Genomic DNA, 287,134 nt, shown 5'->3' on the forward strand with positions numbered 1-287,134 from the left:
ACTTTTAGGAGAGACATCGAAAATATGTTTTTACAAATTTACATTTATTGCTGTTTTATACATTAAAAAACATAGTAAAATATGTTTTATGTACAGGGTGTTAAGAACCTGAGCATTATCAGTTTTTTATGGTTGATTGAATTGAATCGATTTATTTTATTTCGCGTTTATGCCAGTGGCGAAGCTAAGGCGTAAATACTGGGTAGGCTGAAAAATCTGCTTATATATTTTTTTTCAGCAGGTCCATGCGTCGATTCTTGTTGGTTGCAAAAGTATCAATTACTCTTTCCTTGAAGCCTTGATCAATAGGAAGTTCTTTAACCGGTATTTTTCAATGGCTATTGTACTGAGAGAATTTAATCTTTCATTTTTCATTGAATTACGGAGATAATTTTTTACTCTCTTGAGGGTGCTCATACTTCTATCGGAGGAAGCTGTTGTAACAGGGAATATCAAGACCAACTTGATAAGTTGTGTTACTTCTTTGTAGATTGTTTGAAGATCATTGCTAACTATGAATTTTAGACGGTCTGCAGGAGGTAAATGCTTTTCTTCATCAGCATAGATATTTTTTAAATCATTTTCTAATCGTTCTTTGTTGAAAAATGGATATGTGGACAGAAGGTTGTTTAATTTTATCACTGGAAAATGTAGTTTATATCGCCCAAAGCTATTTTGGTCTAGCAATTCAACAATTTTTTTCTTTTCAAGATCTCCAAAACGTATTTCCATTTCTACAGTCAGTGTGTCCAAGATTTCGAAGGTTAAGCATCTGAGAGCCACGAAGTCTTGTTCACTTACATTTATTTCACTGCAAATCCTCTTAGAGTTTTCAACACATAATTTCACAGTATTATATGTTTATAACATAAATACACTATGTGACACACACACATACACACGCGCGCATGCACTTGAAGTAAATTAACATTCAACAATGCAGCGCGTGAATGACGCAATTTGCACAAGAAGACTAGAAGCACAACAGGTTGGTTCTGAGGCTAGCCGCTTTCACCCAGTGAATCGGCAGTCCTCTCCCCTTACCCTCCCCTACCACCTACACAGAGCTCACGCTGTAGCTGCCTTTTAAGCCTCGGCTGGATGTTTCTCTCAACAGCTGAAAACTGCTTCTCCTTCTATTGACAAAATCTCCTAACATATGCTTCCAATTTCGATGATACTCTGCAAGGCTTTTCTAGAAGGATACACGGAGTGATGTAATGATAAAAAAATCAATTTGGGATTCTAGTTTGGCATACAAAAAATTGGAAATTCAGCATTAATTGGATCTGAAAGCAGCTTTAAATGGGGCGTTTGAAGAGTTTTAAACCATTTTAGCATTTAAGTTCAATATTGTGCATCTTAGTGTCATGAATTTATATAGATAATTCCAAGCGTTTGCACAATATCTTCAACAGAAATTACATAATTTTATTAAAAAAAAGACAAGTATTTAGTTCCCACGCCTTCTGCAAGTTCGAGGATTTTCCGCTTATGGCGCTGCTGTCGCTTCTGGGCAAGCAACCCTCTGAATGTGTATTCTCCCATCTGCGGCACCGGTCATGTGCCGCTCGGAGCGGAGGAGGGGGAGGGAGATGGTGTCACACCGCAATTTGTAAACTTATCTTGCTTTGACATCTGGTTTATGTTTTGTCCGCGCAAAGACCTTGGAAACTCAGGGAAGTTCATTCATTCTTTCAGTGGGTGGCTACTTTCAAAATACAAGACAGACAGTCTTGGAAGTCGAGGAAGTGAATCGCCTTCACTTAGTTTACACAAATTACGTCGGTTCGTACAAGTCTGATCCGAAACAAGAAAGCCAGTTACTTCGTTGACTTACTCTGTGATGCTCTCCGATTTTTTTTACATATCTAGGTTATATGCATCATTATGGGAATTGAAGAAAATGTAGGATGGAAGAGGGTGGTTCAGAGATTCCCATTTTCGCATTTTAACTTTTGTTTTTACCTAATACAATAATTATACTTATACTAAATCATTTGCGCCGCGCTGAGACCCAAGAACGGACTTATTTTAATTTATTGAGGCTCAAAGTAAATAATAAAATAAACATTTAAATTAACGTTCATCATCATATTATTATTATTATAAAACGTAAAGCGCAAAATTTAATAGGACGACAATGCTCTGTGTGAGTTTGGTGTGGAGTAACAAAATTTTAATAAATTTATTTCCAAACCATGAATTTCATCTGAAATTAATGATCTCCCTGATCGCATAGTGGTAACGTTATCACCTTGTAATCAAGGGTTCCCGGGTTAGGGTCCCACATTAAACTGTAGGTCCAATCCCAATTAGCCTATCTGTGCATAACATAGGACTTAATACAAAAATTAATGTAAGATTATGTAAAAATTGACAATTTTGACTGACGTGTCGGCGTTAAATGAACCTAAAAATTAAAAGACAAATTACACAAAAATAACAGAAAATTTACGAAGTGGAAAATTTATGTTACTGGTTGGAAGATGTAGAGACTGGGGAAAATGAGACAGGAGACACTTACCTGGAATCCCCTTTAATTTGAACAGTGACTTGACATTGGTAACATTAACTAAGGAAGCATTCATTCATTAACTGACATTCGAGCCTATAGGACTTATGACCTTGCGGTGCATCACAGTCAGAAATCTGGTGAAATCTTAATATTTAGTTTCAAGTTGGATCCAAACCACTCCTTCGGGAGCGGCGTGTCTTCACCGGCTATTGAACCCGGGGCCCTCTGATTACAAGGTGTTACTTTTAAGCTACCTGGGAAGCCCTCCTTAGTAATGCATAATATTTGAATACAATTGAATTGTGTTCCTTTTCCAGCAGTTTAGCGAGTAAAATTTTAAAATTTCACTTACACTCGAAACTAGGGCGACTTTTTTTTCGCCTCATTTGAGCTGGAATGAAACTTGGGAGAGTCTAGAACTTGTAATACAGAAAACTAACTTTTATTTATAACTCTTTTATCTCTGTGTGTGTAAAACCATAGTATCTTTTTCACGATTAGGTCTCTTCAGATATAGAGCTTCCTTCATTTCTTGCCCTTCTCTTTCTCTCTCTCCCTCCACTTGCTCGTTCTCTATTTCGCTTTCTACCTTTTGCTTCTGTTTCTCATTCTCTCTTTCTATAGTTTTTTCTGTATGCCTATCTTTTTGTTTCTCTTCCTTCCTTTATCTCTTTATCGTTCTGTACTGTTTCTTTTCTTTGTTCCTTTTCTCACTCCACTCACTCACTTCATTTCTCTCAATCGACCCCTTCCTCTGTTGTTATAGTCTGTTTTGGTTGGTTTTCCTCTTCCTTTTCCTCTCTTTTAGTCTGTTTTGCCTCTTTATTCCCACTGGAGGCACATGGCACATTGGTTCGGATCCCACTTTAAACTGTAGGTCCACTCCCGATTAGCCTTTCTGTGCATAAAGTGGACTTAAAACCACAAATCAATCAATCAATCAATCTTTATTTTCACTTTCATTCTCTATCCTTTGGTTTTTAAGCATCACGCTCCAGCCTCCTTTAGCCTCCCCCGCCCCTTGGGGTGTCGTCCTTCAATGATACCTGTTTATTTGAGAATGGGTGAACCCCAGAGCCGCTTTATGAAGAGAGAAGGCCGAAAAAATCCGACCTCACAAAACACGCCCAGGAACCTAATCTTAGTTTCCAGCAGGCCAGTGAGACGCCCAGCCGACTTTACAAAGGGAAATCTTCCCTGTTATTGTCCTTCAATACTTCTTCTTTTTTTTTTTTAAATCAACTTTAATCTCTATTTTTTCATTCCAAAAAGAATAATTTCGGAGAATTAGAGATTATAAAAAGGAATTCAACTTGGCTTTTCTGTCACTTTTGAGGCGAGGACTATTTAGGGGAGGGAGATCCAGAGGGCATTGCCATACGCAGAGGGGGTGCTAAAGGAGCTACAGCCCCCCCGAAATTTTTAGAAAATAAAAAATTCAAATGAAGGTAGTAATAAAGTCGAAAAAACTCCAAATAACCCCCAATAACAATTTTTGTATTTGAATTACTTTTAAAACGAAGGATTAAAATGGTAATTTGAGCTCATACGAAATGAAAATAAAACACCAACACTGAAATGGATTTACGGCAATGTATTATATGATTCAACCAAATATTTAATCTGCCTCTGTTCAGTAAAGGTTAGATTCATGACACGGAACCCGCATTCACATTCAATTGTAGATATTGGTTCAATTTCAATTGAATTCATATAATCCTTGACCTTGAGTGAGGCGAAAATGTCTCTTGGCTGACATGATTCCATAAATAACACGTTCTTATTCGTCTAAATGCCATTTGTGTGTATTTAATAGGACCATATTCATATTCAATAAATATTCGATCCTTGATCTATTTGACATTCATTTCTCATTTCATTTTTTTGCGATATTAACTACACCTAAGCTAGATAAAGAATACGTGTTGTTATATCCCTGTTCTTACACCGTCTTTTTGCCTATTCAAGTAATAATAATAATACATTATTAATTAATTTACATATTTAATTAATGTTATTAATCTAATGTGAATACTTTAATTTCATCATTTATATTATTATTATTATTTCTGAGACTTGGTTCGGACTCTCCCCCCCCTGAAATATATATCTTGATACGTGCCTGCTTTTGACTAATCTTGATTGATTGATTGATTTGTTCTTTGAAGTCCACTTTATGCACAGGAAGTCTAATCGGGACTGGACCTACAGTTGAAAGTGGGATCCGAACCACTGTGCCATTTGCCTCCCCCGGGTATCGGACAGACTAATCTTGAGTAATAAAGGTCCCGAGTTCGGCTGTTATGTACAGAATGGTAAGCGAGTCATTGACCCTCTTACCTTCTCTGTCGGTTTGGTCACTCTCTCCTGCCGCCTGCAAGTTTCCAAAATTAGACGCCCCCTCCTCCTCTTCTTCTACGTCCGGCGATGGCCATCATATGTGCAACCCTCCGCGCCCCCTGCGGGTGGCGGGTGGGATCCTTTCTCCGTCATCCTGTCTTCGTTCCCTGAGGCGAGGGTCTCTTTGCGAGGCACTCCTTCTTTGGCCCTCCTGCTGTGAGGTAAACTGTCCACTTGATGTCGATCTCCCGTCCTGGTTGCTCGGCGTTGCCACATTGCAGTCCAGCGTCGTCTCCTCTTGCCTCCTTCGTAGCTCCTCCAGAGTCCATGGCCGGCCGTTTATATATAATGTCCTGTATTTGAGTTGAACTTTGCAGCCTTCCTCGCGAGCTTTTATGTTTAATTTTTTCTTTTGTATCTGATCAACTGCTAAGAGTTATTTGTATACTAACGTAAAGAAGGTACAATATTAATACACGACTTTGAGGGAAGAGAAAGTGTGTGTAATGTAAAATTAATGTAGTGCGTACAGCGTACAGCTCGCACAAGGAAAATGTAAATAAATACAAAATACAAAATAAATACAGAATGGTATTTGAAAGGGAAGGGGAAGTCCTCCATCTGCTTGCTAATATTTGGTTATTGTGGGGAGACTATATATGTACAATTTATAATATATCGATGCTTCAAGAGTAGTTGACGGAAATTTTGCAAATACCTCACTCTTTACGTGCATCTATCAATATCTCCAACTATTAGAGCACAGCCAATTATGATTGTGAACTGATAGCAAAACGTTTGTTTGTTAAACTTGTTTTAAGACCAATTTATGCACAGAAAGGCAAATCGGGACTGGACGTATAGTTTAAAGTGGGATCCCATCCACTCAGTGGGGTAGGGCAGATCTTTGCCCCCCCCCGCAAGTAAAATATTGAGGGACCCCCTTAGTGTCAAAAAATAATTATGATGCCAGAGTGGGACGGAGGTACAATAGTTAGATAGTTATCTGTTCTCCCCCCTTCGTTGTACAAGAAATCAACTTTTGCCTCAAATATTATGCCTTCCCATTTTTTTGTTATCGACTTATATCACTGTAGTACCTTCTTGAAACTAAATCAGGATGGTCTGAATCTCTGAAAAATAACTGGAAGAAGAATCTGGAAGTATTTTCTCTAATTCAACGCAGGGACACAGCCAGGAATAACTTTTGGAGGAGGGGGAAGCTTCCCGCTGCTATATATTTTGTTCCTGATGCTTTGTATTTTTGCTTGAAATATTTTTTTTTAATGAAGTTACATATATTACACAGATATTAAAAAATACTGTTTTTGTGGAATTGTAAAAAGATAGTAAACACTCCTCTTTTGGACTTTGAGGTGAATGTGCCTTCAGCCCCTAAACGATCTCCTGGTTCCTCCAGGCCAAGATTCAACGTAAGAGTCGCTCTTATTAGCCTTCTAATACTGAGTGAGTAATATACTCAAGCAACAAACTTATCCTTCAGTAAAGGGGGTTGAACCGGACATCTAGATTGTCGGTAGTAACCTATCGCAAGGTACATTTCAATCTGCTACGAAGAAATAACTGCGGACTCTAGTCTTGAGTGATAGATAATAAAGCTGTGAAGGAACTCTATTCACTGAAAATTTGTCACTCCATGAAATGCAGCTTGGAAGGACTGAAACCTCCCCCCCCCTCCCAACAAAATAAAAGAAGGTTGCTACAGGTTAGTAGACCTCAACATCATTATTCATAATTTTAATGCTCCCATTCTTTTTTCGATAGACCAGTGATCATACTTTCTTAAATACTTTTTCATGAAACAAGAACCTTTTTATTAATAGACCATCAGTGCTCGAATTTTCCTTTTTTCTATCCCCAACGCGAACAAGGAAATTTGCAGCGAGGAATTTTCCCTTCGAACACTGCAGATCAAAAAATCGTAACACATTGGAAAATAAGAACTAGTTCGACAGAAATGTCCACAAAATGCCAAATTGTAAGAAAAATGAACTTACAAAATTACACAAAATAATGGTCACATTTAACTCATACGTTGTATACCCTGCGTGGCAGAGGATGGGATAATGGTCTTTACAGCAAAGGGATAATTTACTATGGGTCCCACCTTTAACTGAGGTTTTCGGCCCCTTTGAAGTAAAACGTAACAAGTGTAGACAATATGGAAAATTCATTTCAGCTCTTATTTCAATATGAAAAGAATTGGGACCCCCTTGAAAATATTAGGTGGGAAGTTACATTTTAAATATCACGTGTAAAACTAAAAGGTTACGAATTAACAATTTTGATATTTATTGTAAAATAAGGATAGACTGGATGAGCAACTGAATATTTCTACTGGATTCATAACTGTAGACAATTGACACGCTACACTACGTTTACGACAAACTGCGTAGATACAAAGGTATGAGATGAGGGATATTTTCCTATCGATGGACATCTGCGAGCAAGTAAGTTAATTCTGCATTTCGGAGGGGGACCCATATGACAAGTTACTGGGGCCCCTCTGGCTGAGATAATACGTCACTGATTGTTATCGCAGACGTCGTATATGATGTTACTGGGAACCAGATTTCTGTTTCGTAAATCGATTTTTTTATAAGCGACACTATATGTGGAATTTCTGCGATTATATAAAAAATTCAAGAGCGCATCGTGGGGCTCCTACACCTCGCCCCCCCCCCCCCGTGTTGCGGGGATTGCGGGGGTGGCTGCTACGCCACTGGAGCCACTACGTCTCCACCGAGTATTGAATCCGGGGTCCCTTGATTACAAGGCGACGACGTCACCACTACGCCATCGGAGAGGCCCTGATAACACAAAGTATGTAGCTTCTTGTACGAGAACAGTAACAACAGAATCCTGATTCCAAAGTGGAGAATTTATATTTTAGGTATTTTACTACATAATCTATGTTAGTTGGCCATTTTACTGTAATGAAATGAATGTACCAACGGAAACAAGAAGAAACATGCAGCTTCACAGTGCATAGGCTGGTAATCTCAAAGGACGATGTGTAAGGTTTTTTCAACTAAGGAAAGGAAAACAGTTATTCTTCAGGGTTTCGGCACATCTGTCAATGGCCAGTGGGAACGACCATTCATTCTCCCCCTCTCCCTGCCAGATCGTAAAAGCAGCGAGGTCGGGTTGCTGAAACTGGGTAACGATGGTAAGAATATGGGAAATTTGTGACTGGGAAAAAGAAGAATTTCTTGAAAGCGACGTCAGCGCCTCCCTCGTGTTCCCTTGGTACTGTTGTTAGAACGGAACTAACGACACCCGCGAAATTTGGATTTCTCTCAACATCCAGCCGAGGCTTAAACGCGAGGCTTTTCGTCAAAAGCCTCACAGTTCGGACCGAATGCGCTCTCTCTTTCTTGCTTGACTGACGAGATATCTGGAAGGATCGGCGGAACCAAACGTTCGGATTAGATAGTTTAATTCGTTTTAATGAACTTTGATTGTTACAGGGTACAAGAACATTTTAATTTCAACATTTTTTGGGTAGGCTAAGCCTCAAAAGCCTCATAGGAGCTTCGCCACTGGTTTATGCACCTTTAGGCTAATTGCGAAGATGAGGATGAAACACATATGAACAGCACACAGCACGGGTCCCATAGAGCATTATACTGGCCGTACGTCCAGACGCCAGAGCCTCTTTAGTCTGCAAAATGCAGTCCAGGGTGTACTACGTGAAACTGAGGTTGGTATTTGAGTGTCTTGATAAACGGCCACACACACACCCCACATGGACAATATTTGGTCTCTATTATGAAGAGATTTTCGTATTACAATGTGTGTCCACACGTTTATCTGTGGCTGAACTGTGATAACAAGTTTAAAGGTTGAATCATGCAAGTTATGCAACCCGACCAACTGTACTGTACAGGTGGTTGCATAGTAGATGCGGAAATGAATCTGAACCAGCGCTGGAGAAAAGCGTGGTATATAAATGGAGACTCGCGAGACTAAACTAAATACTAAAATGAGAGGAGAAAAGTACTTAAAAGATATTGCAAGAAAATAAGTAGATATTTAATAGAAATTAAAGATACAGAGTCACTTAAGGAACTAAAAATTGGTGAGCAGGTAATGTACTGCCAAGGTACTCACTCAAGGTACAAAACGCAGGTAATGAAGCACTTAAACACTAAAAGTAAGGAATTAGCATTTAAGATTCTAAAATAGTAGCAAATAGTTATTTATAAGTGATTTAAAGTGAGAACAAGCTTTTGTAAAGACCTAAAAAAGACGAAATAAGCATTTTATAGAAAAGGGTACTAACTACTTAAAATACAAACAAGAAACGATTATACATTTAAAAGACGAAAATACAAGAATCTGCCATTTAAAAATTCAAGAACACTGTATGAATTCATATACCTAACAACTTTTGAAGACATTAAGATATGTATTAAGAGCTTAAAGAGAGAAATTAAATCAAGAGTTAAGGAAAAGTTAAAGGACTTAAATAATTATTTTTTTACTCTCGAAACTTGTAAAGAATGCTCGAACCCAAAATGGGGACTGTCTTGTACAGAGACGAGCAATAGTGGTCCCAAGGAATTAAAATTATCTTATCTTGTATAATAATCTTGGAATCTCACCCACATTATAACACATATTTTTTCCACTAACTCTATGAATAACGTTTCAAATATGATGGCTCCCATTTTTGTTTGTAAAACTCACTTTTGCTTCTGAGTATACGAAGCTGCATGAGTAAAACGACGCCTAATGAAATAAATGGGAAGGGCATGGGAAAGAGATTTATATGTAAAATATGCACTGTGACGAAACAGAATAGGTCCACGATGTTATAAATATTATACAGAGTGTCCAGAAATAAATGTTTACACATTTTGACCGTTAATAACAGAGAAACTGTTAAAGGTGGCTTGACTGAACTTTCTCTATTAGAAGCTACATATCTACGTTGACTGTTTGTGTGAACCCGTGTAGACATTTCGTTCTTTTTAGTTCCGTCACAGCCCGCCAGGCGGTAGGCATTAGTTTGCAAAAAATGACAGAGGTGAGCAAGTTTTCTTTCGAGATATGCAAGAACTGTAGAAAATGTACCCAAATCTTCCGATTTAACACAGTTAGGTTTCTACCTGCGGGGAACTGGGATGAACGTTGTGTACGCCACAAAGGCACGGACAATGAATGACATGTGATATGCGTTTGGGACTACCTGTGGCTCCCTTCTCGTGGAAACCATATCTGCTATTTGTCGATCTGTTGAGCATTGCGGACGATGTATTGCTGCTAATGGCAGTCATTTTGAGCACCTAGAACTTTAAGATACGTGACACACACAAATGTTCATTCTTGCTGTTATTAGTGATCCTGTTATTAACGTTCAAACAGTGTAAACACTATTTTAGGACACTCTGTATAACATCACACAGAAAAAACTAGTTTGTTTGGAATTACCAAAAAAGTTTGGTTGAGCTGTTTGGTTATGCTTTTTGTTTCCGATAACCAAATGTTGCTTGTAATTACTAAAGCATTTTGTTTAAGAATACCAAAACATTTGGTCAGACAAAATATGGTACTCGTAAAGAAAATGGTACATATGTAAGTAAAGAGAAACAAAACGTTTGGTTAAATTTACTATATGTGCGAGAGCGTGCTTTCGAATTTGAAATAACGATGATGTAGTTTCGTCGAGTGTAGTATGGAAGTCCTTTTGTCGAAAATTGAAACTCATGTAGATAGATAATTACTCGAAGCGAGTCTTTATGTTGATGTGTAACCTAATATTCTGAAAAAAGTTCAGAATATACATTCTTTATACTGAGATTCCTACACCGGCCGCTAGATGGTTCTACTGAAATGTGTAGAAGAAACATTGGTTTTGGTACAACAAATAATGGTACGTTTGATTGTAATCATAGTGAAAAATTGTCCTTTAACACTCTTCGAAAGATGTGTGAACATTAAAGCTACAAATTGAAGAAGAAAATTTACTGCAGTAAATAAAAGTGAATCTCCCATGAGCAACCTTTTGATTCCAGACTATATAACTAGGAGGTAAGAGTGACGAAATTTCTTTATATCGCTTCTACATACCGTCACTACTTCATACTAGCTGATATTAATATACACAGTCGAACAAACGCAGAACGAACAGCTTTCCACACTACCATCGATAACAATACTACAGGTATATTTCAAGATTTACCATCTGCAACTCGCCCAGAGAGTAACACAACCCCCGATGTAGTTTTTGTGTCACCTTCCTTAGCTGACAAAATTAACATAGAAGTCCTTGCACCGATAGGAAGTGATCATGCACCAATTAAAATAACTCTACCAGCACACCACTATACTCAACACAAACAGGTTCCTCCAAAGCGGATCTACGATTATAACAGAGCAAATTGGGAAGGTTATCGAGAAGATCTCTCCACTGTCTTTCAAAATCTCACCCCTCCAACGAACTCTGACGAATTAGATAAGGCTGTAGAAACCATCACGTCAGAAGTCAAACAAGCAGCAAGCACACATATACCACAGATAACTGTGAACAGTTTTAAACCTAAACTACCACCTAAATACCTTCATCTAGTGACTGCATCACGTCGTGCCTATCGGGAATACGTACAAACAAGGAATCCTGAATGTCTGCGAGTTCACCGTCAATGGATAAGAACTGTCCATAACTACATAAAGGCACACAAACAACGTCAGTGGATCGACACTTGCAATCACCTTGATGCTGAAAGCCATCCTAGCAAATTCTGGAAACGATTTCATGTGCTTACAGGAAAACATACAAGCACTACGTATCCTCTTCTCTCACAACAACAAGCTCTTACAAATGATTACGAAAAGGCAAATAAATTTGCACAGATTCTCCAAGATACATTTACTCCTCCGCTTCCGCTTGCTCCTAATAGCAGATTAGAATCTCAAATAACAAGGAAGGTACATCCTGAAAATAGACTACTGCAACCCAGTTCTCATCATGCTATCAACGCAAATCACCCTCTTACTACTTTAATTACCACAGATGATATAACAAACGCAGTCCGCAACAAAAGAAACACTGCCCCAGGGTTTGATTCCATCACATATGTCTTGATAAAGAAAGCTCCACTAGCAATGTTGTCATTTCTCGCCTTGATATACAACTTAATCCTTCGCACTGGATATTACCCTGTCGAATGGAAAGTGTCGAAGGTACTCATGTTTCCGAAACCTGATAAAGATCGTACAGACCCAAAATGCTATAGACCTATACAACTAACATCAACACTCAGCAAAATCCTTGAAAAAATTTTAGTCCGCCGATTACACTCTCACTTATTGTCAAATAATTTTCTCCCGATACACCAAGCCGGATTTAGGCCACACTTTAGCGTCTTGGATAACCTACTAAGACTCTCAAATCGAATCTACAACCAGTACAATACATCTAAACCCTCTTGTTTAATACTATTCGATCTTGAAAAGGCATTCGATAAAGTGTGGCACACCGGCCTCATATATAAACTGCATAAGTTTCGCCTTCCTTTCTGTTACATTCGATTAATTTTCAACTTTCTTACCAACCGAATGGCATATGTAACAATAAATAACAATCTGTCTCACCCTATCTTCTTGAACGCCGGAGTACCGCAAGGATCGGTATTATCTCCATTGCTCTACTTACTTTATGTCGCAGATATGCCAACATTCTCTCAGGTGTCAACATACCAATACGCTGATGATACAGCTCTACTGGCTTGTGGTTCTACAATTCAAGCAATAAATCGCATTATGCAACCAGCTATTAATGTATTTCAACGATGGTGCGACACTTGGAGACTCACCATCAATAGCGCAAAAACTCAAGCCATAATATTTCTTCCTACAGGATGTCGCTCACGGATACAAAGAAATCCAAGTCTGTTAGATCTTAAGATCCGTGGCACACGCATAATACCAACCAACAGCGTCAAATACCTTGGTGTCATTTTTGACACAAAACTAACATGGACACCACACTTGCAGAACATCAAAAAGAAAGCCAAAAACAGACTACAGCTGATGAAGAGACTTGTCGGCATGGGGACTTCGAGCAAACATCCTCCTAAATACCTATCTGGCCTTTCTTCGGCCCGTACTTACGTATGGACATACAGCATGGCTCTCAGCAGAGGACTCGTTCTATGAACAACTACAAATCATAGAGAGACATGCATGTCGACTGGCATACAGAATCAAACTACCAAGTCCAACTCGACTCTTATACACAAGAATAAGTTTTCCACATATAACACTTCACCTAGAGGCATTGCGAAAAGAATATATAATTAACAGGATGGACAAAAAACACCCACCGTTGGTTCACACAATCCGTGAAGATGCAATACACGACTGTTACCCGTACAGATTGTATACTCCATTACAACATCTTTTAACTCTGTATACTCTGACCATCGGGCCCAGACATCCTGATTATGAACTATACACCATTCATCATCCACCACAATTACGACCACATTTATACCCTTCATATTGCAACTAAAAAAGAGGGGGAGGAGTAATAATAGCTGTTCATCACCACATAGATTCCTGTATTATGGACATATGTAGCCAGGTAGAGTTTATATGTGTAAAGGTAATACTGGGTATCAATATATATTATATTTTTTCAGTATATTTTACTCCCCAAGCAAATTTGGAAACATATCGATCTTTTTATAAAATATTCGAACAATATACATATCTTCAAAATAGTAATATTCTCATTATAGGAGATTTCAATTTATCTTTAATAAGTGATGCGTCATATAACCTATTAAATGGGGATAACACATGCATCAATCTAGCTAACTTTATAAATCTCTATGACTTATGTTCCATTAATAATATTAAAAATCAGAATAATAAAACCCTTGACTTGGTACTTACTAATAGCAATAATAACATATTAATACATAGAGAAGAATATCCCTTTGTAAAGGAAGATTTACATCACCCAGCTTTAAACATCACACTTCATCTGGGTTCTATTCATGATAGAGTTTCAAAGGAAAAAGTGAATGTTTATAATTTTCAAAAAGCTGACTTTTTAAAATTATATCAAATGCTCAACTTCATAGATTGGACAGAATTAAAGAATTACAATAATGTAGATGATGCAGTAAAATGGTTTTACGATAAGTTTAATATAGTATTTAATAGTAGCATACCAAGAAAGGAACGCACCTGCAATAGTAAATATCCTTACTGGTTTAATGCAGAAATTATTAATATTATAAAGGAGAAAGAATACTATAGGAAACGCAAGAAACATGATAGCAATAGTGAACATAGGTATAAAGAATTACGGAAGCGATCGAAAACTTTAATTACAAATGCTTATAATAATTATATTAAAAAATTAGAGGAAGATATTAAGATTGATATGAAAGGATTTTGGCGATTTGCAAAAAGTAAGAGGAACACTAAAAAAATTAATAATCAGAAAATGAAATCAGGTAGGAATATATTAGATTCAAATAAAAGTATCACAGATGAATTTGCGAATTTTTTTAGCACTGTATATAGACAAAATGAACAAAATGAAGATAATTCTAGTGTAGTTGTAAATACAAAAGCTAATACACTTCTAACATTATCATTGAATAAAATTCATAAAGACGAATATTATAATGCAGTAAAGAATCTTAAAGCAAAGAAGTCATGTGGACCAGATGGGATTCCGCCGTATATCGTTAAGGCGTGTTCGGAAATATTAGAATATCCTTTATGCACAATTTACAATTTAATATTGAAGACGCAAACATTTCCTAGTATTTGGAAACTAACCAAGGTGTGTCCTATACCAAAAACGAATAAAATATCCGAAATAGAAAATTACAGACCAATCTCAATTTTTATGCTCCCATGTGAAGGTACTTCAGCAAATTCTTTATACTAGAATATATAATCATGTAAAATGTTGGATAACAGATTGTCAACATGGTTTTACAGCAAAAAGATCGACCATCACGAATCTATTAAATTATACACAAGAAGTTCATTTAATGTTACATAATAGATCCACAGTACATACTATTTATTTAGATTTTACTAAAGCATTTGATAAAATCAATCATATAGTGCTTCTTCATAAACTAACATGGTATGGATTATCAGATGACTGGATATCACTGATTGAATCATATTTGAAAGATAGAAGACAATATGTAGATTTTAGGTTGACAAAATCTTTTAAAGATGATGTAAATTCTGGAGTACCGCAAGGATCAAACTTAGGGCCTCTTTTTTTTGTACTGTATGTAAATGACTTACCATTAAGTATTAATAAATCTAGTTGTCTAATTTATGCAGATGACATCAAAATATATAAAGAAATTACAAAGTTACAAGATACTTGTCAATTGCAGGAAGATTTAAAACGTGTTTATCAATGGAGTATTCAAAATAAACTTGATCTTAATATAAAAAAAATGTTATTACATGGTATTATCTGCAAATAAATCCAACGTGCAATGTGAATACTTCATAAACAACCAAAAATTGGAAAGAGTCAATACTATGAAGGATCTTGGTATAATAATTGACAAGGATCTCTCGTACTCAACTCATATAATACAAATGGTAAATATTGCATACAAAAAATTAGGTTTTGTAATTAGAATGTCAAAATATTTAAAGGATCTGGACGCAATTACGTTATTATACAATGCAATGGTTAGGAGTACCTTGGAATATGCATCTATAATCTGGTCACCAATAGCTAAAATATATATAGAAAAAATAGAACAAATACAAAAACGCTTTCAACGTTATTTGTATTCCAAAAAACATGGTAAGAATTGTAATGTTCAAATGTTATCTACCAATACACTTCAACGAGAAATCGATATGCCATCATTAAGGTCAAGGAGAATTTTTATGCAACAGCTATTTTTGTATAAAATAATTAATGGCCTTATTGATAATGCTCACATTTTAGGCAAAATATCTTTTAATACTACATGTTGTCATCTTCGAAATAGAAACTTGCTGAATTGTCAAATGGCTAAAACTAAGAAGTATCAAAATTCTCCGTTACAGCAAATGTTAGATTTGTACAATAAGTTATCAATGATAGATAATGAGTTAGACTTTTCGTATTCCTTGAATATTTATAGAACAAAGTTGCAATCATTATGTTTTACACAAGAAATTATAGAAATTATTGTCTTATAAGTGCAAATATGTGGGATTTCTGAATATAAATATATGTTATAGGTGAGGTATTTATTTGTTATCATTTATTATGAGTGTATGTAGGGCTTTGTATTGTTTTGTATTCCCTGAATGTTTGCAAGACAAAATTTCAATCATTATGGTTTGCGCAAGAAATTATAGAAATTATTGTCTTGTAAGTGCAGACATTTAGGGATTTCTAAACATGTATATATATCATGGGTGAGGTATATTGTTACCATTTACTATGAGTGTATTGTATTGTGTTATTTTGTCTTGTAAATATTTATTTGTGTGAAGTATCTCTTTATTTGTGTGTATGTGTGTTTTTATATATTATTAATTATGTATGTATATTTAAACTGTATGCAAGTCTCCCATAATTGGAGAAGTTTTCTCTGTTGGAGACAACTACAATTAAATAAATAAATAATCAAACTACAAGAAAGGGTATTTATTTACTAACATAAGAATGAAAGTAGGGTGTAATATAATATAGCAATGATAATCCAAGGTCATTTCAAGACTAGGTTAGTGTTCATTTCATAATCCCAAAAATAGAAAAAGTGCACTTAGCCTATCTAATATTATTATTATATATTTAAAAGTATCTAGCACGTACCGAAGAGAGGGACATAACCCTCTAAACGGATGAACCGGAAAAAAAAAGTGACGAAAAAAAGCAAACACGCTCCAAAGACTGTTAGTTCATGTGAACTTTCTATTCTGAATGTTTACAGTTAGTTTGTACAAACTATCCACTCTATCTAAAATTAGCCAGATTATAAATAATTTATCAAATCGTTGGCGTTGGGTAATTTTGACTAAAATTATTTGGTTTTCCTAAACAAATGGACTACATTTTGTTAGATTTACCAAAATAATACTTGGTTTTGGTAACCAAAAAAAAGTTTACGACAAACAAACAGAACTTGACCAAATATTTTGGTACTGGTGAACAATTGTTTGGTTGATGCCTATTTAAACAAACTGTTGTTCACCACTACCACTTTTTTGGTTAATCCAAACAAACATTTTTCTCTGTGCATAGTCAATATTTTGTTTGAGGATAGCAACAGATAAATAAACCACAATTACTTTCATCTAAGAATAGGAATCATATTCCTTCATGCTGTGTGTATGGATTTTGTGTTTTTATTGTACTACGTTTTTCTGTCTAGTCAAATCAAGGAAATTAGTCAGATGAGATTGGTGAAGAGACATTCATACAGGAACAGCTATATCTAGGCTGGGACTGGAATCAGAAATCTTCGTGAGTCAACCACTCTATGTGCTTGGATAACGAGGCGGCTGTCAGTTCCCAATACAATACGAGGTGTGGCTAGAAATAACCGGACTGCTGCTACAAAATCTTTTATTGGTTATTTTGTATAATACGAACATTATCCCCTTCAAAGTACTCCCCTGCACTATCGATACACCTCTCCATACGTATCTTCCATTGCTGGAAATCATTTTCTGAAACCATGTTCATGACCTCCGTCGCTTTGTTTTCACAGATTCTACGGTCGTAAATCTGGTTCCTTTCAGTGCTGATTTGACCTTTGGGAATAAAAAAAAGTCGCACGGAGCAAGATCCGGCGAATAGGATGGATGTTCTAACACTGGGATTCCATACTTGGCCAAAAAAGCCTTGACTGACAGTGCCGTGTGGGCAGGAGCATTGTCCTGATGAAGAATCAATGAATTGCTTTTCCACAAATCAGGCCTTCATCTTCTTACTCGCTCACGAAGGCTCGTCAGCACCGTAATGTAATAATGTTGGTTGACAGTTTGATCTTCGGGTACCGAATTCGAATCAATTAACCGACATTTGCAATGTTTGATTCCGTTTGTGACGTGCAAGGCCGTCAAGGATGCGAGTCGTCCGCGATCACTTCTCGTCCCTCTTTAAACCTTTGAAACCACTCAAACAATTGAGTGCGTGATAAACACTCATCTCCGTACACTTCCTTTAGCAAAACATAAGTTTCTATGGCGGATTTTCCGAGTTTCTTAAGAAACTTCACATTGATACGCTGTTCCACTTTCATATTTAACATTTTTCCGACGGAGCACAGACGTAGGGTTCACTTCGTCCACAAGCTACAGCGGAACTGAGCACCGCGCACCCTGGGCAATCACACAGTCGATAGGCAGGATATCACGTTATACAAGCATGCACTGCTTGACCTTGACGCGCTTGCCGTTTGTCGACAGCAACATCAATCCGGTTTTTTTTTCTAGCCACACCTCGTATGTCTTAAAACAATGGAGCGTCACAGAAAAGTTAACATAATAATAATTTCTGTCGTTTTGTTATACGTACTAATTTTCATAAAATACAGTTGAATTGTACATAAGCTACAACAATGCCACAGAAGTGACAGTTTTCAGTTGCCACTGGTCGGTCATGGACAACAGAAGGAGGAAACGTTACACGCTTGACCAGAAAGTAAAATTTATATGGGAAGTGGACGCTAATCCACATAAAAGTAAAACTGAAATAGCTGCAGATTTAGGCATCGCTTGTAACTACACTTTGCACAGTCATTAGTAAGAGAAATGCTAGTTTAGACGAATTTTTAAAATTGTGTAGTAAAACTATAGTGTCTACCAGTGGCGTGGTGTGACGTTTTCAAAAGTGTTACCGGTCGCGGTCATCAGACGTTATCATCTCCACCCTACCCCCTCCCAAAAAAAAACATGCCTTTGATCTGGATTTTCGTTCATTTCGTTATATTATTTTGCAATCCGCTCAGTTATTTATTTAGCCACAATCATTCCTAGAAAGAACTACCACTCACGAGAGATTTACCGCGAAAATCCAGTGAATAGTAGTCGAGCCTTGTCAACCATCTCTGTTTCTTTGCAAAGAGGTGAAAAGGGGAAGAAGAACCACACATTCGGGTCTGGCGTTTCTGCTTTGAGCAGACGGCAGAATTCCCCTTCTCCAGCGTTGGGAGGAAGTCCAGATGTACGTACTACTGTTGCCAACTTAGTTTTTGGAGCAAGGATTGTCCAAATCACGAATCTCATCAAGTACTTATCTTTTCGTCTATTACGTAAACGGTTTCAGTTGTAGTTAAATCCAGCTTTGGCTTTCTCTTGTTGCTTCAGAGAAATAGTATCCCCGTTTTAGGCGGGATTTAGCTCTTTTCTGGAAATCCAATGTGACAACACTTGCTGATCCGGTAGGCCGCAGCGGCAACAGGGCCCCTAAACAGGCATATAAATAACCCCGTAGCACACTTGCCTCCTCAAGTCTTTCCCCGCTGATTCCTTGCATTGGCGCCCTTTCCTCCTGTTGCCTCTTGAGGGAAGCGGAACGGCCTGGCCTGTCTCTTCGCTTTTGTCGGCTGCAGAAAAAATGTCCTCTGCAATATAAACTCAACTCAGTTAACTTATTTAACAACGTTGTTATTTTATTAAGAAAAAACTTTTTAATTTCTTACATTTTTCTGTTTCCTGCGGTAACACCTCTGGTGTCTACTGTTGTATTTCAGTGTCAAAGTGTTCACTAATAAAGTGGCAAGTGTAATGTATTCAAGAATCAAACTTTTAGATTCGTTAATTTACCACTTTATTACAGAAATAACCTGTATTACGTATAGCTTGTTCCTCAAAATTAATACAAATACAGTATTTTAATAATGATATGACATGATATCTAAATCTGATTTGTAAGTAATTCTCAGTTGTGCGTATTATTTTCTCTTCGCCTTGACATAAGTATAACTCAGGTTCAACTGTATTTAATTTCCGCAAGATTCTTTCAGTGGCAGCCATTTAGAAAAGTGTATTGGTATGGAAGACCAATTCATTTCGCGCCTGCGCACTGGTGGTAGATTATCTGCGCTGACATCGCAAACGCATGGATTGAACGATTAAGCAATTTGCACGCGAGGTAGGCTACATTAATGTCAGTCATTGAACCACCCGTACATATTTACTTCCCCAATAATAACCAGTTAAAATACCGAGGTCTTTCAATGTTCTATTGTTTGGTAAAGATTTATTCATCAATATATTCCAGTCTCTTACTGGAAATACCAACATTGATGTTTACGTGCACTGTTACCTTATAGTACAGTCCTCCCAGAGTGAGAAAACCTTCCCAAAATTCTGATTTTGTTTTACGGTCATATTTCAAAATGACAGATACACCCTGTCTCGGGAATCTGTGGAGCAAGGCCGCGCATAACGGCAGAGAAGGGGAGGAAAGCGAGTGGACAGAGCAAGCGCGTTCTCCATGCACTCACTTTTTCTCACGCTTTCATTGGTCGAGTCCTACTTTCGCAGAGACTTGTTTTCCTCGCTTGCTCCAGAGTGTACAAGTCATACTTAAGCTTTTGTATGGCATACGTACAAGCTTTGTATGAGTATAAGAGATTGATACGAGAATTCATAATAGTAATTAGACATTTTTCACTAGGTAATTAGGTTTCAGAAGTTGTTGAGGTAAGCATATTAGGGATAAAACTATCAGATTTCGTCGGTGAGAGAATTTTTTAAACGTTTAAAACTTCATCTGATTTCATTCACCCACTTATCAAATCATGTTTTCTAATTACAAACGAGATTATGAGGAGAATTAGACGTGATTAAAAAAAATAGGATTTTCACAGCAACTTTTTCCTCCCTGTATGTTAACTGTGACGACAGCGCACGAAGCACACACAGTCATTAGTTTCCCTGCAAGCTATACTATACCACGATGGCATAGGCGTGCGCAGACCCTCTGATTAGGGGAGGGGGTGGGCAAAAGCCTCGATGAAGAATTCCAGCTTCCGTGAACAAAAGTTCTCTGTTCCCCTATATTTTCCTTCGCTGTTGTTCAGACTAATTTACATGTAAACACGATTTTGCACAGCAGATTCAAAACAACTACATATAATTTTGACACGCACCTTCTGCCTTTAGGGCTTTAAGTTAGTCCGGTTACAACCCTTTTATCGGACTTCTCAATGGCTTCTAAGGGTTAGTAGGACCAAGCCCTTGCGTGGTCTGTGGTGCAGGATTTATTTTTAATTATCACCTATGCAAGGTTGAAATGAAAGATCCTTAAGATCTTTTACTCGAAGATTTATTTAACTTCCGATGTTATACAAACACTTTTTCAAACAGACAATTCACCCGGTATAACTTGTAGGCCTAAACCTATTAGTTATACCGAAGTTTATAACCCTGGTCTTTTGATGATGGAGGAGAACACCTTATTCAGAGTTGGGTTTGTGAATATCCGCCAAAATGGAGTACAAGTACTCCAGCCAATCCGAAGATTGAAGCAAGATATTCCCCAACGTCCCCTGAACCATCAGCCTTTCGGCAACCAGGAGAATGTCCCGTAGACTTACAAAAATCTAGCTCTTTTATATCATATTGTTGTTTACAATTTACCATGGTTATTACATAGTTGTTTAATATTTCTATAGTTTCAACATTTAAGTTAAACAATTCATTACATTAACAATAACACATTTTTAAAGAAAAGATTCCAACATAGATTAATATAATACAGATTGAATAGTTTTTTTGCTTGAAAAATCATGTGTTGACAGGGGCGACACAATTTATTCATTTCCAATGTTGACCAATTTATTCTGCGACCACATAGGTGTAACACAACTACGCTAAGGAATAAAATGTGCGAGTCTTAATAACAAGTAATTTGCTGGAGAAGGAAGTCAAATGGTCTTATTACATGGGAAATAAACCCGCCGTGGTTGCTTGAAATATTAGTTATTTTTTTAACATGAATGTACTGTACATGAGTTGAAATTACTAGTGTACCTGAAAAATGTTCATTTTTTGAATATGGTGCCAGTAAGATGGCGTCCTTGGTTTTGCACACATTTTTCCTGCCTGCCCTCGATGACTATGACCCAGATGAAGAAACACTCTTCCAGCAAGGTGGTGCAACTAGCCATACTGCCAGAGTGTCATGCAGTGGCGGCGATTAGGGGAAGCGAGGGGGGCAGTTGCCCCTCCACTTTTCGCCACTTTTGAATCAGCACTATGCTAAACCTTATCTGCAAAGGGAAATATACTGTCTTTGCCCCCCAGTTAGTTTTGGCACCTTGCCCCCCCTCCCCCGTTTGGAACTCAATCGCCGCCACTGTGTCTATGGATGCTCTTAGACTCGAATTTCCTGGTCGCATCAGCAGGTTCGGCGATATTCCGTGGCCTGCCCGTTCACCCAACTTGACAGCTCCTGACTTCTTTCTTTGGGGTTACCTCAAATCCAAAGTATTCAAGGACAACCGTCCAAGAACCAGGGATGATTTGAAGGAGAGAATTCGGCAAGAGATCCACAACATCCCATTGGAGATGCTACGCAACGTCATGGGAGGATTTACTCTGAGACTCCGACAATGTGTGCAACACCTAGGATGCCATCTTACTGGCACCATATTCAACAAATGAACATTTTTCAGGTACACTAGCAATTTCAACTCATGTACAGTACATTCATGTTCATAAAATAAATAATATTTGCTCTCTCTATTTTTTGTGATTTTTTTAAATCTTCCCGCTTCACTGCCTCACCTTGTACTTTATTTTTTAAAGAGAATAATCTTGTTTAATACACTATTTTTTGAGTGAGAGTATTAGGAGGGGAAACTGCCCCCTGCCCCCCCTTGCGCACGCCTATGCACGGTGGCTAATTGGAAAAGGTTCTCTCTCCACACTTACCTTTGAGCTTCCATAATAGGACCTTCAATAGGGCACAAGGTTCCAAAGTCAGTACTGTTAATCAAATGCATGCTGTAAGATAAAGTTCAGTGTATAAAATAATTTGAAAATCCCGCTGGTAATTTACAATTGACAAAAGCTCTGTTTGGAGAGGCATACGTTATCAAAGTTAAATTACTTTTACTGTAGGGTAGTGATTTAGAAAGTCCAAGGAGGAGGGGTCAATTTAAAATTATCAAAAAATCGGAATAATTTCGTTATGGCCACCCAGGTTTTTCTTTTGTGGTAGGGCTGTAGCTACTCTAAGGGAACTTTCAGACCGAAACAACAAGCAACACTTGTCACTCGGGCGCAAACCCTCAGTGATGTAAATTCAACTTTTCGAACAAAAGAGCCGCGACAAGCTGCACGTGTCGTACGAACTGGACCGTTTTCTCAATATCGTACATCGTGTCGCCTCGGTCTGTTGTTCGCGCATGCGCTGTGAATGTTTTGCTTTAGGAGCTCGTGTTGTTTGTCGCTTGTTACTTCGGTGTGAAATCTCCGAGAGAGAATTCACACCGAAGAGACAAGCGACATAAGCCCCTTCGGTCTAAAGCAAAACGTTCACCGCGCATGCGCGAACAACAGACCGATGCGACACGATGCACACCATTCAGAAAGTGTTCCAGTCCGAACGACACGTGCAGCTTGTGTTTCTTCTATTCGAAAGGTTGAATTCATTACTTAGGGATTGCTTCCGAGCGACACGTGTTGCTTGTCGTTTCTAAGGACCCATATGTTTTTTTGTCCCACTGTCCCATTTTAAACTGTAGGTCCAGTCCCAATTATCCGATCTGTGCATAAAGTGAACTTAAAACACAAATTCAAACAAACAAGCAATGACCATGTAAATTTCGTTGTGAAATTAGGAAATTTTTCCATTCTTGTAAACGCTATATATGTTGTAAATGTGATACGATATCGTACATTATGATAATTATCAAGAAATGTACTGACAAAAGCGTTTCGTAAACCTAACCTCTTTCACTAAATTCACATAAATACTTGCCTGTGTCCCCTGAATGTTCTCAACAAGCTTAGGCGAGACAAAAAAAGCATCAAGGTGTCGAAACGAAAGGTGAGGCAATAGAGAAATATAATTCGAACGAAATCCATATTTTATACAACGAACAGTGAAACCTAACAAGCAACCCAATCTGATTACAGTTCACGCTGATTTGGTTTTGATCTTTGTTGATGTAAGAATCCAGTTGGCTAATCCGCCAGCCATTAAAGGTAGGGTTTTGTTTTTGAGGACGCACACCAGTGGCGTTGGTAACAATTTTGCTTTTTCTGCTGCCAGAAAGAGAATGTTGAAGCCCAGTTTATGTACAGAGGTGGTCCAGTCGGTAGAACCATGCGGGGGATCCCGGTTAGGTTCCCAGTGTACGTGCTTTAAGGTGGGAATATTTTTCCAGCAATGTTTCTGAAAGTAGCGACTCTGGGGTTCACTCAGCCTCTAACATAACTCGAAATGCATCAAATCAAGGTTAATGCATCAATGGACACAGTATTTTTGTATTTTTGTTATCTTTATCTTATCTGTTCTTATATTTGGGAAGACCGTGTCTGATCTTCCCAAATTATGCATTTTAATGCATCACACGGAACACCAGCTGATAAAAGTACCATTTTATGCATTTCTATGTGTATTTTGACACCAAAAAGTGCATCATTTGCAATTTATGCACGTTATTGGAGTCAACGTGTCAATTTACACGTTTCGTGTTCTGTGTGAATAAGTGGGTACTGGGGTGAGGGAGTTAAAAGTGGCTGGACCATGATGCTGACCACAGCACCAAAATTGTGACTGCGTGGGACCTACACATCCCCCCTATGCCTTCATGGTATGTTGTAATATGCAGGAGTTAGCTTCACCTTGACCTTACCATTTTATGTACACTCCTGTTCACTTAAAGTGACATATTTCATAGGGTTAAAATATATCAATATTTGAATCTCTAATCCCAAAACATGGATCCAGGTGTAATGATTTTGATAAATACTAGCAGGCAACATGGGTAAATTTGTACATAGATAAGAGGGAAAATAACCTATGGAATTGCCACTACTGATTTCTTGCGCAAAGCACACCGACTTGAAACTATTAATTACCCTTACAATTATGAAAAGATCTCCATGATGCACTCAATATGGCTAAAAACAGAAGCCTTAAAGGCAATACTTGAAAGTAACGTGCAACATTGGAAGACTGTAATAATGCATTGCATATCTGATTTTTCTGTAAAAAGATAGTACACTTTCTCGTTTCTATAAGCCAGACATCAATCTAATCGTTAAATAGCATTAATGTACATATCTCTTTCAAAACGTGACCATCTTTTCAATCTTTAATAGATGCTTGCAGCTGCTTTATCAACTCTTTTGAAGACTTTTTTGTTGACGTAACGTATTAAGCAATAATTTAAAAGAAGACTTCGCTTCGTTCTTTGAAGGTCAACTCAGAAGAACAAAGGCCAGTTTTCAGCTAAATTGCCTGGGTGTGACGGCAAGTATTGACAAAACGGTCAATACATTATTGACGCGCTTGCACGGACTTCAAATGAAAGAGTGGTTATGGAATAATTCAAACTATTATCTTTACTAAAAGCCGAATCACACGGAACTGGATATCCAGTAGGAATACCCTAGTTGGCGCTGACTGCTTGTCTGGTTTTGAGGAATAGGCCATGTTCTAATTGCAACTGGCTTTCCTCGACTCGGTTTTGTGGAACAGCCAATCAGAATGAAGTTTGGCTATGTGAAGATAATCTGTGAGTTTGCCAAGGGAAATATTTATGTCTGTGGTTATTATTTTTGTTCGCTTCTCGCGAAAAGGAAATGTAACGGAGATGGTGTGCCTTCATGTTCATTTCATTAATATTTAAGTATTTATGCAAAGTGATGAGATTTGTACGTGACAAATATGATTAGCCGATACTGAAAATCCTTATTATTACAAGTGCATTATGTTGAACAAAATATCTTTTTATGGTTGAATCCTGAGAATCTCATATAAGAACATGCACACCCGAGGTCATTAAAAAGCTTGTTCAGTACGCGTTGATTACCATACTTTATTTCGAGCCAATTTCTAGTCCGTACTTTTATTTTTTTAATTGTTAATAACAGCAGTAATTCTCCTACAAAGTCCTTCAAACTGCTCGACCATCTTCTTAGATTGTCTGCCCTGCGCAATATCTTATGGGAACAAAAGTACACCGACAAGTTCTGTTACAAGTATCGTATGAGGCGAAAACTAGCAGAGGGGTAGCCAGTCCAGTACCAAATAGGGAATTCCTAGTTGTGTGATTCGGCATTTAATCGTTCTGAATATTGTGTACGCAATTCTCGAAGCTTCTTGTTTGTCACGGTGTCAGGTACGCGTATTTTACATTTAACGTACTTAACGTGTTCAAAATAATGAAGTTCGTTGCTTCAGGTCACTTACAGGAATGCAAGAATGAAATGAAATAATTCATTTAAATTACTTAAAACTACGTTCATGTTTGACGGCTGTGGCCATTTAGAAAGGAATGGTACATTGATACTTGAGGAGCTATGTAGGCTCCTTGGGGTGAATGACTGCTCCGTCTCCACGTTGTAATCTTTCGAAAGGACAGAACAGAAAATGTGATATTCCCTCTGCCTTTAAGTTGATTCCTATATATTAATATGGGGATAGCGATCTGCTTCTTCGCATAAAAAAACAATAGTATGCAACTACAGTATATAATTCGCATACGTACGTGAAAAACATGGTGACCAGCTTGGGCTTCACAGCTGGTGCTGTAGAAGGGAAATCAAATTACCCAACACCTGCTCCATGATACAGATTTACAACGATCTGATTGACGCAGGAACGAAAACTTTTTTCAAGGACTTGAAGTCATCCTATAGCTGCCCAACTCTATCATGATCACATGCTGATCATTGTGATCCCAAGCAGCAAGGAAAACAACATTAAAGTTGTCGTGTATTCACACGCAGAGGTTAATTGATTCGCACACGTAGGTACTTCACAGTATAAAGATAGAAACGAGGATACAAAATAACGATTTAATACTGAACTTACAATAACCATTTCTAAGATGGCTGAACTCCCCATTTTATCAATAACAACTTTACAAACAATTGAATATCGATTCAGATATTATGCACACTTAACATTCCCCCTCTTCCTTATTTGACTTAGTTATATTTCAGTCTATCAGGCGGTTTTCTCTGTCGAGAGGACCTCCTACACTGATTCTGCTGTTGTTGCTGATGCTGGCTGCAGGAATCATCCAAGTACGATGTAGATGGTTTGTCATTTGGCGTAGAAGCTTCTGGCGCCACAGAACCACTGTCATTACTTCCACTTTTTCCTGTAACGAATAAGTCTTCATCGCAGAAAACTGATCCGCCGTCTTGACCTGTATCTGGTCCATGAATTCGTTCATCATTATCCTCCTCCTTCTTCTGACTTCCAAAATGATACCTATTTTTCTTGTCTTGCATCCATTTTAACTGATCTTCATGCACGACCCGGTTTCTACCTTCAACATTCACCAGCCATGTAACTTTGCTTTTCCGTGCTATAATTTTTCCCTTGACATACCTCATAGCATTCCTTTTGTCCTTAAATGGTAGCATAACCCATACAAAATCGCCTCTTTGGTTCACCTTTTCATCTGCTTCTGCTTTATCCCTTTCGCAGTTTTGATCTATTATTTCTTCCATTTGGGCATCAAATTTATTCCTGAGAATGTAGGAAAATATCATTTGCTGTGGCGTTTTGTCACCTGATGCGTTATATTCGCTTCTCAAAGCTACTAATACTCTCTGCAACAATTCTTCAACGTTGACATGCGTATTCTTGTTCAATTGCTCCCGTACAGCACAGTCTAGCTTTGTCTTCACTGTCTGCACGTAGCGCTCGACCTGACCATTACTTTCAGGATGGTACGCAGGAGAATGGTACAAATTGACGTGACGTTCATCACAGAATGTTTTAAATTCTGAAGACGAGAATGGGGGACCATTATCTACCACAATACACTTTGGTAGCCCAAAAATAGCAAAATGTTTAATTAGATAACGCTTTACTTCTTTAAATGAAGTAGACGAAACTCTATCACAATCTACCCATTTGCTGTAGGCATCTACTATTATAATATAAGTAATACTTCTATACACTAAAAAATCCATATGCATCCTTTCCCACGGATGTCTGCATTCAGTCCATGCACTATGGTTCTTAGCACTTGTATTTGGCTTGACTGCTGCACAAACTTCACATTTGTTTACATACTCTTCAATAGCCTTATCTATTCCTGGCCACCAATATCTCTCTCTGAGCATTACTTTCATTTTTACAATACCACAATGATCTTCGTGGGCTCTCTGAATAATGTAATTTCGCACTCCTTTGGGAACAACCAGTCTCCGACCCCAATACAGTAACTCATCCGTAATGCTTAATTCTGCCTGTCTTCTCTTGTACGCCAACAGTTCCTTCAATTCATCTCCTTTGAACCCTTTCACATCTTGTGGCCATCCATTCTTGCAATAAGATTTCGTTAACTTAAGAATTTCATCTCGTTTCAAATACGTCAGAATCGCCTGCTTTGCATTCGGCGTAAGCGTAACCTTGTACACAAATTCTTCTTGCCTAGGATCATCATCATGTACGTCAGGAAGTGGCAACCTTGATAACATGTCTGCAAGTTCAACCTTTTTAGTACATATTAGTTTATATGTGAAAGAAGCCAAAAATAAGCACCACCTTTGAATGCGTGGCGACGCCATAATAGGAATTGGTTTTTCCATAGCTAACAATTGCTTAGCTGGCATTGAATCTGTCCATATTTCAAACGATCTACCTTGTACGTATTTTTGGAATTTCCTCACTGCATATACGATACATAAAGCTTCCTTTTCATGCATAGGATACTTAACCTCATGCTTATTCAACGTACATGAAATACATTCAATCGTACGCAATTCCCCTTGTACTTTATGGCATAATTGCGAACCTAATCCATTTTGAGATGCATCACACTGTATAATAACTTCTTTATTCTGGTCGTATGGAACAAGGACCTTGGTATTTTGCAAAGCCAGTTTAGCTGCCTCAAATTGCCGCTGACAATTATTTGTCCATTGCCACCGCACATTTTTCTTCAATAAATTGTAAAGATCCGACAAGATAACTGACAGATTAGGCACACATCTTCTGTAAAAATTAATACCTCCAAGGAAAGCCTTTAATTGTTTGGTGTTGCAAGGCTTTGGACATTGTATCAATGCATGCAGCTTCTTTTCAGAAGGATGTATTCCTTCTTTACTTAAAGTATATCCTAAATAATCAATTTTGTTTTTGAAGAATGAACACTTGTTCCAATTAACCTTAACATTGTACTCATTCAAACGGTTTAAAACTTCAAGTGTTCTGGATACTGCTTGTTCTAAACCCTTGCTAACAATAAGTAAGTCATCTTGGTATGGAATGACAAAATTTATTCCCTGTAGTATGCCTTCAATAGTTCTTTGAAATATTTGTGATGCGATCCGTACACCAAATGGCAATCTAGTATGTTGTACCAATCCCCATGGGGTATTCATTACTAGTAACTGTTTGGCTTGATCATCAAGTTTTATTTGAAGGTAAGCACTTCTGAGATCCAAGGTCACAAATACATCACATCCATTAACTTTTGGAAACACTTCGTCTATCCTGGGCAATGGATAAGTTACATTTTCAACATATTTATTCACAGTGTTCTTGAAATCGCAGCAGAGCCTCAAATTACCATCATTCTTACACACAACGACCATTGGACTCGCCCAATCACTTGAGTCAATCTTTTCTAGAATGTATTGCTCAATCAATTTGTCTAATTCAGACTTAACTTTCTCACGTAAACCATACGGAACATTATAAAATTTCTTAAAAATTGGTGTAATGCCTTGTTTCATTGGAATCGTGGCGGTAAAATGTTTAATTGGCTGCGACAAATCATTATCGAATAACTCTTTATATTCGTGCCTAATAAATTTTATTAATCCTTGCACATCACAAGATGCAATCAGATTTTCACACTTAACCATCTGTGATTTAATCAAGGTTTGCCCGAGCACAATTTTCAACTTGTCAGCTGTTAACATAGGCGAAGCATTAGTCGTATCCTTTGACTTAAGCAAAGTTTGCCCTTGAACAAATTTCAACTTGTCAGATGTTAACATAGACGAAACACGAGTTTTGTCTTCATACACTTCCAACGATGGCCTCAGTTGAGATAAATTAATGTGACAATCAGGTAATAAATGCTTAATCCATTGTCTTCCCATGAGTGGATATTTTAAATCACATGCGACTACATACAAGTCTAGTAGTTTATCTACATGTTCATAACGAACTCTTACAGCAACCTTTCCTACCAACGGCAAAGTCATATTGCTAGCACATCGTAAAACACAGTCAGCTTCCAGATATTGCAAACCATGCAGTTGAATGTCACAAAATGTTTTACTTGCAATCGAAACTTGTGAACCTGTATCTATTTCAAAGTTCAACATGGAATCATTAATATTGAGAGAAATTACATATTCGGACGAAGAAACAAACTTACTAGTAGCTTTATCACAATGAGCTATTTTCATAGGCAATGAAGAATGGTCAGATTTAAGATATGGTTGCGACGAAACTGAACTTTCATTACAGTGGGACAAACTATACCCAATCGATCCTTCTTGCACAAATTTACTTTCTTCATTTACTTCCATAGTAATCATTCCAACCCTTAATTCATTTACATCGAACACCTCACTGACCATATCATCCAAAGAAACAGGTTCAGCAGCCTGTACAGCGTTAGCCTTGTACTTGCTATAAGGTTTAATACTATTAGTTTCTTTATTGCGCTGTAACTTGAAACACTGGGAAACATCGTGACCGAATTTCTTACAGTATCTGCAATGCCTGAAATATTGTTGCTTTCTTTCCCGTTCATTTTTACTTCCCTCATTATCCGATTGATTTTGTCTGAACCTAAGATTGGATCCACTTGACACAGTATTTTGGAATTTCCAGCTATCCTGTTTTGGATTAGAATTGGCACCGGAGTTCAAACGCGTATCGCCCTTGCACTTATTTACCTTTGCGCGGTTAGTGTTAACAAAATTTACATTAGACTGGACGTAATACTCCTTCATATCTGCTTCTAATTTTTCCATCTGCTTAGCTACCTCAAAAGCTTTGTGAAATTCCATTACATTGTCACTAATGAGTTTCTTACGAATAGTGTTAGATCTGATTCCGCTAATTAGTGAATCAAATAAAGCAATGGAAAGAAACTCACCATAACCACACTGCTCTCCGATCTTTCGTAATCTCCTTACAAAATCTTCTATTTGTTCGTCTTCTTCTTGTACACATTTTCTAAGCTTTAACCTTTGTACAATATAGTTGCTTGATGGACTATAATAAGATTTTAATCTTTGTGCAATTTCCTGATAGGATTTATCATGAGGCAATGTAGGTGCAAATAATTCACGCAGAACTTCATATGGCTTGTTTCCAATGACAGATATTAATCTAGGAACTTTCTTGTCCTCTGGAATAGCTTGTGTTTGACAATAATTATCAAAGCGCTCCAAATACGCTACTATCGATCCATCTTGGGGATCATATTTATCAAAACCAGCTACTAAAGCCATTATACATTTACGCTATAACACAAGGCTTAGAAGTGAAATATACTTATCCTCGATTTCTAACTAGCCTAAATCCTCGTCGCCATGTATAAATCTCTGTCGTGTATTCACACGCAGAGGTTAATTGATTCGCACACGTAGGTACTTCACAGTATAAAGATAGAAACGAGGATACAAAATAACGATTTAATACTGAACTTACAATAACCATTTCTAAGATGGCTGAACTCCCCATTTTATCAATAACAACTTTACAAACAATTGAATATCGATTCAGATATTATGCACACTTAACAAAAGTAAAATGTAGCGTAGCGCAATGGTTAGCGCACGTGCTCCATATTCAAGAGGTCAAAGGATCGAATCCACGGAGCAGCGAGAACTTTTTCAAGAACATTCAATCATCATCAAATTCGACTCGTTCAAATATCAGACTACTCTGTGATCGACAAGTCCTCAAGTAAGCCAGTCAATCTCCAACATAGGAACGGCAGCAATCTAGAAATCGAAGTAAGAAGTTGATAATGAGGTGAAAAAATTTATTGTCGCTGCGACGGGGATCGATCTTTGGACCTCTGGAACATGGAGCAAGTGCTTAACCACTGCACCACGATTTCCTTCTTTTCCGTTTTCCGCCGGCAGCCTGGAAATTAAAATAAAAGTATAGGGGCGTGTCCTTGAAAATTACTTCCACGCCCGCCTGGGATTGATCCTTGGACCTCTGTAATACTGACCACCTGCGCTAGCCACAGCGCCACGATATCATTTACTTCAGAAATCTTTTCCCCAGAGGGTTTAATTTCACAGCAGTCTGGAAAGTGTAATAACAATATGATTCAAGTTCTTGAAAAGGTTTCTAACGTTGCAAGAAATGCGATCCTTGAACCGTCCGAATGCCAGTTTATTCATGCAATACGAGTACACTACACCACTCTGGGATTAACTTCAAGCTTCGTTTCCTGCTCAAGGGATTTGTCCTTCGTTGTGCGAGGCGAACTGGATCTTGTGCAGAGGCCTGTTCCACCCTTTGGGTGTGAGGTTTGAGGGGGGAAAGTTTCTCTACCTGCAATATTTTCAGTTTGTCAATCCGTAGACATGTCTAGCAATGAAGACTACCTTAATGATTGACGGCTGTGGCCATTTAGCAAGGAATGGGACGTTTCTACTTGAGGAACACTGTAGGTGCCTGCTCAGTCTCCAGTTTGTAATATTTCTAAAGGACACAACAGAAAATTTGCTATTTCCTCTGCATTTGAGTTGGTTCTTATATATTAACATGGGAATAGCGATCTGCTTCTAGGCATGAAAAACAATAGTGTGCAAGTAGAGTATGTAATTGGCGTGCACAATGCAATGAACGGAAACAGCATGGTGACGAGCTTGAGCTTCACAACTGGCGCTGTAGAAGCGAAATGAAATTATCCTGTTTTCAGTTCATGGAGAATTAGGAGCATCTTTTGTTAAATACAGAGGAATGGGAAGGTTGGAAAGGGGTCTCTTGCACAGGACGTACATAGCACATTAAAAAGATTAAGAGAGACCAAAAATTCCTCAGAAGCAGTGTGAGAGGTCCATATGGTAATTTTTCATGTTCTACAGGGTGACTCAATAAAAACGGGCCCCGCGCGCACTTTTTGTGATATCTCCTACATCCATTCACAAATCACCCTTCTTTTGCAGGACATGGCAGAAACAACGCCTGTGAACACAACTAGACCTCAATGGAAGCTCGAGCATAAAATATACTGCGTGAAACATTACTACAAGACAGGCTCGTCCAAGAAAATCCAGGAGACTTTCATGCATCAGTTCGAATGTGAGAAGGCACCCTCCAAATGCAGAATACAGACCTGGGTGGACAATATTTTGAGAAGTATGGGACCGTGGAGAACATCAATGCAGCAAGTGAAAACCGTCCAAGACACTCAGGACGTCCCAGGAAGCGTACAGCCGAGCTGGTCGAGAGCGTGAGAGAGTCATTTCAGCAAAGAAAGGCATGTTGAGGTCCTCAAAACCTTCAAGAGTGAGCTAAAGACCCTCTATCCGTCGCTTATGAGAAAGTTCTGGTTCCAGCAAGATGGAGCAAGCTCTCACACCTCAAACCTGTCCCGAGATTGGCTGAAAGAAAACTTTGGAGGCCGTGTGATCAGTCTCAAGACTGATTTTGAGTGGGCACCTCATAGCCCAGACCTTACCTTCCCAGATTTCTTCCTTTGGGGCTATCTCAAGGATTGAGTGTACGCAGGGAAACCCAGGAGCATCACTGAACTCAAGAAAACCATCAGGGAGGAGATAAGAGCCATTCCTCGGTCTGTTTATAAGGGCGTCTTGGACAACTTTGTGCTGCGCCTCAAGAAATGCACGGAGCTAAATGAAGGTCATCTTGAACACATGCTCTAGAATGAAGAGGAGAAGGCCAAAGACTTTCATGTTTTAATTTGATGTTCTAAACACAATAAACTAGTTATAACTGAAGTTGCATTTAATTCCGACAAAAAATGAAGACATGAAACCTATCGAAAGATGGTGCCTGTTTTTTTTTTTTTTTTTTTTTTTTTTGCGAGGTCATACTGTCTATTAGAGGGTGGGGTTTCGAAGCCTCAACACTCTCTCATCACGCACTCATATTGCAGAAGCTTCGACATCGACATTGTTTGCAATTGTAAAAGGAAAATAAAGACGATTCTACGCAAGTCAACAGTTTAAATACTTCCCAAGCAACCAGCTCCTACATTGCGTCATCAAGGAGGAGGTTATTAGGCGATGGTCTTACCATGAAGCGGCGCCACTTGTCTGCATACACATTAAGATTTCATGGAAGTGTCGTTCTTTGCTGCCTGGCTCTGCCTCGCTATAGTTTACCTTGGAAAGAAAATTTAATGTAGCCTTCCCAACTAATTTCCTTCCCGCAGCTGGACACATGCGAATGCTGGGCAGATATGAGGTGCTCAGAGCGCAATTGACGGAACTCCACTTTTCATGAAAATTGTATAACTTAGAAGTGTGAAGTATCAATATTTCAGTGCTAGAAGTAAGTATCTCACAAGTTTCAAATTCTTGCTCAAAGAGGCAACACCATGTTTGTGCTCCAATAGCTAAACATAGGACTAGGCTATCTAAATGTGTCTTTTTCTCAAAACTGTCTTGAATAGAGTTACGCTACTTATGCTGTGAAGCCCTCATATCTGGCCAGTGTGTGTGTATATATACACATATACAGGGTGTCAACTAAAATTACCACCGGAAATATTTCGTGAACAACAATGAATATTGAAAAACTGCTTGCACAGGCATAGTCAGGAGAGTGGCTCATGACATTAATAGATACAATACATTCAACGAACTGTTGTATCCACTAGTATTGCTCGGCAAATTGTCCATGACTATCTTCATTAATGTTTCTCTTTTATCCTGTGTTTTTAACGATGGATTTTTATGTATGCTGGTGCAGAAGTCGTCAACGATCCTTTGAGTTTTATTTTAATTCTTAAAGCTCTTATTGGGTCAAATAAAGTACTACACGAGCATGGTGATGGACAATTTTCACGGTATACTCATTGATCGCACTGTACAGGAGGACAGTGCCGCCGTTAGGAAACGCGAGGCCCTGTGCGAACTCTACTCGGGAGACCCTAATATTATGAAAATTAAAAGTATGTACACCTTCAATGCTTCGTGAAATTCTACACTGCAACACCTTCCAATGGCGTAGTGATAATTTCATCACCTTTTGGCAGCACGCAGAGGACATCTCTACAAATAGCCTTTCTTGGGGGAGGGAGGTCCGACCAAGTGTCTCAACAATAATAATAATAATAGTAATGGAATATTTATGTATAATTATTTAATATTTTATGGTTAATGTTATTATCACATGAACTGGTAAAAAGAAGGTAAAATAACAAAAGAGCTCATTGTCTAGCTCAGGTGTAGTTAAGATAGCCAAAATTTGTATAAAAACAACTGACCTGACAAGAAAATTAATGTCAAATCGATAAAGAATAGAATATTTATTGAATAACAAAAAGGGGTTAGATTCATTTGACGGAAAGTAAACTTCCTGGTTAATATATTATGCATATTATCATAGCAGTATTGTCAGTGGCGGCCGGTTCCAAAACTGGGGGGGGGGGGGAGGACAGCATCTTTACCTTGGTAGATAAGGTTTAGCATAGTGCGGGGGCAAAAGTGGCAAAAAGTGAGGGGGAATAGATGCCACGCCCCCTAATCACCGACACTGAGAATTGTGCATTAATCTTTGGAACTGTCCTTGAAAGCCGTATGAGCAAATTCTTTCCTTTCCAATAAGTTAAGCGTAAATTAATAACCATTGATTACATAACAAATGCTAACATTCTTTTTAGAACTTGTTAAGTCTTTCGGGGAAGGTCCGGACGCCCTGAACCCCCCCCCCCCCTGTATTCGTTCTTGGTCATGAATTACAGATACATTCTTACCACTGAGATTTTTTCTGTCAGATAACATGCTAAGATGTTAGTACTCTGTGGAAGCGAGATCATGGTAGCAGAGAAGCTGATAAGAGGAAACATCTGATTTTAATGCCTTTGCTCAATTCATTCATTGTTGCTTATCGTATTTAAACTCTTGCACTAGAGACTCGTTAATTTTAATTCGAAGGTAATCATATTCTGATCGCTATCCTTTCCTACCTGTTCATTGCGTACTAAAGATTTTATCATTTTCCAGCAGAAAGAAAATGCTAGTCAACATTGAATGTGATGCGTGTCTGCAAACAAACATGCTAAAATTGCCGTTTCTTGAGGGTTTGTAGCTTTGAAACGAGACCGGGTTACGCTACTCGCTTGTAGCTCCCCAATTTCCTCACGATGGTGGGTTGCCACCGGTTCTATACACAGGCCGAAAACCCTGAGACTGAACGCAGGCGGAATCGAACCCATGCCGTCCCGCAGTCGGAGTTCAAAGCACAGCGCCTTAGACCGCACTGCCACCGAGGAGTATGTATGTGTGTGTGTGTGTGTATATATATACACACACCCCACCCCCACCCCCACACCCACACACACACAGGAGGAGTCGGAGGCGCAACCACAATTTTTTGTCTGGGGGGCTAAGTATTTTCATCAATTGGCGTTGCCAGAAATTTTTATTGGAGGTCAGCCCAATGATAAAACTTTAATAATAATAACAATATGCTTATAATTATCATTATAAACTAATAGTCCAATTTAATAGAAATTTATTATTATTATCACTCTTTGAGGAATTCCACTTTCGAGTACCTATGCGCACAATTCGCAACACAAGATTATAATATACAAAGAAACCTAGACTAGAAATTCAAAAAAGATATATTTTTTACAGACTTGCCACACAATACAATGATCTCTCATCAAGAATCGATATATTTTCCTCCGAGTTTGCCTTTCGGTCCTCTATTAGAAGAAATGTTTGTAAATAATATCAAATAGTGCCATCTTTTACTTATTTTTTGTCAATTTGCTATTCTCTTTGTATTATTTTGTTACTTTTAATTATTCTTTTTTAATATTTTTTGCTTATTATTATAATAATTATTATTATTGCATTTTTATTGTTGACAATTTCAGTGTAAAATGGTCACCTATGCTGTATCTGGAATTTTCTCAATAAATAAATATGCTAGGGAAGTATTTTCAACTCGATCCATCACATGAACAAGTATCCAGCACAACTTTTTTTTTTATATATATATTTTGGGGGGACATTTCCATCATCGAGAAATTGCTGATTATTTACCGCCCTTGGGAAATGATTGCATACATCCGTGTTCAAAGCATGATTTTAATATAGTTGATTTGAGCCAGTATCGGGAAATGGCTGAACTAAAGATTATTTATCTCCCTTGTGAAAATATTGAAGATTATTTATCTCCCTTGTGAAAATATTGGATACCTCCATTTTAAAAGCTTGATTTTAGTACAGTTGATTCCAGCGACATCATTGGGAAATGGCTGAACTACAATTATTTACCTGCTCTGGGGAAAGATTGGAAACTTCATCTTAAAAGCAAGATTTAATTATTTTTTTTATTTCAGCGCCATCACCGGGAAGTAGCAGAACTACAAATAATGTGCCGCCCTTTGGAGGTATGTATCCTTCCCCAGAGGGGAGGTAAATAATCTATAGTTCAGCAATTTCCCGATGATGGCGCTGGAATCAAATATATTTAAAATACGCTTTTAACATGGAGGCGTCCAATCTTTTCCCATGGGAAGTAAATCTGTAGTTCAGTAATTTTCCGATGATGGCGATCGAATCAAATCCTATTAACATTACGCTTTTAGCATGGAGGTATACAATCTTTTCCCATGGGAAGTAAATCTGTAGGTCAAACATTTCCCGATGATGGCGCTGCAATCAAATATATTAAAATTACGCTTTTAACATAGAGGTATACAATCTTTTCCCATGGGAAGTAAATCTGTAGTTCAGTAATATCCCGATGATGGCGCTCGAATCAAATATATGAAAATTACGCTTTTAGCATGGACATATACCATCTTTTCCCATGCGACGTAAATCTGTAGTTCAACCATTTCCCGATGATGGCGCTAGAATCAAATATATTAAAATTACGCTTTTAACATGGAGGTATATCATCTTTTCCCATGGGAAGTAAATCTGTAGTTCAGCAATTTCCCGGTGACGGCGATGGTATCACATATATTAAAATTACACTTCTAACATGGAGGTCCCCAATCTTTTCCCATGGGACGTAACCTGTAGTTCAACCATTTCCCGATGATGGCGCTGGAATCAAATATATTATTATTACGCATTTAACATGGAGGTATCCAATATTTTCCAATGGGAAGTAAATCTGTGGTTCAGCAATTTTCCGGTGATGGAGCTGGAATCAAATATATTAAAATTTCATTTTTAACATGGAGATACGCAATATTTTCCCAAAGGAGGTAAATAATCTGTAGTTCAGCAATTTCACGATGTTGGCGCTGGAATCAACCTTATTAAAATTACGCTTTTAAAATGGAGATATTCAATCTTTTCCCAAGGGAAATAAATAATATGTACGAGCAGTTTAATCATTTCTCGATGATGGTGCGGATTCAGAGGCCACATTTCGTCAGTAAATTGAAAAAAAGTGACTGTACATTATTGCTAAGCATAAGAAGTGGAGATGTGTCGATCTTACTCCATATAGAGAGGAGTTTAAGTAAAACGAAAACAGCTTTTTCGTAGTGTTGCCCACGAGACGAGACTTTGGCCTGTCTCGTCTCGTGGAAATGCTGTCTCGTCTCGAAAATATTCGTTTGTCTCGGGACACATGATCAATATCGTCTCGTCTCGAATTTTTAAAAGCCTGTCCCGTCTAGTCCCGTGGGCAACACTACTTTTTCGAAGTTACGTTCCTCTGGTTCTCATAACGATCTAATATTCGCCTAAGTACAATAGAAACAGGTTTCGATTAGCTAGTCTCTTTTTGATGGGCGTTCACCCCCATACTCCAGGCGACGTCATTGATTTTCATTAGTACTGAAATCATGTAGTCAAATACTAAGTAACACATCTTGTCATATTCCCAACAGAAGTTACGGCAAGCATATTAAGGCTTCAGTTTTATTTATTTATATGTTAAAGCTAATCTTTATCTAATGAAAAATCTAGCTCCAACCCTGAAATAAAACCGTAAAATACACCACTGATCAGACGCATTGGCATGCAAGAAATATTTTCCCATTAAAATGTGTCTAAGTGAGGTATCGCGTGTTGCCAGGTCATATCTTATTCTAATCGATTATTATCAACCGAAAAGAAAGACATCGACCCTTAGTGCGAGAATGTGACATTATAGTGCATAATTTTAATGCACGATACATGTAAAAGATGAAGAGATAATGCTTCACCTATGATAACTGCGCATCGTTCACGCAGTTCGTATGTGCGACATTGTTACATATACTGTTGTTACATGACAATTACCGTATATGATAATGTACGTTTTAAAAACTCTGTATATGAAGCAGTGAAACTACAGTATGCACATTCGAGGTTCGCACGCACACACACACACACACATATACAAGGTGTTTTCGTGCCCTTGAATCAAACTGGCAGGGTGGATGGAGATTGGATCAAGTACCAACATGAGAAGGGACCCTGGTCTGGAAATGTGTCATTAAAAAGGGCTGCCTATGAGAGTGAAATAAGAAAACTGAAAGATCCGGCTTGTAGATCTAATACGGACATTACTACAGTATATCGTAGCACTCTACAACGAAAACGTTACAGTAGTTCAAAACGTAAGCGTCGCACGAAGCTCATATCTGTCGCATTATCTCGAACATCCCTGGAATCGTTCTAACAATAACACAGGCAGCAAGGATTATTGCCAGGAGGGGATTCAAGGAGTGTCCCCCGGCTCGGCACCCAATCGTCAGTCGCAGTGGCGGTTCGTGGTGTCTGCAAGGGCAGGGCACATTCAAAATATAGGAAGTCATACCAGCGGCATTTAATATATCAAATTAAAAATATGTAATACTTTTAAAAAGTTTTCCTCGTTATAATATTTCTTTTGTATCAGTTCTATTCTTGGCTGTAGCAAATTTCTCAGTCAATGTGTCCTTTCCGTTGAATAAAATGCACGGAAAACTAAGAAAAGTGAATTAGCTACAGAACACCGCATATCCATTACAACTTTTCGTTTATATTTATATTACATTTTCTGTTGTATGTTCTGTTTTTATCCTAATCTTTGAACACTTGATTTAGGCAAAGCTGTGGTCTTGGCCGGCCTAAGTATTTGGCCAACAATCATTCTAGTGATTTAAAAATTGACTTTGCAATATCTCACCTGATTCATTTCGCTTTCTTTTCACGCGCACGGTAACTCGTCAGTAAAGAATTCACTAAATAACAACAGTTTATAAAAACTTTTGAAAGCGCATCGAACCTCGACAAGACTTCCTCGCCTCCTTCTTCCCAAGTTCCATCCCATTCAATTTGTTCGGTAAGCTACGGTAAATTGACCTAGCCACCATCTAACGGGAAAGCGATAAACAGCGGCCCCAAGTGTTGGGTCTCGGCGATATTGTGACCATTCGCAATGGAAAAAAACATAATCCTCCCTTCCTCACCGCAGCTCAGAATGTTGGGACGATGTTAAAGCAGTGAGGCAGGAAGTCTACAGTCAGAATGTGACCATTGCTATGTTGCCAAGTTTCGTCCAAAGCCGTCTTAGCTCAGATGAAGACTGCTTGCGGCACACCATATACAAGCCTTGCAAACAAGTATAGGATAGTTATAATTATAGTTATTTTTAGATACATAATGGATGGAGTGGCACGTGACCGTGTGACCTAAAGGTAGAACCGCGCCTGGCCAGTCGTTACTGCCAGGCAGCGAACGATTGGGTCAGTCTCCATCCACCCTGCCAGTTTGATTCGTCACAGAAACATTCTGTATATACGACACGTATACACACGTGTCGTATATACGAGTAAATATGTCTTCAAGTGTACAAGTTTTAAATATATCCCAGTCGGATAGCGACTCTTGGCACAGTGGTCCCAACCAACCCATTACATGTCGAAATCTTGCGTCAGTTTTTACTTTTCAAGACCCTTTTATGACGAAGCAGGTACGCAAAACGAAATTTTGCCACTTGAAATTCCCCCTGTACGTCTAGATACATTTAATGTTGCATGTCCCTCATTTCCACGAGTGGCGCCGTCCCGTTATTGCAAATCGATCACTTCCACGAATGTGTGTTTGTGTGTGTGTGTGTGTTTGTGTTTTTTTTTTATATTGTGTAGTAGTTCTGGTGTGTGTGTGTTTATATTGTGTTATAGTTGTGATGTGTTTGTGTGTGTCTTGTGTAGTAGTTGTGATGTGTTTGTGTGTGTCTTGTGTAGTAGTTATGCTGTCTAATGTGTTTGTGTTCGTCTTGTGTAGTAATTGTGCTGTCTAATATGTTTGTGTTTGTCTTGTGTAGTAGTTCCTCCATTCATATCGGGGGTTAGGCGTAGAGCTGACAACTCTGCACTGTAAAAAGACATGTCAAGAAACAGAAATATAAGGCCATGGATGTTCCCAAGGTAAAATATTCCGGAGGTAAAATAGTCCCCCGTTCGGATCTCCGGGTGGGGACTACTTTGGGAGGTCCCTGGACTAAGGATAAGGTCTACGTTAGGAATAAGGATATTAAATTAGGCACCTGGAATGTTCTGAGCCTTTACCGGCCTGGGGCATTTCAGTGTACAGTTAATGAGATAGTCAAGTATAAATTAGATGTAGTAGCTGTCCAGGAAGTTAGGTGGCCAGGAGAAGGGAATTGTAAAACTAAAAATTATACTTTTTTCTATGGTGGTACTGAAAATCATAATTTTGGAACAGGCTTTTTCATAAATAATAGAATTATCTCGGCTCTTAAAACAGTAGAATTTATTAATGATAAAAAGGTAAAGGTAAAGTGCTCCCCTGTGCATAGCACCACGCCATGAAGGCGTAGGATATCATATGCAGTTTTACAGGGTAGGTGGTGTAAAATTATTTTAATAAACATACATGCACCAACGGAAGATAAAGATGATAATACTAAAGATGATTTTTATACAGAGTTAGAACAGGTCTTTGATAAATTTTCTCAGTATGATATGAAAATTCTGTTAGGTGACTGTAATGCACAGATTGGCAAAGAAGATACATTTAAACCCACGATTGGTAAAGAAAGTCTTCATGAATTAAGTAATGATAATGGTATAAGATTGATTACTTTTGCAACCTCAAAGAATTTAATTGTGAAAAGTACCACTTTTAAACATAAAGATATCCATAAATATACCTGGTCTTCTCCAGATGGTAAAACTCATAATCAGATAGATCATATTCTTATTGATAAGAGAAGGCATTCTAGTATAATTGACGTTCGTACACATAGAGGTGCTGACTGTGCCAGTGACCATTATTTAGTAATTGCTAAATTAAGAGAAAGACTCTCAGTGATAAATCATAAGCAACAAAATCTAAAAGTTATAAAATTTGATACAGGAAAGTTTGCTGATGAAAGAATTAAGAAAGATTACCAAATTAAACTGTCAAATAGATTTGATGTTTTGCAGGATTTAAATGATGATGAAAATATAAATGAAACAGACGTAAATAAGAATTGGGAGCACATACGTAATGCAATAGAATCAGCAGCTAAAGAAAGTATAGGATAAAGTAAGCCATGGTTTGATAATGAATGTCATAATCAAATAGAAATAAGAAATCAGGCTAGACTTAGGTGGTTAAATAACTCGGATGATACAAATCTAAGCAATTATAATAGAATAAAGCGAGAAGTTAACTGCACGTTTAGAAGTAAAAAAAGAGATTACTTGAAAAGCAAAATTAACGAAATTGAAACAAACAGCAAAAATAAAAATATGAGAGATTTATATAAAGGTGTAAATGAATTTAGAAAGGGGTGGTAACCTAAAGTAAACTTGATAAAAGATAAAGACGGTGATTTTCTAGCTGACCCAACCGATATTCAAAATAGATGGAAGAACTACTTTAATGACCTTTTAAATGTCCATGTAGGAGATAAATCAGAAGTAAATGAAGTACACACAGCAGAACCTTTAGTTCCAGAACCTAACTTGACTGAAGTTAAAGATGCTATTAAAAGGCTAAAGAATAACAAAGCACCTGGCATTGATTTAATACCAGCTGAGTTAATTAAATATGGTGGAAATTCATTAATATGTCAAATTCATAAATTAATTTGTTTAATATGGAATAAAGAAGAAATCCCTCAACAGTGGAAAGAATCCATAATTGTTCCTGTGTTTAAAAAAGGTGATAAAATGAACTGCAATAATTACCGTGGAATTTCTCTACTCTCAACAACATACAAAATATTGTCTAACATTCTTTTAACAAGACTAACCCCATATGCTAATGAAATTATAGGTGATTATCAATGTGGATTTAAACGTAACAGATCAACTACAGATCAAATTTTTCACATCAGACAGACACTTGAAAAAAAGTGGGAATATAATCAAAATGTCCATCAGCTATTCATTGATTTCAAAAAAGCATATGATTCGGTCAAAAGAGATAAATTATATAATATATTAGTAGAGTTTGGAATACCTAAGAAGCTTGTTAGTATGATAAAAATATGCACCAGTGAAACAGAAAGTAAAATTCGTGTGGGTAATAATATGTCTGACAAATTTATAATTCATGATGGGTTAAAACAAGGAGATGCATTATCTCCATTGCTCTTTAATTTTGCCTTAGAATATGCTGTAAGGAAGGTTAAAGAAACTAAAGAAGGACTAAAATTAAATGGTGTGACTCAGTTGTTAGCATATGCAGATGATGTAGACTTACTGGGGGATGATATAAATACGATTAAGAATAATGCTAAAATATTTTTCAAAACTGCTAAAGACATAGGTTTGGAAGTTAACAAACAGAAAACTAAATATATGCTTACAGGCCGAAACCAAGTGTTAGGTAATAATCAAAATCTAATTATTGATAACAACTCGTTTGAACCAGTTTCCAAATTCAAATACTTAGGAGTAATATTAACAAATGAAAATGATACTAAAGAGGAAATAAAAAGTAGGCTTAATTCAGGAAATGCATGTTACTTCTCTCTTCATAAACTTTTGTCTTCTCGTTTAATATCTAAGAAACTAAAAGTTAAAATATACAAAACAGTAATTTTGCCTGTAGTATTATATGGGTGTGAAACTTGGTCCCTTACATTAAAAGAGGAACATAAATTGAGAGTATTTGAATATAAGATCCTTAGGAAAATCTTTGGACCTAAAAGGGATGAGGAGACAGGTGAGTGGAGAAGGTTACATAATTTAGAACTACATAATTTGTATTTATGTCCAGATATTATTAGAATAATTAAATCAAGAAGGCTTAAGTGGGCAGGCCATGTGGCACGAATGGGAGAGGAAAGAGGAGTTTACAAGGTTCTTGTTGGGAAACCTGATGGTAAGAGACCTGTAGGAAGGCCAAGACGAAGATGGAGGGACAACGTTGAGATGGACCTAAAGGAAATCGGTAGGGATGGAAAAGAGTATATAGATCTTGCTCAAGATAGGGAAAGATGGAAGGCCTGTGTTGCTGCAGCCATGAACCTTCGGGTTTAAGAAGGCTAGAGAGTTAGTTAGTTATACACACGTTGACACAATCTTCTCCTTGAGGTACTGAACACCAAAACTGAAAAAGAAGATATTCTTGTGCGTGCGTATCGTGGACGTCTCCAGCAATTTTTGTAAGGTGGGGGTCAGGACCTTGATAAAACTTGAATATGTAAAATAATAACAATAATAATAATTATCATGGTTATGTTTATTATTATACGATATAATAGCTATTATAATTATAAAACTAAACCAGTTGGATTACACTTTCATTATTAGTAGTAGTATTTTTATTGTATCATTGGGTATACCAGTATATACAGGCGTAAGTTGGTACCTAACTTTGTGGGAGGGGGCAAAATCGAACTTTGAGGGGCAGGATCAAAAAGTTTTCAAGCCCATAAAAATATCATCCACCCGGGTGGAGGTTTTCAAGTTCAAGTTTTATGATGACCCTAACCATACAAAATGTTCTGATGACGTCCACGATACGCACGCACAAGAACGCCTTCCTTTTCAGTTTTGCTGTTTAGTACCTCAAAAGAGACGCAAAACTATTAAAATGTAACATTCCAAACCGTGTCCTCCCCCCTGTCAGACAAAACAGTGGCGCCACAAGTGGGAGCATGAAGAAGTTACGCAGACAGTCTAGGGAAATATTCATACTAGGGAAACAGTGACCGAAGGATATGCGCTTTCACAGAATGGACCCTAATGTAAATATTGTACTCCTGGAACTGATCGATCACGCACAAAAAAAGCATTGGTGGGAGGAAGCAAACAATGAAAACTGGCCATATAATCGAGCACGTCGCCATGGTAACAGGTAAATAGTGGTTACAAATGTACTGCGGACATTGAGGGGGCTGTTCTCATTTATATAGCGATAGAGGTGCTGTACACCGGTCAGAAATTGCAACTGTGTTGCGGGTGAAGGCATTTAATTGTTGCCGATAACAGGACACAAAGCCAATTGTTGATTTTTCATTTTTCGTTTGGTTGAGGGAGAAAATACAGGATCGCTATGGGAGTCGCCACAAATTTTATTAAGGTGGCAGGCCATTGATAAAACCTGGCTATGATTGTTAGTTGATTTGATTTTTGTTAATTAGCGTCGCTTTTCTGCCACTTTAGGCTAATCGCAACCAGGCATAAAATTGAATTTGTGCACTTTTTGTTATTGCAGCAACAATAATAATGCTATGCTGAAATTATGAAGGGACGCTCGAAAGGAACACCCATGCCCTGACCGGGATTCGAACCCGGGACCCCTGGAGTGGTAGGGCGCTGAGATAGCCACGGAGGTCGGCCTATGATTGTTAGGATACAATCATAACTATTATAAGCTAATGAATATAAAACAAGTTTATTCATATCATTATTATATACTTGAGTACCCGCTCCAACAGATGAGTGAATATCCAGCAATTGTTTTTCATTATTTTATACATTTCATACAACGACGCATAGTTATTATATTTTGTTAATAACTTTTACACATCTCGTTCAACCAATAGCTTTGGAAATTTTGGGGGAAATGTAGTCATAAAGCTTATGTTGTGTGACCTCCCGCAGAAATAATATAATTTTTAGAATTTTGAAAGCCATTTTTTCTTTGGATTAAATGGTAGAGTATGAATACTGGGAGTTCTAATTTCGCTCCTGCATTTTGCACTAACGCGATTTTTACGTTGGTTTTTCTGCTCGCATACTAAGTGAACATTAACCATAAAAACAAAAAAACTTTCTTTATTGTAACTTAAAATGAACTATCGATATTTCCAGAGGAGATCAACGGATCGGTTTCACCTTCGCTCCCGACGCCCATTGGAGGGGGCGTGGCCATAAATTTTCAGCCCAAAATCTTATGTTCATCCGTTGCCTTACAACTCACCTTGGCCTCCTTCATTCTTCTTCTTCCCATCTTTTTTTCAATTGTCTACCTTCAGTAATTATTTTGCTCCTTCCATCTATGTCATGGGCCTCCAACAGGTTTTTGTTTTGTTTCCTCCAGAATTTTCCTTGGGATCCTTGCATGCATTCGTGTTACGTGTCCTGCTCATTGTAAACTTCTAATTTTGACGTCTGATGCTACACAGGTCCGTGTCCAGGGAAAGGGAGATATTCCACTCGAACTACGAGTATGAAACCTACGAATCTAACATTGAGATTTCTCAGATTTTGCAAGAATTTCGAATGGGTTGTTTGTGGAGAGGAGACTCCAGAAATGTGCAGTCTGAAATATTTGGTAATTTTAGTTTAATAAACATTGATGCAAGGCTACCAGACATCCCTATTTAGTCGTGATAGTCCATTCTTTTTAATCGCTCTTTTGGAATTGCAGACATGTTCATTATAAGAATCATTGCTAATACGTATTATTTAATTTATAAATATATTATTATGTAAATGTTCATGGGTGTTTGCGTAAGACAATTAAAGCTAATTAACTCCAACTCTCTAGCCTTCTTAAAGTCGAAGGTTTATGGCTGCAGCAACGCTTAAACAATTTGAAAACATTATTCATTTATGAACTATAGTACTATTCGAATACTTGTGAGAATTGAATGTAAACAATAAGCAAAAAGCTGTTCGTCGTGTGAAAGACTTTTCTCTAAGCGACTGTGTAGCTGATTGTCGGGTCAGGTCACATCTAATACTCCAACAGCATTTCGAATCTTCTTTATTCCACATTTTCGGATCTGGCCAAACACTAAAAAAATCTTGGGCGCAGACCTAATGCTGCATATATGTATAAAGCATTGTACTTTTGGTAAAGTTGAGTATTTTCTCTCTCAAAAGGAAGTATCCCACTGTATATTGACGAGTACCTGCATGTAGTGGTTCTCTAACAGTGGTTTTCTACCTCTTACGGTTTAATCGTTCTAACAAACGTTGATTAGATGAAAGAAGAAATATAATAATTAGGGCACGGAAGTTGAAGACCTATAAAAAGACCTAAAATATCAAAAAAGGACCTAAAAACTGAAAAAAAGGACGTATAAATGTGATCCAAATTAATTAATAAGTTCAGTTTTAATTAAATATTTAATGAATACGAGCGGCACCTCCTTATCTGACTTGAGATCTTTGCACGTGCGTGCTGTCTGGTCGTATACACCATGCCAATAGCTTCAAAACAAGAGAAATGCCACTTACAGCGCGACCTTCCAGACAAGTTATGGTTAAAGGACCTTGTACCTACCTGCTTCAGTCGTCCAAAAATGTTTTCCTCTCGTTTCAGGGATGGTTCAAATATATTTACTTCTGTTTTTATTATTTATTTACTACAGAAAGGATGTTTAAGAGGTGATGAACTGATGATGATTCGAATTGAGAATGGGCAGTAAAAACGTAGTCGAAAGAAGGTGAAGTCGCAAAAAAAAGCCGTTAAGACCTACAAAAAGGCTAAAAAAGAACCAATAAGCCAAAAAACGCCGAAAAAGGCCAAAAAGGACAAATAAACCCACCTTTTTCTGGCCTACAATCAGTGGCGGCTGGCCAAGTGCAACAAGTGCAGATGTTTTCACCTAATTTTCAAATTAATATTGACATTTTTCATTTGCTTGTTAAATTAAACTATTTCCCAACAGAACGCCCACGATAATACTCAAATAATACGCCGCTCGGCGCTACGCACGTGAAGAATTCGTCGTAGCATAAACAAACCAAGAGCAGACGCCGCCAGGTTACGGAAGACTTTAGCCGGTTGTCATGGCAACAGTGACGTCACCTAGCGTTGGAATTGAACGGGTGTCGCCATCTAGGTGCAGCAGTTCTCTCGTCGACAGAAAACATTGCATACAGTGGTTGGGCAAAATCGTTGCGTTCTCGCGAGATCTTGTTCCGCGTGTGTGTTTCGCGTTTTCTATCGTGTGTTGTGTTCATGTGTTGAGCTGTGGTTTGTACGATGAACCCAGTAAATTACTCTCAGTGTGTAATTTGTTGCAGCCACCATTTTCCAGATGGACGGATGAAGACAAGAAAGACGTTTTAAATTGGGGGGGGGGGGCACTGACACTTACTATTTGTTTTTCATTGCCTATAAATGTACTTCTTCACCTGTTATTTTAGGCACGAGCCGCTACAATGACCCAAAAGGAACATATATTACGTTGGGCCTCGTCTTCGGACACTAGAAAAAAAAAAGGATTTTTCCTTCACTTCCGAGCTCTAGTAATAATATACGTGGACTTGAACCCAGAGCGGACTATAACTTCTTTTACAAAAATAAGATCGTGATTTGACACTCAATACACTTGGCTACTGACACGCGTACCGAACAGGTGGCAAAAACACTGAAAACAATGGGAATATGTAAAAAGAATATGGAAAAATGTCATATTGTTGAGGCGCTTCGTAACTTCAACCAACAAGATTTCGAGGCAATCAGTGCCCATTAGCTTCATCAAATGTTACTTACCTGCGGTGATACAATGTTGTGGCAATCACGTAAGATGGTGCACCCAGGAGAGTTGGTGGGCGTTCACACCTCCTCCTTGCATTAAATCTACAAAAATGTTGCATACAAGAAAACCGGTTGCTAGAAAAAAGGCAAAACTTATTTTACGAAATTATGACCATTTCATGATGATATGCTTACTTACAGATCCAAGAAATTATTTTTTTGCAATTTGAACGAGACAATTTATACAGAATGCTACTTCATTCTTCATGCATACTTAAAAGTATTTCTCTTACACATGAAGTGAAAACTAGAGGTGGCAGTATTCTGTTTGTACAGAGAAAAGCAAAACAGAGTTGCCCATACAAAATGAAATTAGTACTTCCTTAGATATTACACTTCCGATTCTGATTACATGTAGTGTTGGTATGAGGTTGTCTACTTATTATGGTTCTAAATTTCATTTTATCTCTTGACTGTACGAAACTTTTACAGCGAGATTACATCATTTTACATAAGTTACGTTGTTTACATATTCTACATTGCTATCCAGTGGCATATGCTGAGTCTAACGTAAGACCTAGGCTATCTCATGATGACACCTGGTCCTAGGCTATGGAGGAAGGGAGAAGACTAGGCTCATTCTTGACGTCAAGGAAGCCACCTTGCCATCCCAACGGTAGTCAGGTTGCAAACTTATAAAAAATCAGGTTGCCAACTTCTAAGAATTCAGGTTGCCAACTCTTAAGAATTCAGGTTGCCAACTCCTAAGAATTCAGGTTGCCAACTCCTAAGAATTCAGGTTGCCAACTCCTAAGCATTCGGGTTGCCAACTCCTAAGAATTCAGGTTGCCAACTCCTAAGAATTCAGGTTGCCAACTCCTAAGAATTCAGGTTGCAAACCTCAGAATCGCCATTATATTTTTGAAATCAGGTTAATCCACAGTACCTAATCAATTTTTCTTCAGTACTTTACTTTCTAGGCTTCAGGCTTTGCAGATAACCTAGCTAGCCTAGAATATACGCCCCTGATGCTATCATATGGAGTTCCTGCAGACCCCAGCCTTTTCCCTTCGTATCTTCCACCTTCAGTACTTTGTATCCCCTTTCTCTATTGCTCTTTTCAGTATTCCTTATTGTCTTTCAAAAATATGTTATTTTCCTTCCACTTTTAAAATTTCTCTTCCTTCTTTCAAGGATTGCTTTTCATGTCTTGTACCTTTGCTGTGTGAAGTAGGATATCTGTTGATGATAATAACGAAGTAGGCACTGAAAGATAATCGTCCTGAAATAAATGGTATACAAAAAACTTCACTCTCAGCCTTACACTAAAAGAAGTTTTTATTACATACAAATAAATGATGACAAACTTACCATGATATATTCTTCAGTAATCCACGTCATAGATGAAATTGAGAGTTTTATTTTATTCTAAATCAATAAATCAGTAATTTGTTGCTCACAGTAGGCATATATAACTTATAATCGTGCTGTGCTATATATCTATTATTTCATTAGTTTTGTTATATTACAACTAACCACCTACAACATGTCCAACTTTCGAGATAACTAGAGTTGACGAGCTGTATCTTTGCGGGTGAACCCTGTCCAAGCCTGGCTGCGCAGTAGCAAGGGGGAGGAGCTACCGGCTGCGCGTCATTACCCTTGCGTTCTGTCCTTGCTGTCGACCACCTAAAGGGCGAATAGGTGGCAAGTACATAAACGTATCTCTCTCTCACACTGGCGGCGTAGCCAAGGCAACCTGCAAAGATACAGCTCGTCTACTCTAATACATATTACCATAAAGTTATTTAGATATCTATTGGTGGCGATAAACATGTTCTTCAAATTGTAATCCAGTTTCGCAGCCTCTGTGTAATAGTTTCTAACTTCCATGCGATTTTATCATACAGTAGAATCCTGACAACACTATGTAGTGGTTAAGTAGTCAGGAGCTTATGTGTACGTTTAGAAATGGTAGGAGTGGTACACAAAATTAAAGCAACACATAGTATGAGGTTGGAAGAAAATTCAACAAAACAGGACTCAAACTAATATCTCGAAAGCATACGTACATATATGAATACATAGCTTGATTCATGACAAACATGCCCATATTACAGAAGGCATTGAAAATGTCCACCACCAATGTCCAGGCAGAGTCGAACTTGATGCTGCATATTTGTAATGAATACACTGTGTAACCCATTCCACTGCATTTACCTCACACACTAAGCAAAACTGAAAGAAACCTGTATGCTGGTAACTGTGCACTCCACCGTGTACTTCACAGAAGCTACAGAAGCCAACGATACCATAATGAGTGCCAACTACAGCTGGAAGGAAGAGTGAAAAAGGCAGTAACGTGATAGGTCATTATCATGTCGCTACATTGCTACTCATTGTTATGCCACACATTGTTGCCATCAACTGACTTCATTCCCTTTCTTTCTCAAAGTGCAAGGTTCTATTTGCCGCATGTTTCATATTTGTACATTTTCAACAAGCTGAGATACGTGTATTCACATTATCCAGGACCTTCCAGCAAAAGAATCACCCTGTATTTTTGTTACTTAGAAATTGCTTTTCTGCCACTTTCGGCTAATCAAGATGATGGGGATGAGTGATGGAAATGATGAAGGGACATTTGCAAAGAGCACCCATGCCAGGTCACAACTCAAAGCTGGGAACTTCAGTGGCAAAATCAAAAGTTGACCACTTAACACCATCGGCCATCAAGGCTGTATTGCTGTCAGAAGTGATGAAGTGATCACACACACTTTTGGCAGTGACATGTAGGTAACTTGTGTCTTACAAACAGACAATAATCTAACATGGGTTGAGACATTGTCCTACAGATACATTGTATTTCGTTTAATGTTGTGAACCAGTGCGTCAAATTCCCAGCTATCAGAAATTGTTGTCTTTCGTGAACTTTTTGTGTGGATATTTCTGCATTTGAAGTCTCAGATTTACAGAATTTTCCCTCAGACGTTGATCATTCATCATCAACCCATCAAAAGACTGCATTGTTTTGGTACTATGGCAATTGTGCAGCAGTAAACATTTAGGATACTAAATGGAAAAATAACAAGATTCTAATAAAATATTTTAATTGCCGCAGTAACATGATAGTACAATGGTGTTGTGTTCCAACTATTATCAGTTTGGTGCCACGTGGAGATCATTTTTTTTTCACGACAATCACAAACAATGAAAGCTGTATATAATACCCATACAAAAATGTAAATAAAGAATCCATTTATATCGGGATCATCCCAGCTGATTACCCATTCAAACATAAAGAAAGTCCAACTGTATTTATAACTATAATATTTTCCATTGGTATTTATATAATTCATTTCAGAAATCAACTAATCACATCAAACTAAACTAAAACAGTATTTATTGCTCAAATGTATCAATCATGTTGCTGAATTATCAGCTAAAAAGAAACAAGTCCATTCCTTACCTAACTACTAATTATGAATGCAGGACGTGGATTCCGTTCCACAGCACCAATTCGAAGTTTTTATGTATCGTCCTCATCTTCACTAGAACTATTGCACTTGTATCTAATAGAACATTTCTTTACCTCGCTCTTGATTCGATGAATCCCGGTAACTCGTACGATGGCTGCGCATGTCTCCAGCATGTGGCACAAGATTGTCAGATGGGCTCTTGTCGGTTCAACACCAGTATTTCCCCAGGTTTTAAGTGAATCAGCCTTAGAAGCACTGAGCTGACGGAACAGAAACTCTCTTCTGCCGTACAGTCTCCGTGGAACACTTAACAAAGAATCTGCAACAGCATTTACAACTTGAGACGACATGTCACCGAAAAGATTCTTGTTCAACAAAAGCTGATTTAGTTGGTGCTCAGCGTAGCCTCCTGCAGGTACCGATAGTCCGGTAAGTTTTCCTTCACTCGTCGTCACCACCCACTGTTGAAGCAGCTTCAGACTCTGCTTGCAAGCACTATAATACTGCCCGCACAACTCTCGCGTTGGACCGCATACAACAAGGTGCCTCACATGGGGGATGGAGAGTAACGTAAAACAGTGGGTTCCAAGCACACATGTACGAACCCCAGGGATGACAGTGATGTTCCCTCCTTCAATATCCTCTCTGAAATCTACAACTGGCAGAAGGTTTGTAACTTGACATACATGGTCCACTTCTTCAAGCGGAACACCATGGAGCAAACCGAGTCCTCGTTTACGGCACAGGAACACGACAAGGTCCGACAAAACAAGTGGTGTCATTACAAGCGTCACTCCTTGCTCGACAAGCTTGTCAAGAAAGGCAGAATACAGGAAACTATCCTCTGCAATAGCGGTATCTAAAGTCTTCTCACTATCAACCTGTAGAATCACTTTTTCGTCTTTTGAATCACAGCGATCTGTACCATATCTTCCTTTCCAAATTATCATCTTTACACCAATGCTCTGCTCCAGATCGATTGCTAGCTGTCGAGTTACTAAAAACCCTGGTAAAACATGCGAATCGCTGATTGACTGCAAGGTAACCTGAAGGCTGAGGATATGAAAGTTAGCTAGGAACATTTTCATATCGGCCCACCAGAACTCTGCACTTTCGCACATGTGTTCCTGTATCAGCCTCACCATAAGATCTACTAGGGTGGAGTTCACGACTTGTGGAAACCTTGTCGCGAAGAAAGTTTCCAGGATATTTCGGCACATTTGCAACATGTCGGAACTCTCCAGGCCAACCTGGTGAGACTTATTGCGAAGCACAGCATCGAAATCCGACACAAGACGTGCTTGCAGGAGGAGCAGTTGAGATGCAACTTTGGACCGCTCGTGCAAGCGGGAACAATTCCGTAATAAATCTAAGAGGACAAATATGAAGGTCTTGCTTCCGTCACCAATGGAGGATTCTACCTTACATGCACCATCCAGTACCACCTTCACAACTGGGTCCCACTCGCTGCTGACACACTTGAGGATTTCCATACCACAGCTGGTTAACACCACCTGACCTGCAGGTCGATGAATCAGCACTGCCTGCTTGTTCGGACCAAAGGAGGGTGATATTAGCTTCTCAACTTCTTCAAGTGCCACTATAGACTGCTGGATAGGATCCGCGTCCTGGTTCATCCTGAAAGAATTACAGTGCCTTAGTATGCATTCATCAAAGAATTACTGACATTTAGTGCTAGTTCTCTCGCTAATACTTCTGATCTTTCAGTGCTATGTGCCTAATCCTCTTGTTCTTAAAAATACCAGGGATGATAAAAAAAAATACGAAGCCTGTAAATTCCAGTAGGTATTTATTAGAGTAATTCAAACGGACTCATGTAAAAAAAACACTTCATGCACTAGTATTCAACATAGTCTCCCTCCAGTTCAGGCATCTATTCCAGCGTTTCACGAGGTTCATGATGCCTGTCTCATAGAACACGGGGTCTTGTTTGAGCCCAACCCTTGCTTCGTGCTTGACAACATCATCCGAGTGAAACCAGCGTCAACTGAGATGCTTCTTAAAAGGAGCAAAGAGATAGTAATCACTCGAAGCAAACTCCGAAAAGTATGCTGGAGCACATGCCACTCAAAACCCGCCAGGCCAGAACGTAAGGGTTGGGCTCCAACAACAGGACCCCGAGTTCTATGTGACAGGCATCATGAACCTTGACAGGATTACCAACCCTGTGTAGCGCAGAGATAAATGCCTGAAACGGGGAGGGACTATGTTGAGAAGCAGTGTATAAAGTGTCCTTTCACGTGAATCCGTTTGTATTTGTCTATTAAATACCTACTATACGACGCACGCTTTTAGAAGCGATATCGGGCGGGGCCACGCAGGTGTGCGTGGCGATCAGTCAATGGCAGGAGTGCAACGTTGTACAGTTAGGAGACTGCGGCGCGGAAGTTAAAAGCCGTGTTCTGTATTTTTCTTGCGCACAAGAACTATTTATAAAATTCGCCACATTAAGGTTCATCATAAGATGGGGAAGTACATTTTGAACCTGACTGTCCAAGTCCCATGAATTTCCGTCGCCTACAGCCGGAGTTATCGTTCCTAAAAGAAACAAGGGAAACATCACCTTTCATTTCCTTCCGCCTGTTTATTTCGTTGCCACCGTATTGACGCAGCTGAGTTGTTGTGTCTTGTGTCTAGGGAAAACTGTGGGTGTTAAATTCGCCTCGATATAAACAATGACCCTTCATTGTTGTGGTCGTTCTCGAACATTGAAAGTCTGGGTGAGTTTGAGTTCAGCGTTTTCGTAGCAAGGCGGGTGTAAAATTATTCGCTTATCGTTCACTCGTGCGCCACAAAGAACAGTTTGTGAAAAGATTAAATACAGCCCTTTCGTGCAATAGTGTGTGTTCCGTGTGTTCTTTTTTATTTTAAATAACGTCACTCTCAAAACCTAGCACCAGTAGTACAGGCACCAAGGATGCAAAATCTAATCATTAACCTCCAGGAGAGTGACTCGGAAATAAATGAAATCAGTGACACGGAGACCGAGGAAGACGACGAGAGCGGTGATGAATAAATACCTTCAAGCTTCTTTTAGGTATGGGTTTCTCGTATATATGCTACAGTTATAATGATATTATAATCCTGTGTAGAAATATTCACTCTATTATTTCACTGTACTCATATATACTGTGCATGCATTATCAAAATAATGGACCCATCGCGAATTTTGTCCTTCCTTTGCGCTAGCAGTTAGTTTGGCAACAGCGCAGTAGCACTGGCTGGGTATTGGCCGAACTCATGTTCCTTCTAAAAGCGTGCGCCGTATAGAATTTACAGGCTTCGTATTCTTTTTTTTCGATCATCCCTCGTATATTCAGGCTGCCGCTGCACATCGACAAACTTTCAAAAACCCAACAAATTTTCTTAATAACACGATACAGGCTTTGGAGTCAAGCTTTACAAATCTTTACCTCTCGCTAAAAAAAATTACAACAACGATCGTTGCTGAAATAGACATTATAAGCGGGAAGGGGAAGGGGGGGGGGGTGTTGCCAGATCTCTCCTAGGCGCTCATGTACACGGAGATGGGTGCATATCGATTCAAGCTTCACATTCCACCTTGAGGATATCGCAATAATGTATTTCCAACAATGTTTCCTATCAAGCAACAATGAGAAGAGTAAAAATTCTAAAAATAGTTATCACGGAAATTTCTGAAAGCTTATCATTTTAGCCGAGAAATTGAGGGAACTGGTTAGAAACTAGTCTATTCTGCGTTAAGTTGCAAATGAAGCTTTCGCAATTTTCTTTGTTAATGATTAGGATGCATATATAATGGTTAACAGGCTACTTATTCACCATAAAGCCAATAACAGTCACGCAAAATGTCCATTACGCAAGGACGACGCACGCTGGAAATGATTATATATGTTTTCCTTGCACGTTAATATCTGGTATTAGCTACATGTAGTGAGTGGTATTTCTTATACAATACTATGTATAGACCGAAACGCTTATCCTATTTCATTACCCGCATTGTTTGGAAGTAACTAGTTACAAGTAAAAATTACTTTATGAGAAATTGTAACTGTAAATAGTTGCTTTTAAATGTAAGTAACTGTAACTGAATTACTCTTTCACACTTAAATTGATGAAAATTTGTAACGTGGGGGAAGAGCTAAATTTGTCAACTCTGTTTCCAACTATGTGTCTTCTCTGGGTGCTAAGGTGAAAGGATTTTAGTGATATTGTTTAAGGCAAGGAAGCTAGGCTTCCTTGGGGTGGATTCCTGCATAGAAAGTGTGCATATGTAGGGCGAGTAAATTAAATGAATGATCATTAAAGCAAAGCTCACTCCTTTTTCCATAATTTATTTGTTGTAATAATATAATATAAATACATAAATAAAACACCTGTAAGTCTTCAGATATTTATTGCAATCATTGATTGTGTGTAATTCGTATGCAAGAAAATTTCCCGCAGAAAATTACAGCAAAATAAACTCATATTACTTTACAGTTACTGACTGTAACTGATTACTTTTCAAGGAACTGTACCTGTAACTCAATTACTTTTAATAAGTAACTTTCCGAATACAAAATGTATATTGTTATTGATGTAGGTAATTGTTAAAGCAGTTGGCAACTCTGATCTCTCTAGAACTCTCGCACCGTCGCGATGAACGGCAGGCTTCTTCATCTCGCAAAAGTGTAAGGGTTGATTGGCTTTCTCTTCACGGTATTCCTTGCAGCAATTCGATGTGTAAGCATGAACTTCATGCCCTTATTAAAATGAGAAAGCCACGGTTTAAAACACCCAAAATTGACGCTCTTCTTGCTCAACATGGCCACAGTGTTCTTCGCTTGTCACCATACCACACTGACCTTAAGGGGATGAGGAACAATTTCGCACCAGTTGTGCATTTATTTCAATATCGTCCGAATGGGCAATGCTACTGAGGAAAAAAACTGGTGTTCAATAGAGTATGAATTTCTCCACATGTTGCAAGTGAAAGTGTTTCTTAAAGTTGATTATTAAGCTAGATACGATGTTTGAAAAATATTATGGATAATCATTTTCAGAAACCAATATATTCCTTATGGGGAATCAACTTCAACTTAAAGTTACGGCTAATCAAATGGAAGTTTCGTCTTTTCCGCCTGTCAATTACTACTTCAATCTGTCCTTTTTCCGTTGATATATTTTTATATGCCATCGGAAGTTTGATATTCCCAAGTGAACGAATCAACTAATACTCCCATAAGAGCAATGCATTTTTCCTTGTCTCCTACGGCCATCCTGGCAGTGTTGCCAAACCTGATGCACATAAAAGAGCTAAATTTCAACGTAAACTGAGTAAAAAAAACTTTCAAGGAGCTAGATTTACGAAACTGGATAAAGAGCCTCCTGGGGTAATTTTAGGTGTCAAATGAGTGGGGTGTGAGTGATGGGGCGCAGTTATTACCGTTAGCTTTAAAGTGATGGCAATTTATTCTTAGTTGTCACTGTCTAGATCCGACGGCATCACCCATCTCAATAATCCACCGATGGTCGTATGAAATCGAAAATAAAGTATTCCCGGATAACAATATTACGTCCTCTTCACGTCAGCCAAGGCGCTATAAAGAAAAGTAGCTGGGGATGTACGAGGGGTGGGGCGACGCAACAAATATAATAATATCACGTCACGTGCAAAACGTATACTTATGACAGAAGTTGTCTATGTAAGCCGCAGCCAGTGGTGGCATCATAGTGGAGCAGGGGCCGGGTGTCATAGTTCACAGCCAAACGAATGCACGAAAGGGCCAGATCTGGCTCCAAAAGAGCGAAGCTGGCAACATTAATATGGGCATCAGTCAAAGAATGTTGCTCAAAGGAATGTGAGCCCAATATCCCCCCCTTAAATACGCCATTGATTGTCATGTAGGCTTCTTAAGTTTGTTACTTATTCGGCAAAGTATTTAACTTGAGCATACACAGAGTAATAGGACCAGTCAGCATTCCGCCAAAGTACACGACTCGATGTGTTCTTTTAGCCTTTGACAATAAAGACCCCGGAAACATATTGAAAATCGAACATGCTTCTGCCCCGTAATTTCCCGGCGCTTAGAGGAAAATATGATAATGGGGCCTAGACGGAAGTGTGAAAATATTGCGTGTACATAATGGTAGCGCCATTCCGAATCAATAAACAAACAACTATATATATATGGCTCTGCCATGTTCGTGGAGGCCGTATTTTACCTCGCATACATGCGGTTTGCAATAGCAAACTACGTTAGAGAACTAACGTAGAACGTTCTGCAACGATCTGCTGAGAGAATTTACATGGTTAGAAGTTACAAAAATGGTACTGAACCGTTTTCAGTACATTCATGTCGTCACTTATCTGTGTCGTGGTTAGAATGCGAAGTAAACATGGTGGTAACAGCTTTGAATATTAAAGACACATACTTCATACACACATATACTGTCCCAGCTAACAGAGGAGCAGGGCCGCGCATAACGGCACAGGAGGAGGGAAATCGAGTGGTGAAAGCGCAGCGTTGCCAACCGTAGGGACCTGATCGTACATGTACGGACGTATGGTCCAGATCTTTGTCCGTACGCAAATGCACGGCTTGTCAAAATTTCCATTTGCTGTTTTATCCCTAATGTTTCCCTAAGAATTATTTTCCTGTACTAGTTTACGGTTATTACAAACATCAGAAAACAGTTTTTCGTTGTGACGTTTCAGGAGAACACACGCTCCCTTCATCAGACATTTATTTATATTTTGACTAAAGATACAGTTATAACAATGGTTAGCAATTTTTTAAACAAAAAGAATCCGTTATATAATGGATGTTGTCAATGTTACATTGTTGTAATATAGCAACTTAACTGAAAATGAAAATGGTAACATAGATCCCGTATGGAGTTTTCTTTTTCACAAATGGAGTAAGCCACCATATTTAAAATTTAATGTAACAAAAACCATCAAGAGACTTTGTGAAAACAATGATGAATATGAATTACCTGATGATATTTGGGATTCATAATTTTAAATAAAAATAAATAATGTGATAAAAAAATGTATCTAAATTAGAACAGACTGCTTCTTTTCACAGTTAAGTTGCTATATTACAATAATGTAACATTGACAACATCCATTATATAACGGATTCCTCTTGTTTAAAAAATTGCTAACCATTGTTATAACTGTATCTTTAGTCAAAATGAAAATAAATGTCTGATGTGCGTTCGGTATTATCGTTTTCAAAACTTTGCAACGCTGTAGAACGAAGGAGAGAAAGCGGAGAACTCCAGTCGTCCATTACGCAATCCCGTTTCCCACTCTCCATTGGTGGAGCCGTCTCGCGTCACTAATTGCGCGGAGACTTGTTCTCGCTCGCCTGGTCTACAGTTAGCTGGTACGGGGTTTACATATATACTAGGGTTGTGGTATCAGAAAGTATAGCTTGTTATTTATTCACATATACTTTTCCTGCATTTTTGTCATTTGCAGAGCCCTGGAAAATATGCAAAAATTTATAGTTTTGTTTTATTTTTCAGCATTGTAGAGAATTTTTTTTTGTTTACATACCGATAAGTAAGTAATTATTGAATAAAGCAAGCTGATGCAACGTAATATGTACACAATAATATTAACCAATATTTTGAACAAGTTGCTAGAGACTCGGATCTTTACTCGAGTCTGGTCCTTCATCAGTATATGTATGTATGTATATATCAGTGGCGTATCCAGAAAGAAAATTTGGAGGGGGGTCCAGCCAGGGTTGTCCATCCCCCAAGGTCAATGGCGCGTCCCACCTGTATAATAGTACGTGGATAGTTGTCTCGGTTTTCTCTTTTTTGTTGTTGTTATTGTTATTCTTGGAATCGTAATTTCAGAACTGAATGTCCGTTCACACTATTCAGAAGTAGTCTAAAATATTTGGCTGAATTCTTCATCTGAAATCTCCAGAAGTCTCTAAAGCAGTTCTGTGACGTCTCTTGGGTAAGAAGTTCAGAGGTTAAATTGTGATGAGGGCTCTAAATATTTTGACAACTGCAGTAAAACTAAAAACGTTTCACAGAGTACAATTAAGGAAGTCCCCTTTTCAACTGCGGCTAGAAGATTACTTGCTTGAGATAGTTCATTCTGACAAGGTTGAAGAAATTTAACAAAAACATGAAGTGGGTCATTTTTTTTCCCTCTAGAAATCGAGTTTCACACACTGACAATAGTTTGCTTTCACTGTCTGGTGGTACATAATGCAACATATTTGTTTTTAGTATTTCACCTCTGCATGTATTATTTCTAAAAACAAACAAACACAAACTCACTTACTGTATCAAAATAGTTTCTCACTGAAGTCAGATTTTCAGCTGATATATCACTACACAGTGTGAAACTTTAAAAAAAACCTTTTAGTGGGTGTTAATTTCAGAATCCAAAAACCGTGCACACAGAGAGAATTTTCTGCCACATCAAGTGTCTCATAGGAAAGTATGCCTAATCTACCATAGTATTTTCAAAAATAAGAAAAGAATTTGGGCGGAGGGGTCCGGACCTCCTGGACGCACCCTCTGGATACGCCCTTGGTATATATGTGTGTGTGTTTGTATGTTGCGCAACGGGTTATTGTCTTTCTTATTGTAATTATTTTGACTTCCACACCACACATTACATTTGGGAATGTCCCGTTTTTATCCAGCATTTTAACTGCAAAGTGTTTCCTTGCTATCGTGTCGCTTGGCTTTACATGCTGACGAATTTGGATATTGTACAGTGGCCGGTAATAAAAATGGAACACCTACGTCCTGAAATACCCGGTCCCCTGCAATGCGATGTGTGTGCTGCCTACCTCTACGGCGACGAATCAACTTCACTAGCAACTTTTCAATAAGAAGTTTTGCTATCGCCTCAGAGTTACGGAATACACATGACGCGTTGCAGGGAAACCAGCATTTCAGGATCCAGGTGTCCTACTTTTATTGCCGCTGACTGTACATGCAACAGTAACCTTTGTTGGCTTACGCTATGTATGCACTGTGGGATTTGAAACTGCACGTTTGCTTGCCGGATGGATTTTCTAGGGCTTCTGCTGAATGCCTCTCGAGTCCGTTCAAAGTTTTCTTCTGAAACCTTCCACTTCGCATGATCGTGTTTCTCTCGGCTGCTTGGCCCATTTCATAATCGACACGTACACCCAAGGGCAAAAGAAACCGTAGGCGAATTGTCCATCACCATTTTCATTCGGTCTGTATTGCACGATATGATGATAACGAATTGAAATAAAGACTTCAATAAGCAGAGGGCAATACATGTTTTGCACCAACATAATTTCATTCCTTAAAACAACAAATGATGTAGAATAAACAGTAATGAAAATTACGATGGACAATTTGCGTACCATTATCCTTGCCGTTGACTGTACGTTGGGACATCATCCTTCGAACCAAGGTATGAATGCGAAAACGTAGCTGCACACGTTTCGCAAATGTCAATTCCGCAAGTGCTAAAACACAAAACACCTTCTTAGCCTTAGTGCGCATAAACACCAACTCAGCAAAGCACCTTCTGTCCACATGACGACCAATGTTTCCAACCCGAATGCGCATAAAAGAGCTAAGTTGCATCTTAAATGGAACTAAAAATTACTTTCAAGGAGGTAGATTTTCGAAGGCGCGATCAACTGCATCCTATGGTAATTTTAGGTATCAAGGGAGGGGGGGGGGGGATTTCCTCTTCCTTCACAGAAGCCGTCCAGCAATTTTTGCAGACGCAAAAGACAATGGTTACAAAGTACAGACCTAAAAAAAATCATATTTTTTGGATAAAGTTCTATTATCATTAACTTCAAAGTACAGTAAAACCTCGTTAATCCGGACTAATGGGGGGGATAAGTTGGCCGGTTTAACGAAAGTCCGGATTAACTGAAATAACCTAAAAGAACAGTAGAAAGTGCATTAAAACTCCGTTTATAGCAACAAAACACGTTTATTATGGTGTATTTAAAGGGCATAGGCCTAAATACACTATACAGTAGAGTACAAAGTTTGCGGGAAACAGAATTTCATCAGTGGTTGACGGCTTTTTCTTTGGGAAGTTCTCTTGTTGACTTCTAGCCAAATTTAAAACCTTGCATTCTGCTTTTTTTTTTTAACTTTTTTTTTTGCCTGTCTGGATTAAGCTAAATCCGGCTTATCGGGGTCTGGATTAACGAGGTTTTACTGTAATAATGATTTATCCTTGTCTAGTCGGTAGGGCGTCTGACTACCACGCGGAAGATATGGGTTCGATTCCCAGGGTGGGAATTTTTGTAGCCTTGTCCCCGCATAAAGAGGCTTTGGTGCTCACCCAGCCTCAATTAAATCGGTACCTGGGTAACCCCGGGGGCAATGGTAACCCGAGCGTAGTGCTGATCACATCACCTTCAAAAAATGGCCCGAGATCGATAGAATGTGTGAGGTCCTATCCCTTGTATGTCTCACGGCATGGTGCAAGTGCCTACCTACTTCATACCTTCCAAAGTTTAGATCGGGTGATAACCCTCACCCCCTCAATTCAGCGATGGTAGTATAAAATCAAAACTGAAGGAATCCCGCGATCAATATTATATTACCTTTATATCAGCCACGGCGTTATATAAAAACAAGAGGCTGGAAAGAGATCAACACAGCCAATGTATCTCTAAATATCACGTGTAATGCATATTCAGGGCAAAACTTCATTAAACCAAATCCTTCTTGGTCTATGGAGGGGGTCGGAGCCAGTGAGGGTAGGGGTGGGTGCTCCACTAGTTCACTGCTTAATTTAGAATATTTGCATTTGCCGACACGTTTCAAATCCAATAACATGTATCGTAGTTTGTAAATAACATTGGGCGTCTCGTCGCAAGTCACCCAAGAGACAGGAAAGCAACATAAATAAACAAAACGTAAATAACCTAGTCGAGTTTGGGATAGCAATGACCACAAAATCCGAATACCGGGTATCCGTATTTCAAATTATCCGATATCCGTTTCGGATGCAACGGATATCCGATTTGGTGGATAATTTGTGGAAAATACGTACAGTGAAATATGAAAATGACGAATAAAAGAATATATGGATTGCCTGTAAAACGGATAAACGATAACACGGTCCGGGTAATGGACACATTCGGGTATACGGATATTTAGGATAATCCGAATATTCGGATAGAAAATTATCCGGTTTTGGCCATCCACAGTCTGGGAGTGTCGATTGCCCATCATAGCCCTTCCTCTCCCTGCATCCGTGCCTGTTGCCCGAACAACGGAAGGAACTCATGAAGCACTTTCTTACCATTGTTACAGCCTACCTCCCTGCAACAAAGAGCTCGGAAAGGCACCCGTCTGAAACATGTGATCCTTATTTCGTAAGCTCGCAGTTCTGAACGAAGTGTTAGATATAGGGTGACCAACTTTCGACCATGAATTCAAGGGATATTTCCAACTTTCGGCATTGAATTTACCAGTAATTCACCCAACCCTATCAGCAATTAATATTAATTATTATCAGATAGGAAGCGTGTCTGGTATCGACAGACTAGGCAGATCGACTGTATCACAGGGAAGCAATTGCATGATTCTGACTGATGCATGACTTGAGAGTAGCGACATAAAGGCATAGCCGAAGTGAAATCATTACTTTCACTGACGAGTTCCTGAGCACTCTTCCATTTCAGAAAGTAGGGAAGGGGCACTGTGCCGTGTAATACAATTATTGCTCTGTCAAATTTACGGTTTACACGGTCACGAGGGGGAAGGGGGAATATTTCCCTGGCAGGGAAGGAACTTCTCAATTAGAAGTAGGAAAAATGTTTTGATGAGAGGGGAATTAACACCTGTTAATTCAAGCCCTGAATATGTCTGTTAAAAACTTGCTAAATCTATTGTTAAAACTAATAATGTAGACTACTAAAAACTAAAACTATTGTCTCTGAGAACACTATATACGGAGATGGGACACAGGACAACACAATAACATAGAGGATTATCCTGACCGCGAATCCTGGCGCCAGAACCTCGTTAGCCTGCAAGAAGCAGTTCCCGGGGTGTATACGGTAAGTGAGGTGGTTGACCTTTGGATGGCTTCCAGTGACGAATTCAGGGGATTACCCGGGGGGGGGGGGGGACGAATCCCTTACCCCTAACCCCTAAAAATTTTAATAATCTGGTAGAGCATTCAAGTAATAGTAAAGAAATTTGGCAAGAACATTCATATTGGGTATCTTTCACTTACTTTAATTGAAGTACAACATACTTTTTCTGGCTTTTCGTAATAATAAGCACCGATTCAGTCCTCTTAGAATTTAAAGTCACACTAATGAACGAATTAAAATCATCGTCCGCCATTGTTGAAACTCAACAATGGACACAGAGCGGCAGGACTTGTCTACTGTAAGATCCTATTTGTTGTAATTGTAACGATACCAACTTCTTGCAGTTATTTCAACTGCTGGTCAGTCAACAGTCTTTCTGTTGAATGGTAGTGATGTGCTTGTGCAGTCTTACTGAAATTTAAGCTCAAGTTAAATTAATTACATATCAGAGGTAAGCGACTCTATCCTAGCATTATAATTCGGTGCCTATGACATTCTCACCTGCGGAAAGTGAGTCCGTGTCGTTTGCGCCGAGGGTTCTTATCGGTTCATTTGCGCCGCGACATAGTCAAGACCTTCCTTGGTGGATTTTCCCATAATCGGGAGTGTCATTACCGCCGCGCGCACATGTTTATGACGATGCCCAGCTCCAGCTGTGTTTATCTTCGATTGAAAAGGAAGGTGATTGGTAAATGAATGCAAGATAAAAGTATATATGAGGGATATACATTGGGAAATTAGTATTTATGTAAAACTGAGACTTGAGACAAACGACAAGATGGCTGAGAATATGGAAATGATAGAAACAACGCGTGCAATTCCTTCGAGCATATGCACACCTACAAGAATTCAAATAACGTTTGTATTGTTGTTGTGCAAGTGTATCGAAATATTGTGTCTATACGAGTATATACGTATCTATTACGTATATAATGTTTGCAAATAATTACACTGTATTTATAATGTTTTGACGATTTTATGTAGTGTATAATGGCACATTTATGGTGCTTCCAAAGTGTACATTTACGTAGTACTTGTAGAATGCTTTCAATATTTTAACAATACTGTATTTACAATGTTTTTTTGACGATTAACGATAAATGATTAATAGTTAATAGGCTGATACTGATCTATGTATTTTCTGTTGTGGAATAAAATTGATACAAGTAATCCTGTGTAACGTCTTTTGAAATAAGTAAAGAAAAGTCATATTTGACTCTCTGGATAGGTTTAACATTTCAGTGTAAACACAGCTTTGCATCGTCATAAACACACGTGCGCGCGGCGGTGATGACACTCTGGATTGTGGGAAAACCAGCCAAGGATAGTCTTGACATATGTCACGGCGGAAATGAACCGATAAGAAGCCTCGGCGCAAACGACAGGACACCACGGAAAGTTTGATATCCGTCCGGAGGGAAGTGACCGGATTCAACACTGATGGCTTCTCAGAAAGTCACCCCTTACGCCACTGTTTGGCGTTTCCTTTCAATTCTCATTGCATAAAACAATGTGATGAATAATTTGCCTGGTAATACTTACGCATCCCACTCTACCTCCTAAGTACTTTGCTCTACGGATGGTTCAGAAGTGAATAGGGTCTTGTAAACATGAAGACGATATCGAGACTTCATATACGAAACTCGATTCCGAGCGAAACTTGCTGAAAAATATATCTGAACCAAATTTATTTTATTATGCGGCATCTTCATGCATACCAAGCAGTGGACATGATTATGTACAGTCACCGACAACAAAAATGGGACACCTATATTCTGAAATACTCGCTTCCCTGCAAGGCGTTTTATGTGTTGCCTAAGTGTACGGCGACAAGTGGATTTAACAGCAAACTTTCAAGGGCAACTTCTACCACCGCCGTAAAGTTAGGCAACACACATAATGTGTTATTGCCGGTGGCTGTACTCATAAGTCATATACTTTGTTTATAATTATTACAAAACCAATCCATTAATGTTAGTTGTGAGCATCTGCTACTTGGTTGCATTTTCAGGTTAGAAATATGTTTCTAGAGAATTCGTAGCGTCGAAACGAGGCGTCCAACGAAAAAACTATATCATTAAATACTGTTTGCCTTAAGGGCATGCGGGACAGCCTCCGCCCGGCTTTTCCCTCCGAGTCAGTCTTGCCAACTTAGCTCTCTTGTAGCCAGATCTGGCTCTTTCGTGCACTCGCTTGCCCCCGTGCCTCACTATGATACCATCACTGGATCCGGCCCACAAAGACCAACTTTTGCCATGATTATACATTTTGCACGTGACGTCATATTGTTATATTTGCAGCGTCACCCAACCCCGTCTTATATTTCCAGCTACTTTTTTTTTATATATAGCGCCGCGTTGACGTGAAATTGGCATAATATTGTTATCAGGGAATCCTTTATTTTCGATTTCGTATGGCCACGAGATGGGCGATGCCGCAGAATCTAGATGCTGAAAACTAAGAATAAATTGTCATCAATTTAGAGTTAACGGTAATAGCAGCACCCCACCCCTATGACAACTAACATTACTCTACGAAGCACTTCGTAAATCTAGCTTCTTGAAAGGCAGTTTTAACTCCATTTAAGGTGAAATTTAGCTATTTTATGCGCACCAGGTTTGGCAACACTGCCAAGAGGCAAGGAGAAATTCATTGGGCATATGGCAGTATTATTTGATTTGTTATCTTGGGAATATCAAACTTCCGATGGAATAGAAAATGATATCAACGGAAAGAGGGCAGTTTGAAGAAGTGATTGCCCAGCAGAAAAATTGAAACTTCCATTTGATTAGCCGTAACTTGATGTTGAAGTTGATTCCCCATAAGGAATAAATGGGATTCCGAAAATTCTTATTCTTCATATTTTTCAAATATCGTGTCCAGCTCAATAATCAACATAAAAAAACGCTTCCACTTGCAACATGGAGAGAAATTCATACTCTTGATACATCCAGGGTTTCTCTTTAGTAGCAGTGCCCATTCGGGCGATATTGAAATAAATGCACAATTGGTGCGTAACTGTACCTCATCCCCTTAATGACGTCTGTAAGGTGTGAAAGTTCGTGCGGTGACACGTTGTTGATTTCGAGACTCGAAACTTGCCCTTTGAGGTCGAGAGGAGTGTGAATACATCGAGTCAAGAACGAGACTTGCATCTATAACTCGAGATAATTCCAGAAATCCTGATAATCTTTTGTCTCCTCTCGACACCATCCCTCTCTCTGAGGCTGCGGCACTTTGTGAGTCTTGCCCTTATGTACTCTTCGCAACATCTTAATTGACCGTCCTGAAAAAATTCAAAGTTCTGAATTCGTAAATTTGGCAACATAGCGCTTCAGAGTCCACAAATAGTATCCAACTTAGCAACAGTTTTACTTTCTAAACGAAAACGCTCTTGTGAATTTCTTTAATTCTTTCACATGCCATGAAGTTAGAAACCCTAAACAAGTAATATAATACGCAATTAAACAAAAATCGTAAATTGGAAATAGAAATGTTGATTTTTTAAAAAAAGACTATTCATTCTGAAATAGAAAATAGGGGAATTTATGTGCAGTTGGAATCTCTGAACTCGTTCTCCACCACCTGGAGAGAATTGAAATCACATATCAATGCAATGAAGCAAATTTCTCTCGATTTTAGGCAAAATTACAGTAAAGATAAATTACACAATACCGGACGATTCTACAAAGTGCGTCTTTTCCCTGATCTTTGGCGAAACATGGTTCGGAACTCCGGCAAAATGTTATTTCAACTTAGATCAACTTGTTTTACAGGCTTTCACGTTAGCAATCCCCTGGAGCAGTTGGTGAAGCAGTCGTCTTGTTTTGCTTTTTCGGCAAGAACAAAACATCGTAGGTTAAAATCTCACCCACTCTTGATTCTTTTTTTTATTGTTATTTACGTAGTACAAGTGTTGTAATAATGTAATATAAGATTACATTAAATCACTGTAAATATTTATGTGATGCATACCTCGGAAATGTTTCTACTCATCTTCTTGATTTTTCAGTGGTGGGCAGGATTTTTGGCAAGACCTTTCTTTTCATTTAGCTGTCAAAAGCTATGTTAACACACATTAAGAATTAATATATCATAAATACATGTTCTTAAACAGCATGTTGTAATCAAGGTGTCCCCGTTTTAATATCAGGTGGAGGCTCATTGCACAGTGGTTCGGATCCCACTTTAAACTGTAGGTCCAGTCCCGATTAGCTTTACTGTGCATAAGTTGACTTAAAACACCAAATCAACCAATACATCTCCTTTCAGAGTGGGACTTCTACGATACTGTAGTCGGCCAGCATCCGAAAATACAGTTCTGCTTCGCGTACACCAGAGAATAATTTCATTTAATATTGTGACTAATTTTACTTTAAACCCGCAGATTAAAGCGATAATAGTGTCCAGAAAAAGAACCTCAAAGTAGATCTTCACACAAAGTATTTTAATCCATTGCCAAACATTTCAGTTAATAATATTATGGTTTTCCATTGACCATATTTTCGATTCATAGTGAATTTGCTAAAGGACCATGTCAAGAAATCTAAATATGTAAGTTTTACTAGTAAATGCATTTAAAATGCACGAAACAACAGGGGAGGAGAAAAATAAACCTAAAAAATAAGTAAAAAATGCAAAAAAAACCTGTTAAGAATACTGACAATAAACTAAAAGCCAAAAAAGGCTGAAAAATGCAAAAGAATTGTAAAATAGAAAGTGTTTTCAGGCTCTAACTGAAGGGAAACGGACATGATATCAGGTTTGGCATTGTTTTTAAGGGTCAGAAAAAAAGTTGACTTTTCCTCAACTTCCGGAACCTAATTACTAATTATGACCATTATTATTATTTCATACAGTCTTTGGAAAAAAGCTGAAATTTTATTGGCAACCGGGTTCTGGTTCATATATTACTCCTTTTCGCTCTCCTGTTCCTACCTTAAACAAATAACAAAAGACTTCACAACTAAACAATTGCTTGTTCAAAACACGGAATTTTTGCACAATTTACAAAATATGACAAAACACCAATAGACATGTTCATCATCTTTCCCTTTCAACGTTTCTCGATTTTTTCTGAACTCCTTTCCTAATGAAATTTGCCATGAGGAAATTACAGACATGACATTATGTGTGAATTGGTTTCTTCAAACTGGTAGCTAATCATAACATGACGTACCTGGAGGAAAGGTTGAATGCTTGATTCTCACGAGCGAGGTCATAGGTTCGATTCTCCACCCAGGCAGGAGTTTATCGTTGGATGTAAAGTTTATCCACCATGCTAACAAGCTAACATTGGTCTCTGTATTTCCCGAGGTGAAAGGAAATAGTAAGAGAAAGTTGTTTCGATGATAGGAGGAAGTCGCATGCCAGGTGGAATGCGCAGAATCAAGTTAGGTAGAGCGAAGTCTGTAATGGTGGTATCGAATATTGCAAAGTTAATGGAAAGTTTGTTATATCTGATACTCGTACTTTCTGTTCAAAGAAGACAAACAGTTTAAATACAAAGGCAGTGACGAATTAACGATCATTATGAGGTTTTGAATTTTTTGTCACTCATTATAAAAATACTTATTAGTAGTTTCTTATCGAATCGGCCTCCGTCGCAATAACCATTTACTTATGTTAATTGGCGATTTACTATTATTTTTAGACGCATGGTATGATGGTGGTGAGGGGATTGGCAACAGTCATTACGAAGGAACGGACAAAAAATTACCAATCTTAGCAATTTGAACTCATTAAACGCTCTCCGGGAACTTAACACTACTTAACATAACTGTATATGTTTGTTTTAGTATATCGAAATCAAATAATCAATATTTTAGGTGTCACTAAAGAACAAACAATACATAACTTAAATAACATTACATTTTGCATCCTGAATACATATATGTGATTTGTGAATTAATCACGATGTGTGTGTTAACACAACATATGAACAATAACTAAAAAAAAGTTTTAACTTTAAAAACTGGAAATCTGCAACTTCTAAGGGGAAATATGCGCAGAAGGGGGACGTCCCTCAAGTGTGCATCGGATTCATTTTTTAAATATTCTAATATCAACGGTCTCTCTGTTCAGCAAAAAAAAAATATGAGGAGAGGGTGGGATTTGAACCCGCGACATTTCACGCTTGACGAAAAATAAGGAAAGCAGGGTGTAACCAACTGCTCTACGTTAACTTCATGACGTAATACCCTTAAAAACATATTGACGTTTATGAAGACTCCCACCGTGCTGTGTTCCAAGCACATTTTCTCGACAAGTCGTGAAAAATATTTTTTGAGAACTGTTCGATATTATGAAATACTATTGTAAATAAAATGTCGCATAAACTCCTCATAAATTTGCTTCTTAATGCACAAACTTGATGGCGATATCCTCCAGGTGGAGAAAAACTCAATTCCGTGTTTCAAACCCCTCTAATTTCAAGTCAGTCAAGCAGAATCGTAAAAATTCCTCAAGGTTCTTTCTCCAATTTATTATTTCTGTTTGATTGTGTATTATAATAGGGGTTTATAGTTTCTAAGTTCATGGAAAGTGCGAAATTGAAAACATCTCACCGCAGCGTTTTTCGTCTAGTGGAAGGACCAACTCAAAGTTTGCTACTCTCACTTGGATCCCCGGCCGGTTCAAATCCGGGAACTTTTCTAACGGTGGAAGCGGCCCCGGCGCCTACCCAGCGTCGAATAACATGGGTACCTGGGGGAAACCCTGGGGGGTAAAGGCGGTCAGGGGCGTGATGCTGATCACATCACCCCCACTCACGACCGGATCAAGAAAGTGTGGGGCGTTACCCCCCCACCCCCTATACGCCTTCATGGCGTGGTGCTAAGCACAGGGGAACACTTTTTTTTTTACTTTTTACTTGGAGCCGAAGTGCAATGTTGCTAAGTTTACTTTTTACTTGGAGCCGAAGTGCAATGTTGCTAAGTTTACGAATTCGGGACTTAGAATTCTTTCTGGGCGGTCAAATAAGATGTTGCGAAGTGTACATGATGGAAAGGCGTTTCTACATAGCTACTACTACCTCTACATCGCAAGGTAAAACAGGGCGGATTAAGTTAGTACTACCACTAATGCTACAATTGCAGCTATAAGAGCGACCACAAGGAAAAAAACCTTGGACGAAAAGTCCCCGCGCAGCTTTCCCTTCTTATTTATTTATTTATTTATTTATTTATTTGAGAAAATTTCAGATACAGCACAGGTGGCCATTTTACACTGAAATTGTCAACAATGAGAGCAATAATTATAATAAGCATAAAGATAAAAATATAATATAATAAAATAAATAAATAAAAATAAATAAGAAATAATTAAGAGTAACAAAACAACATAAAAGTGAGTAGCAAATGAACAAAAAAATAAGTAAGAGATGGCACTATGTGATATTAATTACAAGTATTTCTTCTGATAGAAGACCGAAAGGCAAACTCGGAGAAAAATATATCAATATTTGAGGGGAGATCATTGTATTGTGTGGCAAGTCTATAAAAGAGAGATCTTTTTTGAATTTCCAGTCTAGGTTTTTTTGTATAAAATAACCTTGTATTGCGAGTTGTGCGCATAGGTACTCTAAAGTGGAATTCCTCAAGGAGTGTGTTGCAGCGGATTTTGCCATTCACAATTTTGTATAAGTAACTGAAATCAATCTGCAAACGTCGCTAATAAGCAGTTTGTAAGTTAAGAAAGGACAAGAGATGCGGAGATGAAAAATTGCGTAATGAGGGAACCCTGTGACGGACTATAGCTAGGAAGAAGTTAAAGACTGAATCGATTCTGGAGAGGTGAGTGGGACATGCCATGGACCAGACGGGAGAGCAGTATTCTATTATTGGGGAGATGAATGATTTGAAGTACAAAGTGAGGGCTGAGATGTCACTAATTTCAGTGAAACGGTAGAGTAAACCTAAGAGACGCATGGCCTTTTTTGTGGTGCTTAAAATATGTTCCTCAAATGTGAGCTTTTGGTCGAAAACAATGCCTAGGTCTTTGTGAGAGGATACTGCTTTGATGTTATTGCCAGCGATGGAGTAAGATGACTTTAACAGATTCTTCTTGAGAGAGATAGTGAGAGTAGTACACTTGTCAGGATGCAATGTAAGGTCCCATGTCAGGCACCAGGAAGTAAATGTTGCTATGTCATTCTGAAGAAGATGAGTATCGTCGGAAGTGGAGATTTCCCTGAAAATTTTACAGTCATCTGCGAAAAGACTAGAGGGAGCTGTGAGATGGTCGGCAAGGTCATCGACGAATAATAAGAACAAGAGAGGTCCTAGAACACTACCCTGTGGAACTCCAGAGAGGACAGGAAGAAAGTTAGAAACAGTTCCAGGAAGAACAACACGTTGTTGGCGATCGCTAAGGTAATCTGTGAGAAGGGTGAGAAATTTGCCATGAATGTTGAATCTATTGCATAATTTGTGAATCAGAAGACGATGACTAACAGTATCAAAGGCTTTGGCCAGATCAAAGTATATTACATCTAATTGTGAATTATTTGAAATGCATTTCATAGCATGTGAGAGTAAAACAGACAGGTTTGTAAGACAGGAGCTACCAGGAAGAAAACCATGTTGCTTAGAGCTTAAGTACGGAGAAACAAATTTGTACAGTCTGTCTTTGATTACTTTTTCACAGATGATGGACAGAGGAGAGAGTAAGGAGATTGGTCTGTAAGATGAAACAAAATTTTTGTTACCACTTTTGTGAATCGGTGTGATGTTAGCTTGTTTCCAAGCGTGAGGAAAGATGCCTTCCGAAAAACATCTGTTCAAGAGAATGGAGAGGGGATAGCACAGGGATTGCACAGTTTTCCTGAGGAACATGGTGTTGATATCGTCCGGTCCTAGGGCACGGTGAACTGAAAGAGACAACAATAGATCCTTCACCTCATCGGGTGTAGTGACAAGCGTTGTTAGGGAGGAGGAACAGACTGGTCTTACATTTGGCAACGCTGCATGGGAAGACGGGGGGCAGAAGTTACCATGAAAATAAGCGTTGAAGAGTTCTGCCCTTCGGTCCCCTATCGCACTTTCACTATCATGCGTAATTTCAGCTGGAATCCTACTGTTATTTTTCCTTGAGTTTATTAGATTAAAGAAGTTTTTTGGGTTTTCCGGGATTGTTGCAGTGATATTGTTTATATGTTCCTTATATTTTTTTCGAAGGAGATACTTTGAGTGTCGTCGCAGAGCAGCAAAGGTATTGTGCGTGTGTTCACTCGGGAAGCCCTTCCAAAGTTGCCATGCTCGTGTCTTGTTGGCCAGTACATCCAACTCGGGTCATAAGAGAGCATGCTCCACTCTCTCCCTCCCATCCACGCGGGAGTACGGTGCACAGGAGTCGCGGGTCTGCGCAGGTTTTTTTGCTTGTGGTTCCACTATACTAAGACAGACTCACAAAGACAGTTTTGGAAAGTTTACGGTTCGGGGTTTTTAATCGGATTGGACAGTGAGAATTCTGTTTCATTATTAGTTAATCGATTAAGTGATTGAGGTGAGGAAGAACTGGTAGGAAGCAAAAGTTAGTTTAAGCCCACTTTATGCTCAGATAGAGTAATCGGAACTAGGCCTGTACAGTTTAAAGTCTGACAACAACTTGGGACCGAAAACGGGATCCCTTGATGACGAGGCGACAGCGTTATGCCATCAGTGCCGAGTAGTACGTGGCTATCGTCAAACGTTCCATCCCAGCATTTACCAAGAGGAACTAAGGAAAACCTCGGTCAGGATGAAAGAGGGTGGAATTTGAAACTGCGACCTCAGACCAAAACGTCGCAGTGGCCACAAACAAGAAACGGCCGTTGTTATAGGCTACGTCCAAACTCATACCTTCGGAAAGGCAGACCGTGGATGGAGTTAAGATTGTCTTACATCCTCCATACGATCCTGATCTGGCCGTTTCTGATTATGATTTCCTCCTGGGTTTCCATTCTTACAAGGGAACCTCGCACTTGCGTTGGTTTCCGCTCTCACCAAGAGAAATTGTTCACCATGAAGGCGCGGTAAGAGGTGTTAGAATAGGTATCAGCGGTTGAAGTTATAGACAATGGATAATGTCAAATTAAAACACTGCATGCTCATATCAGAAACTTACCCGCATCTGTTACTGGCGCCCCCCTCTCTCGATTGCCTCATCCGTCAAAGAGTACGCTGGCCTATACTTGACATTCCCTAAACTGTCCACAAAGCGTAAAGCAGGGTTTGGAGTAGTGTTGTGGCGACTGCCTAGGGACGTGTACCTGCAAGAGAAACAAAGCAAAACCGTTATAATAAACACTTCATCAAAGAAACTTCATAACCTTAAAAATTCTCATGTGCACCATACTTACTTCGCAACTATGGCTTTCGTGGAATCGATAGTACTTTATCTATAGTTGGCCACGCACGCGAACCCCCACAGAATCGATATCGCGTGGGTTAATTATTTGGTTCGCGATGTTCAAGGGAAAGGCCAACGAGTATCGACGCAGTTTCTCGGTTCTACCTGCTGGAACTTAATGACAAATAGGACAAGGCAAGAATGCTCTACTTAATTGTCCCAATCAAAACGACCGAGGTCGTATGTGAAAGTATAACATACATGACAAAAGTTACTATATTCGTACTTCAAGGACGTCAGCAATTTCTTCTACATAAAGGATACGTAACAATGCGCCTTCTGGTAAAGGTAAAGTTCCTTCGTACTGAAGTATAGTTTGACCACAACAAAAATTCTTACTTGTAAGGGGGATATTTCCCCGTTTACACTGAAGGGTGAAAAATGGCATATTGTGCCGACGCATCCAATTTTAATTCAATCAATCCTTTATTTTTTCTTCAAAACCTACTTGTAGTGTACTACTACAACAATGTTGATTTTTCCAAAAACACAGTAAATTTCACTGACATTTCCAGAAAAGAAAGGTACATTCCATGACTTTTACATAAAGCTTGGGCATAAGGTACCGGCACGACAATCCGAAATATACAAATGGAAGGGGGCAGTGTATTGTAATGTGGAATGTATGAACAATGCAGATCACGTGTACCAGGTTTATGATAGGGAAGCGAGAAAAAACGATCTTAAAAATAGCATCGTGCCACATGTGTTTACAAGTCTGAAAGTATACATTAGCATTACAAGAATACAAGAGCCTCATACTACTGCAGGATATTATGCCCCGCAGTTTCCACCACCTCCCTGTAGGGTCATTCCATGCCTGTTCAACGAGACCATGGTACTCATGATCTAAGATGTTGATGAAACTTGACACATTTAGTCCTTCCATAGTGGCGAGAAACCACATAATTTTTTTGTCTCTAACTTGTCTGGTTTAATTTTTATATACCCTCAAACTTTCAGTGATTCATCCTTTCTTCCATTCCCAGGGCCTCCAAGTGTGAGCTACACTGACTTAAAAAACTAATTATCTCTCCTTTATAAATAATTCAATCCTTTTGAAGCTTCACAACAATGTTAACCAAACAATAAGGATTCCAGAAAAAAATGTCAACATATCACATTTATATTTTAGTACACTAATAAACTAATAAAATATTATTACCTATATTTTTGGACAGAAAACATGGTATACTAAAATTTGAATTATCATTGAAAGGGAAAAGTGCAACATCAACACGTGTATTTGTAAAATGGACTTAGATATATGATCTAACTTACCCAGAAATAAAATTGATGGCTTTTTTATTCTATCTGAAAATATAACAACTTATTTCTGAAAATGGCTACCAGAGTTTATATTTTTCAAATTAATTCAAAATCTAAGAATCTAGCTTCAAAACATCATTGAAGCAAATTTTTAGAGTATAAAATGTTAAATAATGTTTCCATGGATGCGCGGAAGGCAGGGCAAGAGGATCCGTGCCCCTTCCCTGGAAAATGAATGTCAAACTAAAAGTACGTATTTCACACATATAATTTTATTTCAGTCACAGTTGTTTGTTTATTATTAAAAGGATATAGTGCATGAACATGATCACTTCATGTCGACGGAGTGTTTCCTTCAGGGGCAATACTATTATGGGTGGAATATGTCTTATTTAAACACCCCCCTCCCCACCAAAAAAGCCTGCAAATGTCCATGGATGTTATATTCTAAACGATTATTTGAAAATATGACAACTTACATAACCTTACAATTTCTTACATTCGTTTCTTTACATTTATTAGAAAAAAAGGTACATTTTAAAAAGTAGTTGATACTCTAAACTATACATGGAATGAAATTAATGAGGAATTTACTTTGTATTGTATAAGTTGTAGATTTAATCGTTTTGGTGACTTTGATGCACGCAATACATAGTTCCCTTTGCTATGCATATTCATTTCTTGCACACGAATATTCCAAGGATCTATCATATGACAGTTTGTGAATATTATTGGATGAATATTGTTTGTTGCTGTTTGCTCAGATGGGATAATAGGAATAACGTTACTACTACGACATTGGGGAGGCACGTGTGATGCTTTTTATTATATTGTGTTTGTAGTAATGTATTAGGTTTGCATTTTTCAGCACATATATATATATATTAATAATGCAATTGCAGGACATTTTACTGTTGCTTATTGTATGAATTATGCATATTGTTAATGTAATTTGTTCAGTTGCACAGATTTTTAACCCATGCTAGTTTATAGATGGTGAGAAAGAACTAGCTCCCCTATCTCCCACACAACACAGCTATAAAGAGAAAGGAGGCTGGGTAACAAGATTGTAAGGGCACCCTTATGTACAATTTCAGTTACAACTTTTAAACCAAGTTGTTTCATATAGTCCATATATTTTGAGCACATGAATTTCATATACTTTCATTTTGTGGCCTTTTCCAACCCAATTTATCCTCAATTGAAGCCCACTGCAGATGAAATTCTGGTCCTATACAGAGAAAGAACAAGGCCTGTTCAAAAATAAACCGAACTCTTTTGGTAAAGTTTGTACAGGGTGGCTCAAAAAGTCACTTAACACCCCTGGTACAAGGCCACTGCAGCGCGCAACATGGAAATGGCGATGACCAATCGTTGCCAGGCCAAGGGGGAACCACATTGACGCCACCTGCACGGTCGGCGGCCATCTTGATGTCCGCCATCTTGAATTCAACTTCAGAATTTTAAATGGGAAGGGGGTGATATGATATATCAAATCAGGCTAGAATTTCACGAGAAATGCAATGGTGAAGGTTTGTTTTACGCATCTTTAACCAGTAAAAAGTTATGACTGAATTCTTGTACCAATTTGCTCCTTTTCGAGGTGTTACAAAAATGCCTTAAAATTTGTTTAGCGCATCGGTAACGCATCGAGATCAAAGTGACGTCTAGGGAGAGAAGTTCGCATGACATTGCACAAGATTTTAATCGGATACATCCACGAAGAGCTGTGCATTATGAATGGTTGTCGCGAACAATTACAGTGTGACGCTTCCATTAAATGAAAAGTCCTTCATAGTGACAAGGCTAATGTTTATGTTCATAAGGAAGTTCATAAACAGAATATTGGATGCTTTTTATCTGATAAAACATTTTCCACAGATCAAAGCTAAATGGTTAGTGCTGGTAAGTTAATGGTGTGGAGTGCTGTGTGGAACACGATTGGTTAGTCAATTTTCCATCAACGGAACCTTAAATGCTTAGGGCTCCTTGGATTTGTTAAATACTGTAAACAGATTTTTTCATCCTTGCTTATGGAAGAAGGTACTTTTACAGAGTTTTTTTTAATAGGGAGAAACACTATAGGAACGTTGTGATGCAGTTTCTGTCCAAAGTTAGTTATCAGATGACAAGGGTCGCATATTCTGTTTATGAACTTCCTTATGAACATAAACATTAGCCTTGTCAATGTGAACGATTTTTAACTCAATGGAAGCATCACACTGTAAATTGTTCGCGACAACCATTCCTAATGCGCAGCTCTTCGTGGATGCATCCGATTAAAATCGTGTGCAATGGTATGCAAACTTCTCTCCCTCGACATCACTTTGATCTCGATGCATTACCGATGCTCTAAACAAATTTTAAGGCATTTTTCTAACACCTCGAAACAAATTGGTACAAGAATGCAGTCATAACTTTTTACTGGTTAAAGATACGTCGAAAAAACCTTCACCATGGCATTTCTCTTGAAATTCTAGTCTGATTTGATATATCATATCACCCCCTTCCCATTTAAAATTCTGAAGTTGAATTCAAGATGGCGGACATCAAGATGGACGCCGACCGCGCGGGTGGCGTCAATGTGGTTCTCCCTTGGCCTGATAACGATTGGTCATCGCCATTTCCATGTTGCACGCTGCAGTGGCCTTTTACCAGGGGTGTTAAGTGACTTTTTGAGCCACCCTGTATATAAATTCCCTGAAGAGAACCGACAGAGATTGTTCCCTAGCGGTGTCCTTCGTCATTAATTTGGCCCAGATTCAAAGCTGTTGCTAACTGCAGTAACACAGTAGGTCACATTGAGTGCAGGTGTGTTGAGTGCCAGCGGCGGAAGGATACAAGAGAAGTAAGTGTGTGTGCAATTGCAGAAAACTTTCAAAGAGAACTACGACATATTACATGAAGCCTATGGCGAGGGAATCTTTCATTCGATCACAGTGTCACGAAAGGTACAGACGTTTCACATCAGGTCGAACCGTAATTGCGTAACGCAGTGTTAATACTACTAATGTGTAGATCCCATGTTAAAGTGATATTGATCGTGTTATGTGGCTGACATGAGAGCGTCCATTCGGAATTTGTGCCGCATGGTTCCACAGTAAATGCAGCATTATACGTTAACGCACGCGCGTAACTTGGAACTTAACTTGGGGGGGGGGGGAGAGTCGAAAAGTTTTTCATCCCATGAAAATAGCGTCCACGATTATTTACTAAATAACTGTTACATTTGTGAATCATAAATATTATCATTTATTACTTAGCTCCCCAGGTCTTAGGATGTTAACAAAAGTATCCTTAACTTGTAAATTTTAACAAGTTGCCCCCTTGCCCCCCACCAAGTTACGCCTATGCGTTAACGTCATGCAACGATTAGGAGAAAAGTTGCCACACAGATGTGGCAAAACAAGTCTTTAATAGTTCATCACAATAATGGATGCACTCATTCCTCACTCGTCCAGGAGTTTTTGGCAAAGTACCAGACACCTGATGTCCCGCAATTGGCCTACTTCCCTGATTTGGAACTAGGAAACATCTTCCTTTTCCACAATTTGAAATCAACCCTCAAAGGTCACAGATTCCAGGCAATAGAAGAGATCGAGGACAATTCGCTACTGGACCTACAGGCCAATCCAAATGCTTAAATTTCGGCCAAGAAGTAATTTTTTAAAATAATTTATCTCAAGTTGTTAAACAACTCTTGGAAAAGCTCTCTTTTAATATAGCATTTATCAACAAACAAAAGACACCTGAGTAAAAAGATTTAGAGCACCATCACGATCTTGAATGCTTGCACTATGAACATTTAAACAAGTAGAAGTTGAGAATCCCTTATCTATTGCAAGGGGTGGATAGCTATTATTATTATAATCTAACAATTGCTCCATTAACATTTAAATTCAATATAACAATTTCCACAAGTCATTTCCCACTCTTCTTTAAATTTTTTTAGGTGTTCTTTTTTTCGCATTTCCAGCAGGCATTTCAGGAGCTCAGTGGAGAGGAGTACTTTGAAGGGGAGTTCCAAATAGCTAGTAAATATTACAATTTCCTCAATATTGTAAAAGTTCGGTTTCTTTTTGAACAGACCTTGTAGTACGAGGTAGGTTCTCTTTTGACTTACAAGGGCCATACATTGGGATCAAATATTTCCATTATTTGTGATTTCTCCACTCGAAAATGCATTTTATATTATATCAGAATTCTCGAGGGGTATACTGTCGGTCCAAGAGCCCTGCACATACGAGGGCCAGTATTTATATTTTGAGCCTTGGCAACACTGATTGAAGTTAGGCGCAATTTGACGTTTGCACGAAATAGTCTGGCATTATTGACCATAACGTACTTCAAATGTTTTGTCAATAGCTTGATTTGTGTTGTTTATGTTGCCTTGGAGATTGCGCGACAACAATAAAATGGAATTAACTCGTGAACGTTTTCGTGCGATGATTTGGCGATGAACCCCCATCCTTTGCCACTGTCAAACGCTGGTATAACGAATTTAATCGTGGCCGCCATTCGCTCACCGACGAGATTCGCGAAGGTCGTCCAAAATCAGTTGTTGTTCAAGAAAACATCGATGCTGTGCAAAACCTAATACTGCAAGATCGTCATGTGACATACTGTGAGATTGAGGCAACCATAGGCATTAGTTCCACCAGCATATATAAAATATTACATGATCATTTAGCTGTGAGAAAGGTATGTTCTCGTTGGATCCCACACAATTTGACAAAAACTCAAAAAGACGCTCGCGTCAATTGGTGCAAATGCTCAATAAATACAATCGTGGTGCTTCAAAAGACGTATATAAGATTGTAACAGGTGACGAATCATGGATATATGCATATGAGCCGGAACGTAAACAGCAGTCGACTGTATGGGTGTTTCAAGATGAACCCAATCCAACAAAAGTTGTTCGCGCTCGAAGCACATCGAAACAAATGGTCGCCTGTTTTTTCGGGAAAACTGGTCATGTGGCAACCGTGCCTTTAGAGGAACGTAGAACGGTCAATTCTGAATGATACACAACAATTTGTTTGCCAGAGGTCTTCGGTCAAATACGGAAAACAAACAAACGCCGTCGGATCATTCTTCATCAAGATAATGCCAGCTGTCGCACATCTCGTCTAACAACGGACTTTATGAACAGTCAAAAAATCGAATTGATGGGTCATCCACCGTACAGTCCTGATTTGGCACCCAATGACTTCTTCTTGTTCCCGAATGTCAAGAATAAATTGCGTGGACAACGATTTTCGTCGGCGGAAGACGCCGTTGATGCGTTCAAAAACCATATTATGGAGGTGTCTCAAGAAGATTGGATAAACTGCTTTGACAAATGGTTCGAACGAATGCAAAAGTGTATTGACCATAAAGGAGAATACTTCGAAAAACAATAAAGCAGTTTTCAATGCCAAATTCTTCTTTTTTCATTGTTAGGCTGAAAATATAAATAGTGACCCTCGTACCACTCCCAAATTATCTACTAATATAAGTAATTATAAGGGTATATTTTCAATCAAATAATCACTAACATTCAGTTTTTTTTCGGTGGTTGTTTGGTGGAGGGGGAAAAAAAGGAGACATATTTCCCCCCTAATAGTGTACTCTTAATTTCTTTGTTCCTCACGTCCCAGGAGGTTAACAAAAATGCCCTTAACTTGTCAATTTTAAGAAACCTGAAAATTGTAGGGGGCGAGTGTCCTCTTTGCGCCTGCCAAGCTACGCCTATGCACAACCCACAAGTGGAAAATTCTGGATAAACCCCTGATCATGTGTACATGCACATTAGTTTTGAACAACAGAAAATGGAATGAAAATCAAACTAAAAATGTCTCGTCGCAAAATAAAATTATTTCAAATCAAAAAGAGATACAATTCAAAGTACAAACACTTCACCGCTTTTTTTTTTTCACTCTCTTATCAAAGGCATAGATGTACGTTTGTCACGAAACTGTAATTGGTGAATGCAGGAGGCAGTTTTTTTTTTATGTTAAAACCGAATGAAAAAGATATGTCTTATTTCCAGGGTTGGTCCAGAAACCCATAAATTCTAATGGGTTCTGGTGCAGGACTGGAACCTTTTCTCTCGCACAATTTCAATTCGGTCCAAGTTGCGTATTGTTTCATTGGAAAAAAGTTTGTGGACCCTATTGAAATTGATGCGGGGAAGAAGGTTCCTGGACCGAATTTAAATTCTTTCGGAAAAAATGTTCCTGGACCGAATTTAAATTGATCCGGAAAAAAGGTTCCTGGACGGAATTGAAATACTTTAAATATGAAAAGGTTCTACACTAGAACTCATTTACTCTTGCTGATTTTCTCTCCTGGACCGGAATTGAATGTATTTACAATTCCTGGACCTTTAACAATCCTGCTTACTTTAGTGTGTCCCAGACTGAGCTACATGCGGAAGTCTAACTTATACTAAACTGCCTTGCAAGTAAAAATTGACTTCCTGGGGAATGGTTTAGGTGGCCGAGTCATTCTGATGCTACTTCAACTTCACATACAAATTTTTGTAAAGTACTGAAGATGTTTTCTGTGACAAATTGTTCGTGTGAAAGAGTGCTAAGATGGAGTATGTAAAAACTAAATTGCGATGAACAATATTTGATACCCGTCTAAATTATCTGATGTTGCCTTATGTTGAGCAAATTCTTGTCACTCATGTTTCCATCCGTGACATTGTGGAAGTGTTTTGAAACTCTTGTACCAGTACCAACTGAAAGATGACTAACAATCTAGTGCAGTAAATTTTCGTAAGACTACAGGAGTTTATTCTAATGTTGGACGAACAGTGTTCACGCTATCCAATAGTCGTAAATGTGCCCTTAATTTGTAAGCGGGTATATATACATTTACGCCTAGAGTTAAACGAATTAGATTTTCGGTGGATAATGAGACACTATGTAGAACACCTGTTTATCTTTCCTCGACTGAACTTTGATGAAGGCTTTTGCCCCCCGCCTAATCAGAGGGGCTGCGCACGCCTCTGGTTGTTTGTATGTGCATCATTTATGTTTATTTTCTTATAACTGGCAAAAGAATTGTAGAGTGTGCTACTCTTATGCATAATGGGGATGGAGATTCAACAATACAATAGGGTAAGTATCTTGGTAACCGCCAAAATGGCGCCACCCACCTATGCAACTTCGAGCTTTAACACCTGTGGGAAGACTTTCTGAGAAGTGTGTTGGTCAACGGTAACTGACGACTTTGATAGAATTCGAGAACAAAAAACGCCTTCTCAGAGCCGTGACACGCCATATTATAAAAGCGGTAAATTCCGTACCTACTGGACACTGAAATGAAGTAAAACTTCCAGTGTCCCCTTCAATTGGTGCGGTGTGACCTACCCACAAATTGAAACCTCGACAATTATTTTGAATAACTCCGTGTACAGAGGAATAAAATGTAATGAGAATTAAAACATTGTAACAGAGAATTCTTACAATGATGTCAAATAAAATTATGCAGCCCACTTAGGGAAATACACTCTGCAATGGTGGCTGAGTTGGAAAAAAAATGAATACATCCGCTATAAATGCATTTCTGAGCATACTGATTGAACCACAACTCAAAAACACAGTTAATAAACTATTCTCGCGTGTCAAAGATCAGGTCACGCCAACACGAAACACTGCACACCGCTGCGGTTCAGGACTTTTTTTTTACTATTGGGGCCGGATAGTTTGTATCCTTGACCAAATCAAAGTTGTTTTTGGCGATATCGTTTCAACAGGAATATTGCCAGTAAAGCCCAGACTTTAATGTAACCCTAACATGCGGAAATATGAATACAAATTACTGAAATATGAAAAATGTATAAACATATTTAAGTGTGTCAATATTTTGCGAAGGCCCATTCAGAAATATGCTACATTTTAAGACCAGTGGCGGTCCCTCCATGGAAAAGAGGGAACAGGCTGTTCCCTCCTACTTATCGCCCATTGAAACTATTTTAATTATCTATATTAACATAATAAGAACACTTCTTTCTCCCGAAATCAACACGTTGAAGAAAACTGTCACGGTGACTGGACGTTTGTTTACTTCACCTACCCTCGTCGTTCCACCCTCTAATGCCTGACGCCGAGTATTTCCGACCACGCGCGAAGGTAAACGATCCTCATGGTCCCACTTCCCAACTCCCCCTCCACGGAAGCTGAACTCTATAGCTGTTTCCTACGAGAGACAGCGAATTCGTTTTTCTTAGAGTTTTTGCTATGTGCTAAAGTTTAATTGCGTCGTAGTGATAGTTTTGAGTGTATTAAGTCTATAGTTTCCTAATCTCATTGCAAAATTGCGTCTGACATTCATAACGAATTGGAAAAATCTTCTACACTTAATCGTCTGCTAAATGCGTTGGCTAAATGCTGCGAAATAGCTTCCGAGGGAACAGCTCGCATCCACCTGTTCCAACAGCCCCAAGACCAGACGCACGCAGAGGCAGGACAAGAAAGCTAATGTTGCGAGCGTAGGGTCGAGAATGTTGTATGATTGACCGGCTGAAGACGAAAGCCTTTAGTTCATTGAACTTTACAGAAAAGACAGCTAACCAAGACCTACCCTAACCGAATTAAAAACAAAAACGAAATCGTACACAAGGCATTTTCAAACAAGTTGCTACAACTTTGTAAAGTGATTAACTGGATACTCTTCCAGCTGTTTGTTCCTGAGAAAGTTTGGAACAGTTCGGGTTTTGTCACAATTTCTACAAATCTAGCGGACGTCATGGAAAAACTCGGCTATCTAAATGCCATTATTGCATTGAGGACGTTTGAATTACAAGAATGCTCAACTCTACAAAAAATTCAACTTAATCTACAAATACAGAGATGAAACAGGTTTCGACAAAACCTTTTCTGTCTCTGATCACTCATAAATTGCTTTTATTATTATATTCTTTGTTGCGCATCAACAATTTTGTTTATAATGTTATTTCTACATTATAGTATCATATTTGCTTTAACATTGTTATTGTCCAAATTTTAACGTGATTCATGTATGTTACTTCTGACAATTTGTAACATATGTATCATATGTTTATTTGGTCAGGAGAGGTGCCAACAGGGTATTTTATGGCGCAGGTTGCGCTATCGAGATTTTGGGGGGTTTCCTTCGAATAATATAAAATTCAACATTTATATCTTTTTCCAAAATATATGTAAACATTTTACACCTTAAATGCACCATATTTAATTTATTACATGAAGAAAAGAAAGTGTTTAAGGGTATTATCGAGGGGGGAGAGAAATATCCAACTCTTACATATGTAATGATGCGATCATTACTGGATCCTTTTTTATGTTATAAATTGTGTATGCCTATGTCTATGTCCTGTACGTTTGAGTTCTTGGCCGTTGGGGAGCGGTAAGTTTCCAGTAACGGTTTAGGTCATTAGCGGGGCCTATAAAAGGAAGGGAAGGCAGCAGTCGGCCTCAGATGTTTTGGTGCGATACGGCGAGGTAAAGAGGTGTCTCTTCTCTATGGGGCGAAACGAAGACTTTTCTTGATAATATGAATAGGCGGATACTTTAACTTTCTCTCTTTCTTTTAGTACACACACTTGCTCTTTTCACATTATTCCAATAGTTTATTTCATGTGGGAAACCGGGTACACATCACACATACCTTCAGCCACCTTTTTTGGTACTGAGGGTTATATTTTTTTTTACTCGTGGAGCCAGTGGCTACGCGAGTCTACACACTCTCTTCGGGAAGGGGGGACAGGGTAAACCGGAATGTAATTTTGCGAATAACGGCCAAGAATTAACTTCTGTAAATATATTATGAATAAACCTATATATATCTAAAAGGAAATGGGCGTTAAGTTGTAATTTGAAGAGGTACGTGTCTATTGCCTAAACTAGCATCCACAGAACTTCAGGTACTACAAGTTTTGAACCTCGGGACAAGGATTCAAAAATGTATGGTAGTGTATAATGTGTATGTTGCTGAGAATCAGCTTAAAAGCACAAAATATACCGTTACATACTGGGGGCTCATAGTCGGGATATTTTTTGTGAGAAGTACTGAAGGCATATGTTATTGCGAAGTGGAAAGAAAGTAACAGAAGACAAAATGGCAATTCAAATAGACAGGGAGCTCATTGGCAAGTTGCTAGGCAATGCGAACTTGGAGGGAAGGCCTGAGGAAGATATTGTTGGGGAACTTGAGAGACTTTCTCTAAACCTTACGCAAGGAACTTCGACAAGGACGGGCGAGGAGAAAATGAACAAAATCTTGAAAAAATGCAACATTAACATTCCGATCTTTAAGGGAAACGTCGGCGATGTAAGTCCACACGATTATTTGTATGAATTACGCAGTTATCAGGAAATCATGGAAATTGGGGATACTTTTCTCTTAGATAGAATCTTGCCGCTTTCGTTGAAGGAAATCGCTGCAGATTGGTTCAGATTTTCGAGACCATTCGGCACTTTTAGGGAATTTGAGAAGGCGTTCTTGGAAGAATTCTTTAGTGTCGATTACGACTCGGAAATAGCAAGGATCATTCAGAACAATTACCAGTCACCAGACCAGTCTCTTCTTGCATTTATTCGACACACCAGGAAGCTTTTCGCAATGAGGGAGAAACGGGGGACAGAAGACGAGGTCATACAGCATGTTTTGAAATTTTCCCACCCTAAATTCAGAACGCACCTGTACGATAGAACCTTTGCAACCTTGAAAGATCTGGAGATTCGCGCTATGGACATTCAAAAGAGATTGTATTCAGAAGCTCTGTACTATTGTCCAGAGCTAAGAGATAGCAGTTTACCACTAGCGTCAACTTCAGGGAGTGTCGCAAGGCAATTAGCAGCCGCGGGGACAATGAACACTTTCGGCCGCGTGGGAACAGAAGTATCAATGAGTGCCATAAATCCGGGTCTTTTCAACCGGTTAAGCCTTTCCGGGAATATTGGAACCCCGTCGAGAGCAGAAGAACCGGCGAGGAGAAGAGGGTATGATGGTCAGCAGAAGGGCGCCACCTGTACCGTCTCTAAAGATACCGTTAGACCAGAACAGATAACTCCGGTTCTTGCACACGTAGAAGGAAAGCAAAACAGGGGGAGGAATAGGGAAATACGTAACTGCAGAAATTTCACTTCTGGCGACAAAAAACCGTTAGTCACCTGTAAGGTTCAGGGAAAGGACTTCTCGCTATATTTGGATTCTGGTGCGTCTGTGAGCACCGTGTCTGTTGAGATCGCAAGAGAATTGGAAAAACAAGGTAATAAGATTCACAATAAACGTATTAATATTTCTTTGGCAGTAGGCTCTGTACAATCATGTGGGGAAATGTATCTTACTGTACATTTGAATGGGATGAAATTTAAGCATAAATTCGTCGTTCTGCGCAATTGTTTCACGGGATTTATCGCAGGTCGTGGGTTCATAAGGAAGGCCGGCATATCGCTACATTTGAAGCAGGGAGGCTACAGTTTTGAGAACAGTAACGTCATTCATTTATTTTCTGCGGAGAAGAGGGAAGTGGGAAAGAGGCTTCCGTTCTCGCAGCAGGGGAGGACGTCGACTGTGGAAGCTGGAGCTGGGCTAACCGCGACGATGACTGCGACGATGGAAAGAAATGAAACTGTTACTGAAGCAACCGCGACGATGGGAAATTGCAAACCACACCCCGAAACTGAGGACATGATTGACCGTGTCGAATGTTCGACTGACACTGTGCAGAAATCAGTTGCAGATTTCAGCGCTTTGTGTACTGCAGAAAGTGCGAAGCAAATGAGGAAGAAACAGAGGGAAAATTTGCTTCGGAGCACAAAACTGCCCATGCTTCGTCTCTCTGGAAGTAAAGATATGGAAGGTTCTTCATTGTTGCCATTCTCTGCCACTGAGGGAAATGAAGAACACTATTCTGAGGAGCCACGTAGGCTTCTGGACACAGCCTCCCTCATTTCCGAGCAAATGAAAGACAAGTTTCTTGCTGACGTAGCGAGGGCTACAAGGAATGAGGAGGTGGAAGGAACGAAGAAGTACAAGGAAAAGGTGAAGACCCAGGCCAAATCTTCGTACTTCGACAACGAGGGAATTCTTAGGAGAAATTTGCCTACGGAAAAGTACAAAGAGAAGGGAAAAGGGAAAATATGGGCACCTACTTCTCTACGTTCACAAATTCTCGTGTCGTTGCATGATAATGCGTTCGCTTGTCATCCTGGGAGATGGAAAACGTTAGCGAAGGTTAGGGAACAAAACACTTGGATAGGCCTAACTAAAGACGTTATCCAGTACTGTAAGTCGTGCCAACCATGCTGTGTATTTAAAGGGGACACTACTAAGAAGCAAGGCTTCATGGCAAGTAATAAGGAAACAGAAGTTGGCAAGAACTTATACTGTGACATTCTGGGACCAGTCGTTCGTTCGAAAAAGGGAAATTTCCAATACGTTCTAGTATGCGTTGATAGTTTTAGCAGATTTACTATCTTGCGCCCTCTTCGCGTTGTGACTGCGAAATCTGTGCTAGAACAATTACTGGATATATTCTCGATCCATGGATTCTACCCGAGAATCTCCACTGATAATCAAAGCATTTTCAATTCCAGAATGTGGAAACAGATGATGAAGATGTTTGATTCCAAGCAGATCAGAATTTCTCCATATCGCCCGCAGGGCAATCTCGCAGAATGCTACGTAAAGGCAACTAAACGTGCTCTTTCCACACTAATTTCGTCGCACAACGAGTGGGCGTCATCGTTACCGTACGTGCAGTTTGCATTGAATTCCCAAGTTTGCAACACGACCACATTCAGTCCAGCATATTTGCATTTTGGACGTTCTGTGAGGGGTCCTTTCGAGAAGGCCAGGGACGCTTTGCCTCAAGGACCTGAAATCAGACAGGAGGACATCTTGGAATTCGTGGAGGAAACGAAATTCAGGATAGAAGAGGCCAAGAAGATAGCTTGCAACAATCAAGAGCGCATGCATAATGCACAGAAGAAAGTATATGATAAGAAACGCCGCAAGTGCACGTTTAAGGTGGGGGAAAAAGCTTGGCTTAAGGAACATCCTCTCTCTGATAAGGCCCGTGGAGTAACTAGTAAACTCTCGGGGAAGTTCTCTGGACCGCACGCAATTGTTGAGCAAACTTCGGCAAATACTTTCAAACTAAAACACAGCGAGGACGGAAGAATATTGAGAGCCAACAGCGATCAGTTAAAACCTTATTCTTCGCCGCCTGAGTTCGCGAAGAAAGTAGCCGGGCAAAATTCAGCGAAGGGAGCGCACGTATCTTCTCCAGAAGACGAGAATGAAGATGTACCCCAGATGCGTTACAAGCTGAGAAACAGATTCTGATCTAATTTCAAAAGGGGATTTTTGTAAATATTGTATATAGGGATTTATCTATCTTTTCTTTATTTTTTATCTTTCATTTATTTTCTCTCTCTGATACCTCACACACTACTCCTGCAAACGTTTCGTTCCGCAGTCAACAAAAGTAACGCAAAGTTAGTGCGTATTTTTTTACCGCGTATTTTCGTCGAGAAGCCGCAGTTCGGTGGTGAGAAAATCCAGTGAATAGCAGTGACATCTCTGGATGTAGAGCCATTTAGACCCATTTATGTGGAAGCCGGTCGAAGCGGTGTCTTCCGATCTCGGCAGGAGCGCAGAGCAGTGGCGTTGCCGGGAGTCGAACCAGCAGCCTTGGTGACTTGGATGGATTTCCAGGAGACTGTCCCTAATTGGTCCAGGAGGAAGGATGGAAGAGATGCTGAGTGGGTAAGAATCGACGTGGGTTAACCATCTCCAGTGCTGAGGGAAGAACGCAGATCTCGAAGTACACTTGTGGACAAAATTAGAGTGAACATTGACTGTCAGTGTCGTGTGACCTAATGAAAGTGTGTTTGTAGTGAACAGAAACTGCGGACAAGTGTATTGTGTATATTATTATTATTTTTCTAGGTTACAGAACTTTGATTTTTCTCTCTTCAGGAAGGGGGGACTATGTAATGATGCGATCATTACTGGATCCTTTTTTATGTTATAAATTGTGTATGCCTATGTCTATGTCCTGTACGTTTGAGTTCTTGGCCGTTGGGGAGCGGTAAGTTTCCAGTAACGGTTTAGGTCATTAGCGGGGCCTATAAAAGGAAGGGAAGGCAGCAGTCGGCCTCAGATGTTTTGGTGCGATACGGCGAGGTAAAGAGGTGTCTCTTCTCTATGGGGCGAAACGAAGACTTTTCTTGATAATATGAATAGGCGGATACTTTAACTTTCTCTCTTTCTTTTAGTACACACACTTGCTCTTTTCACATTATTCCAATAGTTTATTTCATGTGGGAAACCGGGTACACATCACACATACCTTCAGCCACCTTTTTTGGTACTGAGGGTTATATTTTTTTTTACTCGTGGAGCCAGTGGCTACGCGAGTCTACACACTCTCTTCGGGAAGGGGGGACAGGGTAAACCGGAATGTAATTTTGCGAATAACGGCCAAGAATTAACTTCTGTAAATATATTATGAATAAACCTATATATATCTAAAAGGAAATGGGCGTTAAGTTGTAATTTGAAGAGGTACGTGTCTATTGCCTAAACTAGCATCCACAGAACTTCAGGTACTACAAGTTTTGAACCTCGGGACAAGGATTCAAAAATGTATGGTAGTGTATAATGTGTATGTTGCTGAGAATCAGCTTAAAAGCACAAAATATACCGTTACACATATTAGGCCCTAATTGACACGGGGGTTCTGGGGGGGGTGAATTAAACTTTGGGGGGAACAGTATCCAACTCTAGGTCTTAAGATTATTGCGGGTATTTTAGTTAGAGGCGGATTGAGCCTTAAATTGAGGGCAATTATACAATTATTGTGTATTACTATTGTCTTAGACAGACTATTCCGGAAATTCTGGTGTGGAGACGGAGAATTAATTTTTTGGAGGAGGCATAATCCACTCTTCAATATCGACAGTAAGTCTAAAATTGGCATGGAAAATTTGGTGAAATCTCAGATTGTCGAGAGATTTCTGTAGTGGAGGGAGAGTTCGAACATTACATTTTGGAGACTGTATTTAGCGATAAGGCATCCACACGTTTTCGACCCCCGAACGTGCCAAAGGGGAAGCTGGAAAAGACTAAATATCTCGGGATCTTAAAGTATTGACATCCCATTAAATTAATATTCTTGAAAGCCTGCAAAGGAATGGATTTAAAGATATTCTTGCTCGCTTCGATCGCAATGATATGTTACTAGGTTGCGTGTTTGGCGCTTGAATGAGGTGAATGTGAAGTTTATATACTATAGCTGCATTACAAGACAAGATATATTCTCGATTATGATGAACGATTTTAGGGGTGGTCTTGAGTGACGGGCACCCCTATTTAGGGAGGGGAGGGATCAACTATAATGTTCAGTAAAGCTAAGAAAGAAGTTACTTTCAGTAGACACGCTTTCGTAATTAAATACGTTGCGGGGATTACGATATGGTTTAAGGGCACAAATTATATGATTTGGAGGGGATGCGCCATTGGCCTTGGGGGGGGGGGCACCCCTGTAGTTCATTTCAATAAGGGTTGAATTTTACTTGGTCTACTGTATTATATTACGACGGGTATGGGAGGGGAGCGGGCAAGTGCAGGTCACCTGTTCCCCTGTCTGATTTAACACCGCACGCCACTGTTTAAGACACTGTTTATACACTAATCATAAAAAAAAAATGCACCACATGATTTAGTAAAATGGTAGAGCAGCAGTTCTCAAAGTTTTCAAGCAAGAGGGCCTCAACATTTTTCTATGCCTGTCAGAGCAAAATTGTATGTTTACAGCCAATGGAAATTCGGTAATTACGTTTCTGAGAAGTACTGCTGTTAGCTAACACCATACTCACCCTTTTAGTGAACTTATGTTATAGCATCTAGTAAAAATACCCAGCCTTATAATCCAGATATTCCCAGAAAGAGTATACTTTAAAAGATCTGATAAGTTTCAACCGAGAAATTAATCCAAATCTGCTGATTAAGGGAGACCAGCGTTGGTTTCTACACTTTTTCGATTTGCGGATATGCCAGAAATGTAATTAAGTAACGCAGGAATCGCTAAACCAACCAGATTCCTCGTGTCCTAGATAGCCTACTCATAATTAGTAAATATAACCTAGAGTGAAATCTGTCAACTTTAGCCTACGTAATAGATTGGTCTGCAGTTAGGTAGAGAGGTTCGTTTTCATAATCAGGGCAAATCGAATTCCTTGGTCTTTTCAGGTATTTTAAAATATTTCCAACCTACTTCGGAATGTTTCAAGTTCTCATAACTCTTTATGGTATATTTTTAGAGTGCTAATATAAAGACACTGGTTCCAGATGCAAGAGGCCCAATTTATTTTTCTTTTCAAATTAGATGATTATTCGATTGATTTATTTTACTTCGCTCTTCTACCACTTCTGGCTAATCGCGAAGATGAGGATGAATGGAGATGGATGAAGGGACCACAACCACACATGGACAGGAAACAACACAAGGCCCCACAGAGAATTATACTGGCTGTGAATAAGAGCTTCGATAGTTTGAAAACCTGCGGTCTAGGGTGTACTACATGAAAAAGAAATTGACCTTTGGGTTTCTTTAAAAAGGGGCACCATTACACCCCTTGTAGCAAATTTATGTTTACATGTGTGAAAAACATGCATTCACCAAATGCACAATAATGCTATTTTTATATTCAGATTTAGGCTTTGAAAATGTCTATGCAATTCCACGATTGCATGTTTTGCAGGTCAGTAGGAACCATGATAATTACATTCTATTAGGACTAGGATTTTTATGACCTAAAAATCACCAAAATATGCCAAATAAAATATGCTCTAATGACCTAAAATTTTACAAAATATGCACTTATAACTGGACTGTTTCAAACATCAATATCTAATGCTGAAATATTTTCACATACGAGGCCCTGAGGTGCAATGCACAATGAATACTTTCTATATCAAATAAAAAATAAAAAGATTTTGCTGCACTCCCCCCCCCCCCAAAAAAAACCTCGAGTGAACATGGAAGTTGGAACGAATCCACTCCGAAAATGACTGTATATTTCTTGAAAAAGCGAAAATATGCTGAATATGACCGAAAATTAATCAAAATATGCTCTATCATGTATAAATAGACAAATATGCCAACATATGCCCTTAAAAAGCACCTTAATTCAATTAGTTTCTTCACAATATGAATTTCTATATATTTAGGGAACACATCACCCTTACCAAGAAAAATATGCTAAGTCATGAAAATCCTAGTCCTAGTAATTATCGTCACATATCAAGTATTGCTATACTTATTTAATGCTTTAAAAATAAGAATTAAACCAAGTATTGTACAGAAATGTTCCGTTCATGTTTAAAATAAACATTTCTTCGACAAATGTGTCTATTATATAATTAATTGCTTGTTAGTTTTTATTTAACGTCGCTTTTTTACCACTTTTAGGCTAATCGCGACGATGAGAATGAGTGGTGGTTAGGAAGGGTCACTCACAAATAATACTCATGCCTAGTACGAGATTCGAACCCGAGAACTTTGGTGGCGCCAAGCTGGTGAAGTAACTAATTCCGTTACACTTATCTGTCTCCAATCATTGGTTTCACTAATTCCGTTACACTTATCTAAGTCTCCAAACATTGGGAAAATGGCCCAATTAAAGACAACGTGGCAACCAATCATGGGGTCCAATTTTTGTACAAATGTTAATTGCAAAAATTAAGTATTCGCTATTAAAATTACCACCTGAGCCCTAGTGTCGCTTCCAATATGGCTGCTACATGTAGGATACATCCCTTGTTTACGTTCGGTCAGTAGTAGCGTGTGGTCATGGCTGTTATGGATGAAACGTTAAAGTTAAGCGATATTTTTAAATATTGTGAATACGATGTGAATTCCAGGAACTATACCGAAGGTGAAGCTGTGCTGAGAGCGAAGTATTTAATTGTGATTGGCAAAAAGAACACGCAAAACGCAGATGAAACAAATATTTACGCATTCAGGTGCTGTTGAAGTTTAACTCAGGCGATTTGAAAATAAAGCCATTCTCCTGTACTTGCAAAGCTTGAGCAGGCTGGTTTAAAAATAATACTCACAATTTCATGACCAGGCTACTTACACTAAAAAAGGACATCATAGTAAATGGAACAGCAATGTCAACATACATATTTTCTTTTTTTGGTTTCATTTAAGACATTATTTCATTCTCAAACCATTTTCATCTACGCACTTGATCGAATTGCATTTGTTTCAAATTTCAACATTATTTATCTGGATGCATTGAGTAAGACACTTCTCAACTTTTCGAAAAAAAAGTAGTTCCCACAAATCTCACCAGATGGCATACAGGATAATTGGAATCGCGAATACGGAAAGGATAGTCATATTTGAGTCATAGTAAGGAGTCCGACTGCAAGGTGGTAGACACGGGTTTGATTCCCGTGGTGGGTGACTTCAGGTGGGAATTTTTGCTTAGGTTGTAAATGAATGGAGTCCCTACCTTTCCACTCCAGAGCTGTAGTCGAGCGTATACCCTCTGGTTAACCTTACTCATTAGTGTAGAACTTCTGCTACAATGCATATACATTCTACTTTCGTCTCGTTGATGTTTGTTTATGTAACTTGGCCACTATTCCAGTGAGCTTATTACGGTCAAATAATGTTGAAAAGGGAAGAGGGTATGAATACATGATGCGGGTCAGCATTTGACTACCATAAAAATGTTGTAGAAACGTGTAGTTAATTTTAAAATAACTCTTGCTGACACTAACAATTGTTGCCCTTTCCGTTTAGATTTTTGCTTTTCTTATACAATAGGGGCTATCCACGAGTAAACAAAAACATATCGAATGGCACAATCGATTGTGGAACTGTAGCACAGCAACTTCCGGTTCACTGCCGCTGGGTAATTCAAGCGCGTACTTGTGGCCTTTCTTCTCTTCTTATATATCAGATGAAATGAATCATGTAAAAGCACTCAACGACGAGGAGAAGAAGAGATATGTGGACAAAGTAGAGGGTTTTTTCACATCCATTGGATGAGCAACTACGAATACGGGATTATTCCAGGATGAGATCAGCTTGCTGCCCGTCGTTACATTTGGCGATATTTGTATCCTACATATTTAATAGAAAATATTTTTTCCTACATAGCGCAAGCGCTTAAAGCATATAAATCTTTATTTTTGATTGATTGATTGATTTGGTGTTTTAAGTCCACTTTATGCAAAAGTAAGGCAGTAGGGACTGGACCTACAGTTTAAAGTGGGATCCGAACCACTATGTTCCTCCACCGGGTATCGAACCCGGGACCCCTTGATTACACAGCGACGACGCTACCACTGCGCCATCGGGGAGGCCTATATATGTATATAAATCTTTGGATGCTTACATTTATGTCTTAAGTGAAAAGTGCGAGATGTACTGATACATAAAAAAGAACTGAAAAATAAGTTTTCGTCTTCTTTCTTCAGTCCGGGCGAATCGGCGGAATGCGGTAATTCACACTTGCAGGTTTCGTTCCCGTTTGAACGCAGAAATACAAAACATTCCTTGTTATTTTAAGTCAATTTTCTACTATTTGTGTTAATCGTGACGACGAAGATGAATAGGAAACTGGTAAAAATTAATGATGGGACAAACACAATAATACACCACACCATTGCCTGACCAGTGTTCAAAACTATGACCCATTCTCCATCAATGTTGCAGAGATTACCATTTGCAAAAAACAGAATAATAATAATAACCCTACTTAATTCTCTGGTTACACATTTTCTTTTGTTACATAAAAATTTAATTCAGTTCATGTGTTCTTCAAGAACGTAACGTGTAAGCTAACTGACTATGACCGAGCATATTTTGAAATGAAAAAGTAATATTTTCATCACATCACTAAAACAAAGAGAAAATCGAGATTTCAATGATTTCACGTTTACTTTTAATGAAGTGGTTTCTAGAGGGTGCGGGACGCAAAATTTTTGGTCGGGACGGAATCAGGAAGGGAAATTTTGAAAATCCTGACGTTCAAGACGGCAAAAAAGTGTTGTTTCCCGACTAAATTGGGAGATTATTGGGACGGAAAATATTCAAAATTACCCGACACTGAAAATGTTTAATTATACACACAATTTCACCCTCAGGTGATGATTGATTTTGCATTTCTGGAATAAAAACTGCTAATTTCAATAAATTTCGGACACATATAGTACCAAAAATATGTAAGGAATAAACCACTTTCAAACTCTATTATTTAGATTTTCCAGAAGTCGAGATCGGGACGGAATTTTTTTCCGGTCCCGATTTTTTGGGATCCTGCACATCCGTTGCGATTATTGCGGAGTCTGCTGCTGTTATTGGGCTTTGAATTTTCACGCCTGACAGCTTGAATGTAATAATTTTGGCACCCTAGATCTCGAGAAAATGGACGAAGAGATATATGTGGAAGATTATTTAGCCGTGATCGTAGTTTACATCCTACTGCTACACACCCTTCGTTTATTTCCCATATGACACATTCTAAACTCCCTTTAGTGGCATGTTGTGAGCCTACGAACCGAAGTTGTTGTGCTACAACTATGGCGTCCACGCGAAGACACTTCCTTTCGATGGATTGCCCCTATAAGTATTTTTCCAATTTTTTTCATTTTCAGTTTGAAGTTGTTAACAGTATACCAGTGGCGCAACCACAAAGGGGCATTGCCCCTCCCAACCTTGGACGGAAATCGATTCTGGGGGGGGGGGGGCAAATATTGACGGCCAAAGGCACCTGCAGAGGGGCACAGAGGGGCAATTGCCCCCCTCGATTTCAAATTTTATGCAAATAGAAATACATTTCGTAAAATTTTCTTGCTGGCTTCGCTCGCAATACCTCCTTTTCTCAGTGTTATCAAGTTTAGAGTTGTAGTTAGTGGGCGGAGGGGGGCGGGCCTGGGCGCTGAACGATCTAAATTTTAGATAATTCGGCGCATAAGCCGACAATAGCTTTTTAAGACACAGTAAATACTATCGAGCCCAACTTCGCATCCCACCAAACCCACCCTCGGGACCCACGGCCCGTAAGTTGAGAAACTATGATCTAAATGAAAAATAAAAATGTGAAAGAGTGAATGCCAAGGTGTCCCGTGAAATTATTTGCACCCTATTAAATCAATATTGTTTTCAGTTTGCAAAATATTGCATCGAAAAATGTTATTGAACGAAATTGTAAATTACCAGAGAGAGAAGAAATACTTATCTTAATTGATTTTGTCTTAAATGCATGAACACTTGTATGGAGGAAAAGGGGTGTGCACATTTGAGAGACAATTTATATAATTCTTGCTGTTGGGTTGATTATGAGGTGGACGAATCGATTATGTAATGTATTTAAATAATATATTGTATACATTGTGTTAAAGAAACTTTGAATACATGCACAATTTAGTGTTAGAGAGTTTTATATGTACTTTCTTATTTTACGGTGTAAAACATATGCTCTACATGAATGTTATAAGTACATGTTACATGTAAAAAAAATATATTCGGAATGCATTTATCATGCATTTCCTGTCTTTCAAAAATACAGTTTTGTGTGCTTGTTTTCCATTATTAATGTGCAATTGAAAATTTTGAAAAAAAAAATTCAAATCGTTTGTTCTAACACAAATGCTTCAGCACCGACCTCTTCCCCTTATTTGCGGAATTTACGATAATAACGTCTTTGATACTACCGCTACTAATATTATTATTGTTGTTATTATTATTGGTACGTTTATCCTAATACTTGCCCCCCCCCCCCGACAAAAATTCGTGGTTGCGCCTCTGCCGTATACCAACTGAATTGACCAAAGCAACATCAAGAAGAAAAGAAAATAGGATAACATGCTGTAGTGTAGCCTATAAAATCCTACTGTAGTATATGTTCATATGCAATCATTAAAAACAAGTTTCATACTTTCTTTATTTTAAAAATGCCTACTCGATCGTAACTCCGCCCCCCCTATATGCCTTCATGGCGTGGTGCAAAGCTCAGGGGAGCAAAAGTAAAAGTAAAGTGCTCCCCTGTGCATAGCACCACGCCATGAAGACGTATAGGGGGTGTGGGGGTAACGCCCCACACTTTCTCGATCCGGTCGTGAGTGGGGGTGATGTGATCAGCATCACGCCCCTGACCGTCTTTACCCCCCAGGGTTTCCCCCAGGTACCCGGGGCCGCTTCCATCGTTAGAAAAGTTCCCGGATTTGAACCGGCCGGGGATCGAACCCGGGACCTTTTGCATGGTAGTTAGACGCGTTACCGACTGAGCATTATACAATATGCCTATTTTACGACAATGAGTAGGGCTAGGATTTTGATGCAAATGCATCTTTGCTTTGGTAAGGTAGAAACATTGCATAAGTAGATAGGAACATGCTTTACACGTAAGTGAATAAATTGGGATGCCTTTGTTAGGGCAATATTTTTGCTTTTATTTTACCATTTTTGGTGTAAATGTCATTTTTTAAACATTTTAAACCGTTTAAGTCATTTTGCGGCCTTTTAAAAGTCATCTTATGTGTACTGCAACTCAGTAGTTAAAATCACCGATGATTTATTACGATCACTAGACGAGAATTGCAGATTTTTTATTTGTGGCATATACTGAATAGAGGGGCCCCTGGTTTTGAAGAATGAATGTTAAACAATAACCAAGGACTAAATTCAAGTTGACCAGCTGTGTGTAAATACTCAGTTAAGATATATTTTGGATTGGTGTATTTGTTTTGCTTAAACTCACAATATAAACCAAATATTTTTTTGAGGGTAGTTAAAAAATAATGTTTCGCTCTCAAAACTACGTAATTGTGTTCAGTGAATAACAAAGCATAAGACATGATTAAATTCACATCATTTAAAATATGTCTTGATATATTTATATTCCTTTTTTCATAGAGGTCCTGTGGACCGCACGACTGTGTTAGTGCCCAAAATGTTCACGACTGTGGTTAAGGGTTCAAGTGTAAAAGATGACAAAAAGTTAACTTTCTTAATTGTACTACCATATGCAATGAACATGTGATAGATACTGTAACGTTCATTTGTAATTTGAATTTCTCTTGGTAGTTTATAAATTTGTTCTACAAATCTTTCAGAATTTTTAGGTTATTTTTCTAAGTTTATAGGACATTTTCTTGAATTTATTAGGTCATAAATGAATTTTTTAAAGGTTATTTTTGGGCAATTTTAAGGTCATCGAAATCCTAGCCCTAATTCTGAGTATATCATCATCAGCAGCAGCAGCATTCTATAATCTATCCCGGAAATCTCTGGAGCAAGTAGTGACTCGAGTGGGCTCGACCAATGAAGGCGTGAGGGGGACGTGAATGCATCAAGAGGACAATGGGGCTGCAGTTACCAGGTGTTAGTAGCAACGCGTACCAGTAGCGACTTTTTGTGTGGGGGGGGGGGGAGGTGTGTGTGGTTGTGTGTGTGAGGGGGGGAGGTGTGTGTGTGTGTGTGTGTAGGAAGAAGTTATGATAAACCGAGGAAGATTTGAAAAATTGTGTACGATGGCTCAACAAACGAAATGGGTTCAGCATAGAACTTGAAACTGTTTTAGAGAACTATTTGTGTACCCCCAACCTTCTACCGATTTCCTGCCATAAAATTTCCTCACGAACAAAATCTGGCAGGATATAGAAAAGATAGATGATGGATCGTTGCATGGTTGTAAAAAGCTTGTTGCTGTGTGAGCATACTCCCTTTTATTTGAAACATGTCCGCTGGTGAAGTCAAAATAAGATTAGGACCTAATTTATTTTTATTTCCTGCAAACATATTCCTTTGAATTAGATTTCCCTCTCCCAGAGACTCACGTTTGCAGATTATGCTAGATTTGACCATTATGCCAAAAGTAGGGTGCTAAGTGCCAACAAAGATCAGTGTGCTAGGTTTAGTACAATTTTGCCGGGGTTGGCATCATTGATTGAGCAAACCCTCGACGCTTCCTCGCTGGATGCTTTAAAGCCGCAACCTCCCCCTGCCTCTTTTCCACTCCCCACCCATCTGTTTGTAGTGTTACCAGCGAGGTTCCTCAGGCGGGGCAGCAAAGCGTGTGTCCCCTCTGTTCTTATGTTGCGGCTGGAGCGAGCGACAGCAGTCAATTCTTGACAGTAGCTATCCTAGTCAATTGTATGTTCATTGGGATCATAAATTTATAACGCGCATTATTATTATTAAACTCCTAAAAAGTAGAGAACTGAAAGCAAGTATAAATGAACTGTAGGAAGTTCCTCACTTCCTACATGGAGTAATCGCCCCTGACGCGTACTGCTTTACTCTGCCCACTTGCGTTCTCCCCTTCTCTACCGTTATGCACGGCCTTCCTCCACAGATTCCCGGGACAGAGTATACCATGAACGGCATTTCCTTTTTGTAGAGTTGTATATGAGTTGTTTTAAGTCCACTTTATGCACAGTAAGGCTAATCGGGACTGGACCTACAGTTTAAAGTGGGATCCGAACCACTTGTGCCTCCACTTGTGCGACCCCTTGATTACAAGGCAATGACGCTACCACTGCGGCATGGGGGAGGCCCCTTTTTGTAGAAATTAGTTGATTTCATACATATAATAATTGAAACATCTCCACTTAACGTTCACGAAACTTTGCGCATAATACCCTTTGAAAATTTTGCGACTGTAGAACTGCCCCCCCCCCCCCGGTCTGCATGTTGCAATGCGAAGGATAGGTTGACTTTACCTAACCCAAATCCATATAAAGGTGGCCTTGTAACACTAATTTCCAGTGCTTATTCCGTAATATGAAAGTAGGTCATGGCCTATTAAACGGGGTCAAAGAGCTATTATACGAGCATGTGGCAATAGCTCCCCTGATTCTAACAACAGCGTTGATGGGAAAATGCCGTGTCATCACGTAACTAGTATTAGCAGTCAAGGTCTGTTTTCTCCCCATGGTAAGAAGCAATTTATTTTAAAAATATAGTATCGCATTCTTCAAAGAAAAAAATAGACTGGATAAATGACGGTCGAAGACCTTATACAGAGGTTGTTCGCTTTATATCCGACCATTTTTGACGGGTACTCACCTTAAGAGATACCGCGCCGCCACCACCGATCATGTTGTATTGGACCCCCAGCATTTTGGACTATCGCCCGGCATCGCAGTTTCCATTGCAGCAAGCTCCGGCGCAGGACAGGCATGGGAATTCTATCCCACTCCTCCCTGCAAGTTTTCCATAGACCATCCAGGGTGCGCGGGCGGTGATATTGAAGACGTCGTTTCAACACTCCAAATGCGCAAAAATCCATTGGACTGGCATCTGGGCTTTACACAGGAATGTCTTCAAACGGAATGACACGAATTCCTAATTCCTCTGCCATTTCCTGATAAAAACGAAGTGATGTTCTGGCGGTATGACTCGAAGCCTTGTCCATGTGGATCATCACCTGGTTCGCGTCCATTCCATACAATTGTGGGATGTCTCTCCGAAAGATAGGTGTCAGAATGGAGTCTTGGAAGTATCTGGCATTAGCCTTCACGTTTTTGTCCACCCTACGTATCATCAACTTACCCTCATATCCGAATCCCGTCACAACCATAAAGCCAAGAGGGAAACTTTCCCTGCACTGACGAACAAAGTTGCTGCGCCCCTTGCCGTCAATGTCACGGTATGTGATCGCCCGAATGTGACCACCAGCAGTGAGATGGACATATGATTCATCCATTGTGACAACTTTCTTCCATTTGGAACCCGCCAGGTACTTTTCATACAGTTTCCTGCAGTTCGTCTTACGTTCTGCAATGTGACGCGGTAGAATGTGGTGTACACGGGCCTTCCGCACATACTTCAACCTGAGGCGTTTGCGAATTGTTTTGTTCACAGTTGACGGTGCGAGGTGAAATCTGTGGGCCATATCACGTTGAGTCGGGGGATTTTCTTGGCATGCCAATCGACGGACCCACCTTCGCACTAAGGGTGACACTTTGCTTGCGGCCCTTCTCCTGGTTGTTTTCGTGGGTGAATGTTTCGCAAGGAGAGCCTGTTTTGTGTAACGGGCCACAATAGCTTTCGCAGTAGTCACCCCGAGTGTTAACCCATTCTCCCGACACTGTTTCACAATGCGTACGTATGAAAACTTGGCATGGAAAAGGGCCATTACGTAACCCTCCCAATACCGGTTGATTTTCGGCGCCACTTGATAACATTCACTAACAACACTCAAACACCTACAAGGTCAGACACAACACTGCTCCCGCCAGCAGACCCATAGTTCCAGCATGATACGCCAGGTGGCAGCACCGAATCGAAAATGGTCGGATATAAAGCGAACAACCTCTGTATATCTGCTACAATCCCAATATCGCTGATTTTTGTTAGCGTCGCTTTTCTTCCAATTTTGGTTAATCGCGACGATGAAGATGAGTGACGATATGATGAAATTGTTGAAGGGATACTCACAAAGAACATGCATGCCCAGATCGGGATTTGAACTCGGGACATCTGGCGTCGCAGCGCGCTGTGCTAACCACTCCGCCACAGAGATATACATAAAAAAATTATTGCTCGCAATTCTGTGTGTTTGGTAAGATATTCGTTGCAGGAGGCGCCAAATTCTATTTTAACTAAAGCTCTCGTCACGAAAACAGTCCAGTCAAGGTCCCGTCATCCACCTAGTGTTGCCAATAAGCAACAATTTCTCAACCGCAAACGTACAACGCGCAAAGTGTTGGCTGAGCAGATTAGAAGAAGTGTGGCAACCTTGGAGGGTCAGGGGTGTGGAGGAGACAAGGGGAAGCTTCGCCCTTGACTAGTCTGGCGAGAGCTATATCTACAACTCCGTATGTGGTACAATAATTGAATCAGTCACAAGAACGAAGCAGTTTTAGTTATGACAACTGTACCACGAATATTTGCTCTGCCTAGTTAGATTTTCCTAAGTTAAAACTCCCCGCCCACAAACACTGTTCATACATAACTTACTTCCTGACATTTCAAATTAAGCATATAACCAAACAGTAGACTAGCTTTCCTAAGTGTCGACAAATGAAAACAATTTGCAGTCAAATGCATTCAAATTAGGATCAGTTACTTTATATTTATCACACATAATACACATTATTTCCCCTCTCAAGTGATTGTATTTGCACATCTGGAATAAAAACTGTTAATTTCAATAAACTCCAGACACTTAAAGTGCAGAAAATAACAAAGAGTTAACCACTTTCAAACACGATCCTTTGTATAGATTCAGTTAAACTTGTAGTTCGCATATTTTTGTAATAATTTCTCGACTGTTCGGGGCCCGGAAAAGTCTGGAAACCATTTCCTCAAGTCGGGATCCGGCCTTGACAATTCACACGTTCTGTTACAGCGCCCTTCAGCACCTAAAAAATGGATCAGAGGTAGCACAGCACATCTACGCTCAAGTAACGCTCAGATCACCCCCTCAGGGTCCGGTAAAATATTGTTGAATGATTCTTAAATAAAAGCATTCACGCTCAGCGGTCGGGTCAACATTCGCTCCGATCACGCGCAGCTCGCATTTCGGTCACGATCAGGTGGAAAGAATATTTGACTGGAGCGTGAGGGGGCGGAGCTTGATTTTGCTGAAGCGTAATCGTTGATGCGAACGCCTGTATCGCTCACCCCATGGTAAAGTATCAGTCTCCAGCGGTCAGAAGTCAAAGACCTATTGAAACACAGAAAAAGGCGAGTATAGATAAAATTGATTGATGGGGAAAATCCCAAAATATTATCCTTTCAATTCTGTTTGTAAAACATCGGCCAAAATATGCGATTTCATGAACCCGAACGAAAGAAATTTAACAAAAGAACTGACAACCAATTTACAATTATAGACAATAAAAAAAATTAAATAGGGGACTAACCACAAATATGATTCATGAGCACTAGTTGTAACTACCTTTTTCCAACCCGTTGCATCAATTAAAATCCCTAAATCAAAAAGCTAACCTTTTGACGGTCATATTTTCCCGGACAACCAAATTGTAATTTTTGTGTGTGCGCCGGTGTGTGTGTGTGTGTGTGTGTGTGCAAAGAAAAGGAAGTGTTGGTCAACCCTCTGCCAAGGGAAAAATCATTCTTGATATCTAACTCCGAACCAAGATTAACAACGAACTTGTTCTTAGTTTACGGAAAACGATACAAAATTACTTTAAAAAAAGTTGAGGGACGCCACTTTTCACACGATGTGCGTAACAATCGGGTCCTTGAAACTAGGCTTACAGCCTGATGTATATTTCTCACGTGTTGTATGGGAAACTTTCTAACAAAGGAAATGACCAACAATGTCGATATGAAACAATGAGCCCGAAATGTTTCATGTCGAACCTAGACCGACGAAGTAGTGTTGTCGACGCGCTAGTTACGTTAACGACCGGCAGGCTTTGAAGTCCACAGAGCGCGCCCACCAGCTGCAACAATCACATTCAACGCCACCTTGTCCCTCCCCCGCACTAGCATCTTCCCACGGTCTCCACATTGAAGTTGCAAAGTACGGCAACAGCGTATCCGCAGTCATGTGACTGAGACTCCACGAGGAGTAGACGAGCAGAATGACAGCTGCGCCCATTGGCTGAAGGTTGAGTGTGATTGGACGAAAACAACTCGCCCGCTATTTATCCCCACCCACGTTCGTGGCGGCGGCTTTCTTCAGTTCTTCGACGTTAACGAAGTAAACGCGTTGTTGACATTTACAGTTTTGCACATCGTAGTTGCAAATAAACGTTTGCCGCTTTCAAACCAACAGTATAACATCAATAAACAACATCATATTTATAATAGCCGACCTCCTTTCCGAGTGGTTAGCACAGCGCGCTACGACATAAGTCGAATACCGGCCTGGGCATGGATGTTCCTTGTGATGTCCCTTCATCAATTTTATCATATCACCACGCATTCTCATTCTTGCGATTAGTCAAAACTGGCAGAAAAGCTAAGTAAATCAATCAATCCCCGCTTTCGCAATTCTTTTTCTTCTTTGTCATTTTCTTCTAATTAACGCCAGTGCTGCAACAGCCAAGTCCGTCGAAAATATCTTCAACATTGTAGTTAGCACGATCGGCAGGCTCTTTATATAGAAAAATCGGTGTACACTGTCAAGAAACGAACACGAGACTGACGTTGATCGTACCTTGACCGGAGCGAAGCTTGACCATACCTACCCCCCGACCGTGAGCGAACAGTGACCTCACTTGCTTGAGCGTAGATATGAAAAAGGAGAACAGATTAATCCTGTCGACCTAAATGTCCTCCGTTCACCCAGTCGGAGCGAAAACCACAGACATAAATCTAGGGGTGTATTACGCACCGACAAAGAGATGCTAGTTCAGAGTAGGGATGGCCAAACGGATCCGGATCCGAAAATTCCGGATCCGGATCCGGGTCTGAAAGTTTCGGATCTGGATCCGGATCCGAGAGTTCCGGATCCGAAAATTCCGGATCCGGATCCGGGTCTGAAAGTTACGGAACTGGATCCGGATCCCAGGGTTCCTGATCCGAAAATTTCGGATCGGGTCCGAAAGTTTCGGATCTGGATCCGGATCCGAGAGTTTCGTATCTCAATCCCATTATAATATTACCACACCTTAGTCCTACAAGAATTTTTTTCAAGTGTTGTTCCTAAAATACTTTGCTACGCATCGGCTAACACACTCGTGCACAAATGTCCGAAGTGATTTTGTAAATGCCATTGAAACGAATATGTATTCATTCGAATGTATTGGAAATGAAAACACACATAAATGTGAGCCATTCCATTCCAGGATGAAACCTTTAACACATATAACAAGATAGAAATGTTATACAAAAATTATACAATTGTTCTACAGTTACAGTTTTACAAATTAAAATAAAACATTATAATATATGCACTGTTAAATAATTACAAAGTGTAAGTAACAAGGGAGGTTATCTAAGTGTCCCCCTCCGATTTCCATTAAACTTGGCAGTATAGTGGGGTCCAAAGGAAGAAATACGTGTTTTTTTCCGGCTAAAATACTGTTTTAGGGGGCAAAACCCGCCTCAAATGTCAAGATGAGGACAAATTGACGTGGGAATCATCTGACCCCTGTGTCCCCCTCCGATTCCCATGAAATTTGACACGTGTATAGAGAGGCCCTATGCCCCCTGTTTCTTCCTATGCCATATTTACATGGTTTCGGGGTCAGATCCCCACTTCAATTTCTCCTCATCTTGACATTTGAGGGGGGGGGCTCTATACACCTGCCAAGTTTCATGGAAATCGGAGGGGGAGACTTAGACCTCCCTACTATGTGTATTAATTAATTACAAATCGCGCACGCGCGCACAGACACACACTATATATATATATATATATATATATATATATATATATATATATATATATATATGTGTGTGTGTGTGTGTGTATGTATATTATATATATACTGCTGGACAAAGAAAACCGGACACTTTAATATTTGACATCTGAATTGCAATTACTTATGAATTACGCTCTCAGTTTGGTAGTTTTCTGTAACTTTCGTTTTTGTTCTAATTTAACTTATTAATGTATGTAGAACATCCTCAAAGTTTGTTTTCTGTTGAATATATTTCCAATAATTTAGTTAGCCTTCGAATCAGAATGTATGCGTTATCACAAAAAATGCAAGTGTCCGTTTTTTTTTGTCCAGCAGTATATATGTATATTAGCAGGTAACAATATGTTATAAGCACATTCTTACTTTCCAAAGAAGCACATATGGGATGGCAAAACGGATCCGGATCCAAAAGTACCGGATCCGGATCCGAAAGTTCCTGATCCGGATCTGAAAGTACCGGATCCGAAAGTTTTGGATCCGGATCCGAAAATTCTAGATCCGGATCCGAAAGTTCTAGATCCGGATCCGAAAATTCTGGATCCGGATCCGAAAGATCTCGATCCGGATCCGAAAGTTCTGGATCCGGATCCGGGTCTGAAAATTCCGGATCCGGAGATCCGGATCCGAAAAATTTTAGGATCCGGATCCTAAGGATCCAGAACCAACCGGATCCGGATTTCGGATCCGGATCTGGCCATTCCTAGAGCCAAGCGTTTTGACGACACGTAGTGGTTCGGATCCCACTTTAAACTGTAGGTCCAGTCCCGATGAGTCTATCTGTGCATAAAGTGGACTTAACAAATCAAATCAACCAAGCGTTTTGCCACCCCCTGCCCCAAACAACAAGACAGGGAGGATGGCGTCACTGGATGTTCTTATCTTGCTCCCTTAAGCTTTTTACAGAGGGTCGTGAAAAGTTTAGTTCAGTCTCTTTCTCTTTTAACCTTCGTGCTTCATCCCTTCCTTTACATATATGCCGCTGGGGGATGCAGTAAGTAAATTGGCAGAACTTTCAATATAATTGGGTAATACATGGTTTGTAACATAATGTGTGGTTGACGAAGAACATAAGATAATGTTTTGGTCATATTAACTGGCGCAAAATTTCCACAGGCTCAAGTTACTCCGGAAGTCTAGTCTGACATTGCATTTGAACAAAATCGGTCCATGCGTTTCATGGTAGTGAACTCTAATAATTATAATAATAAACAAAATGAACTTTAAAGGTACCATAACAAAACGTTGGAAAATAGATGCACGGAATGTGCGATTGATTGATTGCATTAAAATTGTTAGGTGCGTCGGCGCATTAGGTCATTTTGTACGCTTCCACGTATACGGGGAAATATCCCCTTATCTAAAATTCTTACTGAAAATGTTAAAACAAGGGGCGTGAAAAGCTCCTGGGAAAATTAAAAGTGTAAGGTTATAAAGGGACCTGCACAAGACAAACACAACACATTAAAAAGTCAGAAAAAAAACTTCCTCACAGACGGTGGAAGAGACCAGTTCTTCGCAAAAAGCAGTAATAAATTAATAATAAGCAGTGCATACGTCAGGAATGCTACTAGCCATAATTTTGCTTTCTATCAAGAGGAATTCTGGAACTTCGCAGATGTTCGGCATGTTTCTTCTTTTCATTTCAGTTAACACTACATTCGAAAACAAACAATTTCTGTAGCTATAGTGCAAGATACATCTTCATATTTCTCCCTGAAATTAGTAGCGGATTCCACTGTCTGTCAGTGTGTTCCGTTAGGGCGGGGGAACTTTTTTTTATAATTTGTTTCATATTCTGAAATCAAATAATAGATTTACTAGAATATCTAAAGAACGGTAAAAAAAAAAAGTGATTTTCTTGCCTGTCATCTACCCTTCGGCGACGTGATCAATTAAATGAACTATTCGGCTAATGAAGGCTTTCTTCTAATCAGGTAATTTACTTTCTACTTTTCTAGTGATTGATATTTTCTGTTTGCAGTTGTGAGGGCCTAAAAATAAAATATGTTTGATTGAAAATATATTTTAAGACTCGGCTGGACGTTTGGCATGCGAATGGGCCATTTTTTTTTCAAAATTTTCCTCTCCATTCGACAAACCTCTTGGATATTTCAAAATATGAAAAATTACATACGCTTAGAATGCCTTCTAGAGCATTGACGTGAATTTTTGTGTATTTTCTTTCACTGTTGTCTAGATATTATCAATAGTTTCGCGATTATGTAAGTCTATTAAACTATTGATAATATCTAGACAACAGTGAAAGAAAACTACACGAAAATTCACGTCAATGCTCTAGAAGGCATTCTAAGCGTATGTAATTTTTCATATTTTGAAATATCCAAGAGGTTTGTCGAATGGAGAGGAAAATTTGAAAAAAATCGCGCATTCGCATGCCAAACGTCCAGCCGAGCCTTAACGCCGAAAGGACTATTTTTTTTAACTATCGGTCTTTCTTAATTTATCATTCTTACTGCCCCCCCCCCCGCACCGCGGGGGTTGCTCTCTCTAGCCTTCTTAAACCAGAAGGTTCATGGCTGCAGCAACATAAGCCTTCCATCTGTCCCTATCTTGAGCAAGATCTATATACTCTTTCCCATCCCTACAGATTTCCTTTAGGTCCATCTCAACGTTGTCCCTCCATCTTCGTCTTGGCCTTCCTACAGGTCTCTTACCATCTGGTTTCCCGGGAACGTTATTTACGCCAGTGGGTACATGTCACGTCAAGATTGTCAGGAAGATAAGGGCAGAGTTTCTTTAGGTTTGTCCAGAACTATACACGTAAGTACCAAGTAATGTCCATGCGTAAACAAAAACAAAAGCTTACCTCTGCTACAAGTAATTGGCTTCTTCTACAACTAAATCTTCTTCTACTATTGTCGACGGAACTATAAATGGAAGAGACTGTTCTCTTTCGGGTCTGGTAGAAAGTTTATTTTTCTGCTTCGCTGGCATGTTTTTGTGCCACTTGTTTTCCATTTCAACAAGTTTCCTTTGGTAAAAAGTTCCTCTTGTACTCTTATTCTTGTTCAAGTAATTTTTTATGAACTTGATTTTGAATTGGCACCACCCTCGGAAACCCATGTACACCACACACAAAACACACAGGAGAGCTGGAGCTAACGACAGTGCCAAGAATTGTCGCACTTCTTGGATGTTGAGTTCCGCAATGGCCACTGGGGATTCGCCGAAAGTGACAAAGCACGGGAAGGTAGTACCAACGTTCCCATACCGAACAAAGAAGTCTTCGCACTGCACATTGGGTTCGTAACCGCAACCTGGAGCGTTGACATAGAGAGGTAGGGTATTATTGTCTATCTGAATGTTGAGGTCTTCTTTGAAAGTGAAGTTGACGTACACGTTTGAGCAGTTGTAAAATATTGCGGTACAGCTCTGTCGGCAAGAGGTCCAAGAACAGTTCGGAAGTCCGGAGAGTAACTCTCCTCTCACTGTGTTACACAAGGCGGGTTTGAAATCTATGGACAGCGTGAGTACCGCAGGGTCCGTCAGGATGCCTATGCCGGCCACAAATGCTAGAAAGCTTACAACAGCCAATATGGTGCAAGTTCGAGCTTCTAGATCCTTCAGAAATGCTACAACGGCACGTTTGAAATTGCCCATGAGTCCAGCAACTGCTAGGACCGAGTGTCCACTTACGGCACATACTAAGCAAAGGGCATGCTACGGGTCACTGCACTACATTGCCCTTACAGCAAATTGTGCAATCCAAGAGATGCAACAATGCTTCATTGTTGGAGGAAGCTCCTCTTCCCTTCTGGGGTGATTGTCTTCGGTTCCGTACACCTTCATGTACCACACCATACTGAAAGCTGACATCTAAGACGGTGACACATTAGCTTTTCTGCCGGGTAGCGTACACCAAATCTTCCAAGTTTCGACGCTGCACTCAGAACAGTGTCTCTGATGTTCCATAGCACTAACCAGAGCACTTAATCTGGTAAAAATTCAATATAATCCTTGTTACAGACCCCACACTACGTCCCACTCCACACAGACTAGAGAGAATGCAACCAAGTCTCCCCACCCCACCAATCGACTAGCTTGACAGCATAACCAATACTGTCATTTGTTTATTTTGCACCTCCATAGTAACCACATAACCACACAATGGATGTCCAAATTCTGCTCAGAGGAATTCCGACACAAGCTCCCACTTCAGATCACAACCAAGTTTTAAAATCCACTTCTCAAAGACACAAGTGCATGCAACTCAAGAGGACAAACTAATGGAAAATTCACAACCTTTTACCATAGTAGCCACAGCAACGCAGGAAATTGATTATTGCTATCCTCAAACACGACCATTGATCAATAAATTACACACACATAACAAACATATCATGCAGGCAGGCAGCACAAGGAAAATCAATAAGAATGATAACTTACAAGCAAATACAATGGGAACTAAGGAAGAACAAATTGGCTTCTTTCATACTTGCAAATAAGTACAGAATTATCTACTTGAAAATGCACACACATATATTTGCTTTGTTGAGTTGATACTTTCTCATACATTATATAGTTTATGTGCTACTACTTTTTATCTATTTTTGGTTCAAACAATTACGCTGTTAACATGCTTGGACATACAATGCATGTCAAGAAATTAATTTGTATATAAGTGAAACTGAAGAAGCTACAAGTCCAAATTAGTATTTCTATTATTATTATTATTATTATATTTATTGGGCCGATTATGATGATGAGGATGAGTGATGATTAAATGAAATTATGAATGGAAATTAACAAGGAGCACCCATGAGCAGGTTGGGACTCGAACCTGGAACTTTGATGGCAAGATTGAAAGTTGATCACTTAACATGCTCACCCACCAAGCTAGATGAGTCCAAATTAATAGATAATGTCGAAAAGTCATTGATATTACTCAAATTTTTTTGGCTAATAAATCTTCAATCTTCCTTTATTAAACACTAATTTAAAAAGAGGGGTATAAAGTTTAATTCAGCATTTATGAACAAAATACTGTAAGCACATTTTGGGTCTTTTCAGTTTTATCTTGTACATTTTTATCACTTAGGTATCCTTACTGCTGTACTGTATTTTAGAATGTGAAAGTTTTAATTAGTATCTCTTTTTTTCCATTTTGAAGATTTTTATTAGTATGTTTATGGTTTTATTCAATGCTGTAAATAGTATATTCTTACTTTTTAGATGGGGGTCATAAACTTTTTGTTCATATCATCAAACCCAATGGGGTTGAGAGAAGTATCAGGTTCAATTTACTACCTATTGTGCTAACAATATTAAATTGTTAATAAAATACATATTTCCCAACATAAGGCATAAACCAATATTGTACCACAATTTTATTCTCTTTACAAAGGAAAGAAAAATGCAGTATAACTATGGGGGTGCACATTGTGGACATCTGTCCTGATCTGTTCTATATCATTAATATTATTATTTCACCCTCTATCTCTGGCATTTCAATCGGGCCTTGTCCACTTTCAAGCAATCAGCACAAAATCATCTGTCTCTCTTACACACCCTCTTCTCTCCCCATATCTTTCCCTCCTCCTCTGCCTCCTCCTCTCGATCTCTCTGTTCCTCCATCTTCTTCTATCTCTCTTCCTGTCACTCTCCCTCCCCCCTAGGTTCTTCCAAAAGGTTCGCATAACCACTTTTTAAAGATGAAAATAATATAAAATTTTATTTTAAGTGGTTTTCATCATATTTTTCATGCGACATTTCATCCTCATTGCCCAGAACTTTCTCAAGACAAGACAACCACACACATAACTTTACATGACTAGAAGTGACAGACATGTAGAGTGACTACTCATGTAAAGTTGTGTGGTTGGCTAGAGAAAGTTCTGGAAAACCAGAACAAAACATTGCATGAAAAATAAAATATAAACCACTTTGTTTCTCCCTCTCTCTGTCACTCTCCAGCACAACAGCCTTTGACAAGCCTTGGCCTCCTACATAATCAGTTTCCAATTCTTTCTATTTACAATTATCTTACTCTTGCTTCTATCTCCATTCTCTTCCTCCTCATATCAGTCCTAATCTTTCTTTCTTTGATAAAGCATTACCTTAATTACTCTTTTAGACAGCATTTCTGGTCCCAATTTACACTGTATGTCCAGTCCCGATTAGCCTTAGACATCTCTTTCCTAGCATCCTTTCTAGTAAAACTCTATACCATAGAAACCTCCCCGATTGCGGTGGTAATGTCGGCACCTTGTAATCAAGGGGCCCTGGGTTCGATACCCGGTGGAGGCACATAGTGGTTCGGATTCCACTTTAAACTGTAAGTCCAGTCCCGATTAGCCTTACTGTGCACAAAGTGGACTTAAAACACCAACTCTACACCATAGTGCTGAGCCAATATTGCTTGAATTGATAAAAGTATTCATAATATACACTGGTTGACAATTGCTAGGAAACAAACCTATTTTCAGCCATAACTTTTGAGAACACGGCTCCGTGGCTGTGTAGCGGCATAAATATATCAGTGGAAGGCACTAGTGAGGAATTGCATCCAAGAGGAGAGACAACCATGACACACACCTTCTGCCTTTAGGGCTTTATGTTAGTTGGTTACAACCCTTTTATCGGACTTCTCAAAGGCTTCTTAGGGTTAGTAGGAACAAGCCCTTGCGAGGTCTGTGGTGCAGGATTTATTTTTAATTATCACCTATGTAGGTTTGAAATGAAAGATCATTAAGATCTTTTACTCGAAGATTTATTTAAACTTCCGATGATATACAAACACTTTTCAAACAGATAATTCACCCGATACAACTTGTAGACCTAAACATATTAGTTGTACCGAAGTTTATATCCCTGGTCTTTTTGATGATGCAGGAGAACGCCTTATTCAGAGTTGGGTTTGTGGAATATCTGCCAAATGGAGTACAAGTACACAAGCCAATCTGAAGATTGAAGCAAGATATTACCCAACGTCCCCTGAACCATCAGCCTTTCGGCAACCAGGAGAATGTCCCGCAGGCTTACAAAAGTCTAGCTCTTTTATATCATAATTTTGTTTACAATTTACCATGGTTACTACATAGTTGTTTTATATTTCCATAGTTTCAGCATTTTTTTTTATATTTAAGTTAAACAATTCATTACCTATTGTAACATCAATAATAACATTTTTATGGCAAGAAATCTAACAATCTTTAGAGAAAATATTCAACACTAATTCTTAACAACATAGATTTCTATAACATAGACTGAATAGTTTAGTGCTTAAAAGGCATGTGTTGACAGGGGCAACACAACCAGGTTATGCGAGGTTCCTGATCAAGGACAAACACCAGACCGAGTCAGAAGGTTGCACCCAAGAGACACGGTCAAGCACGATAGCCGCTGCTGTGAGTGTAATACTGTAGTGCAAACTGATTAGTCAGTTGGAAAATGGCGCAAAGGGTTCATCTCAGTGATTATGATCGTGGAAGAGCTTTCGGTTGTCTTGAGGCAGGTCAAGTGTCACAGAGGTTGCACATGTGATGAGAATAGCAAAAGCGTTATTTCCTGACTGAAGAAAGCCACCACTACCAGAGGAACAGCTGCACGTGTGCATATTGGAGGTTGTGGTAGGAGTACAACAGCTCAACAGAATTGCTACTACATTGGCCAGTTGGAATAAACATGCCACTCCTGTGCAAATTGCTGGTGAGTTTGCTGGGACGTCAAGTATTCATGTGTCCCCTGAACAATTTCACGATGACTCAATAGTGTCGGGTTGTATGCTCGGAAGCTCGTTAAGTGTGTTCCACTATCCCCCATCCACCGCTGTGCCATAATACAGTGGTGTATGACACATCGTGACTGGGACGAAGGGAACTGGTTCAATGTCATGTTCTCAGACGAGTCACGGTTGTGTATCCAGTGATTCTAGTCATCAATTGGTGTGGCGAGAACGAATAACACATTACCCTTCACCAAACATCCGTGAATGTTACAGGGATGGTGGTCCTGGTGTTATGGTATGGGCAGGCATCATGAAAAATGGACGAACACCACTGCACATCTTTGCATCCTCATCCGTTACTGAAGAACGGTATTGTAACGAGATCCTGACAGGATATGTTTGTCTTTTCCGTGGTGCAATGGGCCCTGATGAGTTAACATTACCAAGGAACAAACATAACTGATGAGAGAACATTACCAAGGAACAAACATAACTGATGAGTTAACATTACCAAGGAACAACCATGCCCAGGCCAGTAATCAAACCTTCACCTATACATGGTAATATTGTAAGTCAATCAGTAAACCTGCGAGGCCACTGAGCCAGTCAATACTCAATTGTCATTGATATTAATACTGATACTTGAGAATAGTAACAATTTAATAATATTTTAAAATATTAACATATAAGTAGCTTATATAGATCGTTGGTTAGTCGGTTCTGTATTCATTCTTCCGCAACACTTGCGAAGTTTGCATGCCACCGTGCGGGGGAATACGGAACTTCGAGAGAAATCTGGCAGGGCGCCGTCCTCCCACTTTTCGAGTAATAGAGCATTCTCAGGCGCGGCCGCGAGGGGCAAGAGGCGAGGGAACTGAAGGAATAACACGCGCGGGATCTGTCCAAGGGAGGACGGACGGTTTGTCGTCCGAAACCCACCCCCTAGGCGAAACTGGCCCTCTCTCCGGAGAACAGTAAACAATGAAGAGTTGCCAGAAGCAATGAAGTTAACAGAAGATAGAAAATTACCAACCGTTGAAAAAAATCATTCTGTATTCCATAATCTTATTCACTTATGACATAAAAGTAGAGCAATAAATTACCCAATTTCCAATTAGGAAGAAAATATTGGTAGCTGAAAAAAGTAGACTCTTGCTTGATTTTTGTTATTTACTGTCACTTTCTGCTACTTTTCGGTAATCCCGAAAATGAGTATGATGATGAGACAATGAAATTGATGGAAGGGCACTCACAAAGAACATGCATACCCATGCCGGGATTCGAACCCAGGAGCCCTGGATTTGTAATGCGGTATGCTAGCCACGAAAGTCGGCTATAGATTCTTGTTACATGCAAAATTATCGTATATATGCGTTGTATTTTTCTGAGTTTAGTGGAAGGTACATTTGGATTACAATGATGTCGAGTACATCATGTAGATTTAATTACATGTTTTGATTAGCACGTTTGAAAAAATTCCTGATAATGTGACAAAGTTGTCCAATTTCTTTTCAAGTCGGATGTTAAATAAATTAGAAACTCGTCATCTAAACTCGCCAAGAGCCACTACAGGAACCTGTGAACTACAAATTTCTGAATATTTGGCAAAATTGTCTGGCAACCCCGAAGCAATAAAACGACCCAGTTCGGAAGACGATAGTGTTGACACTTGTTGTTTCTTCGTTTTTCATGCAAAAGTGAAGCTTTTTCGGTAGTTGTGTTCTGTAGTTGTGCATTTGTCGCAATGAACAGTGTGGAGAAATTGTTAGTGCGAAGTTTTTCTACCAGAAGTCTGGATGAAAATATGAAAAAACTAAGCCGAATTTGATTCTAGAACAAGTGTGCAAGAAGGGAGGTTGTGAGTTCACTCGCAAATTTTGCATTGAAGGACAGAAGGATGAATTTCAGTTATAACAGTTGGGCTGAAAATTTCATAGGCTGACTCATAGATGGCGTTACTAGAATTAAATCCATGTGATTTTTACTTAGTACTAACCTTAAAAAGAAACGTGTATAAATTTCACAGCTGCCGGATAATTAGTTCGTGAGATATAGCATTGTGAGTGATGCAGCTTTGTTATTGTGAAAAAATGGATAAAAAATAATTTCGTGTGTTAATAAAGCATTGCTTTTTGGCGAAAAAAAATACTGTTGAAGCCAAGTCTTGGCTTGATAAACATTATTCGGACTCTGCACCAGGAAAATCAACCGTTGAGAAGTGGTTTGCTAAATTTAAACGAGGCGAAATGAGCATTGAAAACGATGCACGCAGTGGACGCCCCAAAGAGTCTGTTACCGACGAAAAAATCAAAAAAGTCCACAAAATAATTTTAAATGATCGTAAAGTGAAGTTGATCGAGATAGCTGAGACTTTAAAAATATCAAAGGAACGTGTTGGACATATTGTGCATGAATATTTGAACATGCGAAAGCTGTGTGCAAAATGGGTGCCGCGCGTGCTCACAATCGATCAAAAGCACCAACGTTTTGATGATTCGGAGCAATGTTTAGCGATATTCAACCGTAATAAACACGAATTTTTCCGTCGATATATTACAATGGATGAAACATGGCTCCATAACTACACTCCAGAGTCCAATCGACAGTCAGCCGAGAGGACTGCACGTGATGAACCGAATCCAAAGCGTGCAAAGATGCAACAGTAGGCTGGTAAGGTTATGGCATCAGTATTCTGGGATGCGCATGGTATTATATTCATCGATTACCTCAAAAAGGGCCAGACCATCAACAGCGATTATTACATAGTGTTGTTGGAGCGTTTAAAGGATGAAATCACGAAAAAACGGCCCCATTTGAAGAATAAAAAAGTGCTGTTTCATCAAGACAATGCACCGTGTCACAAATCAATGAAAACGATGGCAAAATTATATGAATTAGACTACGAATTGCTTCCCCATCCACCATATTCTCCAGATCTGGCCCCCAGTGACTTTTTCCTGTTTGCAGACCTTAAAAGAATGCTCGCTGGAAAGAAATTTAGCACTGATGAAGAGGTAATCGCCGAAACTGAGGCCTATTTTGAGGCTAAAGAGAAATCGTACTATAAAAATGGCATCGAAAAATTGTATGACTGCTATAATCGTTGTATCGCCCTCAAAGGCAACTATATTGAATGATAAAATCGAATTTTGTCAAAAAAATATTTTTTACTATGTTAGCCTACGAACTTTTCAGCCCAACTGTTAAGCATGTCTGAAGAAGATTTCTGGTAAGTTTGAAGTTTTTACTGTAGACTTTCTGGTAACGCAGATGCTTTCCAGCGAGATATTTATTTTTGTGCCCCATTTCACAGTGTAATTTTTTTACTAGAAATTTTCATGATCAATGCACATAAATATTCGTCATTGTGCTTATAAAGTTGTGTAAAAATTAATATACCTTCTTCGAATTTTCCCCTGTTAAGTAAAAAAATGCTACGACTAAATCTGTTAGAATTCTATTTCTTCTTCGCATTACTGTTAAATAATTATTAATTTATTATAATATGTGCAAACGTGTAAAATATGATATTTGGAAAAACACAAACATATAAATTTCTTATTACGTTAGCTGTTATACGAAATTTATCATATAAACTCACATTACTAGTAGAGTAAATTTGTGAGCTATCGCCCCTCCACTATGGTTCACCACGAGCCGCCACTGCTTGTTACTAAATTTAAACCAACACAAATTGAATCAGCATTGGCCAAAATTGAATGCAATCGCTATTGGTTCAAATTTAATTACTGATACCAAAGTGAGTGAGCAAGAGAAAGGGGAGGGGAGCCTTCCTATCCCTTTACATGCATTTCATTTGCTTACCTGCCTTCTTACCTATCCCACTGCATAGGCGACAGTAGTTGGAGGCTGGTTGCCAACATCTCCAGCGTTGCCAGCCTCAAAATTGAATTTGAAGGTGGGATGAGTGAGGATTCCGCCATTTTGGTTGATAAACTACTCGAATTTTCCCCCCGCTGGACATTTTTGAAATAGCACACTGATTTTTACAATAATAACATATTCTGTATTAACTTTTGAACTTTGAGGAATTTTTGAATACTCCATCGTTCCATTTATTTTCTAAATTTACATACACTTCTCTATTTTTCTACATAATTTCCTTGCTGGTTTAAACAATAATCGTAATGAACTACGAGTTTTTCGATACCCTCCTCATAGAACTCTGCTGCCTGTGATAATAGCCAGTTACTCACGGTCGTTTTCACTTCATCAGTGTCTAAACGTTTGCCGTTCATGAAGGTCTTCAGATGGTGGAAGAGGTGGTAGTCTAGTCGCTAGGCACAGGGTCTGTTTGTGAATACTGTTTGAAATTGAACGTGGGAATGAGTGCGTGCACAGGCTCTCGCCATTCTTTGAGCAGCATCATGGCAACTATGTTTTGGGACAGGCAGGGTGTTTTGTTTAGTGGACTTTTTGCCGCAAGGAACAACAATTAACTCAGCTTCCGTGAGTAACTGGCTATCATCACAGGCGGCAGAGTTCTATGAGGAGGGTATCGAAAAACTTGTGGTTCATTATGATAATTGTTTAAACCGGCAAGGAAATTATGTAGAAAAATAAAGAAGGGTATGTAAATTCAGAAAAAGAATGGTTTCTTGAAAAACATTTACTTACTTCATTTTTATTGCAAAACGGACCTTACTAAAAAAAATAACCCTTGTAATATGTCATATGTAGAATTTTTCCTTCTTTGGAAAACTCTCATGAGACATGCACTTACTTTAACTTTTCATGGAACCACAAGCTGTCACTGCATTACAAGCTGTACTGTACTTCCAGTACTATTTTATCTTAATAATTTTCCAACACCGTTATTTTTTATTTTAAGTTGGGATCTCACAAAAAAAAAAAATCCTACCTATCCCTCGCTTTTAGGGGATAATGGTGTCTGAATCAGGGAGAGATATTGGGGCATTGTTAGAGTCATACTTATATTTACCGCAGATTAGCAAGTAGTTTGAATGATGAACAGAAAGAAGACAAGCTTTCACATTAAAAGCCTGTGGCAGATGCAGCAGATATCAGCAAATTAATTCATGGTTCAGAAGACTTTATTTCAACACCTGCAACATCGAAGAACATGGCAATTCAATTCCAGTCTCAAAACCTAGAAAACAGTGGCAATTGGACTCGATGAGCTATCACATGTCACCATGTCACCCAATGAAAAACCACTTGGCAGGTCCTGGCTCTCAAAGAGCTATTGCATCACGGAGTTAAGCTACTTTCAGTACTTGTTCATTTTTTTCTCCTAATATGTTATAAGTAGGACCCGGGTCTTTATGTTATAACATATTCTTTATTTGGACTCAGATCAAATACAAGAGTGAGATCTTTATGTATCTGATGAAAATCAGCCTAAAGATACTAACTTGATAAGGCATATTTTCACATATTGTACCAATTTTGTGTTTCTACAACATATTTCTTCAATTTTATTATAATACGACATATTTCTGTATAATTTCGTAATTATCTTGCATATAATCGGTTATTTTATAATTTGTTCTTCGCACCATTAGCGCAATGGATAGTTTATATTATCGATAGTAAGATACGGAAATTGCAGACAAAGAAATTAAAAGCAGATGCTGTTTTTTCTTACCAACAGACAGAATACCCCCCTCCCCTTTTTCTTATACTACCGACAATTGATAGCCATGCGAACATTATTGAGGGAAAATGTTTTCCTACTTGTTGTGCAGCCACAAGAATCACCATAAGCAAGTAAACATGTTTCAATTGTTTTCATTTATTTACCTTTCTGTCCCTTCTCACAACAATCAGTCAAAAGTAAACATAACATTTGGTACATTACAGAACTACTCTTTCAGCCATCAAGTAAGGGAGTTTCAAGATCACTTGTCGTTTCAGGCACGCACATATAGATATATTGCAGTGAACCTCACGATATTTTCAGTATTTTCCCCCGTTACATTCTTCGGTTAAAGGGATTCTGACTTCATTTAATATGCCAGCCCCACCCTAGTCGATCTTCCATGAAAGAAACAGACTTCCTGTATAAAGAAAAATTCGAAAGTAATGTTGTGCATACTTTTGGCTTTACTGGGAATATTTATGCATTTTTCTGGCATGTTTTAATTTCTTTATGACATATTTTTCAATTTCTATGACATAATTACACACATATTTTACAGTTTTAAAGAACACAAGCTGATTACCCAGTGTTGCCCAGGTATTTATTTATCCCAATCTTGTATTAGACAGGAAAAAAATTAATTCTAACTATAGTGTAAAATGTAACTCATTTTAAATGTGATTGTGAATGTCACCAATTAGCTTAGCGACTCCGAAAACTATGGATTCAACACTAATCTAGGTCATTTTCCCAACACAGCCTGAATGTTACACAACCCGAGAAACACTACCATTCTGCGGATTGCATAGAGTCACGGATGTCTGTTTGTGCGGAATTTAATATCTGTGGTTTTCAATTATTTTTACATGTCACTCCTTCCCACCCCACTCCTAGGGGTGCTAGGGGTGTCTTACCCCAAAGTATGATTTCCAGATTGCAAGTGATACGTGTACCAAATTTGGTTGAAATTGCTCCAGTCGTTCGAGAGTTATGCCGGAACAAACATACACACCCACACACATACATCCATTTTTATATATATAGAAGATAAAAGTCCCGGGCCCTAGTTATAACATTCCATTCAAAACTGTAAAAAATACAACATTCAAGAGATTCCTAGAAGAGTACTGCCATGAGTCAGTCCCTCCAGTTCAACGTTACACAAGAACTACATGCACTCTATATACATAATGGTACAACTGGTAGAATAGGAGACGACTTTGCAGATTCCTATATTTGAATATCGGTCAATGTAACTCCTGACGATCTAGGACGATTCTAACTTAATTGTGGGGAAATTATATCCTGGTGTGCAATCAAGAGCATACCTCATTTGCACAAAACAACTAATGATTGATTGATTGAAATAAAAATCTTGCAGGCGCGTCAGCATTTAGGGTATTTACTTACACCCATTACATTATACAGCCCCTTACCATGGCTAAAATTAACTAGTGTCCATGAGGGCTATAATCTCCTTACATAGGTTAAAACCTGATGCTGTTAAGAGGGAGTTTGACACACATAAGGATAAAACAAAGGACAAACACAGCCATACAGATTAAACTGGTCGTAGGTCCAGTTGCCAGAGCCTCGTTGACTTACAACATTGCAGTTACTGGGCTGTACTATGTGGAAGTGAGGCTGACTTTAGGGTCCCTTCTCAGAAGGTCACCCACCCCTTACACCCGGAAACAACTTACGGAAACCAATCACAAAACTGTAGTACACTTTGTGAACAACAAAGTAATGTAGCCAAACAACCTTCACGAGGAAAAAGTGCTTGTTGCTAATACAGATCCTGCATCATACATAATTGCACAATGCGGTTGCTTAAGGTATTCTACTGCTCCACTGTACACGTGGCATGTACTGCCCATGGATTGAATCGTATTGCTGAGCAGGTAAGACTGGAATTTACCAAGGTAAATGAACTGATGTTTATGGTGAAGAGTCTTCCTTAAGGCCCATCAAGAGTACAATCTCTATCTAACACTTTAACCAGTGCTTACTCAATGGGTAGAGGCATGCATATTTCGTTTTTGACGAAAACACGAAATGTGAAATAACACATTCTAATGTTAATTTTTCATGTTTCTGAATGGTATGAGGTGCATTTTCCTACCCTGTTTTGTCACGAAATGATGTGAAATGAACTACAAAGTGCGAAATAGAGTCTGAAACACGAAATTTACCGTTTATATATAGACGCGACACTTTCTGAAGTTTAAAGCATCCTGTGAGTTATGCAATTCACGGAAAATGGATTAATTCTGCTGTAAATATTTGAGAAGCAAAAATTGACTCCTTTATACAGGAATAAACTTAACATTCGGGTAATGATTTAATGTGTTATTAGAAGGGATATTTTTATTTTGTGTAACAGTGCAGTTTTAAAATCAAATTTGGGATTATATTCATATATTTATAACCAAAATGTCATTTTATATACCGCTTTTCACCGCCATAACAGCAAAATTTAATTTTATTTACCACTTTTGTACCTGAAATTGACTGTTTTTATATACCAAAATTTTGCTTTTTGCTTACCAAAAATATGTGCCTCTATCAATGGGGTACTTGGAAGAAAGCAACTCAATACTACAGTGAGCATTTTTTTCATGTCGGGCCAAATGAGAATGCTAAGAACATTATAATAATAATAATAACCCAAGGCTCAACAGGCTGTCATGGCCAGGGCCTACCTACAGACTGCCGGCCTCACTCCCACCTTCTGAGGTGGAAGATCATCCAACCAGTTGCGGAGTGACGTGTGGTCAGCACGACAAACCCCCAGCCATTGTTGTAGGTTTCCATGGGCGGGTGACGCTACTCATTGGTAGCTCCCCAATTTCCTCATGATGGTGAGTGGTCATCGGTCCCGTACACAGGCCAAAATCTCATGAGAAAAGTTGTTACGCTTCTCCCAGGAGGCTTGAACCAGTGTGCGTCTCATAGCCGGAGCCCAAAGCATGACAGCTTAGACCGCATGTCCACAGTGTGGGACATGCTCACAACATTGCCTCGACTAAAAAGTTGATGAACAATCCTTCTATTTCCAGGGATTTGGATTTAATTTAGTGATTTGTAGCAGTGCATGTATCACAGTTTAAACCTTTCCCTACTAGAGAAAAAAGACAACTCCATAGTGAATCTATATTTCCATCTTTATTATTTAATATCTTACAATGAAGACTCCCATGCATTTAAATCTGTCTCTCCAGTTACTCTTTTCAAAACCTCTTTTCTTATTACTCATTTGCTTCTCTTTAATGATGTGAGCTGACAAGCATGGACTAGGGATGGCCAAACGGATCCGGGTCCGAAAATTCCGGATTTGGATCCGAGTCCAAAAGTTCCGGATCCGAGAGTTTCGTATCTCAATCCCATTATAATATTACCACATCTTAAAAGGTATTATGATCTTCGATTACAAAGAAATTTTTCATTAGTTAAGTCCTACAAGAATTTTTTCAAGTGTTGTTCCTAAAATACTTTGCTACGCATCGGCTAACACACTCGTGCACAAAAATAATCTTACTTGTTTAACATAAAATGTCAGAGATGATTTTGTAAATGCCATTGAAACGAATATGTATTCATTCGAATGTATTGGAAATGAAAACACACATAAATGAGAGACATTCCATTCCAGGATGAAACCTTTAACACATATAACAAGATAGAAATGTTATACAAAAATTATACAATTGTTCTACAGTTACAGTTTTACAAATTAAAATAAAACATAATAATGTATGCAGTGTTATATAATTATGAAGTGTAAGACTAACAAGGGAGGTTATCTAAGTGTTCCCCTCCGATTTCAATGAAACTTGGCAGGCGTATAGTGTGGCCCAATGGAAGAAATATGTGTTTTTTTTGGTTCAGCTAAAAAACGGTTTTAGGGGGGAAAACCCCCTCAAATGTCAAGATGAGGACAAATTGAAGTGAGGATCTGACCCCTGTGTCCCCCTCCGATTTCCATGATACTTGGCAGGTGTGTGTATAAACGGGCCCAAATGAAGAAATACTTGTTTTTTTTTTGTTTCGGCTAAAAAAACTGTTTTAGGGGGCAACCCCCCTCAAATGTCAATATGAGGACAAATTTAAGTGGGTATTTGACCTATGTGTCCCCCTCCGATTTCCATGAAACTTGGCAGGTGTATAGTGGGGCCCAAAGGAAGAAATACGTGTTTTTTTTTTGTTTCACCTAAAAAACGGTTTTACAGGGCAAAACCCACTCAATTGTCAAGGTGAGGACTAATTGAAGTGGGGATCTGACCCCTGTGTCCCCCTCCGATTTCCATGAAACGTGGCGGGTGTTTGTATAACGGGCCCAAATGAAGAAATACGTGTTTTTTGTTACGGCTAAAAATCTGTTCTAGGGGACAACCTCCCCTCAAATGTCAAGATGAGGACAAATTGAAGTGGGGATCTGACCCCTGTGTTCCCCTCCGATTTCCATGAAACGTGGCAGGTGTATAGAGGGGCCCAAAGGAAGAAATACGTGTTTTTTTTTTTTGTTTCGGCTAAAAAATTGTTTTAGGGGGCAAAACCTGCCTCAAATGTCAAGATGAGGACAAATTGACATGGGGATCATCTGACCCCTGTGTCCCTCTCCGATTCCCATGAAATTTGACAGGTGTATAGAGAGTCCCTATGCCCCCTGTTTCTTCCTATGCCATATTTACGTGGTTTCGGTGTCAGATCCCCACTTCAATTTCTCCTCATCTTGACATTTGAGGGGGGGGGGGTCTATACACCTGCCAAGTTTCATGGACATTCGGAGGGAGAAACTTAGACCTCCCTTGTAAGTGTATTAATTAATTACAAATCGCGGACGCGCACACACACACACTATATATATGTGTGTGTATGTATGTATATGTATATATATATGTATATTAGCAGGTAACAATATGTTATAAGCACATTCTTACTTTCCAAAGAAGCGCATGTTGGATGGCAAAACGGATCCGGATCTGAAAATTCCGGATCCGGATTCAAAAGTACCGGATCCGGATCTGGCCATCCCTAGCATGGACTTGGGTCTGAATTTTTAATACCTAAATAATGATCATGCAATCCCATTTTCCTTGATTTCTGCTCAACATAATCCTTTGAACACGAACAATTTATATCGTATATTCCTTTGCATTGCACATCTGACACTGGTTTTCATTTTTTACTTTCAGTAAATGTGCATTCCAAATTTATTGAAGATTTAAATCCAATAACATATACGAGGAGGTATCAAAAAGTTTTGCCTGTTGAGGTATAATTTGTTTAATAATGGAAAGATTGAAACAATGAACATACATATAGTTTGCCTGTAGTGTCCTCTACTCAGAGTTACCCTTCCATACAGTTGCCATCACGTTCGATGCATTTGTGCCAGCATTTTAACCAGCCCTCAGAAACCAGTTTAGAAAAATTCCATAGAACACTCCCTGCCCCACCTTTCAGAGCTGTTTGAACCTCCTGTAGGTCATCGAATCTCATACCATGAAGCACAGACTTAGCTCAGACTTAGATAGTTAAGTTAAAAGTGGGAGAAACGGAAAGTGTGGACATGACAAGGAGTGGCAGGCCATCAACGTCGTTGACCGACGGCAACCACCTCAGGGATGATGAGCTCATTCGAGAGCATAGATGCATCACCATCCAGGAAATTTCTGATGCAGTGCACATGTCCTATGGGTCAGCACATGCAATGATTGAGAGTTTGGGATACCATAAAGTCTGAGCTAAGTCTGTGCTTCGTAGCGTGAGATTCGATGACCTACAGGAGGTTAAAACAGCTCTGAACGGTGGGGCAGGGAATGTTCTGTGGAATTTTTCCAAACTAGTTTTGAGGGCAGGATGAAACGCTGACACAAATGCATACTATATGTATGTTCATTGTTTCAATCTTTCCATTATTAAACAAATTATATCTCAACAGACAAAACTTTTTGATACCCCCTCGTATAATACCAACATACTGGATATCAATTAGAATATGAGGAAGAGAGGTTGATATCTGTCTTCCAAAAATGCCACCCCTTACATCCAGAAATAGCTAACAGAATACATTGTTATAGATTATCCATGCAACAACAGGATATGTGTATTGAATAGAAATTTTAAAAATGTAGTACTTGGTATTTTGAAACTGACACATGAGCAAGAAAAATATTACACAAAGCTCTTGAAAGACACACGTGTTGAAATGTCAAGTGAATATATAAAGAAGTTCTAACCAAACATTTTTAAAAAAAATGGTATTTAATACATCTATTAGAATAGTTGATCCACACACAAGAGGATTAATATTAACTTACTGAAAAATTAGTAAAAATGAAAGCTCAATGAGGGATCAAATCTGTGACCTGTATTAATGCGCTATCAACTGAACCAACTTCTGGTACTGTAGAGGACCAACATAGGAATGCACAAACATGATTCAATCCCTAGTTGGGAAAAATTTTCAAGAACATTTCAATAAGCTAATATATTACTTTCACTTTACTAAACATTCGGTTAAGTGCTGAACCACCAAGTGTCTGGTTGCAAGCCAGTGGTTACACCCAAAGATATTCTTGCAGCTGTAAATTTGTTGTTTCTGTGTGCACAACACTGTGATGATATGTAATTGCTAGAAGGGTGATTAAATTTCATTTTTGTGATGCTGCAAAAAGTCACTCATGTACCATAAAACTGCAAATTACTTCCCCTTCTGGAATTCTCTCTAAATGTCTTATAAACAAGGGGTTGATTCCCAATGAGTGTACATTTAAAGGTACTCTACAGCCCAACTGTAGGCAGGCAAACAGCTTGGTCCTGTAGAGCATGTGAGTAATGAACCACCATAATGTACAAGTGAAAACAATCAATAAATACTGTCCTTACCTTTCGGTAATTTTTCACTAAAAACCCTACATAAATAAAATAGTGCCTCTGCAGAGAAACTGAAGGTGAGAACCAAGCAACCTTCATGAAGTCTCCACTGGTGCATGATCTCAGTTGTAAATTCACAGGACAACCCCTGCCAATGCAAGCAGAAGCGGGCAGTGGGTATGTGGTGAAATATATGCAAATGGATGCTTCACACACGCAGCATCTGCAAAATGAACATGCACAGTTTCGTACGATCGCAGAAACTTCTGTAGTATAATCTTGCAATTTCTAAGGGTTACAATTCCTCTTTAAAAACTGTAGGAGTAGTTCTGATTAGCCAACTTAGTTTCATTTACTTTAAGTATAATTTATAATTGATATTTTTTGTTTTGTATTTAAGAATTTACGGGAAAGACGCAACAGTCGGCTGGCAAGGTTATGGCATCAGTATTCTGGGGTGCGCATGGTATTATATTCATCGATTACCTCAAAAAGGGCCAGACCATCAACAGCGATTATTACATAGCGTTGTTGGAGCGTTTAAAGGATGAAATCACGAAGAAACGGCCCCATTTGAAGAAGAAAAAAGTGCTGTTTCATCAAGACAATGCACCGTGTCACAAATCAATGAAAACGATGGCAAAATTATATGAATTAGACTACGAATTGCTTCCCCATCCACCATATTCTCCAGATCTGGCCCCCAGTGACTTTTTCCTGTTTGCAGACCTTAAAAGAATGCTCGCTGGAAAGAAATTTAGCACTGATGAAGAGGTAATCGCCGAAACTGAGGCCTATTTTGAGGCTAAAGAGAAATCGTACTATAAAAATGGCATCGAAAAATTGTATGACCGCTATAATCGTTGTATCGCCCTCGAAGGCAACTATATTGAATAATAAAATCGAATTTTGTCAAAAAAATATTTTTTACTATGTTAGCCTACGAACTTTTCAGCCCAACTGTTAGTCTACGGTTATTACAAGCATAAAACACAGTTTCTCGATGTCACGTTTAAGGAGAACACATGCTCCCTTCATCAGACATTTATTTTTAGTCGATGAACCTTTTGAGACCCAAGGCCTCTTTCACATGTAAGCCTCTCTGTCCCGAGCTGATTTTGAGCAAAATGCAGAGTTTCAATTAACTGAGTGTTGATCGGAGACTAATTGCCCTAGAGAGATGAGTGATATACCGTTGTACGCGGAATGAACCGGAGATTCAGACTATATGAAATTTATGCAAATTCGGCGTATATGTGGCGGCGGAGGAGGGGGCTAACTCTCAAAATTCCAAAATTTCGTAAAAAAAAAATTGGTTTCCCCACCCTCCCCCCAAGAAAAAAGTACATGACAGTGTCGACATGCACATGGAAATGATCGCTGACATGTAAGGAACACAAAAATATTTGCATTATTATCATATGACCACTGTAACTTGAGTTGTACCCCCAAAAGGAATGGCCACTGATTCAAGCTTCAAAATGCAGCGGTACCTTGAAATGACTATAGCTCAGAAAGTAAATGCCCTAGAGATATGAAAGATATACCGTTGTACGCAGAATTAATCACAGATTTAGACGATATATAATTTATGCACATTCGGCGTATATATGGAGGGGGAAAGGGGGGAAATCGCCTGAAAATACTTTTTTAAAAATGGGGTTTTGACCCCCCCGCCCCCCCCAAAAGGATATGAAAAGTTCAAAATGCATATAGAAATTATTGCTGGCATGTAAGAAACAGAAAAATATTTGCATCATTGTCGTATGACCAATGTAACTTGAGTTGTACCCCCAAAAGGAATGGCCACTGATTCAAGCTTCAAAATGCAGCGGTACCTTGAAATGACTATAGCTCAGAACCTAAATGCCCTAGAGATATGAAAGATATACCGTTGTATGCAGAATGTATCACAGATTCAGACGATATATAATTTATGCACATTCGGCGTACATATGGAGGGGAAAAGGGGGAAATCCCCTTAAAAATACTTTTCTTAAAAAAAATGGTGTTTCCCCCACCCCCCTGAAAAAAAATGTCAAAATGCAATGTAAAATTTATGCAAATTTGGCGTATATATGGAGGGGGAAGGGAGAAAAACCCCAAAAATTATTTTAAAAAATTGTCACTTCACCCAAAAAATGTCCTCGGACTTGGGCACAAAACGACACCTACGCACAACATTCACGGACGAAAAGCTAGAATGCAGTGAAAAATGAGCACCGATTCTTGCAGCTACTTGAAATTCTATTTTTAGACAATGCAGGGTAACCTAACCTAACTTGTGGACACTTGTGCTAAAAAAACAAAGGTTTCCTTCAGCATGCTTCGAAATTCCATTCTCACAATGCAGATTCAGCAACCAGTCTTCCCCCTCCCCCCACTCCCTCACGGAAAACTTTCATTTTGACATCGAATACTGATAAACAAGCTTCCTTCGAAAGCAGTTCACAGGTGGGAGTGAAAAGCATTGCTTTAGAACAACAAAGCCGGTGTTCCTTTGTTGGCAAAAATTTGACCTTGAAAAGAGACGCAAAAGAGAAGTCCCTTTTCCCGCCTTTCCCCCTCCATTTTCATGAAGACAAAAAAAAATGCAAAAAAACATTTCTGTTAAATACATGTGTTAGGAACAATATATAAAAAAAATCGAAATTCTAGCCAAAAATAGAAAAGTTATAACGTAAAAACTACGACCTTTACACAGCATCTCGATCGAGATGCTTGGGCGGAAAAAGGTTAACCCTTAACCACAGTCGTGAATATTTTGGGCACTAACACAGTCGTGCGGCCCACAGGACCTCTATGAAAAAAAGGAATATAAATATATCAAAACATATTTTAAATTATGTGAATTTAATCATGTCTTATGCTCTGTTATTCACTAAAAATTACGTAGTTTTGAGAGTGAAACATTATTTTTTAACTTCCCTCAAAAAAATATTTTGTTTATATTGTGAGTTTAAGCAAAACAAATACACCAATCCAAAATATCTAACTGAGTATTTACATAGAGCTGATCAACTTGAATTTAGTCCTTAGTTATTGTTTAACATTCAATCTTCAAAACCACGAGTCCCTCTATTCAGTATATGCCACAAATAAAAAATCTGCAATTCTCTTGTCTATTGATCGTAATAAATCATTGGTGATTTTAACCCTCAAACACAGTCATGACGTCCACGGGACAACAGTATATAAATAGAACACCACAGAAGCAGATAATGCAACCTTTCCCTTCACGCTTTTACAGCACACTGAAGTTGAGGAAGGTACTACTGAAAGAGAGGTAGCCTCAAGGTCAAAACAAGCAAAACAAACACTCCGGTCCGTGGGACGTCACAACTGTAGTTGAGGGTTAAAGATACAGTTATAAAAATGCTTAAAACATTTTAACAAAAAAGAATCAGTTATTCAATGGATGTCAATGTTACATTGTTGTAACTTAACTGTGAAATAAGCAGTCCGTTTTAATAATATTTCGGAAAAAAAAATTTGAAGACCTTCTTTTAAAAATTATGAATCCAAAAATATTATCAGGCAATTCATTGTGTTGTTGAGTTCTCCTGAAACATCACAACGAAAAACTGTTGTAAAACTGCTTGTAATAACTGTAGACTACCAGAGAAATAATTCTACAATGCAAGCAATGTGTACATACAAGAACAATCATGTCATTTCTTACAGGCAGCACTTCTCATAGGCAAAACTAAATTATAATTAATTTATATTTTGATTATTTTACTCACACCTCTACCTCTTGGGCAGGGGCAGTGCCAGAGGGTGCAATGGGGTGCTTGCACACCCCTTAATTTTCTTCCGCACCCCCTACGTTCAACTGAAAACACTAACTCATAGAGTGTCATATTATGTCATATCGTCGCATTGAGAGCCTAATGTTAGGTACTGAAGCAAGACTGTTATTATTACAACAGGCAAGCACTGAAAGAGATTCCGATATACATACTTTCCTGTACTGGCGGCAGCCTCTATAAAGATCAGCATCCATTTTTTTTTAATTTCGTCACTATTGTTGTTTTGAATATTTCTTCCTTTGTTTCTTCAAGTGATCTGTTTGGTTTTCGATAAATGCCTATAGCTTAATGTGAGTTATGTTTCTTTTTTGCATTGTTGATAAGCGGTTTATTTTCCACCTGCTTGTTCTTCCTCGCACTGAAGCAAAAATTTCAGCTGCTTTCAAAGGTATCACCAGGTCGTGCTCAGGAAATTGTATTTAATGCCAGTAGTAACGTGAGGGTAGTTTTCTTCTTAATACGTTCTATGTATTTGTTTCACATAACTAACACGTCTAGTAAACGTACAATTTCAGGCTTTTTCAAATACTGTTAGGAAGAGGCCCAATGTTCACAAAGAAATTTTACAGTTCGCTGGGATAGTGCGGCAGAAGGGATTTTAACGAAGACGAAGTTGCCGTGCACTTCGCGTTTTGTCCTGAAGTGGCAGACGGAAGGTACATATTAATGTACTATGTATTTTGTACCTCCATTGGACACATTGAAAAGGTTCAAAAATTGTTTTTAAAGACAAGGATAATATCATTTTGTATTTCACTACATAGTTCAATAAGGCTGTAATGTGTATCTGAATTTTTACATTGTATGTACACTTTCTTGGAATATAAGATTCAATACATATCATCATGGACGTCCAGGCGGAGGGCAATGGGGGACAGCCACCCTGGAAAATGTATGTCAATCTTAAATTATACGTATATTTCAGACATATAATTTCATTTCAGTGAGTAATTTATGTTAATCAGAGGGGGCGATTAGGGGTGCAGTTACCCCCCACTCTTGCTCATTTTACCCCCGCACTATGCTAAACCTTATCTACCAAGGGAAAGCACACTGTCCCTGCGGCCCCCTCCCAGTTTTGAAAGTTTGCATGTGTGTTTCATGTTTTCTTTATTTTCAGCATCGCACCCCCGAAATGTCTTCCCCTCAGCACCCCTAGATGATTAATCCTGGCACCGCCGCTGCTCTTAGATTAATAATGATGCCAGTGGCGTGGCGTGACTTTTTCAAAAGTGTTACCGGCCATCAGACGTTATCATCTGCACCCTAGCGCCCCCCCCCCCCCCAAATATATTCCCTCGATCTAAATTTTTGTTCATTTCGTTCTTTTTTTGCAATCTGCTCAGTGATGTAGCCACAATCACTCCTAGAAAGAACTATCACTCATGAGAGAGTTACTGCGAAAATCCAGTGCATAGTAGTGAAGCCTTGCCAATTCTTCATCTCTGTTTCTTTGCAAAGAAGTGGAAAGGGGAAGAAGAACCACACATTTATCGGGTCAGGTTGACGTTTGTCCGGTGAGCAGATAACAGAATTCCACTCCTCCAGTGGTGGAAGGGAAGACCATCTGTAACAGTTGGGCTGAAAAGTTCGTAGGCTAACATAGTAAAAAATATTTTTTTGACAAAATTCGATTTTATCATTCAATATAGTTGCCTTTGAGGGCGATACAACGATTATAGCAGTCATACAATTTTTCGATGCCATTTTTATAGTACGATTTCTCTTTAGCCTCAAAATAGGCCTCAGTTTCGGCGATTACCTCTTCATCAGTGCTAAATTTCTTTCCAGCGAGCATTCTTTTAAGGTCTGCAAACAGGAAAAAGTCACTGGGGGCCAGATCTGGAGAATATGGTGGATGGGGAAGCAATTCGTAGTCTAATTCATATAATTTTGCCATCGTTTTCATTGAATTGTGACACGGTGCATTGTCTTGATGAAACAGCACTTTTTTATTCTTCAAATGGGGCCGTTTTTTCGTGATTTCATCCTTTAAACGCTCCAACAACGCTATGTAATAATCGCTGTTGATGGTCTGGCCCTTTTTGAGGTAATCGATGAATATAATACCATGCGCATCCCAGAATACTGATGCCATAACCTTGCCAGCCGACTGTTGCGTCTTTCCATGCTTTGGATTCGGTTCATCACGTGCAGTCCACTCGGCTGACTGTCGATTGGACTCTGGAGTGTAGTTATGGAGCCATGTTTCATCCATTATAATATATCGACAGAAAAATTCGTGTTTATTACGGTTGAATATCGCTAAACATTGCTCCGAATCATCAAAACGTTGTTGCTTTTGATCGATTGTGAGCACGCGCGGCACCCATTTTGCACACAGCTTTCGCATGTTCAAATATTCATGCACAATATGTCCAACACGTTCCTTTGATATTTTTAAAGTCTCAGCTATCTCAATCAACTTCACTTTACGATCATTTAAAATTATTTTTTAAATGATCTTAAATGACTTTTTGATGTTTTCGTCGGTAACAGCCTCTTTGGGGCATCCACTGCGTGCATCGTCTTCGATGCTCATTTCGCCTCGTTTAAATTTAGCAAACCACTTCTCAACGGTTGATTTTCCTGGTGCAGAGTCCGAATAATGTTTATCAAGGCAAGACTTGGCTTCAACAGTATTTTTTTTCGCCAAAAAGCAATGCTTTATTAACACACGAAATTCTTTTTTATCCATTTTTTCACAATAACAAAAGCTGCTTCACTCACAATGCTATATCTCACGAACTAATTATCCGGCAGCTGTGAAATTTATACACGTATCTTTTGAAGATTAGTACTAAGTAAAAATCACATGGATTTAATTCTGGTAACGCCATCTATGAGTCAGCCTATGAACTTTTCAGCCCAACTGTTACGTACTGCTGCACTGACCGAGTGAGTTAAAATTTTTGGGAGCATGGCACCCTTGGCCATTTTGCATCCTTCTAAGTATATGAGGAAAATCCCCTTATCTAAAATATTAACTGAGAGTTACCTGTATGTAACGAACACCTTGAAAAACGTTAAAAGTGCAAGTTGTAAATGGACCCGCACAGGTTAAACACGACATATTAAAAAAGGTAGGGATTGTCTAAAAACGTCCTCAGAAACAGTGCAAAAGGCCCGCTCCTCTCAAAAAACTAAAAACATATGCTAAAACATTGTCATCATCTCCCAATATGGATGACAAAATCGTTAGGAAGGTTAAAACTCTTGTCTGAGGAGATTAAAATTGGCACATCCGACAAGAACATGCCAAACACCTAAAACAGCATTACATACATGACAGATGGGATGGTCCAACCCTTGCAGCAAATGATGATGTGTAAGATGGTAGGAGGAACACCAGGTGCGAATGCTGGGCTTGACAGTTTAAAGTAGGGATGGCCAGATCCGGATCCTGGCGGATCCGAAATCCAGATCCGGTTGGTTCCGGATCCTAAAATTTTTCGGATCCGGATCCTGTACTTTTGGATCCGGATCCAGAACTTTCGGATCCGGAATTTTCAGATCCAGATCTGGTACTTTCGGATCCTGATCCAGAATTTTTGGATCCGGATCCGTTTTGCCATCCCACATGCACTTCTTTGGAAAGTAAGAATGTGTTTATAACACATTGTTACCTGCTAATATACACACATGTATATATAAATATATATAATATACATACATACACACATGTGCGCGCATGCGCGATTTGTAATTAATGAATACACTTACAAGGGAGGTCTAAGTCTCCCCCTCCGATTTCCATGAAACTTGGCAGGTGTATGGAGTGGCCCAAAGGAAGAAATAAGTGTTTCTGTGTTTCAGCTAAAAAAAAACTGTTTTAGGAGGCAAACCCCCCCTCAAAAGTCAAAATGAAGACAAATTGACGCGGGGATCTGAAACCTGTGTGCCACTCCGATTCCCATTAAATTTGGCAGGTGTATGGAGGGGCCCAAAGGAAGAAGTACGTGTTTTTGTGTTTCAGCTAAAAAAACGTTTTAGGGGGAACCCCCCATCAAATGTCAAGATGAGGAGAAATTGAAGTGGGGATCTGATCCCGAAACCACGTAAATATGGCATAGGAAGAAACAGGGGGCATAGGGCCTCTCTATACACCTGCCAAATTTCATGGAAATCGGAGGGGAACACAGGGGTCACATGATCCCCACTTCAATTTGTCCTCATATTAACATTTGAGGCAGGTTTTGCCCCCTAAAACATTTTTTTTTAGCCGAAACAAAAAAAACAACATGTATTTCTTCCTTTGGGGCCCTCTATAAATCTGCTAAGTTTCATGGAAATTGGAGGGGAACACAGGGGTGAAATGCGCACTTAAATTTGTCCTCATCTTGACATTTGAGGGGGTTGCCCCCTAAAACAGTTTTTTAGCCGAAACAGAAAAACACATATTTCTTCCTATGGGCCCGTTTATACACACACCTGCCAAGTTTCATGGAAATCGGAGGGGAACACAGGGGTGAAATGCCCACTTAAATTTGTCCTCATCTTGACATTTGAGAGGGGTTTTGCCCCCTAAAACAGTTTTCTATCCGAAGCAAAAAAACGTATTTCTTCCTTTGGGCCCGTTTATACACACACCTGCCACGTTTTATGGAAATCGGAGGGGAACACAGGGGTCAGATCCCCAGTTCAATTTGTCCTCATCTTGACAATTGAGTGGGTTTTGCCGCGTAAAACCGTTTTTTTAGCTGAAACAAAAAAACATGTATTTCTTCCTTTGGGCCCCACTATACACCTGCCAAGTTTTCATGGAAATCGGAGGGGGACACAGAGGTCAAGTGCCCACTTACATTTGTCCTCATATTGACATTTGAGGGGGTTTGCCCCCTAAAACAGTTTTGTAGCCGAAACAAAAAACACGTATTTCTTCCTTTGGGCCCGTTTATACACACACCTGCCAAGTATCATGGAAATCGGAGGGGGAAACAGGGGTCAGATCCTCACTTCAATTTGTCCTCATCTTGACATTTGAGGGGGTTTTGCCCCCTAAAACAGTTTTTTAGCTGAAACAAAAAACAGTTATTTCTTCCATTGGGACCCACTATACACCTGCCAAGTTTCATGGAAATCGGAGGGGGACACTTAGATAACCTCCCTTGTTAGTCTTACACTTTGTAATTATATAACACTGCATATATTATAATGTATTATTTTAATTTGTAAAACTGTAACTGCAGAAAAATTGTATAATTTTTATATAACATTTCTATCTTGTTCTATGTGTTAAAGATTTCATATTGGAATGGAATGTCTCACATTTATGTGTGTTTCCATTTCCAATGCATTCGAATGATTACATATTCGTTTCAATGGCATTTACAAAATCACCTCTGACATTTTATGTTAAACAAGTAAGACTATTTTTGTGCACGAGTGTGTCAGCCGATGCGTAGCTAGTATTTCAGGAACAACACTTGAAAAAAATTATTGTAGGACTAACTAATGAAAAATTTCTTTGTAATCGAAGATCATAATACCTTTTAAGGTGTGGTAATATTATAATGGGATTGAGATACGAAACTCTCGGATCCGGAATTTTCGGATCCGGATCCAGATCCGTAACTTTTTGGATCCAGATCCGGATCCGAATGGATCTGGATTTTTCGGATCCGGATCCGTTTTGCCATCCCTAGTTTAAAGTTGTTCCCTGCTACCGCTTCCTGGCATTTTTTGAGAAGGAAAGAACAAAACAACTGGTGGTGGCATTAAAATAATATATATAATAATAGGCAGGTAGATAATGCCACTCTAACTCTAATGCCACTCGATTCTTCGCCTTTCATTTTCTTCTACCATTCATCTTAAGATCAATATCAAAAGCACACTTACTATTTTTACATCAATCAGGATCCAATAACTCACTATCTGTTAATAGTAATATTGAACATGGGTCATCTGACTTTGTAGTGAGTCATACTGGCCAGGAATTGCAGTTTGTTTGCACTGACAGTACTACAGGTAGATCTCCATCATACAAAATTATAAATGCCATATTTACACATGTATAATGTGTGTGCGTGTACAGTGCGCACCCTGGCTTTTTATGGAGAAAAGTGACAAACAATTACATCTCGTACATAATGCGCAGTACAATTCAGGTTCGAGAGAAGACTTTCTTAGTTGTAGATCATAAATCTGTAGGTATGCTGATCGAGAGCAAATGACATCATACCTATTCAATGTCACCCATTGCTAAGTGGACCAAGAGGAGAATATTCTCTTGTGAATACAATGACTCCCTCCAATGTGTTTCGCATTACAAAACTTTCTCTTCTAAGACCACCTTGTTTATTTTGTAGTAGAAAAAAGCAAGATCAAAATTATGTTATGGATTTGTAGCGTTGAGGAAGTTACTGCTGATTCACTTTCCATGTGAAGGCCATTTCACTTTTTGTTTAAAAAAATCATTATTACTAAATAAATCCAACCTGTTAATTTGTATTTGTGTCCTGTTGATATAATGTGTTATGTGCAGTGACATAGTGAAATCATGTGTGGTCAGTTTTTGGGGGCAAATTTTGGAAAAAGTGTGCATTATACAGTGCGTTTCTAGTCCCTGAACTCGTGACTTTAAAAATTCATAGTTGAGCAACAATGCAATTTTCTTTAGAAACTGTTGCTTGTGATTGTTTGTTGGTGTTGTTGGAACATACAAATCAACACTAGACGACAATGAACAACGATGCATGTGCAGTAGGCAGCAAGAATGAAAGTCAGATGTCCCGTTGAAAACGCGCACGAATTCAGTTCACCATGAGTCTTACACAGGAGCAGAGGGTTGCTGTTCTGGAAGCTTACTTTCAAAAACTAAATATGCTGACCAAGGCAGTAATTTATTTTATTAAAAACATAAACTAACGTAACGTTTCAACCTTCTAGCAAGGTCTTCTTCAGACTCTGTATCAAGTACAAAAGTAACCAGATACAACAAGAAGGGTAATATATATACACAAACATTACTCCCTCCAGACTATTTAGAAAGTTGTTTGGAACTTTCTAGCAGATGACTTTCACTTTCCAACTTTACTTTCACCTAAAAGGCTAAACACAATTACTTCCATATAGAATGTGGTTGGACTTTTTAATCTCACGCTCTTTTCCCTTCATTTTTCTTCCTTCTCCTCTCCTCTTTTTCTCTTGTCCTTTCCACTCTTTCCAACATCTTCTTCCATTCTTTGTTTAACTTCAGTCCCCCATTCCAGTTCATTGTGTCTTCTTCGCCTTTCTTCTCTATTTCCTTGGCTTCCTTCCATTTTCTCACTAGCATTCTCTTCTCCCTTCCTATTTGCTTAGCCTCATCCCACTCTATGTCATGTCCTGTTTCTCTCGTGTGTTTAAATATTGCATTTCTCTCTCTCTTAAGTCGTACATCATCCCTATGTTGTTTCAACCTGTCTTTCAGCCTTTTTTTCGTTTCTCCTATGTACACACTCTGACATTCTTTACATTTTACTTCGTAGATAATCCCTTCTTCTTCCTCTTCTCTGTTTTCCTTTTTCTTGTTAGCATTCCTCGCTATTCCTAAGATGCTTCTCCCTCCCTTCCTGTAAGTTTTAATTCCTGCTTTCCTAAGTACTTTGCATATCTTTTCTGTGGTCTTCCCCATACTCCTTATTCCAAACCTTCTCTCCTCTTTTTCTTTCTCTGCCAATTCTCCCCTGCCCGTTTTCTTACTTCTTCTGTTTATGTCCAGTCTATCCTGCTTCTCATAGCCATTCTTTTCCAGCTGTTTCCATAGGCTATTTATTTTGCCTTCTTTTTCACATTCTTTCATGCATATTTTCTTGATTCTGTCCTCCATATTCTTTATAAAATTTATTTTTGTCACCTCACTTACATCACTTCTTTTGTGGCAGAATACCCCTGCTGCACACTTCTTCTGATGCCAAGCGGTTTCAATTTCTTGTCCTCTTTTCCTTTTCATCAATATATCTAGATAGCTTAACTTGTCTTCTTCTTCTATTTCAAGTTCCAATAATATCCCTCTTTCTTCATCTTGAATTTCTTTGGCAAAAATGTCAAGCTGCCTCTTCGTTCCCTTCCATATGCCAAAACAGTCGTCCACATATCTGCAAAACAGAATCATTTTGTCACCTCCCTTTTCTATCACTTTCTTTTCCCATTCATTCATAACCAATTCAGCCAATGCTGGGCTTAGACTGGAACCTATATTTAGTCCTTCACTCATTAACATTATTTTATCTCCCATTATACTGTAACCGTTATTCCAAATGGTTTCCAGCGCCTTCACTACCCTTTCACTATCCCATTCTCCTATAATTTCTTGTCCCATTCTCTTTTTAATAATGTCCAAAACGTGTCCCCTCTTGATGCTCGGGAACATACTTTTCACATCTAAGCTAAACATTGTCGTCTTCATCTCATTTAACTTAAGTCCTTTTATGAGGTCTACTACTTGTTCACTGTTCTTAACTGCTCTGCTTTCTTGCTGTGTTACTAACACGTCAATAACTTTCTTTAATTTCTTTTCTAAGGGTTCCAAAATATTGTTTCTGCAGTTCATTACTGGTCTTAACTTTATCTCCTCTTTGTGTATCTTTGGAAAGCCTTTCAAACTTGGTAGTCTTCCTGTCTCCTTTATGCATTTCTTGAATCCACTCCTCCTACAGTCTTTAATGATTCTTTCTTTTATAGTTTGTTCTTCACCTGTTCCACAAATCTCCTCATATCCATTTTCTTTTAGGTCTTCAAACTTCCTCTCGTACCATTCTCTTTCCATCACCACAATTGCTCCACCTTTATCTGCCTGCTCTATCACCACATCATTTCTTGTTTTGATTTTCTTCATCCCTTCCCTTTCTTTTTGACTCAAATTATCTACTTTTCCTTGTTTTCCCATTTCTTTCTTCAGTATGGCTGCTGTTCTTCTTCTAATCTTGCCTCTTTCTGGTTCTTCTTTTATATGGAGCACTGCTTCTTCAATGTCATATATAACTTCCTCATAATCTACATTTCTTTCTTTAACTTTGAAACCTCTGCCTAGTTTTAAAAAAGCTTCCTCTTCTTTTGTTAGATCTACATTCCCTATTACCACAACTCTTCTTCTGGTATCCTCTTCTTCTTCCTCTTCTCCTCTTTCTTCTTTCCATCCTAGTCCCTCTCCTTTCTTCTTCAATTTTATTTTCATTTTCTCTCTAAACTTCTCCTGCCAGATTTTCATTTCATGAAATGTATATTCTCTCGTAAAAATGGTGAGACCATCTTCAATAGCTTTTTCAATTCTTGTCAGGTTCTCCTTTATTATCTTTATCTCCTTTCTTCTTGCCCTTATTTCATTCCATATCAGTTCTTTTTCCATTTTCTGAACCAATATCCTCCATCTCCTGGTGTTGCAAACCACTCCCTTCTTACTTATTTTTAATCCTTTAGGCGCTGTGCCTCTCTCCAAACATTTTCTCAGAAACTTCTCTTGTTCGTCTTTGTGTATTTCTTTCCTCTTCAAGTCTTTCCAGTTGTTAATTTTCCTCATCAGCCTTGGAAAATGTCCAATTATAACTCCATTAAGCCTTGTTTCCATGATTATGAAAAACTAAATATGCTGACCAAGGCAGTAATTTATTTTATTAAAAACATAAACTAACGTAACGTTTCAACCTTCTAGCAAGGTCTTCTTCAGACTCTGTATCAAGTACAAAAGTAACCAGATACAACAAGAAGGGTAATATATATACACAAACATTACTCCCTCCAGACTATTTAGAAAGTTGTTTGGAACTTTCTAGCAGATGACTTTCACTTTCCAACTTTACTTTCACCTAAAAGGCTAAACACAATTACTTCCATATAGAATGTGGTTGGACTTTTTAATCTCACGCTCTTTTCCCTTCATTTTTCTTCCTTCTCCTCTCCTCTTTTTCTCTTGTCCTTTCCACTCTTTCCAACATCTTCTTCCATTCTTTGTTTAACTTCAGTCCCCCATTCCAGTTCATTGTGTCTTCTTCGCCTTTCTTCTCTATTTCCTTGGCTTCCTCTAAAGAGGAATGGTACGAGAGGAAGTTTGAAGTTTGTGTACATAGGTGACAAAAATAAATTTTATAAAGAATATGGAGGACAGAATCAAGAAAATATGCATGAAAGAATGTGAAAAAGAAGGCAAAATAAATAGCCTATGGAAACAGCTGGAAAAGAATGGCTATGAGAAGCAGGATAGACTGGACATAAACAGAAGAAGTAAGAAAACGGGCAGGGGAGAATTGGCAGAGAAAGAAAAAGAGGAGAGAAGGTTTGGAATAAGGAGTATGGGGAAGACCACAGAAAAGATATGCAAAGTACTTAGGAAAGCAGGAATTAAAACTTACAGGAAGGGAGGGAGAAGCATCTTAGGAATAGCGAGGAATGCTAACAAGAAAAAGGAAAACAGAGAAGAGGAAGAAGAAGGGATTATCTACGAAGTAAAATGTAAAGAATGTCAGAGTGTGTACATAGGAGAAACGAAAAAAAGGCTGAAAGACAGGTTGAAACAACATAGGGATGATGTACGACTTAAGAGAGAGAGAAATGCAATATTTAAACACACGAGAGAAACAGGACATGACATAGAGTGGGATGAGGCTAAGCAAATAGGAAGGGAGAAGAGAATGCTAGTGAGAAAATGGAAGGAAGCCAAGGAAATAGAGAAGAAAGGCGAAGAAGACACAATGAACTGGAATGGGGGACTGAAGTTAAACAAAGAATGGAAGAAGATGTTGGAAAGAGTGGAAAGGACAAGAGAAAAAGAGGAGAGGAGAAGGAAGAAAAATGAAGGGAAAAGAGCGTGAGATTAAAAAGTCCAACCACATTCTATATGGAAGTAATTGTGTTTAGCCTTTTAGGTGAAAGTAAAGTTGGAAAGTGAAAGTCATCTGCTAGAAAGTTCCAAACAACTTTCTAAATAGTCTGGAGGGAGTAATGTTTGTGTATATATATTACCCTTCTTGTTGTATCTGGTTACTTTTGTACTTGATACAGAGTCTGAAGAAGACCTTGCTAGAAGGTTGAAACGTTACGTTAGTTTATGTTTTTAATAAAATAAATTACTGCCTTGGTCAGCATATTTAGTTTTTCATAATCATGGAAACAAGGCTTAATGGAGTTATAACTTACTTTCAAGTTAAATCATAGGAATGCTGTTTAGAGATCTTTCATAGGAGATATCCCAACACTCCTTCACCTGGAAAAACAACAGTGTATGATTTAATAAAAAGGTTTCGCGAAACAGGAAACGTTGCAGATAAGCCAAGGAGCATCAATTTTCACAGAAGACTATCTTGTGGATGTTGGTGAAAAATTGCAGAACTGCCCTAGGAAGTCTCTGAGGCAGCTTTCAAAAGAGGTAGGAAAATCTTTGTCATCTTGTCACAGGACTGAAAAACATCTGAAGTTCCGAGCATACAAGGTGCAAGTAGTTCAAGAGCTACGCCCGTTGAATTCGAGAAACACAGAAATTATTGTCAATGGTTCAACAGATTTACGCAGAACAATGTGGTCAACAAACTGAACAAAACATTTTTCAGTGATGAGGCCTGGTTCCATTTGTGTGGATACGTGAATAGTCAGAATACTCTGATATGGGCTACAGAAAATCCTCATGCATTACATCAAGTTCCGCTTCACTCTGAGAAAGTGGGAGTATGGTGCGCATTTTCAAGGAGAAGAATTGTGGGTCCAATTTTTTTCAACACAACTGTTGATTCAGAAGTGTATGGTAACATCATCACTCAATTTGTAGCTTTCCTTGAGGAAGACGAACGTTACTGTTGGTTCCAACAGGATGGAGCAACGTGCCATACATCAAATGAGTCAATGGAGATGCTCAGACTTTTCTTTGGGGATAGATTGATATCGAAAAATTTGTGGCCGCCTCGCTCGCCAGACTTAAGCCATCCAGACTTTTATTTGTGGGGCTATCTTAAGAACATAGTGTACAAAAACAATGCAAGGACAATCCAGGATCTACAGGAGAATATAACCAGAGCAGTGGCCTCCAATATGTACCGCCGTGTTAACTTGTGCCTAGAAGTTGATGGTAAACATTTTCAACATCTTCTCTAAATGTTAAACTTTGTTGTTCATCCTTATGTAAGAACAAACTGTAGTCACATGTAAATATTTTCATGTCATAATAATTGAAATGTGAAGATTTTGTAATTGTTTATCGTTTTCTTAAATTGGAGTTCGGGGACTTTAGAAACGCTCTGTACATGAGTAAATATGGTATTAATGAAAATGAAATATCCAGTACTTACCCTTCGTCATAGAGTTCGCAGTACGGCAACGACAACTCCCTCAGAAAAGACCAGGTATCTTGATAATTCCAATTTAAGAGTGGATTTACTCTCATAATCTTTGGCCACCCTTCATCTGTTTCCTAGAATAAAATAAACATTTTCACATTAAATATAATCTGCATACAAGATCTATTAGTGCCAATAATATCTCTTCTATGCATCAAGTGTGCAAAGTCTGTTTATGGTAGACTTAAAGTCAACCATATTGAAATAAGTCATGATATCACTCAGATGCAGATTTTGATTATTACTCTCAGGAATGCAGTTCAGTGTTCAATACAGGGGAACACCGATTTTATGTTCCCAGAATTTAGATTTTCCCATATTATACATTCAATCTTGATGGTCCCAAAACAGCAAAAATGTTAAAAAATTTCCATCCATTTTACATTTTCCAGAATTTTAAGTTTTCTCATCTTGGTCCCTTGAAAATTAAAAAATCGAGGTTCTATTGTATCTATCAATTTACAGAATTTGGAATATACAAGGGTCGTTCAAGGTTGACCGGGACTTTTATTTCTGCAGAGGAAATAGGTAGCAGAAGAAACACCAAACTATGTCAGTTTTTCAAAGTATTCTCCGTGCACGCCGAGGCACCGTTGCCATCGTTCTGGCAGCTCCCGAATTCCTTTGGCGTAGAAAGAACTTGGTTGTTGTTGTCGTAGCCACTGGAGGACATCGCTCCGCAGTGCTTCATCTGTCGTGAATTTCTTCCCTCCCAGATGGTCTTTAAGGGGTGCAGACAAATGATAATCACTGGTGGCTAAATCTGGACTGTAGGGGGGGATGTCGCCATGTCGCATGTCGGCCAGAGTTGTTGTTGTCACATTGGCCGTATGAGGGTGGGCATTGTCATGGAGAAGAATGACATTTCCAGACAATATCCCAGGTCTTTTCTTGCGAATGGACTTTCGTACAGCACCACTCAACAATGTGGAGTAATACCGGGCATTAATCGTGATCCCTTTGTCCAGAAAATCCACATGGATAACGCCCTTCATGTCCCAGAATACACTTGCCATGATCTTTCCAGCGGACGGCTGCGTTTTGCTTTTCTTGGGGGGCGGGGAACCCTTATGCCACCACTCCATGCTGCGTCTTTTGGTCTCTGGGGTTGAATTGTGCAACCATGTTTCATCACACGTGATGATGGATTGCAACAATTCATCACCTTCTGCTCGAAACCGATTCAGAAGCTGTTCACAGAACGTCCTGCATGTCCACTTCTGATCGAATGTCAGCTGGCGGGGAACCCACCTTGCACAGATTTTGCGGAAGCGTAAGTGGTCGTGAATGATTGTCTCAACACTCCCGACACTGATATTCACCTCAGCAGCAATATCCCGCACTGTCACTCGCCGGTTCTCAAGAATCATTTGCTCAACACGTGCGATATTCACTGGTGTGACTGCAGTCGGGCGAATGTGTCCATGCGCTTCATTTGTCACCAGCTCCCGTCCTTCGCGAAACTGCTCACACCATTCGTACACTCTTGTCCGCGACATAGTTTGTTCACCATACTGTGCTTGCAATTGTCTGAAAATCTCAGCTGGTTTCACTTTCTCCTTCACGAGAAATTTGATTACACACCGCTGCTCCACAGCAACACACACACTGCTTGCCGCCATGTTCGCTGCAGCTGCTGCGCATGCGCGAAATACGTCATGCCGGGCACTAGTTACTCGCGAAGGAATACATTATGTCACCCGCACGTTTCATCATGATCCGGCTATTCATCGATTTTTTACGTACGAAAATCCCGGTCAACCTTGAACGACCCTTGTATGTCAAACAGGTCAAATCTGAAATGTACTGGCCAATTTCACTATGCCCACAACATTCACAACTGGCCACCCCTACCTCTCCTAAACCACAAAGTATATTTTATTCCAAATTCTAGCCTAAGTGATGCCATAAAACTCAAGTGAGTTAAAGTTTCCTAGGCTCCAAAAATATAGCCCAGACCAAAGTTTTGATATGCACCACGACTGTCGGTATGTTACACGTACCCAGTGAAGCTCTGAAATTCAAATAACTCGTTACTTCCAAAGGCTGGTAAAAATTAATAAATATTAATAAAATAGGCCAAAACAACAAAAAATTCAATATAATTGTTTAAGTACACTTTTTTCAATATAACAATTCACAGCACTTTCAACAATATAACAATTCACATAAAAATGAGGAAGCAATACAAAGAACATGCATTAAAGGGTTAATAGTACTCAAAATATATGTACACCACTTTTACAATATCAGTATTATTTTACTCATTGTTTGCTGTATGTGATTGTCGTATGGTAGAAGGCATAGTGAACCTAGATGTCTCATGCAGTTTCTTCATTTATAGAGATGATTACAAAATAGTAAAAATCGTTACTCTACATTATAAATATTGTAGTTTTGGGCAAACTTAAAGAAACTTGGACCTTATTTTCCACACAATCTTAGATTTCATGAAAGTGTCATGTGTTTCTTTGTAGACTCTGCGAGACATTCAGCCTCCAGAAAAAGTATCAGTGCTAAAATTCTAACTAATACTTTCCAATACTAATACCAATATAGCCGTAGTTGAAACATAGTTCCTTTATATGATGCGAAAGATGAATTCCAGTATATGGGTGTACAAAGAGCAGTGATGAAACCAAAACAAAATATCTTTCAATTTTGAAATTTGTATGTACTATACCTAATCACATCATACATTCTGTTACAAAGTTTAGACAGGGATGGCAACACTGGTTGGCAAGGTAACCCCGCAATGTTGGATCAAACAACAACCAGTATCATTGTGTGTTTGGCTGTGATAGTGGAAAAGTGAATTTCACTGCAAGTTGAATGGAGTGGGTTGTATACAAGAACCGTGTGGCAGTAATCGCACTGTACAAAGTTGGCAAATCACCACCGGGCATTTTCAACACCCTGAAAAAGCTGAATATCAGCAGGATGTTCGTGCATCGGACCATCAACAGATATTGTGACACAGGGACGATTGAGGACCGCCCCAGGAAAGGTAGCAGCGTGAGGAGCCAGAAGCTCGTGAAAGCAGTGGCGGCGTGGATTCGACGAAATCCTGTCAGGAAACAAGCAGTGATGGCTCGAGAGCTGAACATTTTGAAAATGTCGATATTGCGTGTGCTCTGAAGTGACCTAGAACTCCGCGATTATCGGCGAAAGACTGGTCACTTCCTCACTCCACAGCTGAAGGTCCAGAGGGAGCAGACAACAAAAATACTCCTTCAGCATTAATGTGGCCACAGGAGGATCCTTTTCACGGACGAAAAAATCTTCACGATTGAAGTGTCTTACAATCATCAAAACGACCGTGTTTATGCCTTGACATCACAGGAAGCTCGTGAAAACACGCCACGGATCCTCAGAGGCCATCATCCCACCTCAGTGATGGTTTGGTGGGGGGTTTCATATGATGGCACAACTGACCTCCACTTCTGTGAACATGGTGTGAAAACATCTGGAAAAGTGTACCAAGCGACAGTGTTGGAGCCACTTATGAAATTGTTGACCCGCACCATGTTCAACAATGAGACGTGGAGCTTCCAGCAGGACTCAGCACTAGCCCACAATACCACACAGGAGTGGCTTCAGAGGAATGTGCCTGATTTCATTGCTCCGGCTAATTGGCCCTCCAGCAGTCCCGATCTCAGCCCATTGGACTACAGGTTGTGGTCCGTTTTGGAGGGCATGATCTGTAGAAAGAGGCATCCAAACCTTGCGAGTCTCAAGCATTCTCTTGTGAAGGCAGTGACGGACTTTCCCCTAAAGACCGTGTGGGCTGCGATCGTTGACTGGCCTCCGAGACTTCAGGTCTGTGTGAAGGCCAGAGGTGGTCATTTTGAACAGTGATTGGTGCTCTGTGTTGGCAAGATCTGTACCTTTGTAACATCCAAATATTAATACATTAGCTTGCTCACTGTGCCTGTAGTTCATTATTAACTTTGTAACAGAATTTATGATATGACTAGGTATAATACTATCAAACTACAGGTTCAACATGTTTTGAAAGATGTTCCTTCCTTTAGAGTTTATATAAGTGAAAAGTGACATGTTCAGCATAACATGGAATTCTAGTGTGTAAGGCTTCATTTGTTTCTTAAGGTTTGTTTAACCTTTTGGTGACCGATAGTCTCTACCAAGACACTCTTAGATAACCCTCCGGTGCCCGATCCTCACACTTTGTCAAGGTCATAGTTTTTATGTTATAATTTCGCTATTTTTGGCTAGAATTTTGCTGACAAAGGAAGGCTGGCTTTGTTGTTCTAAAGCAATGCGTTTCCCTCACCCCTGGAAACTGCATTGGAAGGAAGTTTGTTTATCAGTACCCGGGGTCAAAAGGAATGTTTTCTGTGCAAGCGCAAGCAGGGTGTGGGGGTTGGGGAGGGGGAAGAGGGGTTGTTTAAACTGCGTCGTAAGAATGGACGTTCAAGGCACGCTGAAGAAAAGCCTTTGTTCTTGAGCACAAGTGTTTCACAAGTGGCTACAATGGTTACCCTGCATTGTCTAAAAATAGCCTCTGATCTACAGTCATTTCAATGTAACGCTGTATTTTGCTTAAATCCGAAGTTTGAGACAGTAGCACACAGGCCTTTCGTTTCGGTGTGTACAACTCACGTTACATTGTTCATATTATAATCATGCAAACATTTTTCTGTTCCTTACATGCCAGCGATAATTTCTATGTGCATGTTGAACTCTTCATGTCCTTTTTTTCTGGGGGGGGGGCTACAATTTCTTTTAAATGATTTTTGGGGGATTACTCCTTCCTCCTCCATATACGAGGGTGATTCAATAATTATTGTCCCCGGAATACTTAAAGGATATGAATTGCAATGAATGATGGGGATATTGTAGCCTAATGTCTTAGATGCCTATATGCAAAATTTCAGAACCGTAGGTGCTATAGTAAATTTGTTTTTCTCGTTTTATGAGTGAGAGGTGGCACTTAGATTGAAAAATGGAGAAAACCGAACAACGAGCTGTCATGAAGTACCTCCAGGAAAAGGGGCTAAGCCCAAAGGAGATTCATGAGGACATGGTCAGTGTGTTGGGTGATGGAGCTCCTACCTACCAGGTGGTAAAAAAAACTGGTGCCGCGATTTCCGTTGCGGCAGGGAAAGCTGTCAACAGGCCCCTGGTGCTGGTCCTCCAACAACAGCATCCACCCCAGAAAACATTGATGCTGTGCATGACATGATTATGGCTGACAGAAGTATCACGGTGCAACAGTTAGCAGACATCGTGCACATCTCTGTAGGCTCAGTGGAAACCATTGTGCATGAACACTTGGGATTCAGAAAGGTGTCAGCACGATGGGTCCCCAAAATGTTACCCCGTGAACAACAGAAAGACAGAGTTCAATGTTCAAGGGCTGGTTTGGAGCTGATGGCAGACCTGAAGCAGTTCTGTGATAGATTTGTGACAGTGGATGAGACATGGCTCCCCCCCGCAAATTCAGGGTGCAAGCATCAGCACGCAAGGTTATGGCCACAATTTTTTGGGATGCGAAGGGTGTGCTCCTTATTGACTACCTGGTGGGACACACTGTTACTGGGGACTATTATGCAGCCCTAATCCCTAAGTTACGCGAAGCCATCAAGGAGAAACGGCATGGGATGTTGCGGCGAAAAGTGCTGTTTCACCACGATAATGCTCCAGCACACAGAAGCCATGTTACTGGTGCCGCAATCCATGCTGCTGGTTTCCATGTGTTGGAACACCCTCCCTACTCGCCCGACCTCGCCCCTAGTGACTTTCATTTGTTCCCGAAGTTGAAGGAGCACCTCAAGGGGATGCATTTTCCCTCAAATGCTGCTGTTATGGATGCTGCGGAAGAATGGCTCACGGCTCAGCCACAGACATTCTTTGAAGCTGGCATAGTGGCTTTACAGCACAGGTGGAAGAAGTGCATTACTGTTAAGGGAGGACTTTGTGGAAAAATAATACTGCTTATATGTCAGGGACAATAATTATTGAACCACCCTCGTATATGCAGAATGTGCAAAGTTTTAATATTGTCTGAATCTGTGATTCATTCCGCGTAAAACAGTATATCATTCATCTCTCTAGGGCAATTAGCCTCTGAGCTATAGTCATTTCAATGTAACCCTGCATTTCGCTGAAATCCGAAGCTTGAGACAGTGGCGCGCAGGCCTTTCGTTTCGAGGGTACAACTCGCATTACATTGGTCATATGATAATCATGCAAATATTTTTGTGTTCCTTCCATGCCAGCGATAATTCCCATGTGCATGTCGACACTGTCATGTACTTTTTCTTGGGGGAGGGGGAAATCCCGATTTTTTTCCTGAAATTTTGGAATTTTTGGGGTTCTCCCCTCCCCCCATCCCATATATGCCGAATTTGCATAAATTTTATATAGTCTGAATCTCTGGTTCATTCCGCAATTAGCCTCCGATCTACACTCATTTAATTGAAACTCTGCATTTTGCTCAAAATCGGCTCGGGCACCAAGGGCTCTGTGAAAATGGCCTTGGGCTCCTAAAGGTTAAAAGTGACGTGCCACTCAGATGCAGGCAATATGCTGCTTGTCACTTCAGTATGTTAAGTCTTTTACATTATATAATTTAATATTCTCGGAATGACCCAACAGAAAAGAAAATATGCATTTCAGGTAAACTGCGGCTATCTAGCATACCTGGAAAGAATTGAGTTCTTGAGATGCTGGATCAGAGCGCCTTGTTCCCATCAACACTGCCTTCAAAGACTTGTCCTTCTCCAGGACATTTTGCAGAGCTGGTTTAATTGGTCCTGGTACAGACATAAGATGAAGATTATACCTGTAGACAGACAAAGAAATATTTAAGTTAAAATCAACTAAGAACGATGTTTGAAATAAGAAAGAGTATGTGTAGTGGGTTATTTCACAAAAGAAATCAGGTATTCCAAATACAATAATAATAATAATCCAGAAAAGCCTGGATTAAATACTACAGGGGGAGAAGGGTGTAGCTAAAAAAATTAAAATACAGAAAAATCCGTGAAATAATCTTAAAACTAGCTCTGAGCCAACACATATTTGTAATAAAACGTTCTGATGCAAACATGGGGAACTTTACCTTTTGCCCACAATGGGCACTTTTACTAGCAATATTTATGCATCCCACATTATACAGATTTGTGACTGAACTGACCTACTGTTGAATTAAAAATCATTGATACTCGAGTTTGGACTGCAATTAAAATTAACCAATAGACCTACATAAAAACGAGCTACATCAAAATTTAGCTTATAAAATTCTACGTTAATCTATGATAACCAAAAACTGTTTTCGGGTATGCCTTCTATTTTTTATCGTTGTGAGAACAAAAAAAAAAAGTGTTGCTTTTTTGAGTTTTGCAAACTATCGCTCTCTTTGAAATTCTATAAATAAAAAACAGGTGGTCCGATCATGATCAAATGTTAGTATGGTGCTGACAGAAATGTTTTAAACAATTCCTAATGTTCAGATTTTTAAAATATGTCAAAAAAAGTTATTTTCAATTTTGCAAAACAACTTTTTCTTGGAATTGTGTAGTCAGTCCTACAAATATAATATTGGTCTTGCTTTGAAGCTCTTTGCATCTGTTTTCAAAATCCATTATCATTGTCAATTCACATTGCAAGACCGATGTAGCAACACCATTCATATGCATTCACTCGTTGGGTGAGCCTGCACTTTCCACACTTCAAAGGACATTGCTGTGTGTGATGTTGCCACATTCCACGTACATCTTTACTCCGTTGAATAAAAATCTGTATAAAATTGGTCTCGCAATGTGAATTGACAATGATAAGGGATTTTGAAAACAGATGCAAAGATCTGCAAAGAAATACAAAAATGCATTAAATGTAAACATGTGAAATACACACACATGTTCTAATATTCTACCATTTAAACCAAGAACGATTTCACAGTTTCTAAAAATTAGAGTTTTAGAAGAGAAATCACACAACATAAACACTATAGCTACAATTTTCTCACAAATTTTTCTTCAATGAAGTGGATTAAATTTAATAACAAAATATATAACTATGCATTTCAGTACACTAACAGCATGAAATGTAAAAAATAAAATAAAAATAAAACAAAAAAACAGTTGTGCCATATATTCACTGATTTGGTGGATAGAGTAGAAAAGTATTGCAAGGAATGTGTTATTCACTATCAGTGAATAACATTGTTGTTTCTTTGGCATTGTAAGTAATAAATGTTCCATGGCTTACCTCTTTACTGACTCTTCAATAAACGTTTCTAGCTTCTCGAAGGGATTTTCACATTGTATATACACAGCCTGCAGCTTCTGCTTCGAAGATGGAAATTTCTTCTTATACACTGCATACACTAAGTGTAACAACACAGTACAATCTTTGCCACCATTGAAGCTTACAAATACTTCTGATGGCTTATATTTTGTAAAACAGAGTTCTAGTACCTGAAAAATAAGAAACAGTGTATTGTTTTACGATGCTCATTAGTTAAATTTTATATATGATGTTAACCTAACCAACCCATGGTGCAACAGCCCATGAGGGCCTGTTGGATTCATGATGCACCTGCATCATGGGAATTTTGGGGGGACAACATTTTATAGATTAGTTACCACTTCTATATATCTTCACACAAAAAATGGGGATCATTTCATTTGATTGACTTGTTTGATTTTTAGTTATGGTTATTAGTTTTTCTTCCTACCTGTGGGTGATTGCGGTAATTAGGTTGAAATGAACCAGCACCTCTTATGCCTTTAGAATCCATTTGGAAAGGCAGGGGGGGGCATGTTGTTCGCATTAATACAAGGTTAGTCAAGCAGACAAACTATTAAGAATAAGGTTGATTCAGTACACTAACAATGGCAGTGAGCCTGAGCAATGTTTAATGTTAGCAAACATGAAATGAGCCATGCTTTTTCTTTCTTTAGTCTTTTAATCTCAACTGCAATGAAAGGATTCGAATTCCATGCACTTTTCAATTGTTGGCATCTCGGCCAGTGGCAAACTGTCTGGTACTTCTTTGTGGTACTTCCGAGTCAGCTCTGAACTTCTGACATGCGGACTTCAGTTTTATTATTGGATGATTTCGGGCACGATTTGTTTCGCTTGTATGTGTTGATGTGCTACGAATGACTGGATAGTTGTAACATACCATGTAACATACAGTTTTCATTGTCTAAAACTTACGTATTTCAAAAATTTAATTAAAAAAAAAATGAAAACAAATTATCGACATTCAAAGAAAAATCAATTACTACTGCATGTTTATCCAAACTATATAGGTGTGCGTGTGTGTGTGTGGGGGGGGGTATGATGATCAATTCTTTTGGGGGAGATTTTGATGATTTTTTTTTGGAGGGCTGTGTTCCTGACCTTGGGGGGATGGGCACCCCTGCCAGTGCCTACCTATCAACTGCTGGCCTACCGAAGTGGGAGATCATACAACCAATTATGGGGTGACGTGTGGTCAGCATGATGAACCACCAGTCGTTCTTGTAGGTATCCATAACCGGGTTAATCTACTCATTCGTAGCTTCTCAATTTCTCAAGACGGTGCTTAGCCACCGGTTCCATACGCAGGCAGAAATCTCAGGAGAAAAGTTGTTATGCTTCCCCCAAGGAGACACTATCAAAGCACAGACAGACAGAGAACACAGCAGAACTAGGTGAGCGAGGATGGAGGACACATAGTGAACATGAAAGTGACCACATGACCAAAAGTGAACATGACATTGCTTTGGTTGTTACATATTTAGGCATGGAGGGACAACTGTCACTCAACCATTCAACTGACATTAACATCATAATAAAACGTGACTTAGTGTATAGCAGAAAATTGCAGCTGATCTTAGAAGAAAGAAAAAGAAAGAACGTTGAGCATGCATGCACAGTATATACTGTAAAAATAGTTAAAGGATCGGGTGATAGTTGTACCCAAAGCACCTATGTATGTTACAGAAAATTACATGCCTAACGCAGGGTTAAATTAACCATCATAAAGAGAATGGAAGATGGTTAGATGAAATGGATATCATAAAAGAGCACACATCATGCTTCAGTGTTGGTAAGAAAGGTGAATGCATACAAAAACAAGACAAGCACCAACACAAGAAAAAGGAAGGCACCAAATACTGGTAACAACATGGAATCTACAGAACAGCTGGTATATAAGACTTTATTTACTTTACACAACAAACAAACATCAATGTGCACGTGTGCGCACACATACATACACATATATCCTAGCAATTTTCATATCACTATGTAATGTTTTAAATTACTATGACTGTTTACAGCATATTCTGAAAGTTTATTTCTAATAATCTGCTTTTAATTTTGCTACCGGTGTACTTTTATACTTAAAAACATATGAGGTTAATCGTAATTTAATGATATTTAACTTTTATGATAATTAGTGGAGAAAATAAGAGTGCTTGTAATTCGTGCATGGATTACATAAGTTATATCTTATCTAGAAAAAAGTAACTCTTACAAAGTAACTTAGCTACTTTTTAAAGTAAAAGTAATTGTAACTGAGCTACTATTTGGGTAATTTTGGTAACCAGAGATGGCTGGTTACACAATTGAATTTGTAGAGATCACCTTTATAACGTGTTACTATGTGTCATTGCATTGTGTATTATTCTTTTTGTGGCTTCATTTATTGTTGCATTCCAGTGTTATGTGCATGACATTTCGCACATAAAAAGTAAGGCTCTAGACATGCGATTGGATTAAAATACTCATAATGAACTGATTTCATAGAATTATTAAGTATTTTGTAGTGTCTGCTAACAAATGAAAAAAGCTTGAGTATGATGACATAGTCTGAGTGCATGGAAAGTATTTGGGACAATTCACACCAAAGAGACAAGCGACATGCTGCAAGAGACACGCGCCACTTGCAAGCGAACACTCAGAAATCAATTGAACCTTTTAAACCAAAGCAACACGACAAGTTGCTCATGTCTCATGCCGCTTGTGTGTCACTCATACAGTGCCGTTTCCTCAATACCGTGCATCGTGTCGCCTCAGTTTGTTATTCACATGAATGCGTGACCCCAATGAGCTATTAAGAGTTTACCTACAGTTCAAATGGGACCTGCAACACTATGTGCCTCCACCAGGTATAGAACCCGGGATCACTTAGTTACAAGAGACGACGTTACCACTTCGTCATCCATATTTTTATATTTGTCAACAATCCTACACGTAATCAAACTATTATTACTCTTTATGATTACTCTAGAATTTATTTATCAATATTTAATTTCATGGGTACATGTTAATTCATGCATAAAATCTTAAATACTGGCAAGGTATTTTCAAGGAAAATTCTTGGGTTAAGGGTATCGACTTAAAAAAAAGAAAAAAAAATACCAGAACATGGTTTCATGAAGGTTGAGAACCATTTCTCTTGTGATTAGGTCTTCGGTTTATCCAGGCTGGAAAGTCTAGCGTATACAGTTTGAGGTCAGTGCATATGATTTCTCAGTTTCTCATGCACAACATGCCTCTCCTGAGTTTCAATAACTTGCACAAATTTTACAACAATGTCTCTTGTTACATTCTTTCGGGTGACTAATAAACTGATTAATGCAATTATATCTGTACCAGCATGCAAACTGGGCAAAGAAACAAGTGTTGCTTGCCGCGTGCAGCTTGCATCTTCAGTGTGAATTATCCCTTAAGGAAAATGTGTAACCTGTGCGACACTGTAAATTTTGACTTCATTTGTCTGTGAAGCATATAGGCTACAGATGCTAATTATTATTTTTGGTAAAATATGCAAATTATATGCATTCACAAACATTAAAACGTTAATGCGATTAAAAACTATATTAATTTACAGATTGATTAATTTTGTTATTTACATGGAGTGTACCACTTTTCGTGACCTATTTAATTTAATCATTATTGATTCTCATCTTTTCAATTTACCTAATGAAGTGGAAAAACAGTGGAATGTCCTAGGGCTGGGAAGTTATAGCTTCTATGGCCTAGTATGTATTTAAAAAATGATGGGGAAGATGGAAAAATATAGGTCGGATTACTAAAAAATAAGATAATGCCCCCCACCCCCCTTGCCTTTGAAGAATTCTGCGCATGTCGCTACAGAAAAGCAATATTAAATTCAACATTGGGGTACTGTTGAATAAAATCGAAGTTAATTAGCACTATTGGAGCTTTCAGACAAAAGAGACAAGCAACATGTCACTTGAAAACAAACCTTCAGAAGTGAATGCAACTTCTCACACTAGAGTGACATATTGGACTGGGCCATTTTCTCAATTTTCTGCATCCATTGTGTCGCCTCAGTCTGTTAGTTAAGTTTGCACAGAAAAGGTTTTTCTATCAGGATGTCTACCAAAATAACAAATCCAAATTTTGTTTCTTTTTCTTGACCTCTTTAATTTTTCATTTTTATTATTATTCATACAACCCCTACATGGATAAAGTTGGAAATTAGCAATTTAGAAATAAATATTTAATGAAAAAACCCTCCCCAAAAGTCAGTTAAGATGAAAACTGAAGCTGTATTTAACAAGAGAATTGACTTGCTTTATCTATGAATACATCCTCGACTCCATTTGGCAGACTAGCAAGACTCCGGCGTCTGGGGTTCGTTTTGTCGTCCCTGTATATTTGTGATTGTTTCTTCATCCATCCTATCTTACTACCATTCATCCTCATCTTTGTGATTAGCCAAAGGGGCAGAAAAGTGAAGTAAAATCAATTGAATCAATCAGTCACTGTGATGACAAAACTTCTGGAGACTGGAGGAGAAAGTGCTTATTTCAGTGAGTATGTAGTTTGCGGTTATGTCACTTTGGTGTGAAATCCTACTGTTGCATGTCACTAAGTTCCCTACTTACAATTGAATCCCACACCTCAGTTAATGGCATACTGCAAAGGCCCTAATATCTAAATGCAGCAGGTATGGGTTACTAAAGGTGTAATTTAAATGGTGCCCACGGAGCACAGAAATGTACAGATGACATCAAAACAAACAACTTTTCTCAGTAACAATTTTGTCGATGTGTCATTTCGGCACTACAAGCATTCAAAAAAGCCCATTTCGCAGCCTGTATGTTGGCAACCCAACACAACATTTGATGGCATCTGTGACGTATCTTCCTGTCGTGAAACAGCGCATGCCAGTGTTGCAAGCACCACACATATTCTGTGCAAAATGACATATTACCAATCACATTGTAAATAGTAGTGAGTAACTTCACACTACAAAAAATGGCGAAAGAAATATGTATTCAAAAGGAAGTGGTTAAATCGGATCATATAGGTATTTTAGGTAAAGGTAAAGTGATCCCCTGTGCTTAGCACCATGCCATGAAGGCGTATAGGGTGTGGGGGGTAACGCACCACTCTTTCTTGATCCGATCGTGAGTGGGGCTGATGTACCTCATGCCCCTGACCACCTTTACTCCCCAGGGTTTCCTCCAGGTACCCATGTTATTCGATGCTGGGTGGGCACCAGGGCCACTTCTAACGTTAGAAAAGTTCCTGGATTTGAACCGGCCGGGGATCGAACCTGGGACCTTTAGCATGGTAGTCAGATGTGTTACAGACATATAATTTGTTCTTCTGACACTGGTTTTCTGTAACACACTATATCGTTGACAAAATAAAAAATGAACAAACTCAAAATCCCGACGATAAGCAACTAACAACTATAATGTAATGATCAGGGTATTACATGTGTGTTGTTGTGTTTGTAAAGCAAGCTCTCTCACAACTGTGTTTATCCTAGAACTGCACACACATGTAATGGTTGGCAACTATGAACATGACAGTACATTCGCTGTTGATTCATTAATAGATTGTTATTTCTCCTGAAATGTTTATGGTTCTTACAAGCACATGAACAGAATTTTCAATGTAATGTTTCAGGAGATGGGAGCGCATGCTCTCCCGAAACGTTACATTGAAAATTTTGTAATAAACATAAACTTTTCAAGATAAATAATTCTACAACGCAAGCAATACATACAAGAAAAAATATTAGGTTGTTAACTGTGGTTGTACATATTTCAGCCATAATGTAACAACTTGAACCTCGGTTATCAGCAGATGACCAACACCACAACAAACGTGCAATACTTTCAGCATTACATTGCTGTTGATGTTACTCATCCATCCATGTCATTTTTCACAGAATATGGTGTGTACACACTGGCATGTGCAGTTTCAAGATACGTCAAAGATTCCATCAAATGTTGCGTTGGGTTGCCAGCATACAGGAAATCAGGCTTTTTTGAGTGCTTGTAGCACAAAAACAATGCATCAATTATATAAATGTTACCGAGAAAAATTGTTTGTTTTGATATCCTCCATACCAGAGGTTCCCAAACTTATTCATTTCACAGGTCGCAGCAACCTCCAGGGCACCATGAGGCACACTTTGGGAACCATATTCGTTTCACAGGTCGCAGCAACCCCCAGGGCACCATGAGGCACACTTTGGGAACCACTGCTCTATACATTTCCGTGGTCTGTGAGTTACATTTAAGTGTCGCACTGTACAATCAAAGGAAGACACAATGCATTATAGCTTTAATCTTGGGACATGCACGAACATATTCATACCTCTAATGCTTCTTTGACAGCTGTGGTAAGTTGGGTGGATGAGGAACTCAGGAGACCATACACATTCCCGGCAGCATGAACAATGGGATCCTCGGTGCACTTGACAACCGAACCATGTGGAAGTTCCTTCTCAAGAAACTGTTTCGCCTCGTCAACATCCTTTCTGCTCGATGATTCCATGGTCAGTTTGGTCTGGTAGTAATTGTTCCCTGTAACTGGGTAAGAACCAAAAGTCACAGTATCTTTAAACACCTCCACGGCACGGTTTAAAGCTGGTACAATCTCCACTTCATCCTCGTTAATGTACAACTCACGATTGTAAAAACCACCACCACTATTTTTAAAAATATTCTCCATGAGCAAGAACTGGTGCTCCATGATCGCTGGAATTCCAGGAAAAATGTACACATTGGAAATATTAACAACGGGGAAGGAATTTGCAAAACTGCCACCTTTTCCTTTCTTAGCGTATATCAGTTTGGAAGATTTCGGTATATGCGCCATCTTCAGTGCAGGGTTTGCCTTGATGTCACTCGTACTACCGGAGTAGAAGTGCGACAATACTTCTGCCACTTCTCTATTCAGTACTAAAGGATCTTGAAATGCCTGAGCTACACCTAGATATGTCACATCATCGTGGGTGGGTCCAATACCTCCAGCAGTTACGACTATATCATATTTCTTGGAATAAGAAGATACTTCCTCTGCTATTTCACCTACAATGTCTCCTATCACTGAGATTTTGGCCACTGTGACTCCCCACGAGTGGAAATGCTTGGTCATGAAATGTGAATTGGTATCAACTGTCTGTCCCTTAAGAATTTCATCTCCAATAATGATAATGCCAGCTGTACGTCTTGCCATCTCTTTTACCGCTCTCTAATTATTTATTTTTACAAAAAGAATAAAAAAGCCATACATTAGAAACACATGCAATGTAATGGTGTGTGTACAGTGTGTCAAAGACAAAGACAAACATCTATCAGAATTTCCAATATTTTGGGTGGAAGCATGAAAGCAATGGTTACAGTTGCAAGAAACAGTATATTTTGCAATACATATAGCTCCTATATGCTTACCTTAATAGGCTAAGTTCGGGCAGGTCTCCTGCTCTTGACATTACAATTATGCCTCAGTCTCGGTAAAAATTTACTATTCCACAAGCACATGTAACTTCTTGGTTTCGTCATTTTTAACATTCGTACTTACCTATCTGGCTTCGCGGAACATTCTTTAAGGTGTATTCACGTTTTTTTGATGAAAGCAATTTCAATTTTTCACATTACGAGTACTTTCTTTTAGTTTTTTTGCTTCCGTAAGATACAATAGGGCATACACCTTCGTAGATCATCGCACGTCGTGCTTGTGTTTTGTCGATTTTCATTGGGTATGCAGTGTTTTAACATAGTTAAAATTCATGTAACTACAGAGCATTCCCCGACATTCGTTACAAGACTCGGCGGCAAGCAGCCCGGCGTCAGCGGTTGTTTTTCTTGTCTTCGGAAAGGGGAATTGTGGAGAAGTAGGACAACGTTTTGCAATGAAATTACCCGCACAATCCACACACCATCCATGAGTTAAAAGAGAGTATTGTACGAGATATCTGGAGAATCACAGTAGACAAACTTGCACGTGTAAATGCCAATTTCCTTCGGAGATAGCAGCCTCTAGCGACTGTCACGGACCCGTTCACCGGGAAAGACAACCACTGATGCCGGGCCGCTTGCCGCTGAGTCTCGTAGCGAATGTCAGGGAATGCTCTGTAGTTAGGTTAGATTTAGTTGGGATAGGCAAACATAGTTAAAATTTGTTTAACTCTGTTATGCCTAACCTAACCTTACGTAATGTTTCTTGGGTCTATCCTGAATCGTTCAACGGATTCTATTTGTTTGTTTTTTTGGTTGGAAACACTGCAGATGCAATGAACATCGACAATACACCAGCACGACGATCTACGAAGGTGTACGCTCCAAAGGCTATTGTGCGTTGGAGAATTAATTTTCAACAAAAAAACATGAATTTCCACTATGATACATTCCCACATGACAGAGAACACCTTCCAGATGTTAGACAATGCTATAGGAACTTATTACCGTAAGTAGTTTCTTCTGTAAAAATGAAGAAATCTGTTTGGGTGATAGTAAATATTTACCTTTTGTTTTTGTGCACATTTCACCCATTTGGCATGTTTATTGAAAACGCATGGCACTGCAGAAAGCTTCATTCTTACACACTTAACTTCCATGGCCAAACTTCTTTACTGGATGCTTTCCGAAGTAGGTTAGGCCTGTTAAATTTAGTATTCTAGCACTTACACGTTTGGAGTGAGCTAGATTTGGTTGCCTTAGTGATTCTGCATCTTTCTTCCTTCCCTGTACAATTTTCGGTACCAGTTCGATCTCCACCGAACACCTCTCACTCGTTCATTTTGACATTTTTAACCTTCGTACTTACCTATTCTGCATTGCAAAAGATTCGTTAAGGCATTTTGCTTTTTTCATGAAAATAATTTCAATTTTTCAAGTAGATTCCACAATGAAAGAAAATACCTCCACTAACTTTCAGAATGCTAGAGAAACTCATTTCCGTAAGTAGTCACTTCTGCAAAAATGAAGAAATCTGTTTGGGTGATAGTAAATATTTACCTTAGTTTCTCTACTATAATTTCTCTTCAGGATATTATCCAGTGGGGAGGGAGGGAAGCTTCATACACAGTGCCAATATACAAGTGCAGTCACATACACAACTCCAATCTTCACAAAGTAATTCCTTTTTGCAACTTCATAAATGAATTGTTCCAAACTTCAAACCAACTTCACACAAAATTCTGATGTTTAATTCAAATTAATAATTTCGGATACTGATATTGGACAAATCATCTTGTGAACAAGCAAAAATAATATGTATTGAATGCATAGTATAAAGTAATTGTCTTAGTACAATGAGTAATCCACAGTAATAATAGTTGTGCTTCCCCTGTAGCGTCTATGTTTATTAAAAGTACCCAAGGCACAAGTCTAGAGCATCAGTAGAAAAAAAAGACACAAGCAAAAAATCAAACAAAAAATTATCGGACTGAAATGTAGTGTGTTGATCATGCTCTGACTTCTGTGCTTGCAAGGGTTATGGTAGAATAAAGAATTTATTTATATGATGAGGATTTATTAATATCAATCTTTAGGCTTTCAGAACACAATTTCAGTGCATGTAAGTTGAAAAAGTTATTACTTTAGAAGATATTTTCTACTGAAAAGGATATTGCAGATGTTTTGTCACTTGGAATTGCAGTTGTTTCAGCTTTTGGTAAAAATGTCAGAGCCGGAAATGGATTTCTTCAAATTTACAGGAGAAAGTACTTACGGAATTGAGTTTGTGTAATTTTGGAAGGTCATAGAAGTGTTTTCTCTCATTTTTCAATGTATTTGGCCGCTAAATCATGTATTCTATAATAATGTCCGTCCGATGCACGAAAGATGTTGCTTGCATTTCCACCCATGTACTTGAACCGGATGTTGCGAGCATCTGATGACGTAATCCCCGTCAAGTGTTTCCAAACACACAGCAACCTAACCTAACCTTACCGTGATGGTGCATGGGGCTATGTGTGAATGGTTTTTGGGACTATGCGGGAATTTTTCTGTTAAGAAGGTTGAAACACTGCTTTGCCATTTGAAACACAATGCTAGTCAAGATTGCCCGCCATTTTGAGTGTTCAGAAAGCGAGAAAAGAATGAACAATAATTACTCGATATGTCGACAATAGATACTAATTTCGTTAAAAAAAGCTAAATCCCTTGTTAAACAATCTTTCGCAATGCAGAATAGGTAAGTACGAATGTCAACAATTACAGAATAAACGGGTTACAGACATTTCCCAGCTTTGATAGTTTTACCCAGCTTTTATTAAAAATTGGGTAACAGTTCGATCTCCGCCGAACGGATTTCTTCATTTTTACAGAAGAAACTACTTACGGAAATGAGATTCTGTAGCATTCTGAAAGTTCGTGGAGGTATTTTCTTCCATCGTGGAATCTATTCTACCAGGAATTCATGTATTTTTGAAGAAAAACATCCCTCCGACGCACAATGACTGTTGCTTGTATTTGTCAACCGGATGTCGCAAGAAGTGAAGGTATTTTTTTCTTTTTTTAAAGCTGTATCGCATTGTTTTACAAACAAAATTTTAACTATGCTTCCCTAACCTAACCGAACCTAACCTTGCCGGAAATGGTTCGTGGGGCTATTTGTGAATGGTTTTTGGGGCTATTCAGGTATTTTTCGGTTAAGAAGGTTGGAAACACTGCATACCCACATGAATCACGACGCGACTTAAGCTGTGCCCGCCATATTGTGTTACGGAAGCTGGTAACTGTCTGATATCGCCCGCACGGATTACTTCAAATTTACAGGAGAAACTACTTACTGAAATCACTTTCTGTATCATTGTCGAGGTTCTTGGAGGTATTTTCTTTCGCGGAAACTAAAAACTTCACCATGGAATGCTGCAGAACAATAAATAATCAGTTGTTACGTAAGGAACTTGCATCTTCTGTAACATTAGGCCGTTGTTTCCATTATGTACATGCAGATGGCGCGAGCGTCGAAAGTCACGCGGTCTCGGCAGTGTTTCCAAACGTGCCTTTATTTTTTTTTTTAACTATGCTTACCTAACATAATCAAACCTAACTTTGCCGGAAATGGTCCTTGGGGCTATCGTGAATGGTTTTTGGGGCTATCCGTGAATGGTTCGTGGGGCTATCGTGGATGGTTTTTGGGGCTATCCGTCAATGGTTTATGATGACATAATAAACACGAAAGTAGGTATTTTTCGGTTAAGGTTGAAACACTGCATACCCACTTCAAATCGACAAAACACAAGCACGACTGCACGCCATATTGTCTGTTACCCAAGCACAACAAGGAAGACAAATAATGACTTGTAATATGAAAAGTTGACACTATTTTATGGAAAAAGGCATAACTTCACCTTAAAGAATCTTCCGCAATGCAGAATATGTAATTATCAATGCTAAAATTAAGGAAATAAACGAGTGAGAGGTGTTCGGTGGAGATCGAACTGGTACTATTGGGTAACACAATTTTTTACATGCAATTCCACATCTTGCTAAAACCTAGAATTAATGCTAAGGTAACCTCCTTTTCATTAGTTTAGAATAACATGCCTGCCAAACATAATTTTATATCATTATTATTATTACCTGCAAGGCCGAAATGTATACACTAATATTCCACTAACGTGGAACAGCATTATTTATATAACCGGCACTCTTACTACTTTTTCCGTACTTACAGTAGTAAATACAATGACAAATTGTATATTTATCCAAGAGCAATCAAGCACACAAGTACTAGTACGTGGACAATCAATATGCTTCAAGTTTATTAGGTGTACTTGAATACAAACACAAGAATTCAAGATTCGTGCCTATCATATGGTTGACGCAAAACAAACATTTGATCACCATATACTTCGACATAGTGGCAGTATTGCCAACTACGTTACAAAATTCTTACTGTTAATATGTTACTGTTTAAATCGTATTACGACAAAAATATTATGAACTGAAATACAAATGCTATGTCATAGCGGCTTGGATCTGCTGATAGTGTAGTAGTAAAGCTGTTGCCTTGCAATCAAGTTACCTGGAGTCGATTCCTAGTGGATGCACATTGCACAGTGGTTATACAGTGGCGGCTGGCCAAGTGCAACAAGTGCAGATGTTTTCACCTAATTTTCAAATTAATATTGACATTTTTCATTTGCTTGTTAAATTAAACTATTTCCCAGCAGAACGCACACGATAATACTCAAATAACACGCCGCTCGGCGCTACGCACGTATTCAGTTCGTCCCAACCCAAGAGCAAACACCGCTAGGTTGCGGAAAACTTAGCCGGTTGTCATGGCAACGGTGACGTCACCTAGCGTTGGCCTTAAACGGGTGTCGCCTTCTAGATGAAGCAGTTCTCTCGTCGGAGAAAACATCGCATCCAGTGCCTGTGGCAAAATCTTCGCGTTCTCGCGAGATCTTGTTCCGCGTGTGTGTTTCGCGTTTCCTATCGTGTGTTGTGTTCATGTGTTGAGCTGTGGTTTCTACAATGAACCCAGTAAATGACTTAGTGTGTAATTTGTTGCACACACCATTTTCCAGATGGACGGATGAAGACAAAAAAGACGTTTTAAATTGGGGGGGGGGGGGCACTGGCAATTACTATTTGTTTTCATTGCCTATAAATATACTTCTTCACCTGTTATTTTAGGCACGAGCCGCTACTAGATGTCGATCTTGAGTCAGGTCCCGATGAGTCTATCTGAGCATAAAGTGAAGTGGGCTTAAAAATATGTTTTATCAGATTCAACGGCGCCCGCAGGGGCACTTGTCCCTCTTGAAATTTCTGGAAAGAGTCAATCAATGTAATTCGAATGTTGAAATTGTAGCAGTAATCGGAGCGTCCATGTAAGCCGTGTAAGCCGGGCTTACACTTTATTAGTTCTAGTAAAATGTATGTAATTATATGGCAAAATTCGTAAAACTTCAAAGTTCAACTCGGCCCGATACCAGTGTTTGAGATCCTGTTTGTTAGATTGCAACACTTCAGCACAAGGGGGCACATGGGGACTCCCGCCTTCTGCTTGCGGAAAGTTGTAAGCCGTCTGAATGTTGCCTTACAAATTTCTGACCGCGAAGGAGCAGTGCCTACCGTATCTGGATGGAGAAGAGCAAGGAATATAGGGAGAAGAGCGGGCCAAACCCTAGGTTTGTAAACCTACGGCCACAGGCTTACAGCAGCGTTGCAAACCTCATGTTCAGAAAAAGTGTTGTTCATGGACGTCCGCAGTATTTCTTTCCACCAGGGAGGATTAAGCAAAGTATTTTTTTTTCAGGGGTTGGGGTAAACTAGGTATATTTCCCTTCTCAAAATATACTAATTCAATTTGAAGTTAACATTTTTTTGCAACGCCCTTACAATAATTAACAATTTGATGTGACTGAAATGAAATTGTATGTGTGAAAATGGTTGACATTCATTTTTCAGGAAGTATCTCCTTGCCTTGTCCCTTCTGGACATCCATGGTGTTGTTTAAACTCAGAAATTATGCTACATACTACTAAATTGTTCTGTGATTTTCATATTATTAATATTAATTTATAACAAAAACATAAATATAAATTCGAATGGATCAACCAACGGCATGGATTCGACATTATACGTGAAACGTTTGAGAAATTCAACCACAACGAAAAGTGGCCCTCTTGTTTTATTTATGTCCCTAACTTACAAACGATTTTTTAAACTTGTGCGAGATTTAGCACCATTATGCTTGGGTTGGCTTCACTGAATACGTGCCAGCGAGACACAGGTCCTGCAAGAGGAGGGGGTCCAGCGTTGTCGGGTAGAGTGCAACACACATATCTTTGCCGTTGCGCAGATACCAATTTTTGTTTCGTCTCCCCCTCTCTCAGCATCACGTGTTCTACGCTGCTCGCCAACCTTCGCCATTGTTGCCATATTGTCATTCCATTCCTGGACACACTCGCGCAAACATCATTGAAAACAATTGAATAGCACTCCAGCTCGCGGTTCACACCGTTCGGCAGGGACGATAATGTGGCAATATAGCATGACGAAGTGGTTGCTTCTTTTATGCAGTGCATGTTCATTGGCTAGCTAGTAACTAGTGTTGCCAACTGTAATAATGAAGCACTATTTCTGTCATGGAAGGAGCAAGGCAGGTAAAGTGACGATGAGTTTTGTTGGATTGGAAGCACCATATTTTTATTTTATACTAAGTATTTGACCGTTTTGACGTTGTGTGCGTGTATTGCGTGTGTGTATGTGAAAGTGTGTGTTTGTTAATGAACGTTAAAATTCCATAATGCCCCCAGTTCTGTCAAAGTTGAATTAAAAAACCTTGCATAGCAAAGCTCGGGAAATTCTAAGCAAAGTGCACGAGTTCATGAAGGAGGAAGCCAGTCAAGGTGTCAGCATCCCAATAAAGAATTTTGGCAAGAGAGCAGCGGCTGCGACATTTTATTGTCAATATTTTCCATATTTCATACATACTTTTACATATTTAAGGAAATTAAACTTAATTTTACATATTTCAACAGGTTTATTTCACAAATTGTTCATATTTAATAATTTTGGAATTGTCCAAAAGAAATAAATTATGTTGCTCCATGAGCATTTCAACTCTTGGCTCCGGCACATGTTCTTGTAAAAATTGCATAGAGGAGGCTGTCATTTTTGCTGCTTAATGCGATGCATATTGTTTTCTGTGTTAAAATTGCCATGCTTTGATGGGTGACAAGTTCATAGCAAAAGAAAAAGCCGCGCAACTTATCGTCTAGTGGCAGTATATGTACTTGTTATTGTTGTGGAAGCCGGCATCGTTTGTAAATGTACAAGAAAATCAACCGACTGTCGCCGATCACAGAGAGGCAATAATACTGCTTGAGGAGGAGTGTTGTGGTCCAATTGTCGCGGTTTAACACGTTCGCATGTTATTAGTTCTCAAAGCAATGGTAGTGTCGGTCGTGTATTATCTGTCGTTGCAGTTCCGTACCAGTGTAGACGGGTTTTGGGAGTGAACAGTTACAACGCCACCAGTGCATTAATGCAATGGAAAATAATAAATTGTTTATTTTGTTTGAAATCACTCAAATAAGGAATCACTATGAAGAAGTCTTCTTTGCAGCATTTTTGATAATTTTACGTATGTGTTAGTCCATATTTTGCGAATTTTTAGTCCATGTGTATGTAGCTACATACAAAGCCACTTGTTAGTACATATTAATCCTAGTCCTGGTATAATGCATTACGTTTAAAACTCAACGATAGACAGACCTGAATTCTCTAATTTTCTTGTTGTACGTAACAGCTGTGCATCGGCGCACTGCAGCGATTTTTCTATCTGCTCCATTAGCAATACTGCTTCTTGAGTTGTGTCGCGCATCGCACGGCAGAAATATATGTGTTGGGCTGTATGAATGGTTGACTGCAAAGGAAATTTGAGCCGGTGGTGCTTCAAGGAGGTTTTTTCCAGGAACAGAGAATTCTGAAGCAAAAATCTAACAGAAAGGGGAAAAAGGAAAAACCTAAAAATGAGCTGGATATGGGAAAACTAGATGCACATTGATGTGCTAAATTCTTGTTTCTGTTTTTAGCTTATAGGAGAGCATAAATATCAGAAATATTAAGATCTCTGTTTTTCGTTTATGTATGAACTCAGCGGGTAATAATTGAGCTAAAAAGTGCAAGAATAAATAAATAAATAAATGTTAATGAAAGCTGAAGATTGAACCAATTTTACAAATCTCATGTCAAATGTGAACCAAATATTATTAATTACGTAGTCCGTGATTCGAACACTCTTCGAACAGCGTTCGAAAAACCTGTTTATGATCTTTTAGGTGCTAGATTTGCTTTTACATTATCCTAAGAAAGCACTTACATGTCCTTTGATAGAAATTTCTGGATATGTCCCTACAATTAGTGAGGATTTCTTTTATAATTAATATTGTATTTTTTTTTTTTACTAAATATAGGGAATTTTAAGGCAAGAGAGGGAATTTATATTCCCCTCACAGTCCGAAAGATCACTGCTTTGATCAGTGACCAATTTTGGATCTCGTTTCTTTTTGTTTCCCCGTTCTTGTTGTCGAGGTATTGCTTTTGCGAATTCCATCTATTGGAAGACTGTCGGCCCTGTGCTGTTGTGTGATAGTAAAGTGCATTATGGAATAAAATGAGTGTGATTGTGCGGTGGGGTGGATAACTTGTTGAAGACGCCGGTATCCAGCAAGGATTTTGCTGCAAAGAAGAAACTTGTGGATGTAGGTAGGCCCACTTCCTTCTCTAGCATGCATAGTAACAGAAATGAAAAATAAAGTGCGCCGATTTTGTGATTCAGGGTACGAAGCTGATACTTGGTTATGCGATTGTAAAAAGTATTCAGCACTTTTCTGTTTCCTTCTGTTTTCGTTTCTTTATTATTATTATTATTATTATTATTATTCATTTTATCTAACTTTGCATATTTTTTCTCGTTACGTTACTCATTGTGATAGGAATGAGACTGACTTAATTATCAGTTTAAATGTAGGAGATACACAGCCTAGCAAAGAAAACACCAATCCCATGGATTTATCCAGAATTTTTAATTTGGTGAAAAATTCCAGGGAAGTGTTCTGAAAAAATGGGGGGGGGGGGTCGATGTGTGTGGATAAATCACTAACCATGTCAGCCCAAAAGTAAGCACAAGCAGAAATAACCTTCATCATGATAGGCTTACACTGTTGGAAAGGTCATCCGCTACTGAATTGTAGCGATATTTTATAACAAAACATATTGTTTCCTCATTCCTGTGACTTACAGGCCGTAAGTTACAGCAACTATTATTGTTATTATTATTTTACAGTACCATTCGGCATGTAAAACCATGGATTAGAGGTACAGTGGGATCCATGAGTATTACTGTGCAAATTGTCCATGACTATTTTCATTAATTTTTCTCTTACATCTTATGTGTTTTTAAGCAATGGATTTTTATGTATGCTGGTGCAGAAGTTGTGAACAGTTTGTTTTGAGTTTTCTTTTAATTCTTGAAGCTCCTATTGTGTGAAATAAAGTGAAAGAACATGGTGATGGACAATTTACACGGTAATACTCATGGATCCCACTGTACGTACCGCGTTGTGAAAGAGTACAGAAAGAAGATAAAGATCTGTTCGTTCATCAACAAAGTGATAGACTAGTGATGCTTATTAAGAAAGGAAAGGAAGAAAGGCGAATCCTGTTTCTATTTAAATAGTAGACTCGAGTCTGAACTTTTATACAACGCCAAAGTATTTCAGGATGTCTACCAGTCAAGACTGTCAAGAAATTATGCTTGTGGTCAATAATTTTGTACTTTTCTTTTTTACAGTATAGTGAATTTACATTGTTAGTGTACTGAGATTTGATAAAATGGAAATCTAAAATTGTATTGAGTTGTGGTTAAGATTTGTTCACTTTGTTTCTTAAGATTTACATTCTTGTATGATTGAAGTTTTGAAAAATATCAAACAAAGTAATGTGGCCATTCCCCACCCAGGATAAAGTCTGAAGCGTTAATTTTTACATGCATTAATAATTAAAGTAAGTTTCTTCTTACAGTAGGCTATAGCTTCAGTTTTCATCTTAAGGCGAAGAGGGACAATTACGCACCAGGCATGCATTTATTCCAATATCGTCGGAATGAGCAATGCAACTAAAAAGATCTCCGCCAGAAATGAAGAGTATGAATTTCTCCCCATGTGGCAAGTGGAAGCGGTTTCCTAAGTTGATTATTAAGCCTTATGCGATTTTTGAAAAATATGATGAATTAGTACAAGTATTTACCGAATCCCATGTATTCCTTATGGGACATCAACTTCAACTTCAAGTTACGGCTCATCAAATGGGAGTTTCGACTTTTCCTACTCCTATGACATAGTTCAACGTGTCCTTTTTCCGTCCATGTACTTTTCTACCTCATCGGATGTTTGATATTCCCGAGAGAACTAATAAAATAATGGTCCCATAAGCCTAGTGCATTTCTCCTTGCCTCCTACGGCCATCCTGGCAGTGTTGCCAAACCTGATGTGCATAATAGAGCTAAATTTCACCACTAATATAGCTAGAGGACTTTCAAGTAGCTAGATTAACGAAGGCTGCATAAAGTGCCTACTAGGGTAGTTTTAGGTGTCAGAGGGGTGGGGTGCTGCTATTACCGTTAGCTTTAAAGTGATGGCAATGTATTCTTAGTTTTCACCGCCTAGATTTGCCGGCATCACCCATCTCAATAATCCAATGATGTTAATATAAAATCGAAAATAAAGGGTTCCCGGAAAACAAAATTGTCATCTTCATCTTAGCCACAGCGCTATATATAAAAATGCATGGGGAGGAAAGAAGAGGTGGGTGACGCAGCCTATAGCTATACGAATATCACGTCTCGTGCAAAATGTACACTCATGGCAAAAGTTGGTATTTATGGGCCGGAGCCAGTGGTGGCATCATAGTGGGGCAGAGGGCGGGTGCCACAGTTCACAGTCAAACGAGTGCACGAAAGAGCCAGATCTGGCTCCATAAGAGCGAAGTTGGCAACAGTGATCAGCAGCTGCCCCAGCGAGAAAGACCTAGGGGAAAATGTCCCTCCTCGCCTTAACCGGCCTTGTGGCAGGGTTCTTTCATTGAATAAAAATATATATTTTCCTAATTTCCAACAAATACTAAGTAGGGGGTGATTAAATTAATGTTAAGGAAAATTAGGAAAAGGTTAAGAAAAAGAGAAGAAAGGTCAAGAAAAAGTCAAGAATTTTTTATAATAATAAATAATAATAATAAATTTTCTTTATTCAGCGGGCGAGGTTCAGCCAACGGCTGCTCTGCCACCTAACCCTTGTCAATATGATAATACATATGAGATTATTATAAACTTATGGAGCAGTAAGCTAAACGTAAAAAATAATAATAATAATAAAAATAAAAAATTAAGAAAGAAAAAAAATACATAGAAATTAGTTGCATACAAAAACTAGAAATACAAAAGACAATAGTAATAATAATACAATAATACAATTCCTTTTAGTGAGTGACTTGATACCTTCAGTATGTGCCCCGACTCTGCCATTGTTCCATTAACAGCAGATCTTTTATTTTACCTTTGAAATATAATGGATTATGTATGTTATTTCGGTAGACCCGTATTTTCAATCCAATTTGAATTTTATGATCTGTAAAGTAGTAGTAGTAAATAATAATGTCAACAACAAAAACAATAATTATAACAATAAACGTTTCTACGACTCTGCCCCCCTGAGAAAAATCCTCTGGGCGCCCTAAAAAAACTATTTCATTACAATACTTATGTAGTTGACAACACTGCATGTGATTGAAGCGACGTCTAGCTCAACGAACGGAGTAGGTGCTACCATCTCCCGACAATCTATCGAATTAAGTCCTGCCATGCTCGAATTCATCAAATTGATTACTAAAACATCAATTATGCAGTTCCCATTAATTTACTAAACATTGTAAAATAATTATATAAGATAATGAAAAGCGCCAAGAACGGCTTTGTACTGTATGGTAATGGTACCGAGAACACAACGACGTCTAAAGATAAAATTTTCACCAGGGCGAGGTGAAATTTTGGCGACCCACCTAATTTCTACCTTGCCACCCCCTAACTTTATATTACCCCCAGTGGCGTAGCAGCCGCCCCAGCAACCCCCGAGGTGTAAGGGCCCCGAAATGCTTAGTTACAAAAAATATCTCCAAAAAATAAACAAATACAAACAATAAAAAAATATTTGACAGAGTGTGCTCTCTACAGCAGCGGTGCTCATCCTCCCCCAAGGCCTATGACACCCCCCGAAAAGGCAGAACATTCTCCCCGCCCCCCCCTTTATGCCGAATAAATTACTCAAATTATCTTGGTCAGACAGAATTTGCGGAACAATATAATACAGACATATTTAAGCAATATATGTTTACTTTATGTACTTTTGTCTGCTTGTCTAACCTTGTATTAATGCGAACAGCACGCCCCCCCCAAACCAAACCGATTCTAAAGGCATAAAAGGTAGTGTTTCATTTCAACCCCGTCACCGCGATCACCCACAAGGAGGTAGAAAAACTGTACATAATAACCAAAACTAAAAATCAATAACAAGTCAATCAAACGAAACGACCCCCCCCCCCACCAATTTTTGTGTGAAGATATATATAATTTGTATAAAGTTTTGTCCCCCAAAAATATTCCCATGACGCAGGCGCGTCATGAAACCCCCCTGTGGGCACTTTTGCTCTACAGTCTCAAAGAATTCATGGAACAAGACAAAATAACTTAGAAACATGCTGAATGCGTATACACTTCACAAGCATACCTCATGATAGTTGAACTGATATTCCAGCATAATAATAATAATAATAATAATAATAATAATAATAATAATAATACATGTTTTCTAAAAAAAATCTTATTCTTATTTTGATGCAAAGCCAATGTACTGAACAATATGTAAAAATATAATTTTAAAGGAACAAACAATCTGTTTACATGTTGGAGATTAATTCAAATAACACACACACACAAACTGATACTAACCAAAAATAATGTATTTCAAGTAGTCATCATGTGATTCAATACAGTATTGGAGTCTCATCGAGCGAGTAATTGAGAGTATTGGGAAGGATGTCTTTTAATCTCCAAGTGTAGAATTTATTCCATTTACCTTATGTGGTCTAGGAAAACGTGTCCGTATTATTTCTACTTTAAAACTGTCAGCTAATCATGCCCATCCCTCTACATTAAATACAAATTCCCTACCTTCACTCATCGGTGACACCGGAAATTAACTTTGCTTTTCTGCATTTCCCACTCAAAAGCAGATACAAAAGTAATCAATTGGTTTCTGCTCCTGACATTCCTTATTTTTATTGCTACGCGATCGTCAACGTCAAGATTTAATGCACGTGTCAAATAAGGTAGCTCCACACATGGACGTCCGCAGGATTTTTTCCAAGGAGGGGCAAGGAAGGTATTTTTTTCCAGGGGGCAAACAAGTCACATTTTCCCCAAAAAGAGTGTAGTTCCCTAAAAAAATGCTTAAATTTGAATTTATGGTGTTAATGCAATAATTAACACATATTATTGTGGCTAAAGTGAAATTATATGTGTGAAATACATAATTTTTGGTTGACTTTCATTTTCCAGGGGGGCACGGCCCCCCTTGTCCCCCCTTCCGGACGCCCATGGCTCCACAAACGCTCCAAACGCCACACGGTGGGTGTTAAGCGATGTACAGTGGGTGGATGGGATCATGGGCGGTTATTCCGTGGAATGAAGGGAATGAGTCATTCCCTTATAAAGTAGAACATATGCTAATGTATTAACTGTGTTTTTGTTGTCAATTTATTTTTACAGTTTCATTTAAACCATTCTTTTACATATCTTCTTATAAGGGTTGTTGTAAAAGCCACGAGAGGTTTCATTTCGTCCGTATGTCGCTCACCCTCGGCATATTTCGTGACACTTCGGGGGGAAAAGGAACCTTCGGCCACTTCGGCCATATGCTCCGTGCCTCGGCATTCTTCGTAGATCTTCGGCATAGGGAATGCATGACCGCGACTCATTCCAGTCTCACAGTTTCTTGCGAGTTAAATGTGCCTAAAATATACAGCGAATTTTGTGTTGTGAGTTGTCCCAGTGAATTTCATGTGCGCTATTCCTGGAATCTGTATGAAAAACATATGTTTAAAAATCACACTTAACAGTTGGCCAAATCACTGCGCTTCAATGCATTCGAAGGGAATGAATCCACAGAACTTATTCCGCGTCTTGCGGCAGCCAGCTGATGCTGCTGGAAAAAGCGTAGGTGAGCGCTGGTGGAAACACTCTCCGTCCAGGGCCTGACATAGAGAAGTTTTGAATGCCTTATTTAAACTCTACCGAGTGTAATAAAGGAAACAACGTGTTCATTTTAATCCAGACCAATGTGGAATAATCGTTTGATTACAGAAGAGCATTTAAACTCTACTGTTGGCTTTGCGTCCTATTTTCAAATGCGTTCTTCTTTTAAGTCCACTTTATACACAGATAGGCTAATCGGAACTGGACCTACAGTTGAAGATGGGAACCGAATCACTATGTGTCTTCACCGGGTATCGAACTCGAGACCCCTTCATTACAAGGCGACGGTGTTACCACTATGCCATCCGAGAGGGCCTATCTTCAAATAAAGAGGGTGTGTAGAGGAGTTCAGGTTTCGATGACATGAAAAATTTACATCCGCACTGAAAATCTGATGGCAGCATTTGAAACTATGAGAATAGATTTGCAACAAGGTCAACAGCGGACACTGGAGATTCAGAACTAGTTGATAAATTATCTCAAGACACTTTCTGTCCTTTGAAATTAAGTTAATGGTCAACATTTTGTATTCGCTCGTCTCAAAATACCCTAGTAGCTTCGTGTGAATGGGGCCGACCCTGATTCGATTACGAAATTCCTAAGTACAGTTAAATCTAAATGAATAAATATGTGATTTAAAAAACTCTGATCCGTAAACCTTAAACTCACCTCGAAAGAGTCTGTTGCAATGCCTTGACAGAAACATTCTGTAGTTCCAAGCTTCACACCAGCTGAGAGATGGCGTTATCAGTACTGAAAGTTACTCGACAAGTCAATTTATAATGGTCATGTAACCGTTACGAACAGATTTCGTTATCATCCGGAAATGCACGAATAACAGTGCCTGCGCTCACAAATACACTAAAATGCTTCATCATTTCGTAAACTAATTGCGTTATGTTGTTCAGCACAAGAATTTGAATAACGTTGAGTTTAACTACAATTAAGAACTATTATCAAACACGTGACGCAATATGGAATGCTTTGCTTGTTAGCAGCAATACGCAAGGTCAAGAGTTTGACAACCTACTTTCAATGAAAGAAGCCACGAGCGTATCGCGTATGTAAAGAAATCAAGGCACTCGGACATCAAGATGAAATGTATTTTTCCATCTGACGATCATAAGAGACGAAACGAAAACAAAAACGAGACACTGTCCGAAAGTCTCGTTTCATTCACAACTTTAGTAAACTAGAGTGTAATTTTATTATTTCAAAACTATGAGGGGCGTACAAGTCAAACTGGGACTGATTTTTCAGAATAACGGAATACATTTGAACGTTTAGAAAAGGCTTTTATTTCTCGATGTAATCTCCCTTACACCAGCAGCATAGAAATATTTCTCAGTATATGATCGGACTGCATACGTCGATATCACTTCTGATTGATTGATTGATTTGGTGTTATAAGTCCACTTTATGCACAGTAAGGATAATCGGGACTGGACCTACAGTTTAAAATGGGATCCGAACCACCGTGCAATGTGCCTCCACAGGAGTATTGAACCCGGGATTCCTACATTACAAGGCCGCGACGCTTGTAGGTTCTGTAGCGTTTTATATTATGTTGTAGGATTGTATCTGGGCAATAACATATATTGATATATGTGTTTCTAGCTTGTTTAACCATGGGAAATAATTCACAAGAACTGATACAACAATACCGTTGAGTTTATGCAATAATATATTGACATTTATTTGCAAATATAGCACGTTGTCAAATCTCAGATTAAAATGAAATATGGTAGGTTTCACTTGCCATTTGCTGAAATGGTACCATAGACGAAAAAAGATCACTCCAGCTCAAATATGAATGGAAAATTACCTGTTGTTGGTCCGGGGGATCCATCGGATCTTGCCCCGAGACCTATGAGCGTAGTGCTCGAAGTTGGGACAGAAAAGGTGTTACGTAGAAAATGCTATTCTGGTCCAATATCACCATACAAAACCATTTGTGCATCCCCCCAAATGTTGCAGACGCTCAAGCAAACATCCACCTTGACTACAACTTCCACTTGAAGTACTGCCTCATAGGGATCTAACCATATCCAATATTGTTGCCAAAATATGGACGCCTTTAGACCCGTAACAGGTAGCACCAGCTCTATACCAAAAGTGTAGTGTCAGGACATCCCTGTGACAGAAGCCACAAGTCAACTCTGTCACAGGAACAAATCCGTAACGTTACACTAATCTAACCCAATGGAATATCCACCACCTGGCCAGCAGACGAATTCTGAACATTTTATTTCATATTGTTACTGTGAAATGTAATGGAGGAAACATTATTCCCAATAATAACCATGAATGAATAAATATGTACAGTGGGATCCATGAGTATTGCTCGGCAAATTGTCCATGACTATTTTCATTAATTTTTCTCTTACATTCTATGTGTTGTTAAGCGATGGATTTTATGTATGCTGGAGCAGAAGTTGTCAACAGCTTGTTTTGAGTTTTCTTCTAATTCTTTGAATTTTTTAATTTGAATTTAAAATTTTGGGAGCGTCAGCACTTAGGCTAATTTGCTCCCGTCACATTATACGGGGTCCAGCCCCTTACCATTACAAATTACAACTCAAACGTTGCATAACTAAAAAACTTTAAAACCTTAAAATGTTCTGACTTGTTAAAAGCTGAGGCTGTAAACGCGCACTCAGCACACACAAGGACATAAAACAGGACAACACACACAAAATTATACTGGCCATAGCGCCAGTCGCCAGAGCCTCGTTAGTCTCTTGTCCAGGGTGCACTACGTGGAAGTGAGGTTGACTTTTGGGTGCACTACGTGGAAGCAGCACCCCTTACACCCCTCTTCTAATTCTTGAAGCTCTTATTGGGTCAAATAAAGTGCACGAACATGGTGATGGGCAATTTGCACGGCAATACTCATGAATCCCACTGTACCAAGTAATCCATTCGCGTGGAATTATAAAAACCAAACCACGATTCTGAAGTTGTATCAATTTACCACTACTTTCCTTTCCATAGCAAGTAGCTTATTACTACGCCATAAGAATAAATTTAGTGGTTCACCCAACCACGGTTAGAAATTTAATCATGTACGTGTTTTGATTTGATGTGAAGATTGTGATCAATCATAATTAAAATCACTTTTCCTTTAGCTAGAGCATCAAAGTGATCAGAGCAGCTTTGAACTCCGAAACGTGATTTTATGAACACACGCTTTTTGCCACGATTAGTCTATACAAACAGTGTTTAAGCGTGAGAAGAAATTGCTAGTTGTAGCACGAAGCCAATACTAACTGAAGAACATCAAAGGTGTTGGAAGAAAGAAAATTATGTTCAATTACTTTAACTCCTGCTGTGAGAAATGGTTTACTTACTGTCATCGGTAAATGAGGCACGCTTAGAAGCTGGTGAAGCCTTGATCGTATCACGATTTGAGTTTCAGGGTCACGAAACTTCGTGACGTCCATCGTGTGCAATTGCTACATCTCTGCAGATTATTATAGCTCATACGTTTTAAGGGAGACGCGAAATTTCGAAGCATTAGCAACCGATGGAGGAGATAATTGCGCGTTTTGTGGTAAGATAAAACAATAATTTTTGCAGGATGCCTTGACTTTTGCTTTGAGAACAGAATTATGGCGCATAACAGTGGCTTCATTGCCTAGTAGGTATTGACACATATATATGTGTCGCCAGGGGTGCCCATCCCCCCCCCCCAAAGCCCCATGACGCACTCCCTCCAAAAGGTAGAACATTTTTCCCCCTATGTTTATGCCGAATTAATTACTCAGATTATTTTTGTCGGACAAAATTTGCGGGAAAATAACCAAATGTGCAAACACGAATTTTTGTCTGAGGGAAGGCAAGTACCAGGATAAACGTACCAATAATAATAATAATAATAATAATAATAATAATAATAACATTAATAATGGCTTTATTATTATTTTTACTACTACTAGCAGTAGTAGTAGTAGTATCAACGACGTTATTATCCTCATAAATTACGAAAAAAGGGGTAGAAGTCTGTGCTAAAGCATTTGTTTGGAACAAACGATTTGAAATATTATTTCAACACCGTCAATTTCACATTAGCTAATAATGGAAATCAAGCACACAAACTATATTTTTGAATGGCAGAAAATGAATGATAAATGCATTCCGAAGATACATGTGTAACTTTCATGTACAACATATGTTTTACACACATGCAACATGAAGCGACATACAATACATTATATTACAGGAAAGAAGTACATTGCAAGCGAAGCGAGGAAGAAAATTTTTAGATCCAATTTTTGCAATTGAAAACAATATTGATTTAATAGAGCGTAAATAATTTCACTGGACGCAATGGCATTCTCTCTTTTACAACTTTTCTTTAGATCATTCGGCGCCCATGACCGACTCCCGCCGCCCCTAGCTACAGCTCTGAACTTGACGAAAACGAGAAAAGCAGATAATGCGAGCGAAGCAAGCAAGAAAATTTTACAAAATGAATTTTTATTTGAATAAAATTCGAAATCGAAAGGGTGCCCCCCGGCAGATGGCCTTGGCCGTCAATGTTTGTCCCCCTTGCCCCCTTCCGTCGAAGGTTGTGGGTGGCAATGACCCCCCTTCCCCTCTGTGGTTGCGTCATGTATAATACAGACATATTTAAGCAATATATGTTTACTTAAGATACTTTAGGCTCACTGCCATTGCTAGTGTCAACCTTATTCTGCAGAGTTTGTCTGCTCGATTAACCTTGTATTAATACGAATACCCCCCTCTCTATCCAAACTGATTCTAAAGGCATAAGAGGTGGTGTTTCATTTCAACCCTATCGCCGCGATCACCCAATGGTAGGTAGGAAAACTATACATAATAACCAAAACTAAAAATATAAAACAAGTCAATCAAACGATACGATGATTTGAAGACATAGGATTGGTATAAAATTTTGTCCCCCTAGCCAAAAAAATTCCCATGACGCAGGCCCGTCATGAAACTCCGCAGTGGGCACCCCTGTGCGTCGCAATGCCAGATGCAGAAGTTACATTTGGTAGGGTCGAATTCCAAACGAGTGCCTCACCTCACCGAGAATCATTTCTAACCTACACTTGCACTGTTTTATACAAACAATTTGCAGGAACCAAGCTGGCTTCCATGTTCCAGAGGTTAGAGTATTGTTTTCGAAGATACGGGTTCAGGGCTGAAATAGATGGTTATTGTTGTGTGTTGTTAATCACAATTTCTCAGATTGCCACGGTAAATTGAACGATCAGATATGATGAGTAAAGTGACTAAACAAAGAAAAAAAAACTATTCTCTCAGGGGTCTCGGGTTCGATCCCCTTTTGAGGCACATTGCACAGTGATTTGAATCCAAATTTGCACTGTAGGTCCTGTTCCGATTAGCCTATCGGAGTATAAAGCAGACTTAAATGGAACTTTAAAAAATTCTCGAATCTATTAAATTTGGTGATAAAAGACATAACTTTCAATCTTTCAAAATACTAGGGATAATTATATATATAAAATCCTGACAGTTGGGAGGGGCAGTCGTTGTTACTGCATATTGATGTTCAAATGCTTTAACCTCTTCATTGTCGTGTATACTTAGTGTAACGTGAGACTAACTTTTCACACTGGGTTTTCAGAAAATTTAGTAAATTTATTTGGAAAATCAAGATGAGTTGACTATGCGACTTATTCATTGAAACATAAATGTAATTGACTTCGCAAAGTAAAATAGACAACTCATATGTTTCGAGACTCATGACAATTATGAGACGGGTATACAACTATACAAGTCGCACGTAGAGTGGTATGGATAAGTATTACGAAGCAAATTGTACACCATTATGTTTATTGTATTTGTTTTACGCAATGAGAGCTTCAAAAATTCAAACAAAACTGCCAATATGCTCGTGACAACCTATGCGCCACCATACGTAGTATAATCAATTCCTTAAAAACTCATACGATGCAAGAGAAAAATAAATGGAAATGGTCGTGGACAATTTGCTGAGCAATACTTATGCATCCCACTGTATCAGAGAAACGTTTTGGTAAGTGCTTTTTTTACATTCTAAATATCTAGAAAGCCTAACCTTCAATTAGGAAGAACGAAGGTTTGATTATTGAGCACTCTTTATCCTGAAGGAAATCATCGTTAATTGAACACAACGTAGAAAATAATAGACTCGCCCAGACTTGTCATACTTCAGCGTGAGATAATGAAAACCAGTGAAACTCATCGAATAACGAGATTGGCAACATGACGCGTGAACTGAGAAGTGATATCTGCCATGTTAATAACGAGACAGTGTGTGGGAAAACTAAGGATACCTTTGCCACAAATGCTAAACTATACTTACGGTACCTTTTGACGATGATTACAAGGGACTGGGGCTATATTACTGCAGCCACCATCTTGTTAAGGGATCCAGCCGAAAGGAACTGGGAGAGGAGGAGGTGTGAAATGGAGGCGCCAGACGAAGCTAACTTGCAGTTTCATTATCTCATTAATCAAAATCATTTTTTTGAAGCTTGGGGGCACCAATCTTCTCTCTGCTGTCAAAGAGAAACTGTTACGAATCAACAGTAAAATGATACCATGTTCTTGGACTGTCTGAAGAAAGCATTTGCAAAAGTCAACCAGAAATAGACACTCCCTATCTTTAAAAATGAACTGATACCTTTCAAGTTATACATTGTATTGTAGATCTATGAACGTTTGTATTCTTAGAGCAAATCAGTGGCGTCTCGTCCCTTGGGGCTTCCGGGGCTTAGCCCCTAAAGAAAAACGGACGTATTGACGTAATTATCAATCACCATAACGTAGGGCTACCATACGTCCTGGTTTTCCCGGACATGTCCTCTTTTCGGACCCTGAAATTTGCATCCGGGATGGTTTTTACTTTCTGTTAAAATGTCAGAGTTTTTACTTTTATCCAATCATCATAGGTCAGAGATTACGAAGTTACAACTTTTCGAATCATTAAACGTCTGATGTTGGCAGTACTGGACGATGCGCTAAGCGTTAGTCGTTTGTTGTTACAGTTTCAAGTTCCGGTCGCTGTGATTTCCGCGTCATTCGTTTGTTCGTGTTTCGAAGTGGAAGTTAGAGTTTGCGAACACGGTGTAAGCTACTAATATGCCTAAAAGAAAGTGCAAGTTTACTAATGAGTTACAAGAAAAGTATTCATGTTTTAGACGATTTTGAAGGCGAGTGTATGGTTTGTAAACCCTGTACACGTGTGTCTGTGGCAAACAAAGGAAGGCTAGACTTGTAAGCGCACGTGGAGTGCGAAAAGCACAAAAGAGCCGTCAGAGGTGAATCTTCATCTACAAAACTGACTCAGTTTTTCACGAAACCTGGCAGTGAACATGAAGATAAAGTAAGTGCTGCAGAGTAAAGGTAGTGGCAGTATAATATCATGGAGATAATATTTTATTTAATGGTGATAAATTGTGTGATTTATGTAATGTTTTCGTGTTTGTGAATAAATTGATGGTGTGTGTGTGGCTTTCGAAGAAAATGTCCTCTTTTTAGCATTTCAAAATATGGTAGCCCTACCATAACGCATAACTATCACAGTCTTTTAAAAGGCGATTTTTACCCACGTAAATTCATCGTCTGTTGTAATGGATACGACAGCGCTCCTAGCGGCATTGATGTCAATTATCGTTTTCCGGGACATGTCGCAAAGGAAGGCGTGGCCTACACCCACCTACGCTACAGTGAAGGTCACGTGCTAGCAGAGAGAGAGAGAAGGGGAGAATCCAATGGATTTGAGTGCTGATTCGGGGCTAGTTCCTTAGCGTCGCGTTCGATCTCGCGTGTTGTACTGAGTGTTGTGGTGGCTTTCATTCGCTATGTTTGAGTGAGTTTGGCAGGGTTGATGTTCGAACACAAATTGATGAAGGACATAGGCTGTCAATTACAAGACACAATGAATTTGTCCGGAAAAATAGGCATATATTAAATAGAATTATCGATTGCTTAAAATTCTGTGGTCGACATGAACTTGCTCTACGATGACATAATGAAAGAGAACAATCTTTAAACAGAGGCATCTTCCCAGATTTATTATCCCTTCATAGAAGAGGGAAAACTAAAGAGGTAACTTCGTGTTCTTTATTGTAGTGAAGAGTTGAAAAACATAAACTCTATCAGTAGATTGCATTCATTTTTTATTTAAAATTATTTAGAGGGGTACCTTTTCAGAAACAGTAAAAATGACAAACATAGTTTCAATAACTCCAGTGGCAACAGCTGAATCTGAACGACGTTTCAGCACATTGAAGTGTATTAAAACCTGCTTAAGAAATGCAATGGGACAAGACAGACCAAATGCCTTGGCACTTGCTTACAATAGAGAAAGGATACATTTCAAACATAGAGGGCTTCAACGAAAAAGTAATAACAAAGTTTGCTGAGCAGAAGAACAGGAGTCAACGTTCGTAGAAAGGTATGTTTCACAACAATACCTGTTTCTTTTGTAATCATGTGAAATGTCATTATATTTTAAATTCTTTAAAAAAATATGTCCAGTTTTGTAGTTTAGAAGAAAGAAATACCTATTTTTTGTAATTCATGTGAATTGTCATTTTAAATTCTTTAAAAAATAAGCCCTGGTTTGAGGGACAGGGTCAAGAAAGATTCATGCACACTACTATGAAAATATGCATAGAATATTAATCAAGAACATACCTTTTTATTATTCAATAAATATTCAATTCTTTATCTATTTGACATTAATTTCGTTGTGTTATGCAAATTTGGAGGTCTTAAGTACATGCAAACTACGTAGATAATAAACATATGTTGTTACATTTATATTCTTACACGATCTTCTTAAGTATTCATGTAATAATAAAATTGTAATATTTATAAATTTACATATTTTAATTAATATTTAATTGTATTATAATTTAATTGTTTCAATTTAAACATTATTATTATTATAATTTCTGGGACACTTACTTCGGTCCCCCCCCCCCCTTCCCCGAAATATATACGTGCCGGCATTGTACATACAAGGATGTCAGAATGAGTAGATGCGGAGCTTTTTTTCAAAAGTTGTGCAACCTCTCACTTTGATCTCTTATGGCATGATTCATTGATTGAATACGTCGCTATCTCGTTTCTCCAAATCTGACTGGTGCATTCCACATACCAGGAAGGTTACTGCAAGTCAATCGGGAATGATCTTAGAATAAAGGTAACAGGTAAACTGCTCCCCTGTGCTATGCACCACGCCATGAAGGCGTATAGGGGGTGTGGGGTTAGGGCCTCACACTTTCTTAATCACGGCCGAAGGTGGGGGTGATATGATCAGCACCACGCACCTGGCCACCTTTACCCCCCCCCCCCCCCAGGGTCCGACTGAGTTACCGCGGCTCATATGATCTTAGAATGCAATTCACAATCTTGGACAAGTTTTTACCAGAGTCAAAATCGCATCACAGGATGTCTGGTAGAATTACTACCAATCAGAAATGACAATATTTCCTGAACCAATAATGAATTTAATGATATATCTGTTTTTACTACCCATAAACGAAAATGCTTGCTACGTATGGTGATCGTGCGGGACGTGACTAAATATTCAAACTAAAACGGTGGCTTTCACAGTACGACAGAAAATTCAATGGTGTTTTTGGTTTGCTGAATTTCAATCTCCGATTAGTGTCTCTGTCTTTGAAATTTGTGAGAGCATCCAACTTACATCATACACACGCACCCCCCCCCCCCCCACACACACACACACAAATCCAAAGCATTCATGTTGGCATAGTATTTGTTAAAACACTTACCTTCAAGATTAATTCCTAGGGAGAACTCTTCCGTTATTGAACTATTGAAAACTGAAGTGTCCTTGTACACGTTTTTAACACAAGCAACGTTTCTTAGTAAAAACTGTCAGGTAGCACTTGCTAAACAGTTGAACGAGTCTGTTTGTTCAGCTGCATGTACGGATGAATATGTAGTTCGTTCATTTGCTGTGTACGTGACAATTGAGACACGTGACTTCGGGTTGGCAACGATGTTGAATCAGACAAAATGATGTGAAAATGACGTGAAAAGAGGACATTGACAACAACGAGAGCGTTTCAAGAATAATGGGACAGTATACTTCCCATGGAGTAAATCGCAGTTTCCTTGACCCAGTTTTCATTTCATCGTAGATTGGGATTGCTGCTACAACAGGTTTGTGTCATTCTTCTTCAAAAATGTGTTGTGTGTACACTTAGGAACGTGACTTCGATCGCCAGTGATTATGGCCGTCTGATCTGGGATATTTTGGCATATTTCATGTATCCATTTCTATTCACTTCCATAATTTACTATTTAATTCAAGGAGTAAATACGTAGTTTAACAGTTTTCAAAATTCCAAAAATTAGAATTGTGTATGAGATGTCTTACAACATAAAGTTTACGACTAAAATTTCCACGTGAAATTTGTGTATAAAATAGAAAACTATGCATTTTCAGTACGCTAACTGTATGATTTTTTCAAGAAAATATGAAAGACAGTTGTCGAGTAGAAGAGTCTTTCCAGAGATATAATAGCAACAACAATTAGAAGAAGAAGAAATTTGGAATAAAATTGGTTTATATTTCTTAGTTAATGTTGTGTAATAACCATGATAATAATAATTATTGTTACTGTTCCTACTATTCAACTTTTATCAATGGCCTGAACACCCCCCCCCCCCACTAAAAAAAATTCTGGCGACGCCCATGCTTGGATGTAACCTGTATTTATATTTGTTAATAAATCTAATTGGAAAGAGAAAAAACAGTCAGGAACAAATGTTGGCACGAAAAGAATTCACAGACAACCGAAGCAACTTCAGATCCAAACTATTGGGAATGTGCTTTTGTGTAGCAGCTAATTATGAAAGCGGCCTTCCTTATTTATTTTCGTGGGTACAGCACATGTCAAACCTTAACGGATCCACAAGATCTTCTACCCAGCCCTGGCCCAAAACCATGGTAACGGTTGAAGTTTTTGCTTGCGATGACGTGTGACCGGCCAAGTGAATCCATCACTTCAATGTAAAGTCACGTGAAATGACAAAACGACAGTGTTGCAGTATGCAGATATTAAACACCAGAACAAGAACAATGTCTAGATGAGGATGTGTACTACAGGCTGTGGAAAAGGAGATGTGATAGCCACTAACGCCGTCAAACGGTTGGGCGGGAACTTTACGTCACATAACATGAAGAAGTAATAGGATCTGAGCTGATTATGTCCTTTGTGATTAGTCACTTCATTAAATGATTTACTAAATCTCATCAATTTACATTGTCGAGTTTATTATTTGTGTTCTTTTTGGTTTAGGTTCAATATCTTCTCCGTAGAGAAAATTATGCTCATTTCTTTGTTTTCCTTGACCCTGTACATCCAGGGTCAAGGAAGTCAGTAATAAGGTGTTACATACAGTGTACACCAGGGCCGGCGCTAGTAATTTTGCCGCCCTGGGAGGTGGCGGCAGATGCCTCTCCCTCTCGAAACCCCCACCCCCTCCCGTCATTACCTAGCAACGGTAAATTGAAAATTAATATATTCCTAAGTAAAACATCAAACTATAAAATAAATAATTTTATTATACTATTAACTAAAAAAGGATATCTCGCTCGACCACAGTTAAACACTAATTTTATATTAGACTTATTATTATACTTTATGAAAACTCTCTCTTTCTTTTAAATGTATCTTAAATGTAACAAGTATTAGGAAAGAAATGAAGGCTTGACTTTATATGTTTAACGTTGTAGGTCTGTGATACCTGCTGATCACATCACCTCTAAAATGGCTGAGATCGAGAATGTGTGTGGGCCTACTCCCACATCCCCTAAACGTGCCTTCATGACATGGTGCTATGTGCACAGGGAACTTTACCTTTGCATTTAGTATTCTTCTTCGTATAAAGCTATCTTGCATAAAATAGAAACAAGGGTGTTTCAGACATGATTGATAGGAGATAGTATTTTTATTAGCCTTAATTTCCAAGAAGAACTTTGTTCGCCACTTGCCACGTTTACCGACAAAGTTAATAAATCCGAAGTTCTACACTCACATTAGGTGCAAAATCATGACTCTTTATCAGTTTAAGGTCTCCTTTCGTGTAATTGTTTTCTTATAGCCAAAAACGCTTTTCGTTCATCTTTTAATTCAGTAGCTTTCATGTGTTAACATTCCGGCAGTTTTCTACAATTTTCAAATAAAGATAAGATTGCATGTCTTTAAGCTTACTAGTATCATAAAAGAAATGGAAAATTCACTATGATGTTTAAGCTGCTCAAATCTTTCTCTTAGAGCTAAAATAATCGTCTACGGCCTGGTAATAAATATCAACTTTGTACCGCTTTAGTGGATCTTCAACAGTTTCATCATACTGAAACTGCTTCTCCTTTCGATTTCGGCCCTGTACAGTGTTGCCTATCTTTGGATCATCTATATCTAAATTCGATGCCAATTCTTTCTCACCAACCTGGACTCAAAGGTCGCCCCCCCCCCCCCCCGCCGACGCCTCCACGAGTGGAGGGAGGAAAGTCCTACCAGGCTGCCAAGTGGCGTCTAAGAAACTTTGAAATTTTCATCACTCCTGCTTTTTTCAAAACGCCGATATGCTTGCAAGAAATCATCAAACACATCGTAGATTAATATTTTGAAGGCATTTGCTCATTACATTACGTGGAATAAGAAGTCATACGTACCATATAACTAGTGAGCAAAGAAATGTAAAGCCACACAACTAGTTTGCAATACACCGAGCCTCATGTTCGACCATTTGGACAGTTTTATTGTCGCCAATTATTTGAAGGAGCGCATCATAGACCTCTCCCATTTGACATCTCAACAAAGTTAAGGCATATAGTGCTGATTAAACAATATAAAAAAGTCAAGACAGCGTTTGTAATTCTTCTCCTTCGTGACCCTCACCGCCGGGTATGTGGCAGTCTTGGTCAAGAAGGTGTACAACACTGGGAATTGTGGAGGAGTACCATAGAATTGAATTCGTAGTAGTAGCTGTGGTCATATAGATATCGCAATACTATACTTCACTTCACTGACCTGTAACACTGATCACAAACTTGCATATACACACAAATTTTAAAATTAAATACCAATCTGGCGGGCAAAACTATATAGTATCCACATTGTACGAGGGGGTGGGGAGACGATAACAGGGAGTGTATGATACAGGAAATGGTATCTTGGCTCTGTGTAGTCTGTTAAAAAAGGGCGTGTCTGTGTTTGTTCCTTAACGTGCAATGGAAGAATAGATAATTTGGCGTTTGTTTGATTACTCTGCAATCACATGCAGGCAGTGGCGTAGCGTGATTCTATGAAAGGTGTAAGGCTTCCTTAGATAAACCTGATCTGAATATTGGATAAAGAAAACCCAAAGATATCAAATCCGGGAACTTTTCTAACGATGGAAGATGCCCCGGCGCCCACCCAGCGTCGAATAACATGGGTACCTGGGGGAAACCCTGGGGAGTAAAGGCGGCCAGGGGCGTGATGCTGATCACATCACCCCCACTCACGACCGGATCAAGAAAGTGTGGGGCGTTAACCCCACACCCCCTATACGCCTTCATGGCGTGGTGCTATGCACAGGGGAACACTTTACCTTTACCTTTTACAAAGATATCTTAACTAAATAGAATCTATTTGAATGTAAGTCATGCATGGGCATACTCAATTTCAAACACAAAATGCACACACTCTATGTTAACAATAATAGCATATGTATGTATGTATTACTTAATGAAAATTCTCATTTATACTGTAACTCGATCCGACGATCCTTTAGTCTGAACACTTCCATCACGTCGTCGTAGAATCGGGAGTTTCTGGTCAATTTATTTAGCAGCTCCTTTTCAATGGATATCAGTCCCAAGTCAGATTTCCTTGCCTGAGTCAGTGTGCTGCGTTGAAATGTGTGAATCCTCTTCAGTGCAGAAAACTACTTTTCCACCGACGAGCTTGAGACAGGAACAGTGAGGAAGAATTCTGTTAGTTTGTACACTTGTTCAACAGCTTCATTCAAATGGGTAGTACGCAGGTACTCATGAAGTTCAAACACACTCTATACTCGATATTCGGCTTCAGAATAAATTACCTACAGCTCAACTTCAACTGGTAGCAATTGATAAATTCCGCATACAGCTTAGTTAAGCACACAAACTCTTGTTCTGGAAAGGCCATGTCATATTTTTATTCTTATTATTCTTTTTCTTTCACTAAAAAGCCATTTGTGGGAAATGCGTAAGATACAATTTGCAAATGCAAATGCATTCGAGAATATTACTCATTATCATGTTTACGATATTTGCGCACATTTTGAAAAGCATATCAAGCAACTTAGACAAAGGAGAAGGTAAAAAAAATATCTGTAAATCATAACGCTAAGTATTACGCGCATGCTTTTAACATTATGGGCAACTGGGATGCACTCGCCTAACTTTGTGAGCCCTGCCGGATCTAGAATTGCCAGACATTCCTCTTTTATCTTTAACTTCGCTGCTTCTAATGAAGGTAATATCCAACATTAAACCATCTCTTTGTGAACTTAATAGTTAGTTTACACATTTAAAATGACACCCGTTTTGTTAGCTACACCGCCCGTCAAGCATTGTTGAAACAACACGGGAGTCGAATTTCTTGGTTCTTTTCTGACCGTGCAAACAGACGCAGCGGGGACAGAAATCTCGCCAGATAGCACCCACTCGTAATGCGCATTACAGTGCGTGAGAATCGGGGCGCCCTGTCATTGGTTGATAAGATACTACGTAAGCAAACACACCCGCCATGGGCGAGTCCAAATCATTTCTTCCATTCACCCGAACGTAAGTCCTCTCAAGAGGCCTTACAGAGAAACAACTCGAATCAAAACAAGTCCTCAATTGTTTCGTTAAAAATTCTACTTGAAGACTGATATTGCTATGTGTGTTCAAGCGTTAAATACGGGAATGAAATACGTTTTCTTCAATAATTTCAGCTTGTAAGGTGGACTTACAAGCCTTACGTGCACACTACGCCGCTGCATGCAGGAGATTCATAACGTGATGTTCTTTTGATTGTATGAAAAAAAATATTAGTGACATTTTGAAGGATTCTATAGAGCAGCAGTTTAAAATGTATTATACAAATTAGTAATACTATTTTAAATATTTGTGGCAACGTGTTCAATTCACTGAAGTATTCTTAAAAATGTATACTACTATGTAAGACCATTACAGACACATTAACATTTATTTCATAGAACGTGTAAGCGATATTAAAAAATACAATACTTCTGCAACTCAATTCTGCTTTATGGCCAAGTTACAAAGCAAAAATTAAACCATGAAGCTAAACTCCTACAGCTGATCAAAATCTAATTACGGCTTCGCAGTAACGCAACTTCGTTTTGAACAAAACTTCGTGTATATGTTGTGCTTATAAAATACCGACACGAAAGTTGTATTAATCATTTTACACATCGGTAAGAAGCCACACTTGGTTTCTACTGCAGAAATTAAAGACTACACATCGAAAGGTGGAAAAAATCTGCCCTTGCATGTTGACCTGAGACTGCAGTGGCGTTCCCAGGATTTTCGAAAGGGAGGGGTTACGTACATTTTTGGTAGTCATCCCTCATTTTGCCATCTTTTCCTACATTTGACGTTCTTTCTTTTTAGGAATACTGGGCCAACGGGAAGGGTTATAACCCCCTCAAACTCCCCCTTGGGCACGCCACTGCCTGTGAGAATGAAATATTACTTTATGCCAAGTTTGCGTGAAAGCCAAGTTGTACAGTCAACGGCAAAGATAATGGTAGGCAAATTGTCCACCACTATTTTCTTTACCTTTTTATTCTACACTCTGTGTTGTTTTAAGGAATAAAACTATGTTGGTTTGAAACATGCATTGTTCTCTGCTTATTGACGTTATTATTTCAATTCATTGTCATCACATTGTGTAATACAGACCGAATGTAAATGCTGGTGGACAATTCGTCTACTGTTTCTTTCGCCGTTGGGTGTACACTATTACATTTCATGTTAGGCAGACTTTGATATATTCGAGGAAACATGTTGTGCACTGAAGAAAAACATACAAGTGCATAGCCTAGTGTAAATATAGCGTACATAAATGCTCATTTGAACTTTTCTTTTCTGGTATACACAGTACATTATGTTCAACGTACTTGGAAGATGTATCTTGTAATAAATAATAATAACAAGTGGTGTGCGGTATCTCGAAAAGTCGGGACCGGGATCGGAAAGAAAAATTCTGTCCCGATCCCGACTTCAGCAAATGACTTCCCTACTTTTCTGGATCCCGAGCAGTCGGGAAATACCGAATGGTCATTTCAAAACGGTATTAATTCTTTTCTTTTCTACATTGCAAGTGCCTGGAACTTATCGGAAATTGTTAGTTTTCATTCCAGAAATACAGAGACAATCACTTAAGGTGAAAATGACGTGTAGAATTTGAAATTTCCAGAGCGTCGGAAAATTTCGGAAATTTCCCGTCCCGAAAATTTCCCGACTAGTCGAGAAATTGCGAATATTTCCCGTCCCGAATGTCGGGATTTAAAAAAAAATCCCGTTCCGATCAAAAATATTGTGTCCCGCATAACAATAAGTACCTATCTATATTTATTTTCAATTTGTCTGAAGCCACAAAATGTAAATGGGTGGAAATGCTCATTTGTGTACTCGATTTCGTGTGTTCAGTTTCTGGCATGGTTTCCTATCTGCATAGTGCAACACTAGCGCATAGATTTGGAATTCATTTCATGGATAAATTCACCTCTTACCGTCGTTTCGTCATTACGAGTAAACAACGGATTGGCCCAACCTATACTTCTAATAACCTTGCTTCTACCCCCTGCTGTGTTCTGCTGACTCCCCACTCGTGTTGTGTTAGTTGAAGAATTCTACGTTGAACCTTTTTCGGCTACTATTAGCGATCTAAGTTTTTTTCTCTTTCTTTTCGGCCCCGGAAAGTCGAGGTTCTGGTTATCGTAAAAGTATCTGAAGTGTTGATTCTTTAAAGACACAGCGGGAGGTGGCAAAGCATTCCGACAGGAAAGACAACAAACGATTTGCTGTCAATATGATTCCAGGGAGGAATTTTTCCTTCATATCCTTGAGCTTCTGTGAATTTCTCCTTGCTTAGCTATCAGTTATACGCCTATGGAATATTCCACTGTGGAATTTCAAGTGTTGGCTGTTTGTATTTTACCCTGTTTATAAATGACAATCGTGCAAAGGTGCATGAATAATAGGTAAGTCAAGCAGGGATAGTGAAAGGCGATTGGTCAAGTAGAAGTTAATACAGTAGATTTTTAAAAAGGAAATTCGATCCATGTACTCACTGCAGCCGACAGTAATTATGCACGAGGCATTCTTAGCATATATCGACAGGAAAACAACGTTATTCTAAAACTTATTATTTATTCCTCCGAAGCCAGGAGGAGGGAATTAAAAAAAATGGTTCCTAAACACTCGAAACTGACGATACTAAGATCTTCTTATTGCATTACACATAGAGCGCGTGCGTGTAATCATTGATATTTTATTAACCAATTATTTTGATTAATAGAACAAAAATTTGAAGGGGGTGAGCCAGGATACTATTTTATGTCAATCAAGCAGTGTGGGAATTAACGGGGGGGCAGGGATCCCCCTCCCACACACAAAATGTATAGCTGGCAAAATACAATTATTTTTATCCCTGCCAGGGATGTTTTTATCGTCTCAAAGACAATGAAATTGAAAGTATATAGTAGACCATTTATTAACTATGTAACAAAAACAAAATTGAAAAATCATCCTGCTCATTAATGGCTCAGTCATCAAAGATTTCCTTGCCGGAAAGCATGCAGCTTTGTTAGGTTAGGTTAGGTTAGGTTAGCTGTTTTCCACTTAAAAGTGCTGATATTTTACATGTATTAAAGTGTTCACGAGAAACTTGTAGGTAGGTTAGGTGGACATTAACTTTGAACTTGGTAATAGAAATTTGGTCAAGTTTTCAGTGGTACTAGTTCGGTAACATTTTTTTTGTTCGAGTTTGGGTATTCTTAAAATGAAATATACTGTTTCTAAATCAAGTGTAAATGTTATAAAAAGCTTTAATAATTTAATTTAAAACCGCAAGGCAATAGTTTAGTTTACACTGGTAACATACACAAATTTGCATACCCAGTGGCGGCGATTGGGTTCCAAAACCAGGGGTTCAAGGTGCCAAAACTGGGGGGCAAAGACAGTATATTTCCCTTTGTAGATAAGGTTTAGCATAGTGCGGGGACAAAAGTGACGAAAAGTGGGGGGGCAACTGCCCCCCTAATCGCCGCCACTGTGCATACCCAAAAAAAAACACTTCCCAGAATGAAACGATATCGCAAATACACCACTGACTGGGGATCACCCCCCCCCCCACCCCAAAGTAAAAATCTTAATTCTCACCGTGTCCTCGTGCCTTCTAGGATAGTTCCAGCTATACATTTTGAGGAATCAGGTAAAATAATATGCGCAATGAAACACACGTGTGTTAACCGGGATTTGAACCTAGGGCCTGTTGCTTGGTATCGCACTACGCTAACCACTCGGTCGCTGAGGCTGACTGGAACTGTTCCTGGGGATCTACTGCAAGTACATTTAAAAAACTATATATAAATATTGCAATATTGTTTGCTATTAGAATAATAAAACAGAAATGTTTTGTAGCTTCCGTTCTATTTCCTGGATTCGTGCACAGGAATCTACAATATTATATAAAATTTACCATTTTTCTCCTCTCCCTCTCTGAATTAACTGAGAGCGTATACTACAGGCTTGTAGTGTTCCAAGTCAACCTTTGTAAATCAAGCTTCCTTGAAAAATTACTTGTACTTCCATTTAGGTACAACTTAAGCTAATTTAATTTCCCTCGACCTGGCAACACTTCCAGAGACAACCATGCAGCGGCTCGTTTGATTTGGGATTCATAGTTAGCTGAAAACCTGTTGAAATATTCAGTATCTCCCTGCTGCAGCCGTAAGTAGTCACGTGGAAGAATGCCGTCGCTTGCTTGAAAGAAGATCGTTTGCTGATAAAGCGCCGAATCGAAACGAACAGTGTTCTAAGAGGGGAAAGCTAACGGGATATTTAAGAATCTTATGGGGAAAAGGGAATTTTCAGCCGAGATTCGTTCCAGTCGTATTAGAAATGACGTCACTTCGTCTTAAGCTAGACCTTATCTTGTAAACTTTGATGTTGCGTTTGCGCAGTGCTTGACACTTAAACACACAAGCCTACTATAGAATACAAGACATAATCACGTTTTGTGAAAAGAAGAAAATATAGACAAACAAACGTTAATTTGCTTGCAATAAGTCTGGTAGTTTCTGGACTAATAAAAATTGCTTACATAAAATTCAGTTATACTTCCATACTAACAACCACTTTTGTTTCACTATAAACTATCACGTATCTCATACAGGGCCAGTTTAGCCTAAGTAACTTAAAGTTGACTTAAATTATGACATACTATGTCCATGATAATTATTATGCAGATAAGTGAACAAATTTTATTTTGTGAATTTACTAATCAATTGGAGAAATTATTTTTGAAGTATATCAATAAATCTGGGTTGGGATGATAGTGTTCACAATTCCTCTTTTACCAAGTTATACTAAAAAATTAACGTTGGATACATGAAAACATAGTAACTTCTGGTACTGACTAGTAAAAAAAAAATCTATCTCCACTTACGAAACACAATGTAATGCTGCTACTTGTGACGTTAACTAAATGTTTTCACTGTTCTTCTATTGTAATCAATTTTACGCATACCTTTTCTACCCGTTCTGATCATTCATGATATTAAATTAATGGAATGGACACAAGAAAGAATAAATACAAGAAATATACTTGTTTTTCGAAACTAGTTCACAGACTCGTATCAAGGGCATTCAAGACAAGTCTTTTGACTATAGAACTAAGGTTATTACAACTCGTAAACATAATATAACGTCTTAAGCGAGTAATATTTGCTAGATTAAGGTGGACTTCAATCGTTTTCTTCTGCTTACAATTGAAATAAACCTGCCCCAACCTTTGTTTGCCTTGCTACTATATCCGGAATTTGAGTGAGGAAAGAAAGGCGTTGACTTCTACTTGTACAATTTGTTCTACATAAACTCGAACTTTTGTTAGCAGTAGAGAGCAAGTTAAATAGATTTGTACGTTGAAAAGCGTTGTTCTCTTAAGACCACTTGATTTATTCCGACACGCCTGTGAAAACACGACAGAGGCACCCTTGTATGAGGATCATTTGGAAAATACACAGCATTTCACAACGGTTCTGTCACGTGTGTAGAGGAAAAGGAAGCAGACAACTCCACGAAATCTGTTTTTCTTTAGTCCCTCTTTACTTTTCGTTCCATTTTCGTTTGCTTCTTCCTCCTACATTCAGGCTTCCAGGCGGATATCGTAAATTTCGAACTCACCACCAGGTGGCTCTAGGCTCCGTCTAAGTTGAGTCGATTCAGCACTTAACGCTCTGGAACGAATTCTCGCACAAGATTAATCTTTGCTGTTTAACAGACAATTCCCTTCCTACTGCTGGTATATTTCTGAGTTGTCTTGACAAGCAATGCGGAACATATTTACTTCCAAATTTCGTTAATGAAGAACAGTTGTAAAAGCAAGGAAAGGAAAGGCTGTTTGTGGAACAGATGTATTTTTCTTGGCATTGATTTGTCATTTGTGTTTCAACAACCAAATGAGGCACTTAATAACATACAAATATGTTATCCCCACTTAAACCGGTGGGAATATTAATATATCCTAAAATGTGCAAGAAAGAACCGATTTTAAAATTAATTTAACTTGAAACATACATATTGATGTGATTGTTCACAATGTCTAAGATTGGTACGAATCTATGTAAAATTCAGTTATTTGAAAACTATAGAAGATACGTGTAGATTTAACGCTTCCTAGATTTTACATTTTTATGGCAATTTTTTCCTTTACTTTCTCTGAGTCACCGGCGTACGGATAGGGGAGCTGATGGGTCTACAGCCCCTCCCGAAATTTTGAGAAAAATCAAAATTTTCAAAGGAAAACAGGAAAAATTAAAGTGGTAACTGAAACCCTGTCTTAAAATGATCCTCGATTACATTACATTGTTTTTGAGGAACCTTTATTACGAGATTACAAATCGTAATTATGAAATATTTTATAGTGTATCCCGTCCCCCTAGAACGCAAGCAGCTATGTAACAACTCTCTTTACAATTCCAGTCCCCAGAAAAAAATCCTGAGTACGCCAGTGCTCTGAGTATCTTAAAATGCTTAGTTTTAGAGCTCATCAGAAAATAGCTGCTGATTGATCATGTATACAGCGAACAATATTTATAAACTGTGGCGGTGATTGACTTCCAAAAATATAGGGGGCAAGGTGTCAAAACTAGGGGGCCAAGGACAGTTTAATTTCCATTGGTAGATAAGGTTTAGCATAGTTCTGTGGCAAAAGTGGCAAAAAGTGTGGGGGGCAACTGTCCCCCACACTCCCTAACCGCCGGAACTGTTTATAAATACAATTAAAATAAGATGCTTTATAATTAGAAATTTTGAGTAAGTTTCCATAAATGTTGACTAGATAAGATAGGGCAGTATAGAAATGGGGTTTTTAATTTTGAAGGACAAATTTTGTTGCACACAGACCTATAAGGACAATGCAATGTATCACCAAATGACAGTTTTCACCATTCGCTGGGAAAATCTAGGTCGAGAGTATCTTTGTCCTATGAGGGCGGATATTGTGACGTTCAAGCACATATTTATAATCTATTGTAAACGAGAAATTAACACCACCCTGTCCCAAATTGCAAGAACATGCCACAGGCAAGTCCGTGAGCTGAATTAACACTTCCAATAAAACCGACTGTGTAATCAGGCTTAGAAAGGATGCAGTGTGTTCAGTTAACTAGGAAAGGGTAGAGTGGAAAAGGATAACAAACCATCAAACAGATGCCGGCACTCAAACGTATGCAGAGGTAGATGAAAAAAAGAAACAAGACCTTACACAACCCAAAATACCTTAAGCGTTTTATCCAAGGACTGGTGCGTGATATTTTCCAGTCTCCCAGAACAATGGTTTGTTTTTCTGTGGTTTCTTTTTTTCTTCTCACCTACGCGCCAAGGTGTAAAGAATAAAGACGGAGGGAATGCCGTGTAAGTTAGTTTTCAGCTGTTCCCGTGAGACAATATGGCAAAGGAAGAGCAACATGCAAAGCAACCAACCATATTTAGCTCTGTGTGTGTGTGTGTCAGGAGCTATCTGCGAAGCCTGAAGTCTAGAGAATAAAATACAGGAGAAAAATCGATCACAAATTGTAAATAATATTATTCATATCAGTGAGATGATGATGCTCATTCTGAGTTGGCAACCTGATTTCTTATGAGTTGGCAACCTGATTTCTTATGAGTTGGCAACCGGATTTCTTAGGAGTTGATAAATTTATTTCTATTCATAGCCTAGGACCACGTGACATTGTGAGATAGCCCAGATTTTGTATACGCTACTGGTGTGTATGTACACTCACCAGCAATAAAAGCGGGACACATAGATCCAAAAATACTCTTCTCCCTGCACGGCGTTGTGTGTGTTGCCTAACTCTACGGCGGTGGTGCAACTTATTGATAATTTGCTATTAAAATCCACTCATCTCCGTATAGTTAGTTAACACACATAACGCTTTGCAGAAAGCGAGTATTTTACCATCTAGTTGTCCCATTTTTATTGCCGGCATTGTGTCGAACAAAATTTATTTTTGTTACTTTATAATATTTACTTGTATTATTGTATAATAACATTTATAACCATGATAATAATTCTTATTATTTCTCTACTATTCAACTTTTATCACTAGCCCGCCCCCCCCCCTGCAAAAAGTTCTGGCGACGCCCATGATTGCCGGTGAGTGTATGTATGTGTGCATTTGTATCAGGGGTGCTCCGTTACACCCATGAAGGCTACAATTCAAATACTCAAAAGTTAATATATTTTACTTCGCATTTCTGCCACTTCAGGCTAATCGTGAACCAGGTTTCGAACCTGGAGGGACCTGACTCCATAAAGCATTGCAATCACCACTCTACTATGAAAATATTTCCAACAATTATTTTGCCAATTTCTGTTTTAGCTCACTTGTTCTCTGTATCTTTGCTCTTTCTTGCTTCATCTGTTTTCCTCTCTCTTTCTGTTACCTACTTTGTCTGTTACCTTCGCTTCTCTTTCTCTGTTTTTCGTTCATTCCTATCTCCTCTTTCGCCTGTCACTTTCTGCGTCTGTTTCCCCGTATCTTTCTCTCTTCTCCTTTGTTCCCCCTTTCTCTTACTTTCTTTCATTCTTCTTTCTTTCAAGTTTCTGTTTACCCGCTTTTTTGATTTGTTGTTTTCCTCTCATTCTTTCTCCTTGCTTTATTTCCCCGTGTTTTTCTCCTTTTTCGTTGTTTCCCCGTGTCTTTCTTTTTCAGTTTTCTTTTATTTATTTATCTTCTCCGTTTCTTCAGTCTCTTTCTTTTTTCGTTCCGTGTCTCCATTTTTCCTTTCCATTTCACTATCTCTTTTTTCATTTCCGTCTCCATTTTTTTTCCGTTCCCCATCTCCATGTCTTTCTTCTCCGCTTGCATGGCTCTATCTTTCTTCTCCGTTTCCCTGTCTCTTTCCAGTTTCCTTCTATCTTTCATTTTCAGTTTCCACCTTTCTCTCTTCTTTAGTTTCCCTGTTTCTCCCTCTTTCCGTTTCCCCTTCTCTATTTCTTTCTTCCTCGGTTTCCGCCTGCTGCTTGCTTCATCTGTTTGTTCTCTATGTTTCTCTGTGTATCTGAATTTCCTTCTATTTCGTTGTCATTTTTCTCATTCTTTCTCTATTTTTATCCCTCACCCTGTGTGTGACATTTGCTCTGCCATAAATGATTCTGAAAATTTCTCCCGTCGGCTATTTCACAGTGAGTTGGTAGCGACGCCCGTGGATGGTGTTAGTACGAGCTAGGCAAATCGCAAAGTTGATGATGAATGGGGAATTGAAGAAGCACCATCCCCACACGAAACACGCCACCCAGAACCTAGGACCCACACGCTAACCACTCCGCCATGGGGGCTGGCTAAAAGTACTTTCAAGATGTTCAATGGCTGAAGAAAGAACATGCCCCTATAGATTTTTGCTGAATTCTTGATCATACAAGTAAAATGCTTTCGTGTTTGTATTTTTTGTTAGAATCTTTTTTTCTACCACTTTGTTCTGTCGCGACGATGAGGATGAGTGATTAAGGTCTGGACTTGGAATCCGAAAACTTCGGTGGCGATATCGACCACCGAACCGGATCATTATAAGACTTTCGTTAGGTCATTAGTCTTTTCATACAACCCTCCATCAGTGTATATCCTGCGCTACGAACCCAGGTTTGGGATCCCAGGTTCGATACCCGGCGGAGGCTTTTACTGTTTTGGATTCCACATTAAACTTTAGATTCAGTCCTGATCGTTTTTAAGTTCACTTTATGCACAGCAAGGCTAACTCAACCATACGAACCATATTTGTAGTCATTTATACTAAAACCAGTGTTTCAAATACTTCAGTGAAGTCCCTTAGTTACATTTACAGCAAAACATATGATCTAGCAACCCTCTCTGCAACTACACCAGCACAGGCGTACGCACAGGGAGATCTGAAGGGGTTACAACCCCTTCCGAAATTGAGAAAAATCAACATTTTCAAATAAAAGCAGTGAATCTGAGGAAAAACGAGAGTGGTAAATGAAAATTCGACTTAAAGTGGCCCCCGATTCCCAATTTCGAGAGTGAATAGTTGATTTTTTTTACTAAATATATTACTGTGTATGCTGCCACTCTAGGAAGCAGCTATGCACTATATCCACCTTTACAATTCCAGCACCCGCCCCCTCGAAAAAATCCTGTGTACGCCACTGTACACCACCAAGGGGGGAAACCACACCCTAGACCTTTTATGCTATCAGAGCCTTTAGTATCATTTTTCATGTGCAGAAAGTGTAACCTGATACGTAGCTACCAGCTCCTTCAAACTTTCAGTTAACCTCCAGACACAGAACACCTGCGTGTTTATTGCACCGCGATATTGGCCACGGACTGCGGTAGTGAATGGACGCTACACCACCTTGTTCTTAATGGCGTGGAAGTACGTGATTTCCGAGGGTTGGGATCACAAAGGAAATAGTTATTGCCATGTTATGGTTTTTTGTGGTTGCCAGTCCCAAAGGGTAATCTTCACCTGCAAGTGTTGTGAACTTATCGTCAAATGAACTCCATTCCTCGTCCACTCACTCACGACCAGTGGCGTGCCCAGGATTTTCCAAAAGGGAGGGGTTACGTACACTTTTTCTGGTAGTCAAATCTGATTTTGCCATCTTTTCTTACCTCTGACGTTCTTTTTTTTTTAGGAATACTGAGCCAATGGGGGGGGGGGTACACCACTGCTCATGACCAACGTCTGTCGAGTTGCTATCCGTTGAATAGTCAGCATATCTAATCTCATCGAAGCTATTAGCTGTTTTTTCTAGACTGTTACTATCACTTTTAGTTTCTCGGAGATTGAATCCTGGGTCACACTTATCAATGCTTAGATCACAAACCATCCATATACTATAATTCTTCAGTTGGCGTGGCGGAGGGCTATGACGCCAGGGGTTTCGGGTTCGAATACCCGCCTGGGCATGGATGCTTTATTAGGTCCACTTTATGCACAGAGAGGCTAATCGGGAGTGGACCTACAGTTTAAAGTGGCATCCGAACCACTATGTGCCTCCACCGGGTATCGAACCCAGGACTGCCTGATTAGAAGACGTCATCGGGGAAACTATGAATGGATACTTTGCGTGTTCATAAATTTTATCATATCATTCATCCAGGGGTCCCGGGTTCGCATTCCGACCTGGGCATTGGTGTTCTTTCTGAGTATCTTTTATCAATTTCATCAACTCCTCATCTTCACGATTAACCAAAAGTGGAAAAAATGCTAAATAAAATGAATCAAATATCATCACTCATCCTCATCGTCGCGATTATCCAAAAGTGGCAGAAAAGCGACGAAAAGTAAAATAACTCAATCAATTAAATATTCACTGTTTTCTTCATTGTTCATCAAAATAAACAATTGAACCATAGGAATCTAGGACCTCTAGCGGTTTAGCATACTACGGTAACCATTCTGTTAAGCTGCTACTACTACGTTGTATTTTATTTAAAATTACATGTAGTTATTGCATGTTTTGTGTAAGAAAAATTGGAAATAACATGTCAATAAATTATGAGAAAATTTCCTCAGACTTCGTTAGCTTCGTTTTTCAGAGGTTTACTTTTTCGAGGGAAGGGCAAGCAGGCTATTTTTTTCTAGGGGGGGACAAAGGAGGCAAATTTTCCCCGAATAGTGATGCCCCCTTAAAAAAACACTGCTTCAGTCTGAAATTATGTTCCTTCTACGCCCTTACAATAATTAATATAAATTAATGTGACAAATGAAATTATGTGTGAAATATATACTTTTAGGTGGCCTCCCCGCTGGCGGAGTGGTACCATCGTTGCCTTGTAATCAAGGTGTCCCGGGTTCGATACCTTTACACTTGCATCCATTTAAAAGTTCTCTATTTAGTTTGCAATTACTGAAGAAAAACAATGAAATACATCTTGTAAATTTAAAAAGGTACTTATGTAATCACACTCAATACTTTTGAAAAGAAGATAAATATAACTTGGGATGTTTGATATATTATTTCATCCATTTAATTATCGTTGATTAATGCTTATAATTAGAAATGCTTATGCAGTCATACTCAATACTCATGAAAATAAGATATTTCATCCATTTGATTAGCTTTGAATAATGCTTATAAGTAATTAAAAATACTTATCCAGTCATACTCAATACTCCTAAAAAGGAGATATTTCATCCATTTGATTAGCTTTGAATAATGCTTATAAGTAATTAAAAATACTTATGCAGTCATACTCAATACTCCTAAAAAGGAGATATTTCATCCATTTAATTAGCTTTGAATAATGCTTATAAGTAATTTAACGAACATATTCATGAATCAAGCTCACGGTCAATTATTTATCCTCATCGTCACCATCAATAGAGATGTTGAAAAGCAACGTCAAAATGACAAAATACACTGTTATAGAGCTTGCAAGTATAGAAACAAAAAGCGAAATTGAACCTGTTTTGTCTTTCACCTGTTTTCATCGGAACAGGTCTCATATCTGACGTTTTACAACATAATCAAAGTACAAGGGCAAGCGAAGAAAAAAAGTTGTAAACGTTTGACAAAATTAATGGCGTCAACTCACCTGAAACCAACCATCTTCAACAATAACGCCAGAGACTTGTCGACTACAGGTTTTCCGTCTCCGCCCAAACCATCAACTTACGATGAAATCTAAAGAGAAACTTCGGAAACCTTATGTACGTCATCTAGATATTTATCTATGTGGAACACCATCATGAATATCTATTGGCAATCCAGTTTCGATTTGAAAATTGACGTTTAAGTCTTCTAACAGCCGGTTTTAGTAATATACCGCCAGTGTTGGTAGATCAACGAACTTCTTTATTTCCTTGTACGCAAGTATTGCCAGGTACTCTACACTTATCAATGACATGTCGAATCGAACAAGAACCGATGGAAGCTAACTTTGCACACCAATGTGTTTCTTTCGTTATCAACTATTAAGTATGAAGCGAGCGAAGGTCGTCCACACCATTTTTAGCAAAGCCAGTTGCTATCTGTACATTTTTATTACCTGGTCAAAGGAAATAAAATACATTAAGCAAAAATCTTGACACATAACATTTACATTCTGATGCATGTTTCAGTCCCATTTAACTCCTTAAAATAAAGACAGTGCTTGATAATATATTATCCAATCATTTTTCATTCGTTTAAAAATCTGATGATACCCAGTGGAGGCACATAGTGGTTCGGATTCCACTTTAAACTGTAGTCAAGTCCGTGCATAAAGGTGATTTCACTATATAAATCTGATGATTCTATCTATATCTGATAGAATCCTACTTTGTCGGAAAGAACATGTAAATTTGTTGCTGCTTTTTTCAAGCTCCATACAAATTAATTTTTCAAAGACATTTGTCATAATCGTCACAAAATATGTCACTTGGTCTTATCAGCAAAATGTGTTTGTGTATTTAAACAGGGAAATTTGAAATTCAGTTTTTTAAAAAGCTTCTACGTTGTTGCCAGAAAGGTCATTCATATATTTTAGTTTATTTGTGAGCATTTGGCTTATGCACATATTGCATTAGAACTTCAAAGTAATCAAAATGTGCATTATACGTGTCATTATAAACTATCTATGGTTCACCAGAGACAGAGTAGATATGTAATAGCACATTTTATATTTTGTTTAACTATTAGCTTCTTTTAAAATGCCCTTATATTTTTTGTTAAATTTTCATTGACAGTTACTTGTATGATAGGAAGCATATAATTAGTTTTTTTTATCCTGTGTAAAGTTTTTGTTCCTCACAATGAATTTTAACCTTATAAGATCTGAGTAACAGGCTATAAAGAATAGAAGGCTCGTAATTAATAGGCAATTGGTTAGTAAATGGGAAACTCTCGAACTACCTGTAAGGTTGATAAAGGGCAAGGAATGGGCTTTAGGATCCATCAAACCCTCAACTCCCTTCTTTCCTTGTTGATTCAATACTTGATTACAGAAATATCATTAGTCAACTGTTCAACACACGCCCTATGGGGTAACGGTCTCTTGGCGTGTGTTTAACTCGTTAATCCCTCCCCGAACTACCTTAACAGAGACATCAAACGGCAGACTTAGATGGAATCTTGCCCGGCGATACTGCCCCAATACCTGTTGGTGCAAAGTCATCGATTATATCCAGGTATCTTATTACGTGGAGCCTTTAACGTTGACTGTGGACGTGTAGGGGATCATTACTGCCAAAAGGAGGCTTGTAGGGACATTGTAAACGTAGAAGTGAAAGCAGTTATGTAAAATATTTGAGATATCCTACAATACATGGCTCGTTCTTCGTCCGAGAAAAGAACGAACTAAGGAAGTTTCTGATGTTGCCTTGGGTGTGACAACCGCTAAGCTCAATACTTCAGCACAAGTCCCTAACTAAAAAAGCAAACAAAAAGGAGGGTCAACATTTCTTCCAGTGGATCAAAACAACACAAAGAATGAAAACGAGAGAGAGAGAGAGAGACAGAGAGAGAGAGGGAGAGACAGAGAGAGAGAGAGGGAGAGACAGACAGAGACGCCAAAAAAACACAAAGAAAGAGAGACATGAGAGAAAGAAAGGAAGAGAGCCGACAGATTGAAAGGAGAGACTAAGTAAGAGACACACACAAAAGAGAGAGAGAGTAAAGAAAGAGAAACAGTATATAGAGAAAACGAATAAGGAAAAGAACAGAGCAGAGAGAAAGGAAGATAGACAAGCGCAGCAGCGAGATAGTAAAGAAGCAGAGAAGAGAGGGAGTGAAGAAACAAAGAGAGAATAGAAACATATCAAGATAGGGGAAAATAAGAAGCGGGAAAATTAGCAACTCTGGAAAGAGACAGACAGAATGAAAAAGAGGAAGTGAATTAAGGATAAAAACAGTGAAGGTGATCGATCCCCTGTCTTCATACGACCTTCATTTTTCTCCTTAGAAATTTAATTTCAATCTGGCCATTCCCATTGTCTTAAATTTGAAGTAAGTTTAAGTAACCCATGGTTTTTTCCTTTTTTTTCAAAACAGAAAATTTATCCATCTTTTCCGCTATGTACACTCCTGTTCACATAAAGTGGCATATTTTAGTTGGACAGTTGAATATTTCCCATTTTATCTGAACATGAGTGTACAACACTCCTGACCAGGTTATCATATCATCGTTAATTGATTGATTGATTGACTTGCTTTATTTTACTTCGCCTTTTGTGCCACTTTTGGCTAATTTGCGAAGATGGGGATGAGTGATGATATGATGAAACTGGACTCTCACAAACATCCATGCCCAGGCCGGGATTCGAACCCAGGATCCCTGGCGTTGAAGCGCGATGTGCTAACCACTCCGCCACGGGGGCCGGCTATCATCGTTAATGTATCCGCTATTAAATTATACTTTTTATTATCGTGCAAGAAAAATAAGTAACAAACTAGTCTTAAGAACGGATACGGGTAAAGAAATATCAAATTATCATTCCAAAGAGGTTTTATAAGTCTGGTAAGGGACGAAGATTAAGAAGTGAAGACAATGGAAAGTCCTTAACATATAAGCGATTCGAAGATATGTTGCACTATTAATAAAAAAAGTAGCCCTTGTACAACGTGGAACATGAAATCACACCGTCAAGCCATATATTATGTCGAATCAAAGATGAGAGATTTTTCCTCAGTCGTTTTCCTAATGAAATGTACAGTACATTTTTCAAAGCAGTCTTATCTGTGTCGGTAGCTCTTTTTGTACCAGAGATTACAATCTCGAACACAACAAATGATTGTTGAAGGTCTGACATTAGGTTGTCTTGCGAGTGGAGTAATTTATTGCCCCTTGAACATTAAGCACTTTAAACAGAACCCATTTACGCCCACACAACTTCGAGACAAATCGTACAATTGAAATGTATAAATTCTGAAACGTCATCCCAACGTGTAATTATAGTTACAGGCATTGCTAACTATAAATATTTGCGGAGCATTGTTTATATTATCATTGTTAATTCTCAAGGGATACCGTAAGAACTGGTATTAAGAATTGAAAACGTTGTTTGGAATTTAAGATACGTATATTTCAAACCAATATTTATTTCAAACATTTGTCGTCTTTTGTTCAGTGCTAACTTTTTGCATCATCATGATGGGGAAAACCTTACACAGCGAAAGTAGAGACGTAATATTTAGCGTTGTTAAATTTGTTTGACAACGAGGCAAGAGGCAAATGCTATAAATTTGGCAACACGGGGACAGTTTGAACAAACGAAATGGAAACGAGAGAAAACAAAGGACTGTGCACTTAATTCAGGAGTTCGACGGAGTTCTCGTATTGGTCAAGTTCTGCAGTCATACGAACAGTTCTGGATTATAACAACACTATTGAGTTTAAATGGTATCGTTACAAGCCAGAAGTGTCCGTGACTACATATATAGACTACATATATAAAGAAAGCGAAGGGGAAGGAAAGAGGGGGAGAAGAAATATAAGATACTGAACCCAATATGGCCTATTTGCTGTTCCCAAGTAGTTACAAGGTTAATTCAACAAATGGCGTTAGTATGTCATTTAGACTGTCCGAATGACGTGATTGAACCTGCTGGCTGTACCATTAATGCAGTAACTTGAGGACAAATAAACGGAATAGCTGGACCTCGGGATTGTGTTCTACGTGATCTAATATTGCGTATGGAAATTATCACTTACTGCATCTTCCAAGTGATTGGTATTTATATCTCCAGTACATATTATGATAGCTCATAATTTGTACTTTACAAAAATGTACTTAGTTTAGAATTTAATCTGAAGTCCTACTTAAAACAAAGGAAAAACGAACACTATGTAAGGTAGACTCAATATGGTTTACATAATTTAGAAATATATTGTAAAGGACATGTGCAAATATGACATTTATTACTCTTATGTTCACGTAGAGTGTGTAGGAGTCACTAAGGATGATGAAGGACCTTTCATTTGCCGAACCTGTGATGTATGTGAAATTAAATGTGTATCAATATACTTATTTACCTATGAAAATAACATTGTGGTACTTTCTTTACAATTTCTGTTGCAATTCATTATGTGAAATAACAAAATATATGACTAGGCCATATTGGGTACATTTTCAGTAAAGTCCAGAAATGTTCCCTCTTTTGAATCTTGTGATTAGTTTTACCTTTCTGACATTGTACACCATTAGAAACAATCGAGAACCTTAGGTAGGCCATATTGGGATCAGATACCTTAGAAAGAAAAGGAGGGAGAGAAAATACTTACATTGAAAAAGGAACAGGGGAAGAAAGAAATGAATATATATATATATATATATATATATATATATATATATATATATATATATATATATATATATAAAAGGGAGAGAGAGAGAGAGAAGGAGGAAAGAAAGATACAAAAATTCACAAGGGGGCAGTGGAAGAAAGAGAAAGACAATGTGAAAGGAATATAGTAAGTGAAAGAAAATACATAAATTGACAAAGAAGCAGGAGAAGAAAGAGAGAGAGAGAGAGAGAGAGAGAGAGAGCAAGAAAACACACGAATTGACAAAGATGGAGTGGAAGAAAGAGATAGAAGGGAGAAAGAAACTGAGAAAGAGGGGGAGAGAAAGAAAATACATAAATTGACAAAGGGACAGGGGAAGAAAGAGAAAGGAACATAGAAAGAAGAATACATAAATTGACAAAGGGGCAGTGGAAGAAAACGGAAGAAGGGGGGAAATGTAGAAACAGAGGGGAAAGAAAATACATAAATTGAGAAAGCAATATAGAAAAAGAGAGAAAAATACGTAAATTGACAAAGGGACATGGGAAGGAAGGAAAAGAAGGATAGAAGAAGAGAGAATTGGAAGCAAAGAGAGATATGGAATCTATATATCCATAATCACCAGACCGAAATTCCCTTTACAACGCCACTGGGCCAAAACAACTGAAACCAAATGCCTTTACTTGAAGATTAGATTGACCTTTAACACCAGCATTAACATAAACCATGTTGGTTGTCATCGCAATGGCTATCGGACAATTTAACTTCACATTCCTACTTATCTCTTTAAGGAAATCTCGCGCCAAAGATAGTGTTTACCCCTTTGTGTAAATTTGCAAGAAGTCCTACTGTTAACGTTGTGGAAATTTTCAAACTTGATTTGTTTACGACGTAATGTTCACTAGAAGACATCCAAAACGCATCAACTGCTTGAATATTGCCGAAACCTCTTCAGAGTAGTTTTCGAAGGAAGCTCTTTGCCTTTTCAAGATGGTTCATTTTAGAGGAGAAGTCTTGGTAAACGGATGACCGCATCTTTATGTATGTACATTTACAGATGTTGTGGCGCATCCCTAAGATGACAATGCCGTCTTCTCGTATGATGTAGTGGTTGTGGCAGTTCAATGTGCTTACCATGGGTTTCTGGATTCCGTGAAGGCTTTAAAATGGCGTCCGATTTATAACCTGTTTCCAACCACGGTTTGCAAGTTGTTGCAGTAAAAGCTTGTCTCTGCGCCGTTATAGCTTTTACTTCTTTTTTACATGTCGTGCACCATTTGAAAATTTGCTTGCAGGACTTTGTCACGATGACTGAAACAGAATGACTTACTTACCATACTTCTCACTAATCAGATTTCATGTTACCCTAATGTGCAAGAAGATGTGCCTTTCTCAGATATTTCCATTCTGCTTTTGAGGTGAAATATCATAGAAAATAATTTGTGTTCCTAGTTCTGTGATCTACCCCTAAAGCCTTACTGATGTGTCTTGAACAATTTGAAACTTGAGGGACACCCAGGCGATACCGACTATGAATACCTGCTATCGAAGGCTCACTATCCTATCGTATAGCATTTTATTGCCCACTCTTGTTTTGGTATCTAACCAAAATAACTAATATCTCTCTTGCAGCCTACACGTTTTTAGGGAATGAATTTTTGCATATGCTGGTGCAGATATAGTCAGCAACTTGTTTTGTATTGTTTCAATTCTTGAAACTCTCATTGCGTAAAGCAAATAGAATAAACATTGTGATTGGCAATTTGTTTGTAATACTTACGCATTCCACTGTACACCCACCACAGTTTATACATTCATGGTTAACATGAAATTACAGAATTTACTGAGATGTTCATACTCGAGTATAAACAAACTACATATTTAGATAAAATAATATTTTATACACATTTCTCCTTACACAGATAATTACATATTGAGCGTTCCCTACGTGTCACATGTACATATTTTAAAAGAATCATGTTATTACACTAGAAATGTACAAAGAGCTCCTCAAGTTACAACAGGTATTAATATATCCATTTATTTACTCTACCTCTAAAACAAACATGCACTCTCAAATAATTTACATTCACTCACTCACAAGCTATGAAAAATTATACAAAATATTACCTTGCAACAAACGTTCACCATAACACGATCACCAGGACTGAACATTGCTCACATCATGTCTGCAAAAGTTTGTCCAGATCAACTTATCACCTATTATCTCTTTCCGTAAATATTCAAAGGTATAATGGCAAATCCAGCTGCTTTAGGATTTTTTTATTATTAGTCTTTTCGAATGAAATTTTCAGCTTCTGTGGGTAAGATGTGTGCGTACAGATTGCAACAGTTCTTTAATTCAAAGACATTTTACAATTATATTTTGTTATTTAGTTTTGTGCATAATCTGAAAAGAATGAAGAAAACTTCTGTTGTGTTACTCTATTCAATGTTGATGTTATTTTGTTTGTTATTCGTAACTATAGTGACTGTAGAAATTGGTTAATATACTAATGTGATAAGTAACATTTGAAAAGTTATTTTTATTTAAAATATTGCAACAAACTGCTCCACACCGGGGACAGTTGCAATAAATTGGCGACCCACAGCCAGGATTCGAAAATTGTAAGTTGATAAGAACTGAACTGATAATGCTACAATGAAGAAAAGAGAAGTGCCTTACGTGCTTCGAAGTAGTGTATGCCTTCAACCGGATCTCAGTGATGTTGCTGAAGTAAGCAACGAAGAGGACAATTCTGGTAAGCAAATGGAGGATTTACTCTGTTGTAAGGACAGATTTTCTGACACTCGCATGATTGAATGCACGTCATGCAAGAAATGGGAACACGTAAATTGTAGGGGTCTTACAGTTATTCACTGGGTAATATTCAGCTCTATGAAAGAAGACTATTACTGTAAGGCATGCAAGCCAGAATTCAATCCATTCACTCTAAAATCATACTTGGATACAGTAAATCCCAATATTGACCAAATTTTATCTGCTTTTCACTTGAGTTTGGCCCAACATGAGAATAGGTTGCAAGACAAGTTGCTCCAGAATACCGAAACTCTGGAGAATAGGTTGCAAGACAAGTTGCTCCAGAATACCGAAATGCTGGAGAATAGGTTACTCCAGAATACTGAAGCTCTGGAAATTAGGTTACTTCAGAATACTGAAGCTCTGGAGAATAGGTTACAAGACAAGTTGCTCCAGAATACCGAAACGCTGGAGAATAGGTTACTTCAGAACACTGAAGCTCTGGAAAATAGGTTGCAAGAGAAGTTGCTCCAGAATACCGAAACGCTGGAGAATAGGTTACTTCAGAACACTGAAGCTTTGGAGAATAGGTTACAAGATAGACTTGATCAGAACGCTGAAACGCTGCGCGAAAGTTTACAAACAAACTGTGAAGTTTGGGGCACAAAATTGGTTAGGTTGCAGCAAAGTACTGAAAAACTAAACGAAGGACTCCAACATGTAGAAAATAAGTTGCAGCAGGTTTCTGATTCTTGTCAATCAGCTAATAGGTTACTAAATGAACGTATAAATGATGAAGTAACTTTATTAAATTCGAAAGTCAGTGATCTTGAATCAAAACTAGACCATCATGATGATGAGTTAAAACAACACGTATCAAACCAGTTGTGCCAACATGAAACTTCTATAAGTACACTACAAACAAATATGAATACTACGCAGGTAAAGTTGCAAGAATTTGATTCCATGCTTAAGGATTTAAATGAGAAATGCATTAACTTAGAGCAAAGCGATGTTATTTGTACTAGTATGGTTAGAGACGTTCTACAACCAGATAAAGAACTAAGTAATGTTGATGCACTTATTAATGAACATAGGCATATAGCATGCCAAACTGATACAAGATTAAATTCTAAAATAAAGCATGTTGTTTTTAGTGAACACAATAAATGCGAAACATTTCATACAGGTTCTTCTGGCTATGATACATCTGATGCTGAAGTGAATTCTGCAAAGGAAAATGTAACCAAATTGTGCAAGGGCAAATCTGCTCACAATAAAACTAGAAATAAATTTGCTAAAGCTTCCACTTTACAAGGCAAGAATACATATGCATTGCGGCATTGTGTTTTAGATAATACTGAATTTAGTAATAGCAATCCTACTGTTGACAAAATCCATTGTACATGTTCACTAAATAACCATTCATGTCTTTCTTCGTTGAACAACTCTTTACTGTATGATAATAAGCACGCACATACTTGTGATACTGAAAATAATGCACCTAGTTCTTTATGTGCTACAGACACATCAAAGCAAATTTGTTCTACATCTAACAGAAATTCCATACCTTCTAGAACTTATGTTGCTTGTGATAATAAAGACAATTTCACAGGTCTTGAAACTTCAGTATGTGGTTGCCAACGTCAAAGTACATGTCATTCCTTAATCCATGATCAGTTTCCTGATGACTTAAATGTAAATCATAGCCCTTGTACTAGAACAAACTGTACTTATAACCCGATGTGGCTGAATAATGATTCTAAATGGAATTCTTATAATCAGTCTGATACATGCTCTAATAGATTTTCACGAGTTAGTGAACTCAGTCAATTGCCACGTTTTGGAGGAGATGTTTCAAAACAGTCTGCTAGAGAATTTATCGAACAACTAACTACAATGTTGAACATAATTGGTGTTCCTCCCAAGTATAAATTATGTATAATTCGTAAGTGTTTTTATAATGTAGGCGCTTACTGGTTCAACAGTGAAAAGAAGAGTTTCATTTCTTATGAGGACTTTGTACATAAATTTCTTGATCAGTTTGCATCTAATGAGTTATTAGAAAGTCAGTTGACATTGTTACGATCAAGAAAATACAACCCAGCTTCAGGTTTGTCATTGGAAGCATACGCTTTAAAAACGTACTCTGCTTATTGTAACCTTGTGGAAACTCCAAACAAAGTTGAAGTAATACGGATGATTTTGAAGCAGCTACCTGAGTCAATTTCAAAGAATGTGGGCTGCCATAATATTACAGATCTTAAGCAACTGACGCAGAAATTAAGGACTATTGATTTGTATTCGAGCGAAAAGAATAAAAGTTTATCTTTGCCCGGTGATAATACAGATTCTGATGACAAGGCTAATAAGAAGAGAAGTTTCGACAGACCAAAATACTTCGTCAGGCAAGTAAATGTGGAGCGGAATTCTTATGATTCTACAACACAGACCGAAAATGCAGGAATCAATGTAAATCATCGCCCATCTCCCAGAAGATTTGAACGCAATCCCTCAAGAAGGCAGTTTGTAAGGTCTGAAAGAATTAATAATAACGTAAATAATTCGAATTTCAGACTTGGCAATACCCCAACATCTGATAACAGAAGATATAGTAGAACTGGAAATTACAATGAACAACCAATAGAGTATGGTAATGCATCTCATAGTTCACAGGAAAACAGTGTTACAGTAGGCAGCACCAACTTGCAGCGTAATTCTGCAAATATGGAACACCTAACTCCGACTGCTACTACTACCACAAGTGCACATTCTTCTAACTACTTAAACAACTAAGGCAGGGTGATATGCTCCGATTTACCTTGCCACAAAAAAATGCAAAGGAGCTGGATGGTAGAGTTAATAACCCTTATTTAGTACATGTTAAGGAATGTCTGAACGATTATAATAAAATTAAATCTTTAGGCGTTACCAGAGATAAAGTTTTATCTGTAGCATTTTTATTAGAATGGTACGATTCTGAACCAGAGTGGATTATGTCAGAAAACGGTACTCCAATACCAAAAATTGAGAATCCAGAAATACAAGGTAAAATTGCGGATCTGTCTTTAAATTGTTTAATTGATACTGGAAGTCAGTGTAATTTATTAGATTATAAAATCTGGACAATTGTAAGTTCAATTATACCAGGAGCAAAATTGGAACAATTAGAAGGAATACAATTGGCTTGCTTTGCAGGAGATCAACGTATAAAGGTAATGGGTTTCAAATATGTAACAGTTCAAATAGCAAATGAGTTTTTCCACATGGGACTGTATATTGTCAAACAGTTACACGCTGATTTAATTTTGGGTTCGCCATTTTTGTGGCAATATAAGGCGATTATAAATTACAGCAACGCAACCGTCATGCTTTCGAATTCATTAGGTCAGGAAATAATTGCTCCGTTTTTAATGCAATCTGAAGAAAGTCTTCCGTCAATGAAGGGAATAGTACGTTCTTGCAAATTACCAATTTCAACCACTTCACAAATTGAAGGAACATCTGACATCGCTTCGGAGGAAGATATTCGGCGTGCAGCGTTCATGAACAATACTCTTCCATCTGATTGTTTGGATCAGTTATTTCATCTTCTTCTCGAATACCAAGTTTTATTTTCTGACAGACCTAAAAAAGCAAATGTGGAAGCTTACGATATACAATTGGATACTGATGTGCCAATAATAGCACCAACTTATCCTGTTCCTTATGCTAGACGGGATGATATGGAAAGAGAGTTACAAAAATGGCAACAGTGGGGCGTTATACAAGAAAGCACATCTCCCTATAGGAATCCACTCCACATAGTCCCAAAGGCGGGAGGTTTATGGAGACCAGTGGTCGACTTCCGTAAATTAAACAAACACGTAATTTCTCCGATGACACAGGTAGAGCCTATCTCGGAATTACTACAAAGATTGAAGGGAGCGAAATACTTCACATCTATTGACCTTAGTTGCGGTTATTTTCAGATTCCTTTGACACCAAGGTCGTTTAAGTTTACGGCATTTTCTTATAGAGGCATTTTGATGGAGTTCCATTTTTTGCCTTTTGGAATCAAAAGTGCCGTGAGTGTGTTCGTTGATAGAATGCATAAAATATTTGGCAATCATACAAATTCTTTCCTGATTGTTTATATTGATGATATTTTAATTTTCTCTCCATCAATTCAAAACCACTTAGAACATTTACGTTATGTTTTATCAACTCTGAAGACAGCTAATATGTCTATTAAATTGTCGAAATGCAAGTTCTTCCAAACTGAAATACATTTCCTAGGCCATGTGATTTCTGGAGAAACCATTCATATTGATCCTGAAAGGAACCAAGCAATCATGGATTTTCCAGTTCCTCAAAACAAGAAGGCTCTAAGGAAATTTTTAGGAATAGTAAATTGGAGGAGAAAATTTGTTCACAAATTTGCAATGATAGCTGCTCCTTTGTATGATTTACTAAAATCAAATAACAAGTGGGACTGGAAGGAGAATCATCACCAAGCTTTTAATGATTTGAAACAGCTAGTTACATCTCCTGATGTATTAGCTCAACCGGATTTTAGTAAAATTTTCCATCTTAACACTGATGGAAGCAAAGTTGGAATTGGAGGAGTTTTATGGCAGTTATCAGATGAAGATGAAACGTTAGTAATACAATATGTTAGTAGAGTATTGCGTGGTACAGAATTAACTTATTCAACTCATGAGATTGAATGTCTTGCTATCCTCTTTTCAGTAGAAAAGTTTAGTGTTTATCTTAGTGGAAGAACATTTGTTATTCATTGTGACCATCAGTCACTTTCATGGCTGCAGTCGGCTAGAAGTTTAAACCCAAGACTAAACCGCTGGGCATTAAAACTTCAAAGTTTTGATTTTACTGTTGAACATATTCAAGGTTCTACCAATATTGTGGCTGATGCCTTAAGCAGATATCCTGCAAGGGCACAGGGAGATTTATTCACATCGAAACTCTACGTTAATAATACAAATATCGATCTCCTATCCCAAGATACTCCACAATATTGGGTACAATCTCAACAGAACGATGAGCAGTGTCAAAAGTTAAGAATTGCGATAAACAAGGGAGATTCTAAGTTCGAAATCAGAGGACATTTTAGAATGCATGAAGATATCTTATTCTATAAATCTATTGCGTCTGAACACTGGAGAATATTTGTACCTAAAAAAGCTGTGGAAAAGGTACTGTATGATCATCATGATTTATGTGGACATTTTGGTTATTCAAAAACCTTCAGAAAGTGTTCAAAATTTTTCTTTTGGCCAAACATGAAAGCCAGCATTAAATTATATCTGAGAAATTGTCTTGAATGTGCCAAGTCAAAGCAGAGAGTGCAACGTGTCACACGAGAAGATCTTCACATATTAACTCCTAAAATACATCAATTCCTTTCATTAGATTTGATTGGTCCGTTACCAGCTTCTCAAGGTTATCAATATATACTAAGTATAGTGGATCTTGCAAGTAAGTTTATTATGGTTTATCCTTTGCGTAAAGCTTCATCTATGGAAATTATCAATAAACTAAACCAATCGTATTTTCATCATTATCCTGCATGTCTAATTATATTAAGTGATAATGGTTCACAATTTAAATCTAAGGAGTGGCGAAGTTTTATTACCTCCAAGAACATCAAGCATATTTTTACTTCGCCATATTCACCACACGCTAATCCAATTGAACGCTACAATAAAGAGATTGTGCGTTTACTGAGGTTATTTTGCAAGGATAATCATAAATCTTGGGCTAAATGTTTGACAAACGTTGTCAAATTGTTGAACAATTCATATTCTGAATCTATTGGTTTTACACCTGCGGAACTATTTTTACACGATCAAGTTAAAGATAATATAACTAATATTGTCGATTGGCCTGAGAATATTGAAGAATTATCCTGGAAGGCAAAATACTTGGAACTAAAAGAAAAACTTAAACATCGAAGAAATTCTAAAGGTGTTCAAACAAGCTCTGGTACTAAAAATATTGTCAAAGGAGATTTAATCATGATTAAAAATCATGCTAAGAGCTCTGCTTTAAACAAAACTATCTACAAATTATATGATTTGTTTATTGGCCCATTCTTGGTAATAGAAGTAAGAAACAATTGTGCGACTGTAGTTTCTCTAGATGGAAAGGGAACAAAAGGTAGACAAAACCTAGAAAACATTAAACCTTTTAATTGTTCGGAGGAGAAAAGAAAGGAGTTGTTAAGAAATACTGATTTATGTTTTAATTGTACATAAGGATTGAATTTGTTGTAATTTTGTGCAAAAACGAGTTCAGTTGTTTGCATTATGTATTTTATTATCATGTGTAAACCAGCATGAATTTATTATCTCTGTTCTGTTGATCATCATATTATCTTTTATGTAAGAACTCATGTTTGGCTTCTATTCTCATCAGTATGGTGTATGTCAATGTATTGAGGAAGAGTGTTGACACGAATAACAAAGGGAGAATTATACAAAGTGTCTCTCTGGAAGAATGATAAGAAGGAATATATATATAATGTAAGTTGAATGTAATGTGATTCGCATTTTTATTGAAGGGCTTCGTTTGCACATATAGTTTCAAACGGAAGAAGTGCACTCGTTAAGAATAAAACCCTTTTAAATTGACATAAGATGGTTATGAAATAGTAATGGTAATGAGATTGCAGTAAAGAAGAAATCTACTGAAGATGGCTGTAAAGAAGATGTGAAAGGAATAAGATTGGTGCCAAAGAAGTAGTAGAAGAAGAAGTGAAGATGATACATTGAAGATGTTACGTTTGAAAAATATACGTATTTCTACATCAAAGTATGATATCAAGGGTTTCAACCGGAGGAGGAGGCTATTGCAACAGTTCTTTAATTCAAAGACATTTTACAATTATATTTTGTTATTTAGTTTTGTGCATAATCTGAAAAGAATGAAGAAAACTTCTGTTGTGTTACTCTATTCAATGTTGATGTTATTTTGTTTGTTATTCGTAACTATAGTGACTGTAGAAATTGGTTAATATACTAATGTGATAAGTAACATTTGAAAAGTTATTTTTATTTAAAATATTGCAACAAACTGCTCCACACCGGGGACAGTTGCAAGATCCATAGCTAGACTTAACTTAAGGAAGGGCCTCTTACTGTTTAACGGGAGATGCTTAAAAATGCCTATTTTCAGAGGTTTTAGAATAGAAGAAAATTACGCGCATGGTGTAATTCTTTTGATATTATAATTATACAGGGCGATTCTCTCGCTAGGAAATCCAAAGAGGTCTTAACTTTTATTAAGTATGGTTCGCTACGAACCCATGTCTATCGACGCAGAACGCCCCTGAATGAAATGGCCCGCAAGCAGTTGGATGACTCATTGTAGACTGATAGCGTGTGCCACAAACATTTGTTGAACAGCGCGTGTTTATTGTAACATACGTACAAGTACATGTATATTTTCATACAGAACCGTGAAAAATTTTAAAGTTATTGATGAATGTTTGGGTTTTCTAACGAATCACCCTGTATTATTTTACTATATGCATTCGCACACACATACATTAATATTTTCGCTAAATAAATATCGCTTCTATTTTTGTCACTGCCCATTACCCTAACTTTCATTCTTACTCAACAGAGTTCCAGATTCTCATCAATTAGTACAGGGATTAAAGTAAATTAGAATTAATCTAGATTAACATATGTGAATTTTGAAAAAGATAGTCCTTCCCCATATTTGACGTTGATACAAATGTAAAAATTTATTGTTTTCTACAAGTGAATGAAAATTGAATACTTACTTGCATCTCCTACATGTGTGATGGAGTGGTTATCACAACATGCCAAGTGTCTCGGGTTGGAATCCAGGCCTAGGCATTCTTTGTTAGTGTCCCTTCATCAATTTCATCATATCATTGCTATCTTCATCTTCAGGATTAGTCAAAAGTGGCAGAAAAGCGAAGTAAATGAAACCAAATCAAACAAGGCATCTGCTACAAAGATAACTAGGAAGTATGTGAAAGGAAATATAGAAAAATGTAAACAGATTAAACGTTGAGGTTTTGGGAGGTTGAGACCCCCCCCCCCCCCTTGCCTGACGTTGTAATGTGTGTATGTGTGTGTTGTGAAACGAATGGTTCTCGAAGCCACCGTTTAAACGCGTTGAAAGTGAATCAAATACCTAAGCTCTTGCGATCTTTCGTAAGCCAAGAGGATCCTGGGAAGAAAGCCAAGAGTGTGTTTCTTCCTAATTTCACCAGACAGAAGAGATTTGGGAACGTCGTTCTCCAAGATCCACTCGGGACCGCCACATGGAGCTAATAAGACCCGAAGTAGATCTTTCGAGAGAGGAACGATGTCCCCGAGGCATTGCCCGGACAGAGCACGACGTTTCAATAAGTCTTTCAGTTCCTCCGCCCAAACATCAGCCACTTCCGTGATTTCTGAGGAGAGAGGATCCGAAAACAGGACAGAGTTTCCTCCACACTTCTCGAGAATCATTGAGAAGTATGTTTTCCGGTGAAGGATATATTCAGTTCTTCTTGAAGGGCACATGCCTAGTCTATAAGCGGCTTGTATGTACGCGTCAATATCTTGCTCTGGGACCTGATACTTGATGTAAATGTTTCTTCCGTGTTTGCTTTTCACAACCACGTCAGCCATTATGACTGCTGATATGTCTTTCACTGGCCAATCTCTTGCATGCTTGAAAATGGTCTTTAGCTCTTGATGGACGTTTTTGTGTCTGTTCTTGTCCAGGGCAACGAACCAGCACAACTGCTCTTCTTGCATCGCCTTGCTTTTATGTGATTCCTTGATGGTGCACGAGACAGTCATATCATGAGATTGAGCGTCACTATTCAACCACGCGTGACTCCTGCTTACCATCACCCCCAGTCCTGGCCATTTTGCCACGTGTTGCGGGAATGGTGGTTCTGGCTTGGATAACACTAATTTCCGTATGTGTGGGCTCCATATGGTATGTTCTTCATCAAGAAACGAGTGGAGTAGTCGGACAAAGTCGCTTGGTGCAGAGTACCAAGTCTTCTTGTGATTGGTATGACTGAGGTGAGTCTTCCAAAGGCCCAAAGGTACGAAGATATGCTTAGTCAAGAACTCACTTAGTCGATTCTTGGTCAGGTCACTAAGAACGTTCATCAGTAAAAAGTAGTTGAAATCTGAGTAATCATACTTTGAACCTGGGAAATTCACAAACACTACACTGCTGTTAAAACCCGAATCACTTCTGAACGAAAAGGACTCATAACTTGATTTTTTCTGATGTCTACCAATCCCACTAGTGTGTCTCAATAGCTGCTCAATGGTAACCCTCCGCAGTAGATCACTAGGTGAAGCATCCAGGTTGTTGAACGGTTTATGAAGTAAGTCAAGTTTACGATCCTGGATGAGTTTCAGTGTCGCTGCTGCAAGTATCAATTGTTCCAGAGACTCTAGATGTATTGGAGTGTCCGGGTGACGACTTGATCCATGTCTGGTTAGTTTCTCCAATTGAACCAATCGTCCATCTTTTAGCACACACACTGTTCCACTCTCATAGCCTTGCCTCTGTATAAAGCTGACAAAGTTCCGCATGTGTGGGTCTGGTGGTTTTAGCCGGTTTCCTAAAATGAGAATAACATATAATACAGTCGGTGATGTTGCGAGTAAGTGTATATCTACGGCTGAAGATTGATCATTATTATTGTTTAATATTCAGTAATCTGCAGTTGATTTGAAAAAAACATATTATTTTAATATTATTCAAAGTCACCTGACAATTTAAGTTATAATTATATCTCATCTATCCAAGTGTAAAACTCAATAATTACCACGTCAGGAATTTCAGTAGAGTAAATAATTACTACTATTGTCAATATGTTAACATGAAAAAAGAATAGCTATTATGATCCCTAACATATTATAATAGCCTAACATTTTTTAAATTCAAATATAAATTAAACATGAAACCGAGCAGTAGTGAAAATATAATTGAATACTGACTAAAGATACTAAATTTATCCTTGCTATCAATATTATAACAGTCACAATTACAATATATCACATAACCAATGTAGTGGGATGTATGAGTACTGCCGTGCAAATGGTCCATAACTATTTTCAATAATTTTCCTCTTACATCCTATGTGTTTTTAAAAGATGGATTTTTATGTATGCTGGTGCAGAAGTTGTCAACAGCTTATTTTGAATTTTCTTGATGATGGACAATTTGCACGGTAATACTCATGGATCCCACTGTACAATCACAGACACTTTTGGATTGTAACGATTCCATTGTAGATCAATGTATTCATGACAATCCAGAAAGTCCGTGACTGTACATGTAAAAATGAAATGTTAAAAAATGTTTTGCAATCTTGATGCCTTGATGCTAATAACAAGTGTGTCTTCACATCACAATTATAATGTCACTTTTAAGATAAAGCAAGAAAAGGTCGTAAAATCCAGTGTCGGAGTCAAGGAGGCTTTCCGAGATATTCAACCATGATTTGATGACGTCACGGTAAATCAATTGGCTTTCTGGAAAAGCATAGTATAATTTTAACTGATAATTTCGTAAATATATATTATCTGTAATTTATCCTTCGAAAGCCTTAATCGGAAATAAGACACTTGAATTAGTCTGTGCAAATTTGGAAGGACCTCATCCAACCTACGTCCCATGAACATTTCTTACTATATAAATGTTCAACGGACCCACCTCTATGTATTACACGTTTCTCTCCTTCTGTATTTCTATTCATCCGGTCCTGGTTGGACATATTTAAAACACTAAAATCATATGTATACGTGTGTATGTAGTGCGTACAATATGGTTCGTATGAGTACCACAGTCATGGATACTTCTGGGTTGAAACGACAGTATTGACTCAATACTGCTGCACCCCAGAAGCGCCTATGACTGTATGAGATACAAGAAAAAAATGGGCAGCTTCATAATTATTTCAAACAGGCTAAGGGAATATCGATGTTGAGTACCAGAGATAATCCTTTGTAGTCACCATCCTCCGTGGCAGAGCATTGCGCGCTGTGAAGCGTGATATTGTAGGTTAAAATTCCGGGTAATGTATGCGCGTTTCATCGTGTGTTACGTATTTCATAATTGCCAGGGTAATTAAAGGTCCAGGAATTTTAAATAAATTCAATTCCGGTCCAGGAGAGAAAATCAGCAACCGGGGCTCTGGACCGTAAAGAACCTTTTTATCTGTAAAGTATTTCAATTCGGTCCAGAAACCTTTCTTCAATTTAAATACGGTCGAAGTTCCGTATTGAAATGAAACAATAAGCAACTTCGACCGAATTTAAATTGTGCTATAAAAAAGGTTTCGGTCCTGTTCAGGAACCTAATAGAGTCATAGAGTCCATTAGAATTTATGGGTTCATGGACAACCCTGATTATTTCCCTTTGATCCTCATCGTGGCGATTAATCTTGATACGGAGATAAATGATTATACTAACGCAAATACAGCAGAGGCAAGGCAGTTTGGCAGCGATTTAACCTTTGCCATTTCGCTTTTTGTGCCAAACATAGCTAGTGCCTTGATTGATTTGAAATGCACATTACTTAAAGTTAAATATTACCCTTGCTGTGCACAAGAAAGATGCACAACTAGCTATGAACGTATCGTTTTCGATTCAGTACTGGTGCCTGTGAGTAATTTTGGTCTGCATAGATTGCTTCAGAAAGTTAGGTCTGGCGTAGAAAGTCAAACTGAACCCATGGTTTCAAATTTTCCCCTCTGAAGCTCGAGACAGGCTAAATTGTAGATAATAAGAAGTCGGTCCACGTTGAGCATCGAAATAACAATAATCTGACGCAAAAGCGGCTTCTAGAAATAAAGCCCATACTTAGTTCCGGTGTTGCCAGTTTGAAGTGTGAAACTGCTCTTTATTCAGAAAGATTGTGTTCTGCTGACGATGGGGGTAGTTACCATGTTGAAGGAACGTACAACGGAATGCACAAGTATTGCTCGACAATTTGTCGACGACTATTTTCGTTATTTTTTTCCTTGCATCCTGTGTGTTTTTAAGAAATGGACTCTTACATTTTCTGGTGCAGAGATTGTCAGCTGCTTGTTTGGCATTTTGTTCCAGTTGTTGAAGCTCTCATTGGCTAAAACAAAGAGAAAAAATATGGTGGACAATTTGCTTGGTAATGCTTATGCATCTCACTGTACAACGTAAACAAGAAGTTACATTGGAAATTGTCGACACACACACAACCAGGGGCGGTTCCAGGAATGGAACTTGGAATGAGATCTTCTCTTCTAACCAACATTGTATAGTATTATACATGTGAACACTGTAACAAACGAAACCTAATTGACCTTCATAGTCTGGGGATAACAGGATGCGAAATCCTGGAGGGACAGGGGGGATTTCCCAGTCTTGGCTTCAAAAATCCCCCACCAAAAAATTCCGGGAGGGGAGAGTGTTTGTTATAAAACAAAAGGTGAGCAATTATTTTTTACTTCAAATATTCTTTACTACGGATAGTATCGAAAACAACCACAAAGTAATGTGTTTGTGAGTGTTGCATACTTTCTCTCTCTCTCTTATTCAAGAGACTATTTACAGATCTTACACCAATAACAAATGTTATATTGATATAATATATTCATAATAAAGGTAAAATAACAATGCAAGACAAATATAACTATGAAATGTAATTGATTTATACTAATAGAAAGCAAAAACTAAACAAAACTTAAAAGATAATAAAAATATTTAAACTATTTTGTCATTTATTGACATCCTTAACCAGTCAGTATAGGAATTAGTTTGTTACTTTTTAAATATCTGATATATTTAAAAGTATATGTATATACTTAATAATAATTATAATAATAATGTATATTAAATCTTAATTTACTGCATATTTATATTATAAATATGTATTATATGTATAAAAAATTATATATTTGTGTATATATAGGCTTATGTGTGTGTGTAGATTAAGATCTTTCTTCCCCCCAACAATCTTCAATGATTTCGCACCGTGGATAAGCGTAATATACTGCGAAAATATTGATCATGTGATCTAATCGAGGGTAGCTCCAGATATCTCTGGAGGAGGCAAACGAAAACCAGTCTCTGCGCAAGTAGTGACGCGAGATGGCCACACCAATGAACACGTGAGAGGGAACTCGATTGCGTGGAGCAGAGACGTGGAGGTGGGGGTAGCGACTGCAGTTACCAGCCTCCGCTGCAGCGTGTATAGTCGACGCGCTAGCTACGTTAACGACCGGCTGGCTTTGAAGTCCACGGAGCGCGTCCACCAGCTGCAACAATCACATTCAACGGACAGTGTTGGCTGCAAAAACATCCAATACACATGGGTCATGCTTGATATCAGTGATTTTTTAATTTATTTATGTAAATGGTATGGATTTTGATTTTTTAATTGTTCTAGGTGAGATAAGTCGTAACATAGTAGGCGTACAGGAAGGTGTGCCTGGTTTGATTAGTATCAAAATATTCCTATCAGATAGGATATTCATTTACATTGTATAATTACATCAACTCTACGCCACCTTGTCCCTCCGTCACAAGCACCTTCCCACGGTCTCCACATTGAAGTTGCAAAGTACGGCAACAGCGTATTCGCAGTCATGTGACTGAGACTCCACGTGGAGTAGACGAGCAGAATGACAGCTGCGTTCATTGACTGAAGGTTGAGTGTGATTGGACGAAAACAACTCGCCCGCTATTTATCCACACCCACATTCGTGGCGGCGGCTTTCTTCATTTCTTCGACGTTAAAGAAGTATACTGCTTCGCCCGGCCGACTCGATTTCCTCCCCTTTTCTGACGCTATGCGCGGCATTGTTTCAGAGGTATCTGGGACAGGGTGAAGCTATCTATGTTTGTTGCTTTCTTCCATCATTATCATAATTTATTCGATTGCCGCGACATACCGAACGACAAACATTCGAGATAAATTGTTTAGTAATAACACTAATGAGAATTTAGAATTAAGATTTGTAACAAGCAAAGAAAGTATCTTGTACTAATTAAACAAAGTGTATGCGTACTTAAACCCAAATTCAAACAAACAAACAAACAAACGAGATACAGTATACATTAATCAAAAGCGCGGGGCAGGGAGTCACACAATTTACTTATTATCTGAGTTATAATCCATAGACTTCACGCGGTGAGAACAAAGTGAAGTAAAGTTGAATTGGTTTTCCGTATCAACTACAGCTTCATTTATGTATTAAATTATGTTGTTACTTTTCTTGCGCGTTGTGGGCGTGGTTTAGAAATTACTCTTAATTGGATAATTCCATATATGCAGCTATTAATGCACAAAAACTCTGTTCAAAGAAACTGAATATGATGAGGGAAGATGACCCTAGATTCACCTCGTAGGGGCTTGGCATTTACATGACAAAAGCGGAAAGAAATTGCCCTTTATGAAACAAAACACTCCCGGTATTAAGTTCTTAAGGTTTACAGAGGGAGAAGGAAAAAAAACAAACAGGCTTCATGTATTCCAAATGGCCGCAGATAAACATCGTGAATTCGCAAAGAGGGTCGCGTTGACAAGCCGTGGTAATAATTTCTCCCTAATTGACGCCATGTTCCGTCGGAGGGAAGCGACAGTATCGCCGCCTAGTGGGAGAAGTACGATGCAGCGTTGTTCGAAGGTGATACATCCTCCGTGATCTGTGACATTCGTGTTCTCCTCTTTTCCAAGTCGAAGTCTGTTTCTTGAGTCAGAAAACCAGGGTGTTCGAGTTTCTTACCAAAAAGCGGCTCCTTTTCGAGAGTCATTAAAGAAAAATTCTCCTTTCGTAGGAAAAAAACTTTGACCGGAACACTTATGAGAAGAGCAATTAATTGCCGAGTCGCGCAAAGACAGCGACATAAGAGACCCCTACCGGAAAACAGGGCGAGTGTCTTCTAATGAGACGCATGCACAGTATACTGTCACCATTAACAAGAAACAGTTGCCTGTAGAATGACAGATGTGTGCGTGCGTGTTATTTCTTCTAGATTTGAACACAATGACATAAAACTGTCAACAAGAGACGCTCAGGATTTAAAGTCGGAGCAAAAATACGGTTTCCATTTCCTTTAATGGACTCTAAACGAGAATTGAAGTTGAAAGTTTCGAGTTTTTACTGTAATCATCAGAAAAAAGTATTAAACGTACACACTGTACATGAATAGCCATCAAGTATTATGTACAAGGTCGTTCAAGGTTGACCGGGACTTTTATTTCTGCAGAGGATAAAGGTAGCAGAAGAAACACCAAACTATGTCAGTTTTTCGAAGTATTCTCCGTGCGCGCCGAGGCACCGTTGCCATCGTTCTGGCAGCTCCCGAATTCCTTTGGCATAGAAAGAACTTGGTTGTTGTCGTAGCCACTGGAGGACATCGTTCCGCAGTGCTTCGTCTGTCGTGAATTTCTTCCCTCCCAGATGGTCTTTAAGGGGTGCAAACAAATGATAATCACTGGGGGCTAAATCCGGACTGTAGGGGGGATGGGGCAGAACTTCCCAGCGCATGTCGGCCAGAGTTGTTGTTGTCACATTGGCCGTGTGAGGGCGGGCATTGTCATGGAGAAGAATGACATTTCCAGACAATATCCCAGGTCTTTTCTTGCGAATGGACTTTCGTACAGCACCACTCAACAATGTGGAGTAATACTGGGCATTAATCGTGCTCCCTTTGTCCAGAAAATCCACATGGATAACGCCCTTCATGTCCCAGAAGACACTTGCCATGATATTTCCAGCGGACGGCTGCGTTTTGCTTTTCTTGGGGGGCGGGGAACCTTTATACCGCCACTCCATGCTGCGTCTTTTGGTCTCTGGGGTTGAATTGTGCAACCATGTTTCATCACACGTGATGATGGATTGCAACAATTCATCACCTTCTGCTCGAAACCGATTCAGAAGCTGTTCACAGACCGTCCTGCGTGTCCACTTCTGATCGAATGTCAGCTGGCGGGGAACCCACGTTGCACAGATTTTGCGGAAGCGTAAGTGGTCGTGAATGATTGTCTCAACACTCCCGACACTGATATTCACCTCGGCAGCAATATCCCGCACTGTTACTCGCCGGTTCTCAAGAATCATTTGCTCAACACGTGCGATATTCACTGGTGCGACTGCAGTCGGGCGAATGTGTCCATGCGCTTCATTTGTCACCAGCTCCCGTCCTTCGCGAAACTGCTCACACCATTCGTACACTCTTGTCCGCGACATCGTTTGTTCACCATACTGTGCTTGCAATCGTCTGAAAATCTCAGCTGGTTTCACTTTCTCCTTCACAAGAAATTTGATTACACACCGCTGCTCCACAGCCACAGACACACTGCTTGCCGCCATGTTCGCTGCAACTGCTGCGCATACGCGAAATACGTCATGCCGGGCGCTAGTTACTCGCGAAGGAATACATTATGTCACCCGCACGTTTCATCATGATCCGGCTATTTATCGATTTTTTACGTACGAAAATCCCGGTCAACCTTGAACGACCCTTGTAAAATGCACCGAAAATTGAAAGTCTTACTTCAATTACTACTAAGAAAAGGTAAAGGTATTTCCCGTGCAAAGCACCGTACATGAAAGCTCATAGCCGACCTTCGTGACTAAGTGATTAGCACAGCGTACTACGGCGCCAAGGCTCCAAGGTTCGAATCCCGGTCTGGGCGTGGATGTTCTTTGAGTGTCCCTTCATCAATTTCATCATATAATCCTTATCGTCGCTATTAGTGGAAGAAAGCAACAGTAAATTACAAAAATTTAAATAAAATCAAATCAAACTAAGGCATATAGGGGGTATGGAGATAGGATCTCACAATCTTCGGTCTCCGCCATATTAGAGAGGATGTGATCAACACCATGCTCCGTACCCCCAGGTACCCATTGATTAGAGGCTGGGTGAACTCCAGAGCTGTTTTATGCAGCGACCTTGTCAATCTCACCTGAGAATACCCGTCCCGGGGACCGAACCCGAGTCATCCGCGTGGCAGTTAGATGCCATATAGACTTTTAATCTTTGAAAAAGGAAAACCCCTGTAGATATCGATATCTTTCAACTCTCTCTCTCATACCAGTTTTATTCAATTCTCTATTTTTAGATTCAGAACAAACGCAAACATCCATGTCTTAACCGGGACCCCTCACGTAGCTAACCCATTTTAACCAATCTAATTTTAATTTTATACCTAAAGATCCCCAACGCATTATAGAATATTTTTCTTTTTTTATTATTTGTGAAAGAAAGAATACATTAGAATTTCTGTAAGTAGCCAATCACAACCAGTATACTGAATCACGTGACATTCACATTTTAAAACACTTCATAAAATTGAATAGGAAAATTGTCGCGTTCACAAAGAAAGCATGAAAGATTGATTGGACGAAATAAATAGCAAATATGATTGATTTAAAGTCAATCGACGTTGGTTGGTATCAGGAGCATATATTCTAGGCTAGCTAGGCTATCTGCGAAGCCTGTAGTCTAGAAAATAAAATACAGGAGAAAAATCGATCACAAATTGTAAATAATATTAACTATTCATATCAGTGAGATGATGATGCTGATTCTGGAGTTGGCAACCTGATTTCCTATGAGTTGGCAACCTGATTTCGTATGAATTGGTAACCTGATTTCGTATGAGTTGGCAACCCGATTTCTTATGGGTTGGCAACCTGATTTCTTAGGGGTTGGTAAATTTGTTTCTATTCATAGCCTAGGACCACGTGACATAGTGAGATAGCCCAGATTTTGGAGTCAGTATACGCCACTGGTTGGTATGTACATTTTTCAAATACTGATTGAGATAACTGTACGTCGCATTTCTGCCCATTTTGTTAATCCCGACGATTAAGGAATGGTGGTGGTAAGATGAACTGGATGACAGGACAATCACAAACATGTATGGACGAGACAATACAAGTCCTACATAGGGCTATACAGAGTCCAGGAGAGAAAGCGTCGTTAGCCTGCAAAAATGCAGCTCAGGGTGACGGCAATTGAGTGCTTTCAGCGAAGGTCACCCCTCGCGAATATGTTTGCGAATACCAACAAGTATTAGGTGTCGATAAGCAGAGTACATAATTTTGATACCTAGTTCCGAGTTCCGCAAGTTTACATTGCCAGGTAGCAACACTGTCCAGATTCACCAAACCGGTACACAATAAGGGACCTTCAGCCACCCACCAAGAGCAAGAAACCAGAATTTCGCATAGTCCAGTGACATACGCTGCCCTGTGGGAGGGCTGGACAAGTTTTCTTCCCAAAACAAGCCCTTAAAATTTAAAGGCTGGTCTATATATCTTTTAGGATTACTGTCAGAATTCAGATTACGTTTCAAACCTATATTCATCCACGAATATCCTCTGATATTATTTTACTGAGCTGCACAAACATCTACCGACAGACTGGCATATGTCTGTTTTCGCTGCATAGATAGTTCTAACATAGACTCCACTGTAATTTAACATAATGTGTGTTCATGGCAAACAACTGATGCAAGACGTGTTCAGATTCTCGATAAAGTACGGTCATTTCTTGATCTAGTTATCACGGCTGCTCATTCCCATCATCGCGGATCGATCTGTTCCATGCATCAAGAAACCACGAAACCTTGAGACTAGAAAAGACTCGCTGGGACAAGATATGTAAAGAGTGGAAAACATCGGAGCTTTCCCTTTCATAGGTATATCAAACTCGACCGATTATGTATTTTTGTAATCAGCGGAGCCGACTTCACTTTCACTACTGGGAGATTAACTAGATGTGTCTCTTCCTTTTTACATTGTATTTTCATTAACTGTATCGCTTTTCTGCCACCTTTGGTTAATCGTTGACAATGAGGTTGGGTGATATGATTATCGTGTATTAATTCGAAGAACTTATTCAATGAAACACTTGGGTTCGAACATTTTTATATTAACTTCAATACACATGTAGGCTATATTAAATCAACAACAATATATATATCATTTGAAATTTATGGCTGTTTCAGCCCATGGCTTCATAACTTAACTTCCACTAACATATAACAATATTCCCCTTGGTTGCAAAATGAAACATAATAATAACAACAATTATAATCATTCTAAACTGGTTCATATCTGCAAGGTGGTTTATGTATCCTTGCAGACCTTCGTGGAAATGGTGCTGCTGCAGTGGACTCTTGTTTCGAATATATAACAATGATAAGTAGATGGAATTGGTAAATGAACACCAATGGCCAGACCGAGACTCATGATACAATTACTAATTGCCGATATGTTATCCCATACATGTCTATTAGCTTCCACTAGTACTTTCTGGTGATTCCAAATCTTCGGTGGGTATATATATGTATGGTTTAAATGCGCAGATATCGAGAACCAGATCTGAAATTATGATTACATGGTTGAAACCGTGCATCTTGCTTCCTCATAGCACAGGATGTCCGACTGGTGGCATTAGGAATCACTGGAAAGCAGTGGCGATTTCTCTGGGTGTGTAAGTCGTGTGTCAACGGCCAAAGGAAAATGAAATAAAGAAGATAGTATCTGTACTTTTATAAATTACGATTTTGAGCGTTTTTCTTCAATTGTCAGTCACGAGCGCCCGGCAGTTTTCGAACGCGGCGCAGCGCGCAGTGGTTGTCAGGCAAGCAGATCGGTCCGTGACGGGCAGGGCGTTGCGAGGAAATCCAACGTCTTACCACTGCGAAAACATAGGATGACCGCGCATGCGCACCCTGCCACCCACCAGCATGGTTACCTTCTCAAGGCGTTGTATTTGTTCCCAACGGTTTGGCTTTCATTCGCCCCGCGTTCCGCGTTGTTTTGCTCGTGATTGTTGTGCATTATTTTTTAAACGTGTGATGTAAAGTGATGTGATTATTTTAAGATGGAGAATAGTGAAAGTGTTGTGCAAAAGTATTTAAATAATTTATTTTCTTGGCTTTCGTATTCAGAGAAGAAACAAGTGATTGACAATAGTCGACCATGTTCGAATCTCACGATGTCAACATGTGTTAAAGGAAAAAGTTGTGCTGGAAAAGGTTTTGAGAGACATTTTCGTAAAGAACTCTATGAAATTTCAGACTGGCTTTGCGGGTGTGATGTGGTGAATAAATTTTACTGTTGGACATGTTTATTATTCTAGACTAAAAAAGGTGTTGGGAATTATCAAGGGTATGCCGATTTGAATCATCTCAATACTGCAGTGAGAAAACACAGCGAGTCTGAATTGCATCTTTATAATAAAGTTTCTTTAAATTTAGTAGTTTTGTTGCCACCCCTACTAGAATTGACGTTCTTTTGGATACTCAACGAAAAGCTGAAATAGAGCTACACAATGAAAAAGTAAAAGAGAACAGGGAAATATTAAAGAGGTTGATTAACGCCATCTGCTATTTAGCAAAGCAAGAACTGTCATTCCGAGGCCATGAGGAAAATGCAGCATCTCTAAATAAGGGCAATTACATGGAATTCCTTATTGCAAGTGCCGAGTTTGATCCCTCATTAAAATAACATTTATTAAATTCTACAGTTTTTCGCGGTACTTTGGCAGGCAATAAAAATGATTTAATAAATTCAGTTTCGGATGTTCTGAGAGATGAAATCTACAATGAAATTCACAACACAGACTTTGTGCCTATCATGTTCGATGAAACACCAGACATTAGCAAAATATCTCAGGTGTCAACAGTGTTACGTTTTTTCTCGGCCTCACAGAAAAAAAATCATTGAAAGATTTCTTGGATTTCATGACATGAGCGCTGATAAAACTGCAGGAGCTCTTTTTAGTCACGTGACTGAAATAATGGATAAATATAAGTGTGGGGATAAATTAATTGCCCAGATATACGATGGGTATTCTGTAATGAGTGGTCATTTGAATGGCCTTTAAAGTAAATTTTTGGAAAATTATCCGAAAGCTTTTTATACGCATTGTTATGTTCATGTAATGAACTTGGTGCTGCAACAATCGTTAGCATGTAACAAAGAGCTTAAGGTGTTCTTTTGTGGTCTTAAATCACTTAAATCTCATTCTCCAAAGAGGTTACACCAACTTTCTGCTTTCATGTCCAGAAAGCTCCCGTTATTAGCTCCTACCAGATGAAATTTTACCTCTAGGCTAGTGTGGACAGTCAATGACAACAGAGAAGCACTGCTTATGTTTTTTGAACATGTTAGTGAAAGTGGAGACTTCGATCATTTGACTGCAATGACTCCAAGAGGATTTTCTAGCTTCCTTAAGGATTTCGAAAATATATTTTTAAAAAAGGTTTCATCCAACTTGCTTGCCTTTTCAGACGTATTATTCAGTATATTGCAGTCTAAAAATGTTGATATTTTGTATTACAGTAATAAAATAACTGAATTTCAATAACAGCTGCAAAAGGAAAGGGAGAATTTGGAAACACTATGGAATTCTATAACTGGTGCATAGAAGAGAAAGAGGTTGTTGAAATGAAAAGGAGGCGACTGAACAAAGAACCACAGGAAGACCTCTGCCGGAGGCTTTACTTTGAAATCATTGATAATATCAGCAACCAGATAACAATTAGATTCGCATCATTTGAAAATTGCAATATTTTGATTTATTAAATCCCACAAAACCGGGCTACTTGAATAAAAGAGAAAACTTTCCTCACCATCTCGTACATAAATTGTAGGAAATTTATGGCAGCGTTTAATTTAACCAAACTGCAGAAGAATGAACTTTGTTTGGTATGCTTCCACTGAAGGATCAGAGAAAACACCAATTGAGATTCTAAATTATCAACTGGACACGAATCTAGTGGGTGAGTTTACAGAAATATATAAATTAGCAGTGTTGATCGCAACAATTCCTTCCACGACGTCATCTGTCGAGAGATCGTTCTCATCACTGAAGAGGATCCACACATTCTGCCGATCTGCTCAAACTCAGAACCGGATGACGAACTTAAGTCTTATCTCCATCCAGAAAGAATTACTTTCTAAGCTGCGAGAAGGGGATAAATCCAAATTTTATGAGGCGGTGATCAGAGCATTTCTCTCTAAAGAAAGAAGAATAGACTGGAATTCAAGTAATCAGCAGTTGATTTTTCAAATTTTACTTTTTGGAAGGATAAATGAAGGGTAAGGGGAAAAACCGGGAATGTGCATTTTAGCGAGTTTTCAATGAACGGGTCGTTCTTATGTCCACGGTGTTTTTTTATGGGTGATAGGTAGGAGTTCCACCAACCCCTCTGGTTGCAAACTCGTGCTTTAAAAATTAATTGTATGGCGAAGTATTGAACATTAATTTTCATGTTTAAACAGTCCTTGCTTCTCCTTGCACTTCAAATATATTAATACTTTAAATGAAGTATTTACTTCATTTAAAATAATTTATGTAATTTAATGTTTTTCTAAATATTTATAAATTTACACCAAAAAGGTACGGAGAAAATTTGTAATATTGGTTCACAGAAATGAGAGGGGGAGGGGTTAACATTCCTTCTTTGCCAACGCCTGAAGTTCAGGGTCAGGAGACGCCACTGCTGGAAAGTATTGTTGGAAGCTATAGGCGTGCGCAGACCATCTGATTAAGGGGGGCAAAAGCCTTGACAAGCTCAGTAGTTTATTGTATTGATGGGTACTAAACAGGGACGTATATAGTGTGTGTCAGGACCCAGCGAAAATCACTCTATTAGAAGAATTCCAGCTTCCGTGGCACAAAAGTTCCTCTCCCCTTCATTTTCCTTCTCCGTGGTTCAGACTAATTTATATGTAAACATGATTTTGTACAGCAGATTCAAAACAACTACACACAACTTATTAATTTCCAATGTGTGGCCAATTTATACTGCGACCACATAGGTGTAAAGCAACTAGCCTATAGGTTAAGGATTAAATGTGTGAGTCTTAATAACAAGTAATTTGCTGGAAAACAAAGTGAAATAATTCAATTACATAGAAAATAATCCAGCCGTAATTGTTTGGAACTTTCGTCGGCTTGAAAATACTTTATTCTTTAAAGAGAACAATATTGTTTAATCACGGTAATAAGATTTCTACACTAGATTTCTAAGTGAGAGTATTAGGACGGGCAACTGTTCCCCCCTTGCCCCCGTGCGTACGCCTACGTGTATGCTATAGACAGGGAATTACCCAAATAGCATGGAAACTTGTGGAAAGCTTTATTCTCGTCAAAGCTTGCTGCGATTTTGACATGCGACAATGATACAAGTTTACAGCTTGCTATTGTTTCAGCAAGCTTGTACAGTGGGATCCATGAGTATTACCGTGCAAATTGTCCATGACTACTTTCATTAATTTTTCTCTTGCATCCTGTGTGTTTTTTTAGCGATGAATCTTTGTGTATGCTGGTGCAGAAGTTGTCAACAGCTTGTTTTGAGTTTTCTTTTAATTCTTGAAGCTCTTATTGGGTCAAATAGAGTGCATGAACGTGGTGATGGACAATTTGCACTGTAATACTCATGGATCCCACTGTACACTTTTCATGAAAAGCTTGTTCCCTTCTTGAAGCAAGCTTACTCTGTTATCTGGGAAGTAGTTGTACCATGATTATTACAAGCATGATTTATCTAGGTGAGATATTACTCCCAAAGACTTCACTAGACTTTAAGTGAACTATCACTGCTACATTTAACGACCGACAAGGAGTAGAACATCGAAGACACATTAAAGCTTTCATGATTTTTTTTATAACAAGCATATGGTAGTAAAGCAGGCAATATAGGCTTTTCAAGTATAATAAACATGAGAAGTGAAGTTAAATTGACATTAGTGACATGTTAATTAGTGTATTGAAAACATGGTTCAGACCTATTAATACTCTGCGCATGCTCAATGGTTAATAACGGCCAGATATGGTCTGACAGAAGCTTCATTTGTAACTTTTTGCACGGAATTCACGCATGCCTTTGATATGCAAATGAGCAAACATCTGCCTTACAAGTCACGTGCGCCATACTCACCTGCAAGCGTACGTAACATATCGCCATATTATGATGTCAAGTTCCAATGTAGGAAAGGACAGCTAGGGTTATTTTTACGGGAGTGTAAACTGAAAGACTGGCCACTAGGGGGCAGGCATGTAGCAGCTTAATTATGAATAATAGCCTACGTTGGAGTCTTGTCTTGCATGTTTCGAGGCTGGTACATTTAAAAGCAGACCTTTCAGCAAAAGTTGTGGACCAAACCATATTTTTTATGAGACACATTCATACAGCGTAAGTCAAAATGATGTTCCCGATTTCGTTCATTTCTTATACGAAAAGTAATGAGCTTTTCTAGCATATGTAATTTTTTTATGGAATATAATCTCAAAAAGTTTTGTTTCTTTCTATTGCAAATTCGTAGTTGCGCTATCGGCCACCAGGAGGCAGTTTAGTCACAGTTAGGAAAATGGCTACCACTGGACAGCAGAAAGCGTTCTGTATTCTCGATTTTCATACCAATAAGTCTGTCGTGCTTGTTCCGCGGCATTTCCGAACAATATTTGGGGTTAAACCATCTTCTGGCAAGTCTAGAACTTGGTATTCAACAGAAAACTGTCTGGCGAGTCTTGCGGTAACGTCTTCTCACGAAGCCGTATCGTCTACAGCTGGTGCAAGCTCTGAAACCGAAACACTTGGGATCGAGGGCGTCTTTCTGTGAAAAGTTACAACAGTGCATGGGACAGAAAAGCCACATGCTGTTTTGCAATATGAACGTTATTCTCCAAAATTGAATGTCTTTTGTGTCATTTCGAACAAGAAGGTTTATGGACCCTGACATGCTAGGAAGAGTGTGGCAGGAACTTGATTATAGACTAGTCTAGATGTGTGACGTGTAACACGTGGATCGCACATAGGACATTTATAATATGCTCGGAAAAACTTTTTTGAGTTTTCTATCTGTGTGTGTAATCTCAGTGATTTACGTATCATTACAATGAAATAAATAGACACCGAAATCGGGAACATCAATTTGACTTACTCTGTATGATTGATTCACTTCCCTCTGAGCGACTGCTACACCTAAACCGACAAAACGCAGGAGTCAACTTCTCCAATGTCGTTTTAGGAAGTTGCGTGCTGTAATATCGAGGAATATTTGTGTGGATTGTATATAAAATCCCACATTCTTGACATAGTGTTTCTGATAACTAGACGTTGGATTTTGGGTTTTTAACCTATTTATTCCTTTGCAGGTAAATAAGAAATAACAAGTGATATCAGCGTTTCATTAAAAACCAAACAACTGACGAAGTTTTATAGTGTCTAAAATAACCTATTTTGCTTGTTAGAACCTATTTTAGGTTTATGTGCCTAAATTAAACCTATTTTTTAGGTGTTTATATATTTTACAGGTTTTTTAGCTATATCTCACAGAGGTATTTACTAGGTTTGGTGGCGAAATAATTCAATGACTGGCGCGTTTGAAACATGTTTTCTGTCGATTTCTCTCCCTCCAAGTATATGATGTTTATCAAAACTTTAAACAAGACAAAAAATGGCTGACGTCACTGTCACCTGCAGACAGTGGCGGCGAAAGAGCACAGTCCCCCCTACTTTTTACCCCTGTACTATAGACTTTTAATGCTAAGCCTTGCCCACTATGTAAACTGTCCTTGCCACACACCCCTCCTCTCCATTCTCAGTTTTGGCACCCAATCGTCTCTACCCAAGTGCAAACTTCTGATCTGTGGGGCCTTGCTCACTCTCGTGCCAGTTTGGTCCTTAATGGCATTCAAGCCTTGCAAAGTAATGTTTTAGCATTCAAATTTGCTTTGATTGATTGACTGAATTGGTGTTTTAATTCCACTTTATGCACAGTAAGGCTAATCGGGACTGGACCTACAGTTTAAAGTGGGATCAGGACCACTATGTGCCTCCACCGGGTATCGAACTCAGAACCCCTTGATTACAATTGCAGTACTGACTATGTTTCTGTTGAAAGATAATTTTCAGCACATGCAATGATCCTCACAGACAAAAGGTGAAGTTTGAGTGTGGATAACGCAAAAGATTCATGGTGGTCACTAGGACCATGATAAAATTCAAGTGTAATCCCTTGTTTTCAAGGCGAACTTTCCAAAAATTCAAAGATACAAGCAGATGTTTTCTCTATTCCAACCTTACGTATTACCGACTCTCACCCTCCCTTCCACACACAAAAATATTGACAATATAAAGGGTTTGTATGATTCCAATGTACCAACAAATTTACCTAATCAACTTCAAGATATATTATTTTGTAATAATCTTTCGTCTGTCAGATAGATTGTTCTGCAAAAGACACTAACAAAGTTAACGGATTGAGAAAATTTTGTTTTATTTTCCATGTACGTCTACGGAGAAAAAATTGAAATAGAGAAAAAATCCGGTTGTACCTTTTTTCATGTCTTGCCAAAATTCATGAATAATTTCCAGAGCCAATAATTCACGCATAATTTCCGGAGCCAATAACTCACGTGTAATTCCTGGAATTCGAGGAATTCCAAGTGAGTAGCCACCCTGATATTGTGCAGCAAATTATACATACGTAATTCATTTTTATATCAACAAGTAACTTTTTCTAACAGCACAGGTGCAGTATTTTAATAATTTGTAGACAATTTTGAAAATGATATAAAGAAATGAAAATTTGTTTAGAAAATTAATTGGTTATTACGGTTCTTGTGAAATTTTGTTTTTAACGATTGTATCTAATCAGTATTTTTTAGGAATTTTGTTCCAAATTAAGTCTTTTTGCAACCTATTTCAGCATTTTTCGAGCCTAATTTAAGGTTTTTAGAACTTATTTAAGGATTTTTAGAACCTATTTTAGGATTTTTAGAGTCTATTTTAGGAACCTAAAAATCGGAGGTCTACTGATAACTCAGCAATTTCAGTAGACTTCCCTGTAATCTTAAATAACGTTTCAAATTCTGCTGTGCAATTATTGTTGAGTGTTCATATTGGAAAGAACAATCTCCAAATTATATATTTTTAGAAACTTATACAGAGAAATAAAATATTTATTCCTTGTATGGCGAAAGATCCCGATTGGTTAATTTGATTATTTGTTGAGTAGAGTTTGTTTTTAATTCCACTTTATGCGCTGAAAGGCTAATCAGGACTGGACCTACAGTTCATTTTAATCTTGGCGATTTTTACTATGAACTGTAATTTCTCCTCTGAATGAAAGTATTGCATAATTCTATACCATATAATCGTCACTTCACCTGGGTCTGCTCCAAGTCTTGTAAGATGTTACAAGGAAATTTCCTGCAAATCTTACATTCAAAAAGATCTCGGTATCTAAAAGACCGATATGAAAGAGCTAGAACGAAAAATGGATCTGCCAAAAAGCCGATAACATTGGTTGCTAACATCAATGCCACATGTATGATTGATGATGGCCAGGCTTGAATCTGTAGAAGCGTTAAGATAAAAATCGAACAAGTATTTGTTGCAGAAGCAGAATGGTTTAGGGGTTTGCAAGAATCTATTGTACCACGAATCCTCCACGTTTGACGAGAAGGAATTGTACCTCTGCCTTTAGAGGATTGTACTCCTGCTGTGACCATAAGTGAAAAACAGCGATTATAACATTGACTTAACCCGGGATTCATTCATTCAGTTTTTGATCAAGCTGACAGGGGTTTCAAAAAGTTTAGAGATTAAACTGTCAAGGCTTTGTCTGGGAGATGGCTAAAGTCTTCTGCTGCCTTTTGTCAAAGCACAGGGATGGAAGAAAGATGTCAACTTGTTGCTTTTGAAAAACAACTTTTGCTCGAAAAGGAACACGTTTACTTCTTTCTTGAAGAGTGAAGGAAGGTACTTTGGTTCTCTTTCCTTTATGTAGAAACGTCCACTGGTAGAGATCCTACGAAGCCAATTTACTCTGACCAAAATATCTCCCCCGGCAAATGTATTTTCCAAAGTCTGGTTGTAGAAGGTTGTAAAGTGCGCCATATTGAACCAAATCTATTTTCCCTGATAGAGAAACTTCCTAGGCCGCCACCTTCATCTTCGCCATATTGGAATTAGATCAACATTTTTAAATGGAAAGGGTTATGTGATACAGAGATTTTTGTTTCTTAGTCTGAAATTTAAACACTATTGCAATTAATAAACTATTAATTTATAATATAATTAAGCCTGATTTCCGTATTAAAAACACTAATTTGCTGACCAAGGCAGATTTATTAAGATAAAAACACTTAACATGTAACGTTTCAACCCTGTATCAGGGTCTTCCTCAGACGAAGAACTAAACTAAAATCATTTTAGTTTAGTTTAGTTCTTCGTCTGAGGAAGACCCTGATACAGGGTTGAAACGTTACATGTTAAGTGTTTTTATCTTAATAAATCTGCCTTGGTCAGCAAATTAGTGTTATTAATTTATATATTTCGTATTATCGAAGAGTAATTGACAATATAATCAAGGTTAATAAAAGGTTCTAATTTAATGTTTCTTTTCATTTCAGATGGGCTACTGGTGCGACGTTCATTATACTTAATTACAAAACCGAGTGTGTTCAATATCTACCAAAGTGGCAAATTTTAATATACAGGGTGATTTCGAACTCCCATTACAAACTTAGGGGGGTGAATCTAGAAGGAAAAACAAGCCGAAAGTGCCATGTGGCAAAATTACGAAAACGGCACCGTGTGGCTGCCAGAGCCGTGAGAAAATCGGTTCACACCTCTTTCAAAGAGCAATAACGTCTGAACTACGAAAGATACGAAGATCGGCTCTGGCGGAAGTGGAGGAAGTCGTATCCAAACAATATCAGGGCGTTGAAATTGCGGCGCTTTTCGTAATGCGCAAGGGGAATCCCCAAAGGAAATGGGGAATCCCCACTGCATGTGAGCGGAAACTCGCGCAAAATGGAGAAAGACGACGAGGGAACATGCTGTCACAGGACGGTCGAAAAGTGACACATGGAGGGAGTCCCCAGAGGAGCGCATGAAGTGCGACAAATGAAACATGCTTGGACAGTGACTGTCGCGCATCCTAGATGGTACGCAAAACGGAGTGATGGATGTACACGTGCATGCTACGTGGAACGCAACGTGCAATTACAATTGCGATATGAATCACTACGTGCCCCCTCCCACCGGGAATTCGTTGAACCCGGGACCTCGGGAGTACAAGGTCAGCCGGAAGTCGGCTCTCTGAGGAGCAGCACCAAATATCCGTGCCCCACGAATGCAGGGACACCTCCCTAAAAAGCACAGCCACAAAAAAAAAAGAAAAAAAAAAAGAAAAGAAATTGGCACGTACGTATGAAGGGTTTCACATTGGAATGTACAGTATCACTTTGGCGGAAGGAAAACAGAGAGTAGCACAAACAGATAAAAATCAGTAACACAGATATTGACCCTTTGTCCTGAAAAATAGGTAACTTGTGCTAAATCTTGAATCATTGCTGCTTGATGTTTCTGTTCATTACCGATGGTATGAAGGAACGACAATGAACTCGGAATGCAGCACGTAAGCACTGCGAAGGACAGTATGAAAACATCCTTTGGCGTGTGCAGAACGGAAACTCACAACAGGGGCTCAATATGACGACCACCAACATCGATGCACACATTGTACCTTCGAAGAATGTTCTCATACAGACGATTGAAGACCAGTGGATTCTCTCGAATGAAGTCCGCTGCTGCCACAATCCTAGCAACCAGGTCATGCTCAGACTCGATGGGGGTTTCATAAATGAGACTCTTCATGCGCCCCCATAGAAAAAAGTCTAGGGGCCTTAAGGCGGGAGATCGTGGGGGCCACGGCACGGGCCCGGCACGCCCTATCCATTGCCTGTCATATCTGTGGGTCAGATGGTCCCGTACGTCCCGTACAAAGTGGGGTGGCGCCCCATCATGCTGGAACCACATGTTTTGCCTAATGGCCAATGGCACATTTTCCAACATCTCGGGCAATGTCTCTTGAAGAAAAATCAGGTAAGTACGACCTGTGAGATTGGTGGGAAGTACGTATGGGCCAAATAAACGACCGGCCAGTATTCCTGCCCAGACGTTGATGCCCATTCGCTGCTGGAACCCACGAGTTTCGTTGCGAATGGGTTCTCTTCATCCCACACATGGCTGTTGCGGGAATTAAAAACACTCTCTCTGGTGAATTTCGCCTCATCCGTGAAGAGCACCAACTGTGGAAACTGAGGCGTATTCACGCAACGACGCACAAACCATGTGCAGAAGCGAACACGTGGTTCAAAATCTGTGGGACCCATGGCGTGCACCTTCTGGGGGTGATATGGGTACAGTTGTTGATCATGAAGGACATTCCACACTACAGACTGAGATACACCAACATCCCGCGCTACGATTCGGGTACTCGTACCAGGGTCTTCGTGCACAGCATGAAGAATTGCCTCCTCCACCGCAGGCGTGCGCCTCGTCCTTGGGGCACCTGTGTCCACTCTACTCACAACAAATGTTCCAGATTCACGAAGACGACGGTTCACTTTTTCGAATATGGTGTGTGATGGCGTCACACGTTCCGGGAAACGTTCCTGGTACATCGCACGAGCAGCCCTTCCATTGCATCTCGCTTCCCCGTAAATGAGCATCATGTCTGCATACTCCTCGAAACTGTATTGCACCATCGTGGGAGTTTTCACGTCCACACACACCCACAACGTCGTAATGTTCCCAGAAGATACGTCGTGTGTACGTACTCAACCAATGTGTCACGTCCAGCGCTCTCTCCATACAGTCTTGCAATACCCAGAGGGCGCAAGGGTCAACTTCGACCAGGGATAGCGAGTGACTCCTAGTATGACGTCAGCGCACAACATCATGCATCACAGAGGCTACGAACGGGAAGGAACGTCAGTAAGTACGGGTTGGTCGCTCCCGTTCCATGTCCTTCACGTGAGAACGTTAATGACTAACGTCGGACTCGCATGGGATACCTCTACACGCTCTGCAGTAATGTAGTACAGAACAATACGAACGTGTCCCAGCATTCGTGGGGCACGTGGATACGTATTTGGTGCTGCTCCTCAGAGAGCCGACTTCCGGCTGACATTGTACTCCCGAGGTCCCGGGTTCAACGAATTCCCGGTGGGAGGGGGCACGTAGTGGTTCATATCGCAATTGTAATTGCACGTTGCGTTCCACGTAGCATGCACGTGTACATCCATCACTCCGTTTTGCGTACCATCTAGGATGCGCGACAGTCACTGTCCAAGCATGTTTCATTTGTCGCACTTCATGCGCTCCTCTGGGGACTCCCTCCATGTGTCACTTTTCGACCGTCCTGTGACAGCATGTTCCCTCGTCGTCTTTCTCCATTTTGCGCGAGTTTCCGCTCACATGCAGTGGGGATTCCCCATTTCCTTTGGGGATTCCCCTTGCGCATTACGAAAAGCGCCGCAATTTCAACGCCCTGATATTGTTTGGATACGACTTCCTCCACTTCCGCCAGAGCCGATCTTCGTATCTTTCGTAGTTCAGACGTTATTGCTCTTTGAAAGAGGTGTGAACCGATTTTCTCACGGCTCTGGCAGCCACACGGTGCCGTTTTCGTAATTTTGCCACATGGCACTTTCGGCTTGTTTTTCCTTCTAGATTCACCCCCCTAAGTTTGTAATGGGAGTTCGAAATCACCCTGTATAATAAAGAGACCTCGAATTTTTAGGTTCTAAAAATCCTAAAATAGGTTCTAATAATTCTAAAATAAGTTCTAGAAATCCTAAAATAGGTTCTAATAATTCTAAAATAGGTTCTAGAAATCCTAAAATAGGTTCTAAAAATATTAAATTAGACTAAAAAATCCTGAAGTAGGTTTCAAACAACTTAAAATGGTTCAAAGATCCTGAAAAATACTAATTAGGTACAATTGTTAAAAACAACATTTCAAATGAACCGTGAGAAATTTTAATAGACATATGTAATCATAAAAAATATTAATTTTCTAACCAAATTTTCATTTCTATGCATCATTTTCAAAATGATCCACTAATTATTGTAATACTAATACTTGTACTGTTAGCAAAAGTTACTTATCGATATGATAAATTAATTATGTATAATTTCCTGCACAATACATATAACAATATTTTTCACATTATCCTCAGACAAAACCCCGCCTTTTATCTGTGAGGATCATCTTATATGCTGAAAATGCTCTTTAAACAGATGCTTAGTCAATGGTGCAAATTTGAATGCTAGAAAGCACAAAAAGTAAGCGGATCAGAAGTTGCACTTTAGACTGTGCAGGCAACAGTGGCGCCAGACATTTTGTTTTGTTTAGAGCTTCAAAAAAATTATGGACTTAGAGAGAGGGAAATTTGCAGAGAGTATGTTTCAAACAAGTTAGACATTGAATTTTTCCATTGCCAAACAGAACAAATACATTTGTGTGATGTAAAAATATTATAAAACCTTAAAAAATATATAAAAACCTAAGAATAGGTTTGATTTAGGCACAAAAAACTAAAATAGGTTCTAACAAGCAAAATAGGTTATTTTAGGCAGTATAAAACTTAATCAGTTGTTGCGTCTTTTAATAAAACATTGACGTAACATTTTATTTCTCATTTACCTGCAAGGGGAAAAATTGGTTAAAAACTTAAAATTCGAGATCTAATAATAAGTGTTGTCTATCATAATTATTTTCTGTTTACTTTTAATTGAATTTGACACTGTAGTGAATTTACCTTATTTCATATAGGTGTGTTTCATCTACGTCACAAACCGTTGCATTGTGGCTTCGAGCAGCGATGATTGAGGTAAGTTCTTGTAAGCATATGGAATTCAAGCTGGCGATACAGTATGTATCATACTTGTTCTTCCAGGCTGTATACATTGTATGAAAGCCCTCTGTACGTGGTCAGTTTGCGAAATATTGCAACAAAAGGTGTCCGGTATTCAGGGAGGACCTTCGAAAGGGTAATTTGTACAAAAGATGCGAGATGCAGTAATTCTATTGGATGGAGAGTATCATAAATCGTTAGAGGTTGTTTCATGTTGTACCTTTCTTGTTCGTACACATGAGTTATGTAGTGACCACATCGTTGTGTGCAGCACACTGCGCTAATGTACATACAGCTTCAGTTGCAGGCCTGTGTAGTCACTCTGCCATTGTTACCAGTGCACGTTCAACCACACAGTCAGCGTGATCAGTCCGTAATGGGGAAGCGAAATGAGCTCAGCTCTGACCTTAGAGGTGTGATAGTGAATCTTGCTCTTAAAGGACATTCTTTGAGGGAAATAGGGTCATTAGTGAACAAATCTCATTCTACTGTGCAGTATATATGTAGTAAATACATTCAAATATGAGGGTTCAACAAATTTCGGGCAAGAAGAAGTAAGGACACAAAGCTAACTTAAAGAGAGAAACGTTTCAGGGTGAGAAAAGGGTAATCAAAAACTAAGTGTTCCGAAATTTAGGTCACGGGTGGAAAATGCAACAGGAAAGACAGTGAGCAATTTGGCCGTTCATCGGGCATTGTACAGAGAGGGATATCATGGGAGAATGCAAAAAACCATGTGCATAAAGACCAGGAGTTCTGTCTCGAACAACATCGTCGGCTCCGATGAGACCAAAATAAACCTTTTCGGATCAGATAGTGTTCACAGGGTGTGGAGGAAGGCGAGTGAAGATAACAATGTACCATTGTTGTGAACATCATTTGAGATAGATATTTTTCTCTTTCTTGTTCTCTAGCGGTGTACCTTATCATTTCAATTTCCACTACCTCTGTACGGATAAGACTGGTACATACTGTATAAACACATACATTCGTGATTTAAAACCAACGAGCAGTTGCTGCAGATGTAACGAACCCTACGTTTTTTTCTTGCAACGATAAATAAAATTGGCGGCAAACATGGCGGCTGTGCGCATCCTGACGTCACATGAAACCCACCAATAAACTTGAAGAAAAATGTGCACAAACTACTTTTATCTGGCTGGCGTGGGGTTTACCTATCTAATGAAGTTACCTGTGTGATTTCGAAAAAAAATACATCTGTAAAAATACAACGTCATTCCGCAAAGTGTATCCTACAATCAACGTTAAGTCTAAATGCACATTCTTCTACATGAACAGAAGACGAGATCACAAAACGAACTGCATTTTCTTTCGGTAAAAATCACTCGTTATTCTGCCACGACTATGCCAAATTTGTCCTGCCGTCAGGGTTGGCAGAACAACCACGTTCAAATCACTTGGAGCTGAAAAGAAAAAAAAAGTCTTGGGGACCCTGCCGCCAAGTAAATCACCGTGAAGTCGTTGAGAAATTAAATAATGAAGTAAGAATGGGCGTCCCAACAATGGAGGAGAAGCGTCGGCCTACGGGGAAGGCTGGATCACTTCTTCCACGCTAATAATGGCTTTGAGTTACTACCTATGGAGGCGAATAATGCTTCAAGACTTTCCGGCCTATCATTTGGAACCTATTGTGTTCCACTGCCTGCAATTTTACAGACTTGATCGTAAACTAAGTTTGAAATGAACGTAACTTTAACCCAAGAACTCCTACGTTTTGCTTTCATGATATCCATATTTGGTGAACAGATGCATCTTTTGGCCTATAACTTTAATCAGCCTTGATAATTGCTATTACATGGGGCATCAATTTGGTCTTTATTCAGGTGATGCTACTACTATGTGCTGCTACTGTCACTAAGAAGCAGAAGTGAAACTGTTACTTCGTTGTGAGCATGGCGTATTGTGCGTTTAAAATGCATATGTAAATTTATCAAGTAACGGCGAGAACTGTTGCAAGTGTGCAGTTGTTAAAAAGTATGTTAATAAAATTAGAAACAGCTCATATCGAAACCCCACAAACGGAAATGATTAACACGATATATAAATAACCAGTGGCGGCGATTGGGTTCCAAAACCGGGGGAGCAAGATGCCAAAACTCGGAGGGCAAAGACAGTATATTTCCTTTGTAGCAAGAACGTATTTAGGGGGATCCAGGGGGTCCGGACCACCCCGAAAAACTTATCAAGTACTAAAATTAAATAATGAAAATATACTCGTTTTGCATTTGTTGTATAATTTCCTCTGAACTTATCGGAAGACAAGGATATATTGAGATCATATGGCTTTGAAGAACAGGAAGAACGTATTTAGGGGGTTCAGAACCCCCTCCCTACCCGAAAGACTTATTAAGTATGAAAATTAAATAATTAAAATATACTCGTTTTGCATTTGTTGTATAATTTCCTCTGAACTTATCGGAAGACAAGGATTATATTGAGATCATATCATCATATGGCTTTGAAGAACAAGAAGGACGTATTTAAGCGGTCCGAAACCCCCTTCCCCATCCGAAAGACTTATTAAGTACGAAAATTAAATAATGAAAATATACTTGTTTTGCATTTGTTGTATAATTTCCTCTGAACTTATTGGAATACAAGGATTATATTGAGATCATATGGCTTTGAAAAACAGGAAGGACGTATTTAGGGGGTCCGAACCCCCCCCCCCCCACCTTCCCCACCCGAAAGACTTATTAAGTACGAAAAATAAATAATGAAAATATACTTGTTTTGCATTTGTTGTATAATTTCCTCTGAACTTATTCGAAGACAAGGGTTATGTTGGGATCATATGGCTTTGAAGAACAGGAAGGACGTATTTAGGGGGTTCAGGGGTCCGGAGCTCCCGAAAGACCAAGTACTAAAATTAAGTAATGAGAATATTAGCATTTGTTGCATAATCGATGGTTAATAATTCCTCTGAACTTTTTAGAAGACAAGGATTATATTGAGATCATATCATCATATGGCTTTGAAGAACAAGAAGGACGTATTTAAGCGGTCCGAAACCCCCTTCCCCATCCGAAAGACTTATTAAGTACGAAAATTAAATAATGAAAATATACTTGTTTTGCATTTGTTGTATAATTTCCTCTGAACTTATTGGAATACAAGGATTATATTGAGATCATATGGCTTTGAAAAACAGGAAGGACGTATTTAGGGGGTCCGAACCCCCCCCCCCCCCACCTTCCCCACCCGAAAGACTTATTAAGTACGAAAAATAAATAATGAAAATATACTTGTTTTGCATTTGTTGTATAATTTCCTCTGAACTTATTCGAAGACAAGGGTTATGTTGGGATCATATGGCTTTGAAGAACAGGAAGGACGTATTTAGGGGGTCCAGGGGTCCGGAGCTCCCGAAAGACCAAGTACTAAAATTAAGTAATGAGAATATTAGCATTTGTTGCATAATCGATGGTTAATAATTCCTCTGAACTTTTTAGAAGACAAGGATTATATTGAGATCATATCATCATATGGCTTTGAAGAACAAGAAGGACGTATTTAAGCGGTCCGAAACCCCCTTCCCCATCCGAAAGACTTATTAAGTACGAAAATTAAATAATGAAAATATACTTGTTTTGCATTTGTTGTATAATTTCCTCTGAACTTATTGGAATACAAGGATTATATTGAGATCATATGGCTTTGAAAAACAGGAAGGACGTATTTAGGGGGTCCGAACCCCCCCCCCCACCTTCCCCACCCGAAAGACTTATTAAGTACGAAAAATAAATAATGAAAATATACTTGTTTTGCATTTGTTGTATAATTTCCTCTGAACTTATTCGAAGACAAGGGTTATGTTGGGATCATATGGCTTTGAAGAACAGGAAGGACGTATTTAGGGGGTCCAGGGGTCCGGAGCTCCCGAAAGACCAAGTACTAAAATTAAGTAATGAGAATATTAGCATTTGTTGCATAATCGATGGTTAATAATTCCTCTGAACTTTTTAGAAGACAAGGATTATATTGGGATCATACAGCTTTGAATGACATTAAAAAGAAGATTTATGTACAATAGTACTCAAAATACTATGCATAATATATTAACCAGAAACTTACTTTTCTCCAACTACATGGAACATCATTTTTGTTATTCGATAAATATTCAATTATTTGGCCGCGGTGGCTCAGTCGGTAACGCGTCTGACTACCATGCTAAAGGTCCCGGGTTCGATCCCCGGCCGGTTCAAATCCGGGAACTTTTCTAACGTTGGAAGCGGCCCCGGCGCCCACCCAGCGTCGAATAACATGAGTACCTAGGGGGAAACCCTGGGGGGGTAAAGGCGGTCAGGGGTGTGATGCTGATCACATCACCCCCACTCACGACCGGATCAAGAAAGTGTGGGGCGTTACCCCCACACCCCCTATACGCCTTCATGGCGTGGTGCTAAGCACAGAGGAACACTTTACCTTTTTTTTCAATTATTCATCTATTTGACATTAATTTCATTGCCAGGTCACTTGTTTTTATGTAAATTATTCCGATCTTAACTACAGGTAAGCTATGTAATGAATATGAATGTTATATCTATTCTTATATAGTATTTTTACCTATTCGTGTAATAATAATATAATATTAATTTATGTATTTTAATTAGTATTAATTTGATTTAATATAATTATTTTAAAATAAACATAATTATTGTTATTATTATTATTATTACTACTACTACTACTACTATTCCTGAGACACTTTGGTTCGGACCCCCCCGAAACATATTTCTAGATACGTGCCTGCTTTGTAGATAAGGTTTAGCATCTGTCCCCCCTCGCCCACCCCAATCGCCGCCACTGTATATAACAGTATGAGTAAATGTTTTTATTAATAATGACAAAGATAGCAACTGATAAGAACTAGGCATTTCTGGCGTAATTTCACGTTCAGAGTTTCTGATTTTTTTATATCCGCAGAGTGCAACACTGTCGCATAGATTTCCGTATTAATTTTCATGGCCAACTTCACCTTATGACCAGATTATGTCATCATATCACAACACGCAAATGACCCAATCTCTATAGTTCTAATAACCTTGCTATTACGTATACAAAAAAAAAAAAAAAAATGACGTTGGTGCCAATATCAGATTTTATATTGTACGGAGAGAGTAGGTATTCACTTAACTTCTTTCTTTTAAAAAAAAAGATTTAAACAAAACATATTTTTAATAATTGCGGATTTAAATTTGTATCTTGACAGAAAAAGAGTCAAACCCACTTTACGATCAGAACAGCTAATCGGGACTGGGCGTACAGTTTTTAAAGTGGGATTTAACCCCTCCCCCTCCCACACACACACACACCAGAAATTTAGTCCGGCAAGGGTGTAACTGTGACTTAACTTTTGGGGTCAGAATCGAACTTGGGCATAACTTTGGGGTTAGAATCAAAAAGTTTTCCACCCATAAAAATAGAGCCAATAGAGACTAGAAGACAACTATTTAAAGCTAGGATGTAACATTAACAATGGATAGATTTATCCACTCTGATTCTATTTGCATGCACAACAAATAAATATCCAAATAAGATACGAAATGAAAGAAAAACTACACAAATCAGAGTTCGAAAATCATGAATGAACTTTGTACACAGAGAGTAACGAATACTAAATGTGCAGTTTTCATTTGGATCTCAGCAATGGAAATTGTGTCCATACCAAGTATCCAACCACTAGGCTTTCAGGTAAACCAAGGAGCCGCTCATTCTTCGAAGAATCACAGTGACAAAATTTATGTACGTAATCGCAACAGCTCAGAAGTAGGTTGAAATGTTCTACATAGAAATTCTGGAACCACACACGTAGTTGGATTCTTTGTGCTTGTATCACACACGTTAGGTCAGCTTCGTCGTATACATCAATCGCTTCCTTTACATTTTCACGTGACATTAAGGAATTTGAAAGAACAATACAGTTAGTATGACGAAGACATGTACACGAAAGCAAGACAGGAAACCAGTTTTAAGAAGCCACCTTTATCTTTTCAACGTTCGCATAAACAAATCGACTTCAAAAGCAGTCGTTGTTAAATTCTGAAGTCGGTTGAGCAATTCTAAGGGAAATCAAATCATCCCTGAATTCAAAGCAAATGAGAATTAAGTACCATACTCCCGAAACGCATTACAGATTCTTTTTCGCGCTCGCTTCTTGTTCCTATCGCTCTCCACCAATAAGAAACCACTTTGGGTGACTTACTAGATGCCTTCCCGCGACAGGAATTGCTGTAATTTGTGAATCTCCGCTTCTCGGTTGAATGCCGCCATTGAAGTGAGAACCACAGAAAAAGTTAAGTCTGCCATCTGAACTGTATATAACGTAAATGGATGTTGATTATCGTTTAACTCCAGGGCTAAACAAAAACTTGCCTCTACTTGTTTGTGAAAAAGTCTTGAAATAATAACCTTTTGAAACTGTGCTCTAAGTTATGCAGTACAGTTGACTAATAACTTATTGGTACACACATGCAAGTCCACAATGTTTATAATATGCAGAACGTATAGGAACGCTACTCATACTAAGGCGGACTTTTAAAAAAATCGAGACTTAACAGAACGAAACAGATCTCAGTCGATACTCTGTCTCATCCGAGAACTCCGGTTATTTGAAACATTTACCTAAACCAAATTCACTTTAATACGCGACTTCGTCAGATATACCAAGCTCATATGCACCAGATTACTTATAGATAAGCCATGTACAGGGTGTCTCAATAAAATGTACACACACTTAACTCATTAAATTATCGTCATCGAGAGACGAGAACGAGACAGACTTCTAAGTCTCGTCTTGACATCATCCCCAAGAACTTGTACACAGTAAATGAGCAACAGAAACTTTATTCTATCAAGAAAAATTGGCCTACGATGTGGGGTATCTGAATGTTTGCAAAAGTCGAAAACGTAAACGTTTATTACATATATTAATGAATAACATTAGGTATTACAGACAGTAATAACTCTATGAAGCAGAAACATACACTGTTGTATTGGAAGGCAAATGTACTACAATGGCCTTTTCCTTAAAGAAAGCACATTAAACACAAAATACTTCATAAATAATAATTGTGTTCAAAGAGTTGCCACACAGCAGGACCTCGGCGTCATCTTTGATGAGAAAATTTCCTTTTCTGAACACATCTCCGCAGTCACATAGAGTTCCATGCGTATGTTGGGTCTACTCCATCGTTTTACCGAAATAAACAACCTGTCTGCTCTCAGCACTTTTTACAAATCCTTCGTTTTACCTAAAATTGAATACTGTTCTCTGTTCTTCTTCCTGGCCATTGTTCGTTACCGAATTCCATCCACTAAACACTTACAAAAGCCCATTCTTCTGAAAATTTTAAACATCCAACCACCTCACGAGATACATAAACTGGCAGATCATGTATTCCTGTACAAAATAGTTAATGGTACCATCAGAAGTGACCGCCTTCTGCAGGAAATTCCCTTTCGAGTGCCATCTCGCACAACAAGAATCACTCAACTTTTCGCTTCTCAGAAGCCAAGGTCATTCCTCATACAGCGTTCCCTGCTCTACAGATTACCCAGCCAATTCAACAAGTAAACAGGCCAAATAGACATTTTTGAAAATCAGACGTATTTCAAAAGGTTGTTGTACAAAAATGTTTAAGGTTCTTTATTGGATCTAATTTTTTTGTTTGTAATTCAGAGCGACCCAGACACTACCTTTTTCTCGAGAACGGGAGATCGTATCAAGTTGGAACAAAAAATGCACCACTAAGTTGGGCCCAAAGAATCCGTAGAAAGTATTTGCAACAGGCCGAAAGCCACCCTTTGTGGTTTTAGTGGGGGGCACATGACCCCGTTCATGCGATTTTCAAATGGGACGGGTATGTTTGGAATGCAGATTCGGAAATGCGGGGAAAAATACGATTGTCATATGAAACACTTGCCTGTACCACCTACCGTTTTCCGTGTAGAAAATGGTTTTGCAAAAAAAGGAAGGTGAGCCAAATCGAGTATACCGAGCTTAACAAATAAGATAGTTCAGCACCATAACAGTTTCGGAAAGGGCAGGGCACAAGCTTTCCAACGATATGCCATATGATGACTGCGGGACTAAAAAAGGATGTTCACTGTGACCTTTAAAACGAGGTATTACTCGACCCCCCCCCCCTTGCCATTTGAAATTTTCTAGTTTTTCCCTAACTTTAGACCCCCTTTTTGGGGTCACGCGGTTTCATCCTTTTTTAGTCCCGCAGTCATCATGTGGCATATCGTTGGAAAGCTTGTGTCCTGCACTTTCCGAAACTGTTATGGTGCTGCACTTATCTTAATTGTTAAGCTCGGTATACTCGATTTGGCTCACCTTCCTTTCTTTGCAAAACCATTTTCTACACGGAAAACGGTAGGTGGTTCAAATAAATGTTTCATATGACAATCGTATTTTTCCCCCGCCTTTCCGAATCTGCATTCCAAACATACTATTCCCATTTCAAACTCGCACGAACGGGGCATGTGCCCCCCCACTAAAACCACAAAGGGTGGCTTTCGGGTTGTTGCAAATACCTTCTACGGATTCTTTGGGCCCAACTTAGTGGTGCATTTTTGTTTCAACTTGATACGATCTCCCGTTCTCGAGAAAAGGGTAGTGTCTGGGTCGCTCTGAAACACTCTGAAACGTTTTTTCTTCGCTTTTGCTTTTACTAGTACAATTTTATATTCTGCCGTCGAACAACGTCAACCACACAAAAAGAGACTAGCAGTGAATTTTTATATTTAAGAATCTAAGTATTCATACACCACAAAATACAGTATTAATATTTATTAAAGGCCCAGGCAGCTGACGTCTGTGGTTTACAAATGATTCCGGAATACACAGATTAGTCAGCTTCCGGTGTGAATTTGTTGAGACATAAGACCAAACTTAGTGGTTACTTCACTGAGTACTTACGTCTTCGATGTAACTACTTAGGTATTCAATTCACTTGGCGATAAACACGCTAAGAAACACTAACGGTGAACACTTAGGGGGAGTTGGGGGGAAAGCACAAATCTTGATAATACCGAGTTCGACGTCTTCAATCTTCTAATCCTCCTGTCCTTGGTTCATAATAAACATGTAGCCTCTCTTCTTTAGTAACCTATTCTCAGGTTCTGGTAGATATATTGCACAGGCCGATAGTTCACTCACAGTTTATTCTTTAGAATATATCTCTCTTTCCGGCTGAGATCTTGACCGTTAGTTCACTTACAGTTCGTTCTTTAGACATTATATCTCTTTCCGGCTGAGATTTATGGCCGATAGTTCACTTACAGTTTTTCACAGCCCGCGAAACCAATAACCAACGTAACACGGATCCTAACCGTATCAATGCTTGACTCGGACGTCCCTGCAACGCACATCAATCGTCCCCCAGAAAAGACGTTAACGTCCCTTGCCACCCTTCCCCCCCCCCCAGCGAGGGCGGGTCAACTTTTATAAGGGGTGCGTCAAGATCGGTTATATATATATATAGTTTATAATTTTCCACTGTTATACATTCAAATGTAAAATGGCCAACGCTGTATTTGGAATTCTTTGTTAAGTAAATAAATAAATTTTATCAGTCAATATGCGTCCTCGAATTGTATCTTGGTCGACTATGCTGTAAAAAATAACTCGAAATGCCAATATATTTCATAGCACTTTCCTAAGAACAGATGGAGATCAAATTTATCTAGACGGCGTATTTCACAAATAAATAATTCACAAATAATCAGTATTCCACTTTTCGATTTAAATCTTGTTATGTTGCTTTTTTAGACTGTCAGCACTCGGGACAACGTATTGCTTATAGAGATGACTTTTTCTGGGTATACAATTTGTTCTCTTAGAAATAAAGTAAGGCTTTTTACGGTGAACATACACCATGATGAGACCCTTTTGTGATGCGGCATGTTTCATTTCTTCAGCTGTATTCCTCTAAAACAGAAAGTAAAATACTGCAAAGAAGAAACCGCGTGATAAGGTATAAAGATAGTTTAAAACTTCAGCAATGCTATAGTGTCTGAAGAGATAAGGGACACAGATCAGTCAGCCGTCGCAGAAGGGGGCGTTGCAGTGCAGACAAAGGGTCCTCTTAGGCTTTACGAGGTGTTCCATCACAAAGAAAGAAACCTCTTGACAGCTAAGGTTGCGGAACTACTCACATCCTCTCTTTCTAACCCTTTGTGTGCACCTCTAACTGAAACACACCCTCCTTTCGCACCACCTCAAACAATCGCAGGGACAAGTTAAGCATTCCGAAAGTGCACTGAAACCCAACACCTCGGATAACATCTGTCCCCCTTTTCCTACCTGCTCGCTGTCCGTGTCTCATCCGTCACAGAGTTCAAATAACGCATGATACTGCTTTGCAGTCTCTTCTTTCTCGAGTGTTTACGCTTCGGAACAGCATTCGGTAGCTTCGTATGTAAACAGTTTGTATTACCAGTATGCCAAAAACAATACAAATACTGAGATGCGACAATAGCTTGGATTTCAGTGTATGACTCAGCGCTGTCACCTGGTGGGGAGAGCGAAAAGCATGAACAACACCTTGCAGCAGGCACGTAGCCAGGGGGAGGGCTAAGGGGGCTGAACCCAACCTGAAATTCTACAAATATCTAATTTAAAAGGTGTATAGTGGTGATTAATTCTATTCCCTTAGCAAGATTAAAACATTAGATTGTAAAAAGTTTAGTGTATAATAGAGGAACCAGGTTATAGTTTTATATTCTACTGTTTAATCCAAAGATTAAATGGATCCACAGCTCTCAAAATGTATAGTTTTCTTCGTGAGAGGTCACAGAATATAAACTTTATGAGTGAAATTTGGCTCTATCTTTTAAAGCCTTTTTTTTTAAACGGAATGTATAAAAGTTAGTAACAAAATGCAATAACAATTTCAGTACACTAACTGTACAAACTGTAAGAAAAACCGTGCCTCGCCGATGGCGCAGTGGTAGCGTCGTCGCCTTGTAATCAAGGGGTCCCGGGTTCGATACCCGGTGGAGGCACAAGTGGTTCGGATCCCACTTTAAACTGCATGTCCAGTCCCGATTAGCCTTAATGTGCACAAAGTGGACTTAAAACACCAAATCAATCAATGTAAGAAAAATAATGGAGAACACTTGTTTTGGATATTGAATCATACGGTGCATCGAATAGCAAAGCTTCTCCATTCATATAATAATAACAGCAATAAATTTGGATTATTTTTAATAAGGTATAATAGTTATTATTGTAAAATGATAATTATAACCGTGGTAATAAATATTATTGTCATTATTATTTCTACTAATCAAGTTTTATTAGTGGTCTGTCCCCTCTACAAATATTTCTGGCGACGCTTGTGCTGATAAGTGTTTACCCCCCCCCCCCGGCCCTTAAATAAAATCCTGGCTACGGGCCTGCCTTGTAGGTGAGATGTGTATGTAGTGTACACGGTAGGCAGATTGCGGTGAAACTACAATTTTGTAAGAAGCCACCGCACCATGCGTCGTTTCGGTGTATGCACAAAATATAGCGCCATGTCAGTTTCATTCCTGGCATTACGTCAATTCATTGACATCTTCCAAGAGACCAGAAATAAAGGTTGTTGAAGCAGCATATCCTATTTGATTCGTATGTTACTGAAGTAATGTTTGATGTTTAAGTCCACTTTATGCACAGATAGGCTAATGGGGACTGGATCTACAATCCGAACAACTGTGCATTGTGCCTCCACCAGGGTTCGAACTCGGGACCCTTTGATTACAATGCGACGACGTTACCAATAGGCAATCGAGTGAATATAGGAAAAGCTTGATTTGAATTTTGTTATTAATGTCGATTTTCTGCCACTTTTTGGTAATCGTGACGATGGGGATGAGTGATGATTAGACCTCGGATATTAGGTTTTTAACCTATTTTTTCCTTTACAGGTATGTAAGAAATAATAAGTTATGTCAACGTTTGATTAAAAAACGCAACAACTGATGAAGTGTTATAGTACCTAAAAAAAACTATTTTGCTTCTTAGAACCTATTTTAGGTTTGTGCGCCTAAATCAAGCCTTTTTTAAGGTTTTTACATGTTTTTAAAGTTTTTACAGAATTTTTATGTCACACAGGCATTTGCTTTGTTTGGTCACGAAAAATTTCAATGACGAACGTGTTTTAAACGTACTCTCTGTTGATTTCCCTTCCTCTAAGCCCATGGTGATTTTTCAAAGCTCTAAACAAAGCAAAATGTCTGGTGCCACTGTTACCTGTACAATCCAAAGTGGTCTGATCTGTGTGGTCTTGCTCACTTTCGCGTCACTAACTATTTCAGCATTGAAGTTTGCACCACTGACTATGTTTTTGTTGAAAGATTATTTTCAGCATACATAAGATGATCCTCACAGACAAAATTGCGGAGTTTGACTGTGGATAACACGAAAAAAAATGTTGCCTAACTATAAGGCGAAGAGTGGATTTTAAAAGCAAATTTCCAATTGTAAGTTCTTCCATTGCCGTAGGGTTAGGCAACACACATAACGTTATGCAAGACAGTGCGTATTTCAGGATATAGATTACTATACGTAATCAGCATTTTTCAGGAATTTTGAACTATTTTCAGTTTTTCTGAACCTACTTCAGGATTTTTCGGGCATAACTTAATATTTTTAGGACCTATTTTAAGGTTTTTCGAACCTATTTTACGATTTTTAGAGCCTATTTTGCGAACCTAAAAGCAGGCCGAGATTCGGACTCGGGACACCTTGCTGTAGGAAAATCTTAAAATGATGCAAAAAACAAAAAGAAGAATACTTGAATCTATCAGCTCAACAAATATAAAGATGACGTAATTCTCCTAGAGCAATAGCAAAATATAACTGTGTTCAAACTATGTAATGTGTGAATTTTAAAACGAAAATAACTGATAACATTTAACTTGTTGAATCGCGACAGACCAGAACTACATCCCGCCTTAAAAAATACCATGCCAGTTTCCAATGACTGTCGAAACTCGAAATGTATTGTGGGCCGGCTACGCATGCAGGACAAGGGGATGACTGCTATAATTCTGCCAGAAGTTACGAGTAATTGTACGGTGGCATGGGGAAAATGGTGAGGTAATATTTCTTTTCCTCGACCGTGTGATCATCGCCTGCAGCAGGGAGATGTTTATCTTTTCGACGGAAAACGATTGGCTGCTATTACGAGAGAAACGTGTGAAATATATAATGCCGCTTCTCATTATCGTCACTTGGCTATTCACCAACGACTGTGCTCTTGCATCTTCCGCGCCATCTGTCCGTGGGATCGAATATCCTGGCTTACATCTATTTTGTACAGGCAGATGTCGCTGCTATCTGGCAACTACTAGAGTCCCTGGATGTATGACTTGACGTCATATACGAGTACTCGCGATCCATTCTCCTTACATGTAATTACGTGTAATGTGTATCACAGAGAGAGTAACTCCTTGTCTCAATTTACACATTTTTAACAAGAAATTTTGTAGGCATATTTTTTTTTAATATTTACATATTTATTAAGTTCGTTTCTTCATCTTTGAAGTAATACCTGAAATTCGGCCATTACATTCAAGACAATTTAAGAAAATAAAGTTTCGTGATGCTCTGCGTTCCAAAAGAACCAATGCTATTTGAAGCGCCAACCAAGGATTTTCACCTACAATGGCGGTCGCAAGTACTCGTACGTATATGACGTCAAGTCATACATCCAGGTACTCTAAAAAAGAAAAGGTAAGTGCTCCCCTGTGCTTAGCACCACGCCATGAAGGCGTATAGGAGGTGTGGGGGTAACGCCCCACACTTTCTTGATCCGGTCGTGAGTGGGGGTGATGTGATCAGCATCACGCCCCTAACTGCCTTTACCCCCCAAGGTTTCCCCAGGCACCCATGTCATTCGACGCTGGGTGGGGGGGGGGGGCGGGACCGAAAAATTCCGGATTTGAACCGGCCGGGGATCGAACCCGGGACCTTTAGTCAGATGCGTTACCGACTGGGCCACCGCGGCCACCAGGGACTCTAGCAACTACGAATAACAGAAGTAGCAATCGGACATAAACTTGTCCAATGGGTAATGAATAGGGAACGGAACTTTATGTGCTAAAAAACTCAGAAATATTTATTTTTTATGTGTCATAAATGTTGAAAATATGTGATAAAAACAGGAAAATATGTGACAAAAATAAAAACATTTGGTAACAAAAACAAACTATAACATGCATTTTAAACACCTGAAATTAGTTTCTAAATGATTACCTCTTAGCGAGCTATTTTTTGGAAGAGTTGCAGTGAATCACCATAGTTTTTCCAAATTCTCCATTGTAAATCTGTGACGATTATCTCTAAAAAGCATCTTATATTGTGAGAAAGATCGCTCCACGTCACAAGAAACAATTCTTGCATATTTGAAGCATGAAATGTCACTAACGCCGAAGTTTTCCAAAGCTTCCTCTTCCTCTACTTCACCTCACATGCAATTTGGCACATTGTTTGAAAACCTTGGTTTTTCCCCAAAAATTCTGTACATTTAGACATTTAGATCCAGTGAGTTCTTTCAGTTTCGTTTCTACTATACGGACTTCACCAATGGAAGCTGCCAAAGTGTTCGCGGACGATTCAAGCTTTCATATGGAATTAGAGAGAATGGACAGGTTTGTTGAAATGTATGCCAATTCGACTTTTAAGGAGGGCTCCATCAACAGTTCTTGCAGAATTCTTCTTTGTTGAGATCATTTACAACAGATACAATTTTTTTCAAAGTTCTGGGCATAACATCTGCATCGCGTAACTACAGGTGTAGGGGGAAGGAGAACCTCAGGACATTTTTGTTTAAAAATGTCTATTCTTCTAGGCGACTTGATAAAAACTTTCTTCCCATTTGAAACCAGTTTATCGACATCGGGATAAAGAGCTCTTATCTTTTCACATATTCTATGCAATGCATGCGCCACACATGTAATGTGCACCATTTTGGGGTAGCTAACGGCAAGACCACTGCATGTAAGCTGCAGCATCTGTCAAGAGAAGAACATTGTCAAATTTTATGCCTTCTGGCCACAATAGCTGCATTGCTTCATTAAAAAGCCTTGCTATCGTTACGTGTAGCCAGCCCCAGCTACTTACAGCTATTTTCTCCCAATAGGATCGTAGGCGAGGTGCCAGAAGTCTGCCAGCGAGGGTGTTCAAAGACAAAACAAACCTAGCACTCTCGATATGAAAGAGGTGCGGAGAATAAACATTTTTCCTTCGAGGATTTCGAGGTAGATGAAGTCAATGAGCGATTTTATGTATTTAAAATGAAAATTCGCAAAATATGTATTTACATACAGAAAACTGGAAAATATGTGTTTTTATGTAAAATAAAATTTGCTGTGTTGACATATAAGGCTATGATCAGAATTTTGGCAAAAATGAGGGTCTCTATCTTATCGCAGAAAAAACATTTATTTACTTAAAGTTCCTTTCCCTAGTAATGAATCTGTATTGTTTTGCTATTTGAACAAAGTAAATATCAAGTCGAAACGCAAAATTTTCGTAAGCAGGAGGTGAAGATAAGAATATGTGAATAAACACAATGTGCCTCCACCTGGCATCGAACCCGGGATCCCCTGATTAAACTTATTCATTGTGAAATTAGCAAACTGCTAATCTCTTGTTTTGAGAAACAAAAATACATCTCAAGTCCTTTGTTAAAAACAATTAGAGACGTTTAAACAGTTGTAGCGAAATAGAACGATATTTCTTGACAACCAAAGGAGATATCAAGAAACCAAAAATTCAAAATTAGATTCTTCCATGGCTCAACGACTTTTACATGCAAGGCGAGGAGAAGCACTGTATCTAATCCTTGAATCTCATCACGTTCCGTTTCCGAAAAGCCTTTAATTAGCGTAAAAATATTCGACAGACGCGTAGGGGAAGTTTCCGAACCACGCCCTACAGAACTGATAACGTAGGCAGCTAATAACACGTGATCAGTCTTTTGCCTTTGTGACCGAAAAGCAACAGATATAGTTGTATGAATAATATAATTTTCATTATGTACACATTTCTAAAAAGCAGGTGTTTGGGTGTGAATGGTCAGTCACAATGCAAGATATGTGAATTCAGCACCCAGATCCAACGATTAAAAGGTGCTAGAAATATGACCTCTGATTATAGATTGGACACCCTTACCTAGTGGCTGTTTCAAGGATTGAAAAATATGACGGGCCACTTTTATTTTCCAGTATGAAGCAGTGTCAAACAGAATGGACAAAATATTGTCTAAATTTCAGTCTCGTATATCATCAGTGGCGTGTCCAAGAGGGTGTTGGTGGGATCAGAACCCCCTTTCGTCCAGCATTCATTAAAAAAAAGAACACCAAAAGCAGGAAAAGATGGCAAAATGAGGTCTCCACACCAAAATGCACACGCACTTTTGGAAAATCCTGCCCACGCTACTGTATATCATTGTTCGACTCTTGGAGACTAATTTTTGGTTTTATTCCCCAAATCGATGTTTTAAAGCTAGTTCTCCCAACCAGGGAAATTAAACTTCTTTCCCTGCGAATATATGTTCTATTATTGCTTGTTTTTATATATATAGTGATGAAGGAATTGAGGTATTGGTATGTGTAATCAAACCCTCTCTTAAAAAGTGTTAATTCTGGAGCTATACGGATATGTTTATTTGTAAATGGATTGCATTCTTGTAACTAATTATGCCTAATAATTACAAGTTATCTTCTTTTATTATATTGGAACAATTTTTTTATTAATTTCTTAGTAGTTTAAGGATAATGTAGCACAATCACAAAATGTGATTAGCAGAAGTTCTGAACCTATCTACACTGTCTTGAAATCACACTTTCATTCTTTTTGTTTTTCCGATATTGTGTTGCATATTATATGTAGAATATAAAATGCAGATGTTCTTTAGATTAACATATTTCAAGCATATGCAGGCGAAGGACGTGAAATTAAAATAACCATCCTATGTGTTTCAATAACCAAATTTCAACTCTTGCGTAAAGACAAATTCTGAACCAAATTGCCAATATCAAGTACACAAGGTTGGGTAGAAGCAAAGCTGAACTAAGTGTGTGTGCGATACTGCACGTTTTACGCTTTTCATAACTGCGACATTTCGAAATTTCTAAATGACATGTGTATACGATATACGATGTTAATAAGATTACCAGATAGGCTACCATTGAATCGTGGTAGTGGACTTTTCGACAAGTCCACCATTCAACATCTCGTCTATTTAGCTGTTGCCACAAGAGGATTGTAGGCGAAGTGCCTACAATCTTATAAACGTGTTATAGTAAGGTTACATCAATCCTCTATTCGTTCCCGTGTGATGATCTCTAAGAGGTCAATTTGTGAGGACCCATCCATACACTACATTGAAATACATTTTCTGGAACATTTCACCTTTTTCAGTAGACAAACTCGAAAGCAACCATTTTGCCCCAGTTCATTAGCTTCTTCCCTTCTCTCACCCAAGAAGCTCAATCTTAGCTGTTTCCTTGAATTCCTGCACTTCCCTTGTGCGGCAACCTGCTCCACCCTCAACCCAGAAGACAGGGTGAAGAATGGACGACATGACAGTTGCGTGGGGTGTCTCCATTTCTTCATCTTCTCATTCTAAAAGAAACATTAATTACTCCGTTCCACTTGTTTCTTTATATCTGTTCTCTTCGCCCAGGACTTTAGACACAGAGGCTGAAGAAAAAAATGTGTTAAAAATTTAGGTCAACTTTTGTTGAGGTTCAACCAGAACCAGTTGCTGATAAAAATTAGTACGATTATCTTTGAGCTGTTATGTTACTTACTTCAAAGATTACCGCCGTTTAATAAAACAATTCAAAATAATTTGGAAAATTGAAAAATAAATAGTATGCCCGTTAATAATGTCTGTTGAGTACATAAGATAGATATTTGTTCAACTTCCTTCAATTTTTGTTCAGTAATTAAAAAATGTCAATAATATTTGTAAAAATCTTTGCAAAATATAAAATAGCATATTTGTTATTCACATACAAGTACAAATTCATCTACTTTTTCGAAGTTGCTAAGTAGCCGTGTACATATATTGGGTCTATTTTACAAAAGAAAACCTTGGTTTTAATCATAATAGTGTTCTCTTTCAATTTAAAGTAAATTATTCAAAGAATTAGGTAGTCCATAACGTGTTCGCCGGTCATTAGGTTCATGATACATACAATGAAACGAGTAACAATTATCTAACGACATTCATATTTTGCAATCCACCACCGCACGATAAAAAAAATATTCCGTGTTCGAATCGCAGGTGTGTTCAGCTGGATATTTGTTTCATTTTCTACAACATCCATTTTCATAGTAACAGTTGCCAGAAATACTTGACGCAATAAATTAATTACATCAATAATTTCCTAACATTCCTTTCTGTCGTATTATAACTGCTAGGGTGGGCTGACAAGTCGGCATGCTTACGTTTAAATGCAAGAAAATTAATGATCCAAATATTACAGTTGTGGGTACAAATTTCCATCTGTTACAAGCTTATTATTCTTAATGCGCGACCCACTGGCCAGGTGTTGTTTGTCTGGACCTTTTGTTTCAGTTGATGGTCTACTTAACTGAGTATTTCACTGGCCACTAGGAGGCAGCAGCTACCGCCCCATACGCCCACATTTGGTCGTTAGTCACAGTCGGCGGGGAAGATGATAACAAGAACAAATTGGGGTAAAGCTTCTTCTCGGAGGAGAGTGGCTATTAATTTACAAACAAGGGTCGCATATATTATTGATTGTCTTTCAGAAGTTTGTGGAATGTGCTGTACATCAGGCGTCCCATTGTTTTTGCTCCTCAGCTGGTCATTCTTATTTAGTCATGATGCAGAGATAGGGACTGGTATACAAAAAATATGGGGTGCAGAGAAGACAATATGGAGAAGGTGATTTGGTTTAGGTTTTCATCTTTTTAATCGCAATATTAATTTTTTAAAACACACACTGAGTTCAATTTAAAAGGAGAGAGAAAGGAATGAGTGATTTTGTTCCCTCGAAGAGTTTACCAATAATAAAGAATGTACAGAAGGGAGATTATGATTAGGGGGGGTTGGATATTGATTTCCCTAAGTAAATAAGACAACATAATTATGTTTACCTATTTTCCTGCTCATTATTGCATTATTATTTTTTTCAACAAATCGACAATACACTGAATACTGTCTAATGCTGACAAAGGTAGACAGGAAATTGAATACCATTATATCATTAATTTTATCTCCAGCTACTTCAATAAAAAATGTTGCAATGAGATAGACCTCCGTGGCGGAGTGGTTAGCACAGCGCGCTACGACGTCAGGGGTTCCGGGTTCGAGTTCCGGGTAAGGTATGGGTATTTGTGTTTGTCCAAATGATGAAAAATGAAAACTGAGATAAACCGAGAAATGAAAACTGAGAATAAAGTAAAAAAAAAAGTGGTTAGAGCAATGGCACGGTATGCCAGAGACCCGGGTTCGAGTCCTGGTCGAGCCTGCATTTTTCGCTGAAAATTTCTAGGTAAACGAAATGTTGATTGACTCACATGTTATATACTCTCCTTGAAGATGAAAGAAACCTTATCCAGGCATATTTTTCATCACATCCAAGCAATATACAAATGTTATAGACGTATCGAATATAACCAGTGTTCAAATAAGCAGATATTTACGGCACATGTTTTAATTCACTCACACACTTAAGGACTAATTAGGTATGCCCCTTTCACACACTGGTCACTGGGAGGTCCAATTAAAGAGAACCCGCCAGAACTTTGGGAGTACCAACTGTTCTAAAGAACAAAAACTTTTGGAATGAAAAACGAGCGAAAGAAAATTTATTTACTAGACAGTCTTCCCACCCAAAAGGGGCATCCTTGCTGTGTGACGAAGAGATCCCCACGCGCCTTTTGCAACAACCCAGAAAGAAATTAGGTCTCCACACTCTGTGTAAACAGAGCAGCTCTTTTGAGAAAATATCTTTCGTGCGGGCGTACAATGCATGGGCGTTTTACATATCTCCGACCGGTGCCCATAAACTACCTGCTTCTTTCTCTCCCCCCCCCCCCCCCTCGGTCTTCTTTTCAAATCGTCTGAATATGCATTCGTGATTTTCATCTGCTAAGGTTGGATGATTCTAGCAACATTTTCACCAGTTGCAGCTGGTAGTAAATGGCAGGGGGGCTTAAGGGCTGTGCGTCTTTTAGTAGCGCCAAAGTATTATTTTGATTTTATAAGCGTAGCTATTTGTTTTGAAAAGAGCTGAAACCAGATATTTCATGGAAACAAACAACGAGATGAAAAGAAAGTAGTTTCAGAAAAGAAACATAGATGGCAGCACAAGATGAAAGAATATAAATATATTGCTGGGGGATAAGTATCAATTTAGAGAAAGCAAAAATATAATAAAAATATGTAGAAAAAGATAAAGAAATGCATAAAAAATAGATAATAGATGGAAAGGAAAACGAAAGGGGTTTTAATCAATAAAGAAGTTCAAGTATATAGCCAATTGTTAGGCACGCATAAGGAAGTATTCAACGAAGTAAAAATTTAGGAAATTACAAGCTCAACTGTCTTTACTGTGCTATTAAATCATGCCTCTAAATCCAAACACAAAAGCAAATTTTAATTCTGGATTTGTTAGTAACGCAGTGTCAAACTGTCATTTCAAAAAGTGATGTTTCTTTTAGTTTGCCATTTATATTCCTTCAGTTTCTATTAAAATAATAAATTATATGTATTAATTCATACTTTGAAAGATTGTGTACTTTCAGGTATTGTATGCATGCAGTGAGCGAAGAAGATATCGACTTTGTATCACTGCATTCATCATTCCCTATCCAAATACAAACGTTTCTTAAAAATTGAAAGACTATCATCACCTCCCCCTGCCCCTCCCCGACAACCACATCCCTTGCTTACAAAATTACTCGTCTCTCCACTGCAAGGAAGTTTCGATTGTGGATCCACGTGATTGAACCAATGTGTGACGTCATAGATCGTTTCGTTGATGCTACACGTTGAGGCAGAGATCACACTTCCACGACCCTTTTGGTAACGTCCTATTGGAGAGCGATCAAGGAACTAACTTCCGGTGTGTGAATGGTATCCCGGGCAAAACAGGCTTTTCTGTGCATGATCCCTACTGCCCTACACTTTCCTTAAATACCTTAACTTGCATTTACGAGGGTCACTATTTATATTTTGAGCCTTGGCAACACTGATTGTAGTTAGGCGCGATTTGACGTTTGCACGGAATCGTCTGGCATTATTGACCATAACGTACTTCAAATGTTTTGTCAATAGCTTCATTTGTGTTGTTTATGTTGCCTTGGAGATTGCGCGACAACAATAAAATGGAATTAACTCTTGAACATTTTCGTGCGATGACTTTTTACGATTTTCGACGTGGATTATCAAGACAAGAGTGCATCGATCAACTTACTTCCACGTTTGGCGATGAAGCCCCATCCTTTGCCACTGTGAACGCTGGTATAACGAATTTAATCGTGGCCGCCATTTGCTCACCGACGAGATTCGCGAAGGTCGTCCAAAATCAGTTCTTGTTCAAGAAAACATTGATGCTGTGCAAAACCTAATACTGCAAGATCGTCATGTGACATACTGTGAGATTGAGGCAACCATAGGCATTAGTTCCACCAGCATATATAAAATATTACATGATCATTTAGCTGTGAGAAAGGTATGTTCTCGTTGGATCCCACACAATTTGACAAAAACTCAAAAAGACGCTCGCGTCAATTGGTGCAAACAAATGCTCAATAAATACAATCGTGGAGCTTCAAAAGACGTATATAAGATTGTAACACGTGACGAATCATGGATATATGCATATGAGCCGGAACGTAAACAGCAGTCGACTGTATGGGTGTTTCAAGATGAACCCAATCCAACAAAAGTTGTTCGCGCTCGAAGCACATCGAAACAAATGGTCGCCTGTTTTTTCGGGAAAACTGGTCATGTGGCAACTGTGCCTTTAGAGGAACTTAGAACGGTCAACTCTGAATGGTACACAACAATTTGTTTGCCAGAGGTCTTCGGTCAAATACGGAAAACAAACAAACGCCGTCGGATCATTCTTCATCAAGACAATGCCAGCTGTCACACATCTCGTCTAACAACCGACTTTATGAACAGTCAAAAAATCGAATTGATGGGTCATCCGCCGTACAGTCCTGATTTGGCACCCAATGACTTCTTCTTGTTCCCGAATGTCAAGAATAAATTGCGCGGACAACGATTTTCGGAAGATGCCGTTGATGCGTTCAAAAACCATATTATGGAGGTGTCTCAAGAAGATTGGAAAACTGCTTTGACAAATGGTTCGAACGAATGCAAAAGTGTATTGACCATAAAGGAGAATACTTCGAAAAACAATCGGCCGCGGTGGCTCAGTCGGTAACGCGTCTGACTACCATGTTAAAGGTCCCGGGTTCGATCCCCGGCCTCAAATCCGGGAACTTTTCTAACGATGGAAGCGGCCTCGGCCATTACCTTCTCAATATGAAAGCCTGATGGCTTGCTCCGGTCACGTGACTAAACGTCATCAACTGGAGGCGAGATAGCTGCCATGTTTGATTTGCTTCTTCGGAATCAATGTTGGACCTTTTTAGTGAATATGGAATTGTAATGCAAATTTAAGAACTGTAATCGAGTTTACATGACGTGTAAATATGCTTAAATGTGGAAGAGGTATGGTGTATAAGTCTTGTGTACTCAATTGCAGAGGCAATTACAATGAAAAAGGTAAGAGTAATATTCACATTTCTTCAAGATGTTGTTAAAAATGAGAAATTTTTAGGGCAATTCCATGTGATTCAGTCACTACGAAAATATACACGTAACAAATGTATTATACTAAAAAAAAAATAATAGTAATAGTTCATGATGTAAACATTTCATGTGTCCGAAATAAGCATCAAATATACTCGTAAATGTGGACAACATGTCGACATTTTTTTTAGAATTATCAAATAATTTACCCTGAATTACAAACGTTGGTTAATATTACGTCTACCAAAGCAATTTGTTAGTGTAAATTTTATGCAAGCATTCGATAAATTATTCATATTATTTACACAAATTTTCAGTTTCAAAATGTGTTTAATGAAAGAAAGCTATACAACGGGGCAAAGTTGATGCATGTGTACATTTATTCTTATTTTATCCCGCTTTATGCTTCTTTATGCTAATCGGAGGCTAATGGAAGATATGTTGTACATTTAAATACAAAGGTGCGATGTGTAACAAGAACGTCGATGAAATATTCGTATGTAAAACTATCCAAGAATATATATATTACTTATCTTTCAAATACAAATGTTTTCACACAGAAAGCATTTTGTTACCTAGCTATGTTAATATGAACTACTAATGTATTAAATTTTTAAAACTGTTTCATATGAACTGCTTTTTATTTTTTGTCTTTGTGAAGATTCAGTGTTCGTAACTTTGATTATTAAATCAGTGATAATGTTTATTGTTTCATAATTTATTAACATTTTTCACGATTTTTCTAACGGAATGTAAAAAACAGTGTAAGGAAACATTCCAAATGTTTATTTCCCAAGTGAACGTTAAAATGGAAATATTAATCTGATTTTTTTCTCAATGAAACTCTTAAGTTATTGTCACAAATCTTACTAACGACAATGAAAAGATTCATTTTGTTTATTATCTTTCGTTTAATAAATAAAGTCAATAGGATCGAAATTACAATGTGACAAATTATTTACGTTTAGTCTTTATACACAGAAATGTAACATTGCCCTTGTACCAATTTCTTTCGCTTTTGCTGCAAGAATATAGAAATTAAGGTTTTGTATTGAGATTGTATAGCTACACAGAATATCTGCATTATCTGGTTGATTAATTTTGGGTAAACTTAAAGACAATTTAACTGATTAGGTAACTTGGAAAGTTTACGATCAACCTAACTTGTTTTTTATTTAATCAATTGATTTTACATACAAAAGTTCATACAAAAGCTGTTACGAGTTTTACTGTAGCTGACCAATATTCCCGATAATATTTTTCAAAGATATACAATGTTTAAATATTTCCGACAGGACGTTTCTAACGGTTTTCAACTCTTTCTTTGTGCTATCTTAGGAATTTTTGTGGTGGCCATAGTGACTTCCTGAAAGAAAATTTTGGTGTAAATATTCAATATTATACATTTCTCTTCTAACTATATTCGTCAGGAGGGTAAATGTCAAAATTTAACTTCATAAGAGAAATAAATATACCTTAATTATCTACGGTAAAATTACGTCAAGGAGTTTACAGCATTAAGACGATCGCCTCCAGATGATGACGTCTTGACTGAGCGCTGTGGCCTGAACCTCTAGATGGTCTTGCCTCGGCGCCCACCCAGCGTCGAATAACATGGGTATCTGGGGGAAACCCTGGGGGGTAATGACGGTCAGGGGCGTGATGCTGATCACATCACCCCACTCACGACCGGATCAAGAAAGTTTGGGGCGTTACCCCAACACCGCCTATACGCCTTCATGGCGTGGTGCTATGCACAGGGGAACACTTTACCTTTATCACTTTTTACTTCGAAAAACAATAAAGCAGTTTTCAATGCCAAATTCCTGTTTTTTCATTGTTAGGCTAAAAATATAAATAGTGACCCTCGTATTGTCGAATAACATATAAAGTCGTATAATAGTGTTTTTCTTTTGTTTTTTGTTTTTTTGTTTTTTTTACGAAGCTTTGTGAACGAGACATTGCGATCAATTCGGTATGATAACTTCCAACATGCCAATGGTCCTGGGTTCGCCTCTCGTCAAAGGCAGATTTTTTTTACAGTGCAGTGCCAACTAGGATGGAATTAATTACACATATCGGCACGACTGTTATTTTTTAATAAAAATGTAATGGGTTTGAGAATAACTATTCGATATTAAAACTTCTTACAAAATGTGGAAATGCATGTGAATGATACATACAGTTCTTGCTTTGCAAATCACGCAAGATCAAGAAGCAGTGGAATGTTACTGTGGAAATTCTTAGCAGCCACGTCAAAAATTCCAGCTTTTATTGAAAAAAATATATATATTGGTTGAGTTATGAATAGAATTTCAATTTTTAAAACGGAAACATATTAGGTTATATGAGTCGACAGAATTAGTCCAGATCTTAACATTATAATTGTGTTGTAAAATCTGTAGCTGTAGTATATAAGAATCCGACTAAGGGACGGCATGGCATGGGCTCGATTCCGCCTGGGTTCAATAGCTGGGTTCTCGACCTGTGTATACGACCGGTGGCAACCCACCATCGTGAGGAAATTAGAGAGCTACGAGTGAGTAGCGTAACCCGGTCTCCGATATCTCCTACAAAGGCTGGGGGTTCGACGTGCTGACCCCATGTCACCCCAATAGCGGTTGAAGTTCACCACACCTCTATGTAGGATTGTGGGAGGAAAACAGGCAATCAGGAGATAGGCCAAGGTCCTTCGAGGTCTGTCGCGCCATGGGTTATTTATTATTTATTTATTTAAGATCGTAAAATGCCGGACCCTGTGGCTGAGTGGTTAGCATATCGCGCTGCGACGCCAAGGGTCCCGGATTCGAATCCCGCTCGGGCATGGTTGTTTGTGAATGTCCATTCATCAATTTCATCACTCATCCGCATCTTCGCAAATTAGCCAAGAGGCACAAAACGCGAAGTAAAATAAAATAAATCAAATCAAATCAAAAATAGATGGAAAAATCTAAGGTGCTTTTCGAAATTAGCAGGTGATATCATGGATTAAAAATGCATGTGGTATGCACTTTCCACATCCCATTATCCCATGTATTCGAGATATCTGTGAACACAGATATTAAGAAAAATCACTGTATAAATGCGGATTCGAACACACACATGTTGGTGCCTCATTGGCAACTAAAAAAAAAATTAAAAATCTGTAACCGGGCTCGAACACGCATCCTTCAGATCGTGAAGCCATAACACTGACGACTCACCTACACCTTCTATTGGTAATAATTTATTTACTTATCATGTAAGTTTTCGAATTGTTTCACTACTGGCGACGTGAATTTCTTCTCGCTTATTTTCTTTCAGATGTAGTTGTTTTTCCAGACCGATGCATTTTTCTATCTTTCGCCACCCACGAGGATCCTTATGGGATACATTATTGAAAAGTAACTCCCAGAAAAGAGAATATGTTAGTTTCAAAAAACTTGAAGTGGGGATCGTGTATTCAGTCACACATTTGACCTTAATATTTTTCATATTTGAAGTTTTGCTTTCAACGCCGCCATCAACCGAGCATTTTCTTTCTGAACAGATAGTACGTTGTAAAATTATGTAACAATTTTAGCCACGAGATTAATGTTATTTCGATATCATTATGTCCAGTAGGATCCATGAGTATGACCGTGTAAATTGTCGCTTACCTAGTTCGTGCACTTTATTTGAACCAATAAGAGCTTCAAAAAGTACAAGAAAACTCAAAACAAGCTGTTGACAACCTCTGCACCAGTATACATAAAACTCCATCGCTTAAAAACACACAGGATGCAAGAGAAAAATTAATGAAAATAGTCATGGACAATTTGCACGGTAATACTCATGGATACCACTTTACGTATTAAATAAATGCAATGGGTTCTCTAACAGTAATACTTAAAGTATCTAAAATTAAGCTATTTTTCTCATTTAAAACCGAAAATATGTAACATGGTCAAGTAGCGGGGAGATCCAGAAATCCACCTCGCCCGCCCCTGGTAAATGGCCTACATACTTATCGTAAGCAAGGTGTTTTCGGGAGACATACAATGAAATTGACTGAGTTTCAATTAGATTTGGTTTTAGAGACAAATAAGTTAAGGTATTTTATTTGAAGTTTCTATTAAATCCAATGAGTAATGCATACATGTACAGTGGGATCCATGAGTATTACCGTGCAAATTGTCCATCACCATGTTCGTGTACTTTATTTGTCCCAATAAGAGCTTCAAGAATTAAAAGAAGACTCAAAACAAGCTGTTGACAACTTCTTCACCAGCATACATAAAAATCAATTGCTCAAAAACACATAGAATGTAATAGAAAAATTAATGAAAATAGTCATGGACAACTTGCACGGTAATACTCATGGATCCCACTGTACAAGATATGCAAACATTGAGTATTATTTGATCTTTCCCGAGAGTTTTATTTTTTGTTACGGGGACTTCCGTTCGATCCCATTTAGTAAGTTCTATTTTTAAGATGCTTGTACTCTCAGTCTTAATCTCGCCATAATAGCAATGGTGTGCCAAGACGGGGGTTTGTAGCGTCCATTTTAGCCATACTTCTCTAACTGAAGAGAGAGAGAGAGAGAGAGAGAGAACGTCAGCTCCATGAAAATATGGCCACAATAGCATTAACATTAAAAAAATAAGCCATAACTCCCACCTTTGCAGACACCCTCCCCCTAACAATATTTCTCTAAGGGTATGCACAAACTGGGTTTAACGCGAACTTTTGAGCCTCCCCGATATTGGTATGGTAGTAATGCTATCACCTTGCAATCAAGGGGTCGCGAGTTCGATTCCCTGTGGAGGTACATCGAACAGTGGTTCGGATTCCACTTCAACTCTAGATGCAGTCACGATTAACCTATCTGTGCATAAAGTTGACTTAAAAACAAAGCGTGTCCTTCCATCTGAACAGGCCAAATTTATTTTTATATCTGGCCTGTTAGAATGCAGTTTCTTTTACGTACTAGCTGCAAAACGAAATTAAATAAGTATGTGTAACTATTGATCTATTCTCTATTCCTTTATTGTCTTCCTACTAGCTCTTCACCTAATTCAGAGCCAATAGCAAATGCTGCTTCAAAACCTCTTCTCTATTTCACGACCTTAAAATTAGCACTTGCTTCTCCCCTTTATATTCTTCGATACCCTTTCCATCCTTCACTACCAGACAAGAATGAAAATAGCCCTTGCACTCACAGAATCAGATGTTTGATGACCAATTAAAGGCAGACGCCATGTCTGATGGGAAAATCTTTAAAGATTACCATCTTTCAGGTTTAATCAACACAATCTCTCGAACGGTTTTAGCTGAAAATAGCTTTTTTCTGCTTCTACAGGTGGACTTTTTAGAATAAGACTGACGAAACTTCACCATTTAAGACCTTTATTCAATGCTCTTTCTGTATTCTTGTGCAGACCTCTCCTTCCATTGTTTTAGAACGTCTTTCGTGTAATTAACAGACCGTTAAATTTTAACGAGGAAGGGCCCACCCTGGCACCAAGTTGATTAAGACATCAAGGTTGACAGGAAGCCTGCAAGAAACTCATCAGTTGGCAGCCCTTTTGCCAGGCATGAGCAGACTCTCATTGGTTATGTATCGTACGAAGTACGGATGTCAGAAGAGGGAAACCATGTCATTACTTCCACGGTGCCCAGTTCTGTGTTGATTAGAAGAATGCAGCTGATGTTATTTTTCTTAGAGCCTTGATATGAGATTTTCAGTTTTCTTTGCGGATTGGACTACGAGAGTGCATTGTGTGTTTGGCCGATAGATAAAAGGGTTTGCAGTGTGCCTTTTACAGTCCGAAAAAGTGCTGATACGTGATAACTCAAAGTGTGAAACAATGTGCACAGAAGTGCAAAGTTATATCACTAACTCTGGTCAATTAAGGCTACAATTGAAAGGTGACAGCATTTAGACAAGGAATGATTTATTAATGATGTAACAATATCTAGCTATTGAATAGACTCGGGATTAGAGGTGACAATATGAACCAAAGAAGGGTTACACTTTTCAGAACAAAAGAACGTTTCAACTGAATAGCTTGTTGAGATACAGAACTTAAGTAAATAACAAGACAGTTCCTGCTAAGTCGTACCACGGCGGGGGATAGGAGGATGCACCCCTTCAATAATTATAATTCATAAAAAAATATATGTTTGATATGGGTGTATTATATACAACGTCCATGGTTAATATTCCAATATGCTGGGCTGTACACTCGCCTCAATTAGTATTCCGGCAGTTTGTTTCTTTATACAGCATATTTGCAGAAGATACAATTCAACATACAAGTGTGTACGCTGTGTAATACACAACTTATTACTAACTTCGTTGACCCTGTACCGATAGTACGAAATGCTCGAAGTAGCCTCTAGCCATTGACGTCCGGAAGCAGGGGGCAAGGGGCCTTGCCCTATGGAAAATTAATGTCAACCTAAAGTTATATATTTTACACAAATATTTCATTTCAGTCATAGTAATTTGTTAATTATTGTAAGAACGTTGCAGGAACATAACTTCAAACTGAAGGAGTGTTTTTTTGAGGAAGAAATTTTTAAAAAAAACCTGCGGACGTCCATGGCTCAAGCGTAACAATTTTTGAAACCAAATGCTCCGGGTTCAATTCGCTGTTAACCATGAGTGATTGTCGATCTAATTCATTGTTATGCAGTGCACATAAGGTGCGTTAGTGGTGGAACACGTTGAGTGATATAGCTGACAAGGTTCGAGGTCTGCGATACCGCCTTAGGTATAGGCACTCGCCTCTTGCTAAATTTTCATGTTCATTAACATGTACAAGTAAAAGATAACTTCCTGGATCCAAGAGACGAAGGAATAGTAATTTTGTTATGACTTTCCAAATGTAGCCGTTATTTAGCAAAATAGTTGATTTTATGCCCATGACAAAAGTTAAAATTAAATCAAAAATAATAATAATTAAGTCATTGAAAACATTGGCTCACAGCAAATATATTCATGAAGATTAACATTATATATACACATTTATTTTATAAAATCATAATGTCGATCATTACTGTTGAAAGGAAACGTACAGAAAAGTAAGTAGTAAGTACGTTACTCGTTACCTGCGAAAGTAACAGAGTTCTCGTTACTCGAAAAAGTAACTTACTTGGAACGGACTTGCTTACACTGGGATATAATGAAAGTTCATGTCAAGTCAACTGCCTTCCACTCTTCTTAGGAACTCCACCCCACAAGATATTCAAGTTCTTCCTTTAAGAAGAGGAAGAAAGGCATTTTGGATGTTGATTCAGGGGGGAGCTTGTGAGAGACTGCAAACAAGGAGGAGTCAATTTCCTCTTCCTCCGATGCTAAGCAAGAGTAACTGCTTTGGAAGGCATGGGACATTCTATACGACCACACGGAGCCACGATGATTCTCACAGTAGGCAACTAGAACCAGGGTGCGAAATCATTGAAAACTCGTGGGGGGAGAAAGTTCTTAATCTTCAACCCCCCTCCCCCCACAAACATGTGTAAATTATACAATATGCATATTTGTAATGTTATTAAAAGTAAACAGAAATTACCCAATTAAAAATATATTATTATTATTAATTACATAAAAGTAAATTAATTTGTTACTTTTACACATATCAGATATTGCAAAGCAGCTAACTAATTCCTTTACTAACCGGTTAAAGATGTTAATAAATTATGAAATTGCTGAAGTGGTTTTATTATGTGTAAGTTTTTGTTTAGTTAGTGAATTATATTATTATAAATCAATTAGATTTCATAGTTATTATTGTTTTGCATGCTTGTTTTACTTTTATTGTGCGTATTGATGTATTAATTTGTTAACGATGTCTTGAGGGAGAGAAAACATTTAATACACACAACTACACTAATATGTGTGTGTATTCGATATTAATCTTAGTAAAGTATATTTCAAATTAAAAGTAATTGGTTATCTTTTATTTGTTATAACATAGACTCTCTCCCCCGGACATTTTTGGTGGGGGGATTTTTGAGGCGAAGATTGTTGGTGGGGGGAAATCCCCCCCCCCCACCAGGATTACGCACCCAGTCTAAGAACTCAGTTAATGAAAATAAAACCACGTGACTTCTGGGAAATAATTCCTTCCCTGTGCGTTAGTTCTGGTGTTATTTTGCCCTTGAATACATTGGTCGTAGCTGTGAGCTCATCATAGAAGGTTCCATAACTTTAATATAGGATCTACGTTGAGTGGTGTGGCTCGCATGCACTGTATTCTTGCGCAGCTGCCATTAGAACAACCAATAGGATATCTCAAGAACAAAAGTCACAATCTAAAGAAGTGGTAAAGCGATATATATACATACACAACGAACTGTATATATACACAATTTTATAACTCTTGACGGAAAGGGTGACCCTCTCTCAAGAATAGAGGTGGTCATCTTCGTTCAACCTCCCTCACCCTCACGGCTCGGCTTCGCCCTCATCCTCACAACTCGCTTTCGCCCTCTCCCTCATACGCCCTCACCCTCACGGATTGACTTCGCCCTTACCCTCATACGCCCTCACCCTCACGGATTGACTTCGCCCTCACCCTCACACGCCCTCACCCTCACCCTCACAACTCGCTATTCGCCCTCACCCTCACACGCCCTCACCCTCACACACCCTCACCCTCACGGATTTATCTTCGTCCTCGCCCTCACATGCCCTCACCCTCTCAACTCACCTTTCGCCTTCACCCTCACACGCCCTTACCATCATCACAACTTACCTTTCACCCTCACCCTCACGAATTGACATGGCCCTCACCCTCACGACTCGCCTCTCGCCCTCACCCTCACGCACCCTCACGACTCGCCTTTCACCCTCACACACCCTCACCCTCACACCCCCACCCTCACGACTAGCCTTTCACCCTCACCCTCACGGATCGATCACACCTTCACCCTCACAAGTCTTCGGAGGGTGAGGGTGAGGTCTGCCCTCATGAGGGTCGTCCTCCGGAGGGTGACCACCTCTGCTGAAGACACTCAAATGTCAACCTCACTTCTACGTAGTAGACCTGGACTGCATTTTGCAGACTAACGAGGTTCTGGCGTTTGGATCCAGGCCAGTACAATCCTCTATGAGGCTTGTGTGTTCTTTGTTACAGTCCGTCCATCTATTTCACCATTTATCTTCATCTTCGAAATTAGCCAGAAGGGAACAGAAACGGGAAGTAAAATTAATCAAATCATTCATTAATTATTTTGAGGGCTTCAGATCACCCTTCTAAATACCTTCCACCCATCCATTACGCCGTGGTGATCTAGTCGTTAGGAATCAGGGTTCGATTCCTGGAGTGGGTGATCTAAGGTCGGGATTTTTCCGGCCTTGTCTCCGCATAAAGCGGCTCTGGGGCTAACCCTGCGGTTGCGTCCTAATTGCGAACAGTCCTAATTGCGAACAGTGCCTGAATCGTCCTAATTGCGAACACATGAAACTGAGAAATATTTCCACGTCCTAATTGCGAACACAGAACTGAAAACCTGTTTTTAAAAACAGGTAAGGGTAAGACACGAGAATTCTGGTCTTTGCCAGCACCAAAGGATGAAACGTTCAAAAGCTGTGCTAGCCAGTTTTCTTGCATATATACCATACATGCAGACGTGGAAGTACGAATTTAGAAGCAAATGTCGTACCTCTAGTCTTTGCGTTTCCACCAGACAAGAAGAAAGACACTTATTTTCGATTGTTTCCATTAATCTTGAGGGAAATACCAGAGTTAAACCCTGAAACGGTGAATATTGACTTCGAGGCTGTTGCTATTTCTGCTTTAAAAGAGGTTTTAACCAGTGATGTGCCGTAGACTATAAGTTTATGTCTACATGCGTTGTCTACACGTAATCTACGCGTAGATTACATTGGTTTGTAGTTTACATAGACTACGTAGACAATCGAAAGTGCATTAAAATTAATTTTCAAGGGTTGCATGAAATGAAAGTGACATTTTCAACTATATTGGTTCCTAACGAAATGAAAAGAACCCTATTCACAACAAAATTTCTCCTCTCTTCTATCATCAACTATGGAAGAAGATAAATAGTATGCAAAAAACAACAACAGATGGCAGTCGTGAGGCAAGAGTGGTCATTTCCCCATAAAGCACTAGAATATTTCCTTTTTAGGTTTCTTCCTAGGGGAGAAATTGTTCGAATTTGGAAGAAGAGTATGAAAAGTTCTCCACACACATCAGCAACTGATACGCAGTATAATTTTCTTTTAATTCCACGGCGCCCTTTGCTAAGTTATCATCTTTCGCCATGTTGTTTACATAGATTACGTAATCTACGTGTATAACATAGTCTACGTGTAGAATGTAGATTGTAGACTATCGTTGTTTACGCGTAAACGCACATCACTGGTTTTAACCAAGATTAACATCACGGTTGTTTTTTTTTCCACTTTACACGAAGTCTTTGGAGGAAAGTTCATGAAATTCGCATGAGTATATCTTACAATGAAGATAAAGAAATAAAGAGGAGCATCCTTATGTGAACGTCTTTAGCTTTTCTAAACCTAGAAGATCTTGAAGAAGGATGGCTTCATATTTACGAACAAGCTCCTCGGAATGAAAACCTTGTTAAATTCTTCGACTAATTTGTGGACCGGTGGCTCTAAAACCCCTTACTGCCAAAAGATATGTGGAACCGTCTCAACAGGAGGCACCGGACAAATAATGCAGTGGAGGGATGGAATCATAAAATCAACAGCGAGCTTGGTAGGCCACATCCAAGAGTGGCAGAGCTCATTAAATGCTTAGAGGCTGAGGTAGAAAAGTCAAATTATATAATTATGAGAATGGAATTGAACGTGGAAGGTGTCAAGCGGAAGAAAATATATGTTTTGTTGGACGAGAGGATAGCAGGAAGCACCGACAAATAAAAGGAGACTGGCGATATTCCTATTTTTTTAAGTACAATATCATATGTTTTGAAATTAGACTAGGTAACGTCATAACATTCACCGCATTATTAATTGACAGTCATTAATTGTATTATTAATTGAATAAGTTCTTTTTGTACAATTTGTATAGTGTATATACAGGGTGTTTCAGAGCGACCCAGACACTACCTTTTTCTCGAGAACCGGAGATCGTATCAAGTTGAAACAAAAAAAAAAAAATGCACCACTAAGTTGGGCCCAAAGAATCAGTACAAAGTATTTGCAACAGCCCGAAAGCCACCTTTTGTGGTTTTAGTAGGGGGCACATGCCACGTTCGTGCGATTTTCAAATGGGAAGGGTATGTTTGGAATGCAGATTCGGAAAGGCGGGGAAAAATACGATTGTCATATGAAACATTTGCCTGTACCACCTACAGTTTTCCGTGTAGAAAATGGTTTTGCAAAAAAAGGAAGGTGAGCCAAATCGAGTATACCGAGCTTAACAATTAAGATAAGTGCAGCACCATAACAGTTTCGGAAAGTGCAGGACACAAGCTTTCCAACGATATGCCACATGATGACTGCGGGACTAAAAAGGATGAAACCGCGTGACCCAAAAAAAGGGGGTCTAAAGTTAGGGAAGAACTCGAAAATTTCAAATGGCAAGGGGGGTCGAGTAATACCTCGTTTTAAAGGTCACAGAAAACGTGAAAAGAATGCGAACATGATTTTGTAATCCACTGACCGGTTTCAAAATGGCAACCAAAACAATTCCGACCCCTGAAGTTGGTGTTCCAAAGTGAGGAATTACGAACGTAAATAGCAAAACACAAACACTGGACAGAGTACATAAGATCATTTTTTTGCATTTTTTTGTTTCAACTTGATACGATCTCCCGTTCTCGAGAAAAAGGTAGTGTCTGGGTCGCTCTGAAACACCCTGTATAATGTATGTACTTCGACGAAGGCTTTAATCATGTCGGATTTTATGTTACAACTGACATGCTTCAATTTCAGGTGCAACTTTTACAACACCAGTGACCCAAAGGCCAAAGACCAGTCTCAAGTCTGGCACTGAGTCTATTTTAAAATATAGTTAAAAGGAATCAGGAAATTAAGAGATCACAAGGCAGAAAAATGTGTTCGCAATTAGGACGAATCCCTTCGAGTGTATTTCTGTTCAGGCAGGAAGTGTTCGCAATTAGGACTGTTTGCAATTAGGACTGTTCGCAATTAGAACTGTTCGCAATTAGGACTGTTCGCAATTAGAACTGTGTTGCAATTAGGACTGTTCGCAATTAGGACTGTTCGCAATTAGGACGACACCAACCCAGCCTCAAATCAATTGGTACCTGGGGGCAACCCTAGGGTAAAGGCGGCCGGAGCGTGGTATCGATCACATCACTTACAATATGGCCGAGATCGAGAATATGTGAGGCCCTACCGCCAGTTGCGTGCCCAAGGGGTGGTGGCGTGGGTCATAAGCCCCTCTTTGGAACAGTATTCGTAAAAGAAAAAGAAAAAAGTCAAAGGCAAGAAAAGATTGCAAAATGAGTGCTGACCACTAAAAGAAGTATACGTAGCCCCTTTTCAAAAATCCCAGGCACGCCACTGTCTACTCTCACATCCCCTAAATGTGTCCTCATGGCACGATGCTACATGCAAGGGGAACTTAACGAAAATAATATTGTCGGCTCATAGCATTTACATGAACCACAGGTCCACACATTGGGGGATAACATAATTGCGATACGCTCCTCGTCGCATATTTGTTCCGGTAAATCAACCGCGACGATGGATTGGATGTAAATATAAAACACAAATATCCAAGCCGTGGCCAGGATGTTGGCTTGGGAACTACGATTTCAAAGCACGGTACACTAACCCCTACACCGAGCCAAGAAAGATAGAGGAGAGTTAATAATGCCGAACCAAGAGATCCTACAAGGCCCATTTAACAGGCAACATGCACCTGTGTAAAGCGTTCATACGTCTTCAGAATACATTAGATCAACTTCTGTCACTTAATTAAAATTACTACGCGGAGACTGTGTAATAAAAACGAACAGGAACAAGCAGTACTTCAAATTAATGTGCATGTTTAATCCGAACCCCTACTCTAAGCCTTGTAGCGTAACGCCGAGCTATTAACAGCAATGGATCGGGAGGAACAGCCCCCCCCCCCCCCGCCTCTCTACCTTTGGTTACCTGAAGACAAGATGAACGCGGTCGTCAGCAATTTATGGTGTTGCGATTTATCAGTTGTCAACGCTTGTTCCCATTCTCCATGTTAAGGAACTTCCGTCGCAGCGGAACTTTAATGAACGCGCTCATAAATACCTTAAATTACAAACACGGGCCTTGTTTGATTGTCCCACCCCTCCCACAAAGCAAATACGCCCCCCTCTCCACACTTTCCTGTGTCGGTGAACTTGCTCATTGTGGTTACAATGCTGAGGAATTTGAGAGTACTGTGTAGTTCACGCAGCGGAATATTCCGTTTACCCACGCTGTTAGAAATATTTACAATATTCTACCGTTAAAATTTAACACTCTGTTAATTTAGAAAAATGGGACTTTTAAACATCTCGTTGAAGCAAATCTTTGAGATTCTCGGTTGTTTTTTTATGATGGGAGAGAGTGAACAGCGAAGGTAATAAGACATAAAGAAAGAAAAATAAAGGAAAGAGAAGAAAAGAGAATGGAAAAGGAAAATATAAAAAGAGTGAAAGGAAAATAGAAAAAAGAGAAAGGAAAATTGAAAAGAGAGGAAAATATAAAAAGAGAAGGAAAATAGAAAAAGAGAAAAATAGAAAAGATAAAAGATAAAGGAAATAGAAAAAGAGAGAAAGGAAATTAGAAAATATAAAGGAAATAGAAAAAGAGAGAAAGGGAAATAGAAAAAGAGTGAAAGGAAAATAGTAAAAGAGAAAGGAAAATTTAAAAAGAGAGGAAAATAGAAAAAGAGAAAGGAAATAGAAAGAGAAAGAGAGAAAGGAAAGTAGAAATAGATAAAGGAAATAGAGAAATTCAGAAATGAAAATAGAAAAAGATAAAGGAAATAGAAAAAGTGAGAAAGGAAAATAGAAAAAGAGTGAAAGGAAAATAGAAAAAGAGAAAGGAAAATAGAAAAAGAGAAAAGAAATAGAAAAGAGAGAAAGAGAGAAAGGAAAATAGAAAAGATAAAGGAAATAGAGAGAGAAATGAAAATAGAAAAAGAGAAAGGAAAATAGAAAAATATAAACGAAATAGAAAAATAGAGAAAGAAAGGAAAATAGGAAATATAAAGGACAGAAAAAGAGAGAAAGGAAAATAGAAAAAGATAAAGGAAATAGAAAAAGTGAGAAAGGAAAATAGAAAAAGATAAAGGAAATAGAAAAAGTGAGAAAGGAAAATAGAAAAAGAGAAAGGAAAATAGAAAAAGATAAACGAAATAGAAAAATAGAGAAAGAAAGGAAAATAGAAAATATAAAGGACAGAAAAAGAGAGAAATGAAAATAGAAAAAGAGTGAAAGGAAAATAGAAAAAGAGAAAGGAAAATAGAAAAAGAGAAAATAAATAGAAAAAGAGAGAAAGGAAAATAGAAAAGATAAAGGAAATAGAGAGAGAAATGAAAATAGAAAAAGATAAAGGAAATAGAAAAGTGAGAAAGGAAAATAGAAAAAGAGAAGGAAAATAGAAAATGATAAAGGAAATAGAAAAATAGAGAAAGAAAGGAAAATAGAAAAAGATAAAGGAAATAGAAAAAGAGAGAAAGGAAAATAGAAAAAGAGAAAGGAAATAGAGAAAGAAATGAAAATAGAAAAAGATAAAGGAAATAGATAAAGTGAGAAAGTAAAACAGAAAAAGAGAAGGAAAATAGAAAATGATAAAGGAAAATAGAAAAAGATAAATGAAATAGAAAAGGGAGAAAGGAAAATAGAAAAAGAAAGGAGAAGAGTGGGTGTGTTTGTATGACATTTTCCCAATTTCCTATTTAATAACACTGTTGAATATACATATAATATGTAATATTTACTTTGTGTGACGTCTCTAAAAAAATTTCACTCTTTTCTTGTTTTTTAATTTCGAAAATTAATGGAACCATTTATTCCTTGTACTAACTGATGACCTGATCCTAGTATAGTACACTCATTTTTTTCGAGCTAATTAATCAAGTAAATTTTATTTCTGTTAACTACTATCAAAACGGTATTTATTAAAATATAACTTGAAATGGACAATGACATTGTTTGGGAGGAAGAGGGGGGGTCCGCAGGACTCTTTCTAGTCCCCTCATGATACCCATGGAAGAGGATATGAATTTATGAACCCCACGCGACGTCAGTACAGTAAGAAGTAAATTCAGACCAAACTGTTCAGTGTTCACTGGCCGTTCCTAATCTTTAGAACAAAAACACATATCCCTCATATCGAAATAAAGCAAACGGTTCTTTTAAAGTCGCATTTGTCGGTTTTTCTACCCTCTAAAGAAGATAGCACGCCTTAATGGCCAAAATCTTTCCGGCAGATAAAGCTTCTAAGAGCATCATCGCTCAGGAGGAAGACATGGAAAAGACCTCCATTCGGAAACATTCCGCTTCGCAGTTACGCATTCCGCTTAGCCCCGTTGGAACTAATGGTTGCAGGGAAGGTTCCCGGCACTTTTAAAGGGGCCTTCCACTTTCTGCAATCTTCACCTGGGAGCTTAATGTTCTCGCACTGCGATAATAAGTACACCTAAACCACAACGTATTATTCTGGGAGGCAAGGAGAGTCACATCTTCAGAAACGAGAGTAGGTCCTCTGTCAAAAGACTCGGCATTGCTGATTGTGTGTGGAGTTAAGTGATTTGGTTTATTTTACTTCACTTTTCTGCCACTTTAAGCTAATCGCGATGATGAGGATGAGTGATGATATGATACAATTGATTGATTTATTGGTTGGTTTAATCAACTTTATGCACAAATAGAGTAATCGGAATTGGACCTACAGTTTAAAGTGGGATCAGAATGTTCCTGATGATGAAATTGATTAAGGACGCTCGCAAAGAACACTCATGCACAGGCCGGGAATCGAACCGCCTTCCGTAACAGAAACACCATGCACACAAAACACAAAATGCATTAGCTGACGCAAATATGCTGTCCCTGAGAAACACATTAAAGTGCATAAACTACTAATGGCGCACTTTTGGGAGAGAAGGAAGGGTAGAAAGCAAGAGGGGAAAGAGAGAAAGAAAAAGATGAAGAAAGAAAAGGAAAAAGAGTGACAAAGAAAGACAAAAATTGAATATCGTAAAAGAGAAGAGATAACGAAGGAAAAGGAAAAAGAGAAGAAAGGGTAAAAGTGAGAACAAAAGAGAAAAGACGGGAGATAAAGAAAGGGTAAGAGAAAGAAGAGAGAAAAAGGGAAAGAGAAAGAAGAGAAAAGAAAGGGAAAGACAAAGGAGAGAAAACAAAGGGAAAGAGAAAGGAGGGATAAAGAAGAGAAAGAGAAGGAAGAGAGAAAAATGGAAAGAGAGAGGAGAGAAAAGAAAAGGGAAAGACAAAGGAGAGAGAAAGTATCGAGAAAATGGAAAGAGAAAGGAGAGAAAACCATGGGAAAGAGAAAGAAGAGAAAGATAGAAAAGAAATGAGAGAGAAAAGAAAGGGAAAGAGAAAGGAGAGAGCAAAGAAAGGGAAAGAGAAGAGAAAGAAATGAAAGGGAAAGAGATAGGAGAAAAAAGGAAAGAGAAAGAGAAGAGAGAGAAAAGAAAGGGAAAGAGAAAGGAGAAAAATGGTAAGGGAAAGAAGAGCGAGAAAAGAAAGGGAAAGAGAAAGAAAAGAGAAAAGAAAGAGAAAGAGAAAGGAGAGAGATAAGAAAGGAAAGAGAAAAGTTGGGAAAGATAAAAACAATGGTAAAGAAAGAGGAAAAGGAGAAAGAAAGAAAAGAGAAAGAGAAGAATGAAACAATAGAAAGTTCAGATACTACATAAAAATACCACAAGCATTAAAATAAATATTTACCATGAAAATATTGACAAATCCTGCCCTCCAACTAGGTTCATATTAGATTACCGTAACTAGTTTATTGTCGAGGGGTCCAATTTCATAGAATCTTATGTACAGCCACCTGCAATACAAATGGGACACATAGATCCTGGAATACTCGCTTTCCTGCAAGGCATTATGTGTGTTGCATAACTCTACGGCGTTCAGTGGACTTTAATATAAAATTTTCAATGGCAACTTCACAATAAATTTATTGTCAATCTTCGTCTGAAGAAGACCCTGTTAGAGGGTGGAAATATTACGTTTTTAGTGTATATTTTTTATATAATAAATTTTGCCTTGGTCAGCATTTTAATGTTTTATTTTACCTCTTTCCCCCGTCACCATTAGAAAAAACTGCTTTTGAATTTGCAGAGATTTCTATAATTTTTTAACAGGGTTGTAGAATTCGACAAGTTTCGTATTTAACTTGTGAGAAACAATTGTTTTTTGCAATATCGCCAGTTTTCCGTATACAAGCAACCCCTTCAAAATTACTCAAAGCCACGAGATTTATAATAATGTTGGATAAAATTGTTTTTTGCACTCTTCCCTTGTCCCCAACGGAAAGATTGCTGGGAAAATTGAATCAATCAAACCAAAATGCATTAACAACTGAAAGAAACACTCGAGTTAAGAAATAACACAAATAGAATGATTTCACTTACCCACGCAGAATGCAGACAGCACAATGAGGCAGTAAAACAAATCAAAAGGCCTTAATAGCATGGCTAAATTGTCTTCTTTTTTGTTTTAAATGACAACTTTCAGAACACTTTTCCTCTCTTCTTGGTGATTACTTCCATCAATCTGTGCCCTCTCTTTCATTTCAACGTCAACCAAAGGACACACAAAACACGAAGTCTGCAACGCGAACACTTCTGTCAGCAACACGGACCATCGCGAAATACCACCGGCGTTGACGGGAACGACCAACGTTTCCACAGGAGCCCAAGGGTTTCTAGCACCACGTGAGTTTTGTTAAACACTTCTGCTGCGAGATTCTCAAATCCCGCCGATGCGCACACTCGCCTGCGCAGAAACCAGTGTTGCTCCAAACATATTCGTAAAAGTTACTAGAATAAGAAAAGAGTGATCGTACCGGGAGAAAACTTAAACCAGAAAGATGTGATTGAATAAATTGTTTTGTTTTACTCCTCTTTTCTGCCACTTCTGGCTAACAGCGAAGATGAGGATGGATGGTGACAAGACCAAATTGTTGAAACGACAATCACAAAATTAAATGGACACGAACAAACCAAATCCTGCAGATTATTATACTGGCTATGCCAGAGCTTCGATAGCCTGCAAAATGTAGTCCAGGGCGACTGCGTGGAAAAGAGGTTGACACATTTGGGCGTCTCAATAAAGGCTACACCTTACACCCCACTACCAGAAAGATCTTTGCCTGTGTAAAATTTGTCCTTGCACTAAATACAATGCAAGAATTATGGCATTTACATATGAATTAAAATTTGCGAAAGGAAGGAATTTGACGAACAACGAATTGTAATCAGGAGCAAATGCAAAATTATTGAAGAAGTGTAACGGGTGAAGACATCTAAATATTATCTTTCATGTTGCATAGAAGACACTGTTATCTATTTATTTATTTATTGAGAAAATTTCAGATACAATAATTAGCCATTTTACACTGAAATAAGTAACAATGAAAAGAACAAAAATAAACAAAATAAGACAAGATATTAATATAAATAAGTCAAGATAGCTTAATATTATTTAGCAACATATGTTCTGATGGTTGACCGAAAGGCATACTCTGTGAAAAATACATCAGTACTTGATGGGAGGTCGTTATATTGAGTGGGAAGTCTGTGGAAGAGCGATCGTTTTTTAATTTCCAGTCTAGGCTTTTTTGTGTAAAAGAGATTTGTGTTGTGTGCATAGGCAGTCGAAAGTGGAATTCCTAGAGGAGCGTCTTGCAACGGATTTTGCCGTTGACAATATTGTAAAGATGCCAAAAAAAATTCAGTGAACGGCGCTGATAGGGAGTCTGTAAGTTTAGAAAGGACAGGAGATGTGGTGTTGAAAAATTGCTTAACGAGGGAACCCTGTAACGAACTATAGAAAGGAAAAAGTTAAGAACAGACTCGATTCTGGAGTGCTGAATGGGACATGCCATGGACCAGACGGGAGAGCAGGATTCTATTATTGGGGAAATACATGATTTGAAGTACAAGGTGAGGGCTGAGATGCCACTAATTTCGGTGAAACGATACAGTAAACCTAAGAGACGCATAGCCTTCTTTGTCGTGCCTGTGATATGTTCTTTAAATGTGTGTTTTTGGTCGAAAACAATGCCTAGGTCTTTCTGAGAGGATATTGCTTTGATGTTATTGCAGTACGCAACTTAGCTATGAAGACCTTCCCTCCCTCCGATATAACAATATATCAGAATAATCTGAGCCTTTTGCCAGGGTCAGTGATGTGCGTCTACGCGTAAACAACGATAGTCTACATTCTACACGTAGACAATTGTATACACGTAGATTATCATCATCATCATCATCATTCTTCATTGGTTAGAGTTGGTGTAAGTGCCGTCCCGTAGGACTCTGCTTTTATTGGGTGAAGGTGTGCTATGTAGAATTGGTGTAAATGAGAAATTGTTGGTGAGTTGGAATGTATTGTTTTCCGCTGCAACTGCAACAGCGGGGGTTTCTAGTGTGGGAAAAGTGGGTTGCTCCTGTTATCATGGCTGGAGCGAGAGATTTGAGGACTAGTCCTCGTAGAAGGGTGGTGTTAACCTCCTTGGAGGCTGAGCGTATTAATTACGTTATCTATGTAAACAACATGGCGAAAGGTGATAACTTACCAAAGGACGACGTGGAATTAAAATAAAATTATACTACGTATCAGTTGCTGATGTGTGTGGAGAACTTTTCATACTCTTTCCTCCAAATTCCAACAATTTCTCACCTAGGAAGAAACCTAACATAGGAAATATTCTAGTGCTTTATGGGAGAAAGACCACTCTTGCCTCACGACTGCCATCTGTTGTTGTTTCTTGCATACTATTTATCTTCCTCCATAGTTGATAATAGAAGAGAAGAGAAATTTTGTTGTAAATAGGATTCTTTTCATTTCGTTAGGAACCAATATAGTTGAAAATGTCACTTTCCTCTCATGAAACCCTTGAATATTAATTTTAATGCACTTCAGATTGTCTACGTAGTCTATGTAAACCACGACCAATGTAATCTAAGCGTAGATTACGTGTAGACAACGCATGTAGACGTAAACTTATACTCTACGGCACATCACTGGCCAGGGTGCAAGAAAAATGCAATTGTCTAAGTTTTATTGATAGCTTGGAAACTACTAGGAATTAGATTAAAATGTTGTCGAGTGAAAAATATGACCAGAATTAGCCCCATGTAGTTAGCCCTCCGGCCTGTTCATTTAAAAATAAGATTATTACCAATTATAAAATTATACGTAATTTAGTTCTAGAAACGTACAGTTGGCAACTCTGGTAGATCATGCTTCATTCTTCGGACTCGTTGAGTCCCCGAAGGAGGAGCAGACGACAGCAAGGCTGCCTATGCAAACTTGACTTGCTTTCTGAACGGCAAGTCTCAATGCGCTGTAGCAAGTCCTACCGAAATTTATGTTCAAAGTTCAATCGTACTATTTTTATGGTGGGGATGAGAATAGCAGCAATGCAGGTTTCATGATTGCATTTTTCGGGGGGTTTGTATAGCATGACTTTTATGCTGTATTTCTGCCTTATTTGGTTTAATCGAGTGTATATCTAACTCAATAATTATACATTTTACACAAATTCGACAATATTCATCTTAGTGCTTTATGGGAGAAAGACCACTCTTGCCCCAGGATTTTTGAAATGGGGAGTATGACCGTGAGGGAGGAGGGGCTAGATCTTCCTTTTTTAGTAGTCAATCCTATATATTTTTTTGCCTTGGTTTCTTGAATTTGATGTTTCTCTCTCTCTCCTTCTTTAGAAGTACTGGGTCAAAAGGCTGTTATGTCCCTCCCGGGCACGCTACTGTTCATCTTATTGAAGACAAAAACGTGGGCTGTACTGTAAAGCGACCCTTGTGTTTTTCCGTTTCGAAGTTTAAATGATACATATAATGTATTCGAGTTGCCACTGTGCATTTTTCACTTAGAAGTTTCTGTTCTGAAGAAAAAATATATACCTAGGTACTATCTTACATTTGTTACCATAATCATTCCATGCCAAATCAACACAGATATGTGCAATTTCCAACCTGACCATCTCCGATTTTCATGAAATTTGGGGAGTTGAAACTATGCATGGAACTTAGTAACCATGAAAATTTTGAGTGTCGTGCGTCTTGTAATTGTTAAATTATTCAAGGTCAAAGTTAGCATAAATTGCCCTTTTTGAGCCCGCTTAACTATACTAAATGTGCTGTAACTCCGCCCCTATTTCGCGTAGGAAGCTCAAATAAAGCTTATTGTACACGGAATTGAACAAGCTTTCCAGTGACATATAACAAGACTACCTTTGGATAAAATTATAATTTTGTCACGTGACCTTGACTTTTGACCTTGAATATCTCAAAACATGTCATCACCAAAAATCGTGAAAAAAATATATTTGGTCCCTCATGCCATACTCTAAAACATATCAAAATATGATTCTGGGATTGCAATGGGATCAGAAGATACAAAATATATGTGTAACTATGTGACTGATAAAAGCTTCATTACATGAACTATGACGAGTCAAATGTCCCTTAACACCCCCCTACAAAATGTAAAGGAGTTATCCTGGGTATAATTGGTCATGAAAGAAATAGGTTAGGCACAGGGAGATCCCTAGCTGTGTGTGTCAAGCGCAGGTCCGGCATATTGTTGACCGCCATATTGAATTCAACGCAAAAATTTTAAAGGAAAGGGAAGGAGGTGATGTGATATATCAATGTAGCAGGTGCAACATCATCGCAAACAGCAACTATACCTTCTCTCAGATGGTCAATATCACGGACTTTTAATGCATGCACCATTCTCTTCAAATGTTTCTGAAGGTAAAAGTCCTCCTAAGATGTTAGATCTGGGTAATGCGCAGGCCTTTTAATATATCCCTGTCTGCCCATCAAAACTGTTTCAAAACTCTGGAAAGGTGCCACATCCCGTAAGCAATGTTGAAAAACCTGTTCACTTAACAAATCCAAGAAGCACTCGCCATTTAAGGTTCCGTTGTTGAATATGGACCAACCATTCCCGTTCTCCATACACTATAGCACATCATTAGCTTACCAGCAACAACCATTCGGCTGGAATCTGTCTACTGCAGATTATCAAATCACAGGTATTTCATATTATCTTTATTAACTTCACTGTGAACATAAAAATTAGCCTCGTCACTGAAGAATTTTTCATTCCCAAGGAAGTGTCACGTAATTGTTTGAGATACTTTTCCCAATATTCTTCACTATTCAACTATTTGGTGAATGTCGCTGATTAAAATCATATGCAATGGTGCGTATACTTCTTTCTCTCCCGAGATGTCAGCGTGATCTCGATGAGTTCCTAACACGTTAGAAGCATTCTAATGCTTTGTTTTTAACACCTCCAAAAGGAGGAAATGGTTATACAAGCATGCAGTAATAACTTTTTGCTGGCTAAAGATACGTTGGAAAAACCTTCCCCGCTTCATTTCTCGTGAAATTCTATCCTGATTTGATATATCACATCACCCCCTTCCCTTTCCTTTAAAATTTTTGCGTTGAATTCAATATGGCGGTCAACAATATACCGGACCTGCGCTTGACACGCACAGCTAGGGATCTCCCTGTGCCTAACCTATTTCTTTCATGACCAATTATACCCAGGATAACTCCTTTACATTTTGTAGGGGGGTATTAAGGGACATTTGACTCGTCATAGTTCATGTTTTATCATTCACATAGTTACACATATATTTTGTATCTTCTGATCCCATTGCAATCCCAGAATGATTTTTTGATATGTTTTAGAGTATGGCATGAGGGACCAAATATATTTTTTTCACGATTTTTGGTGATGACATGTTTTGAGATATTCAAGGTCAAAAGTCAAGGTCACGTGACAAAATTATAATTTTATCCAAAGGTAGTCTTGTTATATATCACTGGAAAGTTTGTTCAATTCCCTGTACAATAAGCTTTATTTGAGCTTCCTACGCGAAATAGGGGCGGAGTTACAGCACATTTAGTATAATAATGGGGGAACCCCCGAATGTATCCTAACCTCCACCCGCATACATTCGAGGGTACGCGCATGTCCCAGTGCCTCTGATATAAACTGGGACGGCAGTTGCTCGTATTACGGTTCACCCATTATTGTTGCACACTACCTTTATTTAAATTATCCTTTACTACAGTACATATATATATATATATATATATATATATATATATATATATATATATATATATATATATATATATATATATATATATATATATATAAAACAAATATAAGAAGAGAAAAAAACAGAAAAGAAAATATATAAGACACATACATATACATGATTCCCAATACAGTGATTTGATTATTATATGTAAATTAGAAGTTACAAATTACACGTTACAGTATTGTTAGTGGTCTTCACAGATATCAGCACATAGTTATATTTTAATATAATTGGGTCATTTTTATTTAGTTATGTTTATTGTATTTCTTTTCACATTCTTTTTCTTGTTTTATGTATGCACTGTGATCCGGATTCCGGACTCCCGGAATCTATAGTATGTTTGATCCATGCCGCAAGACGAACCGCCAGGGACAGATCGCAATAGGTTGAGGACCTTTAATTATTTGAATTTATTGTTTGGGAGATTGCTCACCCCAGAGGCTAGGTGTTCTTATCCCTGTCGGTTCGTCCTACTCCTCCTATTTCAGTCCATGACTTATGTAGC

At 38.7% G+C, this 287,134-nt stretch overlaps 2 protein-coding genes across 3 annotated transcripts; both read right to left on the reverse strand.

Annotated features, from left to right (window-relative positions):
- Positions 1-52,176: 52,176 nt before the first annotated feature.
- On the reverse strand, positions 52,177-163,016 carry LOC146004957 (bifunctional FAD diphosphatase/FAD synthase-like). Of its 2 annotated transcripts, XM_083144031.1 has the most exons (7): positions 162,850-163,016; positions 157,539-158,417; positions 151,167-151,375; positions 149,598-149,739; positions 142,884-143,005; positions 74,718-74,862; positions 54,036-54,174 (listed from the first exon to the last, which is right to left on the reverse strand). In XM_083144031.1, the coding sequence occupies exons 2-6, from the start codon at positions 158,400-158,402 to the stop codon at positions 74,727-74,729; spliced, it is 1,473 nt and encodes a 490-aa protein (XP_083000157.1). In that variant the 5' UTR covers positions 158,403-158,417; positions 162,850-163,016; the 3' UTR covers positions 54,036-54,174; positions 74,718-74,726. The 2 variants fall into 2 exon arrangements, with proteins under 2 accessions (XP_083000156.1, XP_083000157.1); XM_083144030.1 differs by lacking the exons at positions 149,598-149,739; positions 151,167-151,375; positions 157,539-158,417; positions 162,850-163,016 and having other exon boundaries at positions 52,177-54,174; positions 142,884-143,001.
- Positions 163,017-215,251: 52,235 nt separating this feature from the next.
- On the reverse strand, positions 215,252-281,120 carry LOC146004959 (uncharacterized). Its single transcript, XM_083144032.1, has 2 exons — positions 280,889-281,120; positions 215,252-217,393 (listed from the first exon to the last, which is right to left on the reverse strand). The coding sequence occupies exons 1-2, from the start codon at positions 280,947-280,949 to the stop codon at positions 215,925-215,927; spliced, it is 1,530 nt and encodes a 509-aa protein (XP_083000158.1). The 5' UTR covers positions 280,950-281,120; the 3' UTR covers positions 215,252-215,924.
- Between the last annotated feature and the right edge of the window lie 6,014 nt (positions 281,121-287,134).

Source organism: Lepisma saccharinum, chromosome 22, assembly GCF_977018435.1.
Source record: "Lepisma saccharinum chromosome 22, izLepSacc3.1, whole genome shotgun sequence".
In the NCBI taxonomy this organism is placed as follows: Eukaryota; Metazoa; Arthropoda; class Insecta; order Zygentoma; family Lepismatidae; genus Lepisma; species Lepisma saccharinum.

What these genes read in the sequence shown, in the direction of transcription:
- LOC146004957 (XM_083144030.1), bottom strand. Translation starts at nt 74,758, where the DNA reads ATGAGGCAATCGAGAGAGGGGGGCGCCAGTAACAGATGCGG. An exon ending in GGCGCCAGTAACAGATGCGG is followed by an intron (nt 54,175 to 74,717) that starts GTAAGTTTCTGA and finishes TAATTCTTTCAG; the next exon opens with GATGAACCAGGACGCGGATC.
- LOC146004959 (XM_083144032.1), bottom strand. Translation starts at nt 280,949, where the DNA reads ATGCTATTAAGGCCTTTTGATTTGTTTTACTGCCTCATTGTGCTGTCT. An exon ending in GCTGTCTGCATTCTGCGTGG is followed by an intron (nt 217,394 to 280,888) that starts GTAAGTGAAATC and finishes TTCTCATTTTAG; the next exon opens with GAAACCGGCTAAAACCACCA.